Genomic DNA, 216836 nt, shown 5'->3' with positions numbered 1-216836 from the left:
TAAAATAATCTTTCCAAACTACATAAAAATTGAATAATGTGCACAAAAAAGTTTTCTGTACTCTGTAAAGAAATGTTCACTTCTTTGAAAAGATTATTTTAAATACAGTCAAAAGTCTTTAATCCGGACTCGTCGGGACTTCGGCGATTCCAGATTATCGATTTTTCCGGATTATAGATCATCAGTTTAAATCTGGTAAAATGGCATGCAGAAATTATGAAATTAAAAATATGAAACCATAATTTATGAAATAAAGAGCAATTATGATCTAAAGGGTATCAAAATTTACAAAAAAAAAAGCTTAATATTTATTTGTTTACTTTATTAAACATTTCTTTCAAAGCGTGCATGCTTAAAGTATACATTACGCATAGTCAGAATTAGAAAATTGCAACCAGAAAACTATATGATGTGTACTCGTGATATTTATAATGACCAGGAATTTGATTTAAATAACAAAGACGGAATACATTGAGATGAAATACTACATTTAGCAAGGAATTATAAGCTGAATAAAATAAAAACGTGCCCTGAAGATAAGGATAGTGCTGACAGATCAACTTCCCGTTCATTGCGCTTCGCGATGTCCCCCCCCCAGAGCAGCGTGAAATTGATAAACAGATTTCCGAATGTTTAGAAAAACAAAGGATATGCCTTTATCCATTTTTTGCAGCAATTCCACTTTGTTTGATGGACTTTGAAACATTCTTTTGCTTTGTAGATCCTTTGGCAGCTCCAGAATCGGAAATTCTATTTGACATAATCGAAAGTTCAAGCTGACTTTTATAAAAATTGCTGTAACAATCTGCAAAAAATAATAAGCCGAATCCAATTCGAAGGAACAACGCAATCTGCAACATTAACTGAAATAGATAATTAGATAATTTTAGCTTAGCTTATACCGTCCGTTATACATTAAACGTGCATGCGTAAACATATTATGCGCATGCGCACACGCATATGCGCAAGCGTGAACGCATTATGCGTTGACACATGCGCAGAAAGTTTGTAGCTTTGAGGTCCGGATTGTGGGTGTCCAGATTAACGACTTTTGACTGTAATTTAAAATTTACTTTATAACTTATATTACAGAACGTTTCTGGAATTTTGATAGGAAACTGCAAGTGATTTTTACGACTTTTACTAGTTTTCAAACTTTCTTTCTTCTTTAAATTCATTAAAAAATCAGCAGCTAAAAGCGCTATATTTGACTAGCTTGGTCATACGGTTTTTAAAGTCTTTTTTACTACTGCTTTTTATATACATTGATCATCAAAATTAAAGGATAATGACGGAAATAAAATGTAATTGATACTTAATGAAAAATTATTAATAGAATTTTGTACCAAAGCATTAGTTAACATAAATTACAATGTTTGCCAGTTGATTATTTGCAAAATATTGAAATTAAAACCAAATTTATGGAACTGATAAATGATGGAAAAATTAAGTTACCTCTTGTGGAAAGAAATTTTCTTTAATCCGGTGTATGATCACCGTATACAGATATGCATACCTCACATCTTGATTTCATAGACTCTACTGAAGTGTGTTGATCAAGTCTTGCGGAATTTCAGGCCACTCTTCTAAAAGTGCACTTTTTAGATCCTGGAGGATCCGGGGAGGTATTTAGCGCTTTGAAATTCGACGTCCTAAGCCATCTCCACATGCTCGATCGGGTTCAAGTGAGGTGAGTAAGGTGGTCAATCTAGTCGAGTGATATCTTCTGTATACTGTTTGCAAGTATTCTGACACCATATACAGTGGTGGCCAACACTTGAAACACAGTTTACACTTGAAACAATTTTGCTTTGTTCTGTAGAAGGAGGGCCTGTTTTTTATACACTGCAATTACAAGTAGGGGTTTTTGTAAAAATTTTTAATATTTAGTCAAGAAGCAATGACATCAAATAAAAGAGTAAACTGGACACCTAAAAAGAGATGTAATATTATTGTGTTATGAGAAAGTGGTCTTTCCTATGCTGAAATTGCAAGACAGGTGGGTGGTTCAGTGACTACATCTGGAGTCCGAAAGTTTTGTTTACGATATCAGGAGACAAATTCAATAAAAAACAAAGAAGGAAAAGGCCGAAAAAGGTGCACCACATCCATTCATGACAGAAGAATAAAAAGACTTATGTCTCCAAGATAGAAAAATGTCATCAGCTGCCATCAGAAGTGATCTGAATGATGCTGTGTTTCTGTCAGTTCAAGAACAATCAGCAGAAGATTAACAGAAGTTGGACTGAGAGGTAGAATTCCACGAAAAAAGGCCTTATCTTAATTTTCAGCAACGAAAAAAAAAAAAAAAAAAGACTACAGTGGGCAAAGGAACACATTAATTGGACAGATGATCAGTGGTCACAAGTTATATGGAGTGATGAAACTAAGATATCGTTATTCGGTAGTGATGGGCGAAAATATGTAAGACGTAGAATAGGAGAAGAGCTACATGTTTACTGCATTGAAGCAACTGTGAAGCAGTTTGTTATGATTTGGTCATGCACGTCAGCAGATGGTATTCGTCGCTTTCATGTCATCGATGGGACACTGAATGCCAGAAAATACATTGACACTATTCTAGAACCAAAACTTCTACCTTCCATCAGAGATCTCTTTCCCAACAATGCTTCGTTTATTTTTCAGTAGGATTCTGCTCCTTGCCACACGGCCAAATTATCGAAAGAGTGGTTTCGTACAAAGAGCATTAAATTGTTGTCACGGCCAGGAAACAGTCCTGACCTCAATCCTATCGAAAATTTGTGGCACCGTTTTGAAAACTCTTGTCCGAATGAGGCGCCCATCAAATAAAAGGGAACTAATTGAGGCTATAATTGTTTCCTGGCATCATATAATAACGAAAGAAGAGCTTAAAACTCTTGTCAGCTCAATGAAACGTCGATGTGAAGCTGTAATCAAAAATAAAGAGTACCCTACTAAGTACTGATAACTCACTGCATTCATTACTATCTAATGTATATCGATAACTATTATCGTTTAACTTTTTTTTTTATTTCAAATAATTGAATTTTGTGTTTTGTATTGAATTCAGTAATAAATTCTCTTTAAATTGATATATACAAGTTTGCATTTTGTGAAACGTAACGTTTTCTATAAGCATACAAAGTTCAAAGATGTTCTGCCATTTGTTATGATTCCTCACCAAGCCATTAAAATGCAGTGGCGGAAACGGGATATTTTGCTGACAAGGGAAGGCAAGTTGCGTGTCCCTTCTTGTTTCCAGATAAAAACACGGCTACAATCACTGTTCAGATTATATTTGGACTCGTCAGCAACCAATACTCGAGCCCAGTCGTCTTGTCTGCGCTGAACATGACTGTGGCACCAGTTTAAATAGGCTTCTCTTTAAGTGATTGGAATGCAAACCATTGATTTTCTCGCATACAGGCCAGCCTCTTTAAGCCTTCATGCAGCAGTAGGATCGGCTAATTCGAAATGCTGCGGTAGCCTGAAGCTCTAAAACCAAATCTCTCAGAGTCGCTGCGTGGTTTCTTCGAGCCGACAACGATAGGAAACGGCTTTCTGATGCAGTTGTTGATCTTGGTCGCCCTTGAACGGGCTGTCTGTCAACAGATGTCTGAAATGTTCAAAAAGTGGCTCCAAACTCTTGATATGACACTTTGAGGGATATTCAAAACCTGGACGACCTCCGTTTGTGTTTGACTTCCCTCGATTCTACCGATTGGCCACTTTTGACCTTCACTTAAATGATGCCTCTGAGCCATAACTACTGAATACTGATCACTCTCAGAAACCACATTCGCTTTAAACAACACTACAGACCAGAATTCCAACATGCGCGCGCACCGCGTTGTTAGTCACTGAATTTACATATTTCCGGCACTAATGTAGGCGCGGAAGTGAAATTTTGTATTCAATGGTATTTAATTAATATAAATAATAACAGCATTAGGCATTGGTTGCGACATCAGCTTAGTGAGCATATTTTTTCTCATCATCCTTTAATTTTCATGACCAGTGTATATATCGGATTCTAACGAAAGTTCCCCGATCATTAAGTACAAGGTGTCTGAAATGGAACCATCATGCTACCAGATTAGAACCGTCATTTACTTCCAGTTCTGTTGCACAAAGTCAGCTACAGAATGTCACCAAATAATCTTTTAAGTCTAAAGGGACGTTAGCCTAGAAGGGCTAGTCTCGAAACGGCATTTTGCGTCGTTTCAATGTAAATCTCCGTTTTACTTTTCAAATTGCTGCCACCAAACATTATCGCTCTGTATTATATTTAAAGAAATTAAATAATGAAAAATCTGCATGAATGTATGCATGGTTAAAAAAAAATTACCTAGAACCATCCAATTTTGAAGAACATAGTCTTTCACCGAATTTGGGCAGCTGGAAGCCCAAATTTGGAGTTTCTTTTATAGCATTTCATATTTTGTAAACGTTTAACGAATTTTTGTTTAACAAACTGAACGATTTCAAAGCGAGCAATGGCAATGCTATAATGAAAAAAATACATCTCCAGCGCGCTAGACTGTCTATCGAAAATTCTAAAGATCTGTTGTTTTTAAATCATTTTAGCCAGGGATTAACCCAAATGCTCTCGAAACGTGTGTTTGTGTGTAAATGGAAAAACGTCTCCTTTGGGCATAATATAAAATCTGGAAGCTTTCAGTTTTTTTTTATTAAAAATTTGTTATTAAACTGAATTTTTAACAGGAAGCTCACGACTTGTGCCAAAGCTAAACCACTACTTGTGGAAATGTAAATTTAACAGGAACACTCACTTAAATTTAAACGTTGATTGAGTAGTCTGAGTCTGCGCAGTCAAATAAATAAGTTACAAACTAGCTCAGCTAACTTTACCGTTGCGTAAGATTAAAACAATAGCCAGAGAATGCAAAAGCCGGACTAATATCTTTCAGACAGAGCTGTCAAAAGTCTGACAGAGCTATGCGTGTGCCAGAAGCTCTCTGTAAAATGGAAAATTCTCAGCCGGTAAGGAATATGGAAAGAAGTTAAAGTAAAGATCCAAATCATAATAATTGGTTAGTTAATATTAAGAATCTTATAGTTTTCCCCGCCAGAATTTAAGTATCGCAAACGACATTTTACATTGTAAGGTCTAATACATGAACCAGCCTTTACTATCATCTAGTTAAAATTCTAAATATAAATTCACGTTGCTAACAAAAACTTTTTTGGTACACATTTCATCATTCACTTCAAATCTCATCTCCTATCAGGATTCCAGAAGGAAAAATAGTTTTAAAAAAAAAAATCTGTAAAGGTTTCAAATTTTAAATTACGTCCTTTGAAACGTTTTGTGTGTTACCTTTATTTATTAAATATCATGTTCTTTGCATTTAAACCATAAAATTCAATTCAACAGCAATATCGCAAAATAATTTTAAAGTCAGGATATCTTTAGAATTTCTGATACACAGTCTGGTGCGCTGGATATAAAAGTGGGGGTTTCCCCCTTCCTTCCCCTACAGTGTTGCAATTGCTCGCTTTGTAATCGTTTAGTTTGTTAATCAAAAATTCGTTGAAGTGTTACAAAATATGAAATCGATAATAAAACAAATTCAAATTAGGGTTTCCACATGCTCATATTCTATGGAAAATTACGTTATTCAAATTTGGAGGGCTCTAGGTACCGTTATTTTATCGTAATGCGAGAAACATGCATACATTCATGCAGATTCTTCACTATTTAATTTATTTAAATATAAAACAGGGCTGCAATATTTGGTGGCAACAATTTGAAAAGTGAAACAACGCGTATCGTGAATCGACGCAAAATGGCAAAACGAAATTAATAGTCCTTCTGGGCAAATTACCCCTTTGGACTAATAAATTAGTGTAATTTGGATTGCAGCTAGGTGAGGCGACGGTTAATAATAAGGCAGCGCATTTGATATGCTATGTACGGTTTACAGATGGTAATAATATTAAAGACCTTCTGTTTTCTAAATATATTACTGAAGGAGCGAAGGCTCAGGACCTGTTCGAGATTATTGACGCATTCATACCTGAAATAACATAAATTGGCCTAAGTGCATTGGTGTCTGTACTGATGGAACTTGCTCCATGTTTGGCTGCTATGGAGGATTACAGGCATTTATTCGAAGCAAATTGCCAAATGCAGTGTGAACATATTGCATTATTCATGGAAAAGCACTTGCATCAAATCATCTGCGTCTTGTACTGAATCAGGTATTAGAATGTGTAGTTAATGTGGTAAATTTTATAAAACGTCGCCTGAGTGAGCCTAAGGCTGCTATCACACATCAGTTTGTTTCGGAAGAACGACGATTTGGAACAATTTTTCTGCTCAATCACCACAGGTCACTTTGGGGTTAACCCAGGATAAACTGGTTCTCCGACAAACAAGCTGATAGCTGATTGGTTGAAAACGTACAACTTGCAATTTTTTTCGAAAGGAAGGAAAAAATGGCGCATCTTTCTTTTTATAGTAAACCAAGCAGAAAAATTATCCGAAGCAGTTGTTCGTATGAAACAAATGCATGTGTGATATAGAACTTAGTGAGGATACGGGAGCCGAACGCTCGTGTTTGTTGTACGGTGCACGATAGCTCAATTTTGGTAATATTTTATCACGAACCTTTGAAATGCGGCAAAAAAATTTTTATTTTCTTTAAAGAGGAAGGATATAAAGGTGTGGGAGATTTTGCTAATGCCTTTTTAAATGAAACTGACATATTGATGCAACATTTCTGAAAATGCTCTCCTGTGTGCAGAGAACCTTTTGAAGTTCACGGAAAAAAATATCAGCTTTTATTAAAAAAGAAACTGAGGAAAAAAAAAAAAAAAAAAAAAAAACCTGAATGAAGATGCAGGCAAAGACTGTTTATTAATATTGCGACTATTTTTGACGTCAAATGAACTCGATCTTCCTATAGATATAAAAAACCATGTTTGAAGAGCGCTTATCGCAGCTAATTGTATGGTTTGATAAATGTCAGGTTTGCATGGATTCAAGATCTGCTTAACATTAGCCTTACGTCTGTGGAAGAAGAGAATCTTATCGAGTTATCTTGCGACAACAGTTTCAAACCAAAATTTAGGAGCCTGAAATTGAGAGAATTTTAGATTTCAATTAAAGAGGAATACTCCTTTTAAGTGATAAGGTTCAGCGGATTTTAATTCCATGTTAGATGTCGTATTTGTGCTAAGCTGAGTTTTCGGCGATCGTTGTGACAAATAGGAAGTATAGAGCAAAAAATCAATATGGAAAAGGAAATGAGGGTGGCCGTGTCCAGTTTAACTCCACGATTTGAGAAAATGTGCTGTGATCTCCTGAATTATTAATTTAATGTTAATAAAGTAAGAAAATGTTAAATAAGGAAGATCCATGAGTTTTCTTTATTTTTATCTGTTTCTTACGATTAGTCATACATTTACTTACGGTAGGGCGCCATTAAAATATTTGCAAATTTTTAAGAATTCCTTTAAAGTCGGCTATTTTTCAATACATTTAATTCTTTTCAAATTTCATATGTGTACTTTCACACACACGCGAAATAAATAAATAAATGAAAATAATAAATAAATAAAATTTTCAATTTTATCATCAAAACATAACAGTTAACCACTTAACCAAAAAGCAGAAAAGATTGACCTTAAAATAAATAAAATAGCCAGTACCAATCCTAGACCGTCGATCGCCCACGGGCAAATTAAAACTGGCTGCCCTGTTTCACAGAAATTATATGTTTGATAATCATTTCGCCGCCCTTAAATTTGGTCGCCCACATGCTGTGCATCAATTTTTCCCCCGCTAGGATCGTCCCTGAAAATAGTGATAAAATATATAAACAGACATATATATTGAAACATCAGACTCAAATATTCTATTTATTTTAACTACAATCATTTTATATTGATTAATAATTACATTTTATGTTAATAAAAGCCATATGTCCTTTTATTCATGTAGGCTCTTATCAGAGTGGGCTTTTATCTATATGCACTTTCATCCGTATAGGTAAATTATCACATTGGGGGTATATTTGTGGGATTTCTGTAGTGCACGCTTTCGTCCAATGGGCTATTATTAGGCAACCGTTCTCTTAGACGTCTGGTCGTACCTATAGTCAAGTGCCTATAGTCGACGCAAATGTAAAAAATCATTTCTGTACCGCTGATTGGAACACGCAGATATTACAAAAAGTGTCTCTGCCCGATGCACAGTGGAAAAGCTGGACGTTGGACGTCCAGCTTTTCCACTGTGCATCGGCTAACCAGGCGACGTTGGACGGGTAGATCTCGATCTTGTTTCGAAGACAAAGTTCTTTTTATTATTTCAATATAACAGCTTGAAGAGGTTGCAACATGGTAATTTTGGGGTTTTCTCAATGCTCCATGATGGAAAATTTTCAAATCGTTTTACACTTCTATAAGTTTGCTTCTTCGAGTGTGCAAACACTGGAGTACCTGGTCTGTAGCAACCTACCTCCATCGAGTAAATAGTTACTTTTAAATTTACCGCGAAGCTGTGGAGGTGCTCCCAAATGTTGAGGAATGACAAAAGTTCTAAGGATTAAAATACCGCGATCACTTAGGACTTATTATGCAAAACGCAAAATCTAAAGTGGTGAGGGAGGAGACAGTTTTTATCTCCCATTCTACAAGGCCGATTGACGAAATTCAAATTGCTTTTTCCATGTCTCAAAAGCTCGACTAAGGATATATATTAGATTTATATATAGCATTGTTCTAACATAGGCATTTTGAGTCAAAATCGGTCTTCTTCTGAAATAACATACCATTTTTTTTACATATTTCAATTTTAAGACTCAAATTATGCCTAGATATTAAATTTTGTGATTTTTGGTGAGAAATTTATGGATAAATTTAAAAATTTTTCTTGGAGAATTTTTTCAGTTGCGCCAAGAATAATTCACTTGGCGAACTTCTTAATTTATAGCAACCTGTTTTCTTTTCCTTTTTCTTCATTGCCCACGCACGGAAAAAAATTCATTGTTCACACTTTCAAATAATTTTAACAAAGTGCGTAAACCATATTTTTATTATTCTCGCTTATAATAAATACGCCAAATTTTAAAACGCGCCAAAATCTAAATTCATGTATATCTTAGAAAATTTAGAACAAAAAACTCTATTTTTTTTTTTGCAGGCATGCTTAGAAATACTTAAAGATGCTGGCAAAACCTTTATAGGTTATAATTGAAATTTTTTTTCGAAAAATTTAAAAAAGCTATTTTAAAATACGAATTTTAAATATAAATCATAAGAAGTAGGCAAATTTTATTTGGAATGAATCCAAATTTCGAAATATGAAAGGAAGAACCAAATAAGTTTAATAAAAAAAAAGATATCAATAAATATATATCAAATTCATTTAGCATTGAGGAGCTAAAATTTTGAGAGCTAATTTTTTAAAAACTACTCGGGCGATTTTTACAAAACTTGGCATTGAGTCGTAGAATCGAAATATGAAAAAAAATTGGCATGTCATTTCAGAAAAAGTCAGATTTTGTGTCGAAATATTTACATTAGAGCAATGCTATAAATCTAATACGTATACTAAGTCGCGCTTTCAAGTTTTGAGAAACGAAAAGTTGAATTTCGTCAGTCGGCCCAGTAGAACGGGAGATATAGAACTGCCCCCCTTATTTTTCACACTGTACAAATACACACCACATACAAAATTACCAGGTACGATACAAAAATAATGAACTACTGATAACTTCAGGTGAAATAACCACATTAACTGAAGAAATATTTTAAATGGAACTCCGCGAAGTTTTGCCATTGAAGATTTCTTCAAGTATACTAAATAATACAAATATCTTGTCAATAAGAGTTTCTCTTATTTCATTAAGTCTACTAATGATAATTTTGATTACATCAAGAATCGAAAATTACTTGCGGCCCACCAGCGGCCGAGCGGTAAAGTCGCTGAACACTGGTAGTTCGGTCCGAGGTTCGAATCCCGCGAACGGGCTGGCTGCATTGGCGTTTTCGTGGTTTTCCCCCATGTGTAACGTGTATACGAGCCAGTTTCCCTTAGAAAGTCCTCCACGAAGGCATCCCTCCCCGTAGGCAGATAGCTCTCGAGGCTCTGCCATAATCACACACACACACACACACACGAAAATTACTTGCAACTTACATAAGTGATTTTCAGTGGTGGAAACAGAATTCTGAAGAAGCTTTTTCTGAAACCATGACGTCATCCTTATGAAAAATGCATTTTTCTTCAGATGACTATATTTAGAAGTGACTGATTTCAGCCCTCAGAAGTGAAAAAAACTTACTAAGAACGCCCAACACTGACTCTATGGGTGGTAGAGTCAATGTTATTTTGAAAAAAACTTCTATTTCGAAAAGCCGAAAAACCTCCTGCTCTCAACTCCATGAACAAATTAGATTGCCGTTTTTGCATCAAAAACTAAAATCTTTAGTTATGCACAATTTTTTGCTTTTTTTCCATATTTCTTATTTTTATTTTAGTTTTCGCGGTAGAGGTTTTAAAGTTTTTTTTTTTTTTTGTTAAATTATCTTCCGCTTACCATCTGGCAATGTTGTCATAATGAAATAATGGCAGCTTCCGTCGTGGGCGTGATTCGTTCAAAAAACAATCCGCCGAAATTACCGCCTTTGCCCGATTTTGAAAGCTTTAACAATAAATCTATGAACGTAAGCCCTCTTTTGTTTGAATATGTTTAGTTTCACCATAATAAAAGTCTATATACAGTGATAGTAGCTTATTTTGATTTAAAATGCTCATCTTAAATTCTAATTTTTCTTTCATTTGCTTATAAAAACCTTCAAAATTTGCTATGGGATCCAGGTATCTTAAAAAGTATCATTGTCTCATTCATTTACCAATTAAAGAGTTAATAATTCATATTATAGTGTTAGGTTTTCGGTGTTATAAGTATATTTTGGAAGCGTCTAGATTTGAGAAACTTGTCAATTATTCTATTTTCTTCTCATTTTCTGATTAACGAAATTATTGTGTTAAGAAAGTAAGTTTGCCTTATATCTGAAGGAAACTCAAGTTTTTCTAGACTCTAAATTGGTTTGAAAAATAATTTGACGTTTGATTTCTCATTATTGACGTTTAAGTTTCATCCTTACTTTTCTAATACTTATAAGAATTTGACAGAATTATGTTAGTTTAGTAAGCATTTTTATAGTGCTGTTTGTCAAGGGGAAGCTGATTCTGAACATGGCAGCAACAAATAATTGCTTCAAATTTCAAAGAATGCATTACAAATTAATATGGGTATAGAATTTCTCAATACATATGTACTTTTAAAACTTTTTTAAAAGGTCAATAAAAATGCACATTTAAGAAACGTAATTGTACAATAAATAAAATTGTACATTTAGAAATGCAAGTTTATTTTACTTCTTGGTCATTGATTGTAATCATAATGGTGGCAGTTTTTTTATTTTTTATACTGAATTGTAAATTACTTCTTTAAATGTCTAATAGACCTTATAATTCTTTATTCTCTTTAACTCTATATACAAGTCCATTTACATGCATTTAGAGGCTTTTAATAATTCATAATTGCATGTTCAAGTTTGCTTGCATCAGATATGTAGTCTTCAAAATATTGTCATAATGTTTCACAGCTTCTAAATTTTAAAAAATCTACTCTTCACTTCAGGTGTCATCCACCAGAACATTTTTGGGAAGTTGATTAGAAGTTAGTTTAGAAATGGGTGTTAGTCAGGAATAGGGTTCTATATCTAGTTCAATAAGATCAGTTCTAATTCATGTCACATCAATTTCAGATGCTAATCTATAGGAAGAAGAATGCAATGAAATATTAACTATAAACCAGTAGTGTAAAAGCTTCAAATTTTATACATCTTTTAGACACATTTATAAATACACCTTTTGATCAGCTTTTATATTGATGAAATAAGTATATTTCATGTGATGTATCAGATGTAAATTTTATGTGGAGTATATGTACTCTTATTACGTATATTTGATTTTTTTTTTTAAAGTACAGTGGTACCTCGGTATATGTCATTAAACTGGTCCAGGTCCTTGGATGTATACTAAGAAACAAAGGAAAAAGAATGGTAAAAATATATTTACGTGTGCCCTTGCTGATAATTGGCAGTACGTGGGCAATGAGTTTGTGCATACACAAATTCAAAATAACAAGTCAAAGAATTGCACAAGCTTGGTATCCATATACATATCAACCTGTTTTCACTTAAAACAAAATTCAGAGAATTGCACAAACTAGGCATTGTGCACTCCCTTGAATTTGTTCATGTACACATTGATGTATTTTCACTTAAAAAGTCAAAAGAGCAGCCAACAAAAAATATATAATCTCAGTAAACTACATTTTAAGTTAAGTTAACAATGAAATAACATAAAGACGGAAATTCATCTTAACACTACATAAAGGAAATATCCACTTACGTTATTTACAGATTTCCCTGTCTTCAGTCAAACAAAACTCCTTAACAGCATCCAAAAACTTCCTAAAATTGTCTGAACTAGAATCTATGTACTGGTCTCACCACATAAATTCACAAAAATAAGAGTAAAAAATTTTCTCTTTAGTGATGATATCCTCTGACGTTCAACCATACACATTTCCTTCTTACAAACAGGATACTTATAATAGCAACTAAGTAAACCTTCATATACACACCAGCCAATTAATGCGCTTTTTTCCCTTTCATTCGAAAACGCACAGAAACTTCAAGTTAATCTTATAACATTCAGCCATTTTACCGTGTAAACCACAAAATAACAATATACCCAAATCCATCCTATGATTCAAATTCACCGCAATCTTGCAACCAATTATGTGACAATAGGATTTCCATAGCATTCCATCAACAACTTGGCGGTAAATGAAATAACTCCGATAATCCAAGGAACACCCTTCAATGTACTCTAATCAAAATAATTAATCCATTCTATAGCAAAAGATTGTATTGTTATTATTGAAATACTTTATTCTAAAATACAAATGCAAATGAAATATGTACCCTATATAAATGAAATACTGTACATAAGCATTTTTCTGTTTCCGAGATCAAAAGCATTTTCTCAATGTATTTTAATGTCTCTTATTTGTTTGTAATATTCTTATTTGTTTGTAATAATTTAATGTCTCTTATTTGTTTGTCTCTTAATGTTTGGTAATCGAATTTACCCCCTTTGCAATATTAGTCAATTTAATCATGTCTCTGTTTTTCACAACTATAGATACGGTCATTCTCAGCATACAGTATGCAATAGCCAACTCTAGGATACTCTGGCCATCTTTGTGCTTTCTAATGATATCCTTTTCATCTCCACGGGGATCCTAACAATATTCTTTGTTGTTTGACTCTCCTCATTAACTTCATTAAAACTCATTAACATATTTATAAAAATTATATATAAAAAAAATCATGTTAAAATTCATACTTGCAGTGTGGGTTGTTTACTGAATAATAACAATAGGCAAACTGATGCTTATGGGCAATCATAACATTGTCTCGAAAGTGCATGTATTTGTGACTCATCACATGCAAAAAGGAGGTTGGATATACGATTAATCTTTGGATTATGGTAACTTGGCGGTTTTTTGGCAAAAATTTGACGACAAACCCTGCTACAGCAACCTGCTAGTTTTTGTTTGGACGCCATTTTGTTTTCACAAAGTAAAGGCTTTTTTTTTTTACTCAACATTTTTTTCCAACAGTCTGCTAGCCGAATTACGCTTATGTTAGAACTTTTATGGAACAAAAGTGCTTAATCATGACGAAGATTAGGTGCGAAATTGGGAGAAAGTGCAGAATCGCAAACTGCTTGCCGCGTTTTTAAGAATTGCACATACACGGTATCCATGTATATGTCGACCTATTTTCACTTAAAGAAACATCCCAGAATTGCACAAAAACGGCATTGCGCACACTCTTGACTTTATCCATGTACACTGCTAAAGTCCTAGCTAGTAACCTTTATCGCCTTACCAAAATGTCGCTAAACTACCTGTTACCATATTACCATATTCCAAAGATTAGCCGGATATATTTTAGAGTGAACATATTTGAAGATGCTACTGTGTAACTATTGCAGTACATATCCTATCTCTTAGTACTTTTCATTGCTTAGCCTGTTGATAACTTTTGAGTGGTAAAAATGTATTTCAGGATATTTGTATTTTTTGGTGAAAATTGGCAATGTTTTGGCTCCATTCCTGTTTACGTCCAACACTCTCTCCAGTAAAATAGTGTTCAAAACATAATTAAAACAAAAATATATTCTCAATAAACTACATTTTTAAACAATGAGATGAATGAAGCCACTTAAATTTTCAATTACACACCAGTCGATCAATGTTTTCTTTCCCATTCATTCCAAACTGTACAGAAACTTCACAATCACAATACTACCAGCAGGAATTTTACATTGTAAAGCACAAAATAAGCAACATACTTCCTAACTAGCATCCAATGCATAAATAAGCCCTTACGAGTATTTTCCCAACCGTCAAAATCACCACAATCATGCATTACAGCCAGTCATGTCATAATAGGGTTTTCATAACATTCAACATAAATTACTCAGGTTACCATAAATGAAACAACAACTTAGGAATAATCCAAGAGATACCCTAAAACGTAGACTAACTCTTTTGAATGTATTCAATATTTTCCTATGCCGTTTTGAATATTTTTAAATACAAATGAAAAATTTAAATATGTAAGTCATTTATATGCAATTTAGCACTGGTACTTCCTCATTATTCTGTAAATAATTAAAAGTTAATTACTAGAACTACAACTTTTATAACCCCTTAATCTAATTGAAGTTGTTGCATTTTACTTTTTAGGTGGAAGTACGAGAAGATGAAGAACAAGAAAGAAAATTACAGGAAATTATAGAACTCCTGTTAGCAGCAGGCTATTTTCGAGCAAGAATTAAGGGACTTTCACCTTTTGATAAAGTAATTTTTAAAATATTTCATTTAGAAATTTCTTAAAATATTTATTGTTATTTAGCATAAAGTACAGTATAAAGAATATTTTTGCTCAGTATTAAAAATTTCAGTTTCTTATATAGTTTATAGAGTAATACAAAATAGCAACAAATTAACATGAGGCTGAAAAATGTATATTTTCGGTTTCTTTAAGTAATATTTTATTGTAACTCTTATTGAGAAGAATACTTTATTTACATATGCATTTCTCATTCTCATAAAAAGAAATATTAAAATAGGCTAAAAATTAGAATTAAAAAAAAAATTCAAACCCACCCTGCGCTATAGCTGCAGGATTGAAGCAGAATAAACTTAATTAATTAAATTAAGTATATAATAAGTATCTAAATAATTAGTAAAATGGAATATCTTAAGTATCTAAATTAATTACTAAATTAGAATAAAAGCAAGGCATTTCCTCTATAATATAATAATTGCAACCATGTATAAGAGGTTTAACACAGCATCAAAAGTAATCCAATTAAAAAAAGAATTCACATTAGAACAAACTCAAAAAATAAGGGAAAATATGCAAAATTATACAAATAACTCCTTTATTCAAACTCCAATTCAGAACTTATCAGAGGAAAAGGAATTAAAGCTTCAGGAAAGTTGATTAATATGTTTCGTTCTCCTGGTCCATTTGAGATCAAAAACCATAAAAAGATTTCATCAAATTTTTATTAAAGACTTTAAAATTCATATAAAACCGAAAAACTCGAATCTCAAGTGTACCAGAATTTTCCCTATGCATTTTCGAAACACTTAGAAAAAAGAACAGAATGTTACACAGTGCCAAGATGACAATTAAAATGCCATAGAACTTTACATTACATTGAAATTTGAAAAAAAAAAAAAAAAAAAAAAAAAGGTCTTAAACCAGTACAGTCAAAAGTTATTAATCCGGACTCATCGGGACTTCGACGATTCCGGATTATCGATTTCTCCAGATTATAGATCATCAGTTTAAATCTGGTAAGATGGCATATTATAAGGCAAATAAAATAAAAACATCTGCCCTGAAGATAAGGATAGTGCTGACAGATTAACTTCCAATTCATTGCGCGCCGCGGCGTCCCCCCCCCCATTTTCCAAATTCTTAAATGTCACTGCGTAATTTACTGAGAGGTGAGCGAAGCCATTTAAATCTTCATTTGCACACCAGTCAATCAATGTTTTCTTTCCTATTTGTTCCAAATCATTCAGAAACTTCAGGTTAGTGTTATCACCAGCAGCCTTTTTATGGAGTAAAGCATAAAGCAAGCAACATACTTCTTAAGTGAAATCCATTGCAGAAAAAAGCCCTGAGAAATATTCTCTCAATGATCAAATTCAGCACCACGATCATACATTACAACTAATCACGTTGTGATAGAGTTTCCAAAACATGCGCCGTAAAATACTCAGGTTACGACAGAGTGGGCCAAATAAGACCTACTAATGTCAAACACATTTAACTCTTAAAATAATCATTTATTTTGATTAATTTTTTTATACATTAAATATATTTTATGGAAATTATGTATGAAATATGACATCAGACAAATGTCCACCATTTTTCTCTATACAGAGATTGGCTCTTTTTAAGGTTTTTTCCCTTACACCATGTAATGTTTTTCGTTGAAGACTCAGTATTTCGTTTTGAATATTCTGCTTCAGCTGTCAAGTAGTCTCTGCTTTGTCTTTTAAATATCCCCATAAAAAAAAGGATTGTGCTCCATTGGCCTAAAAAAGTTTTCATTAATTGTTTCTGGTATTCTCTCCTCATTCTCGAAGAAATATGGGCAAATAACTTTATTGGCCATAATAACGCACCAAACAGTACACTTGAATTAAAATATTGCCAATATTTACGCTGCATCATAACAATTGATCGTTGACAAGAATAGAAAAACTTGATAATTTTAATGCGTTTTTTACTGTATGGTTCCATAATAAATTTCCAAGAATTCATTTATAACCTACAAAAAGAAAAAAATAATTATATTAAAAAAAGTTATTTGTGTTAAACATTGATAGGTCTTATTTGTCCCACACTGTATAACTGAAATAAAACTTGGTGATAAATCTAACAACAGCTTGGAGATAATCCAAGGGGTACCCTAAGATATAGACTATCCCAGTTTCTATGCTGATAAACTTACATATATACAGTTTCTTAATAGTTACAGTTTTAGGTATATAAAATAGTGCAGCTAAGTAACCAGAAAGTAAATAGCAGTTCAAATATCAGTTACAGTTAATTACCACAAAGCTAGAGATACCATAAAGATTACCATTAAGCCACACTTCTAAACAGACCAATAATTTAATGTTCATGTCAGTGCATCAGTGCAAAACAATAATAATATTCTGAATTTATATCAAATTTTTAGGTTGTTGGTGGTATGACATGGTGTATAGAAGTTTGCAATTTTGATATCGATGTGGATCTTCTTTTTCAAGAAAATCTTACCATTGGACAAAAAATGTATGTTTACAAAATTTTCTTATGAAATACTTTTTTATTTTGCATGCATAATAATTTTTTAAAATTCTTCTTTATTATAACAAAAGCATTTGTCAAATGAGGTTATAACTTAACAAAATTTGTGATCTTGAATTCCTAATTGTAATTATATTGCTGTGAAGAATAGAGTAATGTAATGTTTGAAATATTTTATTTTGTAAATGAGTCACAGAAATGTGAACTAATTTGTAAATAAATTTTATCTGTTGAACTTTATTTAAAAATAAAATAAATTTTAAATATAGTCAGGATTTCTCCTTTCATATCTGAGAAAAATAGTTGATATACATTTCGCAGTGTTTGGGAAATATAGTTGTGTAGGATATTATTTGAATCATTATGTATGTTCTTTTGATCTCCTGCTATCAATAATATGCACAGGAAGTAAGAGTTCTTGTATAATTTCAAATATCAGTATGCATTTGCACACAAGCAGCTTGCACACGAGTATAGCTGTATATGATTTTACTTCCTTGTATGAAGTAAAGGATATATTGTAATTGCGAAAAATTTTGGGTATCTCATTTCAAAGAAAATACCTATTTTGACTGTTCTCGAATCCATTTCAACACCTTTTTTGCTGGACATCTGTATGTAGAACAGAATAAAGGACTTTTTTTCCAAATGGTTTCAGTAGGGTTGTTTTCACAACATCTTCACACATATGTATGTATCTCATATAACTGAAAAATGATTGGCCATGGAACATTGAAATTTTGTATATGGAACTGCTATATCATGTAGTTGTGCACCTCTTTTTTTTTTTTTTTTTTTAATTGCAATCAGCCACATCATATGTATATATACACCCACCCTCTTACCCGGCTCGGTGAGCTCTGTTTTTTAATCTTATATATTGGTAAATTGGGCTTTTTTTTTTTTTTGCTTTAAAAGTGATTGAATTATGTTGTTTTTGTCGTCTGATTAAGAATTTTATGTCTTTAGTTAATCTGCATGCAGTAGCTATAGATCTATCAACAGTTTAAAAGTGTAAGTTTTGATAGGCCTAACGAGGCAGCTATTTAGTTACATTTGTAAGCTATTAGTAGTATAGTGAATTAAGTCGGTTGGTGCACCAACTTTAGCATCTTTTTACACAGTGATTTTAAAGTTTTGTGCACTGAAATTTTTACCTTTCTGCCTGTTAGGCGAATTGCATGTTTTCTCATAGAAACTCTTTAATTTTAATAGAAAAAATAATAATAATAATAATAATAAATAAATAAACTGTATTTGGTATTTTAGGATTTTCTGTATTTTACAGTTTTTAACAAAAATGTTTTGACATTTGTGCCTTGACACAAAGTGTGAAATATATCTCTAATTAAATTCTAGAAAGAAAGTTTAAACAAAGTGCATTAAAAATTATTATAATTTAATAAGTCATACAAGAAAGTCGTGGTGTCCGCAGATTTTTTTAAAATTCCGTCAGTGGGATGTAGTTAATTCTTTCAGATAGTTTGTGAAATGTATGATCAGTTTTTGTAGGTTAAAAAATAAATCTCTTAAACATACTGAAAATCTCACAACCATGTGTTTCAAATTTTAATATATTTCTGCTGGGTGTAGCAATGCCATATGTGCTGTACTGCTTGTAACTGTGCTAAAGAAGTCTGTGAATCATCTCTGCTGAAGTGCAGACATTCCTGCTTGCAGATATTGCAAGCAGGAATGTTAAAGCTCTATAGGATGAGGAATGGCTGATGAATATAGTTTTAAAAGTCACATCCTGAGAAAAAACAACTTCTTTATGAGAACTTTGGAATAAGTGCTTGAACCAATCTATCATGTCTATATCAGAGTGGTAGCTAAACCCTTGATCTCTCCATATAACTGTGTCCTTTAATGCTTAGGAAGATCATTACTGAAGTGTAGTCAAATTAATGTATTCTGTCGTTAGAAAGCCAAAGTGGTACTCGAATCAGAATCTATTACTGCACTCTTATGTCTGAGTGAGAAACTAATTTGGTTGATCTTTACATTATGGTAACTTGGCGATTTTTTGGCGAAAATTTGGCGACTAACTCTCTTACAGCAACCCTCTATTTTTTTTTCCCCGCCGCCATTTTGTCTTCACGAAGTAAAGACATGTTTCTTTTCTTTTTATCTCCTGAACACATCTTCCAACAATCTACTAGCCGAATTACACTTATGCTAGAAATTTTATCAAACAAAACTGCTTAATCATGACAAATATTCACTGCAAAATTAGGAAAAACTGCACAATACCATCCTCCTTATGCATTTTTCAAAATAACACATACACATAAACCATGTACACGCCGACTTATTTTTACTTAAAAAAACATGAATTGCACAAAAATGGCATTGCGCACACTCTTCACTATATCCATGTACACTGCTTTTTTCTCATAAATTACAAAAATTTCACGAAAATACATGGCAATTTTCTCAATCTTTAAACCTGGTAAAAAGAACATATATGAAATTACCTGATCGCGAAAAAGTATTTACCCTTTACAAATATGAACATTTCCACATATAAAATAAATAAAATATCCAAAAACTTTTACCTCTAAATCATCTATTACATTATACACGTCACCAACGAATTCATACCGCAAACATTACAAATACTTAGTATCAAATATTTAAATTATTTCCATGCACGTTTATTTCAACTTAAACGTATACCAAATTCCTACAAGCATAAAATTCACAAAATAACTATCATTTCTTTAAAATATCACTAAACCATGTACACGTCGACTTATTTTTACTTAAAAAAACATCCCAGAATTGCACAAAAATGGCGTTGCGCACACTCTTCACTATATCCATGTACACTGCTTTTTTCTCATAAATTAAAAAAATTTCACGAAAATACATGACAATTTTCTCAATCTTTAAACCCGGTAAAAAGAACATATATGAAATTATATGATCGCGAAAAAGTATTTACCCTTTACAAATATCACCATTTCCACATATAAAATAAATAGAATATCCAAAAACTTTTACCTCTAAATCATCTATTACATTATACACGTCACCAACGAATTCATACCGCAAGCATTACAAATACTTAGTATCAAATATTTAAATTATTTCCATGCACGTTTATTTCAACTTAAACGTATACCAAATTCCTACAAGCATAAAATTCACAAAATAACTATCATTTCTTTAAAATATCACTAAACCATGTACACGTCGACTTATTTTTACTTAAAAAAACATCCCAGAATTGCACAAAAATGGCGTTGCGCACACTCTTCACTATATCCATGTAGACTGCTTTTTTCTCATAAATTAAAAAAATTTCACGAAAATACATGACAATTTTCTCAATCTTTAAACCCGGTAAAAAGAACATATATGAAATTATATGATCGCGAAAAAGTATTTACCCTTTACAAATATCACCATTTCCACATATAAAATAAATAGAATATCCAAAAACTTTTACCTCTAAATCATCTATTACATTATACACGTCACCAACGAATTCATACCGCAAGCATTACAAATACTTATTATCAAATATTTAAATTATTTCCATGCACGTTTATTTCAACTTAAACGTATACCAAATTCCTACAAACATAAAATTCACAAAATAACTATCATTTCATTAAAATATAATTAAATTCAAAAACACTACTTAAAATATAAATGAGCACATACATTAAATTAATAAAAATTACCTTACAATCCTAATTACTTTAAACTAAATCATTGCTAATAACAATTTTCCCAATAATACCAAATTCCTTTCCACCTTACATTTACAACAATGCACAAAAATAATATCCTCAAATAATTAAAAATACTAACTTACCTAATCTTCTTCAGAATCTTGATTACGTGGCGGATACACTTTTCTTCCTTCTGTTTCAGAATCTTTAAAATCATACTTATCTTTCAAAGCAAGATACCAGGTAAAATAAATAACATAATAAAACATCTTTATTTCTCTCTCGCACAACCTTAAAAAACATTTGTTACTATCCTTTTCAATACCACTAAATACCCATTTCGAATTCACTTTAGTTACGGCCATGGGATCCAAAAATTCACAAACCTTATTTCACACAACACAGAATAAAGCCAAATACAAAATTGCCAGATTTTTTCCCGATTAAAGAACAGTAATTCGTGATTAATATCATATGACATATCCCATGATCTCTCATTTCCCTCACACAAAATAATGCGTAATCAGAACTGAATACTACTCACATTCTTAACAAAGTCTAACTAACCTAATCTTCTTCCGAATCTTCCTTACATGGTGTATACACTTTTATTATGGATTTAATAAAGTTACTGAACGATTTTTTTTTTTTTCCGAATTTGATAAAAGAAAAATTCTCTTTATCACATCTACAATTCACTTTAGACAGCGCCATACAATCCCAAAATTATTCAACCCTACTTCACACAACACACAATGAAGCTTAATACAAAATAATATACATCCACAGATACTTGTCCAAATTCCCCCCTTTTCCGATTAAAGAAATGTAATTCGTCCATTAATATCACATGACATATCCCATGATCTCTCATTACCCCCACACAAAATAATGGGTAATTGGAACTGAGTACTGCTCACATTATTACCAAAGTCCCAGGTAGTAACCTTTATCGCCTCAAAATGTCGCCAAACTACCAGTTACCATATTGTAAAGATCAACCACTAATTTTGACACAGTACACATCTTTAAAAGTTATTAAGTGATAATATTAATAATGAATTTTTATTTTGTTCATAGTTTATGTCATAGCATTTTCTGCCCAATTTATGATTTTCAAGTGCTTGTAAATAATATCATTTCAGTAAATTGTGTGAGTAGTAATCTTACTTAATACTTTGTCCGCATGCACGCACCTAAATTTAAATAAAAAATATCATTTAAACTTTTGCTAATGAATGAAATATTTTAATTTGAGGTCATCAAATTCATTAATTCTTTTTAAAATTGAATCACTGTATTCAAAGGGTAAAATAATTTATACTGCCGTAAACAATTTTGAATTTTTTGACTGTGTATTCAGCAACCCTTTGTACTTATGGTTGCTTTTTATCCGACAGAGCTTTGACAGAAAAAATTGTAGCTGTACTCCCCAAAATGAAGTGCCCACACCGTATCGAGCCACATCAAATTCAGGGATTTGATTTTATCCATATATTTCCTGTGATTCAAGTAATTATTTTTACTTTTCTGATTTAAGTTAATGAAAATTCTACTAAGTTGATTTGTTACTGATATGTATGCCATCTCATTAATTTTTATGCTAATTTCCACATATGTATGAAAGTCATATTTGTTTGTATTTAACTGATATAAATAAACAGGACCAAAAATTTTGAAAATGCTCTGAAATATATTTAAACCATTTTCTTACTATGTTTAAAATATAGTTCATTACACAGTGTATTATGCTGTGGCTGGCCATGAGTGCCAGTATGCCTGTTGCTGCTATTCAGTAAAGAACCTGCGTTTTTTAACTCTGAATTTTCAAGTTTTTTTTTTTTTTTTTTTTTTTGGTGTGTGTGTGTGTGTGTGTGTGTTTTCTCACCTAAATATTTTCTAAATTCGTCAAAAGTTAATTTTAGGAAAATTAAGGAGAAAAGTCAAGCAAAGAAGAAAATTGTTAGGATCAATGTGGCAGTGAAAAAAGAGATTGCTGAAAAGTGTGCTTATCCAGGACTTGGCCATTGCATATCTTATGCCAAGTATGATGGTGTCTACAATTGTAAAAAAACAATGATGAGAGAAATAAATTAGTCTCGTTTGCCATAATGCCTCTAACATCCATATAGGATGGCAAACTTTTTATATAAGCTCTCAGAAACATGCAAATGTTGTGGAGAGCCTATAAATCCAGTGGAAAAACTGACCATGATGCTACCCATTCAGATAGATAGATTCACTACCCTTTAGCGCAGCATAGGGTAGGAATCGTGCTCATGTATTTTATACCCCCCCCGAGTCGAAAATGTCAGAATATAAATCTGAGTCTGTACAATAAGCAACCCTGGAGAGAGTGGAGTATGAAAAGAAAACAAGCCAATTGTGGTATCTGTTTGACGGTCATTTAGTTATTGCTCGCACCAATTTGGTGCCTAAGCAGAGGCTTGCTCGTGGCAACATCTCTGGGCCGAATCAGGTATGTGATGCGGGGTCTTTGAAAAAGTGTCAAGGGCAAAACTTGATTCTATTTCAAGGGAGTGAAATACTGGGGTGACAAAAGAGCTCTTCGGTGGCAAATTCAAGTACTCTTTTGAATATGGGAGTATTGACTGGCTTGATGGACCATCATATAATCCTCCCTCAGCATTTGTTATGCTAATGAGGAGGTGTGACTTTTTGTCGTGATTTGTTTTGAACACATTCGATTGGCGTTGTTGATCATTGCATTGGTGTTCTGTTCAGCTCCATTCGTTTGGCGTAACTAGGTGGGTCATCTGAATACTTGTGCAGTGAAGCACCATGGGTGGCTTGATTGACATAGTTCCTCAGTTTTTCTCCAGGCAGGCGAGTGAAGGAGGTACATGTTGCTATCAAATCTGGTTCACTATTTGGGAGCCGTGAGGTGGAGTCATTGCTCAAGAATTATGCTTGCAGCTGTTATGTTATGCAACAGCTTGTAGCTGTTCTGTACTGGTGTTTAGCGAAGGTTTGCTTGTGGTGACATCTATTGGTCAATTGGAAGTTCTTTGGAAGACACTGGCAAGGTCCTTGGAAGACCATCAAGGACAGAACTTGAATCCATTTTATGGGAGGGAAATACTTCACCTCTTCACAAAAGAGTTCTTCGATGGCGAATTCAAGTAACTCTTTCAAATTCATGAGTGTTTGCTGACTCTGCAGACCACCATAGAATAAAGTAAGCAATGTCATTTCTAACTTTCAAAAAGCACTATTTGGTATCCATTTTAGGCATAGGCAGCGGTGGTCTCAATTGCATACATGTATTTGTGTTCAGTTTGCCCTAAAAATTGTCTTAAGAAGACAGCACAGGACATATTTGAACTGCTGTATTTTATTTTCTTATGGAACTTTTTTTAATTTGACATGCATTTTGTAACCTAATAATCATATATTTTTTTTTAATTTTCAAAATTTGTTTTGTCTCCTGGTAAACTAGAGATACAATATTAGCAAATGATAGATGTCTGAGTGTATTCTTTAGTTTCCTTGCCTAACAAGGTATAAAAGGAAACTGTAGTGTAAGCTGTCAATAATGCAATATAAATTCTCCATACAATTTATAATAATTTTAGTTATATTTCTGTTATTACAAAATTATTTAAGTGTAAATAATAGAATTATAGTGTATTAAAATTATAATTATATTCAATTTTTATAGTAATACTTTTATGGAATTTGCCATTTACTTTTTTAATTCTTGTTAAATTTAAGTGAATACTTTCAAATCAAATTATCCATTAATTAATGTTCAATTTTAATTATTTTTTGAGGAATGATTTAATTTGACTTTACAAATAGTGATTGTGTTGAAGGTTTTTGAACATATTCGGTAATTTATTGTCATTAATTTATTTTGTAGTGGCTTGTAAAAAGAGCAATAGAAACTAGAGAGGAAATGAATGATTATATTAGAGCTTTTTCTGTTTCCCAGTTTCATAAAAGTTATGAAATGCCTGAGGTAAAATTATTTTTCTGGCATCATATGACTTCAGTTTTCCATTGTCTTTTATACTGATTATTTTCTTATGCTGTATTTATTAATGTCTTTTTTTTTTACATGCAGGATCTTGCTTTAAGGTTAACGAAAGAGAAAATGATTGTCGCTTACAAGGAAATTAAGGTTAGCCATATTAGATTTATGTACATTAAACATTTGTAATTTATTTTATTAATCATATGGGTCAGATAGTCAATAGCATTTTTCTAAATATTCATATATATGTTTAAGAAAGCTTTCATCGTATGTCAATTTTGTCTCTCAAGAAACGGAGTTGTAAAATCTCTGAATACTAGTAATTTGACTAGGGTTCAAGTCCCACAAATGGACTTGTGTATGTTGGAGTTTTCAAGATATTTAGGTGTGTAATATGAATATGAACCAGTTTCTCTTTAACCGTTCTCCACAAAGGTATCCCTTCTCTTAGGCAGATAATATTTGCATGCTTTGGTGGAATTCAAATAACCAATCCAGTCATATGTAAATTTTGTCTGAGTTTTATCATTTTGCTTAAAATAAATTTAGATTATACTTTCCTTGAAATTTGTTTTTTGAAAAATTTATGAAACTTCATAACTTTCTGCCAGCTCAGTGATATGTCCGGCGTTTTTTAAGCCATGTACCTCGTGTATAAAAACATGATTTTGACTGACTCTCTGGGGGTCAATGAAATTCTCAAGGGGGCTCAGTGATGATTAAGGAGTCAGTTAGAGATTGATAGGCAAATAATGTACCAGCAATTGATCAACATAATCAAGATTTTACTGGTTAAAACAAAAAAAAAAAAAAAAAAGTAATTGTTTATTAAAATAAAGCTATAGCATATAGAAAGGAAGAAATCATATAAAATAAATGTAAGGAAGAAATACATAAGAAGTATGTAATTTTTTTAAAAAAATTATATTATTTTTTTTAAATACATAAATTATTTTTATAGTAAGTGTAATATGTAAAAATAAAGCACAAGAACAGAAGAAAACATACCAAAAAAACCTTATTATTATTATTATCCACTAACGGAATTGGAAAAAAAACTGTTTTACTGAACCAACCTTATTGGCTTTTCCTTCTTCTTATCTTACAGAAGCAACATTAGTCAAGTCAGTAGTGTACTACATAAAACACGAAGCAGGTTGAATATTTTTAAATGAGGTGATTTAAGAACTGAATTAAGAAATTCTATGCTAAATATTTAAAAAAATTGCATCAATAAATTAAACGCAGTCATCGCATTGATTGAAATCACACTTTTGTGCATTTATACATATTTTTAATCTAATTTTTATCTTTTAAGTTATTTTATGTGCAATTATTTGTGTTATAAATGTTGTATGCTGTGTCCTATAGAGAAAAATATAAGGGGGTTTGATTGAAGAAAGCCATTCTTTTAAAATGGTTCGATACTAGGAGGTAGGGAATTCCTGGTCTAGAAGGTTTTTATTAATATATATTGAAGATTTTTTGTACAATCTATTAAAAATTATTTTAAATTGAATATCCAAAATATATTTAGTAGCATGGCAGCAAACACTCCTTTTTGAGAGAAAAAAAAAATCGTATCTATTTCTGTGTATAATTTGAGCATTTTTGGAACTTTTTCTAAAGCTGAATTATAGAGGTTGGCATGTTTGTAGATCCGCTATTCTTGCAAAAAATGTAGGCACTTTTTTTGTTAGCTGGGCATGAATGATAAATTGCTGAACATGGCACTTTTTGATTTCTTTAATCTATATTTCTTTATGAAAAACGTTTTAAATGCAATAAGATGTTATATTTTCAAAATTATTTATAAATGTTGGTTTGTTGCATGTTCTCAAAATGAAAAGTATGATGTTGCTGAAATTTTGTGTCGTGCTCTCTCCTCTCTCAAGTTTGTTTTTCATTCACAGAGAAACATACTGTTAGAATTTTCAGCAAAAATTATCAACTGTAATTTGAAATTTGTCATATAAGAATATCTCTTCCTGTTAATCTTCCAGATAAAAAGGAAAATGGCACAGAAAATAAGACTAGCACAGATATTACAGTTCATATATAAAATCATATACAAGACAGCAAATGAAAGAAATAAACATGGTTGCTTCAGATAGGGTTACCAGAGTTAAAACTATCATTGTTGGTGTCACATTTTACTGTACAGCGATTTTATTAGATTTAAACCTGGTTGGCAAAATTTTCATCCTCATGGCAAAATGTTTTAAACGCCACAGGAATTTTTTTTTTTTTTTTTTTTTTTTTTTCAATATGGATTTTGAATTTTGTGCAAATTTTTTAAGAAAAAACACATAGTCTGCTTACACACTGATCAGCTTATATTCAGAAATATACAGTATATTGATCAATATTTTTATTACAGTCTTCATAATAGCAATATTCATTATTTAAGCTTTTAATATCAGAAAGCTTTTTTCTAAACTGATATTTCATCTTTAGTTACATATGAATATGCATTCATATGTAACTAAAGATGAAATGGCATATTTCATCTTCAGTATGAAAATTTCTGTAAGATTTATGTATGAGCCCTGAATCTAAACTCAAACTTTAAATTTATTGGTCAATTTGTGTCATGTGTGGGTGGGGGGCTTTGTCTTATTTTTTAAAAGAATGAGCATAAACTTTTACTAGCTATATTGGTTCCAACTGTAGGGATTGTAGAACTGTGTAAAAGTTAGATTTTACAATTTTTTTAAAACTGAATTGTTTTAACTTAAAATGACAAAAGCTGAATATTTTTCTTCTTTAAATGATTTTTTTTCATTATTTTATTATTATTGAAAACATATGTCTGTAACCAGTGGTTTTGAAAATAAAGGCCACATAAGGACTTTTGAATGTAGTGTATAATGAAATACTTTTATGCATTATAAATGTGAACTATTTGACTGCAAGATTGTATATTGAAAATCTAAAACATTGGTGTCACATGATTTTATTGATCTCATTTTCAGAAGTTGGTAATTATACCTTTGTATGATACCTTTATTATGACCAGATACCAAACCCACCTCACAATATATAATTATTTATTTTTATTTGATAAAACGGTAGATGTAATTTTGCTCTTTCTGCCATCAAAATGTGAGATTATTTTGGTTAAATGGTCTCTTTTATTCAACCTCACTTTAACTAGCTTTGCATTTAAGTGGCCATATTTTGATCAAGACTCCCCAAATTCAGTTTTTTGTTGCCAATCTGAGAAAAAGTGTGTTGAGACAACTTAAAATTGAGCAATTAATTTTCAGTTAAGGATCTAACAATGTTTATACGTTCTGGATTATGTGCAATTAATTTGCATACTCTTGTGGATGAAAGTAACTGTAAAAAATACTATGACACCATTTGTTTTCTATCACTGCACATGTTTTCCCGCTTGTATTTTTTATTTTATGTCGATGGTTTCTAATACAGTAGACTCTCGTTTATATATTGTATGTAGAACATTGGATAAGCAAAAAATGTTAGATAAGGAGTTGTTAAGTAAAAGCTTATTGAACATCAAATTATATTATAATTTTACATATTATGAGTGTGATAATGATTTTGACAACCAAACAGGAAAAAATAACTGATGAAAAAAAACTTAGTCACAGAATTATCTAAATTTAAATAGAGCACTGACAGTACTTCAAAAGTTCAGTCCTGTGATGAAGTAAAAATAATTTTTTTTATCGTAGTCTGCTTTCTTGACGAGTACCATTTCTTCACTGCCATGTCTTGCACATCACTATGTCAATTTTTATAGCTTCTTTTTGTTGCTTAATATATTTAATTTCAGTTTCTAGAGCCTTGACTTTGTTGTTGTGTGAAGTTCTGTGTTTAACATTTGATGCTTGATCTTCATCTTGAATTTTGTTTTCATCACAATTGGCAAGAGAGACAATTTATTCATCTGTTATTTCGTATTGATCAACTTCCTTCATCCAACTTTTGATTTCTTGCAAAGATTCATTTTCATATCCAGGGAGACAGTGCATTAAATGTAAAATGTTTTCTTCAGTTTTATCTTTTTTTTTGTGTGTGTATGTGTGTGTTTTCATCTTCACATAGCAGTTTCTTCCATGATTTGGCAGCTGCCATAAACCTTATGCCAGCCCAGGCCCATGCAACCCACCAGTGGCGGCTCGTGGTTAAAATTAGTGGGGGTGCTGTTCCAAAAAAAAAAAAAATTTAACCTTTGTTTTAAAATTGTCTAAAAGGAAATAAACATGTATAAAAAGAAAATTTATTTTAAAACTTCATGAAATCTTACAAGAAAAAAATTAAACATTTCTTAATTACTTTAACCAAAATTTTTACAGTTCAATCTTTGTCTATTCATTTAAAAATGAAATCCATTCTTCTTGTTTTAATTTGTGCGAACAGATCAATAATTTTCTCCTTGATCTCTGGATGACAACTGAGGAGATATTTCTTTATTGAAATCAATGCAAGCGCATTTAGTCTTTCCGAATTCCTAGTGCTTCTTAGATAAGTTTTCGTTCTTTTAAATGTTGAAAAGCAGCATTCTGCCTCTCATGTAGTCATGGGAACTCTCAAGAGGATTTTTATCTGTTTCATAATTTCACTAAGAACATCATCTAGATTATTTTCGAAGATAAATTTCAGTAGTTCAATGAATTTGCAGTATTCATGGATATCAGACTTACAATAGAATACTTTTAGCTCAGTTTCAAGCTTTTCTTTGTCAATTATTAAATATGCTTTAGTGGTCAGTAGTATTTCTTCTGTAGAATGTTCATTCCTAAAACTAGCGAAGCATTTCTTGTTTAACAATTTAGCAGCTGCTAAGTGTTTAGTGGAAGAATATTTGTGCATTATATCAATACATAGTATAAAGTCACATATTTCCTTAGCTTCTGCCATCAGTGTCTTTGAAAAATTCTTACAGTACTTTGAGTTTGTTAATTCTAAAATAGCAGTTTTGAAATTTGTTATATATTCGTTAACTTTAAACAACACACTAATTTCTCTGGATTGCATTTAGTTGTATATTATTTCAACATGAGGCTTCTGATAAAAAAGCTCTAACCAAAACTTGAAATTATCATCATATAGGTTTTTTTAAAATTCCTGTTGCTTTTGCAATAGTTTGATCTGCATTTGATGTTGATTGAATTTCAGTAAGGCAATTTTTTTAAGGTTGCAAATTTTCATGAACTCTGTTTATGGTTCGTATGATGAAGTTCCACCTTGTGGAGGAATACCACACGCACAAAGTAAAAAGAAATCACGTTTCCAACAACATGCCAGAATTCCGGCACTGCAAGAGCGACAGTGCTCTTCTCGCTACCCGGTTCGCGTGTTGTTTTCTGTGCGCGCATGCACAGAATAGCCAAACACCACATCGTTGGAACTCTGAAGCGCGCAGTTCCAAACAAAATATTTCATACTTTTTTCACAAAGTAGGGGATGGCAACTGACATTAAGCTTAAGGATTATGTATTGTTAAAGTATAAAGAAAGAATTAAAGACTAAAGGGCACACTATATTAAATATTAAAAATAATAATAAGTGGATATAGGGGTGCTGCAGTTCCACAGTGCTTATTATGAGCCGCCACTGCAACCCACTAAGCAAAATCTCTGACATTGATGCATTTCAATTTTTCAGTCATATTTTCTCCTTCTTTAGTCATTGTGGACAGAAGCTTCCCGCGATAGTTCCTTTTTATCATTTTCAAAATGCCATGATCATAGGTTGGCATGTTGGTTAGAATTGGGAGAAAAGCAGAAACTATGCCTTCATGTTGTGAAGAACTTTTTATTATTATTTGTCCCCTGACCCAAGAGAGGGCACTACCAGCTTTCTCCCTCTTCTCTAGTAGGGGGAAATTTGGACTGGTCCTACACTTTGTTCCTACTGAAGCACGAATTCATCTCTGTCCTGCCTCGTGATGTATTCATAGGTGTACTACAACTTTCATACCTTTTTGCTAAAGTGTTCTTACACCTGTAAAAATGTTTATATTGTGTGACCTACGTCTGATGTTATTTTGTTCCTAATGAACGTGTGTTGAAGTATATATCCTTTCTTGCATTAATAAAAATGGTAATATTACCAAGTATCTTATCGTTTTATCTGCAGCAACAACACATGCCACCAAAATGGCAACCGCAAATGATGACCATAATGTCATCATCTTGAAGTTCCTCTGCATTAGGGTGCATCGGAATATTTTTAAAAATTTAACCACAAAACAACTTTTCTAGGTAAATTATTTTCTTTGAAAGGCTTCTGTGTTGCCATTCCCCAACAATCAAGAGTTGACTGTAGTACTTTTGTTCATTCTAAGTATGCATAAATTGTGTATTAGATGGAAAATATTAGGTATATCAGCTTGCTAAAGTTAACCTTCCAGCACGTGCGTATGCGCAAAAGTTATGACAGATTCAGTTTTTAATGAACATTTTTCGCATATCGAAGCTGAGATGTCTAAAGGACATTTCTATTCCTCTTTTCTACCCTTCCCCACATTATGGAATGTGCCAATAGGAAGTCATTTGACTTTTTTTTTAACTGGGCTTTTGTGCTACGTGGCAGCTTTTTTATAAAAGTTACGGCATGCACGTGGTCATGTTTTAAAATTCGGGAAAAAATTTTTTTCTCAAATATTGTAGTTTTGTGTTATTAATTACCGTGTATTATTTCAATTTGAATATACTTGTATGTAAATTTTATATCAGTTTTCATGGCAAAAAAATATGTGCAGCTAACTGATATTGCTCGGGTTCTTCAAGAATTATCTGATGAAGAAAAGGAAGACAAGGAAACCTTTGGATGGGAGAGAAATGGCGATTTCCATTTCTTATTTTATTTTATTTCTATATTTTAGAAATAAATAAAAACATTAAAGTTAGTTTAAAGTGTGTTTTTTTAACCAGTAAAAGGTAAATTTCCTTCCAGAAGTAAGTAATGCTAAACTTGCTTTTTTTTCCTACCAAGGTGTTTCGCTTTTTTATCGTCTATACTTGTCTTTGAGGAATATTAAAATTAGCTTCGATTTTAAAATATAATTATTAAATAATAAATTAAAAATTTTTTATAATGAAATACATCATCACATTTCCATCTCACTAACATAAGAACTTAAAAATAATTTATTTATATTTGAATGTGATATCATTTGCATTTTGCAATAATAAGATTAATGTTTTATTTCTTAACAAATTTATTATCAATATTCACTCATTTCTATCGTTTTTCGAGCCAAAAATGGTAAAATAACGGATGTCGTAAAAATATGACGTGTGCATGCTCTTGTAAAATTGCCAAGCAGATGGTTAATGAAACTGTAGAGGGGGATTCATTTTTCTCTGTCACTTCTGTTTTAAAATAAAGCTATGTATTTAGAAAAGAGTATCTACGAAAATTTTTAAATGCTGAAAAAAAGATCTGATTAACTCATGTTTAAATCTGTGTTAATAGGATGTTTACCGACCTCAAAGGCTTTTCCGACATCACGCTCCTCATAAATTAAAAGATGAAGAAATTCGAGTTCAAACAACACTGTTAGAATATGGAAAGTAAGAACTTGTTTTTTAACATCTTCTGATGTTATACTATTATTCTTAGTTGATTAAACTTTTTATCCTCAGAGTTTAAGAATTGCTTATCAAAATCTTAAGAGATTTTTTTAGTTTTCATACTTTCTATTTATTTGCATAACAGTTATTTAATACATTAAAAGTCTAATTTTAAAAACTCTTTGAGGATTTCTTATAAACTTTAATTTTCAGGAAATTTGGAAGCACAAAAATTGCTGAAAGCAAAGTAAGTTTTTCTTTTCTGCCTCTTTACTTTTTTCTTTTCTTTCTTTCTTTCTTTTTTTTTTTTTTTTTTTAAATTTAGAAAATATGTATCATTTACTTTTATTATATACATAAACATTCACACATACTTGCTGTACACTTGCTATGAATATGTTAAGTGTTATATCATTTTGATTTGGAATTTTAAATTTACTGCAGTATTATTTTAAATCCATTAACTTGAAAGTAAAGTTTATTATTGGTTCATTCTCATACAATACTATTTTGTAATTTTATCAAGCATTCAATGGGAATTTTAATTTAAAAACAAAATTTTATATAGAAATATGTTTGAATTTTCATTATTTTTCCTAAGAATTTTTATAAAAGTTATAGCATATAATTTTCAGTTTCCTCCTTTATTGAGTTAATTATTTAGATTTGAAACTCAGTGTCTGAGAAGGAGGACATTTGTTTTTGCTTACAAAGCTATAAGTGAATGTGATTCATAAGTTCTCCACAGCAAATTGTTTGTATGTGCTGAGCAGTATTGAAATTATTGCTATTCATTTCTCACTCCTGAAAGAATTGTGTATCCTCAATTTTTTAAAGTGATTTAAATGCTTCTATAATTATGTGAAATTAGCTATATAATTGCTTTCATCAGTAGCTGAGTTAGTAAGACCACCAAACACTAGTAGTTATACATTGAATTTGAACTCTCAGTAGGTATTCTTGCATTTTTCATCATGTATAACAAGGCAGGCCAATTTCAGCTTGAAAATCTTTCATATGAAGGCACATATCTTAGTCTTGGTTATTATTTAATTCTTTAGTAATAAATTTATCTGTTAGGATAACTGCCAGGTCTTCTGGTTTTATTGGGATAATTCATATTCTTTGTTGCATCTGTTGGTCTTTTGATCTGAATTGCTTTAGACATTTGTAGAAATTCAACCAATGTTTTATCAGTTGATATTTATATTTAATTTTATTTTACATTGATATATGATACATTATAAGTTTATCCACGCAACAGTATGTATATCAATCGTTAATTTTATTTTTATCATGCTTAAAAATAATTTATTTAAGCTTTCCTTTCCTATTTCGGATTTTCGAAATACGAAAATGTAAGAAAATTACAAAATGAAATTAACCAAAGAGCATTAAATTTAGAATATATAATTAAGTATTTTGCATTAGAAAATGTTGTAAATAATTCAATAACATGAACCGTGCATTATAAAGTAAATTAAAGTCAATTTAGAATTTTTTTTTTTTTTTTTTAAATGGTAGTGTGCCAAGCCTTCCAATTTTTTTCATCTTTCAAGTTTGGCAGCTATATATTATGAACTCAATATTGTTTTTACTAAATAGCAGCCATATGCTTAATATGCCATAATAGATGTTCTCATGTATTTTGCCATGTGCAATGCACATATTGAAAATTCTTCACAAAGGCCCTTATCAGAAACTGAATGAATTGTCTATTACTAGTTGAATAATTTTCTTGTTAATTAAGTAGTCGTTTGCATGTCTAAAATCTGTTAATTAAAAAATAAAGCAGATTTGTTATGTTAATTTTTATTTATTTAATAAATACGATATGCTTAGAGTATTGGAAATTTGGTTTTAATTATTCCCTCAGTGTTATAATAGTGTCTAATTTTAAGATATTTCTATATTTAGAAGATTTATTTAAGGTATGAGAGCTACTTTATTTATTTCACTCTCAAATTTTTACAAACTGTATTTATTCTTGAGGATTTGTATATATTTGCTTATTTCAACTTATCTTCATTACATAATTTCTGTTTGAATTATTGACACACTGTATATATAACTTATACTGTATAACTTACAAAAGGCAATACTATTTTTCATTTATGTAATGAGACAGAAAAGAAGAAAAACATTTTTGATAAGAAATAATATTTCTATTTAGTTTTCATAATTTCCTTTTTCTTAATCCTTGTTCCTTCTATTTTTTAAGAATATTATTGATTTATTTTATTTATTTACATTAGATTTTATTTTTTGGGTTTAGGAGGAAGATCAGTCTGGTGAAGTTCAAGCAAGTATACAAAAAGCAGCTGAGGAAGAGGTGAAAAATTATGTGATTTTTTTTTTTTTTTTTTTTTTTTTGTTATTTTTTAAAGCTGTGCCTCTCTTTCTCTTTTTTTCTTAATTTCTTGCTTAATGTGTGATTTTATCATTTTTTAACTTTTTAACTGACTCAAGTGTTTCTGTTATCAAATGTAACTCCTTTATGCTGTAAATATTGTGATGATATTTTGTTTTTTTGTTTTTGCATGCTGCTTTAGAATCGGATTCAGAATTTGATGAAAAGCATGTCTATTGCAAATGAGCATGAGGTTAGTATTTAACTAAATTAGTTATGTGATATGCTGATTCTTGCTTTTGCAAACTGTCATTGGCTTTTCTGATGACTCGTAACTCATGCTGTATTGTGCTTTTAATCAGCCAATGCTGGAATATTATTTTTTTACAAAAGAAGCTGGTATATGTGATTATCATAGTATATAAATGATAACATAAATTGTGAGCTTTGTTACATAGATTTCAATGATAACAACATCTGGCCAAAAAATAAGAATTTAAAATCATTCAACAAAATGCTGTTTCGCTTTATCATATGAAATGCAGTAAAAACTCTTTAAGATGATAATCTACAGTTTCAGATGATTTTGCCTTCTGTGGAGGTGGTTACTGTAGACAAGGTTGCCACACTATTGACACACAAGGTTGCCACACTATTCCTGGAATGTTGACACACTCCAGGAAAACTGGAAAATGTCAGAGGATTTAAAAATTGACCAAAAAAGTCACAGAATTTAAATATTTTAGTCAAAATCTGGAAAAGTTGGGGGATTTCATACTGCAATTTTCATGGCAGTGTCACTTTCTTGGCAAATCATGTATTACGTGAACGCCATTTGGACAGCTGGCATAGAGCTAGCACCAATCAGATGGCCTTTTAGAAAGGCAAAGCAAGTTTCCAGTAACTTCGAGAATCCAGAGATTCACATGCACATGTGCAGTGCATGTTGAACAAAAGTAACTTCCCCTCATTCTCATGTAAAATAAAAACTTTTCTTCATTCTTAAATGCCTTATTTGTCATTTTGCTGTTAAAAAATAATAATCAGTCATCTAGGCGAACCATTTAATATATCTATATTTGCCAAAATCCCATTGATTTTTGTAATTCAGTTTTAACTCCATAAGTAATTAACTTTATTTTAATGTTATTCATATCATTTAATGTGTCTTCTTCCTTCTAAATTTATTTAATATTAGTTAATAATACTTTCAGAATTCAAGCAATTTTCTTTGGCATACTTGTGAAACTAATTCTAGCAGTAATATGACATACTATCACGAAATTTAGTACACATATTTTTTACTTATGTATGCTGCTAAATAAATATAAAATACTTGAATTTATTTTAAAATATCATTAAATAGATTTCTTTGGACTTTAGCTGCAAAATGTCTGCAGAAAGACATTTTAAAATACTGATTCGGCAGATTCTAATCTCAATTCTCAGTGGAGAAAACAATTTCTATTATAGTTCTAAAAGTAATGCTTTGGGGATGTTATATATATATATGTATATTTAATTGGCAAATTTTTGTGTTTTCAAGTGGTACCATAATTAATTTACCCTCAGCACAGCCAGCACGCACTGCACAGATAGTCTGAAATTTTCTTGAAACACACTTGGAAAACCTGAAAAAGTCAAGAAATTTTATTCTCCTGTTTGAGTTGCAACTCTGTGTAGAGAAGTAACGTCCAGTTGCTAGTGTTGATTTATGTTATGAATACTAGTCATTTTAAAAGGTGGTTGCTGTCAAATGTTTCACTGCATTGCTTTACAGATTGTATACTAATGCTGTATTATTTTGCAAATAATATAGTATTTCCAAAATATACATTTTATGAAAATTACACAAACTATTTTGAATGTATTGATTTATTCATATACTAAAGCTTTGACATTCATGAGAAAGGAATATAATGGAATATATAAAATTTACTATTAAATTTAAAAATACATGTATAGTTATCAAGAATACTTTAATGCAAATAAAAAAATTGCTGTTTTTTTTGGGGGGGAGCATGTTTATACCCAGTTGTGGAAGTGTTATTTAATTAAATATTTTTTAAAGTCATCTATCTGTACTTACTTAATATGAGTAATTTGAAAGCAATAAATGCATTTCTTAATAACGTAAATCTTTACTTTGTTTTTTACAAGACTAACAAAATTTTAAATAAATGTTTTCTAAAAGTGATGTAATTTAAAATACATTTAATTTATAATCTATACCATTGAAAATAATAAACATTTGCTGCATTATTATGAAAGATGTTTTCAATTCCATGTATTATGCACCTCAAGAGACAAAAACTTTTTTTTTTTTTTTTTTTAACTTGATCAAAAACACTTTGTTTCTCTTTTTCTAATAAGCCTATTGATATTTTTTCAGACAATATAGGTAACTTTAAAAAATTATATAAAGTTATTAAAGTTGAATTTAGCTTATACCCTTGTGTGGTCTAAATTGTGTTAAAATTATATTCTAGTATTCTTTCATGACCAGTCTTATTATTTTACTTCTATGTTCTACTAATTGTTTTTGATTCATTTCATCAAGAATGATTTAGACATAAAATCTTATAACCTTCATTGATACTTATGTGTTTCCTTCACTTAAGTTTTCAAACAACTGGAAACCAGAAGTAATTTTAACAAAGGCTATTATCTCATAATTTGTATAACTCTACTATACTATATATCAAGAATAAATTTGTGTAACCATAAATTAATTTTAAGATTGAAATTTTATTTCAAATTAAAAAATTACAAATTTTCCCCTGAAAATTGCAAGCATTTTTCTTCTTTAGTTCTAGTTAGAGAATTTTCCTGTTGGGCAATATATGGATAATCTGCACATGAATAATTGAAAGTTCATTGTGCTGGGTTTTGTATTAAAGTGATCTAAATTTTGTTATTATTATTTTTGGGGGAAAATTTCCATTAAATGACCAAATTTAAAATACTGTGGAACTGCTTTTTAGCTATGTTACAAAAATATTAAGAAATATCTACATTGCTTCCGTTTTTAGCATCTTATTTTGTTATTCATCTCTCCTCATTTTCATTTATAATTGATAGTTTTTATCATGTTCTTACCAGGTACCTAAAAAAGTTTGTGTTATTGTTGTTAATGAGAAATAATGACTGAATAATTTTATTCAGCAGAATAATCTCCTGCAACTTGAATTATGTGTTTCCAACAAGTTACAGGTCCCATGTTTAAAAGGTTCTTGTCCTTGGAGCCAAAAAATTGGACTGTTGCCTATGTGGCGTATTTCAGGTGTGGAACTGCTTCTTTTTGGCCATGATTATCCATGGCCAAAATTGAATAATATTTAGAGAGTAAGGCAGATAATGCAAAACTTCTCATCCAGATGGCCTTGTGGCCTTTATTATCACCTTGTGGGTCACTTATACCATACAAGGTCTGGTGTTCTCTTGAAAAAGCATCAGTCATTTTTTATTGACTAGTACTGATTGCTTCTGATGCAGTGCAGCTGCGGCCTATTCGCAATTGAGATGAGTATAAATCACCTGTGTTAATCTTGCCAGTCTAGGAATTTAAACTGTGCAATACTAGCAGTGGACATAGAGCAGTGCCTTCTGTTGGTAAATGTTTTGTTTGGCAGCAAATGCCTCAGAACCAGAGGATGACCGATATTTTCTTTTGCAGTTACTGTGTAACATTTGTTTCTTGTAGTCAGTATATGATCCAGGAATGAAGCTTTCTTGGTATGTACCAGCAATAAGCAGCAAATGTGAGCTGCTGGAGTTTGTTTTCTTGGTCAATATATGAGGCACCTACTTTCTGAGCTTTTATGTCTTCTTAAAGCAAGTCTAATCAAATGGTTTACTCTGATATTCTAAACTTTGGTGTAGATCATGGTTTCTTAAACGTTTTGGTGTGAGGACCGTAAAATGTTTACAAAACTTTTGTGGGATCCCATAAGCATTACGCAAATCCGACACATGCGTGAGTGAAACTATCAGTTTCTTGTACTATAATATACTATTGCAGTTTTAGGTCATTGTTTCTGTTATAAAAAAAAATGCCTCGAAACATGTTTTTTTTTTTTTTTTGTCTGTATACATATTTTTACATCGACATCAAACTGCGCAAGTCTGCACAGTTACAGCATCAAAATCATGAACTAGCAAAAAAGCATAAAAATGTAATAATAATAATTTTCAATTTAAATGGACCGATTCCAAAACAGCATCTGAAACAGAAGCAATCAAACATGTGAAAAATAATAAATGAAAATTTGATTTGTAAAACATAAATATGAATAATAAATAATAGAAACAGGAGTTAATTCTTAAAATCTGTAACATTACAACATCAGAAGAGTTTAAATGAAATTTTAAAGAGTAAGAATTTAAAGAGTAAATAAAGAGTTTAAAAATATATTCAGCCTGTTTTAAAATGTGCTAATTTTAAAATGTGCTTAAATAGACTATAAATTAAACTGGTTAATGTTAATGAAAGTAATTTGAAAAAAAAATTCTATTAAATATGGTGTAGTAAAATTGAATAATTTGTAAAAGCATAAAAGATTTTGGATTATAAAAGATATTCAAAAGTAACTGCCTTGGAATTAAGTACAAGTGAAGCATCAGCTTGTTTTCAGTTCAATGTATAGAAAAGTTGTAGTACTTAGTTCAACTACTATATATACACTGGAGTAGGGGGGGGGAAATCCAAACACCAAGAAACAACGTAGAGTAATGAAGTTTTGGAAATACATTTGTCTAGGTAACATATTTAATTGATTAAATTTGCAAGATCACAGGTTAATGCAAGTATGAGAGAAACCATTTCAAATGTGAAATGTTGGTACATTACTAACTGGTGTAACTACCAGAATTTTGAATGCATTGTGTCATACAGGTGCCGACTGTCCGTTTGTGTGATGGAGTTCCATGCCTGTTGCACTTGGTCAGTCAATATGCTCGACTGGAGAAAGATCTGGTGATCTAGCAGGCCAAGGCTACATGTCGACACTCTGTAGAGCATATTCGGTTGCAAGAGCGGTATGAGGGTGAGCATTATCATGTTGGAAAACACTCCCTTGAATGCTGTTCATGAATATCAGGTTCATGAATACAGATTGAATCACCAGAGACACCATGAGACTGCTGCTGCTGTCATACGAAATTACTCCCGAGACCATAACTACAGGTTTAGGTCCAGTGTGTCTAGTTTGCAGGCAAGTTGGTTGCAGGTACTTACTTGACCTCCTTGTAACCAACAGGTGGCCATCTGTAAACACAACAAATCTCTACTCCATCCTCCAGTAAAGTCTAGCCTAGCACCACTGACATATCCCAATCGGCAATGGTTTAGAGTGAGTGGAATGCATGCAAAAGGTGCTTGGCTCAGAGCTGTCCTTCATTTAAACTGATTTGTAACAATTTGTTTTGTCATTGTGGTGCCGACTGCAGCTCGAATTTTTTCTGCAAATGCAGTACGGTGTGCCACAGCCATAGGACAAGCATGATGGTATTCCATCTCAGTAGTGCCACGTGGCTGCCTGGAACCCAATCTTCTTGAGCCAATACTTTCCCTTGACCACTGCTGTCAAGAGTCATGCAGAGTAGATACATTCCTCCCAAGTCTTTTTGCTGTATCACAGAAAGAAAATCCACCTTCTTGTAGCTCTGTTTAGTACAGGGTCTCGTTCAGACTTGCTGAGTTGTTGATAATGGCTTCTTCATCTTTGTAAAAGCATTCTTGACTAGCATCAACTCACTGTGACATATCTCAATGATAAATAACACTCAGAAACTTTACAGTGCATATTTAAAGCAAACATGATTTGCATGTTTATAGTGGCACTACTAGCACCACACTTATTCAACCAGCATGAAATTTGAATAGATGTCAACTTTCAGATGTATAAACATGCCTACCAAATTTTGTTTATCCAGCACAAATCATTCGTGGTGTTAATATTTTTTTCGTCAGTGTATATATAAATATGTATACTTAGCTAGATATATGTATAAACCTCAGAAATATGTTTTATACTGCAGTGGTGTGTTTTTGCTGTAAAATGTTTTCCTTACTGTTAAAATTTTCATCTAAGCTTGTACTGCTTAAAATTGTCATAGCAATTGCCAAGCTGCTTCTTAGCCTTTTTTAATTGCATGAATCTTTAAGCAGTCTTTAAAGAGTATTAAAGGACTATCTTCTCTTAAAGCTCGTTGAAATGTTTTTAAAGGTCCTTTGTCTGTTTTTTTGCTTAACTATTTTTAACTCTCATTAAGTGGCAACCTAATCAATATATGTATTGATATTGTATAGTGTGAGTATAGCTTGACTATTAAACAGAAAGCTTTAAGTATGCAGAATTTTTGTTCTGCCATATTATGAATCACATTGCTTCTGATTGTTAGAAAAACTGTTAATGAATGATATTCATTTTCCCTGAATACAAACAAAATTCATAACATTGGTGGCAGAGAAGTTAGAAATTTGAACTTTCTGTTGTAACAAATTTCTGAAGAGAACTTATAATTGGTTTGAGAAATTTACAAAATCAATTTATGTTAATATGTTTATGAAGTATGATTTTAATTATATATTTTAATTTAACAAGATTATCAGCAAGAAATAATATTTTATTATAAATATGGATTAAGTACAAATAAAGTTTAATTTCTATTTAAGAATTTATTCTATTGCTTCCAAAAGAGATAAGATGCTTTCTTATTATGTAACAGAATCTATATTGTATTTAGTTTTCGGATGATTTATACTTGTATCTGCATGAAGGTGAGTATATCCACTTGCTCAATTTAATTCTTGCATAATATACACAAACATGAGAGAGACAGGAGTATGTTGGTTGATTGTGGCCTATCCATACCACATAAACTTTCTCATAAAGAAACATTTGCATAGTCTGATCCTAAGTGAGTTGCATTTCACTGAAAAATTAGCAATATCTAAAGATCTTCATTAGGAGAATTGGGTAAAAGGATGATACCATGTTGATGTGTTAAGGTTTGATATAAGTGGAGATGTTATGAAATATGAATTAAATAAAGTTTGCTTAATCATATGTAAGGGCATTCTGTTAGTTTAAGTTAGTGTGAGCTTCATGTGATTTCCAAGTGCTGTACTGATTTTTTAAAAAAAATGTAAAGTATAAATTTCATACAGAATGCAAAATAATTGTATCAGGTTTTCAAGGAAATATTCACTAATGCTCTGTGTGACCCTGTAATTACATGGCTAGATTGAGTTGATAGTTTCTTCCTTTAACTTACATGGCTTGTTTACTGTCAGAGAATTGACTCCTGCTGTAATGTACATCTTCAGCACATTTAAAGTATTTGGTAGAGGCGAAACATGCACCAAATTCAATTTTTTTATGATCATCACACTTCTCTTTTTTGAAAATTAACTGATATGGATCATTATTTTTCTCCTTAAAAGATAGACTTTCTTATTTGCAATAAAAAGATCAAAATTGAGCCTACCTTTTTCTTCCTGGGATGATTCTGCAATCCAAATATGTTGAATTAGAATCCAAAATATGTAATCCACAGAGTGAAAAGGCTACATGAAGATCAGCTCTATAATATATTTAAACACAGCATCAATAACAAGTTGCAAAATCAATCCTAATTCTGAGAAGATATTTTCCACCGCTATGCAAATGATCCTTCTTTCATATCTGGCATTTTCAAAATAATAAAGTAAACCAAAACACGTGCCAGAAGGAAGTTGAGGTGTAGCATGCTTCTTGCACATGATAATCCTGTGGTAAGCTTATAAGGTGATGTTTTTAAAATATAAATTTGTCACAGAATGCAAAATAATTGTATTTATATCACGTTTTCAAGGAAACATCTTTATTGCTGAATCTTCATTGGAAATCACATTGCAGAGTTGTAACAGATTTGCATGTATTAAACTCAAGCTGTGGTTCTCAACCTCCCCCCCCCCATACGTGCATTTCACCATTGCTAGACGATCATTCCATCTCCCCCCTCCATTCCCAAACTCAGGAAATACATATACATTTATTTAAATTTAGATGATTTTTTAAAATGCTTTATAAATTACACAAGAAAAAGTATAAAGAATGTTAATAAATAAATGTAAAATAAGTATAGAAAATGTGTTACTTTTCTGTTTCGCCAGTGCAAATCCGCCAAGCAGACTTTATCGGCAACACACAGTATACACTTAAAAAATGTTAACATATGTTAGTTCTAAAAATTTTTATTTTGATAACACAGCAATTTAATATTGTTTAAAATTTTGTAAAAAGACAATAAATGAGGACAATAAATTTGTAAAAAAACATTAAGAATTTACTATGCTTTCATGGTACAACATCCTGATTTGCCGTTTCATATCATGGGACCCAACTGATCTCATATCACGTAAACTACGCTACAAAAATCTAATTCTCTCAGTAATTATCTACATTAATTTCAAGTTAAATCTTAATATGGAATAGAAGTTTAAATGCAAGAATCATTTTAATTCGTACGAATAGCTTACTCAGAAACTATGTGAAACCACAGTGCTTTACTTCGCTAGTGCATTCTTTTTTGAACTGATGAGTTTAACCCTTGACTTTGCCTTCGGGTGAGCAGTGTGATTGCATCCTAATTGACTTAATTACCACGAATGGCCTTAGGGCATAAAATTGAACTATCTGGGTAAAAATTCTATGTAATTGTATGCCAGTATTGATAGAAACAATCAATCTGATAAGAAATGGCTGTTACTTGGTTTGTAAATGAGGTGTAAAAGGTTACCAGCGAGGATATTCCGTTTGGTGTCAGTTGTACCATTTTTGCTGCCTTTATCGCTTGCGCCGGCAAAATGAAAAGTACCGAAAATGTTAATACATATCACAGCTTGAATGTTTTTTTTTTTTTTTTTTTTTTTTTTTTTTTTTACAGTCATACACTAAACGTAAATATTTAACTAAAAGTAAATATATAAGTAAAAGGCTGACCAATGAAACTATGAAATTCCACTCTAGCTGGAACTAAAGAATACAGAAAGCTCTTTGTGACTGGTTTGCTATCTTCAACAACACTAGCGAGAATTGAGTATAACTAAACAAAACTTGAATAGTCCCTTTTTTGAACTGTAAGGGTTTTATTCAAATATGTTTGGTTGTTTTTGAGCTATAACACTGTAAAATAGGATGAAGGTGGTGGTGTGGTGTATTTAATTATGGCAAAGCACACTAGGGCTATCTGCCTAAGGGGAGGGATGCCTTCGTGGAGGGCTTTCTAAGGGAAACTGGCTCGTATGCACATTAAACATGGGGAAAACCACGAAAACGCCCATGCAGCCAGCCCGTTCACAGGACTCGAATCTCGGACAGAACTACCAGTGTTCAGCAACTTTACCGCTCGGTAACTGGTGGGCTAAAATAGGATGAAGACTTTACATACACCTTGTGTGTAAATATATGAAATTAGATCAAGATTTCTTTTACAAAAAAATTTATGTAGAAAAAAAATGACATTGGAATTTTTAAAGGTAGATTGATTGCTAACATAATTTGCTAAGAAAATATATATTACAAGATTTATTTGCACTTATTGAAGTGTTTTTTATAATTTACATACTGTAATTATTAAACTATTTTTACAAAGTTTTATTTGTGGCAAATATTTGGTTGCATTTTCTTTTTTAATTTGTTATTTTGCTGCATTAACTTTTTATGTCACTTTTATTCTATCATTATATCTATTATGTCACTTATAACTATCTGTCTTTTATTTTGATTTTTCTGCCAATTCATTTGTTTTACACGTGTGCATAATGTTGTAGAGTAAACTGACTGCAAGTCAAGTTGGATCCATAGTTGGACTTCAGTCTGGTGAAATTCAACAAATAGCTACTGAATTTGCTGGCAAGGTAGTCATTTTAATTTATTATTATTATTTTGTCTGTATGTGTGTGTATTCTTTATCAGCAGAGATCAAGTGGCTTTGTTAAAAACTTATGTAAACTTGGGACTAATTTCCAACATAAATAAAATTAATCTTAACTAAAGCTAAATGAGGTAGAACAACTAAAACACTTATCTCATTATATTCTTATCTACTGTGCATTGCGATGTTACGATGCATCTACTGTGCATTGCGATTGTGTGTGTTACGATGGGAAAGATGAAATGAGAATTAGATCCATCTTTATATAGTCACTTGTGCTGTCTGAGAGTTTCTCCTATGAAAAACTTGAATATTTACATTTTTAGAAAAATTCAATGTAAACATTTAATTTTGACCACTTCGAAAGTAGTTTTCGTGTATTTCAGTCATCAAATAATAGAAGTAAAAGTCGATAAAGAGAGTAGAAAAATGCAAAATATTACTTTGTACTGAAGAATTTTTATTTTGATACAATTAGTACAATTAATTTAATATTTGCATGTAAGTGTGTATTTAGTTTTGTTTGCTGTATATATATATATATATATCCATGCCTTCTCCGAGATTCGAACCTGGGCTCTTCGATACCGCAGTAGGCTCCCCTAACCACTATACCGTCTGGGCGGCATAAATTGTGAATTCCCGTCTGAGAAAGAAAACATATAAAAATGTGATCTACTCAGTCGTCAGTCAAAAATGAACCAAAAACAACCAATAAAAAATTGGTTAACATATTTTTGAAAAAAAGAAAACATGTTAACCCACAGCCTACTCATAGCTGTTCTTGTAACAAATAAAATAATTGATTCATATAAAAGTCATTGTTAATGTAACTTTCAGATATAATATTGGTGAATAAGATTTATTGAAATTATGTCACAGAATAAAGAACATTGCACAGAGGAGTATTTATCTCACAGAATTGTAATACATATCTTAAAATGAATTCAAAACTGATTTGCTGTTATGTTTTCTGTGTGCAGTCAAAAGTTTACTCCAACAATAACTAAACAAATAATACTGTACTTTATTTTGTCAGATTTAAATATTTTACATTGGAATGCTGTTGGTTTATCATTGTTCTTGATGGTGTTTAAGAAAGGGGGGCAATAAAAATGGGAAAATACTTATTTTTATAATATTGAAATCTGTTTAATATTTATAAAAGTGTTAACAAACATTCTGTTTTTATATTTTTATAGTTTTTATCTAAATGTAGTGTATATATTTTTTAAAAAACTTTTTCATTCCCCATTTAATTTTTAAAACAGAAAAATTTGTTGGATTTTGAGTAATTTCCGTTAAAAAGAAGAAAAAAAAACTATGCTTTTGAAGTTAAAATTTTTTCACTGTGCCGTTAGCAAAATAAAGGGGGAAGAAGAGTATAAATACTACGTTCTTGGTGATTTCTGTTAAAAAGCAAAAGTATTGTAATTTTGAAATAGTGAAATTTTTTTATAGTGCAATTAATAAAATAAGAGTAAAAGGAGAAGGGTAGTATATAAATATAGTCCTTTATTTTCCGCTGCTTTTAAGATATTGTAATGTTGTACAGGTAATTAAACTGCAGGCAATGAGACTATAGAAGGCTTTATAAAATGATGGATTTGGTGCAGAATTAGCCATTTATGATTGAATGATTTCAATATAACCAGAGGGGAAAAGCATAATTTTCAGTACTAATTAGGGTTAACATTGAAAATCAATTGAATTAAAAGAACTCATCAATTTTTAGCATGGTAAATGAGAAAAGATTGTTATAATTTTTCTTTTTTAATAACAAGTTTTCTCCCCTCTTTTTAATCTTTTTTTACTCCCCCAAAAGGTTTTTGATAATGATGGCAATTATGTAGTTGAATAAGGTATTGAATAATTTTTTTTTCATCCAAAGCAACATTATATTCCATACAACCTAATGTTTGCATTATATAAATACTGGTACAATGCTGTTATAAGGAACAGATTCAGAAATGTATAAGCATGTGTTTGTATGTATATATATATATATATATATATCTGTGTGTGTGTATATACATGCACACATATCCGTTCTTACATATATACATTTCTGAAAACAGTCCTGATAACAGAGCAGTACTGTTTTAAAAAAAAGCAAAAGTGAATTGAAAATCATGAATTTTCAGTTCACTTTTGAAAATGCACTCAGCATTTAATGTATATGTTTAATTAGTCTTATCCTTTTTACTAAGAACAATGTATATATTGATTCTGGAAATTTTATTATTAATATACCTGCATAATTAATAATACAATAATATTTGATTTTGGAGGATTTTTTGCACTGTTATTTTTCATTTTGGTGTTCTGTTCTAGGATATAATTATGATTCATTTTATTGCATTGCTATTTTAAAATATTTTGGGAACTTTAATTCCTAGCAAGCAGAACTTGCATCTGAAGAACTTGGAGAAAGAGGGTTAAGTGGCATACAATACCATAAACGAACTGTTGTTGCATTATCAAAACAAATTAAAGAAAAGGAAGAAAAATTAGCTGAGGTGTGTCAAACTATTATGTTGTTTAAAACTAATTATATTGTTTAGAATTGCTGTTATTATTATTATTATTATTTTTTTTTTAACTTTTGACTCAAATTGTAGGTACAAGCTCTCAATGAAAGTCTTAAAAGCTCATATCAAGAATCACAATCAAGGTTAAAGGAAGTAAGTTTAATAAATAATACAATTTCAAGTAAAGGGAAAAGTCTGCACTTATGTCATGTTCTCATTAGTTTTGCCTTGTAATATGTGATGCATTTTTATTTCAGCTGCAAAGCATGCATAGTGATATGATGAAAGAAATGAAGATTTTGGAAGAAGCTGAAAATGATGACAACAAAAGGTTTTTAAAGTTTTTTTTCTTTTAAATTGAGCTTATGTAGATGTGTATATTTTAATTTTCCTAAGCTTTAAATGTAGGTTATGGGTGCTTAGGTATGTATATGTACCAGATAAAACTTTATTTTGAAATTATATGAAGTTTTTTAATATAAAGTATCGTCAAGATTTTTTAGATAGAAGGTAAAGAAACAGGCAGGCAGGTATTATGTATTAAACAAAAGTAACAATGTTTAATAAAGTCAGTATATGCTTTGTAAAAAATTTGAAGTAAATTTAAAATTTAAATTTGTCATTTATAATGATAGATGGATTTTGGATCATTTATTCAAAATGCCTGCAAAGCAATTTTTTTTTTTTCTCCTGTTTTATTGTGTTGGGAAATATTTTTACAGAAATGAAATTAAGCTACACAAAATTAACATATTAACATGCTGACTGTGCTTGAGGGGGTCACTGTTGGCCAGCACTTGACTTGACTACAGTGCCATGGGGGCCACCGGTGATGTGACCAATAGTGAAAATATATGATTAGAGTAAATATCAATAGTGATTAATTTTTAAGTAATAAATCACAAAAATGGTCTACATCATGTTGAGGATCACTTGTGACCCTTCACTACAAAAAATGCATTAAACATGATTATATAACTCACCTTATCTTCTGTAGAGAATATTTCAACATACTATGCATCACATAATAAAAAAATCATATTGGCACCATGGTCAAACCATGTAAAATGCACATGGCAGTCAACGTATTAGTACTTGGCGTGCATACGGGTTCGTATAGGATCATATGCACAAGTCGATAAAAAGTTAATAAAATTTATTCTTATCCCAAAAAAATAAAACAAAATGCTGAAATTTCCTCAGAGATATTCGTACAATATTGCAATACCTCACAGTAGTTACATTTTGAACTACTAAAATATAAATAGAACTCGATTTAAAACACAGAGAAAGCTAATCCGATCTTACCACGAATTCACTACAGTCAATAACAGCACTAAGTAAACAACTGAACTGAGATGTTTTAATCCAGTTTTTATAAGCTTTTTAATCATGTATGAGAACATTCTGGTATTTTCTCAGTTTTTGTGGATAGCAAAAGAGTACAATTATGAGATATCTATTTATTAAATGCGCAGGCTCCTGTAGTTTTACTTTTTCGGCGTAGCTTTCTCTTAAAACTCACCACGTGCTGCATTGCATGGGGAAAAGAAACAATTTAACTGCAATTCTACTAAAAATAGCAAGCTAAATAAAAAAAGTAACAGTACTTTATAATGTATTTGCTTCTTTTCTTCTTTTGTGTGCTGTTACGTTAATGTCAAAAACAACTGTATTACCTTATAACTTCATGGTAATAAACTCATAATGCTGTTTGATTTCAGATTCCAGAACATATTCATTTTCCTATTTTAAGTTGTAGATTGGTCCACAAAAATTGTATAAACTAAAACTGTGTAAGAAAGTGCAGTGCATGTGAGAAAACAAAAGTTTAACCCTTGACATAATTTTTTAAGTTTGTAAGTAATCATATTATCATCTGTGATTAAAACTTAATTTGAATACATGTTAACTAAATCATTATTTATTAAATTAGTAATACAGTTGAAGCCTGCTGCAGCAAACATGGTTTATGACAGACTTTGGAATTCTTACTCCCAGAATATTATATTTTACAAATATTAAGATTATGTTTTTAATGCCCTTTTTATTAAGGAAAGAATACACTAAAGGATACATATCAATTTTGTAGAGTGTTGTCAAATTTTGCTTCTTCAAAGTATGCCTGTTATGACAGATAGTCCTAGAATCTTTTACATGTTCTTCAAAGTAATAAAACTTCCTTTAAACTTAAAGTTTTTGACATATAACCATTTATTTTTGTCCGTTTTGAATATCTTTCTTTATTAAGGCCTATAAGGAAAATGTTGTAGTAATGCAACTAATTTGGCCCAATTTGCTGCTTTTTTTTTAAATGATGAAAAAGAATGATGATTTACAGTAGCAAAAAATTATTCATTATATGAATGCATATTACTGCATATATACTTTGTTTTAATTAGATATTCATCCAAAAAGTCAGTCACTAGAACTACTTATTAGCGAATTTTGATTATTTTGTTCTGGTAGAAATTTCGTAGTGGTCGCTTTAAAAGTAAATTTTCAAAATGCATTTTTCCTTTTAAGATTTTGTGGTAAAATAATGTATTCTTACAGAAATATTAGCATCAATTCTTCCATTGCAGGCAAATCTCACAAGCACATATTTTTAAAAATATTTAAACAACAACAACTGGGGGGGGGGAAAGGCGAGAGAGAGAGAAAGAGAGATTTGCCTTTCAAAAATTTTTAGAACTTTTAATACCAAAAGGGAACCATTGAATACACACAGGAAAATGGTGATCCTGCTTGTTAAAACTGTAGAATTGTTGTGTGCATTATTATTAGAATTTAGCACGTTTTGAAAATTTGGCAACTTCTATTTAGGTGGTTGTGCTAATTTGTTAAGTACAGGGTGGTCATGAAAAACAGTTCTCCAATATAGAAATCTCTAAAATTTCAGGTATTGTTATTTGAAAGTCGCTCTCATGGTTATGGTTACAGTGCAAATGGTTTAAAAATTTTTGAATGTCAACATCCTTTTCACCTAATCCAGATGCATAAATGCATTGAAAAACCATAAATGACATTGGAACAATGCACATAGGACGAAATTATGGGTGAAAGATAAGACAGCTTTATCAATTCATTTTGTTATTTCCCTGTCAGTGTCATCTTTTTGGCATGTTCCAACATCTGATTGAAGAAACAATCTTCCCACATTGCTTATTAAGGGTTTTCCACTAGACGTGCTTTGCACAATACTTTGTTCTGTGATTGGTGATTCTATTGTCTGTCCCTATGAATTATGCAAAGTGCATCAAGGCAATCTTTATGTTGTCACTGGTCCTTTGCAACTGTTTTATGCCTTCAGATTTTGTCATACATATATCGTTCCAGTGCCATTTATGGTTTTTCGGTGCACTGATCAATTTGCGCAAGAAAAAAGTGGGTGTTGCAATTCAAAAATTTCAAAATTTTTTCTTTGTAACTATAACTGTCTGAGCTCTTTTGCTGTAAATCATCACAATCCCAAGTGCATATCTTCAATTAACGATATCTGAAATTTCATTTTGATTGGTTGAGCAGAGAGGTTGCTACGGAATCATATAACGAGAGATTTTTTTTTATGACCACCCTATTCTGTGACATGTGTAGTTGAGCTATTTTAAAGACCTGAGTTATTAGTACTAAAATTTTTACAGGTAGTTTACTGTATTATATTTTATAAGAAACATACATAAAATATGTAAATTGACAGCAAAGTTAATTAGTACGTAAGATTTTAGTTCAGCCATTTCTCTTCTCCCATTTATTAATATGACTAGTTTTTAGGCATGATTCAAGCACAGTTTGTGTTTCATCTTCCCCCCCCCCAAACCACATAATCACATGCACATACGCAAATATATATATAATACAAAATAAAATACATTTAAAATTCATCACATATTCAGTTTGGAATGAATCTCATGGAAGAAACACAGTGGCAAACTGCAAGAAGTGGGGGATGGGGGACAAAATGTGAACATGAAATTTATCTCTTTCCATCTTTCATCAACAGGGGAATTTATATATACATACATCCAGTCAATGTTGATAATTACTTAGTTTATTGGTTGCATTTTCACTTTTAATTATACCTTTTCAATGTTTACATTTTATATATATGTTCAAGATTCTATTTTAAATATGCTAATGAGTTACTTCATTTCGGTAGTATTCTAATTACTTTTGTCGAAGTAGATACTATACTGAATAATCGATTAGAAAATAAATTATATATATAATTATAGTATATATATTAAAGTCCTGAAGTACTGGAAAAAGTAATGAGTAACATTTTAATTAAACATTAATTTGATTAATAATATTCAGTTTTTCAAATTAGATGTGAGGACAATATAATTTTTTATTTAATTTTTGTATTTAAAGCAAAAGTCATAAAAATATATTGTGTAGAGACATTAGGCAATTTTTGGAAACCGGAGAAATGAAAAATTAGCAACGCCTTCGCCAGGAGTCGTACCACGGACCTCTGGAATACCGGCCCAATGTGCAGAACCGTTACACCATGAAGGCATGCTAGGAAAGTGGGAGAAATACCTTATATACTCCTCTTTTTAAAGGGTGACTGGCGTTTTTAGGGGATCCAGTCGCCAAATCCTAGGTGTGGAGAGTCATCATCCACAACCCTATTAGTTTGGGTGCCACTGTAGAGACATTAGGCAATTTTTGGAAGCCAGAGAGATGAAAAATTAGCAACGCCTTCGCCGGGAATCAAACCACGGACCTTTGGAATACTGGCCCTGCATGCAAAACCACTACACCACGACGGCATGCTAGAAAAATGGAAGAAATACCTTATAATTGTTAGTTTGTCAAGTAGTGCACCATTATTACAAGATGAATGATGCTTGTAATAATGGTTTAACCCCTTTCAGGACGGGCGTCCCATCCATGCATTCCCTAAGAGCATCACTTACAGCCGGGTGTCCCATCCACGCACCATTACAGATTGCATTCAGAGGACGATTGATACGCATTTTAAGCTGGAACGTTTTTCTGAAGGCCACTAGATGGCATCTTATGTCCATTACTTATGAAATGAACAGTTTTAGGTTCCTGACCTTGAGTTTGATATATTCTGTCTGACTTTGGTAATTTAGTCATCAACTGTTGCGAGGGTGGGGAGGGGGAGGAAAAGCGTAAATAGAGGTAGGCTCTTTAAATCACCGTGTGCTAATATAAATATTCGCATGTCTGATTTATATCCAATTCCTTTTTTTATTCAATTTTTTCCTCTACTATATATGGTCTTTTAGGGTTACTATGTGGAATTCTGTTACGTTTTGTATTGCCTTTGGATATATTTCCGTTTCTTCTCTTTTTATTTCGGAAAGCCTCATCTCCAGTCTATTATGACGGAAAAGCGCTATTTATCAGAGGTAGAATACCCTTGTATGGTTAATGAACCATTTACTAACGCAGATGAGAGTGATGATTCTTTTTCTGAAGAGTTAGAAAGTGATACTTCTCCGTGTTTTCAGATTTACCACAGTCTTCATTTTAAATTTTGTTACTTCTTATTGTAAATAGTCTTAATTGTGTTGTTTTATTAATTTTAAACTTTATTGATGGATTTTATCAATTAAAACTTTAGAATAATTTGAATAGTGTTTCCGAAAATTATTTTACAAGATAAGGAAATTTTTAAGTATATTTTCATGTAAAATAAAGAAAAAAAATTTTTAAGTGCTAATTTTAACATGTATAAGAAGAGCTCAAGTAATAATCTAAAATGATACCAAAAATTACGATGCTAGAAGTGAAACTTTTTTTTATCTGATTTTTTTATAAAATTAGGCTTAGCGATGCGAAACCTCCGCCCTGTACGGCAGTGCTCCGCAACCGGTGTGCCATGAGTAGGATATAGGTGTGCCACAATCAAATACGTGTATTTGACATTTTGCAATTTTTTATCATGTATTTAATACACAATGACAATTTTTTTTTCCTTAATAATGTCTATTTTAAATGTTTTTATATATTTCACTGTTGTGTGGTTTTGTGTGTGATTGTAAGTGTGTCAGCATTTGAATTTTTTCGGCACTTCCTTCATAACTCGGAACTCAGAAATATATAACTTTTTTAAAGCGCAGGTATCACATTGATAATTATTATGAGTGCATATAAATAAATATGTTATGGTTTTATAATTGTATATTTTTCAAATTAAAAACAAAAATTTATTGTAAATTTTGTGTATAAATCAGTACATATATACATTAGCTTTTGGTGTGCCACGAAATTCCAGAAAGATTTTTTGTGCATCGCAGGTGAGAAAAGGTTGCGGAGCACTGCTGTACGGTGACTGCCTTTGATTCCCTTCCGTCCCGCACGAACGTCTTAAACAAAGGTGCGCCATCGCGAAAAGGTTAAAGGAACACCAAGCAGCAAAAGTTACAGATAGTAAAATTTTTAGAATTTAAAAGAGGCATTCGGTAGTTAAATTTTAAGGAGGTACCAAGCAGCAAAATGCATAGTGTCCCCCCGTATCTCATTACATCATTCTGGATATTGGAAACCCAAATTTTGCACTTTAAAACGCTTTTAGAAATCTCATATAGTAAACTCTCAAAATAAATTTCAGGTAAAGTCTGAGGGGTTAAATGATGCTTCCCTTCATTTGATTAAATGAATTGGAGAATTGGGAATTTAAATTTATATCAAATTACTGAAATTTTGCTGTATCGGTAAAAATTTCATTAAAATTAAAACAGAGTTGAGCCTATCTGTTCACAGAAACAAGTAAAAATACCTTCCTGATTATTTAAGGCAGTTGAATCTAGAAAGAATTTATAATTTTCCAGTGGATGCTGTTCAGGTGTATATGTATGGTAGTAAGAATGATATTGATAGTACTGGGAGTTGAATTTACATAAAAATCACAAAATCGAGAGATAGGGTTCAGACGAGGAATCCTGACTACTGCTGTGTCTTTTGCAGCGAGCTAATTGCCATAAATGAAAGCATTGCTTCTATTGTGTAAATACTGATGGAAAATAAATCTGGATCAGCTCTCTGCTAGTAGAAGTTCTATTCAACATTTGGCATAGTGTGAGAAATAATATAGGAGTGAATATTCTTAAAAAGTATCCCTTCCCATCTTGACATCTTGGGGAATGAGATTGCAGACTCCCTGGCTAAGGCCGGTGCTGGAGATGCCTTGGTGCCTTTTGTGCTTCTCACCTTTATGAAGCATTTTTCCATGATTAAGTGCAAGAATAAAACCACTTTGTTTGTTGTTCCACCAGTGCACCTCTGTTATCAGAATAATTGGCCCGAGTGGCTCTTTGGCACTTGATTGCAACAGGCAAGATCAAACCCTCACCCACTTCCTCAATGGGCATCTTAGACTTTTTTTTAGGGTTCCAAGTGTTTTGAAGTCTGCATCAAGTGTTCTTCTGAGCAAGCTTTTCCCTGATCATATTCTTGCTTATGTCAGGCTTTCTGAGCAGGATCTTACTGGCAATCCATTGTAGGTTTTGGATTTCTTAGAATGCAGAATGTCATGGGCCTGATATAGCTCTGCTAATCTTTGAGAATGAGCTACAGCACATAATTGAGTGTATTCTCACTCAATCACACTCAATTCTCTTAATTCTCAGTTCATCTAAATACACTCAATGCTGTTATTAAAAAAAATTTGAGTATTATTTCCCATATTTCTTAAATATACATGTGCTATTGTGCTATGTTTTATTTTTCGTCCTGTTTGAAATATGCCTTAATATATATTATACTGCTTAATAATTTATCTAAATAAATATTAAAATCTATGAATATAAATGCTACTCTTTACTACCTCTCACTCATCTAAATACATAGATAAGAGAGGTTATATTTTTGGTTCAAAATTTCAGTTGTGAGTTTTCATTGAATAAGCATGATAAGGTTCCCCATAATATGTTTTTGCTATTTTTACAGTGATAGTACAATTGTGTGTACGTGTAAGACAGTTTTTTCATCCATGATAACTCTTATATGAAACTTCCAAAATTTCTGTTTTCTATATTTTTTAGCTTTCTATATTCATATACGGAAATATGAACCAAATATTTTCAATTTTAGTATTTAAGACTGATATCAATGGGCAAAACATATTAGATTTGGGGCAAAATTGATAACCAGAAGTGATACTTCATTTGAAGCTCTGAATAGATTTTCTTTAAAAAAATAATAAATAAATAAAAATAAACCAAAGCATCTCAAATTTAGTATTTCAAATAGGTGTGTAATTGAGACTAATATGTTGCATTTATAAGCATAAAATGTATTCTTGTAGTTATGCTAAGCGAAAGTGATATTTAAAAAGTAAAGCTAGATGACAAATAAAAAAAATTTGTTCTTATTAAAAAAAACAGAACACTATCATAAAAAATAAAAAAAAAAAAAAAAATAAAAAAAAAAAAAAAAAAAAAAAAGTTATTGTAATACTTAATACTCTATCAGAAAGTTAAAAGATATGTTGCTGTTAAAATTTTTGTGATCGTTTAATCTCTGATTTGTGAATACAAACCACTATTTTACCTCAGAATGTACTACAGTTGATGCAGTATTTCCAAATCAAACCATGAAAATGGATGCATATATGAGCATTGCCATTGTATCGGAGAACAGAAAAATAAAAAACTGAGTGGTGTTTAAAATTAACATTGAGCCTGAAATTAATAAATAAAGTAGATTTTATTTAACAATTAACCGGAAGTGTTAATTTACTTAAGGCTGATTCTTATTCGTTGAATTGGTGGGGGAGTCATGTATTGGCCACCTGAGATTTTTTTGTGTATAATTTTGTTATGTGAACAATAATATAACTACATTCAATGTATTGTATTACTTAACAGTTTATTAATATATTAAAATCTATGAACTTGAATACTACATTTCATTTGATGTCTGTATGTGAATGATTATGTGGTGAAATGCCCAGGTGTGGTAAGGTAGCTTCCCTGCAAAATTAGTCTAGGGTTGCCAGAAAGTGGTAAGAAAAGCAGGGTTGCCAGATTTGGCATTAAATTGTCCATTTGGCGACAAAAGTGGAGATATGTCATAGACGGAGCAAGAACATTTTAAAACGAACTCTTACCATTTTCCCCAAGAATCCCAAAACACTTTCTCGAAGACAGGTCAAGAACTATAAATACCCTGCCTGTACATGGAGTAGCAGTATATCATGAGAGTATCTAGTAGTATGTTGAGTTCAATTGTAATTTACAGGTTAGCTTGAGAGCGACCAAACCGAGTCTAGAGCTGTACTTTAGAGCTTTACCGTGAAGTTGTCTTCATTGTTATAGCCTGATAGCCTGAAGGCTGTGTTGCTGATTGTTTTAGTTTGTTTAGCATAGTTTTTGACAACTGTAAACGTGTCTTTGAAACTCTTCTGTGTAAATACTGGCAAATAAATTGTGTTTTGATACTTCATCAAGTGTTGTCATCAATCACTCTAAACTCATGAACTCGTAGAACACAACAATTTAGCTTTAGATTACTAGGAGCCCTTGTTCTGTTAATTGGCTGTTAATATTTATAAATGGTCCTTATTTATCTAATTCGTTTTAGTTTACCTTATAGTGAAAGCTCAAAGTTTTTCTTCGTATAATGTAAATAGTTGTATTTATTGTTATTTGGTTTGCTTTGCAAGAAACATTTTAATATAATTTTAGTAACTGTTAATGCAAAAAATCTTTCAGAACCTTTTCAAGCTTGTTGCAGTTCTAATGGGTTTTTACTCTTCAGTCTTTTAGAAACTCTTCGGTCACTCGTTGCCACAAATGAAACACTTAAAAAACAAGAACAAGAATTTCGAAATCATTGCAAAGAAGAACTTGCTAGATTAAAATCCCAAATTGAGGAATTGAAGGCATCGTCTGAAGAAGGATCTTCAGAAGATAAAGTAGGTCTATTATTATTAAAGCTAAATTAATTTTGACGATTTCTCTTTTTATCATTATGCAGAGGTTGTTTACACATTTTTATAACAATTTTGCAAAGATTTATGTATAAACAAACCTTAGAATTTTATTTTCGAGTATGTTCAGACTTGTAGCCCTTTTGTTGAACTATCATATTACATCTTGATTTCCAAGATAAATGTCCTTTTCTTAAAACGCCAAGTTTGATTTTATTCCATTCCTCCTTCAGAATCCTCCAGAGTCCATCCAGTGTTTTGGGATCAAAGTCCAAATGCACAGTAATCTATAGACACATAAGAGGACTTGGGTAGGATGCATTAAAAGGGAATAGTTTCAATTCGAGTTTCATTTCTCATTTTTTCAAAAAACAGCTGTAAATTCAGAGGTATGACTTGGAGCTTTATCCTGATAGAACTTAATGCAGTGAAGATTATTTGAATAAAGAGATGGAATTTCTTCTTGAAAAATAGGTATTAAAACACATTTCTGATAGTAATCTGAATTAATTTTGGATTTTTTTTTTTTTTTTTTACTTTACTTTTCTTATTTTAAGTTTTCTTTTATAAGAGAATCCAGTAAGGTGTAATAACCATAAAACCTTTACAAAAACTTTCATTGTTTTCTCTGAATCAACATATTAAGTCTTTTTCTCCTCTTTTTTTGATAGTAAATTAATCTTTTTCTATTGCAAACAGATAAGTATATCCAAGCCTTATCAATTGTAACTATATATTTCCATTTTTCACCTGCCAAATAATTTCCATACAGCAATCTGCACAGCCTTACGCTGAGAAGCATGTTTCAGCATTAGGTGATGAACATCATGTTTTTTTGTTTTGATTAGCTTTAAATCAGGTTTTATAATTTTGTTTACAGTTCGTACAGAGATATTTAAAGACTTTGCAGTAGCTCTTTGGGGGCTGGATTTCCCTTTAAAATATGAAATGTGACTTTAGATTTAATAAGAGCTGTATGTGCATTTGTTGGGCATGCATTTTTTGCCTTTTTCGCAGTCAGATGTAAACTTTGATGTTTCTTTTCTCTCATATTAATTATGTCACTTATTTTATGTATAGAAATATTAAAACAATGCTTTTCACTTTTTTTAAATAATTGAATAAGACTATTTCTCTTTACACAGTACAAAAATACAGCCTTTGATTCATTATTTATTATTTAGCGACTCTTTGAAGGAAAGTCCCATCTTGTGTTTGGCGTGGTATAATCATTTTTGGTTTTTGCGCCATAATCACTCACTCACTCACTTTGAAGGAAAGAATATTTTTAATGCTGCAGATGATAATTAATCCTTATTCCAGTTTGATGGTGGTCACGTTTGTATTTTAAAATTAATATATTAATTCATAGAGAAAATCAAAATTATTACAAAAACGTGTAAACATCCTCTGTATATCAAAAAAACCTTTACATGTTGTGTATAAAATTAATATTTTTTATTAATATACTAAGAAGTATTAACTTTTACATTTTCGTTATATTTTATTATTTTAAGTCGGGGGGTTTTTAAAAATTTCTGAAGTTCTTTATTGACTGTTTCAATTATGTTTTCGAAATGCAAATGACAGATGTTTATCATTATAAATAAAATCTTTTAGCATTAGTCTTTAAAATTTTAAGTATGGCATGAAAGATATGCCAGATTTTATCAATCCAGACATCAAATTACTTGCAAATACTCCAGGAATAATTTGCAGACAAATTCTGCCAAAAGTGCTAAACAATTAAAAGTGTGAACAGCAGTTCTTTTTATCAGTCATTGTTATACCTTTATGTAATTGCCAGAAATTAATTATTTCTCATTTTATTATTATTCGAAACCCCCCCCCAAATAAATAAATAAAATAAATAGATTTTTTTTTGTATGATTATTATATAAACTTGAAACACCCTTGTGAACCTGTTAACCAACATTTAAATACGACGGCTGTTTTGAAAGTTAATGGACAAAGATCACTATTTTAATCCAAGATATTAGGAGGTATTTGGAGAAGAGAATAACTACTTTCACAGTTTATATACCATTTCCAGAAATATGTTAGCTTTGCCTTGGAATTCTATCCAAGGCGGAACCTAAAGGTTAGTAAGGCTCAGCAATATCTAAGGTGCCAAAAGAAATGAACAGATGCCAGTCTTACTTCAACCTGTACCTGTGTGTGAGATGGGTAATGCTTTTACCTGTAAGCACAAGGGTTGAAGAAAGGTAATTTTTGCATTAGAAATACGTTGTAGCTAGTTTGATTATTGATTTGCATAATATATATATATATATATATTAATTGAAAAAGAAAATGTAAAGCTAACTAGTAATTAGACGTAAGACCTATTTGGTCTTAAAAATTTTTTGCGCATAATGCTGCAAAAAGATATGAAATAATAGTAGTAGGTAGAAACATTGCAGTGATCTTGCTAAAAGTTACCAGGAGCTGTAGCTCCACAAAATATTTTAATGCTGTATTACTAAAATATAAACTAAGAAGAAATTTGTCTGGAAAAACTGGAAAAAAACTGTAAACACGCGAAAAAAACTGCCAAAATTAATGTTGGAAGACATGCTAATGCACGAAAAAATTAATCTGACCGTGGTGATATGTGAAAAGTTAACTCGCATGAAAAATAGATTGACGTAAAAAAATATATGAAAAGTAAATACATATAAAAAATATAGACTGAAAAAATGCCAATACATAAAATGTAAAAATTTAAATGATAACATAAATTGCAACAAAACAAAATACAATAATTACATAGCGGAAAATGGTAAATTAACCCACTCGTACCCTCAATTGGCTTTTCAAGGGAAAAAAACTGAGTTCCGAACTAGGTTAAATACCATTACGCGTTTCGCCGAAACAGACCATTGGAGCTCTTGTTTAATGCGAAAAAATTTTTACAAAAGAACATTAATATTCCCGAATAAATCTTTTTTGGAGCTTCACTGCTCTGTTCCTTTTTCCCGACGCGTCCGCTGAAAAACACATTAGGGTGTTAAAAGCAATTGCAACTCCGAGCAATGTAAAATAAAAATAAAAATAAAATAAAATAAATAGCGGTCTGCTATTAATAAAAAAATTACAACAACGTATGGGCTGGTCCTATAGCTTAAAGAAGACAGAACTTTTATAAAGAGAATGGTGCTGTAATCAAATAAAAATGCAATTAAAATATGCAAGAAAACAAACGTCGCAGGGTCTTATTAGGACCCCAAAAAAAACATACACAATAGAAACGAATAAACAGACCTGAGAGGTGCCGTCCTTTGCATCCGAAAAATTTTTTAGAAAAGGGTGCAAAACCCCTCCGTGCCCAACCAACCTTCCTTCTCGTTGAATGACTTAGTTGGGCTAAACAATAAAATCTGCATAGGCCAATGGGCTGAGATTGTAGTTTGGCGGGAATTCTTGTCCCCCCTTTTTTTATAGAGGGTGTGACAGACGAGAAAAGACACGGAAAGAACTCAAAATGGCGTCAGTAGAGTTGTTAGAAGAACAAAACTGCTAAAAATAAGTGAAAATGGCTAATTCAGCTAAAATTACTTATTTTTGGCCACAAAAGAAAGAGTAAATTGGAAAAAAGTCATTTGTTAGTAAAAGTCGTCATTCTTCAAGCTAGAGGGCAGCGGTCAAACTACTATGAAAAATGAAAAGGCCCGATTTGTTAATAACAGTAGAGTTTGGCCTTCTAAGTAATTCAAAACTATTAAATAATAGTATTAAAGTATAGTGCCAAAATCTTTGGAGAAAAGAAAATGTATTTAGGAGAATAATCTGTACATATATACAATTTTTACATTAGATTATCTGAATCAGCCATCCACTTTATACCTTCCCATGGGCTTTAAGCATAAAATTTCATTATCAAAAACAAATTATCTAAAAATTGGTAAGGCTAATGCCAGCTTTTTTAAAGGTATTTTTAATTATTTTATGAGGAATTTGGTTATTTTTCAAAATTGTGACGAAGTAAAGTATTTCTTCTTGTAAGTGTTCTGTAGTATTACATATTCTTTTTATTCTAAGTAGCTGTGAAAAAATTGTGTTAATGATGATTCTTTTGGACATATTAGAATTCCAGTTGGTTAACTTTAGTGTAGAAAAAGTGAATTCTCTCCTCTTGTCGTAGACTTTAATAAAATTGTAATCAATAATATTTAGGTCATGGTATACTACATTATTTTGCACCGTATTTGTATTATTTAGTTTTAAGCAAGTTGGTTAGATATTAGCTGCTTCTATTTTGTTATGGTTGTTAAAGGCTATGATATCATCAATTTAACGATATATGTGTTGGTATATATATATATGTATATATATATTATATGTATATATATACATATATATTATATTAATTTATTTCCTAAACCGTATTGATTAATTGATTATATTATCTCCTAAGTTTAATTAAAGTAGAATTATTTTAAAAGTGTGCATCCATACTGGTAAGTTATATTTTGAAAGATGTTTTGAAGTAATTTGAAAGCAAAATGTTAATAATGTTTTAACGGGGACTGGAGTTAAATCATCACGAAGAATAATATTACAATTGTAAAAGTAAAAATTAAAACATGTAATTATTGTCATTGATCGGAAGTTAGTTGACTTTTCAAGGGGAACAAACCAACTCCCGTTCAATGATCAATAATTGATAGAAATACGTAAATATGAAAGTGTTTCGTCTTTACTCGAGTTATAAATTAAAGCCAAACCGGCAATTCTAGTCAGGCCAAATATTTCCGCGAATAGTTGTTACTCAAAGAACTGATTCTCATGAAGCATTTTAGTCAATTCAATTTGCAGTAAAAATCAATTACTGTAGAGAAATCTTGTAAAACTCGAGTAATCGTCCCCGACACTATCATCTTTATGTATTTGAGTACTATATTATTTGTAGAAATTAAACATTGGAAATTGTCATTATGAAATCGAAATCAAAGTAAAGTTGAAATAAACATAGAAGATTATAAAAAAGATAAATAATGCAAACTTTGCAAAAACAAATCAAAGAGAACATAAAAATAATATAAAAATAAAATAGAAAATAATATAAATAAGATCAGTGAATGTACATGAAGATATAAAGGCCAGAAAGGTATTAAGTAACTTACATTCTTTCTAGTGGGGGAGTTGGCAGTGTGTTCTCTTCGTGTCTGACTCAGAAGTGTAGGGTGTCCGAAAATTCTTAGCGGCAGTAGGGGCTTTGAATTATATCAGTCGGCAATACTTGGGTGAAGAAATTTATGGTAGTGGGTGGGACTTGGAATTCTTGAGGGATGTATTTTGTGGAGTTCTTATCTGAGAGAGACCGTCTGTTAAGATTTTTTTAAAAATACTAGTGAATGGAAATTAATTAATTTCTGGCTAATTGTCGTGTCGCAATGATTAAGAATTTAAGAAAGGAAAAAGGCATTTTCGCTATCCAAGAGCTAGTAGACAGTCTAAAGGCAGGAAATAGGCCCATTTTTTTAGTAACAGTATATGTCTGAAGACAATTAGCTTTTTACAATATATACAATTGAGTAATTACACTATATACAAATCTTTCAACTGACAGTCATCCAACTTATACCGCCTTCTCAGGTTTAGGAATAAATTATCATATCCCTATAAGTTAAATGATTTAGAGTGAGTATTTAACGCCTGCTCTTTTAAGGCAATGGTTGATAAATTGAAAGGGAATTAGATTATTTTTGAGAATTTTGATAAGGATCAAAATTTTGCGTTGTAAATCTATTGTATCTGTGCATATAGTTTTAATTCGTTGTATTTGATTAATTATAGTATTGTTAATTACTTTTTTGGATATGTTGGAGTTCCAATTTATTAATTTGTTAGTATTGAAATTGAAGTTTCTTGTTTTGTCAAAAAGTAAAATTTTTTTGTAGTTAATGATTTGAAGATCTAGAAAGTCTATGCTATTTTGTGAATTATTAGTTTTATTAAGTTTAAGACAATTCGGATAAATGTCGGAGTTTTCAATTTTACCAAAATTATTAATTGTAATAAGGTCATCAATAAATCTGTAGGTGTGTTTGTAGTAATTTAACTCTTGTGGTTGTAGATTTTTTTGGAAGTTAAATTCTTTGACAAATAAAAAGATATTACAGATCGAGGTGCTGGAATGTAAGCCCATTGGCAATCCTCTGACTTGTTTAAAAAGTTGATTTTGAAACTTGATGTAGTTATGAAAAAGTGTGCATTTTAGGTAGGTTTTCCATTTTTCAAGAGTCATGATATTGAGTATATTAGGGAAAAGTTTTGGTAGATCAAGTAGACTGGTATAGATTTCTTCTAGAGGAAGTGAGGTATATAAGTTTTCAAAATCATAGCAGTTAATGTTTTGGATGTTAATGGTATGAATGGTATTAATGACAGGAGTGTTATTATGAATGATCCAGCAATAGTTATGATTAGTGTTACAATCATTGAAAATAAATTTACAGATTTTATTAAGTTGAATTGAAAAATAATAGTCTATATTTTTCTTGTAATTATTAGTTCCATTAGCTATAAATCTAAACTTTAATGGTGTTTTATGGAATTTGGGAATCGCATAAAGATTAGTAAATCTGTTGTAGTTTGCATTGAAAGTAATATTGAGTTTCTTATGAAAAGTTTTAATCCTGTTTATTATAGATGTTTCTGTAAGGTTGGCTGATTGATAAGTAGTTGCGTTGAGAAGTTCTTTATGAATAATCTCAGTGTAGAATTGTTTTCATATAATGCTAAAGTTATTAGTTGCTTTATCTATTTTTGTAATAGTAAAAAGCTGTTTTAATTTACTAATATCAGATGTAAGTTGCGACCAGTTCAGTGTACTTTTAAATTTGAGGTGACTGATTTCTGTGGATATGCGTTGAAGAATTTTAGCTTTCCATTTTAAGAAGGTATCTATGGGAAAATTCAGTTGATAGCTTGCTTTAACTATAAATTCGTTGATGTTGTTTTCGAAAGTCTTGTAACAGTAATTTGTAGTCATGTTTCTGACTGGTCTAAATTTTGTACCATAACTCATTAGTGTTTTTAGTTGATGGTTTTGTATGATATTCAGGTTGCCAGTAATTATGTGCTGGTGATGAGAATCTACGTAATTGCTGTAAATTGGTGTCTTACAATGTCATTCTGCAGTTTCATCTATTTCATGGTGGTTAGTAAGCAAGTTGCTTAAGGTCCTTTGATATTTAAATGCAATCATTGGTATAGTGTCAACTGCGGGGAAGTAATCTTTACAATCTCTGATGATTCTTGAGAAATGAATATTGTCAAACTGCGGATGCAGAAAATTGACTTTAAAATAAATTTTGCGTTGAGTGAGACTATTAGAGAGTCTGAAAAGACTAAAATCAAGAATCATGCCTTTAATGATTTGTATGTCGTCGTAGCTTTCTTGAATGAATTTTTTTAGTTTGATAAGGAATTTATCAGTACAGGAGTGTAACCAGTTGAGAAGTTTCTTGGGAAAACAGTCTGAGTCAAAAAAACATTTCAATTGTTTTTTCAATGCAAGTGTATCCAAAGTGGATAAAAATCTCGCATTATTTTTTATTTTGCTTCCTCTTTTTCCTCTCTGCGTTTTGATGCTGTAGAGTTTAAATTGGCTGAAAATAGACTTCTTAGAAGTATCTCTATGACTATGTATATAAGTGTTAAGTCCATATGGATAAAATGAACGTTGTTTTAGTATATAGAGAGATTCCTGAAAAATTCGTGTTTTGTGATTGGGTATTATATCTAGTATCTGAAGTTGAATAGAGTTGAAGTCATGGTGTTTAAAGTGTTCTAATTCTGCTGTATTAAGTTGTGATGGTGTACTTATTTTAATGTTATTTTTTTGTGCGTTGAATTTTTTGATTTGAGCTCTATGGTTATTGATTCGAAAATTAAGATTGTTTTTAGTCTGTCCTATATATTTAATATGTCAAGTACCGCATGTAATCATGTAAATACAGTTAAATGTTTTTCATAGAAATTGTTTTTTGGGTTTACCTGTAGCAGGCATGGCTTTAAATTTTCAAGTTTGTCATCTAGTGGAATGACATTTAGTGATTTCAATATGAGTTAAACTAGCAAGATATAAAAGTAAGGAGGCTGCTAACCTTCAATACAGTAAAGTTTTTGTATAAGAACTTTAAAACTTAAAAAGGTTGGATATAATATATAAAGTGGGTACATTAGGTAACAGATAAATAGCGCTAATAGCTGCTAATTAGCATATCAAATGTTGTATGAACTTAAATCCATTTAGTGCGAATACAAGTTATTATTACTTGCGCAATTGCTGCAAAGTTAGTTAATAATAATTTATTTCCTAAACCGTATTGATTAATTGATTATATTATCTCCTAAGTTTAATTAAAGTAGAATTATTTTAAAAGTGTGCATCCGTACTGGTAAGTTATATTTTGAAAGATGTTTTGAAGTAATTTGAAAGCAAAATGTTAATAATGTTTTAACGGGGACTGGAGTTAAATCATCACGAAGAATAATATTACAATTGTAAAAGTAAAAATTAAAACATGTAATTATTGTCATTGATCGGAAATTAGTTGACTTTTCAAGGGGAACAAACCAACTCCCGTTCAATGATCAATAATTGATAGAAATACGTAAATATGAAAGTGTTTCATCTTTACTCGAGTTATAAATTAAAGCCAAACTGGCAATTCTAGTCAGGCCAAATATTTCCGCGAATAGTTGTTACTCAAAGAACTGATTCTCATGAAGCATTTTAGTCAATTCAATTTGGAGTAAAAATCAATTACTGTAGAGAAATCTTGTAAAACTCGAGTAATCGTCCCCGACACTATCATCTTTATGTATTTGAGTACTATATTATTTGTAGAAATTAAACATTGGAAATTGTCATTATGAAATCGAAATCAAAGTAAAGTTGAAATAAACATAGAAGATTATAAAAAAGATAAATAATGCAGACTTTGCAAAAACAAATCAAAGAGAACATAAAAATAATATAAAAATAAAATAGAAAATAATATAAATAAGATCAGTGAATGTACATGAAGATATAAAGGCCAGAAAGGTATTAAGTAACTTACATTCTTTCTAGTGGGGGAGTTGGCAGTGTGTTCTCTTCGTGTCTGACTCAGAAGTGTAGGGTGTCCGAAAATTCTTAGCGGCAGTAGGGGCTTTGAATTATATCAGTCGGCAATACTTGGGTGAAGAAATTTATGGTAGTGGGTGGGACTTGGAATTCTTGAGGGATGTATTTTGTGGAGTTCTTATCTGAGAGAGACCGTCTGTTAAGATTTTTTTAAAAATACTAGTGAATGGAAATTAATTAATTTCTGGCTAATTGTCGTGTCGCAATGATTAAGAATTTAAGAAAGGAAAAAGGCATTTTCGCTATCCAAGAGCTAGTAGACAGTCTAAAGGCAGGAAATAGGCCCATTTTTTTAGTAACAGTATATGTCTGAAGACAATTAGCTTTTTACAATATATACAATTGAGTAATTACACTATATACAAATCTTTCAACTGACAGTCATCCAACTTATACCGCCTTCTCAGGTTTAGGAATAAATTATCATATCCCTATAAGTTAAATGATTTAGAGTGAGTATTTAACGCCTGCTCTTTTAAGGCAATGGTTGATAAATTGAAAGGGAATTAGATTATTTTTGAGAATTTTGATAAGGATCAAAATTTTGCGTTGTAAATCTATTGTATCTGTGCATATAGTTTTAATTCGTTGTATTTGATTAATTATAGTATTGTTAATTACTTTTTTGGATATGTTGGAGTTCCAATTTATTAATTTGTTAGTATTGAAATTGAAGTTTCTTGTTTTGTCAAAAAGTAAAATTTTTTTGTAGTTAATGATTTGAAGATCTAGAAAGTCTATGCTATTTTGTGAATTATTAGTTTTATTAAGTTTAAGACAATTCGGATAAATGTCGGAGTTTTCAATTTTACCAAAATTATTAATTGTAATAAGGTCATCAATAAATCTGTAGGTGTGTTTGTAGTAATTTAACTCTTGTGGTTGTAGATTTTTTTGGAAGTTAAATTCTTTGACAAATAAAAAGATATTACAGATCGAGGTGCTGGAATGTAAGCCCATTGGCAATCCTCTGACTTGTTTAAAAAGTTGATTTTGAAACTTGATGTAGTTATGAAAAAGTGTGCATTTTAGGTAGGTTTTCCATTTTTCAAGAGTCATGATATTGAGTATATTAGGGAAAAGTTTTGGTAGATCAAGTAGACTGGTATAGATTTCTTCTAGAGGAAGTGAGGTATATAAGTTTTCAAAATCATAGCAGTTAATGTTTTGGATGTTAATGGTATGAATGGTATTAATGACAGGAGTGTTATTATGAATGATCCAGCAATAGTTATGATTAGTGTTACAATCATTGAAAATAAATTTACAGATTTTATTAAGTTGAATTGAAAAATAATAGTCTATATTTTTCTTGTAATTATTAGTTCCATTAGCTATAAATCTAAACTTTAATGGTGTTTTATGGAATTTGGGAATCGCATAAAGATTAGTAAATCTGTTGTAGTTTGCATTGAAAGTAATATTGAGTTTCTTATGAAAAGTTTTAATCCTGTTTATTATAGATGTTTCTGTAAGGTTGGCTGATTGATAAGTAGTTGCGTTGAGAAGTTCTTTATGAATAATCTCAGTGTAGAATTGTTTTCATATAATGCTAAAGTTATTAGTTGCTTTATCTATTTTTGTAATAGTAAAAAGCTATTTTAATTTACTAATATCAGATGTAAGTTGCGACCAGTTCAGTGTACTTTTAAATTTGAGGTGACTGATTTCTGTGGATATGCGTTGAAGAATTTTAGCTTTCCATTTTAAGAAGGTATCTATGGGAAAATTCAGTTGATAGCTTGCTTTAACTATAAATTCGTTGATGTTGTTTTCGAAAGTCTTGTAACAGTAATTTGTAGTCATGTTTCTGACTGGTCTAAATTTTGTACCATAACTCATTAGTGTTTTTAGTTGATGGTTTTGTATGATATTCAGGTTGCCAGTAATTATGTGCTGGTGATGAGAATCTACGTAATTGCTGTAAATTGGTGTCTTACAATGTCATTCTGCAGTTTCATCTATTTCATGGTGGTTAGTAAGCAAGTTGCTTAAGGTCCTTTGATATTTAAATGCAATCATTGGTATAGTGTCAACTGCGGGGAAGTAATCTTTACAATCTCTGATGATTCTTGAGAAATGAATATTGTCAAACTGCGGATGCAGAAAATTGACTTTAAAATAAATTTTGCGTTGAGTGAGACTATTAGAGAGTCTGAAAAGACTAAAATCAAGAATCATGTCTTTAATGATTTGTATGTCGTCGTAGCTTTCTTGAATGAATTTTTTTAGTTTGATAAGGAATTTATTAGTACAGGAGTGTAACCAGTTGAGAAGTTTCTTGGGAAAACAGTCTGAGTCAAAAAAACATTTCAATTGTTTTTTCAAAAAAACAATGGTTTTATGACTGGCATTATTTTTTCCCTCTTTATACCTTCATAATAATAAAAATGAATAAATATAAATTAGTTTTTAACAACTGAGCCATTAAATGAAGGGACAAACTTAATTTAAAAATACCATGCGAAAAAAAGAAAGAAGTTTATATATATATGTATGTGATCTACCAGCTTTTGTCTGGAATAAATAGATTGGTGAAGAAATATAGATGTAGTCGTAGCTTAAATTATCAGACGATAAGTTTAGAAAACAGGATCCATTTATTATTGTTCAGGAGAAATAGCAGTTCCAAAACATCATATTTCCGGAGTAAATAAAAAAGAATTACCAATAGCTTTTTGTATGAAGTTTACTGCATCGTTACATTAAAGAAAAGACCTCGATATTCCTTTGCGAGTCCTTTTATAGCCTTTGGAAAGGCGGAACTTCCAAGAAATGACGTCAGCCATTCCAGTTCGCTTTAAATATCTCCAGAACATTCTATAACTGTACGTGTAGAAAAGGCGGGAAAAACAACTTGACTACGGGGCTGTAGATTTAATTCCACGTACTTTCAAATAAGAGACTGTCGCCATTAAAAATGAAAAGAACATACAGTTAGAATTTTAAGTGTATTCTTGAAAAGAACATACAGTTAGAATTTTAAGTGTATTGGAATTTTATTATTATATGTATATATAACTATTTTGAATTATTTTTCTTCATAGAAGAGAAAAAAGTGTAGTCATTTTGTTTTTTTATCCATTTTTATCAGGAGCACCAAGAAATGGTTGAAAAACAGTATTTGGCAGATAAAGAAAAGCTTCAAAAGATACGAATGCTTTTAGTAAGTTGAACTTAATTGCTTTTCTTGGTATAACAACTTTATTTTTATATCATCTTTTATTAATAAATATTAAAATTTTGCTAGGATTGATTTAAATGTTAAACTGCAAAATACTTTTATTTATATTTGTGAGTTTTGTTATATTTCATGTGAATTTTTTTCTAATTTTAATTGTATTTTGAGTATTTTTATTAAACTACTTGCTTCATATTAGATATATCTCAGGCATCCACTAATTTTTATATGTATGTGTGTTTTAAGAAAACGAAGTAAAAGTGTTTAAGTTAAAAATAATCTGTCTGCTTGTGTTTTATTGTATAGATATGGATAGGTTCAGAACTGTGAAATTCAGCACACTTAGTTCTTCAAGAATGCCCATGTGCTTCTTGAAGTTATTTTGTTTAAAATTCATTTAGACTTTTTTAAATTTAATTTTTAAGTAGTTTTTTAAGAATTTTTCATGCATTTCTTTACATGAATGAAAATAATATGAATTTTTATTCCAAGTGAATTTTATTCTAAATCTCTAAAAAGTCCTCTTTTTTTTGGGGGGGAGGTAACAAAAGCTTTAATATTTTTAAATTCCAACATTGGAAAATTTATAGCTCATGATATTTTTGAAGGGAATAAAAACAAACTCTCATCATCTTTTAAAAAACAAGAACAATAAAAAGTATTAATTAGGCAATTTTTTAATATATTACATTACAATTTTGCATACCCAAGCTTTATTATGGACGGAACACCACCTTTTTCACATATCACTTGATATTATTGGGAAATGTATAAGCACCATGTACTTTTTGCTTCACTGCATAGAGGTTCCTAATATCATATTGTGTGTTAAAATTCAGGTATTTTGGGGAATTTAGCAGATTAATTAAAGTATATTATGTGATTATTTTCAAATCGTTACACTATTATTATTAAAAAAACTTAGCAACTTATTGCTAAGTTGTTTATAATAATACTTTTTATACTATTGTTGCTTAGTATGTTTTATCGTGTTTTTATAGAAGCTTTAAAGTTGCAGTGATTGTTCAAAGGTAGTGAACAATTATTACCGAGACATAGATAGTCTAGAATTTCGAGGCAAACCTTTTGTTAACAAATTTTACTCTTACAGATAGTGAACTGCAGTTATACTTATTAAGAGATCAACTCATATTTTTTTATTAAAAAAAATTTTAACCTTTTAACTGTCATGCCCGAGAAAATCTCGGGCATAGCACTGATGTTCGAAAATGTCACGCCCGAGTATAACTCGGGGTAATTTTTTTTTAGTGCCTCGTATTGTTATACCTGAATATATATCGGGAGACGTTTATTTTGGCTTCATCTCTCTGTCAAACCCGACTACATCTCGGGAAAAGTTAATGTGTGCTCAATTCAATAGATGACAGCACTTTACTGAAGATTTTAAAGGTTAGAGGTTATACATTCTTTGGTTCAAAGTGCACGGGATCTTTTTGTTGTAAAATGGCGTCCAGTTCTTTGAAAAGTTATGTAGATGATTTATATTCTTCAATCGAAGATGAAGGATGAGTGTTTGTTGAGCAGTATTCATGATACTTCCATGGTCAGCTTCTAAAATAAAAAAATGGAGATATACTCAAGCCTAAGATTGTTTCTGACTACAGTCTAACTACGGGTGATGTAGATCACTGTGATTAGGAAATATCCTTTCATCCAACAATCCGAAAAGTCAGAAAAAATATTATAAAAAGATATTTTTACATTTACTAGACAAGGTACTCTGGAACTCATATTTGCTCTATAAAAATGTAGTTGGGAAATGTATTACATTTTTAGAATTTCGAATGCAAGTTATAGAAGAGCTTTTACATAAATATGATGATGCAGCTTCTGGACAAAAGAATGTTGGCAGGCTACCTACAATAGATAACGCTGTCCGTCTTACTGAACGACATTTTATATCCCATATTCCTCCTACTCCTGCGAAACGTGAGCCTACAAGACAGTGCAAAGAGTGTTGTTCGAAAAAAGATAAAAATGGAAAAAAGATAAGGAAAGAAACACGATTCTGGTGTAGTGATTGTGGAGTTGGTTTATGCTTGGAAAAGTGTTTCCAGTTGTACCACACAAGACTGAATTACTGAACTACTAATAGGTATTCACTTTTATTTATTTATTTTTTAGAAAATAATTAATTTTTTTCATTTTTAGAAAATAATGCTCCTCTAGAAGTGAACTTTACAACTGCCATGTTGAGTGGCAGCAGCCTCAAGCAAATATGCAGTGGCTACAAAACTTTAAAAATTTTACCCATGTACTTCAAATATCAATTTTTAACTGCTTAAGTATATTTTATTTTGTACTAAACATTTGATTTTTGCAATAAAAAAATGTGACAATTTGTGTCACATTTTAATTGACAATTTGTGTCACATTGACAAATAACTTGTCAGTTAAAGGGTTAAAAAGAAGAATATTTAGGCCTCCAAGCAGGAACTCTACATGCGCATGTTGATTTCATAACTGTCATTACATACGGATATTATAGATCAATGAGCTTACAATGCCCATTTCAAATATATTGTTCTATGCAGATTGTTGCATCATGCCAGTCTATGAGTGGCATTTAAAATACTAATATGTGGTTCATGCGTAAATGCTAGATCATGGGAACCCAAGGCATAAAAATTCTTTGTGAATAATGTACAAGGTGAGCTCTTAAAGTTAGAGACAAAGTAAAAGACAAAATTATAAAATAAAAAGGTGAAAGAATAAATTTATGTTTACAAAGGGTGCTGCCTGAACTCTTGTCAAAGACAGTTTAAACTGGTTATTTTGTCGTCTACTTATCAAAGCACCCGAGTCATTTTCATTTACTGAGAAGGCATTATACAGGACAATTTGCTTCAAGATTGAACAACGTTATAACATTACATTTTGTTACAAGTTAGGTAAATCTTCTGCGAAAACATTAAGAGTTGATTTGAGCAGCGTATGGTGATGCATCATTATAAAGGGCACAAGTGCATGAGAGGAACAGCAGCTTTAAATGTGAGCACGAAAGCTTTGAAGGTGAACCAAAGATAGGATGCTCTTCAACTTCAAAGAATGAAAATATGAGAAAATTCATTCTTTAATAAAAGTTGATTGACGTGACTCAGCAACTTAACAGACATGCTTGGGATAAACAAGGAAAGCTCTAGGTTAATTTTAATTGAAAATCGGTGTCTTGGATTTTGACAGAAAATTCTGTGAAGATTTGCAGGCTACTGCAAAACAGGAAACAATTCCATTGTGGGAAATGAGATCTGGTGTCTACAATACAATCGGCATATAAAAAGACAAAAGTGCACAGTGGAAAGGACCATCTTCTACGTTAACTCCTACCCCCCCCAAAAAAAAACAAGAAAAAAAAAAAAAAAAAAACAAGCACATATGTCAAAATCAAAGACTAAAGTGATGCTGTTTGAATTTTGTTGATTCCAAAGGATGATTGACTGATTTTCAAGGACCATGAATTTCTCCCTGAAAATGAATTGCTTTTTTGCTTAAGAAACTGGATAAGAGAAAAGAGGAAGGAGCTATTTGTTCTGGGCAATGGTTTCTTTAAGCTTATTATGCATAATAAACGGGCCTAGCTTATTATGCTTTGTCATAATAATGCTAAGCGTCATGCAGCATTTCCTAAGCATTGAATTGCAATGATAAATCAGCTACCATATTTTCTTGACTTATCACCAACTGATTTTTTTTTTTTTTTTTTTTTTTTTTTTTTTTTTCCTCCCTCAAGCTTACCATCATCATTAAAGGACAGAGATTTGAAAATGTCTGTAACATTAAATCATATGTGATGTATATCTTGAGAACACTTAGTTCTGACTGTTATAAAGAGTGTTTCAATGACTTGAAGAAATGTGATAGAAATTGTAGTGACTCCTCTGGTTATATTTTGAAGAAGATAAACTTATTTGAATGTTAGTATTCCCCCCCCTTATTTATCAAAAATTATCTGGTTACTTCATGGACACACCTTGTACCAGACTGTAAAGGTTCCAGTAGAGTTATGTATGTAGTTGTGTAGTAACATATTGATGTCAAGACCTCCTTTAATGTTTTCTATGTCATTTTTTTGGTCTCCTCTTTTTTTTTTTCCTCTTTATGGGGACAAGATGTACTGTATTTAGAACTAGCCACTATGTGGCCAACTTTCGTCTGGCTTTTAAATGTACCGTAAAAATCCTAAAGAAAACACCAAACATTAAATTTAAAATCTGCACAGAATTTTACTCTACAGAACAAGTTTATATAAAAAAAAAAAAGAAATTTCAATAGAAGTGTATTATATATATATTAAAAATTACAATGAAATAATTAATATCTCTTAACTCAAATATTAATTATCCTAATAAGTAAATTAACCAACTTCCCGTTCCAAAATCTTAAGAATTCAAATGGTATAAAGGAAGTTAAGAACTTTGTTTTCTAAAAAAATCATGCAAACTTTTTAATGTAATTAAAATTATATATAATTAAAACATAATGCAAAAATTACAATGAAATGAGCTATAAATTTCATATTTTGAAGAGAAAACAGTCAGCAGTCCAGTATCCAAAGCAATGAATGAAAACTATTGCCAAAACCACATTTCTAAAGGAATAAAATTATCATCAGAAAACAATAACGAATCAAAATTGTGCTTTGTGGATGACATAATTCAAAATATACAACCTCTTTGCCATTAGCTAATAAAGAGAGATGGGAAAAAAAGGAAATTCTTTCTGCTGTGCCTCGAGAGACACATGTGCGTCAGAATAAAAAGATTACGATGTGCCTGTTGCGTGTCCAAAAATCGAAAGAAAATAAGCAGCATGAAATAAGCAATGTCCATTAATGCAAATATTAATTATCCTAATGAATAAATTAACCAACTTCCCATTGAAAAATAAATCATGCTAAACCTTTCAGTATCTTAAAAACAATGAAATAAGCCATAAATATTTTATCTCATATTTTCAACAGTCAGTGGTCCAGTATACAAAGCATTGAATGAAAAAAATGTTGCCAAAACCACATTTCTAAAAGAATGAAACAATTCAAAATGATGCGATTTCATCAAAAAAGATTTTAAAAAAACTGATTCGAATTTTGAAAAAAATTGCTTCGAGGTGCACTGGCTCTTGTCTAGATGCACCTATATACAGTCAAAAGTCGTTAATCCGGACTCATCGGGACTTCGGCGATTCCGGATTATAGATCATCAGTTTACATCTGGTAAGATGGCATGCAGAAATTATAAAATTAAAAATATGAAACCGTAATTTATGAAATAAAGAACAATTATGATCTAAAGGGTATCAAAATTTACAAAAAAAAAAAAAAAAAAAAGCTTAATATTTATTTGTTTACTTTATTAAACATTTCTTTCAATGTCAGTTGTTTAAGTTGCTTCATTTTTTATGTGATAATACTTTCTCTTTAATTCTATAAACAGACATAATTTCTTGTTCAAAGTTCCGCTGTTCAAGTCCTATAATTGCTGTGTCGAGAATACCAACTAATTTGTCAATCGAAATTTTTTCGTTGTGTCACTTTCTTCGCTATCGGAAGCGAATTATAATGACGAGGAATTTGATTTAAATCATATCAAAGACAGAGTACATCCAGATGAAATACTACATTTAGTAAGGAATTATAAGCCAAATAAAATGAAAACATCTGCCCTGAAGATAAGGATAGTGCTGACAGATCAACTTCCATTTCATTGCGCGCCGCGACGTTCTCCGCCCCCCTCCCCCCACGCAGAGCAGCATAAAATTGATAAACAGATTTTGGAATGGTTAGATAAACAAAGGATGTCTTTATCCATTTTTTTCAGCAATTCCACTTTTTGTTTAATGGACTTTGAAACATACTTTCGATTTGTAGATCCTTGTACATATTAGTAAATATATATCAGAAATTCTGTTTGACATAATCGAAAGTGCAAGCTTACTTTTATAAAATTGCTCTAACAGTCTGCAAAAAGTAATAAGCCGGATCCAATTCGAAGATTAAGGAACAACGCAATCTGCAACATTAACTGAATTATATAATTTTAGCTTAGCTTGTACCGTCCGATATACATTAAACGCGCATTCATAAACATATTTTGCGCACACGCATATTCGCAGCCGTAAAGGTCTTACGCGCATGTGCCAACGCGATGCATGCGCAGAAAGTTTGTAGCTTTGAGGTCCGGATTATGGGTGTCCGAATTAACGACTTTTGACTGTACCAAATTTTGTAGCCCTGGGTCTATTAGCTTATGTGCAGCACGGATGAAAGCCACGCACAGACAGACTCTTTCTTTTATTATATGTTGAGATCATCAAATTGAATATGTGTAAATACTTAACAACTGTCATTGTAATATCTCATAAAATATAACTTTTATGAAGTCACTTTTCATGCCTAAATTATCTTCAGTCAGATTTATAATGTAAAATAATAATAATAAGTAAATAAATAAAAGACAAAAGGCTATTTTTTATACATTCTGAGAAACTACTGATTGCAAGACCAGTTAATTTTAAATCTTGGAAGATGTCCAATGACTTCTAGTCATATATTGTATTTACAGAATATTGAACAGTATTGCTAATATTTATTGCATTAATGAAATATACCATTTCGCATAATGGTATATTTTCACTAATGGGTAACTGAACAATATTTTTCATAGCTCTCGCATTAAAATTATTCTGAATTGACATTTTAAAATTTCTTTTATAATTCAGTTTCATGAACTTATTGCATAAATGGGGCCTTATGCCCAGTTTCTGTCTTAATATTTTTCATCTTGTTAGAAATGACTAGTATTTGATAATTTTAAACACCAAAATTATAATATAGAATTAAATTTTGTAGTAATTATAACTGTGATCAGTATGGGGTAGATTTTTCTAAGTAATAAAATAATCATTGTGATCAAATTAACTTAATAGTAATCGCTGCAAAAATACTGAAATTTGTAAAAATGAATGACATTTTCTTATTTTGTGTGATTTTTATTTACTATTCTATGATGATCTTGTTATTTACAGGGCCATTCTTATTATTGAAATAAGTTTTCTGTGACAAATGTTTATTTCATTAGGTGTTTCCTGCACTTGTTATTTCATATTTAATGTTTGTTTTTAGTTTCTAGCAGTATGTTTATCTGTACGTGTATCTAATAACCATTAATTTCTTGCATTTGGCTTAACTTTATTTCTAATATTAGATAACCTAAACTGAGTTTTATTAATTTCCATAAGGGATTTATTTTATGAAAATAGTTTTTATTTTTATCAATTATATTTTCTATATTATTGGTTTTTTATGGCTTTACCATAACATTTGTTCAGAATTTAAGTTTTATGTTTCCAAAGGCCAGGAAAAATAGAGAAATAGCAGTACTTCAAAGAAAATTTGATGAAGTTCCATCAAGAGCAGAACTGAGTCAATATCAGAAACGATTTGTGGAATTATACAACCAAGGTATGTGAAATTGTTTGTCATAATATGTATTATTGTTACTATTTTCAATTTTTTTTTTTTTTTATAATTTTTCTTTTAATAAATTCTAGTTGCTGCAAAGCATAAGGAGACAAAGCAGTTTTATACTTTGTACAATACTTTGGAAGACACGAGGATGTATATAATGAAAGAGGTGAAGCAAAATATTTATCTATATAAAACTTTTGAAGATTGCTTATAGTGACATTGAGTCAGACTTTATTTATTCAGTACAATAATTAAAGGTTATCGTACCCCCAGAATTTGATTTCTTTTTTTAGTATTTAAGCAGTACCAGTTTTTTATGTAAAAAAATCATTTTTAATAGTTAAATCTATATAAATTATGAACAAAACTAATAATAATTTAGCAAATAAAACTAAATACAATAAAAATCTAGTAGTAATTACTAAATTTCAGTCTAAAAATTAAATAAAATTGACCGGAACAGAATTCCTTATTAAATCCTCTAATTATCAGTTGTTCATTGGATTCATAGGTTTTTGTTATGCTAAATTAAGAGTTGATCTCGAGTTATTTTCTTTTCAGACATCTTTGGAGTAATGTGATCACTTTGTTTAATTTTTTTACTTGTTTACTTATTGCTAAATTAATGTTACATATGAAAAAAAAAATTCCAGTAAGAACCACTTTTAAATAGTTAATCAAGCAAACTGCATGAAAAACTAAATCCAAAACAATTGAATTTGGATTGAGGAAATAAAGAAGGATTTTGATGCATCCTAATGCTAAAATTAAATTTATTCAAGTGTTGCTTTAAAAATTTTTTTTTTTCTTTTAACAGGCAAAAAGGCGTCTTTTTATAAAAACAAGTCATAAAGAAGAAAACATTTCCATCAGAATTTTTTTTTCCCTGGGCCTTGTTACTACCAGATTCTTCCTTTATCTCTGGACTTGATTTATATATCTATATATGGTCTATATATACTACAATCTGTATATGGCATCATATTTGTAAGATGAATAAGTATTCTTTCATTTTTTTTCTTTCAGTCCTATTCCATTTCTAGCTTAGATTTTTACTTCCTTGCACAAAGTAAAGGAAGTAGTGTAATCATGAAAAATTTGAGTATTGAATTTCAACGAAATATCCATTTGGATGATTTTTTCGTGTGATGTCTGTGATTGTAGTCATATACTTCCAGTTACAGAACTGCGGCCAACCAGCGGCCGAGCGGTAAAGTTGTTGAACACTAGTAATTTGGTCCGAGGTTCGAATCCCACAAACGGCCTGGCTGCATGGGCGTTTTCGTGGTTTTCCCCATATGTAACATGTATACAAGCCAGTTTCCCTTAGAAAGTCCTCCACGAAGGCATCCCACCTTTTAGGCAGATAGCCCTCGAGCCTTTGCCATAATCACATATACCAGTTACAGAACTGTGTTAAATGATGAAAATATTCGTGTTTTGGCCATAAGCCTTATATTTCTACCCAAATAAAAAAAATTTGTTTTTAAATTAATTTTTGAGGAATAATGAAATCTGACTTTTAATGCTATCTCTTGGCTGCCTCTATAGTTCTATTGGCGAAAGTTTTATATTCATTGTGAAAAATTAAAATGAGAAGTTTCACATCGTATGACTAAAATTGACTGGGATATTTTTTTAATTCATGCAAGTCGTGGTGTGCACATCATATTTTTGTTTTATTTTTCTTTAATGAATGTTAAACTTCTAAATAATCTTTGATGAAGAAAGCTATTTCCAAAGAATGAAATTTGCTTTACTGTTTATCTTCCATACTTTTGGAATGCAAGAAATTGAATTGTAAGAATCCATATTTTGGACCATTTTGAAGTAATTGGGAGTAACAGGTAGTTCTTTATGTGAATCTATTTCTTTCTGTAAATGACCTCAGATTTAATTTTACTCTTGAGTGACCAAAACTTATTGAAAATTAATCATTTTCATAAAAGTTCTTAAAATTTAAATTCTAGTTTATTCTTCAGCTGTCAGAAGCTTAGGTGAAGTCTTGAGAAATATTTATACTTAAAGATTAATTCATTATTACTTTTATTACATATTTAAATTCTACAAAAACTGAAATTAATGATCATCTTTATGTGGCAAATCAAGCATCTAAATATGAAAGTCAGATCATAAAGCTAATTTGCCATTTTTTTTCCCTTTTTTCTTTTTCTTTCAAGTGAAATCAAGTACATAACTATTTCTTCCCTGTGTAATGACTAGACAATAGGGAAGCTTAATATAATTGTGTTTCCTTAGTTTAGTCCTGTATCAATCACTTATCAAGGGGCAGCTTTTGAAACAGTGGCACTTTTATTCTAGGATATAAGCTAACTGTATGGGTATTTTTCTGGTTTTCCCACATATGATGTAGGCATGAATTAGTTTCTTTGAGCAGGTCATCTTTCTGTAGACAGATGGTTTTGGAATCCTTAGCCATAATTAAATGAGCAATCTGTTGATTCTTATCAATATCCTGCTTTAAATGTTTTTTTAATGCAGGATATTGATAAGAATCAATAGATTCTTGACCTCTGTAGTTAGGTATTTCTTCTGTAGATACCTCAACAAAGTTCAACTTGTGCCATTACACTGCTGTTCTTTGTATCATATTACAAGAACTAAGACTTTTGTCAAACATCTAAGTTGTTGCAAAGTCTTTCCTTATCAGTAGCAGGAGTCAAGGTGGTTTGGGCATAAGAATTTAATAAAGGAAGAATATCATTGCTATTACAGGGTTTTGGAAATTCTATGAAATATTTTTCAGTGGCTTCAGCATACAGATATCAAATTTTGATTTTCAGTTTTATGTTTGTTAATCATTTAAAGCTTTTTTATCAATAGATCAGTTACTGGGTGCAAAGAAATGTTTTGTGTTTTCTTATTTCATGTAGAGCCAGTTGTAGGAAATATACTAATAAAAATATTAAAAACATACATGTCTTCTGTATAAATTGTTCTGTGACTAAAGAATGTATTTCTAAGACAATATTATACTGAATTTCACTGGGATTTCTGTGTAGGTGACTTAAAGTCCTTACACATTCAAAAGACCTTGTAAGTGCCTTAATTGTTGTTGATATCCATTATAGACAGTTCCATTATCTCTATTATTGGCAGTTCTGCATAGTAAACAGGTACATAAAATTTGAAAACATTATGCAGTGTTTACTAATTCACATTATCTTGAAATTTATAAAAAAATAAGCATAAAATGAAATTTAAGCTATGTAATTATTTTTATATTGTATATGGAAAATGAAGGTTAGAGATGATAGGTTTGCTGTTGATGGAAAACATAATTCTCTGTTTTAACTTCAAAATCATAGAAGAGGTTGTTAATGGCAGTGCTTTGAAAAATGATGATTAAAACAATGAAAGAATTTTAAAACTTCGGGTAGCCTTTGTGACTGACAGGTTTATGGGACTGAAATTTGAAGGAAGTAGAATCCTTAAGTCGATTTTTAAATATCTTGTGCTAAAAATATCTTGTGCCTTGTATTTATTAGAAAAAATTGGGGAAAAGCTTATTTAATGGACTAAGAGGAGTATAAAACTTGCATTATGAAAAGGGTATTACTGTTTTAATTATATGGCTTTGCTAATGTTTGGTTAAGTGTAAGAGAAAATCAAATAGTAATATTAAAGATGTTGTATTTTGATGAATCACACAGCAAAGTAATATTTTAAGAGAAGTTCCAACAAAAGATGTATTTCTTCATGAATACACAATAGTAAATGTGATAGCAAAATTTTCTAATAGTTAACTTTAAGAATTTTTGCCATTTCTCTGAAAATATTGTTATGCACTCGTAATGAATTGGTAGTGTTTTCTTTCAGAGTTAAGCTTCTGTATTTTTTTGATGTGATGTTTGAACTTTTTCTTATAATCGAAAAAATATTATTTTTTTGTACTTTTCCACAAGTATGAAAAAAATATTTTTACAATGCAATGATAATAATTCTGTAAAATCTTATTATTTTAGAAATGCATTGAATATTTTTAAAAATGTAGAAATATAAGGCTTGTGGGAATACATGGAGAATGTTTTAAAGTTTTAAAAAAAATTAAATTAAAGTAATTTCTAAAATATTAAAAAATAATCTTCAATCATGAATTTTGTACATATTGTAATTTTATTTCTCAAATTGGTTTTTCTTTTGTAGGTGGACTTACTTAATTCAATACAAGAAAATTTCACAGAGTAAGTAACCTAGTCAGTTTATCAAATTTATGGCTAATTTTTTTATTATTGAAGGGCAGCAAACCAGTTTTTCCATTTCTACCATTAATATTATCCATTATTTCAGTATTCTCAATATTATATGCTCCAGCGCATTTATGCCCAAAAATAAGGTTTTGTGTGTGTGTCATGATAAAACTGTATTAATTTGATCTATTATTTACTCAATGAAATTAAAATGAATTCTGATCAGATCTGAGATAGGAGTGTCTGTTAAAGTTTTATATATATATATATACTTTTAATCATTTAAAACTTTATGAAGTAAGTATTATATATATGTTATTTCTAACATAAAAGAATGTAGCAAGATTATTGCAAGCATGTCAATAAAAGGTAAATTTTCTTTCTAGTTTTAAAAATATTACATATATAAATGTTGTTGGCAAAATATCAAAATAAATTGTTTAAATATTAAGAAAACATAGCTTATTTTGAAAGTAATTATTTATTTAAAGTGAATTTTAAAAGATACAGTGTTCTGTTTGGGGTTGGTGGCAAAATAGAAATCTCTTACCGAGCTGCTAGTATCATCTTATCATCCTTATATAATGGTTAGCAAGTAATGGTACTTTGGTATTTTTTGTTGCTAAAGATTACTGTCAAAAGTCGTTAATCCGGACTCGTCAGGACTTCGGCGATTCCGGATTATCGATTTTTCCTGATTATAGATCATCAGTTTAAATCTGGTAAGATGGCATGAAGAAATTATAAAATTAAAAATATGAAACCGTAATTTACGAAATAAAGAACAATTATGATCTAAAGTGTATCAAAATTTACAAAAAAAAAAAAAGGCTTAATATTTATTTGTTTACTTTATTAAACATTTCTTTCAATGTAAGTTGTTTAAGTTACTTCGTTTTTTATGTGATAATACATTCTCTTTAATTCCCTAAACATACATAATTTCTTGTTCAGTTACAAAGTTCCGCTGTTCAAGTCCTATAATTGCTGTGTCGAGAATACCGACTAATTTGTCAATCGAAATTTTTTCTTTTTCAATAACCTCTGTCACTTTCTTCGCTATCGGAAGCTAATTATAATGACGAGGCATTTGATTTAAATCATATCAAAGACAGAGTATATCGAAATGAAATACTACATTTAGTAAGCAATTATAAGCCAAATAAAATAAAAACATCTGCTCTGAAGATAAGGATAGTGCTGACAGACCAACTTCCAATTCATTGCGCGACCCCCCCCCCCCACTGCGTTAAAGATAAACAAAGTTTAGATAAACAAACGTTAAAGTTTAGATAAACAAAGGATATGCCTTTATCCATTTTTTGAAGCAATTCCACTTTTTGTTTAATGGACTCCGAAACATACTTTCGCTTTGTAGATCCTTGTACATATATATTAGTAAATATATATCAGAAATTCTATTTGGCATAATCGAAAGTTCAAGCTTACTTTTATAAAATTGCTCTAACAGTCTGCAAAAAATAATAAGCCGGATCCAAATCAAAGATTAAGGAACAACGCAATCTGCAACATTAACTGAAATAGATAATTAGAGCTTAGCTTATACAGTCCGTTACACATTAAACGCGCATTCGGATTATAGATCATTAAACGGATTATAGATCATTCCGGATTATGGGTGTCCGAATTAACGACTTTTGACTGTATTAGCAAGTTATTAAAAATATTCCATATTTATGGAAATATTAAATTTTAAAAAATTTTATGTTTTGGTAATATGCTAGGATTTTCATAATCCGTTGCTATTTATTTTAATAAAAAGTGGGTAAGAGAAACATCTATCTATTATTTATGGTACATACGTTGACTGTATGATGTAATTTCTTTCAGTGTTGATTGTTTGATCCTTTATGATTTTAAATATATTTGTAAAGGTTAAGTATCAACAGTATTTATTATATTTGTTATATATAACAAACCTAGCAGTGTAAATAAGAAGTTAAATTGTGCAGGTTTGGTATTAAAATTATGCGTATTAGTATATCAGTTCTTCAGATGTTACTATCTGACTTAGGTACTGTTCTTTAGGTACTGTTCTCTTAGGACCAGATTCAGAAATGTACATATGGATGTGTGTATTCATGTATGCATGTAAGTACAAATGTGTGTGTATATAGTTATACACAATTTGCTATTAGTCAAAAATACAAGATTTTTAGGTCCTCCCTAAAAATTTTGTATTTTTGACTAATAGCAAATCGCTATTTATTTTATTTTATTGTGTACATTTGCCTAACCAGGCCAATATATATAGTTTTTTCTTACACCATTAATGTGTTTTTTTCATTTGCATTTTCAAACGGACGCGTCAGGAAATGAAACAGAGAATTGAGACTATAGTTTTTGACTAAGTTTTTTCAGTTAATATTCAAAAAGAGTTTCGTGTACAGTTTCAGTTGTCTGTTTCGACGAAACGCGATATGGAATTAGCTGGAATCGAAAATCATTATAAATTTCTCCTGAAGAGTCAGTAATGAGATTCGAATTGGGCTAATTTACCATTTACCGCTTTTTTGTTTTTGTATTTTTACTTAAGTCTTATGTCACACTTTTATTCTATTGTTTAAAGTTTGCCTTACTTTGATCAACATATTACTTATCATTAGATCTGAATTTTATTTGTAAATATTCTAGTGATAATACTGTTTATATAGTGTTTACACTTTTCATTGCACTTTATTTAATTATGTTAAAATTTTTTCACCGGAACCACAGTATCAAAGCAACTTTTTAGCGGAAGCACTAAGAATATTCTTTTTACCTAGTTATACACATATATGCACATACAAGTACATACATACATGCATACATTCATACATTTCTGAATATGGTCCTGATAACAGAACAGTATCCTGGCTTGTAAATTAATCCTTTGCTCAGTAATAATTTTGGAAATATTTTCATTACCCAATATTTCAGCATTATTTTTGTTAAAACACTACATTAAAAATAGTTAAATAAAGGAAAGTTATTTTGAGATCCATTATCCAGTTATTTTTAAGGAGTATCATTATATATAGAGAGACAAATCTATTTTGGAATTTTTTGTAGTGTATTTCACAAAGTTTTCAAAAACTGCAAGGAATAATTATTTAATAACTAAAAAGCATATCAATGCATAATTAATGGATAATATATTTACAAAGTACTTGCAGATAACTTGGATTGCTACTGCACTTTTTTCGATTGTAACAAATCTTGTTTGAAAAAAATGTATAATTACTCCTTCACATTCAAAAACAGTTGTAGTGGAAAATTGCAGATTGTAAAATGAGTAATATTTTTATTTCATGAACCAAAGATAATTGAACAAATACTTAAATAGATTACAGTAAAATATGAGTACGTAAATCATAATAAATTCTGTTTTAAGGTATCATTATATGTTTTTTATGTAAAAATAACTGGTTTTTTTATTGACTAAAAGACTTTTTTTATAGGAATATTGAATAATTCTGCCTTTCTTTTTCTGCTGATTTATAGAATTAGAATGATTAAAATGAGTTTTAAAAAAAGTTCTGAATATTCTATGATCTTAATGGAAACATCAGTATGGAGAACTTTTTATATGTCATTATTATATCATTCACTAGATATTATGTTTCTACAGTGCATTTATTTTGCCACAGGGCTATGTCTTCATCTTCATCAAAAGGAGAATTTCTTGCTCAGTTGGAACAAATTGTTGAAAGAATTTTACAAAATAAAGCTAAGGTAATTTTGTTCTGTGCTTTAGTAGTTACTAGTTTTGAATATTTTCAATTGCTTTCTTTTAAAATAAAATTTGTAAATATGTACACTGCACAAAAAAAGAGGGCCATTTTATATCTCCCGTTCTATTGGGTCAATTGACAAAATTGAAATTGCGTTTTTCATGTCTCGAAAGCGTGACTTAGGATATATATTAGATTTATATTCAACATCATTCCAACATAGGTATTTTGACACAAAATCAAACTTTTTCTGAAATGACACGCCAATTTTTTTCCATATTTTGATGCTACGACTCTATGCCTAGATACTAAATTTTGTAAAATTTAGTGTGAAATTTACAGAGAAATTCAAAAATTTACCTTGGTACTTACTTTTTTCCAGTTTTCGCGAAGAAAAATATACTTGGCAAACTTTTTAATTTATAGCAACCTATTTTCCTTTTCTTTCTTTCATTGTAGACGAGCGGGGGGGAAAGTCATTGTTCGTACTTTCAAAAAATTTTAACAAAGTGCATATTATCATTTGGTGTTATTATTGCTCCCCCCCCAAAAAAAGGCCAAATTTCAAAACCCTCTAATACATAAATTCATTTATATCTTAGAAAATTTTGGATAACAAAATCTAATATTTTTCCAGTATATACATCTACAAAAATTTAAGAGGATCTTAAAAATTTTATATGTTATAATACAGAATTTTTTTCGAAAAATTAAAAAAAAAAATATTTAAAAATACAAATGTAAAAAATAAATCATAAAAAAAATCTGCAAATTATATCTGGAAATTTCTAATTCTGGAAGAAGGAATCAAGTAAGTTTAATAAAAAAAAATAAAAGAGAGAGATGTTAATAAATATATATATCAAATTCAATAAACAGTGAGGAGCTGAAATTTGGAGAGCTAATACTTTGAAACTTGACACTTATAATAATAATTTGAGCATAATTTGAGTCGAAGAATCGAAATATGAAAAAAATTTGGCATGTCATTTCAGAAAAAGTCCAATTTTGTATCCAAATACCTATATTAGTACGCTTAAATATAAATCTAATACATATCCTAAATAAAAGAATCCAATTTGAATTTCATCAGTCAGCTTAGTAGAAGGGAGATATACAACTGTCCGCCCTTTTTTTTCTGCAGTGTACATAAAGGCATGTGTGCCAGGTCACACATCTTTTTTTTAACTAATGAGCAGTCTTTTTTTTTTTTTTTTTTTTTTTTTGTTCAACATGGAGGGTAAAACTAGTGTGCTAAATTGTTATACCATTACAAAGTGGGTAACCTTTTTTACATTAAAAGCATCTGCATCTAATTATAAATCAGAATGAAGCAGTGTGCATGCTTGAAAAATAATTAAAAATGTTTGTGTTGAACTTTACACAGATAAAAAAATATTTTAACAGTACAAAAGTTTTCCAAATTTTAAAATATAAATTTAGAGAAATATTGCTACAAGATTTCCGTTTTCACCTATATAAGCTTGAAATTATGTAAGAAATTAAGCCCCAAGTTTTAAAATCCAAACAAAATCATATAATCTAGGGTTACACACTAACATACACATTTAAACAATACTAAAGTTGGGGTTTTTACACATGGTCCATCTGCTTCATGAGCTAAAATCTGAAAGAAGATTCAATGAAGTTTCCCTTTTGTTGCTGTTTTGTGAAGGATTGCTATATTTTTTTAGCATTGACAACTAGATATGTGGCAAAATATAAAAAATTGTTTGTTTTAGTTGAATATTTAGTTTCTAGATTTTGGCTTTAATGACACTTACACCATAAAAAATTCAATAGAGTCTATAAATTGAAAAGTATTTCTTCTAAAAATTTCATTATGGTTTCTTCTGATGTAAAATCCTTATTCACCGAATGTTCCAGTGGAAGGTGCACTTAAATGTTTAGAAATCAGACTTTAAGAATTATGTGTCTCCGCATATCGAAATTATTGAAATAATTTCACTTACTCAGTTTGGTCTGAAACAAACACATTTAAAATAAATATTAAAATCAGACTGGTCAATTATCTGTAGGAAGATGTTTTCATCTTTTGTCTCTTAATATGAATGCAAATTATTTGAAATTTTAAACTTCCTTGTGGGATACCACTACCTTGATGGTACCTTTGTTCTGTTTGATGGTAGCAAAGATGATTTAAATAAAGTTCTTTCAATATTGATTCTATTGATCTAATTCTGTTGATGATTTTGAATTCTTTTGATCCTGCTATTCAGTTCACTTTGAAACTTCAGATATCCAATTCTCGACATCTTGGTCATACACAACATATCTAACTTCAGTACTTCTGTTTACTGTCAACATTCATCTGCGAATGACATGATTTGAAGTGTGCCTCCCACCACACTTCAAAATCATTTCTTTTGACTTAACAGAAGTTAGTTTAATTTTATCCCTTCTTGTTCTGAGCACTTCAATTTTGCCCTTCTAAATTAGGTCTTGATCAAGAATTGAATAACTTAAAAGCAGGTGTGTTTGGCAGAGATTTTTTCACTTAACATTATTGACAAGGCATTTTCATCTCAATATATCAAAAAGCACTCTTTCATTTTAGGAGATTGCCAGATTTTTGTTGTCATTGCTTTCTTTCGATTGATTAACTATAAAATTGCACGTATTGTGCAGAAATTAACTTTTGGGCCATTTTCTCATCTGTCAACAAAATTCACAGTTCTATACTTAAAGACTCCATTCTGGATATGACAGCTGACAAAAAAAGCTGACAGCCTATTGGTTGGAAACGAACGACTTGCAGGTTCCCCCCCCACACACACACACGTCAAATCACGCATCTTTCTTTCAATAGTAAACCAGGCAGAAAAATTGTCTGAAACAGTTGTTTGTGTGAAAGAAATGCATATGTGATATGGGCCTTACGGTTTTCCTTGTATATAACACAAATATGGGCATGTTTTCTAAAAAAGTCTTCTATGATATGCAGGCACTCCTTCCCCTTAAGCCAGTAGCTCTGATCTGCTTTGACATGATCAATTAAATAAACAAGAATTAATATTATAAAGAATTGAGTATGACAAAACTTGATGTACTACATATAAAAGAATTATAAAGCATTTATTTTATTTTATTATAGATTGAAAAAAAGAAACTCGAAGAGAAACGACATAGAGATATGCTGAATGATCAGTTATTAGACCTTATAGAAAAGCAAAGGCTATATTTCAAAACTGTTAAAGATTTCAAAGAGGTAAGATTTCTTTCTACGTTAATATGACCTAGATTTGTAATATTTAAAAAAAAAATGTTAGATTGAAAAGATTATTTATGTTTGATAGTAGTTTTGTCATGTGTACTTCTGTAGTGGTACCAGAAGTACCAGCATATTCCAGCCTTTAATACTGGAATATGCTGATATTTATAATATTTAAGAGAAATGGTTTAAAATAATAATTTTTTAGTTAAAGGAGATTATATATTTGGAAACTGGCATAGCCTTACAATGAAAGAATTACTGAAAATATTTTATGGACTGGCCAAATATCTAATACTACTCTTAATTCATGTAACTTCTCAGATGTCATCAGTGAAATATGGATAGCTTTCTCAATATTTAGTAAAATTTTGAAATTATTAATTGTTAAATAATGAATAAACTGCCATTACACTCTTTAAGAAAAAGGAATTATCCTTAGTTGAAAGTATTCAGATAATCATGATTGTATTTTCAAGCAGAGTTGATCTCGACTATTGCTAATATTCCCAAAAGATGGCACTACAAGTCTGTCTGTTCGATTCTTTTGCTCCCTTCCTGGACGTGTGGAATAAAAAAATCGATGATGTAATTCAGTCTATGCAGAATGTTAGAAATATTCGATAGGACTATATAAGTTTACATTTTTCTTTTACCGTATTTGACGGCATATAAGACATACCCTTATTTAGAAGGCCACACACATATAGATGTAGAGAAAGTTATGTGTGTCTAGACCTTTATCCGGGCTAAAAATAGCATTCAGTATTGAAAGTTAACCGTGTCCTTCACGTATAAGACACAGGTAACTTTTTTTGACCAAATTTAGGGAAAAAAAGTGCATCGTATATGCCGTCAAATACGGTAATTGAATTTAGGCATAGCTTATGTATTTGTAAAGTAATATTATATGTAAATAATATTTAGGTTTTAATTAAAAAAGAAGCTAAAAATCCTCCCTTCATATGCACCTAATTCATTTTGATTTTCATTGTTTCCTTTTGATCGATATTGCATTATGGTGCATTGCTTTAGGAACCTAGAATCTAATTTATATTTGAAAATAGTGTTTTTGACTTTTAGTGTTTTTGTGCAAAAAGTAAAAGTCGAAATACGAACCTAGTTTGGCTTTTGTATACTAGCAATTAATAAGAAAACTCAAAGCTTCATGGGAAAAGAGTAGTAAAGTGAATTTCATAATAAATGCCTCATTATTAAAAAGGACAGCTGAAAGAGATTTTTTAAGCAAAGATCATTAACCCTTTGGGTACACATTTATTTGAAAAAAAAAATTGTTTCACTTGAAGCATATTTAACCCTTTGGCTACATTTGACATATCAGTGCGTCATGCTTTTTTTTTTTTGGCATAGATGCCCATGATGCTCCGATAAGCCATTGAAACTGAGATGAGATTTAGCTAGTTCATTCAAGTTTTATTACAATAATAAATCTCTTAATTGAACTTAAGAGGTTAGAAAGTTATTTTCAGCACTGCTGTAAATGATACAGGGATCCTGACCAAAATAGATGTTTGTTTATAGCAAGATCACAAGCAGACTGAAGTGTTATTACTGGTGTCTTATGCTTATAATTGAAAGAAAAGGCTCAGAAAATATGCAGCCATCTTATTATGGTGAACTCTAAGTCATTTTATTTTAAAAGTGGAAATCAGCTTAGAATTGCATAATAGATAATTTATGGTCAGAATTACTGAAGTTGCTACTTTAGGTAAGTATGAATTTTCAGTGCCAAAATGGCAACCAACAACATCCTATAAACCTCAAACTTTCTAAAATTATTTACATTGGTGAAAAAGTAGCTTTCCATGCATAGCCCTCCTTCAAAAAAAAAGGGGGGGGTTCTTTTCTACTGTACATTAACAGGTAATATTTACAGATGACTTCTGTAGTTAACTCAAAATAACAGTTAAAGCATTTTTTTAAAGAGAAAGACGAATATTCTATGTAGTGATTAACATAAAAGTTTTCAGGTTCAGTTCAATCTAGAGAATGCATTTGATAATTTTTTTAATTGATGCCGTGCATTAAACAAGTTTTTTTTAGATAGGTTAATATGTTTCTGTTAATCAAGAATTGACTTTAAGTAAACTAAAACTCAGTGGCTGTTTAAGTAAGCCAAGGGCCAAGGCCTGGAATGCCCCCATATCCCCATTTCTTGATGGTGGGCCCCCGAGGTGCATGAGCATATGCCCTGGTCAGTTTGTTGGTGGACCCCTGGTGTTTAGTTCCTAAGCGAACTTGATACTCATTTTATAGACACACTCAAGGGATGAAAGGCTGAGTGAACCTTGCCCAGCCCAGGGATCGAACCCTGGATCTGTGGTGCTACTGCACAACATGCTAGCATGTCTTCATTGCTTTATCTCATTTAGAAATCAATAGTTATTTGTTATTTATACACCTTTTTGCTAAATGGTGCAAAAATACAAGATCTGAGGTACTTTAACCTACCTAAAAGGTCTGAGATACTTTAGATTTAAAAAGTTATAAAAAATTCTAATTTTATTTATAAACAAACTTCTAAAAAGCATCCAAAGACTGCAAAACTTATGGCAAAAATAAGTATAAATATCTCAGTTCTGATATACTGAATGAGATAATTAGATAAGCAGTGATGTTCATGCATTGAGGTAAAATGTAAAAATAGAAACTGTCTTAATAATTCAAAATCTCTATTATGATTATATCACATCTAATAATTAATTATCAAAATAACATTTTGCTTTTCTGAACTTATTTAAATACTTTTGCTGTCATCAATTTTGTTGTTCTGTGCAAATCTAATTGTTCAGAACAATTTAAACTTATTTTAAAGAGAATCAATTCTGTAAAAGTAGATTCCTATGCATATCTCTTTCCTTCCCTTTTAGGAATGTTGGAAGAATGAAAGTCTAGTCGCCAAGTTAAAGGAGAAAAACAAAAGAAATTAGTTAAAATCTAATTTTCTAATTCCAGAGTTACTCATGCCTGAACCTGTTAACAATAAATTAAAAGGACTGAAATTTCTATTAGTTTTCATTTCTTAAGTTGCCAATTGTACAAATATGCTTGATTTCATAATGTTGTATATAAGGTAGACATATATTTATTACTTGTTTTTTACAAATCAATAAAGATTATATTTTTCAAATTGTGTTTTTCCATGTATGAATTTTGACAAAATAATATAAAGGTGTATATGTTTCAAAATTTATTACATGTATGCTTAGGAGCATTTAACAGCATTAAGGCACTAATTAAAAACATGCTCAAGCTGGACAAACATTACAGTTAAAAATACTGTACATCTCAGTCTTTCTTTGGCACAGGTAATAGGAAAATATTCTGAATAACAACATTTGCAGTGCAAAATAGAGATGAACTTAACTGTACAGTAATGGAATGTTAGTATGGAGTTATATACTAATGGAAGTACACTTTTGAACACTGAGATCAAATTAAAACAAGTCATCACAAGATGAAATTAAAGGACATAAATTAATTTTCATTATCACTATGCATGAGCTGCAGATTCTTCTGGATGCTATCAACATTCTAGAAAACTTCATGGACATTCACGAAAACATATATAGCACAATTTACTTAATTTGTGACAACCTATATCTCCAAAAATAACTTGTGCGTTGAATTCTTATCACAGTACACATTTTTAGGATTTGTTTTTTAAATTCTTAGTTTCTTTGCAGAGAATCTTCAGAAACTGCATATTTTATGGCTTAAAACGTGATAAGTAAAATTCACAGTCCGTGCAGTATGTGTTTGGTGGGATAACATTCTTAGTGTGGCACAAATTACAAGGAGATGTCAGATTAATGTTCCCGATGTTGGAAGTTATCCCAGAATCATCAGTCTTACTTTTTGTGGCTGCATTTCCGTAAGTCGTACTTAGTATTGGAATTTCTCCCTTCCCGGCTTCCACGTGTTGCTGATAGATTCTTTCAAATAGCGGATTCGATGAAAAATCAATTTCATCGTACTCTGCACATGCTACTAAAACAACTTCATCAGAGAAGGTTACTGTTTTTTTGGGTCCTTGCTTCTTCTTTGGAGATTCTGGCAATTTATTCAGTACTTGGCTACTGTGTTCTGTTTGTTGCCGGTTCACATCATTTGGTGAAGTTCGAATGAGTTCTAGCCTTTGCATTGCAGTTGCATAATCTGGTGGTTGCATAGGTCTGCATGGTATGATAGTTGCACAGTTGGAAGTTTCAAAATCTGAATTTTGACACTTGCTTTGTTTCAAAACTGATTTAATAGTTTTTGCCTCATTAACTGGCAATGCAGCACTGCCCGAATTAAGTGCACTTTTTTGAACTTCTGAGTTCTTACTTTCATTCTCTTGCTCATGATCAATTTTAAATTTCAGAGCAGATTTTAATGAAAGAGGACTACTAGCACCATCTTTTATATCACAGTAACTTGCAGAAACTGTGTTTCTTTCAACTTCTACAACTTTGATTTTCTGTTCTATTTCTGCATATTGTGGAGGAACACTTTGTTTCTGGGAGTTAGGTTGAATACCAGATTGTTCTGTACTATTTCCTTCTAGAAATGTACTCTGAATCCTTTCCTTGGGTTTTATTAAAACCTTTTCAAATCTTGAAGCAAGATCTTTGACACTGCCTGAAGTTTTGCTGGCGGTACTGGATTCTGTATTTGGAGAGCTTGCAACATCTGTAGCAGAAGCATTTTCTGAGTGAAGCTGGAAGAAAGAAAAGGTTAGTTATATGCTATAATAAATAATTATTAAGAATGTTTTAAAAAATTAAATTCATCTGCATGCTTTGTTAAAACTGGCTATACTGAACAGCTGTAAGTACAAAAATTAGTTATAAAATGAAACTGCAGAGGAAAACTCACCATTTATAAAACATCACTCAGATGCAGTAAAGGAAAGAACAATAATATAAAATCTTTATTATTATTTATTTAATAATAGTCTTTAATTTTTACATCTCTAGATAGCATGCATTTTCATAAATATTTTGAATTATAGCATATTCAATCATTCTGACAATGGTTTTTGCTTTTAATTGAAATAGTAATTCAAAAAAATATGCTTTTGATTTTGAAATATGCTTACTGAATTTCAAACTGAATTCAATTTTAAATTCCATAAAAAAAGTCTAATTTTATGCTTTTACTTGATTTGACATTGAATTTTTGTGTCGAGGAGAAAATTTCCAGATGAACCGTCATAATTAAAAAACCTTACAGTAAGTTAATCAGCTAATTTTGAATACAGAAACTGCAATCGAGTTTCTTCTTGGTAACGTTACATCGGATTTAATTGAATTTCTTCTCTTTATTTTTTCAGGTATTTATATAATTTTAAGGTTTTAATTTCACATTTCTTTAATTCTTATTTTGTATATTTATAAGCTATTTTAAAATTTACTGGTATTGAATTTCACTTTATTTGGATCTTTATGTAAAATGGGTTTTAAATTTCTTACTTCTTCTCTATACTTATCAATTTTCAACAGCATACTGCATGTAAATACTTTGAATGTGAAAAACAAGAAAATGAGTCCAGTTTTGAAATTCAATAAATGAGTGCAATAAAAATTTATTTAATTATTACTAACGTTGTATTCCAAATTGAATATGTTTTGAATTAAATTTTTTTTTAAAATTTATAAATATTGCCACTGGTTATTGCAGCTTACATCACATATTTTGGTTTTGGTTTAGAACATTTTCCTTTGTTTAATGTATTATCTCTGCATATAGTAAAAGAAAAGAGTCTTTTCTTCTGTGTGTCTTTCGTTCGTGCTGCATGTTAGCTAATAGACCCAGGACTATGAAATTTGGTACGTAGATAGGTGCATCTAGACAAGAGCCAGTGCACCTCGAAGCAATGTTTTCAAAATAAGAATCAGATTTTTTTAAAATCTTTTTTTGATGAAATTGCATCATTTTGAATAGTTTCATTCTTTAAGAAATATGGTTTTGGCAACAGTTTTTCATACTGGACTGCTGACCGTTTTCTCTTGAAAATATGAGATTTGTTGTTTTTATTTCATTATAATTTTTTATATTATGTTTTAATTATATATAATTTTAATTATATAAAAAGTTTTGCTTGTTTTTTTAGGAAACAAAGTTATTAACTTCCTTTATACCATTTGAATTCTTAAGATTTTGCAACGGGGAAAGTTGGTTAATTTATTTATTAGGATAATTAATATTTGTATTAAGGGATACTGCTAATTGTATTGTAATTTTATTAATATGTGGTACAGTTTAAATTTTTTATACATATAATATACATAAAATTCTGTGCAGGCTGTTAATTTAATCTTTGGTGTCCCCTTTAGGCATTTTTACGGTACATTTAAAGGCCAGACGAAGGCTGGCTGTGTAGTAACTAGTTTATTATATGATATATAACACAATAATACATACTTAGTAATGTGGCAATAACTAACAGTGCTTGCAAATTCTGTACTAAAATTATCTATAAATTCGGTGCCCTTTTCAAGTAAATTTTTGTGTATTCATAAGTAATCTGATTTACTTTAATCTCCAGAATATTAAAGTATAAATATATATTAATTAAAGAATTTTTACCTTCCAATTCTTTGCAATAGGTTTGACTGCATTTTCTGTTATAATCTCATTACCTGAAATAATAATAAAAAAAAAGTTTTCAGTACATTTCCAAAAATATGAAAGGCATGAAAAAGAGTAGCATTTCCCAAACTATGTTTCACTGAATATCAGCATTATCGCAAATAGTCACTATTGTATTTTCTTGCATACCCGTCCGTGCCTCAGCTTTTTACTTCCCGATTCTGAAAATTAAAAAAATATTTGCATAATTTTTCCCCCTCTCAAGGCATTCTAAGAACAAGCAACCTTAAATTTTATAGCGAGTTTGTCCACGTAATGATTATTTTAATCATACTAAAAAGATAAACCCTTGCAAACTACTTGCAAAAATTATGCAAGACTAACTGTTACTCTTTATCCCAGCCTAATACAAGAATCAACCGGTCATAAATGGCAAACACGAACTGACATTTGGTCTACGACCTTCTTTGATTCGGCAGCACGTTCATCTTTTCGTTTTGTTTACAGATAGTTTGAGGTCTAAGGAGTAGTAGAAATGAAGATATCATAATTGTGCATTCCTACTGGAATGTACTTTTTTTTTAAAAAGAAAGAATACTTTGATGGTTGCCAAATATTTATTGATGGCTACTTTTCATTTGTTATGTTCTTACTGTAAGCACGTCTTGTGGAAATTAAATTATTTACATAATTTTTCCTCTCTATTTTCAGACACTAAAATTACTAAAACAGGGGGAATAAGTGATAAAATACAGGCAATGTTTCATGGCATATTAAGCCAAGTCAAACAACAAAAATCAGTGTTATATTTTCAAATTTTAACAAGACTAGTTTCGATGATTTTCCCGAACTATCATCCTCAGCTGCAAAAGCGCAAATGAACGCGATAGGATAAGATAACACAGACACCTGGACAGGAGATAAGCTACTGGCGCCATCTGTTGATGAAACCAGAACTAAAACATAATTTCTTTAAAGGCTGAAGGCAAAGATGGATTCGAATTAGGGTCGTTAACTAGAACAGAAAGATTTTTTTTGAATGTGAAATGCCTCTAGAAAATCCAGTTCACCAATGATGATAAGACAAAGATATTTTTTGAATAATTTTGGCAGCAGAAAAATTGAAAGTGTGCTTTCCTTATCTGATTTCATGCATTTTAGTTGCAAATATTTTTTCTATTCATTTCAGTGTGAAATTTAGTTTGATTTTCTGCATTGTTTATCATGCTTTCATCCATTGATCGTTTAACTAAATTACGCCTGAAACGGCAAAATTCCTGAATCATCTTGACTTTTTACTTAAGTGTAAATGTAAAAAATTGATCCCCAATTTCATTCAAATCAAATCTAATCTAATCTAATCAAAAACCTTCCAGTCACATTTCGAGAATTCTGTTAAACAGCAAGCTAGCCTTACTTCGGTCCATCATAAGGGATACACGTCAACAGTTATCCAAAATTGAACATGAGCTCTATAAGCTTCATCTGGAACTCGCTAATTCATATCCAAAGGTCCGGATTATAGATTATTCCGGATAATGGATGTCTGGGTTACAGACTTTGGACTGTATAGAAACAAACTTGATGCTGCATCTGATATCAGAATTCGGGTCTTTAACATCATGCCTCACACTGAAAGAATTTGTAATTCGAAGACCTGAACACATCAAAATCATTGAAAACTAAAAATATTCTTTTAATTAGATTTATGTACCATTTTTCATAAAATTAAAAACCCTGTACGTTATAGGTATTATATAAAAATTGGAATAAATATTTTATCTAATATATCTGTGTTATGATTTATAATCATTAAAATTTCAAATTAACTCTAGTGTTCCTTAAACATTTTATACCTTAGAAAGTGTTCCACAAGGGAAAAAAGTTTGGGAAATACTGAAATAGAAATTATATGAAAGTAAATAAACATCCAAAATGCAGGAACTGACCTTTGACTATAGTCTTCATTGGCTGCCTGTCCAAAATGCTGACTTGTTTTGACAATGCCGTATTATCTTGCTTCTGAAGAATTTGCTGCTGTTTAGATTGGAGTTCTTTTAACCAAGATGTGCCTTCTGCGTGCAATGCTAATTTTGGAAGCATTGATAATTCTTTAATTTCGTTTGGCTCTGCACATGTACTAGAAGAAGACTGAACTTTTTCCGTAACATCTTGTTTTTGTTGCGATCTATTTAAAACTTGCTTTCTTTTTGCTTGCAGTTCTGCGAGAAATGGATTCGATGGCTGGGGCAGTTCATCTTTCTCATTTAGCTGATGATCTGCAGCCGGACTCAAAGGATTACTGATAGGTTCTATATCTTCCTTGGGATGTGGATATTTTATAGGAGACAATGGAATTTGTGGACTTAGAACTGGTATTGCAGATGCTTTGTGAGATAATGCAGGTTTTATTGGACATTTTACATCACTCATTTTGGGTGATGATATTGGTGGTAGATTTCCCGAATCATTTTTTGGAAGGGTTGAGATGAAAGGTATTTTAGATGGCTTTATATTTGTATTAGAATTGGAGTCTAGTTTGATATTTCCGTCTTGTACTTTTTTAGGTAACGATGGCAGTGTATGGACTAACTTTGTTTTAGGATTTGATAAGATGGCAGGCTGTACATTTGGTGGATTAACTTTCATTAACAATGGCCGCTGCGTTAAATCTTTTTTCACAAAAGCATGATGTGGCTGGTGGAAACCACGAGTGATATTGCCTATACTGGCATCGCCTTGATTTTCGATTTTCTTCGATTTTCCATTTGGCAGCATCATGGTCGAAGGAACTTGGATTATTGCATCATCTAGAAAGCGATCCATTGGATCCGATAAATCTTGGTCTTCTCGGAGATCTGGTAAACTTCTATTCTTACGCTTCATGAAACCACCCATTAATTTTCGCTTTATTTTGTGCTGTTTCTTGTCTGGAGAAGTGACTGGTGACAGCAAGTCCTTACTATTCATCTCAGTTCCACTCGTCATAGTTTCTATCGGGGATGATGAAACAGTTTGTTCAGGAAATTGTTGTTTTGGAGATTTTCTCCTGGTTTCTGGATCGCTCTTTGCGGAGGAATCTTTTTTTCGAGTGGGCAGTTTTTGAGGTCCTTCGGGATAACTTTTTCTATGGGGTTTCTCTCCATTTGCAGTATTTTTTATTTTTGAATTGCTATCAGTACGCGTCTGCGGAACATCCACATTTTTTAACATTGTTTCATTCAGAGCATTTGAAAGATTAGTATTTTTCCTTTGCTTATCTAAGAAGTCTTTATACACCTGATCATCTTTAACTTTGAGCGAGCCAGTAGGAGTAGAGCTTTTCTTACGGCTACCTTTCTTTGGCAGTGTGCCGTATATTTCGATGCTTTTTCCGAAATTTTCGGTATCATCAGAATTTGGATTACTGTCCTTGCTTCCGGATTTTGAGTGAGTACTGTCTTTACTCCCTTGTCGACTGTGTCTCGAATGAGTGCTGTCTCTACTCGATTGCCGACTGTGGTGTCCGGTGTGTCCTTTCTGTTTCCGCCTTTCTTCCATTTCGTGATCTTTCAATCTCCGATATAAATTGGAAGACCTCATAACACACGTACTGTGCTTCATTTTTGCACTTACTAATGAACGGGAATTGTTGTATGGAGCTTCCATTGCTGCTCTTGCTCGAGCTAGAAAGAAAATTTTTATTTTATATATATTGATTTATATATATAAACTCTATTTAACTTTAGCTATACATATTATTGTATTTTGTCTTTTAATCAGGTTTTCTTCTTTTGTGTATATTTTAACAACTATGTTAATGACAGTATAAGAGTTACTATGTAACTTTTACATATTTGAGTGGTCCAAAATTTAATATGCTCCCTTCTGGAATTAAGTGAAAATTAGAAGTTAAAACAAGTTTACTTTTTACATAATTTTGAACATTTAGTTTGTATAGAGCAGTGGTGGTGAACCTTTTTGAGGTTGCATGCTCAAAATGGAATGGCTGTGTACATTCCGTTTAAGATATTAAATTAGAATTATTCATAAATTACCTCAAAATGCTTAGATCTGAAAACTGGAATCTATTTAACAATGAAAGTATTAAAACTCACTGACAGTCTGCAATAAATTTGAATTCGTTTAGCAAACATTAACTGCTTCAACTTTGGCGAATTCGTTGCCATGTAACAATATGATTGATTGGCCCAAACAATTGAAACGTCATAAATTGGGTCAAAAAATATGTATATCATTTCTATGGCGATATATTAAAATCTTATATCTAGGCTTAGACTCTATGCCAGTGGCATTATGCGATAAGTAAGTGAAACGTTCAAGAACAGACTAAAATTCTTATTTAATTTACATGTTTTATTGTGATTATTAATTAACCCTTACCGACACACTGCCTTTTAAAGGAGTTTTGATAAAAAAAAGGGGGTAGGCAGTCTAATTAGGCCTAGAGGAGTACACAAGTAAAATTTTGTGAAGATAGCACTCAACGTTTTAATTCTGTGGGTGTGCCCAAAGTGGCACACTGATTGAATAGAGCTTCAAAAAGAGTGCTGAAACGAGCACTGTTGTCAATGAACTGACCGATGAGATGCAGAAAAACAGTTGTCCTAGATTATCGGTGAGCCCCAGTCTGGGCACACCTAGGGTTTGTTTGATTTTAGGCAAGATTTCAAGGTAAAGTTTAAAACTAGTATAGAATAGAGAGATTAGCATACAGCCAAAAAAATACCCTAGAAATTTCTTTTCAAACAATTTCTTTTATACCCTAAAAAAAATCTGGAAGATTTCATTGAAAAATGTGGGTCTTAAAAAACTAAACATGGCAAAAATATATGGACTGGTTTGTTTTGAGCTATTATCTACTATAAATAAAGAAGGTTCAGAGTAACCTATAATTCCTTTTTCATTCAATTTTTCTGTGCGTACAGAAGGAGATTTTTAGGTCTGTCCAGAACGGATACACTGTGCCGCAAAGGGTTAAGGAAGTAATATTATAGTCGCATGCCTTCTGATAAGGCTCCGCGTGCCATAGGTTTGCCATCACTGGTACAGAATGATAGTTAGGACAAATGTGAGTTTAAGCAATGGTAAAAATATATTAGTAGGAAAATTTCCTAAAATATCAGTAGTATTGAATGAATAAGTACCTATTAAAACTTTAACAGTATGATTCAGTCCAAAATATATATATTTACTTAGCCATGAATAGTGGTAATTTCTTAAATCTAATATCATTAATCCATTCTCCAACAAGAGAACAGATAGTTAAATAATTCATTTTCACTTATGTAAATATATAACACCTTGCTCTGAAAACATGCATAAACATTTTTAATTTTTTAATCAAATATATTATTCATCATTAATGCTGTGGAATATCTATGAATTTGTACAAAATTTTTTTTCTAATATTCAGCACAGTATTTAAGGGCTATTAGCAACCCCTATACCGACAATGTTAAATTGGCCATTTTCGATGTACCTTTCCTCAAAATTTGCTGTATACACACGCTTGAAATTTTTTGTGTATTTAAAGTATACCTATCAGATTATACTGAAATGAGCTTTTGAAACATTTTGAATTTTAGAGTAATTTACAGAATATCTTACACAAAATATCACCTTTTATCTTCCACAAAAAATTTTTTAAAAAATTTTCTTTCCAAGTTTATCACAAAAAGTGTGTGTGTGTATTATGGCAAAGCCTCAAGGGCTATCTGCCTAAGGGAACGAATGCCTTTGTGGAGGACATTCTAAGGGAAACTGGCTCGTATACATGTTACACATGGGGGAAAACCACGAAAACGCCCATGCAGCCAGCCGGTTCGCGGGATTCGAACCTTGGACCGAACTACCAGTGTTCGGCAATTTTACCGCTCGGCCGCTGGTGGGCTTATAACAAAAAGCTCATTTCAGTAAATATTAGGAAACCTAATAAATAAGCCATGCAAATTTTAGATACCGATGAGCAGTAGTTCCTGAGAAAAAGGTACATCGAGAATAAAAAAATTACGTTTGGACAAAAACGTGTTTTTATGTAAAAATCCTCGTTGATCAAAGCAGTCGATGACAAATTAAAACTAGATTTTTTACTGTTCTAATTTTCATAGAGATTAATGAATCGTATTTTTAGAAAGATAAAAGTGTAGAGAATTTGAAAACGTGCAAATCCGAAATCAAAATTTTTTTAAGATTTTGGGGTTCCAACACCCCTTAATGCAATCGGATAAATGTTAGTCTTAATCTAAAAATGCATATCCTACAAAGAATATGCATTATTTTACTAAAACTATTTAAAGAATAATTAAAAAAAATAAATTATCTTGCTAATTTTGGATCTAAATCTTCTAATTTAGAATATTTTAATGTGTGTGTGTGATTATGGCAAAGCCTCGAGGGCTATCTGCCTAAGGGGAGGGAGGACTTTCTAAGGGAAACTGGCTCGTATACACGTTACACATGGGGAAAACCACAAAAACGCCCATGCAGCCAGCCCGTTCGCGGGATTCGAACCTCGGACCGAACTACCAGTGTTCAGCGACTTTACCGCTCAGCCACCGGTGGGCCTAGAATATTTTAAAATAGTTAATTAAAATGTGCCTTTTATAAGGAATTCCATATATTTATATCTTTCACATAGCTCTAAGAAAATGTTTTAATCCTCTCGCTGTGCATCCCGCGATTTCCACGGGCAACGTAAAAGTAGCAAAATTTGTGCAACCCGCGATTTCCACGGGCAACGTAAAAGTAGCAAAATTTGTGCAACCCGCGATTTCCACGGGGATGAATTTTTGCCCTCTGTTTAACTGTGCAACCCACTCTTTCTCCATTCAAAGTTTCCTTTCAGCTTTTCTGAGATGTTTAATTGTTTATTTAGATGTGGGCTAACAGATGGCGTTAGTTGTCAATATTTCATATTATAATATTATGCTTATTTCATATTATAATATTCATATAATATTATGCCAAATATACAAGAATACGTCATGTAGCATTTTACACGCGCTTTTCAGAGCTCAAAGATGTCTGGCAGGAGGCATTTCGCGAGTGATAATAACCTGTATTCCTGATGATATCTGACTCTGATTTCAAGTATATTGAAGATAGTTATAATGAAACTGATGAGAATGTCTGATTCCTCTTCAGATAGTGATGAATCTGAATATTCATTTTCTATTGAAAACGTTTGACAGTGGAGCAAACTTGATATGCAAATATTTTCATTAGTATACATGTTTTACCTTTGTATTTTATAAAATAAATCATAATTTAATCAATATTAATTTCCAAAATTTTCCTTTTATATCATTATTCTTAAATTTCAGTATTCTGACAACCTTTTTCTATAATCTTATTCTACATTAAAAAAAAACTTTTACAAAAAATTTTTGTATATTTTAACTCTTAAAATACTCTAAAATTTTTACTAATAAATAAATTTTTACTAAATTATATGTAGATTTGAAATATGTAATAAAATATGCAATTTTTGAACATACTTTGATTTAAAAAAGTATGCAGTGAGAGGGTTAATAATATACCTTGTAGTGTATTAGAAATGCATTTTTATGCCTTTTTTGCATAGCAAGATGAAGTTCATTTTAAGAATATTACAAAACTTTAGAAAAATTCTTAAAATGGCATGTAAATCTCAAATGTGCATTTAATTATGATTGTTGCTTATATTTTTTAAACCAAATTCTGTACATACCAGCAGCAGAGTCGCTAAGTAATGCAGCCATAACTAGATCTCCATCTTTTTCTTTTTCATGTGATTTTGCTAAAAGAAGATCTGCTTCAGCACACAGTTTATCACAGTTGGGAGGACCTGGGAAAATAAGGAGAATCCACTGTGTATTTTACAAAAGTTCAAGATGAAATAGTTATATAATATGAATGCAGGTTTTTACGAATAATCATGTAACTTAATTTTTAAATGGATATTTATTATTATTATTATAGATAATTCTTGTTGTTTCTTTAGTTCTTTATATCTTACCTGAAGGAGCTTCAGTAACAAGTTTTAATTTCTGATCTAAATCATTATCATCTTCGGGCTGCCAATCTTCTGGTATTTGCGTTAATCTCGGGTCGAGCTTTACAGGAGAGCCGTTTACTGAGGGATAACTGTCAGAACTGGACACAGAGTATGAATCGTATCCATGATCTGAAGTATTTGTGTTTGAATAATCAGGAACCTGACCCTTCTTGTTCAAGCCAAGTAGTAACCTAAAAACAAATAAACCTCATATTAAAATTAGTACATATTTTTAGAGGAAAGCTTAAATTTGCTCCTCTGTCATGTAATTTTAAGTTCAGCTTTTCCACTTTACTTTTGCAATGCAGTGTCATATATATCGTCAGGGCTGGTGTGACCCAGGCAGCAAAATTTAGGGGTTAGTTCGTTGGTGACGGACGATGGAGAGGCCTGATGTTTAACAGGGGTAAACAGGCATGTGTCCTGTGCTCACCACTAACCAGAAACACCTCTCTGGTGTCACAAGAGGCTGCCTCGGGAGTTTGTTGAGATGTAAAACAAGAGCATTTACATGGCCAGATAAGGGCAGATTGTGTTGACATTTGCTGTTGCTGTTTGCTATGGTGATTATGCATATTCATAATAAAATTCAAATACAATAACAAAATAAGAGAATTGAAACAGAAGGCAAAATATTTACAATTTAGGACAGAACCAGGCGGCAGAATTTCAGAAAGTGGCAAAAACTCTAGCACCGATCCTGGATATAGAAGCAAGGAATATTTCAATATAATTTAAGAATCTTGATTAGAATGAAACAGATTTAAGGAGTACAGTACAAAGTCCAGACTCGTCGAGACTTTGGTGATTCCGGATATGAGATTTTTTCAGATAATAGATCATCAATTTAAATCTGGTAAGATGGCATGCAGAAATCATACAATTTAAAATATGAAATCGTAATTTGTAAAATATAATAAAATAATAAATAATGACTCGCCAGGTTGGGGTCAAGGATATAAAATAGGTGAATGTTTCGGTTTGAGAAGTAATGCCAAACAAACACTCAGCTGTTAAACCAAATTATTAATTTCACAAATTTATGCTTACATGATTGTTTTTTCATAATGATGTATTTTATTTAGCGCCTAAGTGAAATTAAGATTCGGAATTCTCCACATGTTTTATTATGGAAGGAAAAATCAAATGTGCATACGTAAAGCATATCAAAAAAAAAAGTTTGCGGCTTTGAGGTCCGGATTTTAGATCATTCCGGATAATGGATGTCCGGATTTCGGACTTTGTACTGTATATTTATTCCTTGCCGGGAGGGGAGGGGGGGATCACAGCATAGTTAGATCCTCAAGATAGGTTTACTTCTATCTTGACAAATATAAAATTTGTATGAACATTTCTTAAAATAAATTAAACATTAAAAAACAGATTATTTTTCCTACGACTTGCAGTATTATAATATTAATGGATTGGAATTTGTCACATTTTACTTACAATTAAAATATTTATTTAAAAAGTTCAGTTTGTTTCATCAATATAATTTTGAAAATCACATTACTATATTACCCGATTTGTAGTTGATTGAAAAATAACTTCCTACTTTTATTATAATTAAATAAAATACATGCTAACCCTCTGAATGCCTACCGATAATGCTCGTTTCATGTAATATTTATTTCCTAGATTTGAAGAATTTTGTTTCTCGTAATTTTTACATTATTAGAATAATCTCTAATTAATGCCGATGGAAATAAGAAAGAAAATCATTTTAAGGAACAATCAAAGTAATAACCAATCTTAGGAGAGAATCAAGTTGCTTAGGAATTAATATTTTTTAACGTATTTTTTTATGGTTTAGATACTAATGCAAGTTATTATATATTTTTTTGTTCTCAAGTGTCTTTTGCAATATTTCATTTAATGTATAAACTTCAAGAAGTTTTAAATTTACCTTTTTGAGGCAACAACCGTCAGGAATGGATTCTCCACCGAATTGTTGCTCGAGGAACTGTTGCGATCACTGCTCCAAGAGCCGGAGTCTCTTCTGCTGGATATATTTTCTAGAACTGGATTTTTAACTGCATTCAACTTGCATGCTTGATTGTCAAAAGACTCCAAGCTACTACTGCTGTTCCTGTTGCCTACTGAACCTTGGCTGTACGATCGGCTCAGTGACATTTGTCTCTTTTGCTGATTTAGTACATTCTCAACAGTTTTCCTGCTAATATACATATCATTGCCTTCTGGATCATCTTCTGTAAAGGCAGAGTCACTGTCTTTAGCACAATCAAAATAATTTTTATCTTTATTTTGCATTTCATATGTATTCAAGGCTTCATACTGTTGTGCATCAGTTGGAATCATGTTAGTCCTTGTGTTAGGTGATAGCAATTCCTCAACGATTGGTAATGAGACTTCATTTAACTTTGATAAGTCTACCTGATTTTGATTATGTTGTAAAGAATTTAGATATTGCAGATTACTGTAAACTGGTGGAGGTTGATTGCTTTTTGCATTTATTGTCCACGTTTGATTACTGTAAGATAATGCAGGATTCACGGAATAGTTGGCACTGTGTGGAACTTGTCCTTGATCCATTCTATATGGATTTTGCAAATATGTTTGATGTGCATTATTATTAGGGTGAATATCTACATTTCTCATGGGTCCATATAAAGCTTTGGAACTGGATTCTTGGTAGGTATTTTGCAACATTAAGTACTGTCTTATCACAGCTTGTCTTTGGTTTAAAGGGGTGCAGTTACTTGTGGAATCAGACAGATTGTTGACGTTTATAACAGAATGCTCTGGAAAATAATAAAAGGTTTTTAGAAGGAGCTTTATGAATCAAGATATTTAGTGTGAGTTAAAAAAAAAAAAGATTTTAGAAGATGATTGTACATATAAATAATAAAACTGTTTTTTCTTAAATATTTAGATGCACATAAAATATGCATGCTTGTCTAAATATCATTTTACCAATTCAAAAGTTTTGGAAAAGAAAAAGAAGAAATCATCTTTTTAAATCAAGAACATCATACCAATATATATCAAGAACTTTCTTTTTACATATCTTTTTAGCATATCTAATAAATAAACTCACTTACCTTTTTTTGCATAATCATTAGAGCTGACTGGGTTTGCAAATAGTAATAAAAGAGGTTGAAAGCGCCCCCTCTGGCATTTTTCAACCACTTGTTCCCAACTTGGCCCAACCTGAAATATTCAGAGTTTATTTAAACTCTTCCTAACTTAAATTCATGATGTAAAAAAAAAAAAAAAAAAAAGCTGTTGAAAATAATTGCAGGTTTTTAGCATCAAACCATACATTTTTAAAAATATTTCTCCGAGTTAAATTGCGCAAAATTTAAAATTAATCAAAATGTAAAAATTATAAATTATTATTTTTTAATAATTAGTTATATCTAAGGTAAACAAAGTTTATGCTTAATTTATAGTATTACATGCAATAAAATTATAAGTAATGAATTAATATACTTCATATAGTACAGCTGTCCTTTACAAGACGCTAAACATTGCTGTAATGAGAAATTTTCAGTGTTCTTCACCCAATTTATTTTTTACATTCACATGCATATAATATATATAAAGAACTATTCAGTAACACAACAGATAAAATGAAAGCTGATCAGGATGAATTTGAAGATCTTGATATATATTCTAAAAATATAAATCACGTTTTGAATTGAAGTAATAGTGAACTTAATTTTTTTTTCAGTAAGTTTGGCTCATGTTTTTACTCTCACCATATTCAAGACTGAAGTGTTAATTGCTGTATGTGCATTGCATTGTGGTAAGTTTGCATGGATGATGGCAACGTCTTGATTCACACAAAGAATATTTTTAAGACACTGTTCAAGAAGTGAAGTCTGTTTTACAAATGCAAGAAACTGACTTACGTAACAGTGTTCAACTGTAATGCATTATCTTACTTTGAAAATGGATAGTGTTGAATTCAACACCCTGTACAGCTGATTTTAAACTTGAGATTAACTTATCGTACATCTTTAATTAGGAATATATCTTCATGATATGAATTACAAAATTATTTAATTTCATTATGACTTTTCTTGGCAAATTAGAAGGTGGTACATGGATAGTTAAATCTCAAACATGCAATTCAAATTATCTAATAATTCTCACTTTCTTCAATTAAACATATCAGAATTGGTAATTGGTGTTGGAATTCATAAACAATACATACAGTATTTTCTCTTGCATTATCAGAAAAACTTTAAGCATCTCTAACAAAACTTTGAATTAGTTTTTAGACTTATTCCAAAACTCATATATTCATTTCTAATTTTACAAATTTGTTACATTTATATGCACTTTTTTTAAAATTAGAATGATGAGATAAATTAATATAATGCTTCTGTTTCTTCTAAATTTATTACCTGAATTTTTAAATTCCAACAATGCATGGATTTTTTATTGTAATCTTCATTTTAGAATGAAATACTACAATTTCATTGCATATGACTTTATAAAACTTAATACTTTTATACAAGTTTTATATATCATTTAATTTACCTCTCGAACTGTTGCATCATCAAAATAAATCCAGACTCTCAGCTTGGTGTGGAAGAAGAAAGTTGAATAATGCTTCCCGTAATATGTCACTACACCAACTAATTGAAGCATAGTTGCACTGGCCCATTCAATATCGAAAACGTTATGAAACATCTGCATAAAATTAAAAAGTTTAAAAGGTTTCCTAGAAAATATTTAATAAAAATACATCAAGAAATTTTAATGAATTAACAGATTTTCCATAGGCAAAAAGTGGTACTTTGCATTATAAAATAAAAATATAATATGTATTTTCATTGTTAAATTTTATTTTTGATATTATATTATTAAACTTAATATGTATTTTTATTATTACTCAAATGTTCCGATTGAAAAATTTACATACATAAAGGTTTTTTTATTTTAACCTATTCATTATTTAAAATGAATTTCATTCTTAAATAAAATATTTAAAAAATGTAAAAATTTCATAAAATTAATATACAGAGGAAGATAATAAAATAACCACTTTTGTAAAATTTAGAATGAATGCTAAACAGAATATGTTATGCATACCTTATAAATTAAAAATCTTATCTGAAGTCAAAAGTTTTAGAGCAAAAGTCACTCACTCAGGAAAGCTTCACTCAAGAATAATAAAAAATATCTAGTGAGATGAAAGCTTTTGCAATTGGAATTGGGATCTTATTACTCATTACACTGTAATACTTCCAACCACAACCACAAACACATTGTATTTTAATAAATTATACTGTAGTCGTGCATAGAATAAAGGTAGCAAAGCCCCTAAAGACTGCCTGGTTTATGAAAAGTGCTTCTGATGAAGCTTAACAGAATCTCTAGATAAGTGACAGCGATATGCTAGATGTAACAAAAGCTTTGTGGATTTTGGTAAGCAATCCACAAAAATAATAAAAATTATTTTTAGTTAATAAAAGACTTAATTGTATTTACTTAAATAGTTCCGGTTTATAACAGCCCATTTAATATAAAGCAGTTTGCAGGACATTAAAAGTTAAGTTTTGCATTACAAATTCACTAAATTTAATACTTTTTCCTCTTTATTTTATGCATAAATGAACTCTGAGCTAAGATTATTACTGTCTTTTCCTTTTCAGCATTAGTCCAAAAATCTCCAGTTTTTCATAAATTGAATTTTGTATTGGATTGTGTTTAATTTAGTATTCATTTGGGTTGCTTAAATAAACATGATTGTTTATGATAAATTTCTAATATTTTTGTGTTGCATAGAGAATTTAATGCATATATATAACTGAATTTAAAGGTGTATGAAACAGTAAAATACATAATTTTTATTGCTGTTAAAACAAACTGTTTAGCATTCATTTATATATGTAAGTATTAAAAAAATATTTTCTTACATCTTGCAAAGATAAATACATCCCAATGCTGTGGAAGACATCTGTGATGTGTTGCAGAGTGGGGCACTCTGAATCCCAAATAAGACCAATGCTTACTAAAATATTAAGAAAAGAGATGAAATATAAAAATATTACTTAAATGCAATAAAAAGAATTTAGCAGTACAAAATATCTTGGGGGAAGAAGGGGGAAAACATTATATCTAAAGAAGTAAATCATACCAGAAAGTAATGCCATTTTGAAATGACAGACAGAAAACCCATCATTATGAATAATGATTTGCAATTTTGGAACTAATGCTCGGTAGTCTCATATGAAATGTGGTTTGAATGGGAAAAGTCCAAAAGACATGTTTTGACATGGTCAATATTTTGGAAATAAGTATCTTCTACAAAAGCCCTTTAGAAATCAAAATAGATGATAATCTATCGAAAGCATGCCTATTGAACATGGCTCAAATAGGTAAAAGTTTCTCAACTTAATTCTCGAATCCTTTGCTGAGTCATTGGTGCCATGACTGGTTTTGTATTGTTATGGAGAAGGGTAACACTTTTTCATTGATCAACGTGGGATGCTTTTAATGAAGAGTTTGCTTCAAGCTGTTGACAATAAAGATCTGCAATTATTATTTGATCATGTTCTAAAAGTGGAACTTAAACTCAGCCAGAGACTGGCTCTGGTATTTCTCAGTTTTCTGTCGAAAATCTTAATTCCAAGTGGTCCCTTTGAAGTCCTAAGATGAGCTTTGGTACATCATTATTCAACTGAATCGAAATACAAACAGAAGACTCTGCTATAAATGCAATGTTTGTCTTATCATGCCGGAACTGACCGACATGATACTAGCTACCAAAAAATGCCCAAGGTTTCTTTCGGAAAGCAAAATATGCGGAAAAACACAAGTGCTGAGGAACAGCCTCCGCTTTAGAAGTGCTGTCTCTTTAGGAAGAGAAATACTCATGGAATCTACTCATTGGATCATAAAGGCTTGAAAGTGATTAGAAGCCAAAAATGGAAATAATTTTATTTCTGTTTTATTTGATCTTAAAGAATATTGTTCAAATATTTTAACATTAGGGTCTTGTTATCATTTATTTACATAATTGCCTATTTCTTTAATTTCATTTCATTTTTCATTCATTTTTAAGATGCATTAATTTAATTTTTAATTGTTATTCATCTTTGTACTTTTATTTCATTTTAACTATGAATTATTTTTTATTTTATTTATTAGTATTTTTATTCACTTATTTCTCTCTGACATTTTATGATGGCCTTTCATGGGGTTCAAATAGTTCCAATTTTAGAAATTAAGCCCTGCTTCAAAGTAAATTAAGGCTGTGATATTCAATTAAATACACAACAAATCTTCATGCAGGTGTTGTCCTCGTTTCAGTGCTGAAAATAGCTTCTGATGGCGTAAAAGCCATATATTTTTTAGTTGGATGTAAAAAGAACATATTTCTCATCTCCAGTGATAATTCAATGAAGAAATTGTTATCTTCCTTGCCTCTTGAGCAAAAAATTGGAAATGGCAAAATGCTGGGACTGGTGATAGGTTTTCTGCCACCCATTTTAACCTCTGCCTATCTTGAAGTCTGCTGTTCATTTTCTATGGAATTTTGCTACTTGATGCAGCTGCACCACTGTCCCAGAGAATCTCTAGCTTTGTTGCCACCTGAGAGTTCATGTGATATTGAAACACTTCATCTACAGATATTCTCAATTAACTATAGGTTTACAAAAAGATCATCTGACGACTTTTACAATGATACTTTAATGACTAAGTCCACCAGGTCATTGTCTAACTTCTCTGGTTTCTCTGAACACTTCAGGTTGAAATTTCATGACTGGATTTTGGCAAACCACCATTGCCTATGGGTAATGCAATTGGATACATCAGAAATATTTCTGGTGGGGGTTGCTGTATTCCTACTCTAGTGAAATTCACAGATCATGCAATGACGAAGATGATTTTCTTGGTGTTTTATATCATTCTTCTTTATCATACCGTATAGAACGGAAAATAGAGAAAGTTTTACCACAGAACATTTCATCCATCTGTCCATAATGATTATTCCCCTTTGCCAAAGCACGACTGCTTAGTAAACTGAAATTCCATCATTTAAAATGGCATTACTTTTTGGTACTCCTACTATTTTTATTTTATAATATGTTTCTTACCAACTTCAGGATGGTTCATCAAAGTTTTCTTCACTTGAATTTTTGATCCACATCCACTCTGTTAAAATTGGAAAATAATATGTTTTAGTAACATGTTTGAAATAAAAAATCAATATTATATTAATAAAAGATAAAAACCAACTAAAAGAAATAAATAAAAAATATTACACTACAGCTTTAAAAAAGCATAAAACTAAAATGAAAGTTTTTCAGTTAATGAAAAGATGACTTTTTTTAATATGTTGATATTTCTCATTGCATTACTGAGAATTATAGAAAGCAGTATTCAATATTCATGAAAATTATGAACAAAAATAACTGAAAACTGATTTCTGATCTCTTTAATTTTATGTGCTTTATTTTATTACACATTTCTCAAAACTTTATTATATTGAACACTTATTTTTTTTTTTAATTTTGTAATAATATGTGTGTTCTAAACTATATGGAAGAACATCTGCTTTTCAAAATTAAGATGTTTTAATTTTTTTAATATTATGATTGAAATCAAAAGATACTTTAAAGATTACATAGAATTTAATTAGCATAGAATTAATTTTTTCTAATTTCATCACATAGAAATTTAAATCCCAAGAATTAAACAGCAAATGTTACCTAGAGACTTAAAGTTGAAGCATAAATTAGTTCACAAATGTGTTATTCAGTTAATAAAAATTATATTTTCTCTATTGCTGTGAAAAAAAGCAAAAGATGCACTTTTTTATTTAAACTTCCTTCTTCCACAAAAAGAATCAACATTTTACTCACCGGGCACTCTCGAACTTCTCCCATATCTCCAGCCAATCTTAAAAATTTCCCAAAAGAGTTGTTTAATCTACCATTTGAATCTTGTACTTGAGTCTCCATGGCTTTAGCACTATACAATAAAATGTCACAAATATGAATAATTTAAAGCAGATCTGGAGAAAACATTTAGCATACCAAATGTTAAAGAAACAAAACAAGTATAAAATGCAGCCATTGATTCAGCATAAAATGATTTTTTACCATAATGCAGATGTCGTCACATAGTGTACCATCTGAGTAAATGGAAGAGGCTCCGATGTGGCTCCACATTTATGGCAGATACGCTAACAAAATCAAATTTGACAGTTGGTAAAAAGTTTTTTGACAATTTAATTACAGTATTTAAATTTATTTTTATTTAATTTGTGCAAAATGTACCTGCTCCACCAATGTCATAGCAAACTTTTGATGTGGTATGCAGTGGACATTTCCACACATGTCATCAGCTTCCTGGTTAGCTATGTGAACATGGATCCTCAGCAATATATTTTCCTGTATATAAGAATAGTTTACATGAACATGGGAAATTTGTGCTTTGAAAATTTTCAGAATTTGCATAACGATACAACTTCACACATTACATTCTATGATTTCAAATAATTTTAGAATAAACAATCATTTATTGTTCTGTTGTTGTTACTAATGCTCACTTGTCTGACCGTTGTTGTTGTTACTAATGCTCACTTGTCTATTCGTAGCCTAAGGCTACGAAATACGTCCTGGCAAGGAACAAAAGCTACACCTGTCACTGACATCAAGCAACTTACAGGTGATTTCACCCAGTTCCGCCCTCAATTTTGATGAAGAACACTGGGGGGGGGAGGAGTCCAAAGGTCTCCCAACCTCTTAAAAGGACTTTTGCCACATATTTAGAGTACTGCCATGCCACATGGACACTATATTTACAAACATCCATGATGTCTCCAGGATTCGAACCCGGGCCCTTCAAATTTGGGACTTCAGATGCCCATATTTGCAGTGGGATTACGTCATTCAAAACTGGATGGCTCTAGATACCGTTGTTTTATCACAATGCAAGAAATATGCTTACATTTATGCAGATTTTTCATTATTTAATTTCTTCAAATATAATGCAGGACTAACATTTTGTGGCAACAGTTTGAAAAGTGAACTGACATTTATAGGAGTCTGGCGCAAGATGCCAAAATGAAAGTAATAGCCCTTCGAGACCCAAATCCCTTTGGACTAAAAAAATTGAAAGGTTTCGGATTTTAAACTACGTCCAAAGGAGCTTTTTTTTAACATTTTGTCTGTTACCTTTATTTATTAAATATCACGTTCTTCACACTTAAACCATAAAATTCAGTTCAAGAGCAATATTGCAAAATAGTTTTAAAACTGAGCATATCTTTAGAATTTCCGATACAGAGTCTCACACACTGGAGATAAAAACGTTTTTTCTGTACAACGTTGCCATTGCTTGCTTTGAAATCCTCAAGTTTGTTAATAAAAAATTCATTAAAGTTTTACAAAATAGGAAATCGATAGTAAAACAAATTTCAAATTTGTGCTTCCACATGCCCATATTCGCAGTAAGGTTACGTCATTCAAAATTCGATGGCTCTATGTACCATTGTTTTATCATGATGCGAGAAATATGCATACATTTATGCAGATTTTTCATTATTTAATTTCTTCAAATATAATGCAGGACTCTAACACTGGGTGGCAACATTTTGAAAAGTGAAATGGACATTTATAGCGATTCAACGCAATATCGCAAAACGGAAACAATAGTCCTTCAGGAACAAATCCCCTTTGGACTAACAAATACAGAAACAAAAATTAAACTAATCAATGTAAGGCCTTTAAAATGTATATATATTATGCAACTGTAATTGTGCAGATGTAAAAATTATACCGTGAGTATATTTTAAAACTTTATATTATGAAAACATAACTTACAAAGCATTCAGCAGCATCGTCCATAAAACCCAGCTGAAATCTCCTTTGATCACAGAAAGTCTTTGCCAATGCATGCCTCAAAGCATCGGGTGGCAAAGCTGATTCTTGACTGTACTGAAACTGCGTAAATAATTCCTAAAATTAAAAAAAAATGCATGTGTAAATAATCTGAAGAGGAGGTTATTTGTACATAATATTTCTGTATAAGCAGCAGTATCAAACTTTTCTCTGAATGCTAATGCAGTAATGGCAAAGTCAAATAGTCAGTCAGCACTATAATTCAAGTAGTCAGTCCAATACTTGACTGACTAACTATTTGACTTTGTAAGCTCTTCCATAATGGAAATGTGCATCTAATGATGCTGTGTTCTCTGTGAAAACACACTGCATAAACTTAAAAATTTACTCAATACAATTACAGTCAAAAGTCTTTAATCCGGACGTCCATAATCTGGAATAATCTATAATCCGGACCTCAAAGCTACAAACTTTCTGCACATGTGTAAATGCATAATGCGTTTATGCATGAGAACAATACCTTTATGCATATGCATTTAATGTACAACAGACGATATAAGCTAAGCCAAAATTACCTAATTATCTATTTCAGTTAATGTTGCAGGTTGCATTGTTCCTTAATCTTCGAATTGGATCCAGCTTATTATTTTTTGCAGACTGTTAGAGCAATTTTATAAAAGTAAGCTTGAACTTTCGATTATGTCGAATAGAATTTCCGATTCTGGAGCTGCCAAAGGCTCTACAAAGCGAAAGCATGTTTCGATGTCCATTAAACAAAAAGTGGAATTGCTGCAAAAAATGGATAAAGGCATGAAGAAAGTGACAGAGAGGTGATATGTTGATCTGTCAGCACTATCCTCATCTTCAGCACAGATGTTTTTATTTTATTCAGCTTATAATTCCTTACTAAATGTAGTGTTTCATCTCGATGTACTCCGATGTGATTTAAATCAATTTCCTCGTCATTATAAATATCACGAATACACATAAAATAGTTTTCTAACTGCAATTTTCTAATTTCAACTATGCGTAATGTATGCTTTACGCATGTGCGCGTTGAAAGAAATGTTTAATAAAGTAAACAAATAAATATTAAGCCTTTTTTTTTTTTTTTTTTTGTAAATTTTGATACTCTTTAGATCACAATTGCTCTTTACTTCATAAATTACAATTTCATATTTTTAATTGTATAATTTCTGCATGCCATCTTAACAGATTTAAACTGATGATCTATAATCCGGAATCGCCGAAGTCCCGACGAGTTCGGATTAAAAACTTTTGACTGTATATGGTTATGTAATAAATTCAAATCATAATTCGCAAGCCTTGTAATGAACACCGCTGTAAACTTAAAACTGAAACTGTTAAGTTGCATCGGGAACTATCCACAACTGAACTTTAAAAAAACTGTTCAGTTTTATCATAGAAGATTTCATCAGATACACAAGTTCAGTGTATTGCAATTACTGCTTAAATTGTCGAATCTGTTTGAATTTTTGCCTCAATAGAAAGTTATATCTTTGACATTTAATTATTTATCATTACAACATAATGCATAAATTGTTAATAAATGACTTAAGCATCGCATAATTCTAATTTAATTTCGTAAAGTCAAAATGCTTTAAATAGGTAGGAAGTAATCAAATAATTTAAAATTTTAGAATATTGTGCATATTTATCGAGTTGTTTTCTTGTCCATATATTTCATGGAAGAATGATCGAGTTCAGTAATAATATAAATACGTAATATGAGTAATACAATTAAAATACTGTTATTCATGCTACATAATTATGTAGAATATTTTACGCCAAGAAGTAAGAAAAATTCAAGGGTAGAATATCTTAACTTGTAGAAAGAACGTGGAACATTCTTCTGAGCCTAGTCGGAAGCAAGCGCTATCAAGGAATGACCCATTTGTTAGTAATTCTTATAAATCTCTTAACTCAGTCCATTGGCTTTTCATTCATTTTCTTTAGTGATTGCTCACTCTTATTCAATTCATTTTCTATTAACGAATATGTAGAGTTAATTGCATTTATTTGCAAAGGTACTCCTTACCAAAACGCCTTGTCCTTGATCCTATTTGTAAGGGGATAGCTAGAAATGACTTTGGAAACATTGTATTTGGGAGAAAAGAAAATCTCAAGAGGGGAAGATTGATGCAAGATCGGGCAATAATTTTCCGGTGATGGAAAAAGGAATTCGGGTGAAAGAATATGGCCACGGGATATTTTAATGGAGAGCTGTAGGTGTGAAAACAAAAACAGAAGAGTTATATCACCATGGATATAACGGCCATTTACATGTTACACGGAACCGTATTTTATAACTGTAGTATTTACTGTACGTGAAAAAAATCACATAAACCATTTAACGACGTTGATGATCTCCGCAAAGAGTACAAGCAGTATTTTTTTTAATAGAATGTTCCCCCTCCGGCGGAAAGCGCATTTCGTTACCATAGCAACAGAACAGATGGCTTTGCCTTTTCGTAGCCACCTCCATAAAATAATGCGTAATAAATAAATAACAGTAAAAGAATCAGTTCATTGTCCCTCAAAGCTATTGAAATGATTCGCTTTTGGTTACACATACGGATATCAGCCGATAAAATTACACATAACAGATGTAAATTGCAGGATTACTGCAGCACAAATGTAAAGTCACAATGAAAAATTACAATGTTGGCATATGAGTATTATTATTTCAAACTATTTTTTAAAGCCACTGGCAAATTTAATTAAAAATTTAAGTTACAGTAACTATAAAAACAATTTCATGTTTTAAGTTCTCCAAACAATAATTTAAGAATCATTCTACAGATGTAAAATAATTATGCAACGAATAATATGTAGGAAAATATACTTTATAAATCAATATTCTATTCTGTATTCATTTGTTAGCACAGTTAATCATCTTTATAACTTCCTTTTCTTTATTTCGTAGAATAGCGAAAAATAATTTTTTTCTTGGAGCTTGAAGAGCCAAAAAAAGCAAAGATACTCATGTCTGTTCTTGAAATTCTCCGGAAATACATGCAACAGTTCTCCAAAATTAAGGCCAATTAAAAACTGAATTTTGCGCAATTTGAATATAAAACTGTAGGTAAGTCTCCATTAAGATAATTTAGGGCCATAGGAGCAGTATTCTTCCAAAGCTTCTCTTACCGACATTGTTAGTTTTTACGGGAAAAAAAAAAAAAAAAATCTAAAATGTTTCAGATTTTAAATTACGTCCAAAGGGGCGTTTTTTAACATTTTGTGTGTTACCTTTCTTTATTAAATACCATGTTCCTCGCACTTAAACCATAAGATCCAGTGCAACAGCAATATCGCAAAATAGTTTTAAAACGAGCATATCTTAAGAATTTCCGATACAGAGACTCACGCGCTGGAGATAAAAATGTTTTTTCTGCACAACGTTGCCATTGCTCGCTTTGAAATCCTTGAGTTTGTTAATCAAAAATTCGTCAAAGTTTTAAAAAATAGGAAATCGATCATAAAACAAATTTCAAATTTGGTCTTCCACATGCTCATATTCGTTGGAGGATTACGTTATTCAAAATTCGATGACTCTATGTACCGTTGTTTTATCACAATACGAGAAATATACATACATTTATGCAGATTTTTCATTATTTAATTTCTTCAAATATAATGCAGGACTCTAACATTTTGTGGCAACAGTTTGAAAAGTGAACCGACATTTATGAGTCCGACGCAAAATGCCAAAACGAAACTAATAGTCCTTCGGGATTCAAATCCCTTTGGACTAAAAAAAAAAAAAAAAAAAAAATATTGTACTTTTATATAATTACACGGTTACACAGTGATCTAGGCGTCTCAAATCAAGGCCTTAATCAGGGCTTGACAAGCCTAGATTGGGCTACAAATATTGCTCACATCACATGCAGCAGAAGCAAACTTCTCAAAAGTGAGTCGAACAATGATTAATTAATTCCATTACTGGTTTAAATTAGTTACATATTAATGACCTCTTATTAGGTATTTTATTCGAAGAACAGTTTCAAATCTCGGTATTTATAAGTTATTGCAACCACCTTAGTAGAAATCGCCGAACTCGGGTAAACAGGCATATAATAATTATTCATGGCAAATACTCGGTTTCCAATGTCGCTAATTTTCTTATACGTTCTTTTTGTCATATTCGAAGTTCTAACAGTTATTTTCTGTCTTAAAGTCTTTTTGCTTGTGCATTTGCCTATAATAGAAGAAACAGAGATTCAACTTCTGCGGGAATACAGTATTTTGCTGAAAAATCGCTAAAGAAATAATGCTTCGAATCCTTTCTCAAAGCGGTGGCTACGAAATTTTCGTCACAGCAAAAACAAAAACCCGTTTGTAACTACGGTTACTGATTGTTTTTTGGAATAAATATATAACTGAAACGTAAAGTATGCATGCATATACTTTTTTTTTTAATAAATAACTGCTCTTTTTCTTTCGTAAAATTCGCCAAACTACGCCAAGCTGGTTGCAATACGTAACTAGCCAAACCGCATATAACCCTTTGTTCCTTTACTATGTACCCACGCAGGAAATGAGAATCATTTTATTAGCGCCAAGATAGAAGCGCCATTTGTGAAGCAACATGTCATCCCAAATGACCAACCTCCATCTACAATCTAATAAAGTTCCAAAGCCATCTACTAAAAGCGTGATGGGAAATATAACCCATTTTTCTGTTATTTCAAACTATTTTTATTATTTTATTATTATTCTGTTGCTGTTACGCCAGCAGCATGGAATAAAGAGACATTAAATTATGTTTAAATTTAGAAAAGATGCTACAAACATAGTAGTATTTATGAGACAATGGTATGGGAATAGTTGTTTATTCCATGCACAGATATTCAAGTTGTATGCTTGTTTTCAAAATAGTGTAGAAGCGATTGAAGAAGAAGTTAAGCCTGTCCTCCGAAACCTGTTTGTAATGAGGAATTCACTATAAATCTTAGAAAAGCGTTCATAACGAAATGTTTTTTGATTGTGAGAATGATAGCACACAAGTCTGTCGTTGATTAGAATATTTATCGACAAATTTTAATTGAAGACTTGCAAAAGAAAAACAAAATCACTTCCCAATTCGTACCACATTCTTTGTCCGATGTCCAAAAAACATGATAATATTCACAATGTAAAAGATTCTTCAAACTTGTCACAGAAATTAAATTTTCTTAAAACTAATTGTTATGAAGAATAAAACATGGTATATTTGCTTTCACACCAAAATTAAGTGCCAAAAATCAGAAAGGAATGCATCATCAGCTAAAGGGAAAAGCCAAAACAATATCAAGTAAGAGCCTCTCCTCCGCCATCAACATAAGAATCTTCGCCTTTCTCAGAAAGCAATGTTGATTAATGTTTATTACTGTATAAGGTTTTGTAATTAACCTTATTAATTAGCACTGACACGTTTAAGTAAATACGTATGCTGTTGTAATTTTTGTCTTAAATCTGTAAAGTATAAATACTTTTTACATATTTAAAACATTCTTGTACCCACATACCCGACAATTCCTAGGGACAAATGCTACTTCGCGGTTTTTCAGCTTTCGCGGAAGGTTCTGGTCCCCATTAACAGCGAAAAACGAGGAATCACTGTAATAAATGCAATTTACCTTTAAAGCACAGAAAATACAAGATTCCGCCATACAAGCATGTCCAGTGAGTTCTCGAAAACTTCTCCTAAAAGCGTCCAAATGCCAAAGAACCTGCAATAAAATATTTACTTTTTATTACTTTATACAACTAATCGACGATGAATGCATGATTACATATTCAGATTTCAGAATACTGATTTGCTAGAAAGAGAAAGCAAACAGAGATTTATAAATAAAATTTCAGCGTTTGCTGTCCATCATTCAGGAAAAAACGCAGTTTGCGTTTTTAAACGCAAATCTTCAGCAGATACAATTTTCCTTTTCAAAACATTTCCAATGAAAATTTTCATTTTGATTCGGCAACATAACCTAATCCATTATTCAAATTTTAAATTAATGGTTAAAATACATTTAAATATTCCATAATTTTAATTTTTTTCGATTATTTCAACTAATAACGATGAATTTAAAATGAGTTAAAATGAATTATGATTTGGAAAAAAAAATGTTAGTCCGATATATGCTTTTTTAAAATCACTAAACATTTTAAACGCTCTAATAATATTTAAAAAAAAACCATGTAATTTTTTTTTAATTACTAAAACAAAGGAAACAGAAGAAGTACAAGGTGAATCTGTATATATACAGGGCCGTTCCTAAAATTCCTAAATTGTTTCCAAATTATCTGCTCGCGTACTTTCCTAAAATTGCCGCCCCAATTTAATAAAAATAAGTAATAATAATAATAATAATAATAATAATAATAATAATAATAATAATAAAAGCTCAGAGCTTAATAAAATTTCTATTTCATAACTCACGTACGTACATATGATAAATTGTATAAATAATACTTACATATGACAATATTACATATGAAGTCCGGCCGCCCCTGATTTTTGCCGCCCGTATACTTTTACGCGCTGCACTCCCCGCTAGGAACACACAATTGTCAGCTACCCCCCCCCCCCCAGTGAAATGGATCGATTGTATCATGGTCTGGTTTCCATGAGTTTTGCAAGAAAGATTTTCTTAGAACACAGATCTGCATTCTGGCCAGATGACCGACACCATTTAAGTTTCTGTAGTTTGAAGAATTTTACTAAATCAAGTCGTCCACAAATCTTGTATAGTTCTAAATTAGATCTTTTCCACCACCTCACACGGACCCCACCAAGTATGTAAAGCAAAATTTCTCTCAACGAAACTACCCAAAGGTTCATCATGACGTAAAGTCACTGTCCAAGCTTCCGAAGCATAAGTCAGAACAAACCTTCTAAAGTAAGAATTTAGTTAATTTCAGAAAGCTGGATTTTAAATAGCTCTTCAGACTGTGAAAACATCTATTTGCAGCAGAGGTTCTTTCAGGTATTTCAGAAGTTATCTCATTTCTACAATCCATCGCCGCTCCCAGATATGTGAAACTGTAGAGTTTTTCAAATCTATAGCTACTAATTTCTAAATGACTAAGTGGTAAGCCAGATTTTAAACAAGGCATATATTTAATTTTATTTTCGTTAACAGACATTTTAAATCTTTTTGCACTTTTTCCCGATGCCGTGAATGCCTATTTAAGAGCAGAACAGTACGAGCAAAAAATGCAAATACCACCTGCATTAAGCCAGTAACTGAATTGTCTTATCAAAAATATTTCCTCTAGTACTGATTCTAAAAACTCTAATAACTGTTTCGAATGCAACACTAAACCAGGAGGGCCATGCCAGTGCATCCTCCTGTCTCACTCCACTCTTGACCTCAAGTTCTTCTGTAAGGTCACCTTGTAAACGAATTTGCATCTTTGTTATGTTAAGAGCCAAAACCACAAGTGCAACAAGTTTTTCTGGAATATTTAGTTCCCGCATGGCCTGTGTAAGTAACTTCCTATTAATGCAATCATATACAGTCCTGAAATTGATAAAAAGTTGTCTGTATCGATTCCAAATTCTCTGCATTTTTCAAAAACCTGCCTTACGTCGAAACTCTACTCAACAGTCGATCTTCCCCTCCTAAAGCCGCACTAACAATGGCCGATCGCATTATCAACGTAAAGTAAAAGTCTGTTAAGAAGAATAGTTGATAGAACATTATGGGATGGGCAAAGATGACTTAATTCCCGTATAATTACTGTTAATCAAGCACATATCCCTTCTGCGTATGAGACAGACGTTACTGAGTTTCCATTCCGTTGGGAGTGTCTCATATTCCCAGATAAGTTGAATTAAGTTCTTAATTAGTAGAATGAAACTAGGTCCCGCAGCTTTATCTGGAGTTCTGAAGAAATATCGTCTGGCCTAAGAAATTTATTGTTTATAATTTCTTTACAGCATGATTCACCTTTTCTTGAGAGGGAAGTCAACAGGCCGTAGGTTTCTGCTAGGCATTTCGTTTTATTATTAGCCAAAAAGGCGCTGAACATGCAACAGCAGACTGCAGTAGCGTTTTCGTTTGCTAGCTTCTATATTGCAACAAATAATATAAACAATAAGCTGGAATGGATGATCTAATGTTAAACTAGAGCATGAAATTTTATCAGAACATACGCACATCCTATGCGCTAATGAATCTTATACAACAGACGTAACAAATACTTTATGTAGAGTCAGTGCAACCGGTCCGGCTGCACCTACTAGACAAATTTTTTTATAATTTAGAGAAGCACCAAGCGGCAAAATTTAGTAATGAACAAAATTTTAGAATTCAGGGAAGGCACTGGGCAGCAGAATTTAGGGGCCGCGAAATTTTTAGAATTTAGCTCCTGAATTAATGATAAAAATTGAAATACGTACTTAGCTACATTTATACGATTCTGTATGACAGATATATCAAAACCTATTTTTAAAAAAATAATTTTTCAAAATGCTTTATAACTGGTATCACTAGGATTCATGAGCGACTGTATAAGAAGAAAAATGGTGCACTTGCCTAATCCTGGAATCTAGTAAAAAATGTGTTGCTTTATTGATGCGTGTACAGTACACACATTTTTGTATGTATGTATTACATATTCTGACTATAAATCGCTCAAGTTAAACCAGTTAAATACAAATTTATTGACGTGATTGCCTCCAGCCTTTTCCCCACCCCCTAAAGAAATTTTCTGTGGACTTCCATATGGGTATAACGTAATGCATGAAAAATTTAATTACGTTTCATATGATTTTTATTTTTATCTTTTTCTTCCTGCCCCTTTGGCGGGCACTTAGCAAACTTAGGCTTGGCCACTAAGTCGTGGTGACGTTATTGTGGAAGCACCTGATAGCTGGGCCACCGTTACCTCTTATGAAAAGACGAAATATCGGAGAAGGCATGGCAGAAAATTCGAGCCTGGGTCCATCGGTACCGCAGTAGGCTTTCCTAGCCAGTATACCGTCTCGGCGGCAAATGTTTTGGTACTATTCCGTTTTGAGGACGGTAAAAAATTGCAGCGAAAATGTATGCGCAAAAGCGCCCATTTAACAGCGCGCCAAATCTAGCGTACGCGTTGATTTCAGATTGCGTAAGTTTATATAGTTATATATGTCTTAAGACGCCATTGAAATACTAATTTAATTTTAAATCCTTTTTTGATGTCCTATGGATTTTACAATTTGGGAATTGCCCATGACAAAAAGTCTGCAATAGAATTTTGGGTAAAGTGCAGAATCACTCACTGCTTGACGCGTTTTTAAGAATTGCACATACTCGGTGTCCATGTACACATCGACCTATTTTCACTTAAAAAAAAAATCCCAGAATTGCACAAAAATGGCACTGCGCACACCCTTGACTTTATCTATATACACATCGACTTATTTTCACTTAAAAATGTAAAATAAAATTGACAAAAATCCAATTGTTCTTAACCCTTATAAAAAGCGGCAAACAAATAAGTGGGCGATTCTGCACTTTACCGAGAATTGTTTCAAAGAAAAGGCATCATTCATTATAGAAAATTGTGTTTGAACAACCAACGAGATGAAACTATGCTTTAGCGATAACTCGGTAGCGAAATAGCGATGCAGGCATCCATTCAGTTATGTTTAGCAATTTTTATATAAATTATAATAATGATCTGAAATAGTTATTTACTCCTATGCTTCCATTCAGTCATGTTTAGCCTTTTTTATATAAATTATAATAATAAAAAGTATTATATGAAATTAACCTTTCATCTAAATTAAAACATCAATCTTCTTGCGTTAGGGTTGCCGCAATTATTTTTGGCAGCACTGGCATCGACAATAGTTTGGCGAATTTTTACAGCCCTCAAAACCGAATAGTACCAATTTTTATAACAGAATGGTGAATTTATTGAAAAATACGTAACTGGTTTTCAAATTTAAGAAAAAAAATTGTATTTTATTGAATTTTTTAATACATAGAAATGTAGTTAAGTACAGATATATATAAAATCACAGGCTGAAAAATTTTACTACGCTTTTTTTTTTTTTTTTTTTTTTTTTTTTTTTTTTTTTTTTTTGTTGTTGTTGTTGTTGTTAATATACTATACGGCGGACGTGGCTTATTTTTTAAAATAATCTAAGATTCATATTCGAGTTCGCAGTCACACTACCATGCAATCGAGATCACAAACATTATCTACGCTGTCCATATCAGCATATCGAAAATATGCCCAAACTGTTTTCAGTTTATAGAGTTTTTCAGCTTCGGAATAGGGTTTTATTTAATTTTCTGCCGTACCTTTTATTTAGTTATCAAATTAAATTATTTTATTTAACAATTTAGTTATATATTTCTTAATTTCTGCAAGAACTAATCGTAAAGTACCTTCACCATGTTCTTTTTCAGCTGTCAGTCAAAAAACAATTATGCAAAGAGTGCACTACTTTTATCTTTGTTTAGGCAGCTCGCACTGAATGCAACTACGGTGGTTCGCCATTTTCTTTAACAGCTACTATCTATACTTGATCTGGAGTGTGATCTTGGCCAATTTCTTTTAATGCCAAGTACAAGAAGGAGAACACACTCGCCTACGGCACAACTGAATCAATATTTACAAAAGCTTTTAGCACAGACGGCAGACGATCATTTTTAGAATTATTACCGTATTCGCAAGGTTTCTTGCAAGTAGATAGAGATTTGCAAATTCAAATTCCAGATTCGCAAAGAATAGAACAATTTGTCAATTTTGATAATGAGTTAATAAATTATTAAGCATTGCAGTATTTTTTTTTCTTTTTTTACTTTTATACGTTTACTTTTCAAAGCTAATGTTTTTAACGGAAAATTAGCGTCTCTTGGAATTTCGCATGAGAAAACCAATCGTGGATTTCATAGATCCACGACAGACACCACAGTATTTGACATTGGTCTTATGTAGTGCTGAAGTGCTATTTATTTTGACATTCTTAAAAGTGTCTTCTGCCCTATTAAATATCACGTTCTCGACGCTTACCCTATACAAAATTCGATTTAGCAACAAAATCAAAAAATATTTAAAAAGAATATCTTTAAAATATCTTCAAAATTTCAGATAAACAGTTTTACGCGCTGGAGATAAAAATGTTTTTAGTGTTGTTTACTTGAAACACACAATAAAACAAATTCGAAATTCAAAATTCCGGATTGCAGGTGCCCATATTTGGATATAGAACTAAGTTATTCAAAATTGGATGGCTCTAGGTACAGTTGTCTTTTCACAATGAGAGAAACATACATACATTTATGCAGATTCATTGCTATAATATTTGGTGGCAACAATTTGATAAGTGATACGCTGTTTATAGTGATTCAACGCAAAATGGCATTTTGAGACTATTTTTGAGACTGATTCTGTTTTGAGACTATCCCATTCGGGATTAACGTACTTTTTGGTCTAATAAGACTCGTACGATATAATGATTAGCATATCAGTCCGTTATCAGGAATACACACGCTTGATACTTAGCAAAAGTACAGAGTATTTACCAAGTATTTCTCGCTTCACAAACTCCTAATCTACCTCCAAGAGTTTTTCATTTTTCTCTCCCAAAGAAAAGTAGGTGCCATTTCCACTTTAAAAAAAATCTTTAAAGATCTTAAATATTTAAAATTACCGATAATGCCGAGAAAACCTACGGTTACAGTTACTTTACAGATAGTTTGGAAAATGGGTTTTAAATTTGTTTCGCAAATTTTCCTTTAGAGAAATTTCCCACAAAATACACCACAGGCAAAATACTAACAAATCGAGATTATTTTCCACTGGCAAAACAGTAACGCAAAATAACATGCAGCAACAACAGCCTCTTTCGGGTTATTTAACCAAAATGTAAGACAAAAACCTCTAAAAACTTATATTTGTCCCCCCCCCCCCGCTCTTTTTTATGCGCCTGAAAGTAATTTCGTTCAAAAAGTGGGTAAAGAGATGAGGACTAACTTGAAACAAATGAAATAATGTGAAAAACCACGAAGCGCAACGATGAGATGTTCCCACAGAAGAGAAAGACATTGGTTTTTTTTCTTCATGGATGGTTGGTTACAAGAGTCTAGATAATAAATTACAGAATGACTCACACATCAGTTCATCAGCCAGCTCTGCTAACACAAACTTCGAATGCAGCAATTGTATTTGATGGAGAGGTCATTAATAAGTCGTAATTATTTTGAATCTGCAGGTGCGCTGATAAAAAATCTTTTGTGAAAATAATGAGCCAGAACAATGAAAACTGAGAAATAGCCATTGGCAACTGATTTAGTACTTTTCTTGTCGTCAAAGAAAACAAATAAATATCATGCAAAAATTATAGATGAAGCTATTTTGTAAAGAACATTTTGAAATTCTCGTGTCATTCAGATACAAATGGAGCCCACCTCCCCCCCCCAAAAAAAATACGATTCCAGTTTCTTACACTAGGATCATTTAAAAAAGAATATTTTAACCAAACTCTGAATTTCAAAGCATTTTATGACAAACTAGAATTAACAAAATAATCTTTCTGAATAAAAGAAAAATGTAAATCTTTGAGACGTTACTTCCATTGCCCAATAATATAAACAGTTAGGATAAGATGTCGGCTATCTATAAAAAGAATATCTGGTACTTTTCCGTTTCGCCGGCGCAAATCTCGCCAAGCAGACTTTATTGGCGACAACATACAGTATACACATAAAAAATATTTTAAAAATTTTAGTTCTAAGAATACTTTTTTTGAAGGCATAAACATTTTAATATCACTTAAAACTTTATAAAAAGTCAAGACAATAAATTTGTAAAAAGACATTAATTTAAGAATTTACTATGCTTTCATGGTTCAACATCCTAATTCGCCGATTCATATCACGTGACCCCAAGCGATCTTGTCTCACGTAAACTACGCTACAAAAATCTAATTCTCTAATTATCTACATTAATCAGTAATTAATCAGTTAACTCAGTAATTATCTACATTAATTTCGAGTTAAATCTTAATTTGGAACACAAGTTTAAATGTAAGAAATATTTCAATGCGTACGAATAGCTTACTCAGAAATTATTTAAAACTGCAGTGCTTTACTTCGCTAATGCATTCTCATTAGAATGGATGAATTTAACCCATGACTTTCCTTTTCTATATTTTCGGCTTCGGGTAAGCGCTGTGATTGCATCCTAATTGACTTAATTACCGAAAATGGACTATCAGATAAAAATTCTATGTAATTATATGCCAGTATTGAAAGAAACAATCAATCTGATAAGAAAAAGCTGCGACTTGTCTTGAAAATGAGGCGTAAAAGGTTACCAGCGAGAATATTCCGTTTGGCATCGGTTGTACCATTATTGGCGACTTTATCGCTTGCGCCGGTAAAACGGAAAAGTACCGAATATTTATATTGTTACGAATTTTGTATTTAAATAGCTAATTTTAGTAGAACTATAATTAAAATTGTTTGTATTTCCCCGTGCAACGCTGGGTGATACAAATTTTGAGAGAAAGCTATGCCCGAAAAGTAAAAATACAGAAGCACGTGCACTTAACTTTGAATAAATGGATATCTTGGTAATTTGCATTGAAATTGAATAAAGGTAATTGACTACTGTGTTAGCTGTAACCGTAATTACATCGTCTTGCTGCTTTCCAGTAATCTAGAGAAGCAGAAATTCCTCGCGACCGATTGAAAGCTAAAAATCCACAGAGAACGTCTCAACTCAGTTGTTTAATTAGCTACTGTTGTTATTGTTGCGAATTCGGCGTGAGATTAGAATAGCTTTCTCTTTAGATGCGCTATGCATTGCGTTCTGTTTAACGTTTTCAGTGGTTTAAAGTGTAACTACTGATTATACTGCGTGGTACGAGTATTGTGAACACTTGTACCTCAAGGAGAAGAATTTAAGAGTTCTGATATATTTCTGTTGATAGGAATAAATTTGATTAACTTATTACAGGACTTGTGCATTCAATCTATTACGAACCCGTACGCACGCAACAATATCATCACGGTTAAATCCAATTTTATGAACCTCTACTGAAAAATCTCAAACCTCAGTGATTTCCAAAATGGCACGGTTTCTGGTTTGAATCTAGAAGCGGTACCAACTACCAGAACAGTCAAAATCAGTAAAGACGAAGAAAGGAAGCAATATCAAAAATTGTTACCATCTATTTTGAAACAACGCTATACAGAAACTATTAATGACCGCCCCTCCGGGCATATGACATGAAATGTAAGCTCAATTAATAACCCAAATTTCTAGGTCCTATGCCCAAGAAAAGAGGTGCGGGACACTTTCGCACATATAAATTTTCCGCATATCTCAGTGTGTGTGTGTGTGATTATGGCAGAGCCTCGAGGGCTATCTGCCTAAAGGGAGGGATGCCTTCGTGGAGGACTTTCTAAGGGAAACTGGCTCGTATACACGTTACACACGGGGAAAACCACGAAAACGCCCGTGCAGACAGCCCGTTCGCGGGATTCGAACCTCGGACCGAACTACCAGTCTTCAGCGACTTTACCACTCAGCCGCTGGTGGGCTCCGCATATCTCAGAAGCAACTCTATTTGATGGAAGTACATGAAATTTTCTAACAGCCGAAAGTGGCATGTGTAACTGTCTTGACTCTTGATTCTAGTTCACGGACATGCTTGTGACAATGTAAACCAGCCGTTCTCAACCTTTTGACTAACGCGTACCATCTGAACAAAAATTGAAAACCTTTAGTACCACCACTACAAAGTACTACTACTACGACCACTCTTGAGCAAATCTCAAATCGCATAAATTTAGGAGTGTTACAGAAAAACCTCCATCAGGATGTTGGGGTTTTAATTTTTGAATTTAAGAGCTAAAAATACTTTGCTTCTCCTACGTACCGCCTAATTTTCTCTTGCGTACCACCGGCTGAGAACCCCTGATGTAGACGATCATACCGTACCTCAGGTTTCAAAGCACTTTCTGTAATTCGGTAGCACAGACTTTTTTTTTTTTTTTTTTTTTTTTTTTTTTTGGTGCATATGTATGGTCCTTTTCGCTATAGCCGAATTATGCGCCATTTTTCCTTAAACCATCTATAAAAGTCGAGATTAGAATAATTTTTCAGAAAACAATATTGGTAATTTCGCAAATAGGCACAGCTTCAGTATAGCCCACCCAGAATTTTAACCAAAAAATATCGCCAAGACCAGCGATAAATTATATGATGTGGTAACCCATACTATTCGCCAAACGCAATATAAACAATGGGACAGAATTATGGTTACAGCTAATATAGTAGTCAGTTACATTTATTCAATTTCAAAACAAATTACCGAGATATCCATTTACTTATAGTTAAATGCTCGTGTCAATGTATTCTTACTTTCCCGGCATAGCTTCTCTTAAAATTTATCTCGCGCTGCATTGCACAGGGAAATACAACATTTTTTTTAATTAGAATTGTACTAAACTATTTACACAAAATTCGGTACTATTCGGTTTCGAGGGCCGTAAAAAACCGCCAAACTATTGTTGATGCCAATGCTGGCAAAAATAATTGCGGCAACCCTAACGCAAGAAAGGAAGTATAATAGCGAATAACTATTTAAGATTGATGTTTTAATTTAGATGAAAAGTTACTTTCATATAGTACTTTTTTATTATTATAATTTATATAAAAAAGGCTAAACATGACTGAATGGAAGCATAAGAGTAAATAACTGTTTCAGATTATTATTTTAATTTAGATAAAAAGGTTAATTTCACATCATACAATTTATTATTATTATTTATATAAAAAAGGCTAAAATAACTGAATGGAAACATACTCATTACAAGTTTCTTTCCTTCACCGCCATTTTGCTACCGAGTTATCGATAAAGCATAATTTCATCTCATGATTGTTCAAACATAATTTTCTATCATGAATGATGCCTTTTTTTTTTTTTTTTTTTTTTTTTTTTTTAAAAAAACTTCTATTGTAGACTTTTCTTCACTCGGCAATTCCTAAATTGTAAAATCCATAGCTTTATCATAAAGAGAATTAAAAAATTAAACTAGTATTTCAATGGCGACTTACAAATATAGAACTATCTAAAACTTACGCAATTTGAAATCAGCGCGTTCGCGAGATTTGGCGTGCTGTTTAATGGGCGAGTTTGCTAGATTTGGCGCTTTTGCGCATGCATTTCCGCTGCAATTTTTTACGGTCCCCGAAACCGAATTGTACCCAAAATTCGTAACACTGTTTTCGGCGATTGTTTAACGCTCATTTTTTGTGGAGAATACTGTTTTGGAGATCAGATTTTTGCATTTAGTTATGGATTGCTCTAAACCTGTTGTTAGTGATGTTGTAATTAAGTATCGAGAGATTTTAAAGGAAAATTTAAGGTGGGAGTTTTCAAACAAGCGTAAAAGTTTGGGAAAGCCAGACATTTCAAACAGATATTTTAAGTATGAATTAACAAGAGAGTATGAACGTTTTAGAGGATTTTTGATGATTGTGGATTATTGAAGGATAAAACGTGTTGCGAAAAATGTAAGATACCATGCAAAGGTATCTTACATTTGGGAAAGCCAAGCAAAGGTGAGATTTTCCGGCATTGTTTTTAAAATTACATCCTTTTAACCTTGATCATTTTCATTAATCATTCCTTAATATTTCTTTCTTTTAAAATCGTGTATAATAGTCGTAAATTTATTTCTATTATCCACGATTTCTGGTGAAATCAAGATGGCCGCTATTTTTGAAACACGGAGTTTCTTCGAAAATCTGGATGGCAACCATTTTTCAAAACAACGTATTTCATGTGCTTTGGCGCCAAAACAAATTAACCAAACTTTAAAGGTGGCCTATACTGAAGCTGTTCCTTCAAATCTGCTTATTTAATGACAGCACCACTTCATTGAGTCAAACGAAAACCCGATTAAATTTATACAAGGGGGAGGGGAAAAAACAAACGCCTTTATATGCAAGTGGGTCACAACTTATTTTCGCAAGAGGCGAATTTTCTTTGACATACAATTTTGCACATCTAAGATAAATTTTAATCAGTTGGTGTAAATACTATTTCCTTATAGCTACTAAACAGGATGAGTTAAATCATGCCTGTTGTTGTATTCCACGCCCAAACACCAATCGCATTGTCTTGCAGCAATTGTTACGCGTCATTCTGCAAGTAAATGAGCACACTTCTCCTTGGCTAGACTGCGTGAGTTTGAGCTGGGTGTTCCTAATTGTAATCGATTAAGATTCGATTACGATAGGCCAAGAAACAAAAAGATGACCGAATTAGGAGAGTTGTCTTAATTCAGTTAAAAAGCGGAAGTCTTCTAATAGCTTCTAACTCAGTTCTCTAAGTGAAAAACTTCAAATCTAGTTACAGAAGTTAAGGATGTTGAGGCCAGTCATTTGAACAAAATTTTCGGAGAAACTGTAAACCAATACTCAACCCTTATATTTTTATATGTAACTTTAAATAATTTTGAAATGACCGTGGTTCTGAACGATTTTGGTCTTCTGTGGAATTGTTTGCCACAAAGTGATTTTGCCCAGTTTGAATCAGCGTAAATTACTTCCCCCCATCTCTATGGGTGATGTCTCAATCTATTACTGCGTAGGGAAAATATAAAATAATTGTTTAACAATGTTTAACACGTTCAGCGCGGCGCCGGTGAACTTTCCGTGTGGCCGGCGTCGGTCCCTGGCCACCGGCACTGGAATTTTCGTTTGACTGGCGTCGGTCCGCCGGACCGACAGTATTAAAGTTAAAAAATAAATATAGTCTCAATGAAATGTGATCAAATTTAGTTTTATTAATGAAATTTATTAAAATATTCTAAACAAAAATACGGCTTAGCTCGCTGCCGGCTGAACGGAAAGGACAGCAAATTCGGCGCCGCGCTGAACGTGTTAATAATTAAAATATACATGTAAAATAATTATTTAATAATGATGGACAATTCGCGATTGACTCAACAGTATGTCGTGATCGACAGATTCCTAACGTCGTCTCACAGAAGTTGATTATTGGTGATGTTGGAACCCCCATTACTTAATTATGTTCTAAGAAATAGTAGCTTCTTTCAGGGTTATTCATTTTACACTGATGATGGTCATGAAAGATTTCGGCGCATAAAATCAAAGGTTTCCAAAGTGTGGGTAGCGAAACGTTTGCAGTTTTTTAAGGTTTGAAGTATTTAATTACGTATTTATTTGTAATTGTTAATTAATTTATAATTATTAACTAACAGTTAGCAACTATTAACTAAATGCAAATATTTTGGGCTGTAAATATCATACTTCTTAACTAACTCTAAATATCATGGATCGTGAGGCTGTTAATTCTGGGAAATACCAGAATAAATGTTTCCTTAGCAAGATGTTGATCTAATTTGAAACGAACCTTTATTTCGAGCAGTCTTCCACACAATAATACCATCCTGCCAACATTAAGCCAAACTGGTTAAGAGCTGTAGCTGTCCAGTTTCTGTTCCCTACAGCCGAAAGGAGTAGTTGTTTCAGATTTTGAACTTGGTAAATTTGCGATAAAGCATATGCTAACTATTTTCTCTTAGAAAATTCATTCAGTTTCATGAAAGTTAATGTGACGCAACTTTCTCTGCAAATCCCCTATATGAGGAAATTACTGAATTTCGTTATACATTCTTTAAACGTATTTTTAATAGCTTGTAACGTATTGTAGAAAATTTTATTTAGTAGCAAAAAGTAATGTCGGCATATATCCTTCAAGTTTGAAAATAATCGTTTTTGTAAGTTCAATAGCATTGTGAGAATAATGTAGCGATATATTCCTTAGAATGGTTGTAGAATTTAATCAGATTCCCGAAGTATCTAACAGGAATTAGGAACTTTTTGTACAGGCCCAGTCTCCCGAAAAAACAAAACTCTTTCTAAACTAACAAAGATCCGATTGAAGTTTCAAGATATCATTCGTCTTAACAAGTTTTTCTTCTCTGTACTAGAGCATAATTTCGGGACTCAGATTTCATGTCATCTTCATCGAACTTTTACCGATCAAACTGATTTTATTCTTTCTGAAGATTATTCCGCTAGCCATCGAACTATCCACACTGCTGCTTGTTGGATGGATATTCCGCTTCATTGTACGACCTTCCTTTGTTAAATAATATGTAACCTTTTTTTAAACCATTTCGTATGACCATTTAAAAAAATATGCGTTCGATCACCATGTGAGGTCGGGATTAAAAATGTGCAATAGTCATAAATGTCATCATATTATCTTATGAGTAGGTACCGACATACGTTAGTGTCGTACTTACGACGGCTCGTTAATGATCGACAGTTATGCGCAGGACATCACGAAAAACATCACAGGAAAGCAACACATGGCCCTTTGATGGATATTTTATTCTTACGCAAGCAACGGAAGCGGAGCTTACCACAAGCCTTCACTAAAAAAGAAAAACTGTTAATCGTGCGGCTTTATTCTTTTCCTATGGTTCGCTGGTTGCGTTCATTGTTCCCCGAAACAGTCGTGATTTTCTCTTTCGTTCCCGAACGCAGACTCAGAAGGGGTCGCGACCCGTTTACCTAGTATTTAGAGTCGCCAAGGTACCATACTTCCTGCCCATGGGGGTTGGATATTTAGAAAACATTAATGGAAGAGCAGTTTATATAGCTTTCTGGTTCACATAATTAGTCGTCATGTCCCAATACAGTTGTACCATTCGATTAGATCTTCCTTTTTCATTATCTATCGAAAAAAATTAATCATTGATTGAATTTTAGAATGTATATATTGCTTCTCGTATAAGTTTTCTTCAGAAAGTGTTGCACAATACGAAGATTAAATCTATACATATATATTGAAGAGCCTTTGTGTGTGTCTTTCCTTCGTGTTGCGCGTAAGCTAATAGACCCAGGGCTACGAAATTTGGTACAGACATGCATCTAGACAAGAACCAGTGTACCTTTAAGCGATTTTTGTACCAGCTTTTGTCAGGAATAAATAGATTGTTGAAGTATCATCAATGTAGTCGTAGCTTAAATTATCAGACGATAGTTTTAAAAAACAGAATCCATTTATTATATTTCAGGAGAAAAAAATAATTACAAAAATCATATCTCCGGAGTAAATAAAAAAGAACTACTAATAACATTTTGTATGAAGGTTTACTGCATCGTGACATTTAAGAAAAAGCCCCGATATTCCTTTTGCGAGTCTTTTTATAGCCCCTGGAAAGGCGGAGCTTCCATGCCTCGTCAGCCAATCCAGTTCGCTTGAAATATTTCCAGAACATTCTAAAGCTGTACGTGTAGAAAAGGCGGAAAAAACAACTTGACAATGGGGCTGTGGATTTAATTCCACGTACTTTCAAATAAGAGAACGTCGCCATTAAAAATGAAAAGAACATACATTTAGAATTTTAAGTGTATTCTTGATTATGGAATTTTATTATTACAAATATATATATATATAAAATATATATGTTTTTTGATGAAATCGCATCAAATCGGTAATTCTCTATCATTATATCAGCAACAATAGCACAAAGCCATTGTTGCTGATATATCACTGTTGCCATACTTGCTGATAGCATTGTTGCATTCGAGTGGCACTGTTGCCACTCGAAAAAAAGTGGGCGATAATTCTGTGCAGTTTTTAAATTTAATGTTTCTCTTGGATACTGGACGTTTGTCGAGAGAAGGCAACGGAAAGTCGATTAATTTATTTATTAGGATAATTAATATTTGCATTAACGGATATTGTTTATTTTAATTTTTTATATGTAATAAAATTTTATAATTTTTTGGGGGGGGCGGGATAAAGTTATTCTGCATAAGTTTGCTAATTGCTTTTCCAGTGAAATGGTAGAAGACTTTACTTGGAAACTCCTTTGGAGTAAGACATTTATTTGTGAAAGGCTATATTTACATGATAAAACACAACAAAAAGCGACAAAAATAACCCCAGCATTCAAAGTTTGTGAGTAAGTCAGATATTCGAATATGGTACATTGTTTTATGATAGAACAAATGTGATGAATTGGATAAACAAGCTTCTTTCCTATCTAAAGCATTCTTTCTTATCTAAATGCTATTTATATAAGAAAAACAGCTACTATGGAGCTTAGATGAGTATTTCACACAGTAATTAGACATGTGTACACCCTGCAAGCGCTCACACATACACACAAAATAAAAGGGCGGCATTTCTTTATCTCCCGTTCTGCCGAGCGGATTACCGAAATTTGACTTGCGTTTTTGATGTCTCGAAGCGCGACTTCAGATATTTTCTAAAATGACGTATCCATTTTTGCCCATATTTCGATTCTAAGCTTCAATATATGCAGGACCCGATTTAGACGTGCTAAGAGCCTAATGCTATTTGAGATATCGGGCCCCTTATATAAGTCCAGATAGTATATGTCAGCGCCAAATATGATTTTAGGTTTTTTGTGGAGACCCCCAAGAAAGCGGGAGCCCTGAGCTATAGCTTGTGTAGCTTATACGCAAATCCTGCACTGAATATATGCCTAAATATTAAATTTTATAAAATCTGATCAGAAACTGAGAAATTAAAAAATGTATCTTGGCGCATGTTTTTCATTTTGCGCCAAGAATAATTCACTTGGCGAAATTCTTAATTTACAGTAACCTATTTTCCTTTCTCTTCATTGCGCACCACAGGCAAAAAAAAGGACTTCATTCTTTCAAATAATTTTAACAAACAAAGTGCGTAAAGCCCATTTGGCGTTATTATAGCTTATAACAAACAAGCCAAATTTCAAAACACGCCAGTATATAAATTTACGTATATTTTTTGAAATTCTGAATAAAAAATTCTAATTTTCTTGCAGGTAGGCCTAAAATTAGAGGTCATAATTCAAAATGTTTTTGGAAAAAATTATAAAAATTACTAAAAAATACAAAATTTTAAAAACAAATCAGAATATAGCTGCGAATTCGATTTAGATTGAACCTAAATTTCGAACTTTGAAGGAAGGAATCCAATAAGTTAAATAAAAAAGAGATATTAATAAATATATACTACTATATTCAATTAACATAACATACAGGAGCTAAAATTTTGAAAACTACTCGTGTAATTTCTACAAAACTTGCCACTTTAGCATAATTTGAGTCGAAAAACCGAAATTTGGAAAAAAATAAGTACATCATTTCAGAAATACCTATGTTAGAAAAATGGGTACTTTTCCGTTTTGCCGGCGCAAACGATAAAGTCGCCAATAATGGTACAACTGATGCCAAACGGAATATCCTCGCTGGTAACCTTTTACGCTTCATTTTCAAAACAAGTCGCAGCCATTTCTTATCAGATTGATTGTTTCTCTCAATTCTAGTATACAATTACATAGAATTTTTACCAGATAGTTCAATTTTATATTGACAGTTCAATTTTATGCCGCGATAATTTTAAGTCAATTAGGATGCAATCACACTGCTCACCCGAAGGCAAAAATATAGAAAAAACAAAATCAAGGGTTAAATTCATCCATTCTAATGAGAATGTACTAGCGAAGTAAAGTACTGCAGTTTTACATAATTTCTGAGTAAACTATTCGTACGAATTGAAATAAGTCTTGCATTTAAACTTGTATTCCAAATTAAGATTTAACTTGAAATTAACGTAGATAATTACTGAGAGAATTAGATCTTTGGAGCGTAGTTTACGTGAGATCAGTTCACTTGGAATCACGTGATATGAAATAGCGAATCAGGATGTTGTACCATGAAAACATAGTAAATTGTTAAATTGTTTTTTTACAAATAAAATTTATTGCCTTTATTTATTGGCTTTTTACGAAATTTTAAACAATATTAAGATGTTTATACCTTCAAAATAAAAAATTAATAGAACTAACATTCGCTAACATTATTTATTTGTGTATATTGTATGTTGTCGCCGATAAAATCTGCTTAACAAGATTTGCGCCGGCCAAACGGAAAAGTACCTAATAATGCTATGTATAAATATAATACATATCCAAAGTCGCGCTTTCGAGACATGAAAAATGCAAGTTAAATTTTGACAATCGGCCCAGTAGAATGGAAGTCATAGAAGTTTTTTTTTTTCTTTTGGCAAGGTGTACAAGAAAGAATATTTAATGCAACTCAGTTTTGGCTCTGGATGGCAGAATAGCATTAAATACCAAAGAGGACTTATTCTGCATCTTTGTGTCAAGAAAACTAAAGCACTGCAAAAAGACAGTGCATGGCCACGTACAGAACCTAACTCTTTGGAACACAGAAGCACCAATCCAATGCGGCGGATGTTTTCTTAGCTGTTACTACGCGAACAGCGAAAGATTCGAGACGCCAAGGGGACTCGTTGGGGTCACATGCGGCCATTCTGAGCCTACAGAAAAGATTTTTTTCTTGCTTTGCTTGGTTGGAGTGTTTTTTAAGGGCCCGTCAGAACCGGTTTTACCTTTTTGGTTGGGTCTCTATTCGGCTGCGACCGTTCGAAGGACCTACATCGCTTTCCGCCGCGGAAATCGTGTTGTTCTCCTAAGACATGTTGCTTACGTTGCTATATTATCACTTGTCTTATTTCTAAACACGAATGTTGTATTACCGTTAACGAATGCGAGTCAATTTCCAGTTGCTGTTTCTGTATTTACAATTACTGCATTTTCAACACTTCATTTATAAACATACTGAATTATGAATTTGTGTATGTTCCGAAATTCACATATTTTTTCCCCTGTTATCATATAGCATTGGAGATGCAGTAAATAGAAATGCTGCTGTATAACTTAACGCAGAGATTGAAAAATTGGGTCGTTCATTTTCTTAATATTAAGACACACGATGATTTATTTGTTACGTAATTTTCATTTGCTGCGTATCGCTTCGCGCAAATAAAGAGATAATTTTGTAGAAAAATAATTCAACTTAAAAGGTGGTAATAATTTAAGAATTCACGTACTAATTAATATCCGTGAAAGGAAGTTAATTATTTAATGACAGAAAAAAAAAAAAAAAAAAAAAAACAAATTCAATGCACAATTAAATTTAAAATTCTGTAGTCTGAGGTAATGATTTATATGGCTGCGTTTTATGATTTTGAAAGCGATTTGCGTTAAGCAGTTGATGATAAAACCAAATTACTCAAAAAGCTAAATATATAATTAGTTAAAAATTCTGAAATTCTTGACTCTGAAGTAGGCCAGTTTGTGCAACGATATATTTATATTGGTTTTTATTAAATAAAAATTAAATTATAGTGAAATGCTTCGTTCAGATATATTATTTTCATATGTATTGTTTTAGGTATATATGACAGAAAAATTCTGATGTTGACTTCATGCAATTTCTTTGTACGGCTTATTAAATTATACGCAATTTTTGCCGCCCTTCATTTCTTCAAATTATTGTAATTTAATTAACGATTGCTCAGGGCCAGTTGAAAATGACATCAAAAATTGCAAATTTTGAAATTAAATACTTCGAAGAATTTTTGTCGTGCGGGAGTCAAACTTCTTGTATTTTAACTTTTTCATGACGCGTATATAAAACTTTCCCAAGTATACGTACAGGTACCGGAAGACCGAATTAAAAGTTAGATTTCGTTACTTGTCCATCCAAAATTAAATTTTTAGCCAAAAGGACGTTAGCCCAGAAGGGCTATTAAATTTCGTTCTGGCATTTTGTGGCGTTTCACTTTTCAACTTGTTGTCAGCGAATATTATCGCTCTGTATTATATTTAAAGAAATAAAATAATGAAGCAGCAGCATAAATGTATATATGTTTCTCGCATTGAGATAAAACTACGGTACCTAGAGCCATCCAATTTTGAATTAACGTACGTCATCTGGAAGCCCAAATTGAGAATCTAGAATTTATTATCTATTTCATATTTTGTGAAGCATTTATGAGTTTTTGATTAAAAAAACTCAACGATTTCATGGTACTTCAATGTAATGTAATGGTGATTACGGCAAAGCCTCGAGGGTTATCTGCCTATGGGGAGGAACGCCTTCGTGGAGGAGCTTTATAACGGAAATTGGATCGTATATACGTTATTACACGGGGAAAATTATGAAAACGCCAATCCGTCACGGGATTCGAACCTCGGACTGAACTACCAATTCTCAGCGACTTTATCGCTCGGCCGCTGGTGGGACTGGAACTTTAATGTGGAAAAGGTTGTAATAGCTCACTCTCTTTGCTATCATAAAATTAAAATGATCTTGCGAGACAACGCGGCGACTTCTCTCACAGACATAAAAGACTGCCAGCACAGAATAAAGGTAAAATAACCCTTTATTATTCGTCAAACTCTTAACAAAAATTGAGGCACTTTGTGCTTACAGTAACACCGACGACTTGCGGTTGAACTTGAGAATAGCTGCACAATAATTTCAAAGATAAAGAGTAATGCTGGTCTAACAATTTAATTTAAGGCTAACTCAACAACCTACCCGGCGATGTACTTATTAAATGGCCAAAAAAAGGCGTATCAGAAACTCCGCACAGGAGCAAGGACAACTAGTAACGTCCGCTGGCTAGCGATATTTTGATACTTTGTTGGTTATTTTGGCATGCAGAGGGGACTCCTGCTGTTTCCAGATTCCTGAATGAGTCCCTTTAGGGTCCTGACGTATGTAAAAGTCCAAAGATGAAGCTTCTCCAGTTGAGATAGCCTTGTAAAAGAAAAGCTGGCTAGCGAAATCGCGCTCTGAATAAACTACAAGATTCGGCCGTTTAAATACTCACTTCACTTATAAGGTATTCTTGGCATGTCTTCGTGGTGTGATGGTCTGCACGCTGGGCGCGTATTCCAGAGAGGTCCGTAGTTCGATTCCCGGCGAAGGCGTTGCTCATTTTTCATTTCTCCTGCTTCCAAAATACCTAATGTCTCTACAGTGGCGCCCGAACTGAAAAGGGTGGTGGATGATGATTCTCCACATGCAGGATTTGGCGACTGGGTCCCATAAAAACCCCAGTCGCTTTTTAAAAGAGGGGGTACATAAGGTATTTCTCCCGTCTTCTTGGCATGTCTTCGTGGCGTGGTGGTCTGCACGCTAGGCGCGCATTCCAGAGGTCCGTGGTTCGATTCCCGGCGAAGGCGTCTCTCATTTTTCATCTTGCCTGCATCCAAAAATATAACTGTCCGAAAATACCTAATGTCTCTACACACTTTAGATTTGCATCCTCGCGAGGAAATGCGAGGGGAAAATGAGAGGTTCAGGAAAGGTACTAAAACTTAAAACTATGCAAAAGCATAACAAATTATTTTTAGAAAATAATTTCTATAGCCCTTGTATCTAGAACACCTTAATTTTTTTTTATTATTGACGATAATCATCATAATTAAATTAGTAAATACGAGCAAGAAAAGAGGAAGGATTGCGAAGAAATAAATTCTGCGCCTTATAACAATTAAATGTAATTGTCTTACCTGCGACCGTTACTTCGCTCCGTGTTAAATTCGGTAACAAGGCAGTTTTTTATGCAATTTAATTGACAGTGCTGCTTAGTTATACGCAAAACTCATCATTAAAAATAAGAGAAAAGGAGGGAGGGAAGTGAAGGTGAAGTTGTAATCTCGTAGCATGGGAAATAACAAATCTCTACTAATGAACTCACGCAAAGGAGAAATGCATAAAATTAATCCCTCCCCCCCTCCCTTAAAAAAAGAGAAAAAGTTGGTACGATCGGTTTAGCTTAAGGCAATTTATAAGTGCTTGATTCACTGGGTCTGGGATGATCTACAGATGGGGAAAAAAAAAAAAAAAAAAACTTAGTTAAAAAAACACGCATGAGTGAATGTGACTTAAAAAGAATAATAATAGTCCGTTAGTTAGTTCAAAACAGAAAAAACCATTCATTGAGATAACGATGCAACTCTCTCGACTTCTTGTTTTTTCGTTAAGGGTAATTGCAAACTCCAGTCGGATAAAACAGAAGTTTCGGTTTTATTTATCAGGTTATTTTATTTTCACGTAAAGAAATTGGCTATCAAAAAGTCAGCTAATTCCGAAAAGCAATAGATTATATATATAAAAAAATTATGTATACACCTGTTTTTGAGGTGCTTTCCGAAACTTTTTTTTTTCGGAGGGGGGTCGAAAGGAGCTTTGTCTCTAAAGGACTATTATTTTCGTTTTGTGACTTTGCATTGAAAACTTTAAAAGGTTGTATCACTTTTCAAACTGTTGCCACCAAATATTATCGCCCTGTATTATATTTGAAGAAATTAAATGATGAGGAATCTGCATAAATGTATATATCTTTCTCGCGTTGTGATAAAACAACGGTACCTAGAGCCATCCAATTCTGAATGACTTAATCTTACAGCGAATATGGGCATCTGAAAGGCCAAATTTCAAATTTGGAATTTGTTTTATTATGGATTACATATTTTGTAAAATTTTCCCGAATTTCTGATTAACAAACTCAAGGATTTCAAAGCGAGAAATGGCAACGTTGTACAGAAAAAACATTTTTATCTTCGGCGCGTGGGGCTGAGTATCGAAAATTCTAAAGATATGCTCATTTTAAAATTATTTTGCGACATTGCTGTTGAATTGAATTTCATGGCTAAGTGCAAAGAACATGATATTTAATAAATAAAGGTAACACACAAAACGTTAAAAAATGCCTCCTTTGGGCGTAATTTAAAATCTGAAGCCTTTCGGGTTTTTTCCCCCTGTTTTTCCCATCCCCTTTTTGCGCGCTTTTTATTTATTTATTTATTTATTTTATTTTTTTCTTTCAAGTTCGCACGGAATTAGTTTAATCAGAAAATTTAGTAATAAATTAATGATGCATGGATTAAAAAGTGTTAATTACGCTATAGTCAGTACAGGCTACAAGAAATGGTAGATTTGCTTCAAGGTAGGTTATAAGGGTGTAATAAAAGTGCAGGAAACTCTGTAAGAATTAAATTACCGATAAAGAATACATAGTTTCTGAGTTTCACTAATATAGTAACATACTGTTGCGTGCGTACGGGCTTATAATAGATTATATGCACAAGTCCGATAATAAGTTAATAAAAATTTATTTTTAAAAAAAGAAATATTTCAGAACTCTGGAATATTCCACAGAAATATTCGTACATATATTCACAGTATCACATAATATAATCAGTAGTTACACTTCAAGCTACTAAAACCGTTAAACACAATGCAATGCAAAGTGTATCTAAAGAGAAAGCTGACTCGGATATCTCAGTTCACACGGAACTAAACAACTCGCGACAACAGTAACTAAGCAACTAAACCCAGACGCTCTCTCTCCAGACTTTTATAGTTTTCAACCGGTTGCAAAAAAATTTCTAGAACTTTCTGCCTCTCGAGATTTCTGGAAAGCAATAAGAGGATGGAATTACAGTTGCAGCTAACATAGTGGTCAATTACGTTTATTCAGTTTCAATACAAATTACCGAGATATCATTTACTCAATGTTAAATGAACGTCCTCCTTTATTCTTACTTTTCCAGCATAGCTTTCTCTTAAAATTTATTTCGCGCTGCATTGTGCGGGGAAATACAATAATTTTAATTATAATTCTACTAAAATTACCTATCTAAATACAAAATTCGTAGCAATAAACACACACACACATATATATATACACTATATACATACAGGTATAAAAGCGCTTACTTTTGTAATTTTGGAATGCGTTTCTTATGAATATAAAGCAATATGTTAATCCAGTTCTACAACTTCATTGCATACTGCAATATAATAATTTGAATTCCTCTGATTTTACTGATGAATAACATTAATAAACGGATGGTCAGACAATTAGCCTTCTAAAAAGCACAGCTTTTGTGATTTTCTTGTGTAGAATTGTATTTAAACAATATTTGTTAGCGAAATTTGCACAATCAGTCATTCTAGTCTTTGTTTTCATAAACTTTTTTAGATCATTAAAAAATATTTATAAAAAATATTAAAATAAAAAATCTGAAAGACTTATTTTATGTTACGTCTAAAGGGGCGTTTTTTACCATTTACACACACACATACACGTTTCGAGAGCATATGGGCTAAAAATATTAAAAAACAGCATATCTTTAGAATTTCCGATAGAAAGTCTCTTACGCTGCAGATAAAAATATTTTATTCCGTACAGTGTGTTGCTACTGCTTGCTTTGAAATCGTTTGAGTTCCTTAATTGAAAATTCGTTAAAGTTTTAAAAAATGAAATAGATAATAAAACAAATTCGAAATTCAAGATTCGGGCTTCCAGGTGCCGATATTCAGGTGGAGGATTGGATTTGGATTATTCAGTTATGGCAAAGCACACGAGGGCTATCTGCCTAAAGGGAGGGATGCCTTTCGTGGAGGACTTTCTAAGGGAAACTGGCTCGTCTACACGTTACACATGGGGAAAACCACGAAAACGCCCATGCAGCCAGCCCGTTCGCGGGATTCGAACCTCAGACCTAACTACCAGTGTTCAGCGTCTTTACCGCTCGGCCGCTGGTGGGCGCTCAGGTGGAGGAATACGTTATTCAAAATTGGATGGCTCTAGGTATCGTTGTTTTTAACAGTGCGAAAAACATACATACATTTCTGCAGATTCTTAATTATTTAATTTCTTTACATATAATGCAGTGCTCTAATATTTAGTGGCAACAATTTGGAAATTGATACAACCGTGTATAGGCTATACCTTCTGGGCTAACGCATCTTTGGGCTAAAAAAAGAATAATTTTAATTTACATCAAATGTCAAAACTCATGACACTTGGTCTAGTATTAATAATGTTTAGATAGTGCAAGCGGTTGCAAGAAATCATAGAATATATTTCTTACGGGAAAACGTTTCATTGCGGAATTGATAAATAAATGGACGAGAAACTAAAAATGACAGGAAATAGAATGAAACGCACTGTTAGAATAAATCATACCTTTCGCTGAGTTCCTTCCATGTTCTTTTTTTCCCCCTTTTCCTTTCTTTTATTCTTTCTTTCCCATTGTGGCTTCAAAAACAAAATAATATGAAAGAAAAAAGTCTTTATCTTTTGTCGTAATTTATTTTTTGGACATTTTTTTGGACTCGGGCTGCCATTAGACAAGGAGGGAGGATGAAAAAGAATTCTATTTCCGCAGAATACCCTTTCCTTTTGTAACAACTGGTGCACTTAATATCGGTGAGAAATAATTTACAGTACATTAGCCTACTTCCAATTGTTTTATTTACATTTAATATCACATGCACAGAATGTTCCTAAGCAATGTGATATACTCAATATACTGAGCTGCATTCACACCAAGCCTCGCAGGAAAATTGTTTTGACCTGAATAAAACACTGTTTAATGTGTTAATCATGAAAACAGAATTGTTATGTGCAGGCAACTGAGTTCCGCTGAAGTAGGATTTAGCTGCTTGCTTCGATTAATACATTACTTCTTATCATACAACTTTGTTCAAAAGTGAAATTTCTGAATTGATTTTTACTTCAATGTACACTGCGAAAAAATAAATAAATAAATAAAAGGGTACAGTTCTATACCTCCCTACTACTGGGCCGATTGACTAAATTCAGATTGCGTTTTTCAAGTCTCCAAAGCGCGACTTAGGATATATATATATTCAGCATTATATTTATATTCAGCATATTATATTATATTTATATTCAGCATTGCTCTAGCATAGGTATTTCGACACAAAATCGGACCTTTTTCTGAAATAAAATACCAATTTTTTTCCCATTTTTCGACTTCAATTATGGCAGATGACGAAATTTTGGAAAAATCGCACGAGTAGTTTAAAAAATTAGCTCTCAAACCTTTAGCTCCTCCGTGTTAATTGAATTTGGTATATATTTAAGCTCTTTATTTATTAAACTTTTTTTATTCTTTCTCTCTCATTTCGAAATTTAGGTCCATTCCAAATAAAACTGACACATTTTTTACAATTTATTTTTAAAATTTTTATTTTTAAACGTAATTTTTATAATTTTTTTTAAAAATTTAAATTATAACCTATAAAATTTTTACCATCATCTTAAAGTAAGTGTATTTGTAAGCATACCTGCAAAACAGAGGTTATTTTATTCAAAATTTCCGGAGATATACGTGAATTTACATGTTCATTACATATGAGTTTGTTAATCAAAAATTCGTTAAAGTTTTACAAAATATGAAATCGATAATAAAACAAAATCCAAATTTGAACTTCCGCATGTCCATATTCGCAGTAGAATTACGTCATTCAAAATTCGACGGCTCTAGGTACCGTAGTTTTGTATCACAATGCGAGAAATATACATACATTTATGAAGATTTTTAATTATTTAATTTCTTCAAATATCATGCAGGACTCTAACATTCGGTGGCAGCAGTTTGAAAAGTGAAACGGACATTAATGTGATTCAACGCAAAACGGAAACAATAGACCTTCAGGGACAAAGCCCCTTTGGACTAAAAATAGGTTGCTATAAATTAAGTTCTCTTAGGGAATTATTCTTGATGTAAACTGAAAAAAATGAGCCAAGATAAATTTTTGAATTTCTCCTTGAATTTCGCACCAAATTTTAAAAAATTTAATATCTAGGCATAATTTGAGTCGTAGAATCGAAATTAGGGAAAAGTTAGCATGTTATTAAAAAAAAAAAAAAATCTGATGTGTACACCACATGACTTCCTTGTACGGAATATTAAATTAAACGCATTTTTTCTTGCATTTTATTTAAACTTATTAGATTGAATTAAACCTACTTCGCGGAAAGCGCATAAACCACAATAGAATAAATGCATTCTTTAAAATTCACTTTGTTTACCATAGCGACACTCTGGCGCTAGGTTTACTTAACAGTATAATATTTCATTCATATTATAACTCAGAATGCACAAAATGTATATCATTTAAAGAATTATCTAATCGTTGCCACATGTTCTATTCAAATACTATAATAAAGCTAGAACTATGTATAAAAGAAATTAAGCAAACAAAACAAAACAGAAACAGTTTTTCACAGACAATGTGATACATTCCGCAAGAGAAGAAGAGCAAGAATGATCTTGCTTGTTTGCATTAGCTGTACGTAAGTCACGTGATCTCTGAGGACATCTGCATTGTTTGTTTACAAAAGGTTATACATAAGACACGTGATCGATGAGGTCATAGGAATGTATCTCACTGAGTATTTCTCATTGAATTAATTCAGTTCTCACTTCGCGAGAAGGCAAAAATACGTAAAAACTCAAAATATCTATATTAAAAATTACGAAGTAAATCGCAAACGCTTATTTCCTCGAAAAAATTCCAGAAAGAATTAAGCATGATTTAATTGGCAATAATAAATGAATGCGTTATCTTTGTTGTTGGCAAGCTAAGTTTCTCTAGATTGGCAACAAATCCACTAGTCTCCTGTTTCAAATGTAAACATCAATGGCCGATATTAAAAACAGGCTTAGCGGCAATTAAACAACTTTAAAACTGCTGATAATTCTAAAAATATTGCACACAGATTTACTAAAGGCATAAAATCCTTAATCGGAAGATAAAAACATAATTCAATCATTTTTAAAGCAAAAAATGTACCAATTTACAAACATATAAGAGTAAAGAAACTGAGATCACTGACCCGGGTAACAGAGTGGATATATATATAAATATATTTATATACGTTTGCTGCTGCCGATTGCAACCAAAATACGAGGTGCACATCTACATGTTATAGCAGTCCTATACACAAAATTTCAACGTTCTGAGGCTACTCGTTTTTGAGTTATGCGAGATACGTACGTACATACGTTCGTACAGACGCCACGAAAAATTCTCTTCAGAATTAATTTTAAAGCAGTTTTATAATTTTTTTGAAGGAAAAGAGTACTTTATTCTGTCCTTACGTACAGATATGACGCAAAAACATCGTTAAATTGCATTCGATAGCGGTCAAAATGGATATTTTCGTTGAAATATGCTGCCTGAAACTTTTCGCGATTACAATACTTCCTTTTTACTTCGTACAAGGAAGTAAAAAATTCAAATTTGAACTTCCGCATGTCCATATTCGCAGTAGGATTACGTTATTCAAAATTCGACGGCTCTAGGTACCGTAGTTTTATATCACAATGCGAGAAATATACATACATTTATGAAGATTTTTCATTATTTAATTTCTTCAAATATCATGCAGGACTCTAACATTTGGTGGCAGCAGTTTGAAAAGTGAAACGGACATTTATAGTGATTCAACGCAAAACGGAAACAATATACCTTCAGGGACAAAGCCCCTTTGGACTAAAAATAGGTTGCTATAAATTAAGCAGTTCTCCTAGTGAATTAATTATTCTTGGCGTAAACTGAAAAAAATGAGCCAAGATAAATTTTTGAATTTCTCCTTAAATTTCGCACCAAATTTAAAAAAATTTAATATCTAGGCATAATTTGAGTCGTAGAATGGAAATTAGGGAAAAAGTTAGCATGTTATTCAAAAAAAAAAGTGCGATTTTGTGTCAAAATACGAATGCTGTATATAAATCTAATATATATCCCAAGTCGCGCTTTTTAGATATGAAAAACGCCAAGTTCGTCAATCGGTCTAGTAGAACTTGAAATATGAAACTTACCCCCTCCCCCATTTTATTTCGTACTTAATTTTGACAACAGAAGAGACGAGAAAACTCACCTGCACAGCACTGTTTAGGAAGCAATTATTTTGGCCGGGCATGTTCAGTAGGCCCTTCGTGCTAACAGTCATGCTTTTCCTGGGACCCATCAGGTAGCTGGAATCTTGGAGCTCCGCAGTCACTTGGCCTACGGTGCCCGGGATAGGGCCAGGAGTGGGCGTCATCTCGGGGAGACGTAAACAAATGTTTTCAAAGAACTACGTGTCCCACGGCATTGTACAGCGCCTAAAAGAAAAAGCACTTTCTTCATGAATGAGGCCCACTTGCTTCAGTATTCTGTTAGTTACATAGATAATATGGGCATGTATACAAAATTAAATGGTTCTATATGAAAATACAGTCAGGGTTTGAAGGTTAATAATATTTATCCTTCGAAAAAAAGTACATGCAATATAAATCATCTTAACTAAAATACTTCCATTATATTACCTAAGAAATCAAACTTTATTTTCTTTACTCCCTCATTGTTTAAGTACGAAATTTTCGGCAAGAATTCTTGTCCGAATTTTGAGAAAAAATGTTTATTGCCCAATAACAAGTAAAATTATACCACATGCATTATAACATTTTAGGGCAACAAAAATATGTAATTATTACGAAAAATTTATTTATTACAACATTTTAGGGCAACAAAAATATGTAATTATTACGAAAAATTTATTTATTATTTGAACGCTCCATGTTTAGAAAACAACACCCATATCTTTCATAAAATGGTTCAAATATCTACAAATATCTGCACCAAGAAAATTATTTTTAAATTAATTTGTTTTAGGACCCATCAAATCCCACGATATTGTGTCACACTGAGCAAAATGAGGTCATACGGCTGACCAAATATAGACAAAAGTGAGAAGGAGTAGCATGAAGCAGCTGAGCGTGAAGTGTCATTTCTTGACCAAAAAATTCTAAACTACATCACTTATGATGATTCTCATACTAAAAAAATTTCATACATAAACAAAAATTAAAAATTATATAAAAATTTCATACATATTCATTTCATTTCATAACAGGTTTACCTTCCGTCTTGAAAAGTGAAAAATTTTAATAATGCTTTAGACGTTATTAAATTTAAATATTGCTATTAAGTATTAGAAATAAACGGTGTTTAAATACAATCTATCACAACCTCCCTTGTACATCCTGTTCCTGTATTTCAGCTTCCTCTTCTAAATATTCTCAGTATTAAAATTATAAAATAAATAATTTGGTACCCAACTATAATCACAATTACTTACGAAAATTTTCTCTGCAGTATTGTTTAAAACTGTTGACACATTTTTTTCAATCACAGACGAAAACAAGAAATAAAAAAGATTGCGTTTGAATTCGACGAGTTAAAACCAATCTTCAGTGCAATTTTCAAACTGAAATAGTTGATAATGACTAATGCTCACTTGTCTGACCTTTAGTCAGCCCAAGCCTCCCGAAATTCCATGTCGTTGCGTTACAAACAACATTGAGCACCTTACAGGTGACAGTTCTGCCTCCAGTTTTAAAGGAGAGAACCCCGGGGGGGGCGAGCCCGAGGTTCTCCCATCCCTCTTTTCCCCTACCAGCAATCTCTAGAGAGGGTTTTCGGCTCGCCGCGTATTTAGAGTGCCCCCATGCCGCACGGACACTATACATTTACAAACATCCATGCCTTCTCCGGGATTCGAACCCGGGTCCTTCGGAACGGTAGTCAGCGAGGCTAATTACTATACCGGAGGGGCGGCTTTAATCTTTTATTTATTTGTTTATTTTATTATTATTATTATTTTGTTATTGTTTTTCTGCGTCGGGTGTGCTGCGTTAACCATGAGGCCGATTACTGTCGGCCAGGAGGGTTGTAGCATACTCGTAAACTAAACTAAACTAAACCGGAGGGGCGGCTAATGAAATAGCACGTTGTTTTAGGGGCGTAACCTTGGTTTTCAATGCCGGGGACAACTTAAAATTTCGTGTTCCTTCTTGTTTGCCAAAATGCAGTAGGGAACATAAATTTGGCGCCTGACTTTCGCCTCGGACCCCCCAAGCTATGCTGCCACATTGTTTACCCCTTAGTACTAAAAAAAAAAAAAAAAAAACATTGTCGATTTGTCGAACTAGTATAAAACACAGCAAAATTTCATTAAACTGAAAGTTTGTATATGGAACTGGCAGTAGAAGAAATATGCGTTTTCAGGGACAACCCGATAGTTTGTACAAATGCTTAGTTAGTAAAAAAAGCGAATCTACTATATTTTAAAATTTACAGAATTATAAGGTATTTCTTCCGCCTTCTTAGCATGCCTTTGTGGTAGTTGTCAGCACGCTCGACTCGTATTCGAGAGATCCGTGGTTCGAGTCTCGGCGAGAACATTGCAACTCTACAGAATGAGCAAAGAACTTTTTAATATTTTGACGTTCAAAAATGGCAACAATTATTGACAAAAAAAAAGTATTGCTCAACATCAGGCTTCCATGCAACAATTTCAGAGTTTTTTATATACATCAGCATTGCAGGTATTTATATGCCTCCAAAAGTTATGTATTTAAAAAAACCGAAAGTTTTCAGATTTTAAATTATGTCCAACTTTTTTTTTAACGTTGTGCTTTACCTTTATTTATTAAATATCATGTTCTTCGCACTTAAACCATAAATTTCAGTTTAACAATAATATCGCAAAATAATTTAAAAAGAGCATAGCTTTAGAATTTCCGATAGATAGTTTGCTTTTATGTAATTATGGCAAAGCCCCGAGAGCTATCTGTTCTAAGGGGTTCTGTTCTGCAAATGCTATCTGTTCTGCAAATGCTTTCATGGCGCACTTTCTAAGGGGAACTGGCTCGTATATACGTTACACATGAGAAAAAACCGCGAAAACGCCCACGCAGCCAGCCCGTTCCCAGGTTTCAAACTTCGGATCGAACTACCAGTGTTCAACGATTTCACCGCTCGGCCACAGGTGGGCTTTTCCGATAAACAGTCTCGCGCGATGGAAATAAAAAAAAAAATATTTTATTCAATACAGTGTTGCTATTGCTCGCTTTCAAATCGTTGAACCTGTTATTAAAAATTCATTAAAATTTTACCAAAACATAAAATATAAAATTCGGGCTTCCGGGTGCTTATGTTCGGGTGGAGGCCTACGTTATTCAGAATTGGATGGCCCTAGGTACCATCGTTTCTCACAGTGCGAGAAAAATGCGTACAATCGTGCAGCTTCTTCATTAATGTTATACAGGACGATAGCATTTGGTGGCAACAATTTGAAAAGTGATCCAGACGTTTAAAATGATAATCTCGTTTCGAGATTAACAGCCCGTTATGATTTATGCCCTTTTAGCCTAAATCATAGTTCAGGCAAAACGAGCATCGACTGATAAACTTTTATGTATAAATATTGTATACTTATAAATTATTTAGTATATTTATAAATTCGTTTTACAAAAGTAATGCGCTTGCGCGTAACTTTAATCCATCATTTATCGTATCTTTTATCTTTTAAAAATGTTCTTGTCTGCAAACTCCTCTGAGCAGATTATTTAGCTTCCCAAAAATAGATAAAATTGGTATAACCAATTTGCAGAAATGTAATTTGCGAGCTCTTTAATTAATCGCGGCTGATCATACCTTGGTACGCTACTCAACGATGCGGTTTGGAACTGGACACAGCCGACCGTGTCTGGCGCCTCAGCACTTAACTAATGGAGTTTCGCAGTATTACCGATATGTATTTAACAAGCGAATTCTCGGTGGTAGGTTATATTGGGAAACAGGCATCGGGTGGCAAAAATACACTACGCAACCGGTATTTTTCCTGCAAAGGTAACAACAAAAAAATCGTTAGTTATTGATTTTTTACTACCAGTTTAAGTATTCCACTCCATTTAAATTCAAGCAGCCAACAAAATTAATGCTACAAAAGCCATTTACACATTTTAAACGATTCTTACTGTATTTACAGAAATACATATTAAAAAAATTGTGTTTTAAATACTCTGTTTCATAACCCTTATTCTTCATTACCTTTCTACACCGTAATCTTTAAGATAAAGTCTTTTCTAATATCGGAAGAGGTATTTTATCCCATTCCTTTAGAAATGCTTTCCAAAGTCCAATGGAGATTGCAGTGGACGTTAGGACAATCCGCTTTTCAAAAGTCCGAAAGCGCAAATATCCTTAAGTGATGCGTCAGCAGATTTAATAGGGATACGAGTGTAAGGCCTTGATACTCATTTCTCGTTTCAGTTTTAAATTCCTACTAGTAGCTCACATTCTATCTTATATCTTGTTCAAATTTTCAGTCGTTAATAAAATACTTTTTATTCATCCACTCAAGTTCAAATATAATTTTTAAAACTTGTAGTGGATGACACTGGATGTTAATACAGTTTTTTCAAATATTAAAGTCAATTTCTGTTTATCGAAGCTAAAGATATGCTGTTTGTTTAAATATATTATAAGACTTATAAATAATGACCGTTTATTAGGAATTCTCACTTGCTGTAAAAATTAATTTTATAACAACTTATAAATAATAGTACATGATTGTGATTAATGGGATTGTAATATTTGACAAAAATAAGTGGCAACAGTAAGACAGAGTTCTAAAGATTTGTAAAGTGTATGGAATTTAAGAATTGTAGTTTTATAGATGGATGAAGCCGATGAAATGTCCCATTATGTAGCGAAAATTCTCCCCGTATTTTTATGTTAACGTGATAATTATGTATGTATAAAATAGGTAATAATAATGTTTGTTTTGATGATAATATATGTTTAAAATATAAAGTAGGAATTGACTTAATTTTATATATATATAATGTTGTATGATCTTAAATATATATATATGTAATAATAAAATTCCATAGTCAAGAATACAATTAAAATTCTAACTGTATGTTCTTTTCATTTTTAATGGCGACGTTCTCTTATTTGAAAGTACGTGGAATTAAATCCACAGCCCCGTAGTCAAGTTGTTTTTCCCGCCTTTTCTACACGTACAGTTTTAGAATGTTCTGGAGATAGTTAAAACGAACTGGAATGGCTGACGAGGCTGACGTCATTTATTGGAAGCTCCGCCTTTCCAGAGGCTATAAAAGGACTCGCAAAGGAATATCGGGAGCTTTTTCTTAAATGTCACGATGCAGTAAACTTCATACAGAAAGTTATTAGTAATTCTTTTTATTTACTCCGGATATCTGATTTTTGTAACTGCTATTTCTCCTGAATAATAATAAATGGATTCTGTTTTTTAAACTTATCGTCTGATTATTTAAGCTACGACTACATTTAAGATTCTTCAACAAAAGCTGGTACATCACATATATATATATATTACTTGTTTCCATGAAAGTAACAGTAGATTTTGACGAGTGGCTCCTTGCTTTGACGCAATTCTACTAATTGATGCCGTTCTGGGTAACGAGAAAGTATTTTATATTTGAAAACTGGGTATTAAATATATCCTGATAATATGTGGAGTTTATCTGAGCATCATCTCCACTATCTTTATTTTTAACTTACCGAGAAAAACTAAAAACAATCATAAATCTGTCTGGGGAACTTTCTTTAGATTCTTTGAACTATATTTTACGATATTTTTTTCGCCTCTGTGATGATGATAATAAATGGATCTCTTTTTATTGCAGTTATTTAAGTACACCAGGATTCATTTACTTTAGACACAACATTTTCCCATCCTTTTTTTAAATGTTTCTCATAAAAAAATACTGCTGCGCGTTCTGCGTTCACAGATATTTCGTGGAGAAAGACGATGCACATTACGTTTTTTCGTCCTTTTAAAATCCAAATCAGCATTAATCACTTTGTTTACAGTTGACATTGAGCATTTTAGTGATTTTGCAACTGTCCTTTGAATTGGCGGATTTTCTTTTAACACTAAGGATCTTTCTTACCTTTGCAACATTCGAAACATCCCGTTTTCTCCTTGGATATGTACTTGGAACAATTTTTCCACTTAAAATCAAACTTCGATTCTCCCCCCCTTCCTTTCTTGTTCACAATATTACCTATCCTAGCTTTAGATATCGAAGAACCATGGCTTTCACAGCGTTTTTCAATAACCATATACAAATAATTTTTTTCTGAAACAGGACAAACATTATCTTCCATCTAGTGCTTCTTTTAAAATGTGCTATTTAAAAAAATAATTCCAAAAGCATAGCTGCATTTAAAATCAGAGTACAGTAAGACCCCGCTTAACGCGGGGGATACGTTCCATCGAAGTAGAGCGTAATGCGAAACAGCGCTAAGCGAGGCTATCTTAACATGTAAATAATGGGGTTAGGGGAAGAGGGATAAAAAATGGTTAAGCATTAAATTTAATAATGTTTTTTTTTAATAAAAATAAAATCAAACATTTATTTCTTACAAAAATAAAAACAATATAAACGCATATACTTTTAAAAACAAATAAAATTCTCAGTCATGGTTACTAGTCAAATGGTACAGTTAGTCAAATGGTTACTATTATTTTAAATCGAAACAGCGCCAAGCCGAAACAGCGCTAAACGAAACAGCGTTAAGCGGGGTATTACTGTACTTGATTTTTTATAGCAAATCAAAATCGTCTGAAAAATGTCCGAACAGCCACTGTATAAAAAATACTGCGTAATTTTAATCTCACACTTCCTATCATTCAAAAAAAAAAAAAAAAAAAAAAAAAATCAGACTTAAATTTTAAGGTAATTTGTAAAAAATTTCGCAACACACTCAAAAACGAGACAAAATTTATCGTCTTTCTTTGACAAAAATGTAATTTGTTAAAAACTGTATTCAGCGAAGTGTTATCAAATTTAATGCATTCTCACATTTTATTTTAATGCAAAGTAGGAAACCGATGGTAATTTTCCTAAGTAATTATTATTTATTATATTAACGGTGATTTAAATCTGTTCCCTATTTATTAAATCGTACTGATATATAGAAGATCAAGAGGCGAATATAGACGACTCAGTTTTTAAAACTGGTTGAGGGCAACCTGTTGCAGACACAACATAAACCAGCCTCGCTCGCCTCAGGCGAAGTTCGAATCTTAGCCAGTAACACGGTAAAGCAAACTCGCAGGGTGCTGAGGAAAACCTACTTTACTGCTAGTGGCGTACTAAGTGTAAATTTGCTATTTGAGAATTAGTTTTTTCTGTTCTTTCCATCTTGGGATATATTCAGCAATATGGCTTTCATATTCAGCAGTATTTTTTCCATACGATTCTTTTATTTTACAGAAAAAACTGAGTTTTACAGATATTCATTTTCGAATAAACCATTTGATAAATGGTTACTACTATTTTAATATTTCTGATATAATACTATATTAAATAATGTTTCATTTTAAATGTCTATGTTATTATATTTCCATTCTTTTATTTTACTGAAAAAAAAATTTATTTTCATAGTTATTCAATTTTCGAATAAAATATTTGATAAATGGTTACTATTATTTTAATATTTCTCATATATTATATTAAAATATGTTTCATTTTAAATGTCTATATTATCATATTTCCATTAATGAATTCACAAATTCTATCAATTCTAATGCTTTGCTCACTATTACTGTAACTGTTATTGTAATATGCGGCAGGAATATAAGTTTTTGTTATATTTTGTTAAAACTCATGTTGATCTTTGGATAATCAGAAATTTGTGTCTAATTTGCTTTTTGATTATTTTTTCTGTTAGTACGAACAAGCAAAAAATACCTCTGTAGTTTTGAAAAACTGTCTTTGCCTTTTATTTTTTCGGACTTAAAACGAACAAAATGGAAATTCTATTCCGAATGTTTTCTTTCTCTTTTGAGTTTTTTTCAGTATGCATTTTTGCTACGCTTATAAGTGTAATAATTATCGCCCGATCTTTTATTCACACTTTTTTCATTGTAGTTTTTGCATTTAAAGTTCCTTGTATGAAAAATACAAGTTTTAGGAAACTATTGTTGGACTTTTACTTGCTTTTCTTCACGAACATACCCGAGGAACATTCGACAATTATTTTTCTTTGCATCTAGTGCTTATCGAGCACGGTTTACATCTCAGAAGTGAGTATTTGTAGTGACCATCAAAATCGGAAAGATAAGTTATTGTAACAGAATATAAGAACTGATGATTTCTTTAAACAATATACTTAATATTAAATGTAATTTACTAGCATTTCATTGTTAAGTACCAGTATTAATAATAAATATGTTTTCACTTAATGGCTGTTCATAAAATTAAAATTGATGTTTTCTTTAAAAGATTTTGTAGTAGTAATCTCTCGGTTCTTTTAAAAAGTGAAAATATTTGCTTCAGTCACCATTGCGTATACTGAATCTTAAGTTTCGAAAATCGTTCATCATCTTTGCATGTTCGCACAGTTACCAAAATTAATAAAAATAAGTAAGGCGTGGAAGTATGAATAAATGAAAATCATCATGGTTTTCCGTTTTTTTCAAGCATGATTTCTTTCGGTATTCTTTAAAATAGCTTAACTGCAACTGAATTTTCAGTATTTATTACCATATATTTCATTTACATTTCATTTTATCATTTCTCTATATTATGCATATTTTTAATCATATCTCAATAATCTGTTGATCTGTCTGTGTGAGTCTCTAACTGCATAAAGTCCATAATCATCCGAAATCTTAAGTATTTTATTTAGGTAAAATATATTTTGCTGTATCATATCTTGTAAAATTGTTTCCTTAATTTAAAGTATTCACAAAGTAAATGGCAACATTTTTAAGAACAGATTTTGAATTCTGTGACCACTCTCTCGAGGTAATTGAAAAAAAAAAAAAAAAAAAAAAACTTTTTAGTAATAAATTTTAAATGAAATAGCTGAGGTAAAAAAGAAACTTTTCTCGATAATAAAGTTATCATTAAAAACAAAATTTACCTAATCAGTTACAGTCGAACATATTTCTCCTGCCATTGAAATTAAGGACTTAGCAAAACCAAAAACGCATAAAATTTCAAATGACTGATCTATCAACCAGAACACGGGATCAACCCAGTTTTTGTCGGCAATTAATGTTTTTTCTTTCAGACTCTTTCGATGTTAAACAATGGTCGGCTTTAGGACACGATTAAAAAGCAGGCGTGTATTAAAAAGCCTGAGGAGCTGGTCTGGCACGTGCCACAAACCTATTCCCCCTTTCATTCAATTTTGAACCCCCTACATCAACTCTTTTTAAGTTATATAACTCAGCAAAATATAAAAAAGCAAAACAGCACCCTAAGCGGGGCATTCGCGATGGTTGCGCAATTGAATCTGGGACATTGGGAGTTGATGGTTCAAAAGGTTTCCTCGTCCGGATTGACCAGTTCTCGATGAAGGCGAATAGGCTTTGATGCCAGTCAGGCAAATGGAATAGTAATTCAGCAGCTTTCGACGATTTAAGCCACTTTTATACTAATCTGTAGCAGTCCATTTGTTGATGGGTGTTGCCCATTGTTGTCAAATAGCCCTGCTTGTAGTAGATTCAGGGTCTGTTATCATATACCCAATAATGCAATATACGATAATGGATAACTAAAGACCACTTTTGATGTAAAAGCCCCCCCCCAAAAAAAGTATTAACATTTATATTCTCATATTTTGTTTTTCAACTAATAACTTTTTAAGCCCCCGAAAGTTTGCCCCGAAAGACTTTGGAAAGATTAACACAGAATTTAACTTTGGAATAAAACTGCTACAACAGCCCAAACATTAAAGTAATGTTTCATCATCATGTTAAACCATTCACTTCATAAATAATAGTGACCGATTTGCTTGGACTCAGTTTTCTGTATTCAGATGTCTTCAAATCTTTTAACTGCTGTTATTTTGTTCACATACTTTCTTCTTTTCTTTTGGTCACATACATAACTTTATATTTTCAAAAGACATTTAAACAGAAACACATGCTATTTGAGTATTCATTACCTTCATTTTTATAAAATCCGGTGCGGACACCACATGACTTCCTTGTAAGGCCTATTAAATTACGCACACTTTTTGCTGCACTTCATTTAAACTTATTTCCTCGAATTATTCTAACTTAATTAGCCTATCTCTCCAGGGAAGTTGAAAATCACATAAAACTGCAAAGTTTGAAATTAAATATGCCGGTCAATTTTTGTCGTAACAGAGTCAAACTTCTTGTATTTTTATTTTTTCATAACGAGCATAAAACTTTCCAAATAAAAGTGTAGAAGCCGAGAGGCTGCATTAAAAGTTAAGATTTTCTTATATCTCGATTTTTTTTTAAATTTGATATTACCAAAACACGAGTATTTCCATCATTTAAGATAATTCTGTAATTGGAAATTTACGACTGCAAATAACGAATGCGAAAATAAAGGCCGCGTAGGGACTTTTGAACCGGATAAGGGGGTTGGGTCCGTTTAGTACTACGGATTCAAATAAAAAAGTGAGATGCGCAACAAGATGTTATTGCAGTCCCATAAATTTATTATACGTTGAAAATTTAAATATACAAAATTTTCAACGTTCCATGACTACTCGTTTTTGAGTTATGTATGTATACATGTACGTACAAACGCCACGGAAAAAAAAAAAAAAAAAACCTTCTGAATCAATTTTACAATCCGTTTCGGGAAATAATGAAAAAAAAAAAAAATTGAGTCTCTTATTCTGCATACATACAGACGTTATGGGGGAAAAAATATATCCAAAATTTTCGAAACTGTCAAAATACACTGCTGGCCATTAAAAATTGCAACATCAGGAAGGACTGATCTGATGAACGTCAAAATCACATGAAAGGAAAGTCTGCTTCGAAATTTTTTTTTAATTTCAACTGTATTTTTGAAAGCGTTAATTATCGTCTGTTGTTTGACAATTTTGTTTTCATGCAAAACAGCGCATTTGAAGAAGTGGATGGACGGAAGGCTATCTTTGCGCTCTTTTCGAAGAAAATTATTCGTATTTAGTTATTAAAAAACGCTGTGAAAGCCATGATTTTTCAGTATCTAAGGTAACGATAGACAATATTGTCAATAAGAAAGGAAAATAAAAAGTCAATGTTCAGCTTCAAGGAAAAAAATGTTCAAAATACAGATCCAAGGAAAAAAAGGAATATTTCGAATGTTGCAACATTGGAAATCTTCGAAAAAAGATCTTTGAAATCAAAGGACAGTCGCGTAATCATCAAATGCTTAGTGTCAATTGTAAACAAAGTGATTAAGGCTGATTTGAATTTAAAAAGGTGAAAAAACGTAATGTGCATCGTCTTTCTTCACGACATATTGCCGAAAGCAGAACAAGCTGCAGAATATTTTTTGAGAAACAATTATTCGGACAAAAATGAAAAAATGTTGTCGCAGCAGAGGAATCTTGGGTACATTTAATGATCGCAATAAAAACACATCCATTTATTATGATCAAAGTAAGAAAAATATCTTAGAACATGGCTCAAAGAATCTAAAGAAAGTTTTTCAAAGGGATTTATGATTTCTTTTGGTTTTTGATATAACGACAAATAAAAATTAAACAGAATGCAGAAAACTTACAAGGTCATATCTACATGTTATCAGAAATATATTTTATACCCAATTTTCAAATATGAAATACCTTCTCTTTACCTACAGTGCCACCAATCAGGAGAAAGACATCAACACAAAGCAAGCAGCCGCACCTCAAAATTCACCAATTTCCCTTGGGGGGGATGGAACCAGAAACATGTATCAAGGTCATACCCCTACTAATTCTCCTGATGTATCATCCACGGATTTTCGCCCTTTTAGACTTTAAAAAAAAGCGGTTAATTCAGAAGTCGACCTAAATGGACTTTGGAAAGGCATTTAAGAGGAATGGTATAAACTACCTTTTCCGCTACTAAAAAACGCTTTATTGTCGTAAAAATTAAGGTGCAGAAAGATAGTGAACAGAACACTTAAAATACACAATTTTAGGTAAAATACTTCTGTAAACACTATGAAAATTCTCTGAAAAATGTGCGAAGAACTTCTTTACAATTGCTTTTTTTAATCAAGTCATGCTATCAAGCCTGTTTATTGATTTTCACGAAGCGAAAGGAATACTCTCTTTTTTTTTAATGGGGGTTAGGAGGAGAATAAATTAATAAAGAGAATTTTATGTAGGATCTCTATTGCAACTGGAAACTAGAATTAGAATCAGGCAAATCCTCCTATAACAAGCAAAGAGTTATCACTACGTTTTAAAAGACTCACAAAATTAAAGGAAGGTTAAAGTAACTTTTTATTTAATCTTCACATAACAATAATACAATTGCTTTAAATACAAAGCGCAACTTATGCTACAGACGAAAGTTCCACCATTTGTGATCTTTAAATTAACGTAAGAGAGACAGTTCAGTTTGTAAGGTTTATATATATTTTAAGTTTAAACTATCTTTCCTGTCAAGCCTTACTTTCCCCTGGAATTGCCAATGCCAGAGTATGTAAATTTTAGTAGAACGCGCAAAGTATTCAAATTTTAAGCAGAATTAATTTGAGTTAAATTAGAAGGGAAACGAGTTTGTAGGTGTGCTTTCTTGATTCACGAGCGTGAAGGTTGCTAGGTAGAAATTTAAGAATCGCGCGTTTCGGCCTGTGAGAATCTTTCAACTTTTTATTCAGAAAGTTTGCTGAAATCTCAGCTGTATCTTAGAACGCGGTTAAGTTAGTCACGTTTTTAGAGCCTCGTAGGTAGTGACTTGTTATTTATTCATTTTTAGTTGTACTTTTCGATTTTTAGTTAACCGCCGTGTCGGCGTAGTTTGTGAGCGTCAAGTGAACGCATCTGTAACTTTTAAAGTGGAATAAAAAGGGAGTCAAACCCTTCTCAAGAGTTTGTGTAATTCCTGTTCATAGCAGTCACTACTATTGTTGCGGGCAAGTTGGGGCCATGCAACATCACAAGTTTAAACGTTAATAAGGTAGTCTAAAACCACACATTAAACAGAACTACAGCTGGCTAGGATATTTTACCGGCTCATATTTAAAACATCGGCTAGCGCGAATGCTAAAGCCAAAATATCACTTCTAAGCAGAGCTGCCGAAAATATACAACAGCGAGATTGCTAAAAGCTCTCCCGCTAACATTCATAACCCTCAGCTTAAATACACACACAAAGCTAATTTGCATTCCAGTGAGATTTCGTTTGCTTCATTTAATTATGGCAAAGCACTCGAAGGGTATCTGGCAAATGGAATGAATGGCTTCGTGGAGGACTTTCTAGGGACACTGGTTCGTATACATGGGAAAAACCAAGAAAACGACCATGCAGCCAGCACACTCGTCGGGATTCGAACACCAAACCGAACTACCAGTGTTCAACCACTTGGCCGCTGTGGGCCATTCTAGCGAGGAACACGGAAAGAAGTTATAGCAAACATTTCAATCATTACTGGCTTAGTATTTAACATAAGTTATTTTAAAACTAAAATTTGCAATATCGTATCTCGACCTATTATCTCTACATATAATAAAACAAAGAGTCTGTCTCTGTGTGTGTGTCTTTCGTTCGCGCTGCGCGTAAGTTAATAGACCCACGGCTACGAAATTCGGTACATAGGTGCATCTAGACAAAAGCCAGTGCACCTCGAAGCGATTTTTTCGAAATTCGAATTCGAATTTTTTTATTTTATGTTTTGTGACGAAATCGCGTCATTTTGAGACATAATGGGCTATAGGAAAGCGAGAGTTTACTCTACGCACTCCATTTTCACATCGTCATGAAGCGTAGGTACTTACCTATTTTACGAACTTAAAATAAATTTCGTGTTTCAATAAATCGATTAATTTATTTAACAAAGGGAGCTTAACACCTTTTCAACGGGATTTTTTCTAAAAAAGTTTATGTTTGAAAATGTACAGTTTATTTATTTATTTATTTATATATTTTTTGGATTTTTTGGACACTAGATAATACTATCATATATTAAACTTTCATCCTTGCGACTGCTTTTACAAAAGGAATTTTGGAAAAATTATAATATTTTGTATTTAAAAAAAAATTTTTTTTAATGAAGCTTTCGAGTACACTTCTCACATCTTTAAAAATGTGGTTTTGGCAACAATTTTCCCGTCTTATTGTTCTTGATAGATTTTTGATGAAATCTCATCATTTTGAATAGTTTCATTCTTTTAGAAATATGGGTTTGGCAACAATTTTTCATCTTATTTCTTATGCCACTGTTTTTAAGAGATTGGCATATTTTATTGTCATTTTTTTATATATATAATACATTTTATTGATAAAGTTGTTCTGTAGAGTAAAATTCTGTGCGAAATTTTATGTTTTTTGAGTTGCTTTCATGTTATTTTTTGCTTATTTCACTGTTTGTAAGATATTGAAAAGTATTGCATGGTTTGTTTTCTTCAACGGAAAGTTGGTTAATTTTTTTATTAGGATAATTAATATTTGTATTAAGGGATATAGCTTATTTCATTGTAATTTTTTTATCTTGAAAATATCATTAATTATACTTTGCTTTTCAGAATTTTTTTTTTTTTTTTTTTTTGTATTCTTTTATGTTACTTATTGCTCATTTCACTGTTTTTAAGATACTGAAAAGTTTTGAGTGATTTTTTCAGGAAACAAAGTTCTTAACCTCCTTTATACCATTTGTGTTCTTAAGATTTTGAAAAGGGAAGTTGGTTAATTTATTTATTAGGATAATTAATATTTGTATTAAGGGATATTGCTTATTTCATTTTAAATTTGTTATACGTAATAACTTTTTTTTTATGAAATTGTTCTGCAGACTAAAATTCTACGCAGTTTTTAAATTTAACGTTTGGTGTTTCCTTCAGCCATTTTTCCGGTACATTTAAAAGCCAGACGAAGGCTGGCATCGAAGCTGCTAGTGCTTCATAAATTAGACATCTAAAAAATTAATCAATAATACAAAGAAACAGTCTTACTCAATCGACTGCGTAAATATTACACAATTTTCGGTTAAATAAAACAACGTTCTTTGGTACCGTTACTAAGCTTTGTTTACAAATCAGAACGTATTGACCATAACCAAGTTCACCCTGACATCGTCAAGGCTTACAAGAATTAAACGAGAAGAGAAAATAAAGAGTCGAAATGAGTAAACTATTGCTCGTTAACGAACACAAGAAAGCCACTTTCAAGCAAGTTCTGCTGGAAATGCGCTATTCTCATGCATAAAAACGTGACCCAAGGCTCAAGGCGAAAGTCTGAGCAACGTTTGATTTCTCACAGCGTGTGAACAAAAGCGAGTCCACCCACCACAACGTGAGGTAACTGGGCCAACGTAGAAATGGTGGAGCAGAAGAGCTCAGCGACCTGCGGTAGCCATCTTGAAACCAACTTCAGATGCGTCATCTAAATTTTGTGGTCAAGTAACCACAAAAGAACATGCAACGCTCCATAGGATCTTATCTGAAGGCCTCATCACAGCGGTCATGTTTTTTATTTTATTCGCGGATGAGTGAATGCTGAATTGTTTTCCGAAAGAACCGCATCTTGGACAAAAGCCTCGACGATCGGAAAGTACTATTTATTATTGTTTCTGCAGCTAGCAGTTTCTTTCGAAAGATGCAGGAAATATCTGAAGTGGTTTATCATCATGGAGCTAAAACACTGATAGCTAATTTTAAAACTTTTAAATTTAAATTACATAGCTAAATGAAAACAGCGCAAATTACATCACACGCAGATCCATTCTCGTACAAAATATCTTCAGGCTTTATGTCTAGATAATTACAATATTGCATGTAACTATGATTAGCACAAGCGTTTCTTAAAAATTAAAATAAATAAGTTATTGCTATTGTATACGTTTTTCGCCCTAAGGCACTACACGGAAGGGATGGATGCCTTCGTGGAGGACTTTCTAAGGGAACTGCCTCGTTACGTTACATATAGGGAAAACTAACACAAAAACGCCCACGGAGCCAGCCCCTTTGCGGGATTCGAACCTTGGACCAAAGAATCTCTAAGGAGAAGAAGTAAAGGTTCCCCGGGGCAAATATGGCTCCGTCAGACCGAAGAGACATATTATGTATATCCCTGAAGCTTACTTTAAAGGGGCAAACCATTCCAAAGCTGTCCACCCTCCGTACCTCACTGCGCAGGTGCGAAATAACATCAGGAGGCAACAAAGCAGCATCAAAGAATGCAGCATGCCGTCGGCCATGTTAGCAATCTTTTACCACGTTGTTCGAAAACGTTCTTTGTTGTTGTAGCCAGAGGTACTTGGTTTTAGCTATGTGAAATTCTTTTAAAGGCCTTTTTAAATGTAATGCTGTAAGTGAAACAGTTTTGGCTATTGGGTGAAAACTTTGCTCTTGGTTTTCACAATGGTCATTCCAAATAATTGTCTAAACGTTTTCATGGTAATTTGTTTTTAAAGTTGTTGTCGGATAATTATAATGTATTTCAGTGTTTTCAATTTATTTAGGGGTGCCTTTAATTGTCTTTAAATATTTTTTTTCTGTTTCAGTTAGTTATTGCAAATTTTGCTTTTAATATTTCACTGTAAAATTTTAACTATGGATACATAAAAATTTATTACGTTTTGTATGGCATGTGTTTCCCTCCCTTTTTAAGTTTACAGAAGAAAAGAATTAAGAAATTTATTTCATTTAAATTTTGTCTTCGTACGGCTCGCTGTTTAAATTGAAATAAAAATTTGACAGGATTTCTATAATTCGCCCCAAAATTCCAACTAACATCCTTTTGCTCATAAAACCCCAGAAATGTATGAAAATAAAACATTTTGAGTTATTTCAAAGTAAAAAATTTACTATCTCCTCGAACTGCGCTGTTTAAATTTCACCCTGCGCTGGTGTTTCACTGCATAGCCGTGGCTCTTCGGTACAGCGGCGCAGAGGCGAAACAGGTTTACATTGCGTCTATGGAAGCTTTCATTCTTCTCCTTAGAGATTCTTTGCCTCGAACCAAATTACTAGTGTTCAGAAACTTTACCCGCTAGGCCGCTTGTGGGCCTAAATGAATAGATTGCATTCCCTTTTTTTTCCTACATTTTTGTAGGTTCTCTTCATTGTTTGAAAACTGAATGCTTCCACGTTAGGGGACAGAGGAAGAAAAATCTGAAAGTTCTACTTTTATGCCACAAGCAATGCATTAAGTGAATTAGGCAAAACAAATTCACTTTCGACCATACCGTGACCACGTTAAGTCTTATGAGGATATCTAACGACGCGTAGGGCTGAAAGAAACTTTTTCGAAAAACTAGCTTTTCCTTCTTCTACCAATGGAGGATTCCTCGCCGAAACATGTTTCGTTAGAATTTGTGTCCCGGCTAGCTGCGCTGGACTTTCAAACTGGCACTTTTGAGGATAGCTTGTAGATGTGATACTGGTACTGTGATGTATAGCGAATGATGTGATACTGAAAGAGTACTTCAACTGCTTTAGATATATTTCAAAGTTTAAAGAACGGCCAAACTGGGCTTAAAGAACAAAAATATTTCTCTTTCTTTTTAATGTTACATTTTTTACGTTAGATTTCCTTTTAATAGCACTGGATGAATAATTCGCTCTATTCTACAAGAGATAATAACGATACGAAATGTGTTGAACCGTAACTAAACGACTTCGACGGAAACTTATGTAATCAGATTAATCACTAAGATGTAGTTTTTCCAGCAAGATCAGTTGATATGCTGCTAAGTTACCTATACAAAATCGTACTCCTGTTTGCAGCAAAATTTTGTATCATTCTTGGAGGTATGCCTGGTATATACAAGAACATGCATAGACTTTGATTTTAGATCTTCTTAGGGACCTAAAATTGCTTCTTAAATAAGGGAAACCACGCTTTGTTAATAAAGAGAATATATTATTTGATAACAAAACAAAAACAATTCCACATGCATAAAATAGTGTAGTAAAAATATATGTATGTATATTTTTATCTATGTGTATTTTTAGTTCAAAGGGTCTTTGTTTCTGAGGAACTATTGTTTTCGTTTTGCGATTTTGCATCGAATCACTCTAAACGTCCGTTTCACGTACCTAACGGTACCTAGAGCCATCCAATTTTGAATGACGTAACCCTACTGCGAATATGGGCATGTGGAAGCCCAAATTTGAAATTTTGCAATTTGTTTTAGTATCGATTTCATATTTTGTAAAAATGTAATGAATTTTTGATTAACCAACTCAAGGATTTCAAAGCGAGCCATGGCAACGTTGTACAAAAAAATAAATAAATAAATAAATAAATAAATAAATAAATAAATAAATAATAAAATAAAATAAAAAATTATCCATAGCGCGTGAAACTGCGTATCGGAAATTCTAATATATGCTCAATTTAAAATTATTGTTGTTGAACTGAATTTTATGGTTTAATTGCCAAGAACGTGATATTTAATAAATAAAGGTAACATACAAAATGTTAAAAAAAAAACGCCCTTTAGGACGTAATTTAAAATCTGAAACTTTTCAGATTTTTTTCCCTATACCATTTTATGTATGAATATTTCATATATATAAATAATTTAATGGTTAGGAGGATTCCAGATATTTTAATAGCTTATAGCTTGCAGTCTTAGATAGCTGAGTGAAAAAACGACGCTGGCAAAAATGAATTTTGAAGAAGTCCCAATCTTTATTTTTATCCAATCATAATGAAATACGATAATTTTTATAGACGATAAAGTAAGACGTAATCATTTGAGCAAAGTAGCTCTGTGTTGACAAAGCAGAAGTTAGGGATGGGAAGAATGACGTAGTTATTGCGCCAAGGGTATTTATTCTAAGTCTGATGCATAAGTACAGTTAATCTGTGATTGGTTAATTTTAGGTTGTTATGTAACATGGAAGGATTTCGAATTTGGGAGAACGAATGAATTTAGGGTTGGTTTGGTTTGGTTTATTAGATTACGGCAAAGCACTAGAGGGCTATCTGCCTTATGGGAGGGATGCCTTCGTGGAGGACTTTAAGGGAAACTGGCTCGTTTACATGTTACACATGGGGAAAACCACCAAAACACCCATGCAGCCAGCCCGTTCGCGGGATTTGAGCCTCGGACGGAACTACTAGTGTTCAGCGACGTTACCGCTCGGCCGCTGGTGAGCCCCAATGTACTTAGGAAGAGAGCATAAAATTTGGACTAGTTAATTTTGAGGTCGCCAATTATTTTTAAAGCAACCATCGGTATTTTCTTATACATTTACATATATAAACAAAAAAGTAAGAAATTTAGAACCTAATTCACAAAGACATGAAGAAATAAAATCCAAATCCAGTAGAATCACAAAAATTTCCCAATAAAAACATCAAATTGTTTTCAAACCAGAAGGAATTCCGAAAACAATGTTGAATTTTTTTCACAGAGACTTGGTTTTATTTCATATGTATCCGTTGTGTAGAGGAAGCGTTAGGAATTTTCGAATGAACGATATTATAATTAAATTATAAAGATTAAAGATAGTTCATCAGCTAATTTTGGATGAACAGATTCGCAATGGTTTTCCTGGGTAAGGGATTCAGTTGTATCTGATCTACCTCCTCTTGATAATGTTGAATCATATTTTGATTGAATTCCTCTTCCTATTTTTGTATTTTTTCGGAAATTGTTCTGGTTTGAAATCAATTTGATGTTTTTTATTGGAAAAGTTTGGGATTTGACTGGTTCTGATTTTATTTATTTATGTCTTTGGGAATTAAGTTCTAAATTTCTTACTTTTTTGTCTATATTTGATCAATTTTTCAGCAGCATATTGCGCGGAAATAATATTGGGCTACTGATGCTTATAAAAAAAAATGTGATACTGTGTGCACACATATATTAATTAATGTCTAGTCTAAATTAGTGTCTAGAGACTGATAACATGAGTGTGCTAATTTGTTAAACATTACTGAATAAACTAGGAAGTCAACTACTTGCATTATTTTTTTTCAGATTAAAAAAAGAAAGAAAAATGTTTACTATACTTAAAAACTTATTACTTTACTAAAAAAACTTTCTACTTCTTTTAAGAGTCTGATTTCGTAAAAAAAAAAAAAAAAAAAAAAAAAAAAAAAAAAAAAAAAGTTATTACTTAATAACATTCGAAAGACTTTCAAAGCTTTAATACAGTAATTTTTTACCAACTGAATTGTTTTTCATTCGTTACAATATTCAAAGCGATAATCCATACAATAAATATGCGATATTATATCAAATATTGTAACGAATGAAAAGCTGAAGTATTTTTGAGTTAGAATGCGAAATTTAAATTAAAATACACTCAAAATCGAAAGAAAAACCAGTAACTTTTGATCAGCTTGCTTTGTTCTTTTATAAAAAATATTAAGCGGAATTAATATAGCCAGGAAACAAAAGGTAAACCTATTAAATGGATCACAAGCACTAGTAATATCTTAATAACAACTTTTATTCTGTTTGCGATTCAACAGTTTTCCGTGAATTAAGTAAACACACTATTACTTCAAAGCTTGTTGTTTTAAAGAGTGCGCATAAATTCTCTTAAAAGAACTCTGGTGATTTAAATTGAATCTAAAATTCCAGTAATTTTAACAGTTGCTGTTAAATTTTGTTTTACCAGCATTTCCACATGATTAATTTCTATAAAAGAATTATGGATGACGGATTGTTTTATTGGAAAATAAAAAGTAGATTATTTAAAATTTATGTGAGTATCGTTTGCTTCATTTTATTGTTGCAAACAGCGTAAATTTCTTTTGTTTTTTTTCCTTTAGTTTTGAACTTTATGTGTGGCAACAAGATAATTGATTGATAGAATTGTGTTTGTGACAGCCATGTAAAATGGATCGCTTATTTTGTATCAATTATTTCACATCGCTGACAGCTTATTTATAATTAGTGTAATGAAATAAAAGTGAAGGAATACAGTCCATTTGTTGATTGATTATTGTTTGTGAAACATATTAACTAAAGAACGTAAGGTGAATAAAATAATATTTTAAAAATTAAAATTCTACTTACAGACGTTTCCGGATCATGTCTAACTATAATGCATTTGAACGCGGAATGCAAAATAATTACAATTTCAGCGACACAAAATCTTCTGAAAAATGATGAACCTTAACATAACTATACATTTTAACTGAACACTGCTGATATAACTCATCTATATAAGCAGCTTGCTTTAGAAACTGTTCGGTACTACTGTGGATTAAGAAAGTTTACATTATCAAAAGGATAATTATTTCCATCTATTCGCTAGTTCAGTTTCATAAGCAGTATTCCCCCAAACTTTCCAATTCCTAGACGCTACAATGCTCTAAATTTAATGTCACGTGAACTCATTCTTCGGGGTAAGCGGCAATCGTTCCATCCACCCCGAATTGCGGTAAGTTATTGCAACCGCTGTTGAAATAGGTAAAAGTAAGACTAACTTTGGCTGGAGGAACTGAAAAAATGAGACACAGGACTTAAGGGAACACGGGGGACGAAAGAAGGTCAAAGTAGCATTAACATTCTTTTCTGATTCATAAAAGCTATGCCTAAAAACGTAAACTGAGTTCCAGGAGGCACTTTAAGGGGCAAAGAGAATTTTTTTCTTTCGGAATATTGTATTATTGTTATTGTATTATCTTAAGGAATATTATTTTGTAATATTGTATTATTGTATTATCTATCGGAATATTATATTGTATTATCTAAGTAGCATAAAATACAGTTGTTTGGAGCTACAGTTATATTATTTATTAAAAATAACAGGTGAAATTTTTGCAATAAAAATTTGTATTAATCGTTGTATAAAATATTGCGAACTATATTTTCAACCAGACTGAACTTAAGGGGTATCAGAAACCCCTATACCGACAATGTTAAATTGCCCATTTTCGATGTACCTCTTCTCAAAATCTGCTGTAGATACAAGATTGAATTTTTTTCTGTAATTAAAGTATACCTATTTGATTACACTGAAATGAGCTTTTGAAGCATTTTGAATTTTAGAGTAAATTACAGAATATTTTGTCAGGCATAGTAAAATTTAGCACTTTTCTCACACAAAAAAATTAAAATATTTTTTTCTAAGTTTATTACAAAAAGCTCGTTTCAGTAAATATTAGGGAACTTAATAAATAAGCCATAAAAATTTTAGATACCTGTGAGCAGTAGTTCCTGAGAAAAAGTACATCGAGTATAAAAAAATCGCGTTTGGAGAAAAACGCGTTTTTATGTAAAAAATCCTCATTGATCAAGCTGTAGATGACAAATTAAAACTAGATTTTTTTAAAGTTCTAATTTTCACACAGATTAAAGAATGGTATTTTTAGAAAGATAAAAGTGTAGAGAATTTGAAAATGCAAAAATCCGAAATCACAATTTTTTGAAGATTTTGGGGTTCCAACACCCCTTAAGCAATAGTGATATTTTTTCGGTTTTCATATATCAAACACAGATCTATTCGATGATTGCTATTACATAACTGTTATCAAAATGATTTTGTACTGAAATTACGTGCAAATAATTGTAAAAGTTCATTCCAAAAACATGTATGTAGTTATTACTTCCGGTTATTTTATTGAGAATTTCACATCTATTATAGTAATATTTTGTAAACAGCTCAGCTCTATTTTTGTATCATGTTAAAAGATTGGGAGATTTTGTATCATGTTAAAAAGATTGGGAGAAATGAATTGGATTGCTTGATAGCGGGAAAATACATTTAAAAAAAAATGGCTCGTCCTCATACTAAATATGACGAAAACAATATAGCCAGTCCGTTCAACTACCTAGAATAGAACTTAAGGAGAACTACTTGTGATTCGCGAATTAGCTACTCAGTAGGATTTAAGGAGTTCGTCTACAAAATTTCGCAGCAAGATTTACAATTTGAATTAAATTTCGTAGCCAATTCCGGTGAGTAATTTTGAAGTACTCTTGCTCATAAAGTCCATAATTTTCCTTGGTATTTTTTCTAGCAAAAACATTGAATTTTCATTTTAGTTTTGAAGAGTGTTTCGCTGGTTCACAGTCTCCCAAAAGAGATTTGAAGATCTGTTGAGAAAATTTTACGTTAGGATTTGACAAGTTATGATTTTATTTGTGGTTACCTTTTATAGCCTGTTGTGGAAAGTAATTTTTAAAGCACTCTTGATCATAAAATTCATAATATTTCTTGCTGTTTTCTTCTTTATAGTTCTGAGGACAACTCGTGATATCTTCGAGCATAATAACGTTATCTTAAATTACTTCTTATTAGCCATCATTAAGGCCATTCTCAAATATGTTACACAATCTTTGTTTCATGATCATGTTTACGAAAATGAACGGTATAATACCTGGCAGTTTTTAATTTTCCTACTTATCTAAACATGTCTGATTTCTGTTTTATAAACGTACGACTTACATAATCGACAAAGGCGTTTAACAATAAATATGTCAACAACTAAAATTTGTGCTTTCCGTGTGTTAAGTGGCAATGTATCAAAGCTTCAAAGTTGATAATGTTTAAGGGAAAATCAGTTTTAAAAAATTCAACAAGCGATGTCTGCTGCAATGCTGTTTTTATATAGATGACATATCTGAATAAAATACTTGGCACCATGTTTTCTTCCTCCGAGTATTTTCTTAATAAAGGGGAAGAATATGCACAGCGAAAAACCACGACAATTCAAGATGATAACCAAAACTGATAAAAAATCACAGCATGCGTATCAAAGAATCTATAGATAGATTCTTTGTCCGTATTAAGCAAAAGCAAAGAAGTTGTGAAGTTTTATTATTTAAAAAGCCTTCGCTGTATTTGCTTTCTGGAAACATTTTGTTGGATAGACACCAACCAATCTTCTTCAGAGTAATGGATTTGTTAGGCAGCAGCAAGGAAGTCAAATAAAATAGTTTATCAGAAGCAGATACACTGCTAAACGACATAAAATACTAGATGCACGTGCTCTTAATGTCTTATGAAGGGAATGATGAAAAGTCGTCACACGCTCTCAGCATTGTCGAAACTGGCTGCAAGACAAGATTTGGACACAACCTGCAAAGGTACACGGAAGTGCAATGGGTTATTAGTCAAGCAGTTTTTCTAAAGGTTTTTGTACTGCTAAGTTAAAAAAAAAAAAGAAACGTAGTAGAAATGGTAGCTAGAACCTGATCCTCAGGTTTTCTTATGATAGCGGGTTATGCTGGCTTTGTTGTTGAATTAATAACACGAGAACCTCAAGGCTATTACTACTTACTGCTTCTGTACATATCTTCTTTTAGAAAGGTGGCTGGGCCTATGCTTATTAACTTTTCAAGAAGAATAACATTACCTAATTGAGTACTGAATTACAATATTTTTTTTTTTCCGAACCAATCTTGCGGACGATAAATGTTCTGAATTCATGATAAATTTAATTATTCTAAAATTAAATCCGCTATTTAGAGTAGCGTCATTGGCCCGTTTTCAAATTTTGCTTACATATGCTGTCCCAGAAGAATAGAAAGAAAATTCAAAATAAATTAAAGTTTAATTTAAGCAATGCATTGCATAAAGATGACTATAAATATATTTCTACAATTTAAAATATTAAAAAAAAATCAACTGAAATTTTTCAGGTGTAAATTTAGCAAATTAATAAAAATAATTTGTCTTCCATTTCATGTCAAGTTCGTTACCTTGAGATTATTTTACCCACAATTAGTTTATAACTCTGCCTAAAGCGGGCAGTACATATTCAATCTAGTCAAGCTTGACTTGACTAGTTTATGTATGTCACTGCATATGTACTGCCCTTTTTAGGCAGGTTTAAGGCCAGCATTAAGGACGCACAATATCAAAGTTTGGAAGTTTACAAATATTTTGCACTTCTTTTATTGTTTACTGCATCAGTTAAGAGTAATACAAACATTATTTAAGGTATGATTAAATACCAGTTTTAATATATGTGTGAAAAATATGAAAACGGTGACAATGATAACTCTGGTTTAATCATTTTCATGCTGATGTTTGATGAACTTGTATAAATAATATTAAGAATAGATATTCAAGAGGAGTGCGCAAGAAAATTAGTTTATGTGCAGTGTTTTCACTCTAATCGGGTAATATATCTTTCACATATCTTTCCGCTACGAGGGACTGGACGTGGAAAGAGACAATTCTCAGAACCCGCACATTTCCCCGAAGCCTACGTAACTCAAATGTTTCAGATTTTAATGGTTACTCAAAAGGGTTTGTTAAGTTTTTTTATGCTCTCGCTGGGCTCGCAGTCTACCAGTCTGCTCTTACACTCACTCCTACTAACCCATTTTTTACTCTTTTAATCTTTATTATTAAACATAACTTTCTTGACATTTACGCCATATACAGTTCAACAGTAAAATAAAAAAAAAAAAATAACAAATAAATAAATAAATGAAATTAAGTAAAAAAAATAAAGCAGTACAGCAGTATGCGTTTAGAATTCACAATGCAGCATTAAGTGTTGCCATACATTATTCTGTTTTATTGTCTTTTCTCAGTTCATCATATCAATATCCAGTTTTCTTACTAAGATGGTTTTAAAAAACTCTTTTTTGTCTTTTTATTATTAAAATTTTGTGTATTTATTTATTAAATATTACGTTCTTTGCGCTTACGCCACATAAAACTGGATTCAACAGCAAAATCACAAAATATTTAAAAACAGCATATCTTTAGAATTTCCAATAGACAGACTCGCGCGCTGAAGATAAAAAATGTTTTATTCCATACAATTTTGCCATTGCTCGCTTCGAAATCGTTGAAATTTGTTAATCAAAAACTCGTTAATGTTTTAGAAAATATGAAATAGACAATAAAACAAGTTCAAAATTCTAACTTCTAGGTGCCTATGTTCAAGTTGAGGTTTCTTCACTACTGAAATTCTTTAAATATAATACAGGGCGATAATATTTGGTGGCAACAATTTGAAAAGTGATACAACGCATTTAACCCATTGACTGCTAATTTTTTTTCTCTCAATTTACATTTATTTCTCAGTGTCTAGATTGACAAACAAACAGGAAATTGAAACATAAATGGAATATAGATGGGATTTTGAGTCCCCAAGATGGGGACCGACATTCAAGTAGCCCTCGCCGGAAAATAAAATTCCCATTGACAACAAATAGTTAGTAAACATATTCTAAAACCATTACAGAACACGGCAGTGCACAGGAGCTGGAGATGATATACATAATAATATGACATACCACGTTTAGGAAATGTTGAAATCTTGAAAGTCACAGAAATTTTACCTCTTTTTCACAAATAATACTCTCCAGGTCACTCAGTTAACAACTACTACTCAACAACCTCATGCAAAAGCTTAAGAAAGGTTTAAACAACAATCTAAAAAAGTAACCATTGTTGTCAACCAAATTAAAGTTACCAAATTTCTGCTACTAAGACAAATCCTCAAATCGGGAATCATGACAGTTAGTGGGTTAAGAGTTCCGACGCAAAATGCCGTTTCGAGACGAACGTCCCTTTTGGGATAAAAAAAGAATTTCTCTCTAGTGTTCATTTCTATATGAAACAAGTAATATATGAAAAAAAATTAAAGTGAATTCCTACTGAGGTCAACAAAGAAAAAAATTATTTTAGTTACTTTTTATTAAAATTTTTTCGTTTCTAATTGATAAAGGTGATGGTGGTCTATAATTTCTCATTCTATCCACCTCTTGTAATGCTTCATTATTGTAAGGTGTCTTTCGAGTGAGTTTCGAGCAGTCCAGTTCTTCAATTAATATTCCATCTAATGATTTCACACGACTCAAGGCGACATTTGCTTGACCTGCTGCGAAGAGTTTTCGACCTAGATATATTACTGCAGAATCTACAGTGCTGTTTATTTAATTTAACAAACACGGAACATTTTAAAGGGTTATATTTTAAACATATATTATTGTCACGTTAGCAGAGAAATATGAGAGAATTTTCGCTACATAATGGGACATGACATCCGCTTCACCTAACTCTATAAAACAACGATTCTTTAATTCCATACAATTTCGTCTTACTGTTGCCACTTATTTTTGTTAAATATTACAATCCCATTTATCACAGTCATGTGCTATTATTTATAAGATGCTATAAAACTAATTTTTACAGTACGTGAGAATTCCTAATAAACGGTCATTATTTGTAAGTCTAATTATTTGTAAGTTTTATGTTATTCAACCTCTTTGTTATTTATTTAATAAAAACAGCATATCTTTAGTTTCGATAAACAGGAATAAATAAGTAGGAATATGTTATATTTTGTGATCAAGTGTCATCGACTACGAGTTTAAAAAAATGCATTTAAACTTGACTGGATGAATAAAAATTACTTTATTGACGACTGAAAATTTGAACAAGATATAGGGAGAGTGTCAGTGAATTTAAAGTGTGTGAGTAGGAATTTAAAATTGTATGATTTTATACGAAAAGACTATTTTAAATCCAAGCCAAAAATATTATATTTTAAAACACACACATTACACTTTTTATTTATTCATTATTTACTTCTTTACGCAATCGCATTTCATTCGTAGATAACGAGAGGAGAGAGCTCGTTTCGTACGCCTCCGAGGATGGATAATTTATTAGACAATACTCCAAAAACTACACAGGAATATAAAACACCGCTTCTCCTCGATACAAGCCTCCACTTCTACAAATTTCCCAATTCTTTTGTTTCAGTGATTTAGGCAAACAGTTATTTCCTCCCAGTTATACTCGGCGATGAATTTATACTCCAAAGTCACTCGTGGGAGAATTTTACGAGGAAATCATTCTCCTTAAAAAAAAAAAAAAAAAAAAAAAAAAAAAGTTACCTTCTTAAGAGAAAATAATTTTCATTCTTTTAGCTTATCAATCAGCTATGTGTACAGGACCGGATTTTGATTTGACCGAGATCCTAAGCTATTTGAGATATGAGGGATACGAGATTTGTTTCTTAATACGGGATATAGTACATTTTTTAATGGTGGTCCCACGCTATAGCTTGTGCAGCTTATGTGTTAATACGTCACTGTGTGCATGAATTGAAAGGAAAAACAGTTTATTCTTTCCATGTGCAAAATATTTTAACAATTAGCATTTCAAAAGTCCAGTTACAGTATCTAAAATGTTGTGGATCGTTTTCAAATTTTACTTACATACGCTGCCACATACACAAGAAAAGAAAGAAAAAGAAAAAAAAAAAAAAAATCTGAAATGTTTCAGATTTTAAATTACGTTTAAAGGGACGTTTTTTAACATTTTGTGTGTTACCTTTCTTTATTAAATATCATGTTCTTCGCACTTAAACCATAAGATCCAGTGCAACAGCAATATCGCAAAATAGTTTTAAAACGAGCATATCTTTAGAATTTCCGATACAGAGACTCACGCGCTGGAGATATAAATGTTTTTTCTGCACAACATTGCCATTGCTCGCTTTTAAATAGTTGAGTTTGTTACTCAAAAATTCGTTAAAGTTTTACAAAATATGAAATCGATAATAAAACAAATTCCAAATTTCAATTTGGGATTCCAGATGCCCATATTCGTCATTCACGTCATTCAAAATTCGATTGTTCTATGTACCGTTGTTTTATCACAATACGAGAAATATACATACATTTATGCAGATTTTTCATTATTTAATTTCTTCAAATATAATGCAGGACTCTAACATTTTGTGGCAACAGTTTGAAAAGTGAACCGACATGAGTCCGACGCAAAATGCCAAAACGAAAGCAATAGTCCTTCGGGACTCAAGTCCCTTTGGACTAATAAATTAATATTTAAAGTTTAATTTGAACCAATGCATTGCATAAAGATGACTGGGATCACAAGCAAAAATGCCTGTCCTTTTCAAGTTTTATGTTATTCGACCTCTTTGTTTTGTAATCTAATTAATTTTTTTAAATAAAGAAATTTAATGATTTTAAATATGAACTATTAGTGTGTTATATTCATGATAAACATTAACTAGATTTTTTTCTTTAGCAAATCAATAAAAATAATTTATCTTCTACTTCATGTCAAGTCCATTACCTATTAGTTTACACACAATTACCACAGAGATTATTTTACCCACAATTAGTTCGGAAATCTGCCTAAAGGGGGACAGTACATATTCAAAGCAGTCAAGTTTAGCTTAACTAGTTTATCTGTGTCACTAAATATGTAAAAGTAGCAAAGTTTAGTTATGTCACTGAATATGAACTGCCCTTTTAGGCAGATTTACAAACTAATTGTGGGTAAAATAACCTCAAGGTAACAACCTTGACATGAAGTTGAAAACAAACTATTTTTATTGATTTGCTAAATTTACACGTAAAAATTTCAGTTGATTTTTTTATATTTTAAATTGTAGAAATATAGTATTTATAGTCATCTTTATGCAATGCACTGCTCAAATTAAACTTTAAATATTAATTTATCGTGAATTTTCTTTCTTTTCTTCAGGAACAGCATAGGTAAGCAAAATTTGAAAATGAACCTTGTTCTTTACTTAATAAAACTAAATCAGAAATAGTCTTTGGCGACTTTCAGTATTCAGCCGTAACAATCGCAATCATTTCATTCGTAAGAACATTTCAAAGAATCTTCACTGAGAATAGACTTCTTCATGTTCCTACAGTCCTAATACTAAAAACTGAATAAAATTGTTAAATTAGTAAATTTAAAAAAAGTTACTGTTACTAACTTTGAAAAGTTGTTAAGTATTTTATGATACTTCAGTCAACTGCTGACATTCGAAAACTCAAGACACTCACTGAATGACAATAAATGACGAAGCCATCCGTCTTGCTTCAGTTCATGTGTCGGACGCTGCATCCCGGGCCAATGGACGGACGTAATTGCGAAGAAGAAAAATCAATGACCAGAAAATCTGTTTGTGAAAGACAATGCAAGCGTAACTCGAGATGAAGAGAAAGTCGGCAGTATTATTGTTCGCCATTTGCGCCACATGCAGATGAGATGTTGGAAAAAAAGGAACAGATTTGTTCTTGATGAGTTTTACGGCTAGATTTTATAGTCTGCCGTTACGCAAAATTGATTTCATCTCATGCTACATATCACGTGACTGATACATAGAGAAGTATTTGTAACCCCCTCCAAATTTTTATTTCTTTTTTTTTTTTTTTTTTTAATTGATGTTTTCAAATTACATGTCTAACATCGTGTTGAACAAAAATAAAAGAGCCGTTGCCAATCCATGCGGCTTTCATTGAACTTCCAAATCCTAACCCTGGCATGCTCTGAAATTTTACTCACATAATAAGATTAAAATTTTCATTCACAATAGAACCATTAATAAATACGTACATCTGTTTAAAGTTCTGTTTCTATGCATTGAGAATACAAAGATATGGCATAAAAGTTAATTGATGTTAAAACTTGGATGATTTTTATCGGTTTGCATTCTTAGTATACACAATTTTTTTAAAACTTTCTAAGCATCCTAGGACTTTAGTAAATTATGAGTTGTACATCTAGTGAGAGGAAAATGTCATGTGTGGAAAATCAAAATTATCTGGTTAAAAATGTGTATAATGTCAATATACGTTGTTTTTTTTTTTTTCGCTTTTTTGAAAGAAAACTGAGTACTGTTCAATCAATTATCGAGAGCTAAGTCGTCGCCAAATATTTTGCTAAATTCGCCAAGAGATTGGTTGATATGAAGTCAATGTTAACGCCTAAAGTCGTTACAGTGTTAACTTTTTTTGAGAAAAGTAAACAAATGTCTTTTCAAAATTGGCAATGACAATGCGAATTCTAAAGATATAAGCTTCTTGTGTTTTTATTTTTATTGTATTTACCATGGATTTGAAAATGTGGACTTGCCTAATGATGAAATATCTTCTATACAATTTTCTCACTATTCTGCTAAGTTTCAAATGTAAAGAAACATTTCTGCTATGGTAAACAAATAGGCTTAGCAGTACTTAAACAACTTTTAAACTGTTCATAATTCTACAACTATTGATGCAGATTAACTAAAGGCATAAAAACCTTAGCCGGAAGATACGAACAACGTAATGCACTCATTTTTAAAGCAAAATATGCACAATTTACCGACACATAAAAATGAAAAAAAGCTTTTTACGAATGGAGAATATTTGTTAAATTCGAATTTCATTCCTTGCAGCAATGGCGCAAGAGAATTATTTAAATTTAATTTAACTTCACTACATGCTTGTGAAGCAATATAAATATATTTGGTGCAGCCGATTGCAACGAAAAAGGGAGGTGCACGACTATTTGCTATAGCAGTCCTATATACAAAATTTCAACATTCTGAGGCTACTCGCTTTTGAGCTATGTGAGATACATACATGCGTATGTACGTATAAACGCTACGAAAAAATCTTTTCCGGGTACATTTTAAATCAGTTTTATAATTCGTTTGAGAGGGAAAGAGTCCTTTATTGTGTCCTTACGTACGGATGTCACGCAAACAACATCGTTAATTGCATTCGATAGTGGTCAAAATGGATATTTTCGTTGAATTATGATACCGAGAATTTTTCGTGATTACAATAGTCCGTACAAGAAGTTAAAAAAAGGGGGGGAGGGAACAGTTCAGAAATCAAAGTCGGATTAAAATGACCAGCAATCGCCCAGATTCTAGGTCTAACGGATAAAAAACTTGAGGGGTCAAAATTTCACTTAATGATATTGAAAAAGCCGCCACTGACGCCTTTTTGGGCAAAGTAAAAATTTTCGCCCTCTTCTGATTCGAAGGATGGTCAGGTTGCGAACAGGTATTTCCTGAAGCCCTAGGATAGAATTACCGCAACCTCAGGCAGTTAGTTACATCTGAATTCCGAAGTTTCTGTTTCTTTAGCGGACGTACATAGGTATTTGGTGCCCTTCTGAACTTAAGCGATGAGAGGGTGGCACTAGATCGCGGATCTTTAAGATTTCAGATTCATTCATGAGAATTCTGAGAATGGGAAGTAAAAAAATGCTACGCATTTCCGCTGAAATTAAACGTATAAGTTCTTTCTTTCGTTTCACTATTGATTTTTTTTTATGTATAGGCAACGTTTATTCTGATTTTAGATGGACATTCTAAAGATTAAAGAAACTGCGGTTTTTAAATTTATACTTATCTATTCAAAAAGTTTGTAAGAGTAACATGGTATTTGCTGTTGGTAATTAATGCTATGCATCTTAAATTATGTTTCTCGGAAATTAAATAAATTGATTTATGCTAACAAATAACAAGGAGTCATTGACATAATTATGATTATATCAATTACGTGTGGTAATACATTGTACTACTTTCGTTACGTTGAGAATTTCTTCATTAAGAATGATTTTAATCATCTCATGAAAATGTACATGACAAGTCACTGCGATTCTAACACTATTTAAAAATCTCCTCCCCCGAAAAAAAAAAAAAAAAAAACCTACGAAATTAAGAATATCTCCAGAAAATCAGTTAAACTGAAACCTTCTCCTACTTTCTCTTATTTTTACACATAGTAAAATTAGAACAATATAAGGAAAAAAAAAAATACGGAATTCGGTAACACAAATGAGTTGTATATTTATCAGAATATTTGATTTACATATTCTGATAAATATTTAAATATTTACATATTCTGTTATGATGAACTTTTGAAACAGACATCGATGGATTTTTAATGTGCATATTTGCTAAACACCTCTTTTTTTAGCCCAAAGAGGAGTCATTTTTCAAATTGTTGCCACCAAATATTATCGTCCTGTATTATATTTAAAGAAATTAAGTAATGAAGAATCTACATGAATGTATGTTTCTGGCAATGTGATAAAACAGCAGAACCTAGGGCCATCAAATTTTGAATAACGTACCTCTCCACCCGAATATGAGCATCAGGAAGCCCAAATTTGGAATTTGTTTTATTATATGTTTCATATTTTGTAAAACCGTAACGAATTTTTGATTAACAAACTCAGCTATTTCAAAGCGAACAATGGCAACACTGTACGGGAAAAAAAAATATCTCCAGTGCGACTGTGTTTCGGAAATTCTAAAGATATGCTCTTTTTAAATTATTTTACGATATTGCTCTTGAATTGAATTTTATGGTTTAAGTGCGAAGAATGTGATATTTAATAAATAAATGTAACACACAAAACGTTAAAAAGAAGACGCTCTGGGCGTAATATAAAATCTTCAGTTTTTTTTTTTTTTTAATAAAAAGTTTGAAACTTCGAATATTTTATTTTTAAGTCAATATGTAATCTACCTTAACAATCTGACTGAAGCGGAGAAGCGTTAAAAACGGAAAACTGAGTGCAGTATTCTGGTGATAGACGATGTGTGAAAATCTCGGTATTGACCGTCAATGATCGATGACATAAAAGCCGAAAGCCTATAATTGATCACCGGTGACCATCCCGATGGCAAGTGCATTCAATAGAAAAATAATTCCGAAATTACATTTGAGTTTTTTTTTATGTCCGTCAGTCCAACACTAATGCTGTAAACGGAAACTGCAGTGCCTTTCGAATCAAATAGTGGCTTGTTGCCAACTGCTGCAAACCAACACACTATCTAAATTGAACGAAATGAGAGAAATAATTAAAGCGCTTTCTTCAAATTTCACTCTGTAAGCATTCATTAAGAATAATCATTCACCTTGACATAAAAATGCACTCAAAAATACAAGTTCCTCCAGGTACGACGCCCTTCGTTCCGATTTGTTTCGACCATGTCCGCAGTTTTCCCAACTTCTCAAAACACAAACACAACTTTCAAACTAAAAAAGAATAGAAGTCATTGTCTAACTATTGAAGATTATTATACGAGAACTGATCTTGTCCTATTTATTTGTTTCTTCACTCCTTATCTATTAGAACTTTTTATTTAAAGAATTTTCTATATGAAAAAAAAATCTGAAACGATTCAGATTTTAACGGTCACCAAAACGCCATGGGTGAATTCGCAGTGTACTAAAGCAGTACCTCCTATATACGAAGCCAAGCCTCTAGGGTTGCTTGAACGGTCTGACGTCATCTAAGTCGTCATTCCTACCATCTTCCTCGTGGCAAAGAATGAAAGAATATACTTCGGTGTCATAGCGTAGTGAACTGACTGTTGTTTGAAAGTGTAGTGTGCTCTAATAGAACATTTTTCATTTAAATTACTTTATTTTTTATTATGCCACATAAATGCTGTGTTGCAACATGCAAAGGAAATTATAAGAATGGCCCGAAGGTGGCTGTATTTAGTTTTCCTACGGAAGAACAACTGAGAAAACAATGGATTTGGAACTGCAAACGAAAAGATGGATTCAAGCCTACGAAACATTCAAAGGTAAGCATGCATTTCATTTTTAAATTAGAAAATTCCTGAAAGATTAATGTCATTGAAAGATACATGACTTGAAAATGCGAAAACAAAAAATTCTCAATGCAAGGGAAATAATTTACTAAAGTTCCATTGCATTCAACCATAGAAAATAAAACGAAGTTTTAATTACTTTCTATACAAGCATAGTTATATATTTATTTACTAGGCAGAAATTTCTCTTATCCCATTATGAATGAGTATTATTAATGAATTCTTTCAGTAATTTATATTTTCGGCGTCGGGATCTTTATAATACGCACATTGATTTGGGATTGATTAATCTTTCAGGAATTTATGTTATACAGAGCTTATACTGAATTTTAAAGTGATTATAAAATGGACCCTTTTCTCAATAACTAGTCAATAGAAAATCCACCAACCTTATAAAGTTCATATTATAACTTTAAGTAGATAAATATAAAATGCTTCAAGTCGTAATTTTAAAGCCGTTAATTTAAAGTTGTTTTAGATATAAGTATTTAACTGTTTGGGTATACTATTTCTTTTGATTTAGATAAGTCTCGTTCCACCTATTTTATTTTTCTTTTTTTTTTTTTTCTTTTTAAAACTGAATGTATGCAATGCCCCTTTATTATATGCTAGGAGCATTTGAGAATGCATTTTGCTCGTAACTCATGTGAACAGGAAATTAATGCTAATTATGCAATGTTCTAAACTTTATTAATTCTAAAATCCTTAAAAAAATTATGAAATATATGTAAAAGAAAACAATCGTATAAATGGACTAGTTTTGACAGTAATTATTTTAATTTCTGGAATAAGTTACAAGGTGTTTAAATTAAACTGTCTTGTTCAAATAATATTGCCTAAGATTACTAGTTTTCATTACATGTTAGCATAAATCCTAATTAGCCTATTAAATTGTTTCATGCACACACACATCTATAAAAGTACGAGTTTCTTATGCCAATAACACCTACCTTGTTACAGTGGTTCACTTGCTACTGGCAGTAAGTTCTTGTGGGCTTGAAATTTACATTAATTTCTTATCTAAAAACACTTATATAAGGGGTTTTGTTTATTTATACTTGTTGCAGTGGAATATGAAAATGTTTCATTGTATTAATAAGTTATATAGCTTTTAAAATTTTTGAAAAAAGTTAAGAAAATTATATGGAAAATAAGCAATCTAGTGAGCCTTCCACAGTAATATAATGTCAAACACGATTGATGAATGTGAATATTTCACTCCAAAATTACATAAGAATAGCCTAAAATATTTAATTACTGCAAATAAACTGTTAAATATACAAATTCTTGTTTTTTTCTTTGTGTATCATATTTTAGCACTTATACATGTTTTCAATAATTCAAGAAAAATGAATTTTTTTAATGACTAATGATGTTTTATGCTCTTAAATATAAACATTCATAGGCACACAAGTAAATTTGTACTTCTGGTTGTGAACATATCATTTGTAAAAATGTTTAGAAAAAGAGCCAGTAACTTTATATTTGAATGGTACGAATGAATGTGGTTAATCTTATTCTTATCCATCAACTGATGGTTAATCTTATTCTTTTTATAACTGTATTATCACCATTTTGAATGTAATTCCATAACCAAGTGTTGTTTTCAAATAACTGAAGAAAGAAATATTTAGGATGTAGCAATTATATATACATGAGCAATTGTATGTTACCTGAGGATGTATCAATTAAATATTACTTATGTTATATGCATTTGACATATGACAACAAACATGTGCTAATTATTTGCACTTTTCAAAACTTTATGACAGCATCCATGGCTCTTTTTAGCCCAAAAGAGTTAATAGTTTTGTTTTAAGATTTTGCATTATTCACTCTAAATGGCTGCATCACTTTTTTGCGTTGTGCCTTTTAAATGGCTATATCTCTTCAAATTGTTACCATCCAAACATTATCGCCCTGTATTATTTTTAAAGAAATTAAATGATGAACGTTTTCCACAACGGTAACCCTTCCCTTAAGCAGATAGCTCTTGAGTGCTTTGCCATGATTAAATAAAAATACAATAAAACCCTTATTAGACTGTGCATGTATTTAAAGGATGGTGAATGCTTACGATTTTATAATTGTTTAACCTTTTGTTTATTTATTTGTTCTTTTTCATATTAAAAGGTGTGTGAACTTCACTTCAAGCAAGAGGATGTTCTGAGGCAAACTGAATTCTTTGATGAGAAAACTGGAAAGAAGATCATTATACCATTGTCATATCCTCGTTTAAAGAATGGGTGCAATTCCAAGTCTGTTTCCTGATGGTCCGAGTCATCTTAGTTCCAGTGTTTCATCAAGGGAATCACCAGAGAATAAAAGACTCAAAAGAGAACAAGATGCACTCGAAAAAGCCTTAGCCTGTAGCTTAGCTGAAAAGGAAGAGTATGAACGAAAACAAATGTTTTATAATTTAGATGAACTAAAAATTTGTTTTAATACTGTGAATTTACCAGATAACTGGATAGTTATACACAGGCCTATACATACTATGATTCTTAATATTTCTAATGACAATCATCCAAGAATTCTAAAATCATTATTGATTGATTATAATTTGAATATATCTGTAGCAATTAAAAATATACCTATTAAATCACTGAAGCAATATGTAATCCCATCAAAAATTAACAACCTTAAAGATCTTTTAAGTATTTTAGAGAAATTAGACCTATTTGCCTCAAATGATTCATCTGAAGACAGTATTCAAAATTATTTACAAATTGTAAATGAATTAATGACAATTTTAAAAGAGAAAATTCCACATAAAAACAATGAAATAAATTTTCTCGTTGAGCAACTATCAAACTTGAATTCAGAAAAACAACAATATAGGTATTCTGCAGACTTTCTAATATTTTCCACTTTACTTCACACAATTTCACCACATGCATATAATTTTATTCAAAATTCAGAAAATATTATTATGCCTCATCCACGGACCATTCAGAAAATTTTTTCAGATTTTAATATATATCCAATAAATGAACAATACAACCAAAAGTTCCTAAGCTACATAAAATTTAAATTTCAAGAACTATCAGAAAAAGATCTGCTTGTTATTTTAATGATTGATGAAATTCATCTAAATCAAGCATTTGATTATAAAGGTGGTAATTTGTGTGGAATGGCATATAATTGCAAAAATGCTGCATCTAGTGCATGTTTTCATGATTCGCAGCCTATTATCTGTTTATAAGGATGTTGTACATATTTTGCCGGTGAAAACACTTAGTGCGGATAATTTGTATATTTATATTAAAAAAATTGTGGGATTAGAAAATATTGGGTTTAAAATTATTGCTATTGTCACTGACAATAATTCGATTAATAAAAAGGCTATGTCTCTGTTTTCCGAACCACCTAAAGTTAGTATTGTTTATCAAAACCCTGTTGACAAATCTAGGCCAATGTTTTTTATTATTGATACAGTGCATATTTTAAAATGCATTAGAAATAACTGGATAAATCAAAAAAATAATAATCAGAGTATGTTTTTCCCAAGTTTTGATGATGCTTCACATATTGAAACTGCATCTTTTTCTTGTATTAAAAAATTACATGAATCTGAAACTGGTAAGTTATTAAAGTATGCTTATGGTCTGACAATAAAAGCTCTATATCCAACTAACTTAGAAAAACGAAGTGTAAAGCTTGCATTGCAGATTTTTAATGATAATGTTGTTGAAGCATTATTTTCTTTTGGGCAGCAGAAAGAAATAATAAATTTCCAAGAAACTGGAAACTTTATTAAAATAATAAACACATGGTGGTCAATTGTAAATGTGAAATCTATTTTTAAAGGGGTTCATAAAAATAATGTATTTGAAACACCTTTCACTGTGGCAGAAAATGATGAAAAATATGTTTTTATGAATAACTTTTTGAATTGGCTAGATAGTTGGAAAAATTTGAATTTAACCTCTGGTTGCCTAACCAAAGAAACTCACTTTGCAGTATACCATACAATGTATGCTTTAATTGAGATATCAAGGTATTGTATAAATGAGTTGGGTTTTAAATATCTTTTACTTGGAAAAATACAAACAGATATGTTAGAGGCTAGATTTGGTAAGTAAAGGCAACTGGCTGGAGCTCACCATAATATTTCTATCAGACAGGTTTATGAAATAGAGGGTAAACTAAGACTTCAGAGTACATTACCAACCCTAATAAATTCTTCAAAATTTGGAAATATTCCTCTTCATGTATCTGATTTTAAAGACACTGAAGAACAAACTTTTGATGACACTGATGTACAAACATTCATAGATGAAATAACAGTTGAAGATAGTGATATACACGACATAAAATTGGATGTACCTATTTTGACTTATATAGCTGGATATTGCTGTTATAGTATGCTAAAAAAGTTAAAATGTGATGTATGTAAATCCAATATTACTATTGATAAGGAGTTAGCTTTAGAAAACGATGAAAATATTCATTCATGGATTAAGGTTTTTGATAGAGGTCTTATGTATCCTCATCCTGATATTTTACATGCTGTTATATACAATTTTATTGTTGTTAAGAAACTTATTTCAGATGAATATGAGCAAAAATTTTTATTTTCGGCAAATCCACGAGTTACAGTGTGTAAAATTACTCTAAATTTACTTCATGAAAATTTTTTTTTAGAGTTGAATGACTGTCCTAAACTTCATAACCCTCAAATTATTTTGAAAAACATCATACAAGCATCAATGAATATTTTTCTAAATAATTACTGCAAAAAGTTGAATGATAATCTTTTAAGTAACAATTTAAATAAGCAACGGAAATTGAAAACATTAAAAAAATAATTTATGCATACAGCAGAAATGACATATACTATGTTTATAAGTTAGTAAACTTTATAAAATAAGATAGTGACACTAATCTATTGTTTCTTATTATCTTCAGACTTAATTTGTAATTCATTTTATCTAAATGAATATTTTTTGCAGAATGTAGATAGTATGTTAAATAAAAAAATAGTGCTTTTTCTATTTGTGTTGTGAAATCTTTACCAACTCTTTCAAAATGCATGCACACACACACAAAAAAAAAAAAAAGCATTTGTAATAGATAACTAATTATGACAGTAAAGTGCTAAAGTTGTTAAGTCTCTTATATAATATCATTTTGTGCAAAATAGGTGTATTTATTGTAAACTAGAGAAATATTGATTTTTGAAGATAAAATACTTTGCCAATTAATATTACTATTGTTTAGATTTTGAAATCAGTATCTTGCAATTTTTTAATATTTTAATGGAAGCAGACATGTTTATTACATTAATTTTACACTGTAAGAAGAAAATAAATACAATTTGTTTTTACCTACAATTCCATATGAGTCATTTTTATAGATATTCATGCATTTTTATAGAGGAAATTCACTGTATTCTTATACAATATTTTCATTGTAATACATGCTAAATTCTGTCAAAACTAAAATTAAATACTTTGGAATTAAAATTTCTAATGATGTGGTTGTACATATACAGGGGAAAACTTATCAAAAATAAATTGAGTAAAAAAATATTTTTAATCCTTCCCAGCTGTAAGGCTTCATGCAGTTATACTAAACTATTTTGATATTAAAAAGACTTAACTGTAATAAAAAATAAGTAGCATCAAGTTACATAAATAAATAGTCATCCCACCCTTTTTCCCACTGTAGTATGCAATGCCATTTCCTATTACTTCCAGTTATAAATTTACTGGTACAAAAAATTCAGGCCAAAAAAAATAAATAAATAAAATCCTTTTTATATGTTTTGCATCCTAATTGTGTTGCTTTCCTTTAATAAAAATCTGAATTATTTTGAAAATTTTAAATCTTACTTTACATCTTAACAATCAGGCTATATTTATTTTCATTTCTAATAGGAAAATACATAAAACTTGTTATTCTTTCAATTCTAAGAATTGAGGACATTTGATCTATTTAGATGTTTTAAAAGTTCCTACTGATTACCCTGATAAAAATTCCAGTAAATACATATATAAACTTCATATTTATCATTTGCTAAAAAATTCTCAAATAAGTTACAATGAAATGCTTTCAGGAACAAAAATTTACAAGTTACAAAAAAAAATTATATGCACATAATTAGACAAAAGGGGTGTTACAATCATTTAACAATAAGAATGAAACATAAGAATTTTGAATTCCTAGCCAAGTGTCAAGTTTGTTGAATTTTTACAATTTTTCTTTTTTTTATTATTGGGGAAGATGCAGTTATGTATTCTCAAATAATGATCTAATTTAAAATGCCTAAATATATGAAATGTTTTGCTACCGTATTTTAAAACTACCAATGAATAAATATTGATAGATGCTAAAAAATAGTATTTTTCAAATCATTCTCCAGGTTTCTCATCTGTTAAGAAATTCAGTCCCACACTGAAGTGAAAAAAAAGCGGAAAATGACTAAACAATTATGTGTAAATTTGTATTTATGAGAAACAGAAAATGCCGTTAAAAATTGATTAAAATTAATTTAAGGATTTTTAGTGTTAATCAATTGTAAACTTGCTTAATTATGCGTTATCCTCTTTGTTAAGGAAGAAAATATTTAATAAAATATATATTCTTCAGAAAGCAAACCAGCATCAGCCAGATATTCAGTATATATTTATTACTACTAATCTGAAGTATGTTGAATTAATTTCTTTACTATACTGTTATTATTTTAAGCATAAAAATATATAAGGAAAGTAAGGTTAGGTATTTGAAATTAGAAAATGCAGTCGATGAAATCAAATCGGAATATATATATTTGCACACACACACACATATATATATATATTTAAAACCAAACGATATAGTAAGCCTTATGCAAGGAAATAAAAACTACTTTTCATTTTCTCTCCTCTTAAAGGAATAACAGCGATAAGTGGTTTCATGTGGCAACCATGCTTTCTGTACATAAGGACGACTTTAGTGACGTAGTGTGCGGCGTGCCGTGGCTTCGTTTATAGGAGGTACTGACTAAAGTCTGCTGCTCACCCCCATGCGGTCGCTTACATTTCTTTTTGTCATTTTAGCTTTATTATTAAGCATCATTTTCTTTGCAATTACGCCATATACAAGTCAACAGGAAAATTACAAAAATTTTAAAAGCATAGCAGCAAATGTTTAGAATTTCCGATGCAATGTTAAGTGTTGGAGTGCATTTTTCTATTTTTCTCAGTTAATCATATCAGCGCTCAGTTTCTTAGTAAAATGGCTTGCAAAACTTTTTTTATAGTTTTGTTTGTTAATTTTATTAACTAAAAATCATGTTCTTTGTACTTACCCCACATAAAATTCATTTTAACAGCAAAATCACAAAACATTTAAAAACAACATGTCTCGCGCGCTGGAGATGAAAATTATTTTAGTCTGTACAGTGTTGCTACTGCTAATTTTTGGTAATTGTTGGGTTTTATTAACCAAGAATTCATTAAAGTTCTATAAAATATGAAATTCGAAATCTAAAATTCCGGCTTTCAAGTGCACATATTGGGATGTACGACGACGTTACTCAAAATTTTACGACACCAGCTGCCGCCTTTATTTTTTTTTTTTTTTTTTTTTTTCCCACAGAATACTACAAACATAACATACATGCCGATTCTTTACTATCTAATATCTTTAAAAATAACGCAGGGGGGGGGGTTATATTTGGGGACAACAATTTGAAAAGTTATTCGCCATTTATAGTGGACGATGCCAAATCCCGTTTCGAAACGGGAAATTCGAAATTTTCCATACGTAATTTTCGAAAACTGGAAATCAAAACAAATACTTTATAAGTTACTTGCATTAATTCTATTAAATGCATCAAAAAATGAACTTCGAAGGGGGTGACGGAACTCGAGACTAGCAAGTCTGGTTCCACTGAAGAATTATTTTATTTTGAAGATTGCAAGAGTATCAAATAAATTAATCAAGGAAGCTATATAATTAAATACATTCTTTCATGCGCGCATTTTTTTTTACAACCGGAAGAATTAATACATTTAGCAAATCAAAATTTCAAAAGAACATTAAACAAATTGAGACAAAAATAAATATTATCAACTAGAGCAAACTTAAACAAATGCTTGTGACCCTAGAGAGGGTTACGTGCACCATGTTAAGATTAAAATTATTTCTTACTATTTGCTATTATTTGTTTGGTTTTCATCGTTTAATTAATGTTTGATCTAGTTCGCAGTTAATTTTTTTTTCTTTCTCAATTACTTCTTCATTTGCAGATTAAGATTTTACTAAAATATTTCGTTATTGATTGATGGAATTTTTCCGATCATTTATTTTACCTCATAAAAGCAAAGAAAAATCATTATTAAATTGCCAAACAAATGTAGTCAAAATCAGAGAAAAGAAAACGCTTGCAAAAAGACAAGTTGCATAAATCCTGTATTTCAGCATGTGGGATAGGTTTTTAAGCTTTCATCATTTTGCTATTGAACCCTATATACACATGAGGTGCTTATTATTTGGGGCATCGGGAAAGAAAAGATGTCAATGAATTGCATTTAATTTCACTATCAGTTTTTCCCTCAGTTGAAAAAATGTTTACAGGAAATCGTAATCTATAACAGGAAGCTTGGTATTCCGACTAATAAAAATGTAAACGCCTTTTCCTATGTTATAAACGGAAATTCTTGGAAACGAAAATATCTTAATTACGAAATGTGATATACATTTTCAAACGAAAATGAATAAAGCGTTTCTTTCGAATAATAGTAATAAAGAAATTCTAAAATCATTTTTACTCATTATAAAATTAAATGAATGTCGGACGATTTATTTTCATTAACAGCACTTTTCAATTACACATCTCGCTTTACTATTTCGTTGCAGAATCTCCAGCCTTTTTTATTAGAATAAGTCATACAAAACAATACACTTCCAGAAATCTGAATTATTACGTTAAAAGAGCTTGTTAGTATAAATAATAATAAAAAGAAGTTTTTAATTTTTTAGGGAGCAATGCAACAATAAAAACATTAAGTATTTCTTTTGAAAAGAAATGATAGAATTATATTAATGATTTTAATTCAGGGAAGAGAATAAATATCAACCTAAATATCTGATTTCCTTACAAAGTGCTTCCATATATTTCATAATTACAGAATTCATTCTTTAAATCATGCTAAAAAGGATAACAGAGGCATTTCAAAATCACACAATTTTCAAGTCTTCAGATTTAAATTTTTTTACACATTAAATCTTAGTGACTTGATATATCTCATTAGATTTCTTTCACATATAAATTTTTGAAAATTGATGAGCATCATCGCGTCAAGACCTTGAATCTACTTTTTAGGTAGTTAAATGTATTTTTTAGTTTCCTCCACTGTCGAATTTTGCTTACTTTTTATCAAAAGAGATATTGAAATTTATATTCTATGAATTAGATACAGAAAAATTATAATGTCAGCATGTGGAATGTCAATTATAAGTCAACATTTCTCAAAATCGTTTCCATAAATTTCTCTTTAAAGAGTTTTCCTCCAAATAACGATTTTGCCCATTCATTGAAAGATTAAAAGCCGAAAATTCACAGAAGTTTCTGCTATTAAATTATTTAGTTTTAAGCGCCATACTCCACAAAAGCTTAAATAAGGGATCATTACACTTCAACGATTCTTAAACAAAGACATTTTTATTTACAGTCTATAATTCTACCAGGCAAGTCGACAGAATCTCGCATTCAAATGCATTACTTCTTAAAGAGTATTCGTTTTAGAAATAAAATTCAAACAGAAATTAAACCTTGTTGTCTCTTACAAGTTCTATCAATAACATATCGTTTGCATTTACTTAAAGCTAACGTGCTTATACTAAAATAAATATATACTTAACAAGCAGACGATAAGATTCATGGTTTGAGAGTAATGCTGCTGAATCTTAACACAAAGTTTGGTATACATAATGATTCTAATAGAAAATATTTTGACGTTAAATCACTTTAGGAAATTCTCAAAGAAAGCATACATACACAAATATTCATGATAAACGTTAAGTTTCAAAGTTCTAAATGAGATTGCATTGGAAAATCTGCACAAAAGTCAACTTCACTTAAATTTACACTTCTAAGTAGTATATACTTACCCACTTAAGGAAAAAAATGCAACAGATGTTTTACACAAATTGTTTCCCGACACTGTAAAACCTTTAAGCGTACATCATCTAGTACTCTATCAAAAAAATTCTGCTGTGAAACGATTCTCACACACACATTCTGTTGAATTTATGAACTACAAACAGTACACAAAAAAGGCATATAATAGAATTTTCCCATTTCAGAGTTGCCAGTCTGTTATTATGAAAAGCTAAAAAACCTGGGAATAAAAGTTAATAACATAAGCGCATAAAAAGTATTCTTTCGGGACTTAGTATTCGGTAAATAGATAAGAAAAATATAATATAATAAAGATGAGCTATTTTCAAAGCGTCATTAACTGCTGTTCTGCTCGAAATAGTATACTGTAAGAAAAATTTCACATGTGTAATGAAAAAGAAAATTACAGCTACTACGTTCAGCAGAATATATTCTACGCCCATCAGCAATTAAAGACTGAAAAAAAAAAAAAAAAAAAAAAAAAAAAAGGAATCTGGCAACTCTGAGCAGAATGAAAATCTTAAAGAGTCTTCACGCTATTGAAACAGTGAGAGAATACACTTGAAATATTTATTTCAATGGAATGAAATCTTGCGCTTTTATGTTAGAGAACTGTAACATCGACTACTGGTGAATTGTAACATCGACTTTCTCTTGTTTAACGAAGCATGAAAGAAAATAGTTCGGGAGTTTGTACAAGCATAGAATTGAATCAGAGTAACTTCCTCCATTCCCTATTCCAGGCCTATTTCTGCAGTCAATGACTTTAATCCAATAAGGAAATAAAATAATTTGAATTCATGATTTTGGGATTATTTATTACTATGAAGGAAAACATAATTTTTACAATTAAATTTCACATTAAAATTCAAATTCTAAGTATACATATAAAATATGTTCCTTAAAGTGGCTAACTTGATTTCGGTCATAATTAAAATTACCGTTTAAAGTCAAACGTTTAGTGATGAATGTGCTTCACATGGTTTTGTTATACATAAAAATTCCAGCGAGTTGAAAATCAGATTACTTACATTTGTAACATTTTGGCTATGCTATTTTAAATACTTCATTTAATTTATAAGGTATTTCTCCCGCCTTCCTAGCGTGCTTTCGTGGTGTAGTGGTTCTGCACGCTAGGCCGGTATTCCAGAGGTTCCTGGTTCGATTCCCGGCGAAGGCGATTGCTTATTTTTCATCTTGCCTGCTTCACAAAAAATACCTAATGTCTCTACAAAATTTCAGAAAAATATACCACAAAAACTTCACTTTTTAAATGGATTTTACTAACGTCTATTATTGGATTCTAAGAATATTTATTGGATTTATGGAGGTTAATGTAAATACGACAGAAGTTTTCTGTTGATAACATTTTCGAATTCTCACTTTACATATCAACCACCAGATATGTAAAAAAAATACATAAGGGGGGGGGAGAAAATCTGAAAGCTTTCAGATTTTATATTACGCCCAAAAGGGCTTTTAACGACGTTTTGTGTGTTACCTTTATTTATTAAATATGATGTTCTTCGCACTTAACATAAAATTCAATTCAACAGTAATATCACAAAATACTTAAAAAGAGCATATCTTTAGAATTTCCGACACACAGTCTCGCGCGCAGGAGATTTTTTTTTTTTTTTTTTTTTTCCGTACAGTGTTACCATTGCTCGCTTTGAAATTGTGGAGAGTCTTACTAAAAAAACTAATACATGCTTTACAAAATATGAAATAGATAATAAAGCAAATTCGAAATTCGGGCTTCCAAGTGCTCATGTTCGGTTGGGAAACTACGTTATTCAGAATTTAATGGCTCAGAATTTAATTACCTAGGGTACCGTTGTTTTTTTCACAATGCGAAAAACATTCATGCAGATTCTTCATTATTTAGTTTCTTTAATACATGGCGATAATATGTGGTGGCAACAGTTTGAAAAGAGAATCACCGCAGAAAGTGAAACGACGCAAAATGGCAAAATGCCGTTTTGAGACTTTTTGGGTCTAACGCCCCTTTGGACTTAAAGAAAAATAAAATTAAAAAAAAAAGACTGATACTGCAGTGAAACCAAACTGAATGCATATACTGTTAAACGAATTTCCAGACCCTTTCAGATTTGCTCATTAACCGGCATGACTGCGCACGCGCAGATAATCATTATAGCTTGATTTAGGTGCGGTTAAATTCTACGTTTAAAACAATTTGTTTTTATTAGCAGTTCCTCCGTCTATAAAAAGCAATAAAGCATAGGTAACAAAACATTATTCACTTAAAGCTTACATCTCAAATGAATATAATTATAACATATACACTATTTCAACTTTCACTGCCAAGATCGTCTGCCCTTAAAGAACCAAGCCCTTCAATAAGATATAGGAGATACAGAGAATAAAACATGAAAAATGGATGAAAATAAACTCCAATTCTCATTCGAGTAGAGCAGGGCGTTACCGACTGGAAAGGAAGTAAAATAAAATTTAAAGCACCAGAACCCTGTTCATATGTCAGTTCTCATAAAAAGTTACGCCCAGAGGTTACGAATTGACTGAAAACTAAATGGATGCTGTTTCGAAAGATGGCCTTTAAAAACCAGTCTAGTAATGGATATTATAGTAAAGCTACGTTATTTACTTATTTATTTTCGATGAAAATTTCAACAGTCATATACATTTTCGCACATACTTTAAAGATTAATTATTAGAGAATAGGGCTAATCTTTGGAATATGGTAACAGGTAGTTTGGCGACATTTTGGTAAGGCGATAAAGGTTACTAGCTAGGACTTTAGCAATAATCTGAGATGTACGCAGTTCGAATCACAGATTATTTTGTCTCAGAGAAATGAGAGATCATGAGACATGTAATGGGACATTTTCCGGAAAATTCCGATCGTGATTTTAGCTAATAAGCACTTAGAAACAATTTCTCTGCTGAAGTGCAGAATCGCTCACTTTGCTTTTTACAAGAGTAAGAAGAATTGGATTTTTGTCAATTTTCTTTGATTTTTTAAGTGAAAATAGGTCGATGTGTACATGGATAAAGTCAAGCGTGCCATTTTTGTGCAATTCTGAGATGTTTTTTTTAAGTGAAAATAGGTTGACGTGTACTTGGATAACGCGTATGTGCAATTCTTAAAAACGCGGCAAGCAGTGGGCGATTCTGCACTTTCTCCCAATTTCGCACCTAATCTTCGTCATGATTAAGCACTTTTGTTCCATAAAAGTTCTAGTATAAGCGTAATTCGGCTAGCAAATTGTTGGATAAAATGTTGAGTAAAAAAAAAAAACATGCCTTTACTTCGTGAAAACAAAATGGCGTCCAGAAAACTATCAGGTTGCTGTAGCAGGGTTGGTCGCCAAATTTTCGCCAAAAAATCGCCAAGTTAACATCATCCGAAGACTCACCGAGAATAGTATGATATATAAGGACAAAAAATGTGTATATTTCATATATAGATTCGGTTTACCGGAAAGTTATGTCCGTTTTATGACAACAATGTTCGATACGTAAGCGCGCTGTATGTTCGACTCTCTATTTTTATCGCTTAATGTATACATACTGAAGTAACAAGTTAACTAAAACAAAGTTGATTCACGTTAGTTTTAAGTGTCAAGCGATAGTGTACCCATAGCCACTGATGAAGTTCGATTACGCCACTGTATTTTATACGAATTTCAACAAGGAAGAAATGCTACAGAAGCCATGCAGAAATTTACTGAAAGGGTTTGGTGAAGGTACAGTTTTTGATAAGGCATGCAGAAGATGGGGGGAGGGGTTAAAGTGCAGAATCGCCCACTTATTTGTTTGGCGCTTTTTTACAGGAGTAAGAAGAATAGGATTTTTGTCGATTCTCTTTGACTTTTTAAGTGAAAATAGGTCGATGTGTACATGGATACCGAGTATGTGCAATTCTTAAAAATGCGCCAAGCAGTGGGTGATTCTGCACTTTCCCCGAAGATGGTTCGAAAAATTTGAAACAGGTGATTTCGAACTTTCTGATAAACCACATTCTGGACGATCATCTTTGATCGGCAACGGTGTTGTTACGACCATCTTGGAGCAATATCCTTTTGTGACAACATCGGAGATCGCAGAAAGGCTTAATTCAGCTCAGCAAACCATTTCGAATCATATTCGGAAGATAGGATTGGTGTGGAAATATTCAAGATGGGTGCCACATGAATTAAGTCAGAAGAATTTGGATGATCGAGTGGCCATATGCACACCTCTGCTTGCTCCGAGCAAAATAAAGCGCTTCTTGTACCGGATGATAACTGGGAATGAAAAAGTGGATCACCCACGGAAACATTGTAAGGGATATTGTTAACCCAAAAAACCTAGCCCTCCCACCTCTAAACCAAATTTGACCCTGAATAAGGAGAATGTTGTGTATATGGTGGGGCATTCGAGGACCAGTACATTAGGAGCTTTTAAAACTGAACAAAAAGCTCAATTCGGAGAAGTACTGTCAGCAATGAGACGATTTAAAGACAACAGTCCAAGAAAAGAGACCACCAATGTTCAATAGGAAGGATATCATACTGCATCATGATAATGCCAGGCCACATGCTGTTTTGAGGACTCGTCAAAAAATTGCAGAACTAGGCTGGGAAGTTCTGTCGCATCCACCATATTTCCCGGACTTAGCACCCTCCGGCAATCACTTGTTTTTGTCCTTACAAAATTTTTTGAAGGGCAAAACATTCAAAATGAAGAAGCTATCAAAAAAGCACTGGTTCAATTTTTCGCATCAAAAGATACAACATTTTTCAAAAATGGGATATACAAATTGCCCTCACCCTGGCAAGAAGTCATTAATAATAATGGCAATTATATTATTTAATATAGTTTATTGACAGTAAGAAAAATCTGTAGTTTGTGTTATTCCAAAAACGGACAGAACTTTACGGTAGACCGAACATAATACATTTAAGAATAATTAATTTTGGGATATAACTGTTGGAAATAACTACAAAATAAACTAGCAGTAGTATTTGATATATTAAACCGGTTTAAGACTTTTTATTTAAAGCAATTCTACCACATAGCGTGCTCAATATAATTTGATTTTGAAGAAGGGAGACCTTTATCTCTGTCTGTAAAAAATAACATTTTTTTTTTTTTTTTTTTTTTTTTTTTTTTTTTTGTTCGCTGCTTGAAGAACCGTGTCCCTGAAAACACTTTCTATAAAAACTTGTATAATGGTAGCTTCTTTATAAACCAGTGTCAGACTAACATTGAATTCTGCCTTGATTTAAATTTTAAAACATTTGCTTATTTTATTAAAAGAATGATTTTTAATATCTAGTCACTTCGTATTTCCGTTCGCATATCATAATTGAAATATTAAATAAAGAATATAATACAAACTTCTCAACTAACCAATTCATTTTGGCTAATAAATCAAACCGGAAGAGAAACACGCCAATATAAAACTTAAAATTAGGCAAAACAGCATCTTTTTTGGCGCGCAAAATTTTAAAATAAAACTGTCGATTTCGAGGGCTGTTAAATTATAGATCTCTCTTCTCCAGAAGCAAAGAAATTCTAGAATTTTATATAAAACTCTGTCGATGTCGAGGGAGATCAGCTACAACACCCACTACCGCTGAAGAAAAAAAAAAAAAAAATTCTGAGGAGTTCTTCAGATTTTTTTTTCTTTGCTTCTGTAGTGATGGGTGCTACATATGGTCTTCATCGACATCGATAGTTTCATTTAAAATTGGCGCCAAAAAAAGTTTACTGTTTGCTTTACGTTATTGCCATACTTCTGCCGCCATGCCAAACGCCAAATAAGCATATTTTGCTTTTATCATTTGCGTTATTTTTCAAAGCTTTATCTTACACTTGAAAATTACTAAATTTACAGAGTTACTGCGCTTAAAATCAGTAATAATTCTTTTTGTTCTTTTCTCATATCAATGCAAAACTTATTTTTCATATTTTATTTAATTATCATTATTTATTTTTTTCATATTTAAACTATTTATTTTTAGCCCAAAGGGGCGTTAAACCCAAAGGGCTATTAGTCACAAAACGGCAATTTCGCGAGGTTTCACTTTCTGCGTTGGTTTACTTTTCAGACTGTTGCCACCAAATATTAGATTTAAAGAAATTAAATAATGAAGAATATGCGTGAATGTTTCTCGCATTGTGAAAAAACAACGGTACCTAGAGCCATCAAATTTTGAATAACGTATTCCTTCAACCGAACACGGCCACTTGAAGTCCGAATTTTGAATTTCGGATTTAAAATTCTGTAAAACATTGACGAATTTCTGATTAACAAACTCAGCCATTTCAAAGAGAGCAATGGCAACGCTGTACAGAAAAAAGCACTCACGGACTGGAGGAAACGGCGTTCGCCAAAGTCCTCATCTTCTTGCTTAAAAGCAAGATTGCTACGATGCTACAATCTCCAGCGCGCAAGACTGTGTATCGGAAATTCTAAAGATATGCTGTTTTTAAATACTCATATTTTGAGATATTGCTGTTGAATTGAATTTTCTGTGATTTAAGTGCGAAGAACATGATATTTAATAAATAAAAGTAACACACAAAACGGTAAAGAAAACCCTCTTTTGGGTGTAATATAAAATCTTAAAAGCTTTTTTTTTATTATTATTACTATTGTTATTTATTTATTTTGCGTTCCACGCAGAATCTGAAAAGACAGTAAAACAGAACTTTTTATACTTTATTCTCAAGTTAATGACATTTTACTAAATTAACAAAATTTACTACTTAGATAATGTAAATTTTCTATAGTATAACGGCACTGTCAGTGTGTTATTGCTTTCGTATGAATACTTACAGAACGCAGAAAATATTCAAAACTTAAAGGAAGGATAAGAAACATCCCCTCGCTTACAGCCAAACATACATGAAATAAGCCTTATCCTTACTAAAAGAACATTATCAGAACACTTAAAAAAAAAAAAAAAAAAAAAAAAAAAAAAAAAAAAAAAAAAAAAGCAACTCTAATACAGGACGCAGGACATAATTTCTAAAATTAGCATAATATTTATGAAACCATTACTTATTTGTTCCCTTTAAATGCACTATAAAACAGAAATTCACGTTCTACAAGATAAAATCATTATGATAAAATAATAATAACTCCTCAAAACTACGCTTATGCAAAATATCAAAAACATTCTCTCAAAAGAACAGTTAGCAGATTCATATTTTTGGCGTGTTATCTACAAATAAGGGATTTATGATATTATTACATACACCCCGTTTTGTCTCGGATTAATTATTGGTGTTTTTTGTGATTTTACGCATCTACACGCAAACGAGAGAAAATTTCCTTTAAAATGTTCTCCAAAAACACATGTCTGTATTCAGCCATAAAATGATAGTGTTTTTTTTTTTTTTTTTTTTTCAATTCATTAACAACACGCTGTTTGTTATTAATTTATCTTGTTTTTTAATTGATTTTAAGATCAAGATCCTCTCATGAATTCATAATCTAAAATATATATTATGTACAAAATTTGGTGAAAGTGCAGAATCGCCCACTGCTTGGCGCGTTTTTAAGAATTGCACATACTCGGTATCCATGTACACATCGACCTATTTTCACTTAAAAAGTCAAAGAAAATTGACAAAAATCCAATTCTTCTTACTCTTGTAAAAAGCCCCAAACAAATAAGTGGACGATTCTGCAAAATTTCTCATGTTCGTCGTCAACATCTTATTTAAAAACGTCGTCAACTTTCATTATTATCGTCATTAAAAGAAGTCGCCAACTTCTAATTTAAAAAAAAAAAAAAAAATGTACCTTGTCAGCGAAATAGCATCATAAATGAAAGGTGTCAGTCATCTCAAACAAACAGTATAAAAATAATCTGAGAAATGTTTTCAAACGAACTCAAAAATATCATAAATGAATAATTTCAACTAATAAATAAAAACTTGGATTGTAGCTTGCTGCACTGAATGGAATACTAATTCACTAATGGAGCACACTAGCTTTATACAGAGGGTTCTAGTTTTCCGTAATTAAGAGGGGGGGGGGGAACTTTCTTCCTTTTTTTTTTTTTTTTTTTTTTTTTTTTGAATACGAGGTCTCTTCAAAAGAAAACTGGTAGCTAACAGGTGGGAAGTTTGCAAAAATGAAACAATGAAAATGAACACAATAAAAATAAAAAAATAAAAAAAAAAAGAGAAAGACAAGTGCATCCATGCAAATCTGAAAAACGTAATTACGACTGTGAGTCACCCGAAGCACCTGCTACTCAAACACCGCTCAAATATAGCCGGCAAAATGAAAACGAGCAGACGATTTACGTGCGGAAAATAACAGATGGATAACGATCGAACGAAACAATCAGATATGTAGATGACGAAAATTATGAGTCAAATATTTTTATAATAATTTTCATAATAATAATAAAATGATGCACTAAATTTAATTATTTCAAAGTTACAATATTACGAAAAAAAATCACTTAATATTTCTGACAACAACCAAACTTTACGATGCTGTTCAGGATTACAATAATCATATTGTACTCTACTTTAGAGTAATGGAAAATTTTCAAATATTAAGAAATTCTTTCGATTCAGGACGAAACGCGCCAATATGAAAAGGAACAGACAGTGCTCAGAAAATTTTTATTTTGCGCGCATTCTTAAAAAGTTTTCAACTTTATTGTAATGAAAATTAAACCACTAATATATATATATATATATATATATATATGAATCAATACTTTTCACGATAATTTACATAGAAATAAATGCCTGTCACTTGGTCTTCCAATGAGAAACTTCTTTCTAAAATGATATTTCACTTATCACTTGCTTACAGCCAATGAGTATGATCTGCCCATTTAAAATGATATAACTCGGTCAATTCTGTTGTACACATGACGTTCATTGTATGTTATTTTTTGAATGAGTATAAAATTTTCCTAAATATAGGTAAAGAGATAGGCAAAACGTATACAAAGTTATGATTTCATAATGCTTGCAAATATGCTTGAATTTAAAAAGAAAAATAAAACATGAATATTTGCGTCACTTAAGATATTTTTTGCAAATGAACACCTAATGGTTGCGAAAACAATGGCCGAGAAAAGAGTTTTGGAGACACGGTATTTATATATACATATGAATATTATAATACCTTAAGAAAATAAAATCATTAATTTAAAATAAACTGACAATTAAATATTGCTGTTACTACTTCTTTAAATGAATAAAATTTAGATTTATTTATTTTAGTTCAGCAAAAAAATGTCTGATGGACAGTGGCGAAGCTCTCACCAGAGGCCGTGCGGTAAAACGACTGAACACTGGTAGTTCGACTTGAATTCAAATCCCAACGAATGTGCTAACTACATGGAAGTTTTCGTGGTTTTCCTCGTGCTAGCCAGTTAATCTCCCAAAAAGTCCTCCACGAACACATCCCTTCCCTCTGGCAGACTGCTCTAGTGTGCTTTGCTAGAATCTAAATAATAAAAATCCATCCTCCCCTCCCCCCCAAAAAAAAAAAATATTCCAAGGCAGATCGGAGGAGATCGAAAGCTTTGTTCAATCGCACAGTTGCGGTAGTTTTCCGTGCGTTCAATTCCTTGTAGTTTAGTAAGCTGGCTACACTGGATTTTTATAATCCTCTTTATATTTACTATGTTCAAATGAGCAAACTTCTCACAGAAATCTTTGTACAAAGGCATGCATCCCCTAAACAGATTACCTCTAAATGCTTCTTAATAATTTATTATTCTTTGATTATGATATTTTATTACTATTTTGATATCAATTTATGTTAACACACAAGTTTTGCATTCAATAACCATACCAAGTTTCGAATGATCTTAGATGCATACACTTATCCATACAAATCAATGATTATTCCCATATTTTAATAACTGTTCAATAAGAAAAAATATTTTTGAACATTCTCGATGTAAAATAAATACTAACGAAAAACACAATTTGTTCTAACGAGAATATCACATTAATATTTATATATATATATATATATTTTGCTTACCCAAATTTCTTTGCCGTCTCAGGAAACATAAACCAAGAAGATTTTGCTCAATATAATTCTATCAGGAAATAAAAAATGCATATATCCAAATGGCATGCGTCCACCCAAAAACACTTGTTTGGTGTAGTATCCAAATGCGCGGAGAAACGCAACCTTCGCCTACGGATGAGGCAAAACCTTACTACGCGGTGCGAAGGTCCTGTGTGTACACACGCGCTCACCTGAACAGGGTTACCACAGTCAAAACAAGTTCCAATGCATTTCCATATCTCCGACTCTCTTGGCGGTAGTTGGCGCCTAATTCTACGTATCGCGCCAAAGTAGGCGTTTCAGAGGGTAATTCCTTTGCTTTTTACATTATTACTGAATAAACTTTTCCATTGTTGTATGTATAATTAATTATGCTAGGTATTTAAAATAATTATTGATTTTATACTTAATAAATTAATTCATTTCATTAAGAATATGAGGAAAATAATAGCAGAAAGTAAGAAATAAAGTTTTTAAATGATTAATTTACAGTTCTTACTAGCAATGAATTAATTGCAGATTGCATCGTCCTCAAAAAATCTGTAGGATTTTCATAAAATTTTAAGAGAAAAAAATAACTAAATAAATAAAAAATCGCAAAGCTTTCAGATTTTATATTATGTCCAAAGGGGCCTTTTTTTAAAGTTTCGTGTGTTACTTTTATTTAATTAAATATCATGTTGTTCGCACTTAAACCAGAAAATTCAGTTCAATAGCATTATCGCAAAATTATTTTAAAATGAGCATATCTTTAGAATTTCCGACACACAGTTCCGCGCGCTGGAGATAAAAAAGTTTTTTTTTTTTTTTTTAGTCCAAAGGGATTTCAGTCCCGAAGGACTATTACTTTCGTTTTGGCATTTTGCGTCGGACGGATAAATGTCGGTTCACTTTTCAAACTGTTGCCACCCAATGTTAGAGTCCTGCATTATATTTGAAGAAATTAAATAATGAAAATCTGCGTAAATGTATGTATATTTCTCACATTGTCATAAAATAACGGTACATAGAGTCATCGAATTTTGAATAACGTAATCCTCCAACGAATATGAGCATGTGGAAGACCAAATTTGAAATTTGAAATTTGTTTTATGATCGATTTCCTATTTTTTAAAACTTTGACGAATTTTTGATTAACAAACTCAAGGATTTCAAAGCGAGCAAATGGCAACGTTGTGCAGAAAAAACATTTTTATCTCCAGCGCGTGAGTCTCTGTATCGGAAATTCTAAAGATATGCTCGTTTTAAAACTATTTTGCGATATTGCTGTTGCACTGGATCTTATGGTTTAAGTGCGAGGAACATGATATTTAATAAAGAAAGGTAACACACAAAATGTTACATTTCAGATTTTTTTTTTTTTTTTTTTAAATCGTACAGTGCAATAGCTAGCTTTGAAATCGTTGAGTTTCTTAATCAAAAATTCATAAATGCTTTACGAAATATGAAATAGATAATAAAACATATTCTAAATTAGGGCTTCCTGATGCCCATATTCGGTGAATGATTACGTTATTCAAAATTGGATGTCTCTAGGTACCGCTGTTTCATCACAATGCGAGGAACATACATACATTCATGCAGATTCCTCATTATTTAATTTCTTTAAATATAACACAGGAGAATAATATGTGGTGGCAACAATTTAAAAAGTGAAACGGGCATTTCAACGCAAGATGCCAAAATAAAATTAATAATCCTTCTGGGCAAATAAATTTGGATAATAAATGATTTTAAGGCCTTCGTAGCGATTAAGCCCAGATGGATAATTATGCAATCAGTGGCATGAAGTCTAATATGTATTATTGTGTTCCAGAGTGAAAATATTTTTTCCACAATCATGCGTGTATCTCATATTTAATTGCTCAGTAAATGAAAGTTTATTGATATTAATTTAATTTTATAGGAATCGCTGAAATAAAATATTGGCTAAAGCTCCCTTAGCATAGTCAAACACTGCATAAAATAATTAAAAGAGGATTTAATCTCAGGATTTAAAAATGGTATTACGATATTAATTTGAAAATTTTCCTGATTTTGAAACTAATCTTGTTCGATTTCTCTTGAAAAATTATTCTGAAATGATAATTTTATTTCAGGATTTGTTTATGTGTTTATACTATAGTTTAAACTAAAGAGCTAACTCCTTTGTACGGCCTATTAAATTATATACATATTTCACTGCACTTCATTATTTCCTCATATTTCATTAGAGATATAGCATTCAATCAATACAGTTCTCGGCAAGGAAAAAATATATAAAAGCTCAAAGTATCTTCATAAAAATTGTAAAATATGAAAAAAACCTAAAACACCAAACACAATTAAAAACAAATAAACAAAATTATAACTAAAATTAGAGTTTGTGTGAAAAAAAAAAGCACTACCTCCAACGGACAGGAAGACAACATTTTCAGTGCACCAAGCTGAAAGTTAATTTTTGGCCCCGTTGGGAAAAAAGATTCTTAACTTGGTGCACCAAATGATTAATTCACTATTCAACAAGGAGGTTAGAGTAGAAGGAGGGAGGGTTCGTAGTTTCCTCCACTATCGGGGAATGAAACTCCGCCGAACAAGCGGCGTCCATGTTTGTGACTTCAAAACATTGCATTACGGCAGTGACATGTACGTGTTTCTAAGCTGTTCTGTGCATTTATTTTCCAGTAAAAATATGTTAAATTTATAATGAAATCCCTCGCTATTGTTGAATTTTTGTTTTAAAGTAATAAAGATGATATCCATAATTTACTATGTACAGCAAATTATTAAGAAATAGTTCGAAATCTAAATGCATGCGCATAACATTAAAGCCTTTAAAAAATTACGTTTCTGCATATTTCACGGATTTGCTTAGGTTAGAAAATAAATCTTAATAAAATAAAACAGATTTATGTGAATTCATTGATTTCAGTTTATGCGCATTTCATATTTATTAATCTCAAAGAAACTGCCTTTAATTAAGCTGAATTACAGAAATACACCTATATAAGTTTTTGGATACATCTTTCCACATGTTCAATTGTGTAAATATTTTACTTAATTTTATCACTATACTGCCCAGAAATTTGTAAGTTTATGCAAAAATTTTTAACAGAACAGTTTATCTTAACTTGAAAAAATGAATAATAATTAATATATAAAGAAAAGCATTGCTTTATTTAACACCTTTACAATTAATAAAAGTAGTAACAATTGATTTCTTACTTTTCATGAAAGTTATAAAACGAATTAACTAAAACGTTCAAATTATACAATTTAAATCCTACCATATAGCATTGTATCTTAAGGAACGAAGATACCAGCTATAAACAGAAACATTAAAATGTATTTAATATATTTTGATTATAGTTATATTAAATAACCTATTTTAAGTCCTTTTTTTTTTCACATCTGGAAAGAAAACCACATGACATTGTGATATTTTTTTATATAGTTGTCATATTACATAAAAAAGAAAATTGATACTTACGTGTGAAAAATAATGCCCGGAATGTTTTTCGAGAATCTATTTGTGCATCCATATGCAATACAAGCTGACATGCTTCAAAAAGAAAAAAATGTTGCAATGACAGATTTCCTTGCACAAGTCACGGTGATAACAGGAAGATGGCCGCCAAGCTTCACCGTTTGAGCTGAACCTTCCCTCCTTCTATTCTAACCTCCTTGCTATTCAAGTAAGAATTTAAGTGTAAGGAAATGGAGGCCTGGTTAGGCCTAGCGAGACTTTATAATTCTACAACTATTTACATGCAGATTAATTAAAGGCATAAAAACTTTAACCGGGACATAAGAACAACATAATTAAATCAATTTTAAAGCAAAAAAGCGCACAATTTACAAACATTTAAGTAAAAAATAATTGAGCTTACCAAGCCGGATAACATAGTGGCAGTATATATACATCTTTTATATAATAATTTCAAAACAAAATTTTTAAAAACAAAATAGAATCATGCCTAGTATTTTCGCACATTAAGCTGCTGAAAAATTATCAGTAAAGACACACAGTAAGAAATTTAGAACCAATTTTTCACAAAGACCAAAAATTGAAATTCATAATAACAAATTTCAAATAATCCTGCATTTATATGATTATTTGAAATTTGTTTTCTTTGTGAAAAATTAGTTCTAAATTTCTTACTTACGTCTTTACATATTATATAATATATATACTACATTTAATACTGTATATAATATACATATATAATTTTATATAAAGTATAAAGTATAATAACATTAATATAGACAAAAAGAAAGAAATTAAGAACCAAATTTGCAAACACATCAAAGAAATGCAATTAATAACCATAAAATCCAAATTTCCCCAAAATATGTAAAATTCAATCAATATTCATCAAACCATACATTATACACAACCATATATATATACACACGCGACCCCCCCCCCATTACATGGCCTTCATTTTCGTAATCGTTCGTCATAGACATACACTTCCAGTTACAGAAGTGTTTTGGCAATTTCAAATTTTTAAAAAACTTATTTTTGGACAAATTAACAAAATTTAATTTTTAATGCGGTCCTCCAGCTCCCATACTTATATTTGGGAAATTTTTATACTCATTATGAAAAAATAAAATTATAAGAAATTTGACTGCCGCGCAACAAGAATTAACCGGGATATTTAATTTGAAAAATTTGCAATTTTTGATTGTCAGCTTGCCTCGAGGGTTCAGTTAATTAAGTTAGAATAATTCGAGGAGATAAATTTAAATGAAGTGCAGCAAAATATGTGTATATTTTAATAGGCTTACAAGGAAATCATGTGATATCCCCATCAGGTTATTAGTCCAAAGGGATTTCAGTCCCGAAGGACTATTGCTTTCGTTTTGGCATTTTGCGTCGGACTCATAAACGTCGGTTCACTTTTCAAACTGTTGCCACAAAATGTTAGAGTCCTGCATTATATTTGAAGAAATTAAATAATGAAAAATCTGCGTAAATGTATGTATATTTCTCGTATTGTGATAAAACAACGGTACATAGAGTCATCGAATTTTGAATAACGTAATCCTCCAACGAATATGAGCATGTGGAAGACCAAATTTGAAATTTGAAATTTGTTTTATGATCGATTTCCTATTTTTTAAAACTTTGACGAATTTTTGATTAACAAACTCAAGGATTTCAAAGCGAGCAATGGCAACGTTGTGCAGAAAAAACATTTTTATCTCCAGCGCGTGAGTCTCTGTATCGGAAATTCTAAAGATATGCTTAATTTAACATTATTTTGCGATATTGCTCTTGAACTGAATTTTATGGTTTAAGTGCAAAGAACATGATATTTAATAAATAAAGGTAACACTCAAAACATTAAAAAAACGCCCCTTTGGACGTAATTTAAAATCTGAAAAATTTCAGATTTTTTTTTTTTTTTTTTTTTTAATTACTTCTCGCAGAAGCCGGGTAAAGACCTCATGGGGAAAAAATGAGGAAGCAGATTTAAGTTGCATCCTTGCTGAACGAAGCCTCCGAATTGCACATTTAATAGCTCAGTGCAAATTAACGATTATTTGCTCAGCACGTTTAGTTGAATCATGCAGTGATACGTAAAATTTTCGTTTCATTTTTCAAATGCGTGTCGGATAAATAACATTGATTTTTCAATGCTTTTGTTATTGTTATGATGATTCAGGATTAAAAATGGTAAATAATAACTCATAAGCCATCGACCCAGTAAAATATAGCTTCGTATACAGCTTTAGTCTAAAACACAAAGAGCACAAAAGCTCAAAAAACTAATAAAAACCTATCTCAATTTACAGAAATAACATTGCTATGCAATATAATATTTTCGAGATTAAGTTCTTAAATATTTTAATATAATTCATAAAATAAAATTTTACCAAACATTAAAAAATATTAATAATAATAATAAAAATAATAATAAAAAAATAAAAATAAAAAATAATAAAAATCTGAGAGTTTTCTGATTTTAAATTACGTCCTAAAGGGGGGTATTTTTAACATTTTGCGTGTTACATTTATTTATTAAATATCATGTTCTTCGCACTTAAACCATAAAATGCAGCACAACAGCAATATCGCAAAATAGTTTTAAAATGAGCATATCTTTAGAATTTTCGATACAGAGACACCCGCGCTGGAGATAAAAATGTTTTTTCTGTACAACGTTGCCATGGCTCGCTTTCAAATCCTTGAGTTTGTAAATCAAAAATTCCTTAAAGTTTTACAAAATAAGAAATCCATAATAAAACAAATTCCAAATATCATATTTGGTCTTCCACACGCCCATATTCGTAGGAGGATTACGTCATTCAATATTCGATAGCTCTATGTGCCGTTGTTTTATCACAATGCAAGAAATATACATATACATTTATGCAGATTTTTCATTATTTAATTTCTTTAAATATAACACAGGGCGATAATACTTTGTGGCAACAGTTTGAAAAGTGATTCGCCGTTTGTAGTGAATCCACGCAAAATCGCAAAACGAAAACAATAGTCCTTCAGGGACAAAGCCCCTTTGGACTAATAATATAAAATAAAGTTAAAAAAAAAAAAATAAATAAAAATAAAAATAAAAAAAACTGAAAGTTTTCTTTTTAGCGTTTTGAGTGTTACCTTTATTTATTAAATATCACGTTCTTCGCACTTAAACAATAAAATTCAATTCAAAGCAATATCACAAAATATTTAGAAGAGCGTATCTTTAGAATACACAGTCTCGTGCCCTGGAGATAATTTTTTTTTCGTACAGTGTTGCCATTGATCATTTTGAAATCATTGAGTTTCTTAATCAAAAACTTATAAATGCTTTACAAAATATGCAATAGATAATAAAACAAATTCCAAACTTGGGCTTCCAGATGCCCAACGGTGGAGACATACGTTATTCTAAATTGGATGGCTCTAGGTACCGTTGTTTTTATCACAATGCGAAAATGTACATACATTTACACAGGTTCTTCATTATTTAATTTCTTTAAATATGACACAGGGTTCTAATATTTGGTGGCAACAATTTGAAAAAGTGAACCGACATTTATAGTGAACCAACGCAAAATACCAGAATACCCTTCTGGGACAATAGTCACGGGAGAGAGGTCTACTAGTTTAAGAATAAATCTTCTAATATTCAAGATATGGATAGAAAAATCGCGCATTTACACCGAGCTGCACAATAGCAATGCCTGAGGTAAGGAAAAATATACTATTCTATCACAAATTAATGTCACTTGGAGTAATGTCACTCATTTTAAATCCATTCTACGATTAATTTTCGAAAAAGAGTCTTTTATTCTGTCCTTACATCACGTAAAAAATCTTTCAAATTGATACGAGAGTGATCAAAATGGATAATTTCATTGAAATAGGATACCCGAAATCTTTCAGCTTTACTTCGTAAGTGGAAATAGAAAGGGACTAAATTTTTCAAAATTTTATATGCATTTTTTTAATTCCATCCTTTGAATGTAAAGCTAGCAAAGTATACTTCTGCTAAGTGAGGAATAGCAAATCTCCGAGAATACCGCGAAGATATTTCCTCTGAGGTATTTAAATAAAAAAAAAAAAACTAATGTGGGCAGCACATGGCCTATTAATTTATACACCTTTTTTTTTTTTTTTTTTTTTTTTTGCTGCCTTTTATTTAAACTTATATCTTCGAATTTCATTACAGAAATATTCCTCATTCAATCAGTTCAGCTCTGACTTCCGGGAAAGGCAAAAATACATAAATCTCAAAAGATCTTCATTAAAAATTGTAAAAACACAGCAAAACATAAAACATCAAATACAATTAAAAACAGTTGAAAAGACAATATTTAGAATTAAAGCTGCAGTTACTACGCCAAAAAAAACAATTCGGCTAGAGGGAAGGAAGACAGATGTTTCAATGCACAAAACTGAAAGTTTGTTTTTGGTCCCATTCGGCTAAAAGACACTGAAGCTGCAAAAAAAATAATTCACTATTCTACTAAGTTTCAAATGTAAAAAAATGGCGGCTTCGTTAGACTTAGTAGCAATCAAGCAGCTACGACTATTGCATGCATATTAAATAAAGGCATTAAAACCTTAACCGGAACATACGAACAACTTAATCACTTTTAAAGCAAAAAATGCACAGTTTACCAACAAAATACTGATTGCGAAGTACTTGGATAGCATATTGAAGAGGAAGAATTCTGATTGCGTACAATACTAAAATGTTGAATTCGCAATGACTAAGAAATTTTACAGTCGAGGAGGATTAAATTCCATTTTTATTTAAATTAACATCTGTGGCCACAGTCCATTTGGCACTCTAATTGTGCCTGTTTCCAGAAAATTCACACTGATACTCTTGCGACAGAAAGGGAGCACAGCGAAATAGCAATACAGATGGTGAAGCTAAAGTGCGCATTTGCCCAATATGGCGTCATTTTACCGGAAGCTGTAAAATTTCCCGTAAAATTCCTGAGAAATCCCTAAGGGGGGGGGGAACTTTACAAATAAAATACTGTAAACGGAAACATTGATTTCTCGAACATCTACTAATAACAATCTTAAGTGTTATTGTAACTTTCTAAAGGTAAACTTGTAGAAACATTAGGTTATTTCGAAGCAGGAATCATTGTATAGTCACTTTACTTAACCTGTTCTGCCAAACTAAGTTTATGGCACTACAGGGTTAGGAAGTCCGTCTAGTCATTGCTAGCAATCTGACGGTTAGGCTGCCTTTCTACATTTTACATTCATCTTTAGTTTCTTGGATGTCTTGCTTCATTATCTCTAAGATGCCCTTGTTGCAGTCATAGTCCGTGAGCAGTCTATTCACAAGATATGTGATGCAGTCGGAAGGAAAGAACTGCTGTCGAAGGTGCTCTGTCAGAGATAATGAAATGCGTCCGCGTCTTCCCCGCGAAAACCGCAAGAACAGTTGACGTCCCGTCTGAGGAATCGTCTGTAATACGCTGGGAATTTCCCGTGGTTGGTACAGGCCTGGAGGAAGAGTCGGTTGCATTTGAGCCTCTTGAGAGAAGGTATTGGGAAGATGGTTGTAAGTAAATCTTCCTGTCTCTTCTTCCTACCATCGCGATGACCATGTCTCTTAGAATGTTGTCTTGAAGAGCCTTTTTGCAACTTCTGCGGGTGGAAAGCGAAATTTTCTTGTCAATTTCTGTTTTGAGAGCTGCAGTCTTAGCTAGTTCATCCACTCGTTCGTTGCCTTTCTGTCCAGTATGTCCTTTTATCCAGTTGATCTTTAAAGGGATGGAAGAGCCTAACGTCAAGAGGATCTCTCTAAGTGCTGCTGTGTGCGAGTGTTTTGGAGGAAAGGAATTCAGCGCATTCAGAACGCTCATGCTATCTGTGAAGAATGAAGTGTGGGCTGCTGGTTGCGTACTTCACCATAGTGCTGCTTCTTTGAGTGCGAAGGACTCGGCTTGGAAGACTGAAGCATGGCTGCGAGCAACGCCCTCGCCGGGAATCGAACCACGGGCCTCCAGAATACGCGCCCAGCGTGTTGACCACTACACTACGAAGACATGCTAAGAAGGCGGCAGAAATACCTTATAAACTTGCAAAACCATTACATGCCTTAAAAAAAAAATACGTAATTGTTTTTTTTTTTTCCTGTAGCATTAAAACACGAGGTTTAATGACAGAAATGGACTTAATATTACACACACTGGTCAATGAATTAGAAACCCAAGATCAATATTTTATTGGACCACTTTTGCGCGGATAACTCCTCTGATTCGTTTGGCCATCGAGTCTACGTGCTTCTGGAGTGCATTTACGTCCAGAGAGTACAGTGCATTGGCTATGCAACCTTTTAGATCTTGTAAATTAGATGGAAAATGAGAGTACTGTCGTATGCGTCTTTCCACCACATCGCATACATTTTCTATACGGTTAATATCTGGGCTATGCTGTGGCCATGGAATGCTTTGGAAATCAGGCTGGCTGAATAGGAATTTTCGTGGTTCTTCTTTTATGTTTAACCCTTTTCGTCACGCTACCTTTTAAAGTCGGAGTTTTGATTTAAAAAAAATAGGTAGGCAGTCTAATTAGGCCTAGAGGAGTACACAAGTAAAATTTTGTGAAGATAGCATTTATCGTTTTAATTCTGTGGGTGTGCCCAAAGTGGCACTGATTGAATAGAGCTTCGAAAAGAGTGCTGAAACGAACATTGCTGTCAATGAACTGACCGATGAGATGTGGAGAAACATAGAATACGGACTCTCAGTTGTCCTAGATGATCGGTGAGCCCGGTCTGGGCACACCTAGTGTTCGCCGTTCGATTTTAGGCAAGATTTCGAGGTAAAAATTTAAAACTAATATAGAATAAGAAGGTTAGCATACAGAAAAAAAAAAAAAAAAAAAAAAAAAAAAAAAAAAAAAAAAAAAAAAAAAACCACCTAGAAATTTCCTTTTAAACAATTCCTTTAAACCTTAAAAAAATGTGGAAGATTTCTTTGAAAAATGAGGGTCTTAAAAAACTAAACGTGGCTAAAATACAGGGTGTTTATAAAGTCCAGGACCCATTTTGATGTTTAATAACTCATAAAATAATGAAGATATAAACAAACTTATGGCATTTATTGATGGAATAACTTATATATTTTCCTTTTCAGGTTTGAATATCTTTACTTTTGTAAATATCGTCTGCGCGTGTGGTTAATTTCAGATAATTTCTTTTTTCAGTCTAAATATCTGTACTTTTCTAAATATTGTCTGCTTATTAATTCCATTTTTCTCTCTTTTGTTTTTGGCAACTATTGCAATGTTATGGACTTTTTCCTTTGGGGATTTGTAAGGGACAACATTTACAGGAGGAGAATGTCGAACATGGACGACTTAAAAGCCAGAATTACAACCGCAATAGCCTCTGTGGATGCCGACATGCTTGCCGCTACCTGGCGTGAAACTGAATATCGACTTGATTTTCTCCGTGCGACGAAGGGGGCACACGTGGAAGTTCATTCACAAGGGTCATGAAACTTTTTGAGTCTATCTAACCATTTGTGTTATTAATTTTAATCTATCTTTATTATTTTATGAGTTATTAAACATCAAAATGGGTCCGGGACTTTATAAACGCCCTGTATGTGGACTGGTTTGTGTTGAGCTGCCATCTACTATAAATAAAGAAGGTTCAGAGTAACCTATAGTAGCCTATAAATCCTTTTTCATTCAGTTTTTCTGTGCGTACAGAAGGAAATTGTTAGGTGTGTCCAGACCGAACACACTGTACCGCAAAGGGTTAATACGGGCTATTTCCTTTAGGAAGTCGTCCACGAATACAGAGGCTGTTCACACATTTTTTAGACGATGTATATTGTATTCACAAAACTAAATTACATAAAATTCTTGTATTTTAAATGTTCTATTTGACATCCCTTATTCTGAACTATCTTTCGACACCGCAATTTCCAATATAATAATGCCTTTTGAAGTGGCAGAAGAGGTATTCTATCCCATTCCTCCCGAACAGCTTAGGGTTTTGAGACGTTTGGATAATGCAGTTTTTAAGAGTCCGAAAGCACAAAAATCCATAGGTGACACATCGGAAGAAATTTACAGTGGATTTTGATGTGTGACTGCTAGCTTTGTCCTGATGGAGTCTCACAGATGGATGGCACTGTGGGTAAAGCGATAGTATTTCATTCAGAAAAATTGGCAACAAAATATGTTCCTGATAGTATTTGGAGTTAATCTTGACATTTTTTTTTTCACTCTCTTTATTTTTAACCTGCCATTATAAGAAAAACCAGCAACAATCATGAATCCCTTAGAAAAACTTTCTTTCGATTCTTTGAACCATGTACTTAAATTTTGTTCTCCCCTTTTATGATAATAAATGGCTGTTTTTTTGTTACAATCATTTAAATACACCCATGCTTCATCTATTGTGACAACTGTTTTCCATTTTTCTTTGGATAAGTGTTTATCATATAGAATTCTGCAGCGTGTCCTGCGCTGAGCGATAGGCTTTGGAAGAAGACGATGCACGTTGCGTTTTTTTCGCTTTCTTGAGATTTAAATCAACGTTTATCATTTTGTTTACAGTGGACACGGAGCATTTTAATGATTTTGCAACTGTCCTTTGTCTAGGGGGATTTTCGTTTAACATTAAACAACGTACCTTTGCAATAGTCGAAGATGTCCGTTTTTTCCTTGGATACTTGTTTGGAATTTGTGTCTCACTTGAGGCTCCATTGGACGTTTTTTTCCTTTCTTGTTGATGATATTACCTATCGACGCTTTAGATATCACAAAACCATGACTCTCACATCGTTTTTGGATAACGGAGTAAGCATATTTCTCTTCGGAAAGAGCGTAAATGTAGCCTTCGAACCATTGCTTTGTTAAATTCGCCATTTTGAATAAAAACGAAACTTTCAAGCTACAGACGATAATTTTGACTTAAACATAGTACATTTTCAACTACTTCTTTTGCAGCAAACGATTTTTTATTAACCCTTACCAAAATCGTCTAAAAAATGTGCGAACAGCCTCTGTACATCCCTCACCTTAGGCAGATAGCCCTAAATGCTTTTCTTAACCTAAATAATCCAATGATTATTTTTAATAACGTAATATTACTGAAAGTTCGTAAATTAAAATTCCGCGAACATTACCGAAATATGAATTTTATCACTATTAGAATTAAAGCCTTTTAAATAAATAATTCAGCTGATTTCAATAATAAAGTTTTCCATATATCATGGCAGTTTTTTTTTTTAACATTTTCCTTAATTCAGTGTTGATTAAAGTTGAAATTACAATAAGTTGTTGATTGGTAATTTTCCATATGAAATGGTGTTACAACCATCTCATCGTTTTCTTTCGACGAAAGAGCGATGCATTTTGAAATCCGGAACACCTGACGATAAAAAGTTGGCGGGCTTATTTGTTGGCACGGAGCCAGCCATCATAGCAACGCGCATGCACCAGTGAGAACCCGCGAGTAGTGATAGTAGACTCTATCCACCAATAGGAAGCCAGGAGAAAAAGTCCTCCAGACCCACAACATCGTCTCTGACCTCGCTTCTCTGCAGAAAGGGGGAGGGGGAGGTAAAAAAATCGTCGGTATCTTGCGGAGGCCACTCAACTTCTGACGGGGCTCAGAAGTCTGGGCAATCAAATTAGATGCAGAGTTATTTTCTTGTTTCAAAATGCGCGCGGAATTTTTTCAGTGCACATTGAACGACGTGATTGCTCATATCCAATGCGTTTTAACCTTTTTGCATAAATATAAGGAAAATAATGTATTTCAGTAAACAAAATCCATATAATATCAGTGTGAAGTAGGTGAAATTTAAACTGCAAAAGGAATTTGAATAATGAATGAAGGTTTTTATAGGACATAACTGTTTTTGTGCAAACGCTAATAAAGATGATGGTTTGATTAGCATGCGTTTTACTTTTTATCAATTGTTTTCCTCAATATTCTGATTGGAAAAGCGGGGAATTTCTTGTAAAAGCTTGCGTGTTGAAGAGAAAAAAAATACAGTAATTAATTCGTCGAAAACTGTTCAGTTTATCGAACATCTTCTTCGGATGAATATTTTACGGAAATCTCTAAAACAAAATAGCTGTTCTGTAGGTTATTTCGAAACAAGAGCAGTGAAAAATGAGCAGTGCCTTCGCCGGGACTCGAACCACGGATCTCCCGTATACGCGCCGAGTGTGCTGACCATTACACCACGAAGGCATGCTAAGAAAGGGCGAGAAATACCTCATAATTCTTCTCCCTTTCTCTTTGAGCAAAATGCAGAGTGCATAAATTTTTACGTTTTGGAATTATAAGTAATTTTCTTTATTAATAAGTAATCAGGTAAAACAGTTTCAAATAGAAGGTTGAAGACCTTATGCATTACAGTACCTTAAATCCTTATTCTATTTTAAAATTCCTACTATTAAGCTCACACTCTATCTATATCTTAATCAAATTTTCAATCGTTAATAAAATACTTTTTATTCATCCACTGAAGTTCAAATACATTTTTGTAAACTTGTCGTGGATGACACTTGATGTTAATACAGTTTTTTCCCAAAATCTATTTAAAATTTTTATTTAAAAAAATTTGATTTCTAATTAAAAAATTTTTTTGTATTTATTTTGTTTGTATTTATTTATTTATTTTTATTTTATTTATTTATTTATTTTTATTTTATTTATTTATTTATTTTGCATTTTTTAAAATTTTCTTTATTGACCTAAGTAGGAATTTACTTTAAATTTTTTTAATATATATTACTTGTTTTAATATATATTACGTTCTTTTGTATTTTAAAATTTTTTTCTTTGTTGTCCTAAGTAGCAGTTTAATTTTTTTTAAATGTATCTTTGTAATATATCTTGTTTTAAATGATGTAGCTATTTTAGTTCCTTGTACGAAGGAACGGAAATACTATAATCGCGAAAAATTTCAGGTATCATATTTCAACGAAAATGTTCATTTTGACCGCTCTTGAATTCACTTGAGCGACTTTCTTTCACGTGACATGTGTATTTAAGAATAGAATAAAGGACTTTTTTCTCCAAAATGGATTGTCAAATGGATTTAAAATGGATTCAGATAGGAACCTTTTCGTGACGTCTGTACGTACGTACATGCGTATGTATGTACAGTTACAAATTCGTACATTTTTTCTCAATGAGAAGTGAAGAACAATCTTTCCAACTGAAGGATTTTCCAGTATCTGTATCGAGCGGACTGGTAGCACTGCGAAAATGTAAAAAACACCGATGAAAAAATAAAGACATCAACTCGCGTGCCAAAAAATACAGATGTTTTAATTCCGTTTAAAATTCCCCAACATTCTAATGTTAAACATTAGAATCAGTTATATACATTTTGTTATTTATTTCGTATATGCTACTGGCAACGTTTGAAATCCGGCATTCTATACAATGCGTGAAACGAGCCGGCAACGTATGAAACGGTTCATATTTGACAAATTTCCTGGGCATTCTGTAAAATGCCAAATGACAAACCGACAAAGTAGAAAACAGAATACATATGTAAAGAACCAAACTACTTACTAGAAGTTTA

The 216836-nt window shown here is 31.6% G+C and overlaps 2 protein-coding genes across 5 annotated transcripts; one reads left to right on the top strand and one right to left on the bottom strand.

The window, feature by feature from the left end:
• Window positions 1-10527: 10527 nt before the first annotated feature.
• On the top strand, window positions 10528-91560 carry fidipidine (coiled-coil domain-containing protein 93). Of its 2 annotated transcripts, XM_085812195.1 has the most exons (22): window positions 10528-10677; window positions 14850-14963; window positions 17372-17466; window positions 22565-22676; window positions 25048-25146; window positions 25252-25308; window positions 32614-32711; window positions 32925-32958; window positions 34987-35043; window positions 35264-35314; window positions 44879-44965; window positions 47382-47501; window positions 47604-47666; window positions 47771-47844; window positions 57255-57411; window positions 69660-69731; window positions 77118-77226; window positions 77316-77398; window positions 81400-81437; window positions 85094-85178; window positions 88293-88406; window positions 91301-91560. In XM_085812195.1, exons 1-22 carry the CDS (start codon window positions 10579-10581, stop codon window positions 91358-91360), a joined length of 1878 nt encoding a protein of 625 aa, XP_085668321.1. In that variant the 5' UTR covers window positions 10528-10578; the 3' UTR covers window positions 91361-91560. The 2 variants fall into 2 exon arrangements, with proteins under 2 accessions (XP_085668321.1, XP_085668322.1); XM_085812196.1 differs by lacking the exon at window positions 35264-35314.
• A 47-nt stretch (window positions 91561-91607) lies between these two features.
• Window positions 91608-201975, bottom strand: LOC118186043 (uncharacterized). 3 transcript variants are annotated; one of them, XM_035356028.2, is made up of 17 exons: window positions 201777-201975; window positions 147475-147700; window positions 119513-119605; window positions 113853-113987; window positions 112305-112418; window positions 112128-112210; window positions 111888-111996; window positions 111120-111177; window positions 108936-109030; window positions 107554-107706; window positions 106107-106215; window positions 104951-105806; window positions 103006-103235; window positions 102718-102834; window positions 96956-98671; window positions 95004-95056; window positions 91608-93132 (listed from the first exon to the last, which is right to left on the bottom strand). In XM_035356028.2, the coding sequence occupies exons 2-17, from the start codon at window positions 147637-147639 to the stop codon at window positions 92140-92142; spliced, it is 5079 nt and encodes a 1692-aa protein (XP_035211919.2). In that variant the 5' UTR covers window positions 147640-147700; window positions 201777-201975; the 3' UTR covers window positions 91608-92139. The 3 variants fall into 3 exon arrangements, with proteins under 3 accessions (XP_035211919.2, XP_085668319.1, XP_085668320.1); XM_085812193.1 differs by lacking the exon at window positions 201777-201975 and adding an exon at window positions 191767-191902; XM_085812194.1 differs by lacking the exon at window positions 201777-201975 and adding an exon at window positions 168374-168511.
• Between the last annotated feature and the right edge of the window lie 14861 nt (window positions 201976-216836).

This window comes from Stegodyphus dumicola, chromosome 2, assembly GCF_044657685.1.
Source record: "Stegodyphus dumicola isolate Sdum_Otavi_A_Nest chromosome 2, ASM4465768v1".
NCBI lineage: Eukaryota > Metazoa > Arthropoda > Arachnida > Araneae > Eresidae > Stegodyphus > Stegodyphus dumicola.
The sequence above is the reverse complement of the archived record's forward strand: the minus strand, read 5'-3'. Positions and strand labels throughout refer to the sequence as shown.

Coding starts and splice junctions, on each gene's coding strand:
- fidipidine (XM_085812195.1), top strand. CDS start 10,579: ATGGCAGCTTCCGTCGTGGGCGTGATTCGTTCAAAAAACAATCCGCCG. Junction 35,315..44,878: donor CTATTGCAAATGAGCATGAG/GTTAGTATTTAA, acceptor ATAATGTTGTAG/AGTAAACTGACTGCAAGTCA. Junction 57,412..69,659: donor AAGGATCTTCAGAAGATAAA/GTAGGTCTATTA, acceptor CATTTTTATCAG/GAGCACCAAGAAATGGTTGA.
- LOC118186043 (XM_035356028.2), bottom strand. CDS start 147,639: ATGACGCCCACTCCTGGCCCTATCCCGGGCACCGTAGGCCAAGTGACT. Junction 107,707..108,935: donor TGTATTTATCTTTGCAAGAT/GTAAGAAAATAT, acceptor AATTTTATGCAG/ATGTTTCATAACGTTTTCGA. Junction 98,672..102,717: donor ACTTAGCGACTCTGCTGCTG/GTATGTACAGAA, acceptor TTTTCTTTCTAG/CTCGAGCAAGAGCAGCAATG.